Here is a 288358-nt window from a genome sequence, read left to right as displayed (position 1 = left end):
TATAAAAAGAGGAAAAAAATATATATATATTAGATAAACTATTTAAAAAACGTTAAAAAAAGAAAACGGTAAAAGTTAAAAAAAAATTAGCAGAAGAAGAGAAAAAAAATTGAAAAAGAAAAAAAATTAAATTAACTGCAAGGCTAAAAAATCATGGGGAGAAAGCCATGAGTTCCGTGCTTTGCTTTCTTCTCCTCTGGGATTCCGCCGCTCTCCTTGGTAGGTGAACTTGGTCCTGGCTGGGTTTCCCATAGATCTTCTGGGGGAGGGGCCTGTTGTAGTGATTCTCAAGCGTCTTTGCCCCAGGCGGAGTTGCACCGCCCTTACCCGGGGCCGCGCTGAGTCATCTGCTCGGGTTCGCTTTCGGGAGCTTTTGTTCCCTGAGCGCTTTCTGTAGAGTCCGGAGAACGGGAATAAAGATGGCGGCCTCCCGGTCTCCGGCCCGGAGGAGCCAAGAGCCCGGGGCCCCACTCCTCAGTGTGCCCTCAGAGAACAGCGCCCAATGACTCCCGTCAGCCTGGCCTCCGGCCGCGCTCCTAGCTGACCGAGCCCGCGACCGGTTCCAGGCAACCCCGAGCTGAGAGTCACTCCTCGGCTCTGTCTCTGCAACTGGCTTCCCCGTTCTAATACCGGTAAGCTCTGCGACACTCAGACACCCCCGATCCCTCTGCGACCCTGCTGGACCTGAGGCCGCGCTGACCCCGCCTGGGCTTCACCCCAGTTAAGCCTCTGGAGCGATGTCCCTCAGCAGAACAGACTTTTAAAAGTCCTGATTTTGTGCTCCGTTGCTCCGCCGCTTGCCGGGAGCCGGCCCCTCCCCCCGCGGTCTATCTTCCCGTCGCTTTGGATTCACTTCTCCGCCAGTCCTACCTTGCAGAAAGTGGTTGATTTTCTGTTTCTGGAATTGCTGTTCTTCTTCTCTTCAGTCTCCCGTTGGATTTGTAGGTGTTTGCAATCTTTAGATAAGCTATTTAGCTGATCTCCCGCTACCTGAAGTAGTCTCAGCCTGCTACTTCTCCGCCATCTTGACTCCTCCCTCTGATTATTTTATCTTTCTTTTAAGTTCAATTTACTACTTTGAACAAAACTGAAACAAGGAATCATTTAAATAGAAATAACAGATTCAGGGGCGCCTGGGTGGCTCAGGTCATGATCTCGGAGTCCTGGGATCCAGCCCTGCATCAAGCTCTCTGCTCAGCAGGGAGCCTGCTTCCCACTCTCTCTCTGCCTGCCTCACTGACTACTTGTGGTCTCTGTCAAATAAATAAATAAAATCTTTTTTAAAATAACAGATTCATATAATTTAAAACAGAATGTGAGCAATAATAAGTTTTCTCTGACAACCATGTAACCACTGTGCTCATTGGCAAAAAGTCCTCAGAAAGAACTGGGAAAGGAGATATAGGCTTCTAGTTATGAAATGAATAAATCACAGGAATAAAGAGTACAGCATAAAAATATAGTCAATGCTACTATAATGGTCTTGTAGGCTATTAGATAGTAACTACACTTACGGAGAGTGTAGCATATATATATATAAACTTGTCAAATCACTATGTTGTATATGCAATATTGTAATGCAATATTGTGTGTCAAGCATACTCAAATAAAAAAACATTTTTTACTTTGTAAAATTTGTACTTCTATATTTTTACACAAAATTTCAGAGAGAAAAAGGAAAATCTATTCTCTTCTATTGTCATTGAGGATTTGGACATGACATGTTAGTTTTGTTCCTCAAACTTCCCATAAGCCCATTGAAAACCCATGCCAATATGACTCAATCCTACATTTTACAAAGTCTCACTTCCTTTCCCATTTAGACAGCATAGTTATGAACTATGAAATCACTTCTATTGTAAAAATACAAATATTTCAATGCAAATTCCAGTTAAAATATTCTAATTCTGGACTTGACCAACTCTAACATAGAGTAAGTCTCTAATTTATTAATATGATCACCTTAACATTCTAGTGACTCTTTATAAAAAATTTACTTACTCATTTGTCAGAGAGAGAGAATGAAAGAGAGAACAAGCTGAGGGTGCAGAAGGCAGAGGGAGAAGCAGGCTCCCTGCTGAGTAGGGATTTTTTTTCCCCAATGCGGGACCCATCCCAGGATCCTGGCATCATGACCTGAGCTGAAGGCAGACTCTTTAACTGACTGATCCACCCAAGCATCCCCATTCTAATGATTTTAATCCAGACAGTAATCCAAACTGCCAGAAAGATTAACGCAATGGAATCAACATTTATATGAGCACATCACATGCTTGCATGAAAGTAGTTCTACTCCAGGAGAGTATAATTCATGTTACACACAGTGTAATAAAGCATTTCCCACTTAGCTACAATTTTTTTTCCATCTCCAGTGCATTCATCACAGGATATGGCACAATGCATATTCCCTTCCGTGATAAATATGATTTCTATTTCAAATACAATTTTTTTCTCAAAATATGTTGGTTCACGTCTGGAACAGATACATTTTTATCACGTTTGAAGTTCCTTTCCATCCATAAAACCATTTAGTCTGTATTTTGTGACACAGAATTTTTACTTTTAAAGCGACTGTATTTTCATGAACATGACATTATTTAGTACAGACCTTAGTCTTGTTCAGCATACATACAGGAAATATAGATAGATAAGATAAGATAAGATAAGCCATTGACTATGTAATCAATTTAACTCTTTCAAGGCTAATTAATAATAGATTTTTAGGAGAAACACCAATTCTTTCCAGAATTGTATACTGATTTATATTTTAGATTTAAAGAGGGGTTCATTTCTTTAAGAATACATGTATTTAAACAATTGATTCAATTTTAATTGTACACACACAGAGATGATCTTTTAAACCCATTTACACTGAAGGTTTTGTTTTTCTTTTTAAATCCCCTGTTTGTGAGATACCTTAATGTAACAATTGCTCACTTTAATAATTTAAATACAGCAGTTCTTAATGAATTCTAATCAAATTGTTTTAAGTACTTTTAGAGGAGTTTTATCTCTTATGAAATAAATTAAAATAAAAATTAGGACATGTACCTTTTGTCTTTTCCCAATTTAACATCACTGGATTGAATACCTGACGTGGTCCTATAGTCACCATATGAACAAAGTCATTTTTCTGCACAGATTCTTTGAATACTTTTCAGATGTTTGTATGTATTCATCTCTTAAACATGCACTTGAGATCTTAGGTAATTTAGGAAGACTCTGCAACAACCATGACTCCAGTTTTTCTTTACCTAGGGATTAAAGATAAGAATTCTTTGTGCATGTATGTTCACTTGGGAAAGCCCATCGAGACTTGAATAACGTAGTTTAAGTCACTAATAGCTCAAGATGGCCTCAGAACAACATTGGAAAGTACTGCTTATCATTTCTTATTTTTTTATTTAATTTCTTTTCAGTGTAACAGAATTCATTGTTTATTCACCACACCAAGTGCTCCATGAAATATGTGCCCTCCTTATTAATACCCAATACCAGGCTCCCCCAACCCCCCACACCCCACCCCTCCAAAACTCTCAGGTTTTTTTTTTCAGAGTACATAGCCCTCATGGTTCACCTCCCTCTCCAATTTCCCTCAACTTCCATTTCCTCTCCATCTCCCCATATACTCCATGTTATTTTTTTATGCTCCACAAATAACTGAAACCATATAATAATTGACTCTCTGCTTGACTTATTTCACTCAGCATAATCTCTTCCAGTCCCGTCCGTGTTGATACAAAAGTTGTATACTCATCCTTTCTAATGGAGTCATAATACTCCATAGAGTATATGGCCCACATCTTCCTTATCCATTCGTTCATTGAAGGGCATCTTGGTTCTTTCCACAGTTTGGTGACCAAGGCCATTGCTGCTATGAACATTGGGGTACAGATGGCCCTTCTTTTCACTACACCTGTATCTTTGGGGTAAATATCCAGTAGTGCAATTGCAGGGTCATAGGGAAGCTCTATTTTTAATTTCTTGAGGAATCTCCACACTGTTCTCCAAAGTGGCTGTACCAACTTGCATTCCCACCAACAGTGGAAGAGGGTTCCCCTTTCTCCACATCTTCTCCAACACATGTTGTTTCCTGTCTTGCTAATTTTGGCCATTGTAACTGGTGTAAGGTGGTCACTCAATGTGGTTTTAATTTGAATCTCCCTGATGGCTATTGATGATGAACATTTTTTTCATGTGTCTGATAGCTAATTGTATGTCTTCATTGGAGAAGTGTCTGTTCATGTCTTCTGCCCATTTTTTGACATGATTATCTGTTTTGTGTGTGTTGAGTTTGAGAAGTTCTTTATAGATCCTGGATATCAACCTTTTGTCTGAACTGTCATTTGCAAATATCTTCTCCCATTCCGTGGGATGACTCTTTGTTTTGTTGACTGTTTCCTTTGCTGTGCGGAAGCTTTTGATCTTGATGAAATCCCAAAAGTTCATTTTCACTTTTGTTTCCTTTGCCTTCAGAGACGTATCTTGAAAGAAGTTGCTGTGGCTGATATTGAAGATGTGACTGCATATATTCTCTTCTAGGATCCTGATGGATTCCTCCCTCACGTTGAAGTCTTTTTTCCATTTCAACTTTATCTTTGTGTATGTTGTAAGAGAATAGTTGAGTTTCATTTATCTACATATAGCTGTCCTATATTGCCAGCACCATTTTATGAAGAGACTGTCTTTTGTCCACTCTATATTTCTTCCTGCTTTGCTGAAGACTGTTTGACCATAGTGTTGAGGGTCCATATCTATCCTGTTCCAGTGTCTATGTGTCTGTTTTTATGCCAGTACCATGCTGTCTTGGTGATCACAGCTTTGTAGAGAGCTTGAAATCAGGTAACAGGATGCTGGCAGTTTTGTTTTAGTTTTTCAACATTTTCTTAGCAATTCAGGGTCTCTGCTGATTCCATACAAATTTTTTTTTCATTTAATAGCTGTTGCACTTCAATTTTTTTAAATATTTATTTCTCTTCAGCGGAACAGTATTCATTGTTTTAGCACCACACTCAGTGGTCCATGCAATCTGTGCCCTTTCTAATACCCACCACCTTGTTCCCCCAACCTCCCACCACCACGCCCCTTCAAAACCCTCAGAATGTTTTTCAGAATCCATAGTCTCTCATGGTTCACCTCCCCTTCCAATTTCCTTCAACTCCCTTCTCCTCTCCATCTCCCCTTGTCCTCTATGCTATTTGTTATGCTCCACAAATAAATGAAACTATATGATAATTGACTCTCTCTGCTTGACTTATTCACTCAACATAATCTCTTCCAGTCACGTCTATGTTGCTACAAACGGTGGGTATTCATCCTTTCTGATGGAGGCATAAGATTCCATAAAATTTTAGGATTAATTGCTCCAGCTCTTTGAAAAATACCGGTTGGATTTTGATGGGAATGACATTAAAATATAGGTTGCTCTAGGAAGTATAGACATTTTAACAATGTTTATTCTTCCGATCCAAGAGCATGGAATGGTCTTCCATCTTTTTTGTGTCTTCTTCGATTTCTTTCATGAGTGTTCTGTAGTTACACAAGTACAGATCCTTTACCTCTTTACTTAGGTTTATTCTCAGGCATCTTATGGGTTTGGTGCTAGAGTAAAAGGAATCAATTCCCTAATTTCCCTTCCTGTATTTTCATTGTTAGTGTATAAGAAAGCCACTGATTTCTGCACCTTGATTTTGTATCCTGCCACGATACTGAATTGCTGTATGAGTTCTAGTAGTTTGGGGGTGGAGTCTTCTGGGTTTTCCATATAAAGAATCATGTCATCTGCGAAGAGAGAGAGTTTGACTTCTTCATTGCCAATTTGGATACCTTTTATTAATTTTTGTTGACTGATTCCTGTTTCTAGGAATTCTATTACAATGTTGAACAAGAGTGGTGAGAGTGGGCATCCTTGTCGTGTTGCTACCTCAAAGGGAAGGCTGTGAGCTTTTTCCCGTTGAGGAGGATATTTGCTGAGTGTTTTTCATAGATAGATTATAGGTAGTTGAGAAATGTGCCCTCTGTCCCTATACTTGGAAGCATTTTAATCAGGAACGGATGCTGGATTCTGTCAAAAGCTTTTCTGCAGCAATTAAGAGGACCATGTGGTCCTGCCCCCTTCTCTTATTGATTTATTCTATTACATTGATTGACTTGCGAATGTTGAACCATCTTTGCAACCCAGGGATAAATCCCACCTGGTCATGGAAGATTACCTTTTTAATTTGCTGTTGGATCCTATTGGCTAATATATTGTTGAGAATCTTAGCATTCATATTCATCAGGGATATTGGTCTGAAATTCTCCTTTTTGGTGGGGTCTCTGCCTGGTTTGGGGATCAGAGTAACACTGGTTTTGTAAAAAGTGTCTGGAAGTTTTTCTTCTGCTTCATTTTTTTTAAAGATTTTCTTCATTTATTTGACCGACGGAGATCACAAGTAGGCAGAGAGGCAGGCAGAGAGAGGAGGTAGCAGGCTCCCTGCTGAGCAGAGAGCCCGATGTGGGGCTCATTCCCAGGACCTTGGGATCATGATCTGAGCCAAAGGCAGAGGCTTTAACCCACTAAGCCACACAGGTGCCCCTCTGCTTCCATTTTTTGAAACAGCTTCAGGAGAATAGGTGTTATTTCTTCTTTGACAGTTTGGTAGAATTCCCCAGGAAATCCATCAGGTCCTGGGCTCTGGGTTTTTTGGGAAGTTTTTGATCACTGCTTCAATCTCGTTACTAGATATTGATCTATTCAGGTTGTCAGATTCTTCCTGGTTCAATATGGGGAGGTTATAGTTTTCCAGGAATGCATCCATTTCATCGTGTCATAGCCATAGCTTGCACTACACTCACAGTATCCAACATGCCCAGAGTCCGTCCTTGTTCTATCTTCAATCCTCAACTGGGAAGACACTGCCATGAATGTGTTTCTGCCTGAAGGAGTTTCCCTTCACGCAGATCTTCCGATGGTCACCGGTTTGGACGACCAACAAGAGGGCCTGGTTCGCGACTATTCCTGTTTTCAGCACAGTCAGTTCCAACAGCTTCCAACTTTCCATAGCCTCAATCATGTCACGAGTCCGCCCTAAAGCCCAGTTCCCTCACGTCGTTTGAAGCGTTTTCAACAGAGGTAGACAGTGCAGATGACCACTGGTTTTGCTCTTCCAATAAATGTTTTGGAAGCTTAAGAGATGTAGCCTGCATTTCACTCACAATATCCAACCTGCACAGAGTCCATCCTTGTTCTATCTTCTTTCCTCAACTGGGAAGACACTGCCATGAATGTGTTTCTACCTGAAGGAGTTTCCCTTCATACACACCTTCCGATGGTCACCGGTTTAGACGTCCAACACGAGGGCCCTCTTTGCGACTATTCCTGTTTTCAACACATTCAGTTCCAACAGCTTCCAACTTTCCACAGACTCAACACTGTCGCAAGTCCGTCCTGAAGCACACTTCCCTCACATCGTTTGAAGCCTTTTCAACAGAGGGAGAACGTTTGGATAACCGTAGGTCGTGACTGCCAATATATGTTTTGGATGCCAAATAGCCATAGCCTGCATTTCCCTCATAGTATCCAACCTGCCCAGAGTCCGTCCTTTTTCTGTCTTCTTTCCTCAACTTGGAAGACACTGCCAGGAGTGCATGTCTGACTGAAGGAGTTTTCCTGAACACAGACCTTTTCATGGTCACTGCTATGTAAGTCCCAGACTAGATCTCTGTTCGTGACTCTTCATGTTTTCCAGTCAGTTCCAAGAACTTCCAACTTTCCATAGCCTCAACCCTTTTGCGAGTCTGTCCTAATGCACAATGTCCTCATGATGTATGAAGCATTTTCGACTGAGCTTGGCATTGTGGTTGACCATAGGTCGTGCCATGCCAATATATGTTTTGGACCCCTAAGCACCATAGGCTGCACTTCACTCACAGTATCCAACCTGCCCAGAGTCTGTCTTTGTTCTGTCTTCTGTCCTCAACTGAGCAGACTCTGCCATGAATGGGTGTCCGCCTGAAGGAATTTCCCTGAACAGAGACCATCTGATGGTTACCGGTAAGGGCTCTGTATGGGACACATCTTTTCAACACAGTCAGTTCCAACAGCTTCCACTTCTCCATAGCCGCAATAATGTGGTGTGTCCCTCCTAAACCACAGTTCCCTCATGTCGTTTGAAGTGTTTTCGACAGAGGTAGACAGTGTGGATGACCACTGGTCTTGCTCTGCCAATATATGTTTTGGAAGCTTAAGAGCCACAGCCTCCACTATATTCACAATATCCAACCTACCCAGAGTCCGTCCTTGTTCTATCTTCTTTCCTGAATGTGGAAGACACTGCCACGTATGGGTGTCTGCCTGGAGGAGTTTCCGTGAACACAGCCCTACCTATGGTCACCGTTACGGAAGTCCCAGACGACGGCATTGTACGCGACTCTTCATGTTTTCAACACAGTCATTTCCAACAGTTTCCAACATTACACCGCCATTAACCAGTCGCCAGTTGGTCCTAAAGCACACTTCCCTCAAAACGTTTGAAGCGCTTTCAACAGAGGTAGATAGTGTGGATGAACACAGGTCTTGCTCAGGCAATATACATTTTGGAGGCCTAAGAGCCGTAGCCTGAGAGTAGCCAGAGTATCCAATCGGCCCAGAGTCCGTCTCTGTTCTATCTTCAGTCCTCAACTAGACAGACATTGCCATGAATTGGTGTCTGCCAAAAGGAGTTTCCCTTCAGGCAGACCTTCCGATGGTCACCGGTTTGGACGTCTAACAGCTTCTAACTTTCCAAAGCCTCAATCATGTCGTGAGTCCGTCCTAAAGCCCAGTTCCCTGACGTTTGAAGCATTTTTGACAGATGTAGACAGTGTGGATGACCACTGGCCTTGTTCTTCCAATAAATGTTTTGGAAGCTTAAGAGACATAGCCTGCACTTCACTCACAATATCCAACCTGCACAGAGACCATCTTTGTTCTATCTTCTTTCCTCAACTGAAAAGACATTGCCATGAATGTGTTTCCACCTGAAGGAGTTTCCCTTCACGCAGACCTTCTGATGGTCACCGGTTTGGACGTCCAACACCAGCGCCCTGTTCGCGACTATTCCTGTTTTCAGCACAGTCAGTTCCAACAGCTTCCACCTTTCCATAGCCTCAATAATGTTGTGTGTCCATCCTAAACCGCAGTTCCCTCATGTCATTTGAAGCGTTTTCGACAGAGGTAGTGTGGATGACCACTGGTCTTGCTCTGCCAACATATGTTTTGGAAACTTAAGAGACGTTAGCCTCCACTACACTCACAATATCCAACCTACCCAGATTCTGTCCTTGTTCTATCCTCTTTCCTGAATGTTGAAGACACTACCACGTATGGGTGTCTGCCTGGAGGATTTTCCATGAACACAGCCCTACCTATGGTCACCGTTACAGAAGTCCCAGACTATGGCTTTGTACGCAAATCTTCATGTTTTCAACAGAGTCATTTCCAACAGCTTCCACCTTTCCACAGACTCAACCCTGTCGCAAGTCCGTCCTGAAGCTCACTTCCCTCAGGACGTTTGAAGCCTTTTCAACAGAGGGAGAACGTTTGGATGACCGCAGTTCGTGACTGCCAATATATGTTTTGGATGCCAAATAGCCATAGCCTGCATTTCACTCACAGTATTCTACCTGCCTAGAGTCTGTCCTTGTTCTGTCTTCTTTCCTCAACTGGGAAGGCACTGCCAGGAATGGGTGTCTGACTGAAGGAGTTTCCTGAACATGGTCACCACTATGTAAGTCCCAGACTAGATCTCTGTTCGTGACTCTTCATGTTTTGCAGTCAGTTCCAACAGCTTCCCACTTTCCACAGCCTCAACCCTTTTGTGAGTCTGTCCTAGTGCACAATGTCCGCACGATGTTTGAAGTGTTTTCGACTGAGCTTGGCAGTGTGGTTGACCACAGGTCGTGCCATGCCAATATATGTTTTGGACCTGTAAGCACCATAGGCCACACTTCACTCACAGTATCCAACCTGCCCAGAGTCCATCTTTGTTCTGTCTTCTTTCTTCAACTGAGCAGACACTGCCATGAATTGGAGACCGCCGACAGGTGTTTCCTTGGACACAGACCTTCTGATGGTCACCAGTTTGGATGTCCAACACCAGGGCCCTGTTCACGACTATTCCTGTTTTCAGCATAGTCTGTTCCAACAGCTTCCACCTTTTGGACGGACTCGCGACTCGTTTACGGTGGTGTAAAGTTGGAAAGTGTTGGAAATGACTGTGTTGAAAACATGAAGAGTCACGTACAAAGCCGTAGTCTGGGACTTCCATAACGGTAAGCATAGTAGGGCTCTGTTCACAGAAACTTCTTCAGGCAGATACCCATTCATGGCAGTGTCTTCTAAGTTGCAGAAAGAATATAGAAGAACATCGGACTCTGTGCAGGTTGGATACTGTGAGTGAAGTACAGGCTATGTCTCTTAGGGGTCCAAAACGTAGGAAGCTTTTAGAACTGACTGTGATGAAAACATGAAGAGTCGTTTCCAGGCCCTTACCAGTGACCAAAGATGGTTTCTGTTCAGCGAAATTCCATTCATTGTCCACCCATTCATGGCACTGTCTTCTCAGTTATGGAAAGAAGACAGAACGGGGATGGACACTGGGCAGGTTTGATACTGCGAGTGAAGTGTAAGGTACGTCTCTTGGGGTCCAAAACGTATATTGGAAGAGCACTACCTGTGGTCATCCACACTGTCTACATATGTCGAAAACGCTCAAACGTCGTGAGGGAAGTGTGCATTAGGATGGACTCAACAGGGATGAGGCTGTGGAAAGTAAGAAGCAGTTGGAACTGACTTGGGGAAAACATGAAGAGTCTCATACAGAGCCCTAGTCTGAGACTTCCATAACAGTGACCATAGGAAGGTCTGTGTTCAGGAAAACTCCTTCAGTCAGACACCCATTCGTGGCAGTGTCTTCCCAGTTGAGGAAAGAAGATAGAACAAAGATGGACTCTGGGCAAGTTAGATACTATGAGTGAAGTTCAGGTTACAGCTCTTAGGGGTCCAAAACCTATATTGGCAGAGCACGACCTGAGGTCATCCACCCTGTCTACCTACGTTGAAAACAATTCAAATGTTATGAGAAAAGTCCATGTGCATTTGGATGGACTCAAGAAAGGGTTGAGGCTTTGGAATGTTGTAAATTGTAGGAACATACTGATTGGGATACATGAAGAGTCACGTACAGACCCTAGTCTGGGACTTCCATAATGGTGACCATAGGAAGGTCTGTGTTCAGGAAAACTCCTTCAGTCAGACACCCATTCGTGGCAGTGTCTTCCCAGTTGAGGAAAGAAGATAGAACAAGGACGGACTCTGGGCAGATTTGATACTGTGTGTGAAGAGCAGGCTACAGCTCTTAGGTATCCAAAACATATATTGGAAGTTCAAGACTTCTGGTCATTCACACTGTCTTTCTGTGTCATAAGCACTTCAAATATCATGAGGGAAGTGTGCTTTAGGAGGGACTCGTGGCAGTGTTGAGGAAGTCGAAAGTGGGAAGTTGTTGGAACTATGTGGAAAACATGAATAGGTGTTTACAGGGCCCTAGTCTCAGACGTCCATCCCAGTGACCATAGGAGGGTCTGTGTTCAGGGAAATTCCTTCAGGCAGAGACACATTCGTGGCAGTGTCTTCCCAGTTGAGGAAAGAAGATAGAACAAGGACGGACACTGGGCAAGTTGGGTAATGTGAGTGAAGTGCAGTCTATGTCTCTTAGGTGTCTAAGTAGTATATAGGCAGAGCACCACCTGTGGTCATCCACACTGTCTACCACTGTCGAAAATGCCTCAAACCTCCTGAGGAAAGTGTGCTCTTGGATGGACTACGACAGGGTGGAGGCTGTCAGAAGGTTGATGGTGTTCGAACTGCTAGTTGAAAACATGAAGAGTCAGGTACAGGGCCCCAGTATCAGATGTCCAACCGTTGACCTTAGGAAAGTCTGTGTTCAGGGAAACTCCTTCATGCAGACACCAATTTGTGGCAGTGTCTTCCCAGTTGAGGAAAGAAGATAGAACAAAAACGGACTCTGGGCATGTTGGATATTGTGAGTGAAGTGCAGGCTACGGCTCTTAGGTATCCAAAATGTATAGTGGCAGAGAACGACCTGTGCACATCCACACTGTCTACGTCAGTTGATAATTCTTCAAACGTCGTGAGGGAAGTGTACTTTAGGATGGACACTTGACAGGATTAGGCTGTGGAAAGTTTGAAGCTGTAGGAACTGACTGTTTTGAAAACATGAAGAGTCGTGTACAGGGCCCTTACCAGTGACCATAGGATGGTCTCTGTTCAGGGACATTCCATCAGGTGGACAACCATTCATGGCAGTGTCCTCTCAGTTGAGGAAAGAAGACAGAAGAAGGACGGACACAGGTGTTGCATACTCTGAGTGAAGTGCAGTCATTGGCTCTTAGGCGTCTAAATCGAATATTGGCAGAGCACGACCTGTGGTCATCCACACTATTTACCTCTGTTGAAAGTGCTTCAAATGTCGTGGAGCTTGTGTGCTTTAGGACGGACTCGCGACTGGCTTGAGTCTGTTAAAAGTTGGGAGCTGTTGGAAATGAATGTGTTGAATACATGAAGACTTGCCTACAGAGCCCAAGCTTGGGACTTATATTACAGTGACCATAGGAAGGTCTGTGTTCAGGAAACTTCCTTCAGTCAGACACCCATGCGTGGCAGACTCACAACACGGTTGAGGCTGTGCAAATTTGGAAGCTGTTGGAAATGACTGTGTTGAAGACATTAAGAGTCGCATAGGGAGCCCTAGCCTGGGTCTTCCATTACAGTGACCATAGGAAGGTCTGTGTTCTCGGGAACTCCTTCTGGCAGATAACCATTCGTGGCTGTGTTTTCCCAGTTGCAGAAAGAAGATAGGACAAGGACAGACACTGGGCAGTTTAGTACTGGGAGTGAAGTACCATCTACGGCTCTAAGGCATCTAAATCGTATATTGGCAGAGCACCACCTGTGGCCATCCACACTGTCTACCTTTGTCAAAAACTCTTCAAACGTCGTGAGGGAAGTGTGCTCTTGGATGGACTAGTGACAGGTTTTGGCTGTCGGAAGGTGGAATGAATTGGAACTTACTGTGCAGAAAACATGAATAGGCATGTACAGGGCCCCAGTCTCGCACGTCCATACCGGTGACCATAGGAAGGGCTGTTTTGAGGAAACTCCTTCATGCAGACACCAATTTGTGGCAGTGTCTTCCCAGTTGAAAAAAGAAAATAGAACAAGAACAGACTCTGGACAGGTTAAATACTGTGAGTGAAGTACAGGCTTCAGCTCTAAGGGGTCCAAAACGTATAGTGGCAGAGCACGACCTGTGCTCATCCACACTGTCTACATCAGTTGATAACTCTTCAAACGTCGTGAGGGAAGTGTGCCTTAGGAAAGACTCTTGACAGGGTTGAGTCTGTGGAAAGCTGGAAGCTGTTGGAACTGTCTGTGTTCAGAAAATGAAGAGTGGCATACAGGGCCCTTACCGGAGACTATCAGAAGGTCTCTGTTTAGGGAAACTCCTTCAAGCAGACACCCATTCATGGCAGTGTCTTCTCAGTTGAGGAAAGAAGACAGAACAAGGACGGACTCTTGGCAGTTTGAATACTGTGAGTGAAGTGCAAGCTATGGCTCTTATGGGTCCAAAACGTATATTGGCAGGTAAAAACCTGTGTTCATCCACATGGTCTACCTCTGTCGAAAACACTTCAAAAGTCATGAGAGAAGTGTGCTTTAGGGTGGACTCGCAACAGGATTGAAGCTGTGGAAAATTGGAAGCTGTTGGAACTGTGTTGAAAACATGAAGAGTCTCATACAGGGCCCTTACCGGTGACCATATGATGGTCCCTGTTCAGGGAAATTCCTTCCGGCAGACACCCATTCATGGCAGTGTCTTCTAAGTTGAGGAAAGAAGACAGAACAAGGATGGACTCTGGGAAGTTTGAATATTGTGAATGAAGTGCAGGCTACGGCTCTTAGGGGTCCAAAACATATATTGGCAGAGCACAACCTGTGGTCATCCACGCTTTCTACTTATTTCGAAAACTCCTCAATCATCGTGAGAGAAGTGAGCTTTAGGACAGAATCGCGAAAGGTTTGAGGCTGTCGAAAGGTGGATGTTGTCGGAATTGACTTGTTGAAAACATGAAGAGTGGTGTACAGGACCCAGTCTCGGACATCAATACTGGTGATGATAGGAATGTTTGTGTTCAGGGAATCTACTTCAGGCCTACACCCATTCGTGACAGTGTCTTCCCAGTTGAGGAAATAAGATAGAACAAAGACGGACTCTGGGCAGTTTGGAAACTGTGAGTGAAGTGCAGGCTACGGCTCTTAGATGTCCAAAACATATTTTGGCAGAGCACCACCTGTGGTCATCCACGCTGTCTAGGTTTTTCGAAAAGGCTTCAAAACGTTGTGAGGGAAGTGTGCTTTAGGACGGACTCACGACAGTGTTGAGAACATGAAGAGTCACGTACAGGGCCCTAGTCTCAGACATCTGTATCATTGACCATAGGAAGCTTTGTGCTCAGGGAAACTTCTTCAGGCAGACACCCACTCATGGCTGGTCTTCCCAGTTGAGTAACAACGATAGAACAAGGACGGAATCTGGGAAGGTTGGAGACTCTGTGTTAAGTGCCGAGTATGGCTCTTAAATTCCAAAATGCATATTTGAAGCAGATGAACTGTGGTCATCCAAATTGTCTTCCTCTGTCGAATACAATTCAAACATCATGAGGGAAGTGTACTTTGGGACAGACTCGTGATAGTTTTGAGTCGGTCAAAATGTGGAAGCTATTGGAACTGTGTTGAAAATATGAAGAGTCCCATGCAGGGCCCTAGTCTTGGACCTCCATACTGGTGAACATATGAGTGTATGGGTACAGTGAAATATCTTCAGTCAGATACTCATTCGTTGCAGTGTTATCCCAGTTGAGAAAAGAAGATAGAACAAGGAGGCTCTGGCTGACCATCTCGCTGTTGTAGCCAGTAGAGATTTCCCGTCTCCTGAATCCAGACTTGTGTCTTAGTCCTGAGAAAGTCAACTTGTTGGGAGACTGGGCTAGTGCTTCCATTCTGAACATTGTTGTTTCATTGGAAAGGCAGGGTTGGGGGGTGCACACGACTTGGGGGAGGGGCAGAGTGACAGAATCTTCATGGAGACTCCCCCACAGAGCACGCAGTGGGACAAGGAGGTTCCATCCCACCACCCATGAAACCATGACCTCGGCTGCAACCAAGAGTCAGATACTTAAAACACAGACCCCACCAGGTGCTTCTATCTTTTTCTGTTTCTTTGAAACTAGAGGGGCCCTACAAATCTTTCCACGTCTGTGTCAAAGAGCCATATACTCCCTTGAAAGAGGAGACACCGACAGACATCTCAGGACTGTGGTTATGTTGCAGCCCAGGCCCCCTCCCCATTGGGTTTCAGAACACCTGGCACATCCGGAAACTTCAGGTGTCTAAAGAGGCTTGGCAGGAAACATTGGTCTGTAGGCCATGCAAGCATTTTGGATGAGAGGTGGCCTCATTCCTGGGGCAAGGGGAGACAAACTTAGATGTCTCCTACCCTGGTTGATTTTTCTCTTTGTTTCACTCTCTGTGCAGATCCCCATCAAAGGCACTCCTGTAACCTTCCATATTTCGAACTGTGTCTTGACTCACATTCAGGGGTCATGGAGCACTCACTCACACAGGATAGTCCCAGATTTTGAAGAATCCTCGCTATTTTTCTGAGTTCAGCCACCATAGTTGATTTCTGATATTGCCCCACAAAACGATGGTCCTCCAACCCAGTGCGGGCTCTGCGTAAGGTCCAGTGCTTAGTGCACCAATGATTAGCCATACAATCACCAAACACATGACGTCTCTCACTGACTGCACTGTATAGAACACATAGCAAGGCGCAACCCATGGGTCCCATGAAGCCCCTGTACACTGATGCATTCCATCACACGCCACAGCACCAACTGCACATACACACCATGCACAACCCATCACCTGCCGACACCGCACCAAGAGATCACACACACAGCACACATACAACCTACAACCATAGACTACAAAGAGAGCTCACCCATATAGACATACACCACACACACACCCCTCCCAGAAAGAACACTGACATAGAAACGGCCCTCACTTGTCACACAGAAAACTCACAGAAGACACATACACCACACACAGCAAAGCTACACCACATAGACACAAATGCATATAACCACCCAGTCACCACACAGCACCCCGATGCAACCTACACCGCACAAGTGCCACACCGAAGACTCTTGCAGGACAAACGGAGAACAAGCCTCACACAGAAACATAGAAAAAAATCCCCAAACTCATGACACTTACCAACACACACACACACACACACACACGCACGCACACACAATGCGTGCAAAACACAATGCATGCCACACACCCATCCAAAACCATTCACTGCAGACATACAGCTTTTACACCCATTTCATCAATCTCCATGCAACAGCATCACCCCCAAAATGCCCCATACATTCTACACATATAGATCACCTGCATGGAACGGCGATGTTACACGCAAACTCATCGAAGGCACACACAGTCCATATCCTACCAAAACTCACATGCACAACAGACACCACACTCCTACATCATGGACAACACACTCCCCTCTCCAGGACTCACAAACACATCACATGTACACCTCACACTTATGTCACATGGACACATGGTCAAACACCCAAGCAAAGCCTACAGGTGTGCACTCCGCAAAAATGAAATATGCCACACACACATACAGGCAGACATCACCCTTGTACCGCACCACTACATAGGCAGGGCACACACAAGACACACAAAACATCCCATGACACCAAACATGCATACCATGAAGAAATTCGAGAAATGGAACACACAATACCATGAAGAGTCACACAACACCTACAACACCAACACGGGTAAGGCCCCCAGAGACAGGTACCAACCATAAACCACACCCACACATAAACTGTTGAAAACCAATGAACACCACACACAGCACTCAGAGCACACACACACACACCAGAAGGACAGCAGACACTGGAAACACCTCCTTCACTGGCACATGGCATCTCCAACACATGCCATCCCTACAGCACCAACACACACCTCATGCCATCCAAACTATGCCCAGCAAAAACACCCCCACACACCCCACACTGGAACCACTTGTGTAACACACACCCAACCGATTCATACCACTCATCATTGCCACGTCATGCCCATGTCCATCACAAACCATATACACATGACACAGACAACCTAGAGAACACACACACACACACACACACACACACACACCCCTACATCATTGAGACCACACACACGACCCTATGCTCCACACTCACTACACCTATTCCACCCAGAACACATATCTCCTGCACCCACCACCCATACAAAACACAAACGCAACAGTGCACCACCAAAACGTTCCACTCTACTATGAGCAATGAAGTTACCCTCTCCCCTCACACACACTCCATGGACAACAAAGGAATCACGGCACTTTCAACACCCACAATCCATGCATTCACTGCCTATATACCACAACTCTAACCCTCACCCACACCTCACATCACTACACATGTACCAGAGGAATTCCTCATATACATCAGATGCATCCCAGACATAAGCCAAACACACACAGTGAACCCATGCCAAAAGAAACACATACAACCACCTACTGCTTAAAACGACATATTGGAAGAGTGCATTAGGATGGACTTGCGACAGTTCTGAGACTGTCACAACATGGGAGCTGTGGGAATTGACTGTGTTGAAAACACGAAGAGGCGCATTAAGAAACCTAGTCTCGGAAGTCCATACCGGTGAATATAGGAAAATCTGTGTTCAGTGAAATTCCTTCTGATGGACATCCTTTTGTGACCCTGTCTTCCCAGGTGAGGAAAGAAGGTAGAACTAGGATGGACTCAGGGCAGGATGGATACAGTGAGTGAAGTGCAGGCTACGACTCTTAGGCTTCCAAAACAAATTCTGGCATAGCAAGAGCAGTGGTCATCCCAACTCTCTACCTTTGTAGAAAATGCTTAAAACAACGTGAGGGGAGTGTGCTTCCGGACAGATTTGTGACAGTTCTGAGACTGTCAAGACATGGAAGCTGTGGGAACTGTTTTGAAACCATGAAGAGGCACATTCAGAACCTAGGTCTCGGAAGTCCATACCAATGACCATAGTAAAGTCTGTGTTCAGTGAATGTCCTTCAGATGGACATCCTTTCATGGCAGTGTCTTCCTAGGTGAGGAAAGAAGATAGAACAAGAATGGACTCCGGGCAGGTTGGTTACTGTGAGTTAAGTGCAGGCTATGGCTCCTAGGCTTCCTAAACTTATACTGGAAGAGCATGAACTTTGGTCATCACAACTCTCTACCTCTGTCAAAAAAGCTTAAAACGACGTGAGGGAAGTGTGCTTTAGGACAGACTTGCGACAGTTTTGAGACTGTCAAAACATGGAAGCCATGGGAACTGTGTTGAATACATAAAGTGTCACGTTCAGGGCCCTTGTCTCGGAAGTCCATACTGGTGGCCAAAGTAAGTTCTGTGTTCTGTGAAACTCCTTAAGGCGGACACCAATTCGTGGCAGTGTCTTCCCAGGTAAGGAAAGAAGATAGAACAAAGACGGACTCTGGGGAGTTTGGATACTGTGAGCTAAGTACAGCCTTAAACACTTAAACCTTAAAACCACGTGAGGGAAGTGTGCTTTAGGATGACTCCTGACAGTTTTGAGAATGTCAAAACATAGAAGCCATGGGAACTGTCTGTGTTGAAAACATGATAGTCATGCACAGAACTCTATTCTCGGAAGTCCATACCATTGACCATAGGAAACTCTGTGTTCAGTGAAAGTCCTTCAGATGGACACCCTTTCGTGACAGTGTCTTCCCAGGTGAGTGCCGGCTATGGCTCTTAGGCTTCCAAAACTTATACTGGAAGAGCATGATCTGTGTTCATCCCAACTCTCTACCTCTGTCGAATACATTTAAACCGAAGTGATGGAAGTGTGCTTTAGGATGGACTCGCGACAGTTTTGAAACTGTCAAAACATGGATGCTGTGCTAACTAACTGTGTTGGAAACATGAGGAGTCCCGTTCAGAGCCCTAGGCTCTGAAGTCCATACCGAGGCCATGGAAAATTCTGTGTCTAGTGAAACTCCTCCAAGCAGACACCCATTCGTGGCAATGCCTTACCAGTTGAGGAAAGAAGATAGAGCAAGGACTGACTCAGGGCAGGTTGGATACTGTGAGATAAGTGGAGGCTATGGCTCTTAGGCTACCAAACATATACAGAGAGAGCATGAGCACTGTCAAAAACGCTTCAAACGTCGAGAGATAAGTGTGATTTAGGAGAGACTCACGATCAGTTTTGAGAATGTCAAAACATGGAAGCTATGGGAACTGACTGTCTTGAAAAAGTGAAGGGTCACATTTAGAACCTTAGTCTTGGAAGTCCATACCAATGACCATAGGAAAGTCTGTGTTTAGTGAAACTCCTTCAGTCGGACACCCTTTTGTGGCAGGGTCTTCCTAGGTGAGGAAAGAAGATAGAACAAGGACGGACTCAGGTCAGGTTGGATACTGTGAGTTAATTGGAGGCTATGTCTCTTAGGCTTCCAAAAGGTATACTGGGAGAGCATGAGCAGTGGTCATCCCACCTCTCGACCTCTGTTGAAAACACTTCAAACATTGTGAGATAAGTGTGCTTTAGGACAGACTCATGACACTTTTGAAACTCTCAAAATATGGAAGCTGTGGGAACCAACTGTGTTGAAAACATGAAGAATTGTGTACAGGATCCTAGTTTGGACATCCATCCTTGGGAACATAGGAAGATCCGTGTTCACTGACTCTTCTTCAGACAGACATACAATCTTGGAAGTGTCTTCCCAGATGAGCAAAGAAGATAGAAGAAGGACGAAATCAGGGCTGGTTGGATACTGTGAGCTAAGGGCAGGCTACAGGTCTTAGGCTTCCAAAAAGTGTACTTGCAGAGCATGATCAGTGTTCATCCCAACACTCTACCTCTGTAGAAAACGCTTCAAATGTCTTGATAGAAGTGTGCCTTAGGACCGACTTGGGACAGTTTTTAGACTGTCAAAATATGGAAGCTGTGGGAACTGACTGTGTTGAAAACATAAAGTGTCATGTCATGGACCCTCCCTAGTTCAGACATCCATGCTTGTAATCACAGGAAGGACAGTGTTCAGTGAAACTCCTTCAGACAGAAACCCATTCGTTGCAGTGTCTTTCCAGGTGAGGAAAGAATATAAAACAAGGACGGACTCAGGGCAAGTTGGATACTGTGAGCTAAGTACAGCCGATGGCTCTTAGGCTTCCAAAACGTGTACTGGAAGAGCATGACCAGTGGTCATCCCATCTCTCTACCTCTTTCGAAAACGTTTAAAACAATGTGAGGGAAATGTGATTTAGGACGGACTCGCAACAGTTTGAGGCTGTCAAAATATGGAAGCTGTGGGAACGGACTGTTCTGAAAACATGAAGAGTCACGTTCAGAGCCCTAGTCTCGGAAATCCATATGGGTGAGAATAGAAAAGTCTGTGTTCAGTGAAACCCCTTCAGATGGACACCCTTTCATGGCAGTGCCTTCCCATGTGAGGAAAGAAGATAGAATAAGGACAGACTCAGGGCCGGTTGGATACTGTGAGTTAAATGCAGTCAACGACTCTTAGGCTTCACACTTATAGTGGAAGAGCATGATCTGCGGACATCCCAACTCTCTACCTCAGTTGAATATGCTTAAAATGAAGTGATGGAAGTGTGCTTTAGAACAGACTTGTGACAGTGAGAATGTCAAAACATGGAAGCTGTGGGAACTGACTGTCTTGAAAACATGAGTGTCTGGTTCAGAGTCCTAGACTCAAAGTTCCATACGGGTGGCCATAGGAACGTCTGTGTTCGTGAAACACTTTAGGTGCACAACACTTCGTGGCAGTGTTTTCCCAGGTGAGGAAAGAAGATAGAACAAGGACGGACTCAGGTTAGGTTGGATACTGTGAGTTAAGTGGACGCTATGTCTCTTATGCTTCTAAAATGTATACTAGGAGAGCATGAGCAGTGGTCATCCAACTCTTGACCTCCGTCGAAAATGCTTCAAATGTCGTGAGATAACCATGCTTTACAACAGACTCACGACACTTTTGAAACTCTCAAAATATGGAAGCTGTGGAACTGACTGTGTTGAAATCATGAAAAATTGTGTACAGGATCCTAGTCTTGGACGTCCATCCCAGGGACCTTAGGAAGGTCTGTGTTCACTTAAACTTCTTCAGACAGTCATACAATCGTGGCAGTGTCTTCCCAGGTGAGGAAAGAAGATAGAACAAGGACGGACTCAGGGATGGTTGGATACTGTGAGCTAAGTGCAGGCTATGGCTCTTAGGCTTCAAAAAATTGACTGGGAGAGCATGAGCAGTGGTCATCCCAACTCTCTACCTCTGTCGAAAACGTTGAAAACGACATGAGAGAAGAGTGCTTTAGAACAGACTTGTGACAGTTCTAAGACTGTCAAAACACGGAAGGTGTGGGAAATGACTGTGTTGAAAACATGAAGAGCCGTGTTCAGAACCCTAGTCTCGGAAGTCCATACCAGTGACCATAGGAAAGTCTGTGTTCAGTGAAAACCTTCCGACGGACATCCTTTCATGGCAGTGTCTTCCCAGGTGAGGAAAGAAGATAGAACAAGGATGGACTCAGGCCAGGTTGGATACAGTGAGGGAAGTGGACGCTACGACTCTTTGGCTTCCAAAAGAAATTCAAGGATAGCATGACAAGTGGGCACCCTTACTCTCTACCTCTGTCGAAAACACTTAAGATGACATGAGGGAAGTGTGCTTTCAGACGGACTCGAGACAGTTTTGAGACTGTCAAACATGGAAGCTGTGGAACCGACTGTGTTGAAAACTCTAAGAATTGTGTATAGGATACTAGTCTCTGACGTCCATCCCAGGCACAATTGGAAGGTCCGTGTTCACTGAAATTTCTTCAGACAGACACACAATCATGAGCAGTTGCCTCCCAAGAGAGGAAAGAATAAAGAACAAGGACGGACTCAGGGCTGGTAGGATACTGTGAGCTAAGTGCAGGCTACAGGTCTTAGGCTTCCAAAAAGTGTTGGGAGAGCATGAGCAGTGGTCATCGCAACTCTCTAGCTCTGTCAAAAACGCTTAAAGCGACGTGATGGAAGAGTGCTTTAGGAAGGACTCGCGACAGTTCTGACACTGTCAAAACATGGAATGCTGGGACCTGACTGTGTTGAAAACATGAAGAGGCGCGTTCAGAACCCTAGTCTCGGAAGTCCATACCAGTGACCATAGGAAAGTCTGTGTTCAGTGAAATTCCTTCCAACGGACATCCTTTCGTGGCAGTGTCTTCCCAGGTGAGGAAAGAAGATAGAACAAGGATGGACTCAGGCCAGGTTGGATACAGTGAGGGAAGTGGACGCTACGACTCTTTGGCTTCCAAAACAAAATCTGGGATAGCATGACCAGTGGTCATCCCAGCTCTCTACCTCTGTCAAAAAGACTTAAAATGACGTGAGGGAAATGTGCTTTAGGACTGACTCATGACAGTTTTGAGACTGTCAAAACATGGAAGCTATGGGAACTGACAGTGTTGAAAACACAGTCAGAACCTTAATCACGGAAGTCCATACCAATGACCATAGGAAAGTCTATGTTCAGTGAATATCCTTCAGATGGACATCCTTTCATGGCAGTGTCTTCCTAGGTGAGGAAAGAAGATAGAACAAGGATGGGTTCTGTGCGTCTTGGATCCTGTGAGTTAAGTGCAGGCTATGGCTTCCAGGCTTCCAAAACTTATACTGGAAGAGCATGAGCTGTGGTTATCACAACTCTCTACCTCTGTTGAAAACGCTTAAAACAATGTGAGGGAAGTGTGCTTTAGGACGGACTTGCAACAGTTTTGAGACTGTCAAAACATGGAAGCCATGGGTATTGACTGTGTTGAATACATAAAATGTCACGTTCATGGCCCTTGTCTCGGAAGTCCATACCAGTGGCCAAAGTAAGTTCTGTGTTCTGTGAAACTCCTTAAGGCGGACACCAATTCGTGGCCGTGTCTTCCCAGGTGAGGAAAGAAGATAGAACAAAGACAGATTCTGGGGAGGTTGGATACTGTGAACTAAGTACAGCCTATGGCCTAAGACTTCCAAAACGTGTACTGGAAGAGCATGACCAGCAGTCACCCCAACTCTCTACCTCTGTCGTAAATGCTTAAAACGACGTGAGGGATCTGTGCTTTAGGATGGACTTCCGACAGTTTTGAGAATGTCAAAACATGGAAGCTGTTGGTACTGACTGTCTTGAAAACATGAGGACTCCCTTTCAGAGTCCTAGTCTCCGAAGTCCATACCAGTGGCCATAGGAAGGTCTGTATTCAGTGAAACTCCTTCAGGTGCACAACCCTTCATGGCAGTGTCTTCCCAGGTTAGGAAAGAAGGTAGAACAAGGACAGACTCAGGGCTGATTGGATACTGTGACCTAAGTGCAGGCTAGGGTTCTTAGGCTTCCAAAAAGTGTTGGGAGAGCATGAGCAGTGGTCATCCCAACTCTCTACCTCTGTCAAAAATGCTTAAAGCGACGTGATGGAAGAGTGCTTTAGGACGGACTCGTGATAGTTCTGAGACTGTCAAATCATGGAAGCTCTTGGAACTGATTGTACTGAAACATGAAGAGGCATGTTCAGAACCCTACTCTCAGAAGTCCTTACCAGTGACCATAGGAAAGTGTGTGCTCAGTGAAATTCCTTCCGATGGACATCCTTTCATGGCAGTGTCTTCCCAGGTGAGGAAAGAAGATAGAACAAGGATGGACTCCGGGCAGTTTGGATACTGTTTGTTAAATTCAGGCTATGGCTCCTAGGCTTCCAAAACTTATACTGGAAAAGCATGATCTGTGGTCATCACAACTCTCTACCTCTGTTGAAAACACGTATAATGACGTGGGGATGTGTGCTTTAGGACGGACTCATGACAGTTTTGAGACTGTCAAAATATGGAAGCTGTGGGAACTGACTGTGTTGAAAACATAAAGAGTCGCTTTCAGGGCCCTAGTCTCAGAAGTCCATACTGGTGGCCAAGGTACGTTCTGTGTTCTGTGAGACACCTTAAGGCGGACACCCATTCTTGGCAGTGTTTTCCAGGTAAGGAAAGAAGATAGAACAAGGACGGACTCTGGGCATATGTACAGCCTATGGCTCTAAGGCTTCCAAAACGTGTACTGGAAGAACATGACCAGTGGTCATCCCAATTCTCTACCTCTGTTGAAATGCTTAAAACAACCTAAGAGAAGTGTGCTTTAGGACAGACTCGTGACAGTTTTCAGAATGTCAAAACATGGGTGCTGTGCTAAGTAACTGTGTTGAAAACATGAAGAGTCCTGTTCAGAGCCCTAGGCTCTGAAGTCTATACCGTGGCCATAGAAAATTCTGAGTATAGTGAAACTCCTTCAAGCAGACACCCATTCATGGCAATGTCTTCCCAGGTGAGGAAAGAAGATAGAGCAAGGGCTGACTCAGGGCATGTTGGATACTGTGAGTTAAGTGGATGCTATGGCTCTTAGGCTACAAAAAAATATACTGGGAGAGCATGAGTAGAGGTTGTCCGAACTCTCTAGCACTGTTGAAAATGCTTCACACGTCGTGAGATAAGTGTGCTTTAGGAGAGACTTGGGATCAGCTTTGAGAATGTCAAAACATGGAAGCTGTGGGAACTGACTGTCTTGAAAACATGAAGAGTCCAGATGAGTCCTAGTCTGGAAAGTCCATACTGGTGGCCTCTGGAAGGTCTGTGTTCAGTGAAATTCCTTCATGCACACACTCCTTCGTGGCAGTGTCTTCCCAGGTGATGAAAGAAGGTAGAACAAGGATGGACTCAGGGCATGTTGGATACTGCGAGTTAAGTGCAGGCTATGGCTCTTAGGCTTCCAAAATTATAATGTCAGACCTTGAACTTTGGTCATCCCAACTCTATAACTCTGTCAAAAATGCTTCAAACGTCGTGAGGGGAATGAGCTTTAGCACGTACTCTTCACAATTTTCCGACTGTCAAAACACAGAAGATGTGGGAACTGACTGTGTTGAAAACATGAAGAGTCGCGTTCTGGGCCCTAGTCCAGGAAGTCCATATCGGTGGCGAGAGGAAGGTCTGTGTTCCGTGAAATAAATTCAGTTGGACACCCATTCTTGGCAGTGTCTTCCCAGGTGAGGAAAGAAGATAGAACAAGGACGGATTCAGGGCTGGTTGGATACTGTGATCTAAGTGCAGGCTACAGGTCTTAGGCTTCCAAAAAGTGTTGGGAGAGCATGAGCAGTGGTCATCGCAACTCTCTAGCTCTGTCAAAAACGCTTAAAGCGACGTGATGGAAGAGTGCTTTAGGAAGGACTCGCGACAGTTCTGACACTGTCAAAACATGGAATGCTGGGACCTGACTGTGTTGAAAACATGAAGAGGCGGGTTCAGAACCCTAGTCTCGGAAGTCCATACCGGTGACCATAGCAAGGTCTGTGTTCAGTGAAATTCCTTCCAATGGACATCCTTTCATGGCAGTGTCTTCCCAGGTGAGGAAAGAAGATAGAACAAGGATGGACTCAGGCCAGGTTGGATACAGTGAGGGAAGTGGACTCTACGACTCTTTGGCTTCCAAAAGAAATTCTGGGATAGCATGACCAGTGCTCATCCCAACCCTCCACCCTGTCGAAAACACTTTAAACGATGTGAGGGAAGTGTGCTTTCGGATGGACTCATGATATTTTTGAAACTGTCAAAATATGGAAGCTGTGGGAACTGACTGTGTTGAAAACATGAAGAGTCATGTTCAGAACCTTAGTCCCGAAGTCCATACCAATGGACATAGGAAAGTCTGTGTTTGGTGAAATTCCTTCCGAAGGACAGCCTTTCGTAGCAGTGTCTTCCCAGGTGAGGAAAGAAAATAGAACAAGGATGGAGGGGGACAAGATGGCGGGGAAGTAGGAGGAAGCGCTTTTTCAAACTGTACCCTAAAGTGAGCTGATTGCCTACCAAAGAACTCCGATCACCCATGAAATCAGACTGAGATCAGAATTATACACATTTGGATCTCTACAGGGGCAGAAGACGCCAATGGGCAGGTAAAGCGGAGTGGGAAAAGCAGACTGATATCAGAAGATAAACAAAAGGGGAGGGGGCCACCAGAGGTGACTGGTTGGAAAGTAATACCCCTAATATGAGCGAGAGTGCCCTGTGTCTGGTGACGAGCATTAACTTGGAGACTGGTTGAAAGCACTCCAAAAGAGCAAAAGATCACGTGGGGGAAATTGTGGGAATCGGGGCGGCTAGGGACAAGGGCTTAAGTCCCCAGTCCCAGGACAGCCTCCCCTGGGGCTGAGCCAGAGAAAGTGCGGTGGAGAAACCAGGTCTTGGTCCCTGAGTCACCAGCGCACCCGAGACTGCGTGGGGTCTGGCCCCTGTGAGGGGATGGGAGCCACGCCAAATGGCAGAACACACGAGCCCTGCTACAGAGCCTGAGTTGCGTGTGCCCCTCATCCTCCCCTGAGAGAGGTACAAAGGCCCAGCCGGCGCTCTTTCACACTCGCCATTGTTTTAGAGCCTAAGATGCGAGCCCCAAACTCTCCCCTGAGAGAGGAGCGCAAAGGCCCAGCCTGGTGCTTTCGGACCTGCGCCCCATTCTCAGAGCCTGAGACACACGCACACGACTCACAGCCTCTCCTGAAAGAGGTGTGGGCAAGCCGGGCGTTCTTAGACCCAGAAAGACCAGGCACTCCCAGCCCAGGCCAGCAGGAAAATCTCAGTGTGAGATCACTGCTTGGAACCTCTCTGGTGGTCGGGAGCTGCCCAAACAGCTGCCGCTGCTTTGGTTTTGAGTAGAAGCAGAAGATCCTGCGTCCCCAGGAATCGTGAATTGGAACCTGCTCTGCCAGTGGTCAAGGGGGGATTTATATGGGCTCTTCAAAACCCACAGAAGAACAGTCTGAGGCTTCTCTCTGAAAGGGAGGTCAGGGTGCAGTTTGCTTTCCTCTAAATGTACAAAAACCATCAAAAGTGGTCAAGGCGAGAGGAAAAAGGAAAAAGAAAAAAGATAAAAAAGGTGAACAAACATAAAAACCTCCAGAGAACAAAAGCCTGAAAAAACAGGTTTCCTCAGAGCCCACCCCCTTGAGGGGGACTGGAGGACTTAACTCAGGGAACATCATTGACAGAAAACCCACGTGGCAGGCCCCTCCCGCAGAAAACCAAACAGGAAAGAAAAAACAAAAAGACTACAAGAGAACCACCACCACTACTTCATAGGACAACTTTTATTTTTAATTTGTTCCCACTATTCTGGCTCATTTTTTTTATATAGATCATTTTTTAACCGATTTACCATCACAGCTAGCTGTCCAGTACATCAAATTCCATAAAACCTTCTAACCTGAACTTTTTGATACATACACCTGTGTTTTTCTTTTGCAATTCTATTTTTTGAATTTTTTTAAATTTTAGTTTAGTTTAGTCTAGTTTATTCCTTTTTTATTTTTATTTTCTAATATTCATATAAACTCCAAAGTAATCCCCTTTCCCCAATCAATACTAACCCTATATTAATAGGGGTATTTTATTAATTCCCTTTTAGTCTAGGAAAGTTGACTCCTTTAAAAAGATAACAAGATACATCCAGGAAGAATCAAAAAAACTTCCTCGCCCACACTGAGAATTTATAACCACTCTCCCATTTTTTCTTCCACCAGTGTTTCTGTGTTTTTGTGTTTGTCCTGATAGTATATGAATCTTACACTTGGGGTTCTTTTCGACAAGGTTCTTCCTTTATTTGCATATATATATTATTTTTCTCTTGTTATATACTTTTATCCATCTTTTTGTTTGTTTTTATTTGTATACCTCATAAATCTTACCTTGGGGCCCATTTGGGGTGAACCTTCTCTTTCATCTTCCCTTTCTTTCCTGTCTCTCTCTCTTTTTATTTTCTTTTTATTTTCTTTTTTCTCTCATTTGGGTGGGGAATCCTGATTGCTCAGAAGTGTTCCAGGGTGCACCCAGACTGCACCACCAACCACTGGTTGATAAAACCAGCTACATCTGTTCAGTCATCTCTCACCAAAATGAATAGGAGGAACGCCCAACAGAAGGAAAATACAGAGGATGGACCTTCTACAACAGAGCTAACGGCTATCAACATAGACAATATGTCGGAAAGAGAATTCAGGCTAACAATTATCCAGGCAATAGCTAGGTTGGAGAAAGCCATGGATGACCAAACAGAATTGATTAGGGCCGAACTGAAAGCTACCAGACAGGATGTTCACAATGTTAGGGCAGAGCTAAAGGCTACCAGGGCTGAGGTTCACAATGCTCTCAATGAATTCCAATCTAATCTAAATTCTCTCAAAGCTAGGGTAACTGAGACAGAAGATAGAATTAGTGGTCTGGAGGACAAACAGATAGAGAGAAAGGATCAAGAGGAAGCCTGGAACAAACAGCTTAGAAACCATGAAAACAGAATCAGGGAAATAAATGACGCCATGAAACACTCCAACATCAGAATTACTGGAATCCCTGAAGGGGAGGAGAAAGAAAGAAGTCTAGAAGATATAGTGGAACAAGTTCTTCACGAAAAGGTTCCCAATCTCGCGAATGGAAGCAGCGTTCATGTACTAGAGGCTGAACGGTCTCCACCCAAGATTATAGATTCCAGAAAAACATCAAGGCACCTGATAGTCAAATTGAGGAATCATAATTGTAGGTATAATCTCTTGAAAGCTGCTAGGACAAAGAGGCTCCTTACTTACAGAGGAAAGTCCATCAGAATAACGTCAGACCTGTCCACAGAGACCTGGCAAGCCAGAAAGGGCTGGCAAGATATATTCAGGGCACTAAATGAGAAGAACATACAGCCAAGAATACTTTATCCAGCAAGACTGACATTCAAAATGGATGGAGAGATCAAGAGTTTCCAAGACCGGCAAGGCTTAAGGGACTATGCAACCACCAAACCAACACTGCAGGAAATATTAAGGGGTGTTCTATAAAGAGGAAAAATCCTAAGAATAGCTTTGAACAGAAATATGGAGACAATCTACAGAAAGAAAGACTTCAAAGGTAACATGATGACAATAAAAATGTATCTATCAGTAATCACTCTCAATGTGAGTGGCCTAAATGAACCCATAAAATGGCACAGGGTTGCAAATTGGATAAAACGACAGGACCCATCCATATGTTGTCTACAAGAGACCCATTTTGAACCTAAAGAGACACCCAGACTGAAAGTGAAGGGATGGAGAAGCGTCTTTCATGCCAATGGGCCTCCAAAGAAGACTGGGGTAGCGATTCTCATAACAGATAAATTAGATTTTAAACTAAAGACTGTAGTCAGAGACAGAAGGACACTACATAATTCTTAAAGGAACTATCTACCAAGATGACCTAATAATTGTAAATATCTATGCCCCCAATATGGGAGCAGCCAATTACATAAGAAAACTGTTAGTCAAGATAAAGAGTCATATTGATATGAATATATTAATAGTAGGAGATCTTAACACGCCTCTCTCAGAAATAGACAGATCATCGAAGCAGAAAATCAATAAAGAAACAAGAGCATTGAATGACACATTGGACCAGATGGACCTCATAGATATATACAGAACATTAGACCCTAAAACAACAGAATACTCATTCTTCTCAAGTGCACATGAAACCTTCTCAAGAATAGACCACATACTGGGTCACAAATCAGGACTCAACCGACACCAAAAGACTGAGATTATTTCCTGCATATTCTCAGATAACAATGCTTTGAAACTGGAGCTCAATCACAAGGAAAAGTTCCGAAGGAACTCAAACACCTGGAAGCTAAAGACCACCTTGCTTAAGAATGCTTGGATCAACCAGGAGATCAAAGAATAACTGAAACAATTGATGGAAACCAATGAGAATGAAGACACTTCAGTCCAAAACCTATGGGATACAGCAAAGGCCGTCCTAAGGGGGAAATACATAGCCATCCAAGCCTCCCTCAAAAAAAAAATTGAAAAATCCAGAAGACACCAGCTGTCTCTACACCTTAAAGAACTGGAGAATCAACAACAAATTAAATCAACTCCACACATAAGAGGAAAATAATCAAGATTAGGACTGAGATCAATGAGGTAGAAACCAGAGATACAGTAGAACGTATCAATGAAACTAGAAGCTGGTTTTTTGAAAGAATCAATAAGATCCATAAATCATTTGCCACACTAATCAAAAGAAAGAGAGAAAGCCCAAATTCATATAATTATGAATGAAAAGGGAGAGATCACAACTAACAGCAAGGAAGTAGAAACAATCATCAGAAGTTATTATCAACAGTTATATGCCAATAAGCTAAGCGACCTAGATGAAATTGAAGCATTCCTGGAAAACTATAAACTCCCAAAATTGAACCAGGAAGAAATCGACAACCTAAATAGACTGATATCTAGTAACGAGATTGAAGCAGTGATCAAAAACCTCCCAAAAAACAAAAGCCAAGGACCTGACGGATTCCCTGGGGCATTCTACCAAACTTTCAAAGAAGAAATAACACCTATTCTCCTGAAGCTGTTTCAAAAAATTGAAGCAGAAGCAAATCTTTCAGACTCTTTCCATGAAGCCAGCATTACCCTGATCCCCAACCCAGGCAAAGACCCTACTAAAAAGGAGAATTTCAGACCAATATCACTGATGAATATAGATGCTAAGATTCTCAACAAGATTTAGCAAACAGGATCCAACAGCACATTAAAAAGATTATCCACCATGACCAGGTGGGATTCATTCCTGGGCTACAAGGATTGTTCAACATTCACAAATCAATCAATGTGATAGAACAAATTAATAACAGAAGAGAGAAGAACCACATGGTCCTCTCAATTGATGCAGAAAAAGCACTTGGCAAAATCCAGCATCCATTCCTGATTAAAACGCCTCAAAGTATAGGGATAGAGGGAATATTCCTGAACTTCATCAAATCTATCTATGAAAAACCCACAACAAAAATCATCCTCAATGGAAAAAGCTCGCAGCCTTCCTGTTGAGATCAGGAACACGACAAGGATGCCCACTCCCACCACTCTTGTTCAACATAGTATTAGAAGTCCTAGTAACAGCAATCAGACAACAAAGAGAAATAAAAGGTATCCAAATTGGCAATGAAGATGTCAAAATCTCTCTCTTCGCAGATGACATGATTCTTTATATGGAAAACCCAAAAGACTCCACCCCCAAACTACTAGAACTCATACAGCAATTCAGTAACGTGGCAGGATACAAAGTCAACGTACAGAAATCAGTGGCTTTCTTATATACTAACAATGAAAATACAGAAAGGGAAATTAGAGAATCAATTCCATTTATTATAGCACCAAGAACCAAAAGATACCTGGGAATAAACCTAACCAAAGAGGTACAGGATTTGTATTCGAGGAACTACAGAACACTCATGAAAGAAATTGAAGATGACACAAAAAGATGGAAGACCATTCCATGCTCTTGGATCAGAAGAATAAACATTGTTAAAATGTCTATACTGCCTAGAGCTATCTATACTTTTAATGCCATTCCAATCAAAATTCCACTGGTATTCTTCAAAGAGCTGGAGCAAATAATCCAAAAATTTGTATGGAAACAAAGAGACCCTGAATCGCTAAGGAAATGTTGAAAAACAAAAATAAAACTGGGGGCATCACGTTACCTGATTTCACGCTTTACTACAAAGCTGTGATCACCAAGACAGCATGGTACGGGCATAAAAACAGACACATAGGCCAGTGGAACAGAGTAGAGAGCCCAGATATGGACCCTCAACTCTATGGTCAAATAATCTTCGACAAAACAGGAAAAATATACAGTGGAAAAAAGACAGTCTCTTCAATAAATGGTGCTGGGATAACTGTGCAGCTATATGTAGAAGAATAAAAGTCAACCATTCTCTTACACCGTACACAAAGATAAACTCAAAATGGATAAGAGACCTCAACGTGAGACAGGAATCCATCATAATCCTAGAGGAGAACATAGGCAGTAATCTCTTCGATATCAGCCACAGCAACTTCATTCAAGATATGTCTCCAAAGGCAAAGGAAACAAAGCCAAAATAAACTTTTGGGACTTCATCAAAATCAAAAGCTTCTGCACAGCAAAGGAAACAGTCAAGAAAACAAAGAGGCAACCCACGGAATGGGAGAAGATATTTGCAAATGAGAGTACTGACAAAAAATTGATATCCAGGATCTATAAAGAACTCCTCAAACTCAACACACACAAAACAGATAATCATATCAAAAAATGGGCAGAAGATATGAACAGACACTTCTCCAATGAAGAGATACAAATGGCTATCAGACACATGAAAAAATGTTCATCATCACTAGCCATCAGGGAGACTCAAATTAAAACCACATTGAGATATCACCTTACACCAGTTACAATGGCCAAAATTAGCAAGACAGGAAACAACATGTGTTGGAGGGGATGTGGAGAAAGGGGAACCCTCTTCCACTGTTGGTGGGAATGCAAGTTGGTGCAGCCACTTTGGAGAACAGTGTGGAGATTCCTCAAGAAATTGAAAATAGAGTTTCCCTATGACCCTGCCATTGCACTACTAGGTATTTACCCCAAAGATACAGATGTAGTGAAAACAAGGGCCATCTGTACCCCAATGTTCATAGCAGCAATGGCCATGGTTGCCAAACTGTGGAAAGAACCAAGATGCCCTTCAACAGAAAAATGGATAAGGAAGATGTGGTCCAAATACACTACGGAGTATTATGCCTCCATCAGAAAGGATGAATACCCAACTTTTGTAGCAACATGGACGGGACTGGAAGAGATTATGCTGAGTGAAATAAGTCAAGCAGAGAGAGTCAATTATCATATGGTTTCACTTATTTGTGGAGCATAACAAATAGCATGGAGGACAAGGGGAGATGGAGAGGAGAAGGGAGTTGAGGGAAATTGGAAGGGGAGGTGAACCATGAGAGACTATGGACTCTGAAAAACGATCTGAGAATTTTGAAGGGGTGGGGGGTGGGAGGTTGGGGGCACCAGGTGGTGGGTATTGTAGAGGGCACGGATTGCATGGAGCACTGGGTGTGGTGCAAAAATAATGAATACTGTTATGCTGGAAAAAAAAAGTAATAAAGTGCAAAATGTCAAAAAAAAATATCGTGAGGGAAGTGTGCATTTGGAGGGCCTCGCGACAAGGTTGAGGCTCTGGAAAGGTGGACGCTTTTGGAATTGACTGTGTGGAAATCATGAATAGGCTCATACAGGGCCCTACTCTCAGACGTCCATATCAGTGACCATACGAAGGTCTGTGTTCAGGGAAACTCCTTTGGTGGACACACATTCGTGGCAGTGTCTGCCCAGTTGAGGAAAGAAGATAAAACAAGGATGGACACTGGCCAGGTTGGGTACTGTGAGTGAAGTGCCATCTAAGTTTCTTAGGCGTCAAAATCATATATTGGCAGAGCACCACCTGTGTTCATCCATGCTGTCTACCTCTTTCGAAAACTCTTCAAACGTCGTGAGTGAAGTGTGCTCTTGGACAGACTAGTGACAGGGTTGAGACTCTTGGAAGGTGGAAGGTGTTGGAACTGACTTCTTGAAAACATGAAGATTCGAGTATAGGACCCGAGTCTCCAACCTTCATATCAGTGACCATAGGAAGGTCTGTGATGAGGCATACTCTTTCAGGCATACACCATGTCATGGCATTGTCCTCTCAGTTGAGGAAAGAAGATAGAACAAGGACAGACTCTGGTCAGGTTGGATAATGTCTGTGAAGTGCAAGCTACTGCTTTTAGGGGTCTAAAACGTATGTTGTCTGGTCACTACCTGTGTTCATCCACACTGTCTACCTCTTGAAAACGCTTCAAACATCCTGAGGGAAGTGTGCCTAAGGAAGGACTCATGACAGGATTGAGGCTATGGAAGGTTGGAAGTTTTTGGAACTGACTGTGTTTAAAAAAAGAAGAGTCGCATAAGGGGCCCTTACCGGTGACCATAGGATGGTCTCTGTTCAGGGAATTTCCTTCAGGTGGACACCCATTCATGGCAGTGTCCTGTCAGTTGAGGAAAGAAGATAGAAAAAGGACAGACTCTGGTCAGGTTGGATAATGTCTGTGAAGTGCAAGCTACGGCTCTTAGGCCTCCAAGACGTATATTGCCAGAGCACGACCTGTGGTCATCAACAATGTCTACCTCAGTCGAAAGCGCTTCAAACGTCATGAGGGAAGTGTGCATTAGGACGACTCATGACAGGTTGAGGCTGTGCAAAGTTGGAAGCTGTTGGAAATGACTGTGTTGAAAACATAAAGAGTCGCGTACAGAGCCCTAGCATGAGACTTCCATTACGGTGACCATAAGTAGGGCTGTGCCCACGGAAACTCCTTCAGGGAGACACCCATTCGTGGCAGTGTCTTCCCAGTTGCAGAAAGAAGATAGAACAAGGACGGACACTGGGAAGGTCGGGTACTGGGAGGAAGTGCCATCTACGGCTCTTAGGCATCTAAATCATATCTTGGCAGAGCACGACCTGTGGTCATCCACACTAGTAACTTTGTCGAAAGTGCTTCAAACATTGTGAGGGAAGTGTGCTTTAGGACGGACTCTCGACTGGGTTGAGGCTGTAAAAAGTAGGAAGCTATTGGAAATGACTGCGTTGAAAACATGGAGTCACGTACAGAGCCGTAGTCTGGGACATCAATAACGGGGACCATAGGCAGGTGTGTGTTCACGGAAACTCCTTCAGGCAGATACCCATTCATGGCAGTTTCTTCCCAGTTGAGGTAAGAAGATATATCAAGGACAGATTTGGGGCAGGTTGGATACTGTGAGTGAAGTGCAGGCTATGGCTCTTAAGCATCCAGAACATGTATTGGCAGAGCAAGACCAGTGGTCATCCACACTGTCTACCTCTGTCAAAAACGCTTCAAACGTGTGATGGAAGTGTGCTTTAGGACGGACTCACGACAGGATTGAGTCTATGGAAAGTTGGAAGCTCATGGAACTGACTGTTGAAAACATGAAAACTCACGTACAAGGCCTTTACCGGTGATCAGAGAATGGTCTCTGCTCAGGAATATTCCTTCAGGCAGACACCCATTCATGGCAGTGTCTTCTCAGTTGAGGAAAGAAGACAAAACAGGGATGGACTCCGGGGAGGTTGGATAATGTGTGTGAAGTGCAGGCTACCGCTTTTAGGCGTCAAAAATGTATATAGGCAGAGCACGACCTGTGGTCATCCATACTGTCTACCTATGTCGAAAAACCTTCAAGCGTTGTGAGGGCAGTGTGCTTTGGATGGACTAGTGACAGGGTTGAGGCTGTCGGAAGGTGGAAGGTGTTGTAACTTACTTGTTGAAAACATGAAGAGTCATGTTCAGGGCCCCAGTCTTGGACATCCATACCAGTGACCATAGGAAGGTCTCTGATCAGGCAAACTCCTTCAGGTGTACACCCATTCATGGCAGTGTCCTTTCAGTTGAGGAAAGAAGGTAGAACAAGGACAGACTTTGGGCAGGTTGGATAATGTCTTTGAAGTGCAGGCTACGACTCTTAGGCCTCCAAAATATATATTGTGAGAACACGACCTGTGGTCATCCACACTATCTAGTTCAGTTGAAAGCACTTCAGACCTCGTGAGGGAAGTGTGCTTTAGGTTGGACTCATGACAGGTTTGAGGCTGTGGAAAGTTGGAAGCTGTTGGAACTGAGTGGAAAACACGAAGAGTCACGTACAGAGCCCTAGTCTGTGATTTCCATACCGGTGTCCATAAAAAAGTTCTGTGTTCAGGAAAACTCCTTCAGTCAGACACCCATTCGTGGCAGTGTCTTCCCAGCTGTGGAAAGAAAATAGAACAAGGACGGACTCTGGGCAGTTTGGATACTGTGAGTGAAGTGCAGGCTATGGCTCAATTGTGTCCAAAACTTGTATTGGAAGGGCAAAACCTGTGGTCATCCACACTGTCTTCCTGTGTCAAAATGCTTCAAACATCATGAAGGAAGTGTGTTTTAGGAGAGACTTGTGACAGGGTTGAGACTGTCGGAAGGTGGAAGGTGTTGGAACTGACTTGTTGAAAACATGAAGTCTCATACAGGGCCCCAATCTCAGACATCCATACAGGTGACCATAGGAAGGTCTCTGATCAGGCAAACTCCTTCAGGTGTACACCCATACATGGCAGTGTCCTTTCAGTTGAGAAAAGAAGGTAGAACATGGACAGACTCTGGGCAGTTTGGATACAGTGAGTGAAGTGCAGGCTATGGCTCTTAGGGGTCCAAAACGTATAGTGGCAGAGGACGATCTCTGGTCATCAAAACTGTCTAACTCAGTCGAAAGCAATTCAAACGTTGTGAGGGAAGTGTGCTTTAGGACGGATTCGTGGCAGTGTTGAGGCTGTGCAAAGGTGGAAGGTGTTGGAAATGACTGTGTTGAAAACATGAAGAGCTGCAAACAGAGCCCTAGCCTGGGACTTCCATTACAGTGACCATTGGAAGGTATGTGTTCACAGAAACTCTTTCAGGCAGACAACCATTCGTGGCAAAGTCTTCCCAGTTGTGGAAAGATAGAACAAGGACAGACACAGGGAATGTTGGGTACTGGGAGTGAAGTGCCGTCAATGGCTCTTAGACAGCTAAATCGTATATAGGCATAGCACCAACTGGGGTCATCCACACTGTCTACCTTTCTAACATGCTTCATATGTCGTGAGGGTTCTGAGATCTTCGACAGACTAGCAACAGGGTTGTGACTATCGGAAGGCAGAATCTGTTGGAACTGACTGTGTGGAAAATATGAAGAGTGGCACACAGGGCGCAGGCTCAGACGACCATATCAGTGACCATAGGAAGATCTGTGTTCAGGGAAACTCTTTCATGCGGACACCAATTTGTGGCAGAGTCTTCCCAGTTGAGGAAAGAAGATAGAACAAGAACGGACACTGGGCAGGTTGGATACTGTGAGTGAAGTGCAGGCTACGGCTCTTAGGGTCCAAATCATATAGTGGCAGAGCACGACCAGTGCTCATCCACACTGTCTACCTCTGTTGAAAACACTTCAAACGTCATGAGGGAAGTGTGCTCTAGGACGTACTCACGACAGGGTTGAGGTGTTGAAAGGAGGATGCTGTTGGTACGGACTGTGTGGGAAACATGAATAGGCGCGTACAGGGCCCTATCTCAAACATCCATACCGGTGACCATAGGAAGGTCTGTGTGCAGGGAAAACCCTTTAGGCGTACACGCATTTGTGGCAGTGTCTTTCCAGTTGAGGAAAGAAGATAGAATAAAGACGGACTCTGGGCAGTTTGGAAACTGTGAGTGAAGTGCAGGCTACGGCTCTTAGACGCCCGAAACATATTTTGGCAGAGCACCACTTGTGGTCATCCACACTGTCTAGGTTTGTCTAAAATGCTTCAAATGTCATGAGGGAAGTGTGCTTTAGGACGTACTCATGACAGTGTTGAGAACATGAAGAGTCGCGTACAGGGCCCTAGTCTCGGACGTCCTTACTGGTGATGAAGAAAAGTCTGTGTTCAGGGAAACTCCTTCAGCCGGACACCCATTCATGGTCCAGTCTTCCCAGTTGAGGAAATAAGAGAACAAGGATGGACTCTGGGCAGGTTGGATACTGTGTCTGAGGTGCTGTCTATGGCTTTTAGGCGTCGAATCTTATATTGGCAGAGCACGACCTCTGCTAATCCACACTGTCTACCTCTGTCAAATATGCTTCAAACGTCCTGAGGGACATGTCCGTTAGGAGAGATTCACGATTTGCTTGAAGCTGTGCGAAGTTGGAAGCTGTTGGACCTCTCTGTGTTGAAAACATGAAGAGTGACGTACAGGGTCCTACTGATGACCATAGGATGGTCTCTGTTCAGAGAAACTCCTTCAGGCAGACACTGATTAGTGGCAGTGTCTTCCCACTTGAGGAAAGAACATAGAACAAGGACGGACTCTGGGCAGGTTGGATACTGTGTGTGAGGTGCCATCTATGGCTCATAGGCGTCAAATCATATATTGACAGAGCACTACCTGTGATCATCCACACTGTCTACCTCTGTCAAAAACGCTTCAAACATCTTGAGGGAAGTGTGCTTTAGGTCAGACTCATGGCAGGGTTGAAGCTGTTGAAAGGTGGAAGCTGTTGTATCTGACTGTGTTGAAATCATGAAGAGTCGCATACAGGGTCCTAGTCTCAGACGTCCATACCAGTGACCATGGAAGGTCTGTGTTCAGTGAAACTTCTTAAGATGGACACCCATTCTCGGCACTATCATCCCATTTGAGGAAAGAAGATAGAACAAGGACAGACTCTAGGTAGTTTGGATCCTGTGAGTCAAGTGCAGGCTGCGGCGCTGAGGCTTCAAAAACTTATATTAGACGAGCAAGAACTTTGGTCATCCAAAGTGTCTACCTCTGTGCAAAAAGCTTCAAATGTCGTGAGGAAAGTGGGCTTCAGGTCGGATTCGTGACAGTTTTGAGATGACAAATAGTGGAATCTATTGGAACTGAGTTGTTGAAATCAGAAAGATTCACGTACAGGGCCCTAGTCTCAGACATCCGTATCATTGACCATAGGAAGGTCTGTGTTCAGGGAAACTTCTTCAGGCAGACACCCACTCGTGGCTGGTCTTCCCTGTTGAGGAACGACGATAGAACAAGGACAGAATCTGGGCAGGTTGGAGACTCTGTGTTAAGTGACAAATACGGCTCTTAAATTCCAAAATGCATATTTGAAGAGGATGAACTGTGGTCATCCAAACTGTCTACCTCTGTCGAATATGCTTCAAAAGTCATGAGGGAGGTGTACTTTAGGATGGAATCAAGATAGTTTTGAATCGGTCAAAATGTGGAAGCTGTTGGAACTGACTGTTATGAAAATATGAAGAGTCACATACAGGGCCATAGTGTTGGACCTCCATACCGGTGAACATATGAATGCCTGGGTTCAATGAAATATCTGAAGTCAGATACTCATTCATGGCAGTATCTTCCCAGTTGAGGAAAGAAGATAGAATAAGGAGGCTCTGGCTGATCATCTCTCTCTTGTAACCAGTGGAGATTTCCCATCGCCTGAATCCAGACTTGTGTCTTAGTCCTAAGGAAGTCAACTCATTGGGAGACTGGGCTAGTGCTTCCATTCTGAACATCATTGTTTCGTTGGAAAGGCAAGGTTGGGGGTGCGCATGACTTGGGGGAAGGGCAGAGTGACAGAATCTTCATGGAGACTCCCCAACACAGCACGCAGCGGGACAAGGACTTTCCATCCCACCACCCATGAAACCATGACCTCGGCTACAACCGAGTCAGATACTTAATGCATAGAGCCCACCAGGTGCTGCTATCTTTTTCTTTTTTTCTGAAAATAGAGGGGCCCTATGAATCATTCTGTGTCTGTGTCAAAGAGCCATATGCTCCCTTGAAAGAGGAGACACCCACAGACTTCTCTGGACTGTGGTTATGTTGCAGCTCAGGACCCCTCCCAGTTGGGTTTTAGAACACCTGGCACATGCAGAAACTTCAGGTAATCTGAAGAGGCTCAGCAGGAAACATTGGTGTATAGGCCAAATGAGAGGTTTGGATGAGAGGTGGCCTCATTCCTGGGGCAAGGGGAAACAAACGTAGATGTCTCCTTCCCTGGCTGAATTTTCTGTTTTACATTCTGTGCAGATCCCCATAGAAGGCACTCCTGTAAACTTCCATATTTCGAACTGTGTCTTGGCTCACATTCAGGGGTCATGGAGCCATCCCTCTCACAGAATCGTCCCAGATTTTGATGAATTCTCGCTTTTTTTCTGAGTTCAGCCACCATAGTTGGTGTCTGATATTGCCACACAAAACGATGGTCCTCCAACCCAGTGCAGGCCCTGTGTAAGGTGCTTAGTGCACCTTAGTGCACCAATGAGCAGCCATACTATCACCAAACACATGCCGTCTCTCACTGACTGCACTGTATTGGACACATAGCAAGGCACACCCTGCGGGTCCCATGAAGCCCTGTACACTGACGCATTCCATCACACGCCACAGCACCAACTGCACATACACACCATGCACAACCCATCACCTGCTGACACCGTACCAAGAGATCACACACATAGCACACATACAACCTACACCCATAGGCTCCAAAGAGAGCTCATCCATACAGGCATACACCACACACACACCCCTCCCAGAGAAAACACTGACATAGACACGGCCCTCATTCGTCACACAGAAAACTCACAGAAGACACAGACACCACACACAGCAATCCTACACCACACATACATGAATGCATATAAGCACCCCGTCAACACACGCAGGACCCCGATGCAACCTACACCACACAAGTGCCACACCCTAGACTTTCGCAGGACAAATGGAGCACAAGCCTCACAGGGAGACATACAAAACAATCCCCAAGTTCACGACACTCACAAACACACACACACACACACACACCCCGCACACACAATGCATGTAAATGCATGCCACACACCCATCCAAAACCATTCACCGCAGACATACAGCATTCAAACCCATTTCATCGATCTCCATGAAACAGTCACCCCCAAAATGCCCCATACATTCTACACATATAGATCACCTGCATGGCACATCGATGTTACACGCAAACTCATCGAAGATACACACAGTCGATATCCTACCAGAACACACACACGACAGACACCATACTCCTACCTCATGGATGACACACTCCTCTCACCTGGACTCACAAACACATCACATGTACACCTCACACAGACAACACGTATGTCACATGGACATATGGTCAAACACACAAAGCCTACAGGCGTGCACTCCACAAAAATGAAATACACCACACACACACAGGCAGACATCACCCATGCACCACACCACTACATAGGCAGGACAAACACAGGACATTCAAAACGTCCCACCACGTCAAACATGCACACCACAAAGAAATTCGAGAAACGGAACACACAATACCCTGAAGAGTCACACCACACCTATAACACTAACACGGGTAAGGCCCCCAGAGACAGGTACCAACCATATACCACACCCACACAAAGACTGTGAAAACCCATGAACAACACACACAGCACTCAGAGCACACACCCACGTGCGCACACACACACACACACACCGGAAGGACAGCAGACACAGGCTCCACCTCCCTCACTGGCACATGACACCTCCAACACACGCCATTCCTACAGCGCCAACACACACCTCATGCCATACAAACTATGCCCAACAAAAACACACCCCACACACACCACACTTAAAACACTTGTGTAACACAAACTCAACCGATTCATACCTCTCATCATTGTCCCATCTTGCGCATTTCCATCACGAACCATATACACATGACACAGAAAACCTAGAGAACAGACACACACACCTACCCACATCAGTGAGACCACACACACCACCCTATGCTCCACACTCACTACACCTATTCCACCCAGAACACATATCTCCTGCACCCACCACCCACACAAAACACAAATGCACCACCGAGACACTCCACACCACTATGAGCAGTCAAGTCACCCATTCGCCTCACACATACTCCACAGGCAACAAAGGAATCACAGCACTTTCAGCACCCACAATCCGTGCATCCCCTGCATACATACCACAACTCTACCCCTCATCCACACCTCACATCACTACACATCTACCACAGGAATTCCTCATATTCATCCCACACACCCCAGACATATGCCAAACACACACAGTGAACCCATGCCAAAAGCAACACATACAGCCATCTGTTACATGGATCAATGCACACTGCACAGACAGCAAAAATTACGTGCATACACTCCATATGCAGGGGTCATATCACAACACACACCACTTCTATACCAGAAGCGCAGAACTCTTAGCCCACCCACCAGCACGCCATGCACACACAACACAAACACCATGCACACACCATGATGCACCATGCACACCAGGCATCTCCCACAAGCACACCACACAGAACCACATAAATGGGCAACCACCACACACCATGCACACACCATAGATACCCCAAACTCAGCCCACCTAGTCCACCCTAATCTGCACCGCACACACACCAACCACACACAACACATATCCCACTAACACAGTGCATGGATATCATGCATACACACCACCTAACCCCGCCCATATGCACTGGAGAAATATCAAATATCCACCATAGGTAACACATCTCCATCAGACACCAACACCATGTAAAACACACAAGACACACACCATATCCATCGGACTCGTGAAGTGCATGCACTCAACACACCTCTAGCACAGAGATAAACTCACTTATTCAGCACACCTATGGAAAAGACACAACCAGTTCAAGAGTCAGAACACCTGACAGATTCAAACCATGCTGAAACAACACCGACCACACAAAGTCTCTCTCTCTCTCTCACACACACACACACACACACAGAGTTCTGCTTCCTTCTTGGGTGGCTGGTGTCAGCCTGCTTATGCATAGCAGGGTTGTGTCCTTCCCCAGGCTGACTGATATGCCTTCATGAGGAAGGAAAGATTGTTCACTCCTGCCCAGAATGCTGCATGGCAGGGCGTGCTCTGAAAGAGCCCTTGCCTGGTAGAGTGCACTGAGTCCCAGTTCCCAACACTTGAGAGTCACCCCCAAAGCACCCCAGCTCTCCCTGAGACACTCCTAATGGTAATCAGTATGGGAAGGACAGGAAAAGGAGCCAGGGCCAGAAGCTTTCATTGTCTTTTGGCAGAAAAGACCAAGGCCGCTTGCTGACAGGGCTCTGAGGTGTAGCCTCTGGACATTCCCTTTGCCCGAGCCCACAGCTGTTCCTTATTCCTGATTTGGGGAGCTCGCTAGGAAAGTGTGATTGCTAGTCCCTTCCTTTTCAACATCATCACATGCTCCTCTGTACTGAAGACATCTAGCCCTCGGTATCCACTTCCATGCATTGCTTTTCATTCCATACTAGCTTCAGGCCTGAGGCCATTCGAATCCTCTGTCTCAGTGATCCTGGGAGTCTGGCCGAGACCTTGGGCATGTACAATCGGTTGGGCCACAGGATCTGCTACAATCTGGTCTCAGAAATACATGGACATGGGGAGGGATAGGGCATTATCCTATGGCAGCGGAGGCTGGGCTGGAGGTTCTCAGAGACACCTGGTCACATTTCTGTAGCCAAGGGAAACAAAGTTCATACAATTGTCAGATTGATTTCATTCCCATTGGAATGGACCACATTGGCCCTCCTGTAGCTCTTCTCCCAAGCTTGGTGAATTTCGAACCTTCCCTTTTCTTCCATTCCTGGGACATGGAGCTGTCATGCACACAACCAGCACTCATTGGTCGGTGGCAAGTTTCCCTTGTGGTCCTGTGCTCAGTGAGAGCAGTCAGGGTAAGAAATTGCCAAGGAATTGTTGGCTCCTGCTTGTGACTGCAGGCTGCTTGGCTGCATGGAGTAAGGGCTGGAATGGGTGGTCAGCTGACTCTATTCTTTGACTGCCTCTGGTGCCTCCATTCTGAAGACTGTTCTGCTGGTCCTGGTGAGGCCTTTTTCAGAGCATAATCAGGGAATATTGACCGAAGGCCCATTTACAAACACAGGAACTTCCACAGAGAGTAATCCACCACTGCTTCCCCCTGAATGACTGCTATCTCTAGTCACTGGCTTGAAGGGCAGGGAACAATCAAAGGCCAGACACGGTTCCTCTTCTTTCTAAAAGAGGAACGGAAGTCTCTGGCTGACCAACTGTCTGGTGTAGCCAGTGGAGACTTCATGTCGCCTGAATCGAGACTTGTGTCTTAGTCCTGAGAAAGTCAACTCGTTGGGAGATTGGGCTAGTGCTTCCATTCTGAACATCGTTGCTTCATGGGAAAGGCAGGTTTGGGGGTGTGCACGACTTGGGGTAGGGGCAGAGTGACAGAATCTTCGTGGAGAATCCCCCACACAGCACGCAGCGCGACAAGGATGTTCCATCCCACCACCCATGAAACCATGACCTTGGCTACAACCAAGATTCAGATACTTAATGCACAGAGCCCACCAGGTGCTGCTATCTTTTTCTCGTTTTCTGAAACTAGAGGAGCCCTCCAAATCATTCCATGTCCATCTCAAAGAGCCTTCCTTGAAAGAGGAGACACCCACAGACTTCTCTGGACTGTGGTTATGTTGCAGCGCAGGGCCCTCCCAGTTGGGTTTCAGAACACCTGGCACATGAAGAAACGTCAGTTGTCTGAAGAGGCTCGGCAGGAAACATCGGAGTATAGGCCCAGCGAGCGGTTTGGATGAGAGGTGGCCTCATTCCTGGGGCAAGGGGAAACAAACTTAGATGTCTCCTTCCCTGGTTGAATTTTCTGTTTGCTTCATGTTCTGTGCAGATCCCCATCAAAGGCACTCCTGTAACCTTCCATATTTTGAACTGTGTCTTGGCTCACATTCAGGGGTCATAGAGCCGTCCCTTTCACAGAATCATCCCAGATTTTTTTTAAAGATTTTATTTATTTATTTGACAGAGAGAGATCACAAGTAGGCAGAGAGGCAGTCAGAGAGAGAGAGAAGGGGAAGCAGGCTCCCCGCTGCCCAGAGAGCCCGATGTGGGGCTCGATCCCAGGACCCTGGGATCATGACCTGAGTTGAAGGCAGAGGCTTTAACCCACTTAGCCACCCAGGCGCCCCCAGAATCGTCCCAGATTTTGATGAATCCTCGCTTTTTTTTCTGAGTTCAGCCACCATAGTTGGTGTCTGGTATGGCCCCATAAAACGATGGTCCTCCAACCCAGTGCAGGCCCTACGTACGGTCCAGTGCTTAGTGCAACAGTGAGTAGCCATACAATCACCAAACACATGCCATCTCTCACTGACTGCACTGTATTGAACACATAGCAAGGCACACCCCGCAGGTCCCATGAAGCCCCAGTAAACTGTCGCATTCCATCACATGCCACAGCACCAACTGCACATACATACCATGCACAACCCATCGCCTGCCGACACCACACCAAGAGATCACACACACAGCACACATACAACCTACACCCATAGGCTCCAAAGAGAGCTCATCCATACAGGCATACACCGCACACACACCCCTCCCAGAGAAAACACTGACATAGACACGGCCCTCGTTCGTCACACAGAAAACTCACAGAAGACACAGACACCACACACAGCAATCCTACACCACACATACATGAATGCATATAAGCACCCCGTCAACACACGCAGGGCCCCGATGCAACCTACACCGCACAAGTGCCACACCCTAGACTTTCGCAGGACAAATGGAGCACAAGCCTCACAGGGAGACATACAAAACAATCCCCAAGTTCACGACACTCACACACACACACACACGCGCGCGCGCGCACACCAATGCGTGCAAAACACATAATGCACGCCACGCACCCATCCCAAACCATTCATTGCAGACATATAGCATTCACACCCATTTCATCAATCTCCATGCAACAGAGTCACCCCCAAAACGCCCCATACATTCTACACATATAGATCACCTGCATGGAACGGCGATGTTACACGCAAACTCATCAAAGGCACACACAGTCCATATCCTACCAAAACTCACACACACGACAGACACCACACTCCTACCTCATGGATGATACACTCCCCTCTCCTGGACTCACAAACACATCATATGTAAACCTCAGTGAAACTTCTTCCAGCGGAAGCCCATTCCCTCAGTGTCTTCGCAATTAAGGAATTAAGATGGAAAAAGGACAGACTCTGGACAGGTTGAATACTCTGAGTTATAAAGGACTCGGCCCTTAGGCTTCCAAAACATGGAATGGCAGAGCACGACATGTGGTCATCCAAACTGTCTAACTCTGTCAAAAAGTCGTGAAACCTGGTAAGGAATGTGTGGTTTGGGACGGACTGGCGACAGTTTGAGAAAGTCCAAACATGGAAGCTGTTGGAACTGACTGTGTTGAAAACATGAAGAGTCACGTACAGGGCAATAGTCTCAGTCGCCCACACCGGTGACCATAGGAAGGTCTGTGTTCGGAGAAACTCTTTCTAGCTGACCCCCAATCATGGCAGTGCCTTCAAAGTTGAGGAAAGAAGATAGAACAAGGACGGACTCTAGGCAGGTTGTATACTCTGAGTTCCGTGTAGGCGACGTCTCTTAGGCTTCCAAAAATGGAATGACAGAGCAAGACCTGTGGTCATCCAGTCTACGTCTCTTGAAAACACTTCAAACGTAGTGTGGGACATGTGTTTGAGGAGGGACTCATGACAGTTTTCAGAGGGTCAATAATGGAAGCTGTTGTAACTAATGTAGTTGAAAACATGAAGAGTCCCATATGTTCCCCTAGTCTTCAAAGTCCATACCGTTGACCATCCAAAGGTCTGTGTTCAGTGAAATTCTTCACTCTGACACTCATTCGTAGCAGTGTCTTCCCAGTTGAGGAAAGAAGAGAGAAAAAGGACGGACTCGGGACAGGTTGGACACTCAAGGTTAAGTGCAGGCCACGGCCCATAGGCATCCAAAACATGGAATGGCAGAGCACGACCTGTGGTCATCCAGACTGTCTACCTCAGTCAAAAAGTCTTCAAACCTGGTAAGGGACGTGTGCTTTAGGTTGGACTCGTGACAGTTTTGAGAGGGTCGAAACATGCAAGTGGTTGGAACTGACTGAGTTGAAAACATGAAGAGTTGTGTACAGGGCCCTCATCTTGGACGTCCATACCTGTGACCATAGGAAGGTCTTTGTACTGTGAAACTTCTTCAGGCAAAAACCCATTCGTGGCCGTATCTTCCCAGTTTAGGAAAGAAGAGAGAACAAGGATGGACTCTGCAGGTTGGATACTCTGGGTTAAGTGTAGGACATGGCCCTAGGGTTCCAAACTGTGGAATGGCAGAGCATGACCTGTGGTCATCCAAATCATCTACCACTGTCAAAAAGGCTTCAAAATTTGTAAGGGATGTGTGCTTTCAGATGGACTCACGAGAGTTGTGAGAAGGTTGAAACATGGAAGCTGTTGGAACTGACTGCATTGAAAAGATGAAAGTCAAGTACAGGGCACTCGTCTCTGACGTCCATACCTGTGATGATAGGAAGTTTTGTGTTCAGTGAAACTTCTTCAGGTGGACACCCATTCTTGGCAGCGTCTTCCCAGTTGAGGAATAAAGATAGAACAAGGAGGGACTCTGGACTGGTTGGATTTTGTGTTACGTGCAGACCACGGCCCTTAGGCTTCCAAAACATGGAATGGCAGAGTACGAGCTGTGTTCATCCATACTGTCTATCTCTGTAGAAAATTCTTCAAACGTAGTGAGGGAAGTGTGCTTTAGGACATACTCACGACAGATTTAGGCGCCTAAGGACCGTGGCCTGCACGTACTCTGAGTATCCAACCTGTGCATAGTCCGTCCTTGTTCTATCTTCTTTCCTCAACTACGAAGACACTGCCATGAGTGGGTGTCCTCCTGAAGAAGTTTCACTGAACACAGACCTTCCTACAGTCACCGGTATAGATGTCCGAGACTAGGGCCCCGTACGCGAGTCTTCATGTTTTCAACACCATCATTTCCAACAGCTTCCTTGTTTCGACCGTCTCAAAACTGGATCGAGTCCTTCCTAAATTACACTTCATTTACCACGTTTGAAGCCTTTTCCACAGCAGTAGACAGTTTGGATGACCACAGGTCGTGCTCTGCTATTCCAGGTTTTGGAAGCCTAAGGGCCTTGGCCTCCACTTAAGCCCGATTATCCAACCTGCCCAGAGTCCGTCCTTGTTCCATCTTCTTTCCTCAACTGGGAACACACTGCCACTACCAGGTATCCACCTGAAGTAGTTTCACTGAACACAGACCTTCCAATTGTCACCAGTATGGACCTCCAAGACTAGTGCCCTGTACGCGACTCTTAATGTTTTCAACACAGTCAGTTCCAACAGCTTCCAGTTTTCCACCATCTCAAAACTGCCATGAGTCCTTCCTAAACAACACTTCCCTTAACAAGATTGAAGCCTTTTCAATAGAGTTAGACAGTTTGGATGACCCCAGGTCATGCTCTGCCATTCCAACTTTTGGAAGCCTAAGTCCCAAGGCCTGAACTTTACTCAAAGTATCCAACCTGCCCATTCCATCCTTGTTCTACCTTCATTCCTCAACTGGGAACACACTGCCACGAATTGGTGTCTGCCTGAAGAAGTTTCACTGAACACAGACCTTCCTATGTTCACCGGTATGGATTTTTGAGACTAGGGCCCTGTACGCGAATCTTCATGATTTGAACACAGTTCCAACAGCTTTCCTGATTCTACCATCTCAAAACTCTCTCTAGTCCTTCCTGAACCACACTTCCCTCAACACATTTAAAGAGTTTTCGACAGAGGTTGAATGTTTGTATGACCACAGGTTGTGCCATGGCCGGCTCTTAACCAAGAGTATCCAACCTGCCCAGAGTCCGTCCTTGTTCTATCTTCTTTCTGGTAACACACTGCCACGAATGGGTGTCCACCTGAAGAAGTTTCACTGAACACAGACCTTCCTATGGTCACTGGTATGGACATCCGAGATTAGTGCTCTTCATGGTTTCAACACAGGCATGTCCAACAGATTCCATGTTTCCACTGTCTCAACACTGTCACGAGTCCTTCCTAAACCACAGTTCCCTAACCAGGTTTGAAGCCTTTTCGAAGAGGTAGAGAGTTTGGATGACCACAGGTCGTGCTCTGCTATCCCACGTTTTGGAAGCCTAAGGTCTTGGCCTTCACTTAACCCAGAGTATCCATCCTGCCCAGAGTCCGTCCTTGTTCTATCTTCTTTTCTCAACTGGGAGCACACTGCCCCGAATGGGTGTCCGCCTGAAGTAGTTTCACTGAACACAGACCTTCCTATGGTCACCAGTATGGACGACCGAGACTAAGGCCCTATACGTGAATCTTCATGTGTTTAACACAGTCAGTTCCAATAGCTTCCCTGATTCGACCGTCTCAAAACAGTCATGAATCCTTCATAAACCACACTTCCCTTATCGCGATTGAGGTCTTTTCAAAAGAAGTAGACAGTTTGGATGATCACAGTCGTGTTCTGCCATTCCATGTTTTGGAAGCCTAAAGGCCTTGGCTTTCACTTAACCCAGACTATCCAACATGCCCGGAGTTGGTCCTTTTTCTATCTTCTTTCCTCAACTGGGAACACTTTGCATGAATGTGTGTCTGCCTGAAGAAGTCTCACTGAACACAGACCTTCCTATGGTCACCGGTATGGATGTTCCAGACTAGGGCCCTGTACACGACTCTTCATGTTTTCAACACATTCATTTCCAACAGCTTCCATGTTTCGACCATCTCAGAACTGCCGTGAGTCCTTCCTATACCACACTTCCCTGACCAGGTTTGAAGCATTTTTGAAAGAGGTAGACAGTTCCGATGACCACAGGTCGTGCTCTGCCATTCCACGGTTTGGAAGCTTAGGGCCTTGACCCGCACGTACCCCAGAGTATCCAACCTGCCCAGAGTCCGTCCTCGTTGTATCTTCTTTCCTCAACTGGGAACACACTGCCATGAATGGGTGTCCGCCTGAAGAAGTTTCACTGAACACAGACCTTCCTATGGTCACCGGTTTGGATGTTCAAGAATAGGGCCCTGTACACGACTCCATGTTTTCAACACAGTCACGTCCAACAGCTTCCATGATTCGAAACTCTCAAAACTCTCACGAGTTGTCCTGAACCACACTTCCCTTACCACGTTTGAAGCCTTTTCGACTGAGGTAGACAGTTTGGATGACCACAGGTCGTGCTCTGCCATTCCATGATTTGGAACCCTAAGGGCCATGTCCTACACTTAACCCTGAGTATCCAACTTGCCCAGAGTCCGTCCTAGTTCTATCTTCTTTCCTCAACTGGGAACACACTGTCACGAGTTTATGTCCGCCTGAAGAAGTTTCACTGAACCCAGACATTCCTATGGTCACCTACTAGAGCCCTGTACGTGACTCTTCATGTTTTCAACACAGTCCGTTCCAACAACTTCCAGGTTTCAACAGTCTCAAAACTGCTGTGAGTCCTTCTAATCCACACTTCCCAGACCAGGTTAGAAGCCTTTTTGACAGAGGTAGAGAGTTTCCATGACCACAGGTCGTACTCTGCCATTCCGCTTTTTGGAAGCCTAAGGGCCTTGACCTGCACTTACCCCAGACTGTCCAACTTGCCCAGAGTCCATCCTTGTTCTAGCTTCTTTCCTCACCTGGGAACACACTGCCATGAATGGGTGTCCGCCTGAAGATGTCTCACTGAACACAAACCTTCCTATGGTCACAGATATGGACGACCGACACTAGGGCCCTGTATGCGACTCTTCATGTTTTCAACCCAGTCACGTCCTACATCTTCCGTGATTCAACCCTCTCAAAACTGTCATGAGTCCATCCTAAACCACACTTTCCTTACCACATTTGAAGCCTTTTCGACAGAGGTAGACGATTTGGATGACCAAGGTCGTGCTCTGCCATTCCACGGTTTGGAACCCTAAGGGCCATGTCCTACACTTAACCCAGAGTATCCAACCTGCCCAGAGTCCAGTCCTGTCTTATATTCTTTCCTCAACTGGGAACACACTTCCATGAATGAGTGTCCGCCTGATGAAGTTTCACTGAACACAGACCTTCTTATGGTCACTGGTATGGATGTTCGAGACTAGAGCCCTGTACACAACTCTCCATGTTTTCAACACAATCAGTTCCAACACCTTCCATGTTTTGACCGTCCCAATAATGTCACAAGTCCTTCCTAGACCACATTTCCCTTACCAGGTTTGAAGCCTTTTCGATAGAGGTAGACAGTTTTGATGACCACAGGTCGTGCTCTGCCATTCCACTCTTTGGAATCCTAAGGCCCATGGCCTGCATTTTACTCCAAGTATCCACTCTGCCCAGAGTCCATCCTTGTTCTATCTTCTTTCCTCAACTGGGAACACACTGCCATGACTGGGTGTCCACCTAGCCAACAGCTTCCCTGATTCGACCGTCACAAAACAGTCACAGTCCTTCCTAAACCACACTTCCCTTACCACGTTAGAAGCCTTTTTGAAAGAGGTAGACAGTTTGGATGACCACAGGTCATGCTCTGCCATTCCATATTTTGGAAGCATAAGGGCCTTGGCCTTCACTTACCCCAGACTATCCATCCTGCCCAGAGTCCGTCCTTGTTCTAGCTTCTGTCCTCTACTGGGAACACACTGCCATGAATGGGTGTCTGCCTGAAGAAGTTTCAATGAACACAGACCTTCCTATGGTCACCTGTATGGATCTTCGAGACTAAGCCCCTGTAAGCGACTCTATATGTTTTCATCACAGGCAATTCCAACAGCTTCCATGTTCGGACCTTTTAAAAACTGTGCGAGTCCGTCCTAAACCACACTTCCCTTACCACATTTGTAGCCTTTTCAACAGAGATAGACAGTTTGAGTGAGCACATGTTGTGCTCTGTCATTCCATGTTTTGGAAGCCTAAGGCCCATAGCCTGCACTTAACCCAGAGTATCCAAACTGCACAGAGTCCGTACTTGTTCTATCTTCTTTCCTCAACTGGGAACACACTACCATGAATGGGTGTCTGCCTGAAGACGTTTCAGTGAACACAGACTTTCCTATTGTCACCGGCATGGACGTCCAAGACAAGGTATTCAATGCCTCACGTTATCAACACAGTTATTTCCCACAGCTTCAATGTTTCTACCATCTCAAAACTGTCTTGAGTCCTTCCTAAAACACACTTCCCTTACCACATTTGAAGCCTTTTCGACAGCAGAAGACAGTTTGGATGAACAAAGTTTGTGCTCTGCTATTCCACCATTTGGAAGCCTAAGGGCCTTAGCCTGCACTTAAGCCAGAGTATGCAGGATTCTGGATGCCACTCACGTAGAAACAGTGCCATTTGGCGGTGTGCAGAACCCTCCTGGCAGGAGAAACCTCCATTCCCCCTAAAGACCCCCACACCTTCTGAGGACACCCACACCAAAATCCCAGAGCCTGACGGGCTGCCAGACCAACGCCCTCAACACAGACCACCACAGAACCTGAGTTCGCACTGGCACATCAGGCCTGCCATTCTCCCAGGACCAAACCATAACCCTAGGTTGTGTGTTCAGGCTCTGGACCCTGGAGGCCTGACACCCAATACCTCCCATGGATGGGACCATCAAACTGACGGCAGGACTCAGCCTCTCAGCCAGGAGACAACACTTTCATTGGGTGCTATCTACTGTCCTCAGACTGGTAGAAAACAGCATGCTTCCCTGAGGCCATTCCCGACCTCTTTGCCCCTCCAGGCCCAAACCCAGTGCCTGAAGAGCCTCCTGAATCCCACCCTCAACACATCCATTGGGGGAGTCCATATCTGTGTTGTCGATCCGACATGCCTTGTCCCTAAGATATAACCCTAACCCTAACCTTACACACAATCCTATGCCAAAACCTAACCTGAAGCCCAGGTTGGGTGCTCAGACTTCTGTCCTCAGAGGCCTGGTCAAAAATTCTCCAGATGGGGGAGCCCTGAGCTGCTACCCACAACTGTACCTGATCCCAGGAGGAAACTATGCCCTTTCAAATGAGCTGAATCTGCAGAGCTGGAGAAACCTGCAAGCATCCCTTGGGCCAAATCCACATTAGGCGCCCACCAGGACCAGGAACCAGGAGTCTAACGGTCCTACAAACACAAGCCCTGAACTCAGCCATAGGAAGAGGCCACGTCACAGTGGTCAGATCGGCCCTGCCATGACCTATCAGCCTAACACTCACCCTAGCATGGTCTTCAGACTTCCGTCCCCAGTGCCCTGTCCCGGTAGCATTCCAGTTTGGGGACTCCTTATTCACAACGCAGGACTCTGGGTGCCACCCACGTGGAAACTGTGCCATTTGGCCATGTGGAGAACCCTCCTGGCGGGAGAAACCTCCATCTCCCCTAAAGAACCCCACACCTACCGAGGACACCCACACCAAAATCCCGGAGCCTGATGGGCTGCCAGACCAACGCCCTCAACTCATCCCTCCACAGAGCCTGAATTCGCACTGGCATATCAGGTCTGCCATTCTCCCAACCCAAGCCTAAACCTAGGTGGCGTGTTCAGGCTCTGGACCCCAGAGGCTAACACCAAATTTCTCCCATGGATGGGAGCATCAGACTCATGGCAGGACTCAGCTTTTCAGCCAGGAGGGAAATGTTTCATTGGGTGCTATCTACTTCTCTCAGACAGTTCGAAACCAGCATGCTTCCCTGGGGCCATTCCAGCCTTTGTTGCTCCTCAAGGTCCAAAACCCATGGCCTGAGGAACCTCCAGAGGCCTGCCCTCAACTCAGCTCTTGGATGACCCCATATCTGTGTTACCAGATCCGACATGGCTTGTTCCTAAGATATAACACTAACCCTAATCCTAACCCTAACATAACCCTAAACCTAACCTGAAGCCATGGTTGAGTGATCAGGCTTCTGTCCTCAGAGGCCTGGTTCCCATATTCTCCCAATGGGGGAGAACTGAGCTGCACCCCACAATTGCACCTGATCACATTAGGAAACCATGTCCTTTGAAAGAGCTGAATCCACAGTGCAGGAGAAATCTGCATGCATCCCTTGGGCCACATCTACTTTAGGCGCCCACCAGGACTACGAACCAGGAGTCAGAAGATCCTGCAGACACAAGCCCTCAACTCAGCCATAGGAACAGGCCACGTCAGCGTGGGCAGATCAGGCCTTCCATGCCCTGTTAGCCTAACCCTAAATCTAGGCTGGTTATTCAGACTTCCGTCCCCAGCGGCCTGGACCTGGAGCCCTCCAGTTTGGAGACTCCTTATTCACATTGCAGGACGCTGGGTACCACCCACGTGGCAACTGTGCCATTTGTCCCTGTGCAGAACCCTCCTGGCCGGAGAAACCTACATGCTCCCTAAAGAACCCCACACCTTCCGAGAACATGCACACCAAAATCCCGCACCCTGATGGGCCCCAGAACAACACCCTCAACTCAGCCCTCTGGAGAGCCTGACTTTGCACTGTACATCGGGCCTGCCATGCTCCTAGGACCCAACCATACCCTAGGTTGCAAGATCTGACGCTGGACCCCAGAGGCCTGACACCCAATTCCTCCCATGGATGGAACCATCAAACTGATGGCAGGACTCAGCCCCTCAACCAGGAGAAAAACGTTCCATTGGGTGCTATCTACTTCTCTTGGAGTGGTAGAAACCAGCACGCTCCCCTGAGGACTTTTCAGCCTTTGTTGCCCCTCCAGGCTAAAAACCCAGGGCCTGAGGAGCATCCTGAGTCCTGCCCTCAACTCAGCCCTTGAGTGAGCCTATATCTGTGTTGCCAGATCCGACATGCCTTGTCACTAAGACATAATCCTAACCCTAAACCTAACGCTTAACCTAACCATAAACCAAATCTGAAGCCCAGTTGATGCTCAGGCTTCCGTCCTCAGAGGCCCGGTTTCCCAACTCTCCCAATGGGGGAGCCTCAGCTGCACTCCACAATTGTACCTGATCCCAGAAGGAAACTATGCCCTTGGAAATGAGCTGAATCTGCAGAGAGGGAGAAACCTGCATGCATTCATTGGGCCACATCCACATTAGACGCCCACCAGGACCCCGAACCAGGAGTCTGAGGACCATGCAGACACAAGCCCTCAAATCAGCCAAGAGAAGCGGCGATGACAGCAGGGGCAGATCGGGCCAGGCATGCCCTGTCCTACTAAACCTAACCCTAGGCTGCTTATTCAGACTTCCGTCCCCAGCGGCCTGGCCCAGGAGCCCTCCAGTTTGGGGACTCCTTATACACAACGCAGGACTCTGAGTGCCACCCACATGGAAACTGTGCAGAACACTCCTGGCAGGAGAAACAGCTATCCCCCCTGAAGACCCCCCACCTTCCGAGGACACCCACACCAAAACCCTGGAGCCTGTCAGGCCGCCAGAACAACGCCTTCAACTCAGCCCTATGGAGATCATGACTTCGCACTGGCACATCAGGCCTGCCATTCTCCCAACCCAAGCCTAACCCTAGGCCGCAAGTTCAGGCCCTGGACCCAGGAGGCTTGACACCCAATACCTGCCATGGACGGGAGCTTCAGACTGAAGGCAGGACTCAGCCTCTCAGCCAGGAGGAAATGGTTTCATTGGGTGCTATCTACTACCCTCAGAGCGGTAAAAAACATCATGCTCCCCTGATGCCATTCCCGCCCTTGTTGCTCCTCCATGACAAAAGCCCAGGGCCTGAGGAACATCGTGAGTCCGGTCCCCAACTATGTCCTTGGCTTACCCCATATCAGTGTTGCAGATTTGACATGCCTTGTCCATAAGACATAACACTAACCCTAACAAAAAACCCTAACCCTAAAGCTAACCCAAAGCCCGGGTTGGGTGCTCAGACTTCTGTCCTCAGAGGCCTGGTTCCCAAATTCTCCCAATGGGGGAGCCTAAGCTGGACCCCAGAATTGCACCTGATCCCATTAGGAAACCATGCCCTTTGAAATGAGCAGAATCCACAGAGCGGTAGAAACCTGCATGCATCCCTTGGGCCACATCCATGTTAGGTGCCTACCAGGACCATGAACCAGGAGTCTGAGGATCCTGCAGACACAAGCCCTCAACTCAACCATAATAAGAGGGCATGTGAACGTGTGCAGATCGGGCCTGACATGCCCTGTCCACCTAAACCTAACCCTAGGCTGGTTATTCAGACTACAGTGCCCAGCAGCCTGGCCGGAGTCTTCGAGTTTGGGGACTCCTTATTCACAACGCAGGATTCCGGGTGCCACTCACGTGGAATCACTGTCATTTGGTGCTGTGTAGAACCCTCTTGGCATGAGAAACATGCAGCCGCCTTAAAGACTCACACACCTTCCGAGGACACCCACACCACAATCCCGGAGCCTGACCTGCCACGAGAGCAACGCCCTCAACTCAGCACTCTGGAGAGCCTGACTTCCCACTGGCACATCAGGCCTGCTATTCTCACAGGACCAAACCCTAAATCTAGGGTTGCATGTTCAGGCTCTGGATCCCAGAAGCCTGAAACCCAATTCCTCAAATAGCTGAGAGCATCAGACTGACGGCAGGACTCAGCATGTCAGCCAGGAGGAAACCGCTCCATTGGGTGTAATCTCCTGCCCTCAGAGTGGTATAAACCAGCATGCTCCCCTGAGGCCATTCCCACCCTCTTTGCCCCTCTGGGCCAAAAACCCAAGACCTGTGGAGCCACCTGTGGCCCCGGCTCAAATCAGTTTTTGGTTAAGCCCAAATGTGTGTTTCCAGATCCGACATGCCTTAACCCTAAGATATAAACCTAACCTTAACTGAAACACAAACCCTAAACCTAACCTGAAGCCCGGTTGGGTGCTCAGGCTTCCGTCCTCAGAGGCCTTGTTCCCAAAGTCTCCCGATGCGAGAGCACTGAGCTGCACCCCACAATTGCACTTCATCCCAGGAGGAAACCATGCCCTTGGAAATAAGCTGAATCCGCAGAGTGGGAGAAACTTTCATGCATCCCTTGGGTTATTCAGACATCCGTCCCCAGCGGCCTGGCCCGGGAGCCCTCCAGTTTGGGGACTCCTTATTCACAACACAGGACTCTGGGTGCCACCCACGTGCAAACTGTGCCATTTGGCCATGTGCAGGACCCTCCTGATGGAAAAAATCTCCATCCCCCTAAAGAAACCCACACCTTCCAAGGACACCCACACCAAAATCCCGGAGCCTAACAGGCCGCCAGAGCAATGCCCTCAACTCAACCTTCTGGGGAGCCTGACTTCACACTGACACAACAGGGCTGCCATTCTCCCAACAAAAGCCTAACCCTAGATTGCATGCTCAGGCTCTGGACCCCAGAGGCCTGACACCCAATTACTCCCATGGATGGGAGATCAGACTGACGGCAGGACTCAGCCTCTCAGCCAGGAGGAAATGGTTTCACTGGGTGCTATCTACTACCTCAGAGCAGTAGAAAACAGCCTGCTCCCCTGAGGCCATTCCTCCCTCTCTGCCCCTGCAGGCTTGAAACCCAGGGCCTGAGGAGCTTCCTGAGTCCAGCCCTCAACACAGCCCTTGGGGGAGGCCATATCTGTGTTGTCATATCCGACATACCCTGTCCCTAAGACATAACCCTAACCCTAACCTTATCCCGACCCCTAATCCTAACCTTAAGCCCAGGTTGGGTGCTGAGGCTTCCATCCTCAGAGGTCTAGTTTCCAAACTCTGCCAATGGGGGAGCCCTGATCTGCACCCCACAATCGCACCTGATCCCAGGAAAAACCATGTCCTTTGAAATGAACTGAATCTGCAGAGCAGGAGAAACCAGCATGCATCCCTTGGGCCACCTCCACGTTAGGCACCCACAAAGACCACGAACCAGGAGTCTGATGATCCTGCAGACACAAGACCTCAACTCAGCCATAGGAACAGACTACTTCAGAGCGTGCAGATCATGCCTGCCATGCCCTGTCAGCCTAACCTAACACTAGGTTGGTTATTCAGACTTCCATCCCCAGCGGTCTGGCCCAGGAGCCCTCCAGTTTGGGGACTCCTTATTCATAGCGCAGGACTCTGCATGCCACCCACGTGCAAACTGTGCCATTTGGCCCTATGCAGAACCGTCCTGGCGGGAGTAACCTCCATCCCCCCTAAAAACCGCCACACCTTCCGAGGTCACCCACACCAAATCCTGACCCTGACGGGCCACCAGAGCAATACCCTAACTCAACCCTCCGGAAATCCTGACCTTGCCCTAGCACAACAGGCCTGCCATTCTCCCAGGACCCAACCCTAACCATAGGTTGTGTGTTCAGGGCCTGGGCCCCAGAGGCCTGACACCCAATTCCTCCCATGGATGGAGCATCAGCCTGAAGGCAGGTGTCAGCATCTCAGCCAGGAGGAAACCTGGGTTTCCTTGGGTTTCATTGGGTTCTATCTACTATCCTCACAGCAGTAGAAACCAGCTTGCTCCCGAGAGGCCATTGCCGAGAGGCCATTGCTGCACTCTTTGCCCCTCTAGGCCAAAATTCCAGGGCCTGAGGAGCCTGCTGAGTCCCGCCCTCAACTAAGCCCTTGGGTGAGCCCATATCTGTGTTGCCAGATCCGACATACCTTATCCCTAAGACATAACCCTAACCCTAACCCTAAGCTTAAGACTAAACCTAAATTGCGTGTTCAGGCTCTGGACCACAGAGGGCCTGACACCCAATTACTCCCATGGATGGGAGCATCAGACTGACGGCAGGACTAAGCCTCTCAGCCAGCAGTAAACCGTTTCATTGGGTGCTACCTACCACCCTCAGAGCGGTAGAAAGCAGCATGCCCCCGTGAGGCCATTACCGCCCTCGTTGCCCCTCCAGGCCAAAATCTCAGCTCCTGAGGAGCCTCCTGGGTCCTGCCTTCAACTCAGCCCTTGGGTCAGGCAATATCTGTGTTGCCAGATCCGACATACCTTGTCCCTAAGACATAACCTTAACCCTAAACCTTACCCTAACCCTAAGCCTAAACCTACCATGAAGCCCAGGTTGGGTGCTCAAGCTTCCATCCACTGAGGCCTGGGACCCAAAATCTACAGATTGGGAAGACCTGAGCTGCACCCCACAATTGCCCCTGATCTCAGTAGGAAACCATGAACTTTGAAATGAGCTGAATCCGCAGAGCGGGAGAAACCTGCATGCATCGCTTGGGCCACATCCGGGTTAGGCACCCACCACGACCACGAACCAGGATGCTGACGATCTGGCAGACACACGTCCTCAGCTCAGCCATAGGAAGTTGCCTCGTCTGCAGGGGCAGATCGGGCCTCCCATGCCTGTAGGCCTAACCCTATCCCTAGGCTGGTTATTCAGAATTTAGTCACCAGCGGTCGGGCCCAGGTGCCCTCCAGTTTGGGGACTCCTTATTCAAAACGCAGGACTCTGGGTGCCACCCACGTGGATTTGTGCCATTTGGCCCTGTGCAGAACCCTCCAGGTGGTAGAAACCTCCATCCCCGCCTAAGGACACCCACACCTTCCGAGGACACCCACACCAAAATCCCACAACCTAATGGGCCGCCAGAGCAAGGACCCCAACTCAGCCCTCCGGAGAGCCTGACTACCCAGAGGCACTTCAGGACTGCCATTCTCCCAGTTAACAACCCTAACCCTAGGTTGCGTATTTAGGCTCAGGGCCCCAGAGGGCTGACACCCAATTTCTCTCATGGATGGGAGCATCAGATTGACGGCAGGACTCAGCATCTCAGCCAGGAGGAAACCGTTTTATTGGGTGCTATCTACGACCGTCAGAGCGGTAGAAACCAGCATGCTCCCGTGAGGCCATTGCCGCCATGGTTCCCCCTCCAGGCCAAAATCCTAGCACGTGAGGAGTCTCCTGAGTCCCACCCTCTACTCAGCCCTTGGGTGAGCCCATATCTGTATTGCCGGATCCGACATACCTTATCCCTAAGACATAACCCTAACCCTAACCCCAAACTTAAGCCTAAACCTAACCTGAAGCCCAGGCTGGGTGCTCAGGCTTCTGTACTCAGAGGCCTGGTTCCCCAACTATCCCGATGGGGGAGCCCTGAGTTGCACCCCACAATTGCACCTGATCCCAGTAGGAAACCATGCCCTTTGAAATGAGCTGAATCTGCAGAGCAGGAGAAACCTGCATGCATCCCTTGGGCCAAATTCACGCTAGGCTCCCACCAGGACCAGGAACCAGGAGTCTGACAATCCTGCAGACACAAGCCCTCAAATCAACCATAGGAAGAGGCCATGTCAGCATGGGCAGATCAGGCCTGCCATGACCCCTCAGTCTAAACCTAACCATAGGCTGGTTATTCAGACATCCATCCCCAGCAGCCTGGCCCAGGAGCCCTCCAGTTTGGGGACTCCTTTATTCACAACGCAGGACTCTGGGTTCCACCCACGTGGAAACTGTGCCATTGGGCCATGTGCAGAGCCCTCCTGGTGGAAAAAATCTCCATCCCCCCTAAAGAACCCCACACCTTCCAAGGACACCCACACCAAAATCCTGCTCCCTGATGGGCCACCAGAGCAACATCCTCAAATCACAGTGCCTGAGGAAACTTCGGAGTCCTGCCCTCAAGTCAGACATAAGTGAGCCCATATCTGTGTTGGCAGATCCGACATGCCTTGTCCCTAAGACATACCCCTATCCCTAACACTAACCCTAACCCTAAGCCTAAAGCCCTCAACTCAGACCCCGGAGAGCCTGCAGACACAAGCCTCAATTCAACAATAAGAGCAGGCCACGTCGGGAAGGAGTCAAGATGGCGGAGAAGTAGCAGGCTGAGACTACTTCAGATAGTGGGAGATCAGCTAGATAGCTTATCTAAAGATTGCAAACACCTACAAATCCAACGGGAGATTGAAGAGAAGAAGAACAGCAACTCTAGAAACAGAAAATCAACCACTCTCTGAAAGGTAGGACTGGCGGAGAAGTGAATCCAAAGCGACAGGAAGATAGACTGCGAAGGGAGGGGCCGGCTCCTGGCAAGGGGCAGAGCAATGGAGCACAAAATCAGGACTTTTAAAAGTCTGTCCACTGAGGGACATCGCTCCAGAGGCTTAACCGGGGTGAAGCCCACGTGGGGTCAGCGCGGCCTCAGGTCCCACAGGGTCACAGAAAGATCAGGGGTGTCTGAGTGTCGCAGAGCTTACAAGTATTAGAACAGGGAAGCCGGCTACAGAGACAGAGCCGAGGAGTAAGCTCCAAGCACGGGGTTACCTTGAACCGGTCACAGGCTCGGTCAGCTCGGAGAGCGGCCGGAGGCCAGGGTGACGGGAGTAATTGGGCGCTGTTCTCTGAGGGCACACTGAGGAGGGGGGCCCCGGGCTCTCGGCTCCTCCGGGCCAGAGACCGGGAGGCCGCCATCTTCATTCACGCCCTCCGGAACTCTACGAAAAGCGCTCAGGGAACAAAAGCTCCCGAAAGCAAACCCGATCAGATTACTCAGACCGGCCCCAGGTAAGGGCAGTGCAACTCTGCCTGGAGCAAAGACACTTGAGAATCACTACAACAGGCTCCTCCCCCAGAAGATCAACAAGAAACCCAGCCAGGACCAAGTTCACCTACCAAGGAGTGCAGTTTCAATACCAAGGAGAGCAGCGGAATTCCAGAGGAGGAGAAAGCAAAGCACGGAACTCATGGCTTTCTCCCCATGATTATTTAGCCTTGCAGTTAATTTAATTTTTTTTTCTTTTTCAATTTTTTTTCATCTTCTGCTAACTTTTTTTAACTTTTACCATTTTCTTTTTTAACGTTTTTTAACTATTTTACCTAATATATATATTTGCTTTTTATATTTTTTATTGGTTTTCTTTTTTTAATTGTTTCTTTTTTTTCTTGTTTTTTTTTTTTTTTTCTTTCTGAACCTCTTTTTATCCCCTTTCTCCCCGCTCATGATTTGGGATCTCTACTGATTTGGCTAAAGCATATTTTCCTGGGGTTGTTGCCACCCTTTTAGTATTTTACTTGCTCCTTCATATACTCTTATCTGGACAAAATGACAAGGCAGAAAAATTCACCACAAAAAAAAAAGAACAAAAGGCGGTACCAAAGGCTAGGGACCTAATCAATAGAGACATTGGTAATATGTCAGATCTAGAGTTCAGAATGACGATTCTCAAGGTTCTAGCCGGGTTCAAAAAAGGCATGGAAGATATTAGAGAAACCCTCTCGGGAGATATGAAAGCCCTTTCTGGAGAAATAAAAGAACTAAAATCTAACCAAGTTGAAATCAAAAAAGCTATTAATGAGGTGCAATCAAAAATGGAGGCTCTCACTGCTAGGATAAATGAGGCAGAAGAAAGAATTAGCGATATAGAAGACCAAATGACAGAGAATAAAGAAGCTGAGCAAAAGAGGGACAAGCAGTTACTGGACCACGAGGGGAGAATTCGAGAGATAAGTGACACCATAAGATGAAACAACATTAGAATAATTGGGATTCCAGAAGAAGAGGAAACAGAGAGGGGGGCAGAAGGTATATTGGAGAGAATTATTGGAGAGAATTTCCCCAATATGGCAAAGGGAACAAGCATCAAAATCCAGGAGGTTCAGAGAACCCTCCCAAAATCAATAAGAATAGGTCCACACCCCGTCACCTAATAGTAAAATTTACAAGTCTTAGTGACAAAGAGAAGATCCTGAAAGCAGCCCGGGAAAAGAAGTCTGTAACATACAATGGTAAAGATATTAGATTGGCAGCAGACTTATCCACAGAGACCTGGCAGGCCAGAAAGACCTGGCATGATATATTCAGAGTACTAAACGAGAAAAACATGCAGCCAAGAATACTATATCCAGCTAGGCTATCATTGAAAATAGAAGGAGAGATTAAAAGCTTCCAGAACAAACAAAAACTGAAAGCATTTGCAAATACCAAACCAGCTCTACAGGAAATATTGAAAGGGGTCCTCTAAGCAAAGAGAAAGCCTAAAAGTAGTAGATCAGAAAGAAACAGAGACAATGTACAATAGCAGTCACCTTACAGGCAAGACAATGGCAGTAAATTCATCTCTCAATACTTACCCTGAATGTTAATGGGCTAAATGCCCCAATCAAAAGACACAGGGTATCAGAATGGATAAAAAAAACAAAACCCATCTATATGTTGCCTACAAGAAACTCATCTTAAACCCGAAGACACCTCCAGATTTAAAGTGAGGGGGTGGAAAAGAATTTACCATGCTAATGGACATCAGAAGAAAGTAGGAGTGGCAATCCATATATCAGATCAATTAGATTTTAAGCCAAAGACTATAATAAGAGATGAGGAAGGACACTATATCATACTCAAAGGAACTGTCCAACAAGAAGATCTAACAGTTTTAAATATCTATGCCCCTAAGGTGGGAGCAGCCAACTATATAAACCAATTAATAACAAAATCAAAGAAACACATCGACAATCATACAATAATAGTAGGGGACTTTAACACTCCCCTCAATGAAATGGACAGATCATCCAAGCAAAAGATCAACAAGGAAATAAAAGCCTTAAATGACACACTGGACAAGATGGACATCACAGATATATTCAGAACATTTCATCCCAAAGCAACAGAATACACATTCTTCTCTAGTGCACATGGAACATTCTCCAGAATAGATCACATTCTTGGTCCTAAATCAAGTCTCAACCAGTATCAAAAGATTGGGATCATTCCCTGCATATTTTCAGACCACAATGCTCTGAAGCTAGAACTCAGTCACAAGAGGAAATTTGGAAAGAACCCAAATACATGGAGACTAAACAGCATCCTTCTAAAGAATGAATGGGTCAACCAGGAAATTAAAGAAGAATTGAAAAAATTCATGGAAACAAATGATAATGAAAACACAACGGTTCAAAATCTGTGGGACACAGCAAAGGCAGTCCTGAGAGGAAAATATATAGTGGTACAAGCCTTTCTCAAGAAACAAGAAAGGTCTGAAAAACACAACCTAACCCTACGCCTAAAGGAGCTGGAGAAAGAACAAGAAAGAAAGCCTAAACCCAGCAGGAGAAGAGAAATCATAAAGATCAGAGCAGAAATCAATGAAATAGAAACCAAAAAAACAATAGAACAAATCAATGAAACTAGGAGCTGGTTCTTTGAAAGAATTAATAAGATCGATAAACCCCTGGCCAGACTTATCAAAAAGAAAAGAGAAAGGACCCAAATAAATAAAATCATGAATGAAAGAGGAGAGGTCACAACTAACACCAAAGAAATACAGACAATTATAAGAACATACTATGAACAACTCTACGCCAACAAATTTGACAATCTGGAGAAATGGATGCATTCCTAGAGACATATAAACTATCACAACTGAACCAGGAAGAAATAGAAAGCCTGAACAGACCCGTAACCAGTAAGGAGATTGAAACAGTCATCAAAAATCTCCAAACAAATAAAAGCCCAGGGCCAGATGGCTTCCCGGGGGAATTCTACCAAACATTTAAAGAAGAACTAATTCCTATTCTCCTGAAACTGTTCCAAAAAATAGAAATAGAAGGAAAACTTCCAAGCTCATTTTATGAGGCCAGCATCACCTTGATCCCAAAACCAGAAAAAGGATCCCATCAAAAAAGAGAACTACAGACCAATATCCTTGATGAACACAGATGTGAAAATTCTCACCAAAATACTAGCCAATAGGATTCAACAGTACATTAAAAGGATTATTCACCACAACCAAGTGGGATTTATTCCAGGGCTGCTAGCTTGGTTCAACATCCACAAATCAATCAATGTGATACAACACATTAATAAAAGAAAGAACAAGAACCATATGATACTCTCCATAGATGCTGAAAAAGCATTTGACAAAGTACAGCATCCCTTCCTGATCAAAACTCTTCAAAGTGTAGGGATAGAGGGCACATACCTCAATATCATCAAAGCCATCTATGAAAAACCCACTGCAAATATCATTCTCAATGGAGAAAAACTGAAAGCTTTTCCGCTAAGGTCAGGAACACGTCAGGGATGTCCTTTATCACCACTGCTATTCAACATAGTACTAGAAGTCCTAGCCTCAGCAATCAGACAACAAAAGGAAATTAAAGGCATCCAAATCGGCAAAGAAGAAGTCAAACTATCACTCTTTGCAGATGATATGATACTATATGTGGAAAACCCAAAACACTCCACTCCAAAACTGCTAGAACTTGTACAGGAATTCAGTAAAGTGTCAGGATATAAAATCAATGCACAGAAATCAGTTGCATTTCTCTACACCAACAACAAGACAGCAGAAAGGGAAATTAAGGAGTCAATCCCATTTACAATTGCACCCAAAACTATAAGATACCTAGGAATAAACCTAACCAAGGAAACTAAGAATCTATACACAGAAAACTATAAAGTACTCATGAAAGAATTTGAGGAAGACACAAAGAAATGGACAAATGTTCCATGCTCCTGGATTGGAAGAATAAATATTGTGAAAACGTCTTTGCTACCTAAAGCAATCTACACATTTAATGCAATTCCTACCAAAGTACCATCCATTTTTTTCAAAGAAATGGAACAAATCATCCTAAAATTTATATGGAACCAGAAAAGCCCTCGAATAGCCAAAGGAATATTGAAAAAGAAAGCCAAAGTTGGTGGCATCACAATTCCGGACTTCAAGCTCTATTACAAAGCTGTCATCATCAAGACAGCATGGTACTGGCACAAAAACAGACACATAGATCAATGGAACAGAATAGAGAGCCCAGAAATGGACCCTCAACTCTATGGTCAACTCATCTTCGACAAAGCAGGAAAGAATGTCCAATGGAACAAAGACAGCCTCTTCAATAAATGGTGTTGGGAAAATTGGACAGCCACATGCAGAAAAATGAAATTGGATCATTTCCTTACACCACACATGAAAATAGACTCAAAATGGCTGAAGGACCTCAGTGTGAGAAAGGAATCCATCAAAATCCTTGAGGAGAACACAGGCAGCAACCTCTTTGACATCATCCACAGCAACATCTTCCTAGGAACATCGCCAAAGGCAAGGGAAGCAAGGGCAAAAATAAACTATTGGAATTTTATCAAGATCAAAAGCTTTTGCACAGCAAAGGAAACAGTGAACAAAACCAAAAGACAACTGACAGAATGGGAGAAGATATTTGCCAATGACATATCAGATAAAGGGCTAGTATCCAAAATCTATAAAGAACTTAGCAAACTCAACACTCAAAGAACAAATAATCCAATCAAGAAATGGGCAGAGGACATGAACAGACATTTCTGCAAAGAAGACATCCAGATGGCCAACAGACACATGAAAAGGTGCTCCATATCACTCGGCATCAGGGAAATACAAATCAAAACCACAATGAGATATCACCTCACACCAGTCAGAATGGCTACAATTAACAAGTCAGGAAATGACAGATGCTGGCGAGGATGCGGAGAAAGGGGAACCCTCCTACACTGTTGGTGGGAATGCAAGCTGGTGCAACCACTCTGGAAAACAGCATGGAGGTTCTTCAAAATGTTGAAACTAGAACTACCCTATGACCCAACAATTGCACTGCTGGGTATTTACCCTAAAGATACAAACGTAGTGATCCGAAGGGGCACGTGCACCCGGATGTTTATAGCAGCAATGTCTACAATAGCCAAACTATGGAAAGAACCTAGATGTCCATCAACAGACGAATGGATAAAGAAGATGTGGTATATATACACAATGGAATACTATGCAGCCATCAAAAGAAATGAAATCTTGCCATTTGCGATGACGTAGATGGAACTAGAGGGTATCATGCTTAGCGAAATAAGTCAATTGGAGAAAGACAACTATCATATGATCTCCCTGATATGAGGGAGAGGAGATGCAACATGGGGGGTTAAGGGGGTAGGAGAAGAGTAAATGAAACAAGATGGGATTGGGAAGGAGACAAACCATAAGTGACTCAATCTCACAAAACAAACTGAGGGTTGATGGGGGGAGGGGGTTGGGAGAGGGGGGTGGGATTATGGACATTGGGGAGGGTATGTGCTATGGTGAGTGCTGTGAAGTGTGTAAACCTGGCGATTCACAGACCTGTACCCCTGGGTATAAAAATATATATTTATAAAAAATAAAATTAAAAAAAAAAGAGCAGGCCACGTCAGTGCGGGCACATCAGGCCTGCCATGCCCTGTCGGCCTAACCCTAACCCTAGGCTTGTTTTTCAGACTTCTGTCCCCAGCGGCCTGACCCGGTAGCATTCCAGTTTGAGTACTCCTTATTCACAATGCAGGACTCTGTGTGCCACCCACGTGGATACTGTGCCATTTGACCCTGTGCAGAACTCTCCTGGCGGGAGAAAACTCCATGCCCCCTAAAGACACCCACACCTCTGAGGACAATAACACCAAAATCCTGGAGCCTGACGGGCCGCCAGATCAACGCACTCAACTCAGCCCTCCGGAGAACCTGACTTCCCACTGGCACATCAGGCCTGCCATTCTCCCAGGACCAAACATTAACTCTAGGTTGCATGTTCAGGCTCAGGACCCCAGAGGCCTCCCACCCAATTCTTCCCATGGATGGGAGCAGGACTCAGCTTCTCAGCCAGGAGGAAACCGTTTCATTGGTTGCTATCTACTACCCTCAGAGCGGTAGAAACCAGCATGCACCCGTGAGGCCATTGCCGCCTTCGTTGCACCACCAGGTCAAAATACCAGCGCCTGAGGAGCCTCCTGAGTCCCACCCTCAACTCAGCCCTTGGGTGAGCCCATATCTGTGTTGCCAGATCCGAAATGCCTTGTCCCTAAGACATAACCCTCACCCTAACCCTATCCCTAACCCTAAGCCTAAAGCTAACTCAAAGCCCAGGTTGGGTGCTCAGACTCGTCCTCTGAGGCCTGGTTCCCAAACTCTTCCCATGGGGGAGCCCTGAGCTGCACCCACAATTGCACCTGAAACCAGGAATAAACCATGCCCTTTGAAATGAGCTTAATCCACAGAGGGGAAGAAACCAGCATGCATCCATTGGGCCACATCCACGTTAGGTGCCCACCAGGACCACGAACCAGGAGTCTGTCAATCCTTTAGACACAAGCCCTCAACTCAGCCCAAAGAGCAGGCCATGTCAGCGGGGGCAGATCGGGCCTGCCATGCCCTGTTGACCTAATCATAACCCTAGGCTGGTTATTCAGACTTCCATCCACAGCAGCCTGACCCGGGAGCCCTCCAGTTTGGGGACTCCCTATTCACAACACAGGACTCTGGGTTCCACCCATGTGGGAACTGTGCCATTTGGCCCTGTGTAGAAGCCTCCTGGCGGGAGAAAACTCCATCCTCCATAAAGACCCCCATACCTTCCGATGACACCCACACCAAAATCCCACACCCTGACAGACTGCCAGAGCAACGCCCTCAACTCAGCACTACAGAGAGCCTGAATTCGCACTGGCATATCAGGCCTGCCATTATCCCAGGACCCAACCCAAACCCAAAGATGCATATTCTGGCTCTGGACACCCGAGGCCTGACACCCAATTCCTCCCATGGATGGGAGCATCAGCCTGAAGGCAGGTGTCAGCATCTCACCCAGGAGGAATTCATTTCATTGGGTGCTATCTACTACCTTCAGAGCAGTAGAAACCAGCTTGCTCCTGTGAGGCCATTGCCACCGTGGTTGCCCCTCCAGGCCAAAATCCCAGTGCCCGAGGAGCATCCAGAGTCACGTCCTCAACTCAGCCCTTGGGTGAGCCCATATCTGTTTTGCCAGATCTGACATGCCTTGTCCCTAAGACATAACCCTAACCCTATCCCTAACCTTAAGCCTAAGCCTAAACCTAACCCAAAACGCAGGTTGGGTGCTCAAGCTTCCGTCCTCAGAGGCCTGGTTCCCAAACTCTCCTGATGGGGGAGCCCTGAGCCGCACTGCAAAGCCGCACATGATCCCAGCATGAAACCATGCCCTTTGAAATAAGCTGAATCTGCAGAGCGGGAGAACCCTGCCTGCATCCCTTGGGCCGCATCCACATTAGGCGCACACCAGGACCACGAATCAGGAGTCTGACAATCCTGCAGACACATGCCCTCAATTCAGCCATAAGAACGGGCCACGTCAGCGTGGGCAAATCGGGCTTGCCATGCCCTGTCGGCCTAACCCTAAGCCTAGGCTGGTTATTCAGACTTCCGTCCCCAGTGGCCTGGCCCGGGAGCCCACCATTTTGGGGACTCCTTATTCACAACACAGTAATCTGGGGGCCACCCACGTGGAAACTGTGCCATTTGGGCCTGTGCAGAACCCTCCTGACAGAAGAAACCTCCATCCCCTCTAAAGAAACCCCACACCTTCCGAGGACATCCACACCAAATCTCGAGCCTGATGGGCCATCAGATAAAGGCCCTCAACTCAGCCCTCTGGAGAGCTTGATGTCCCATTGGCACATCAGGCCTTCCATTCTCCCAGGACTCAACCCTAACCCTAGGTTGCGTGTTCAGGCTCTGGACCCCAGAGGCCTGACACCCAATTCCTCTCAAAGATAGGAGCATCAGACTGACAGCAGGACTCAGCCTCTAAGGCAGGAGGAAACCATTTCATTGGGTGCTATCTACTACCCTCAGATCGGTGGAAACCGGCATGCTCCTGTGAGGCCATTGCCGCCCGGGATGGCCCTGGAGGCCAAAATCTCAGCACCTGAGGAGCCTCCTGAATCCCACCCTCAACTCAGTCCTTGGTTGAGGCCCTATCTGTGTTGACAATTCCGACATGCCTTGTCCCTAAAACATAATCCTAACCCTAACCCTACCCCTAAACCTAAATAGAAGCCCAGGTTGGGTTCTCAGGCTTCCATCTTCAGAGGCCTGGTTTTCAAATCTCCCAATGGGGGAGCCCTGAGCTGCACCTCACAAATGCAAGTGATCCCAGCAGGAAACCATGCCCATTGAAATGAGCTGAATCTGTAGATTAGGAGAAACCTGCATGCATCCCTTGGGCCACATCCACGTTAGGCGCCCACCACAACCACGAACCAGGAGTCTGACGATCCTGCAGACACAAGCCCTCAACTCATCCATAGGAATAGGCCACGTCAGCGCGGGCAGATCTGGCCTGCCATAGGGCATAACCCTAAGTTATGCATAACCCTAAGCCTAGGCTTGTTATTCAGACTTCCGTCCCCAGCGGCCTCTCCTGGGAGCCCTGTATTTTGGGGACTCCTTATTCACAATGCAGGACTCTGGGTGCCACCCACGTGGAAACTGTGCCATTTGGCCCTGTGCAGAACGCTTCTGGCAGGAGAAAACTCCATTCTCCCTAAAGACCCGCACACCATCCGAGGACACCCACACCAAATCCTGCACCCAGACAGACCGCCAGAGCAACGCCTTCAACTCAGCCCTCCGGAGAGCCTGACTTCGCACTGGGACAACAGGCGTGACATTCTCCTAGGACTGAACCCTAAACAAGCATGCTCCCGTGAGGCCATTGACACAGTCGTTACCCCTCTGGGCCAAAATCCCAGTGCATGAGGAACCTCCTGAGTCCTGTCCTCAACTCAGCCCTTGGGTGAGCCCGTATCTGTGTGGCCAGATCCAACATGCCTTGTCCCTAAGACACAAATCTAACCCTAAACCTAAACCTAAACCTAAGCCAAAACCTACCCCAAAGCCCAGGTTGGATGCTCAGGTTTCGGTTCTCAGAGTCCTGGTTCCCAAATCTCCCGATGGGGGAGCCCTGATCTGCACCACACAAATGAACCTGATCCCAGCAAGAAACCATGCCCTTTGAAATGAGCTGAATCCGCAGAGAGGGAGAAACCTGCATGCATGCCTTGGGCCCATCCATGTTTGGTGCCCACCAGGACCACTAATCAGGAGTTTGACGATCATGCAAACACAAGCCCTCAACTCAGAAATAAGAAGAGGCCAGGTCAGCATGGGCAGATCAGGCCTGCCATGCCTTGTCAACCTAACCTAAACCCTAGGCTGGTTATTTAGACTTCTGTCCCCAGTGGCCTCACACAGTTTGGGTACTCCTTATTCACAACGCAGGAATCTAGGTGCCAACCACGTGAAAACTGTACAATTTGGCCCTGTGCAGAACCCTTCTGCAGAACCTCCATCTCCCCAAAGACCCCCACACCTTCTGAAGACACCCACACCAAAATCCCGCACCCTGATGGGCTGCCAAAGCAACGCCCTCAACTCACCCCTCCAGAGAGCCTGACTTCCCACTGGCACATCAAGACTGCCATTCTCCCAGGACCCAACCCTAACCCTAGGTGCGTGTTCAGGCTCTGGACCCCAGACGCCTGACACCCAATTCCTCCCATGGATGGGAGCATCAGACTGACAGCAGGACTCAGACTCTCAGCCAGGAGGAATCCATTTCATTGGGTGCTATCTACTACCCTCAGAGCAGAAGAAACCAGCATGCTTCTGTGAGGCCATTGCCACCTTCGTTGCACCTCCCAGCACCTGAGGTACCTCCTGAGTCCCGCCCTCAACTCAGCCCATGGGTGAGCTCATATCTGTGATGCCAAATCCGACATGCCTTGTTCCTAACATATAACCCAAACCCTAAACCTAACCCTAACCCCAAGCCTAAACCTAAGCCAAAGTCCTGGTTGGGTGCTCACGCTTCTGTCCACAGAGGCCTGGTACCCAAACTCTCCCGATGGGGGAGCACTGAGCTGCACCGTACAAATGCACTTGATCCCAGCATGAAACCATGCCCTTTGAAATGAGCTGAATCCGCAGAGTGGGAGAAATCTGCATGCATCCCTTGGGCCACATCCACATTAGGCGCCCACCAGGGCCCCGGATCAGGAATCTGACGATCCTGCAAACACAAGCCCTCAATTCAGCCATAAGAGCAGGCCAAGTCAGCGTGGGCAGATCGGGCCTGCCATGCCCTGTCGACCTAACTCGAACCCTAGGCTGGTTATTCAGACTTCCATCCCCAGCGGCCTAGCCCAGGAGCCCTCCAGTTTGGGGACTCCTTATTCACAACGCAGGTCTCTGGGTGGCACCCACGTGGAAACTGTGCCATTTGGACCTGTGCAGAACCCTCCTGGCAGGAGAATCCTACATCCCCCCTAAATAACCCCACTCCTTCGGAGGACACCCACACCAAAATCCCGAACCCTGACGGGCCGGCAGACCAAGGCATTCAACTCAGTCCTCTGGAGAGTTTGACTTCCCACTGGCACATCAGGCCTGCCATTCTCCCAGAACCTAACACTAACACTAGGTTGCGAGTTCAGGCTCTGGACCCCAGAGGCCAGACACCCAATTCCTCCCATGGATGGGGCATCAGACTGACACCAGGATTCAGTCTCTCAGCCAGGAGGAACCGTTTCATTGGGTGCTACCTACTACTTTCAGAGCGGTAGAAAGTACCTTGCTCCAGTAAGGCCATTGCCACCCTTGTTGCCCCTCCAGGCCAAAATCCCAGTGCCTGAGGAGCCTCCTGAGTCCCGCTCTCAACTCAGACCTTGCCTGAGCCCATATCTGTTTTGCCAAATACAACATGCCTTGTCCCTAAGACACCACCTTAACCTATCCCCGAGTTTAAAGCTAACACGAAGTCAAAGTTGGGTTCCTAGGCTTCTGTTCTCAGAGGCCTTGTTCCCCAAATCTCCATATGGGGGAGCCCTGAGTTGCACCCCACAATTGCACCTGATCTCAGGAGGAAACCATGCCTTTAAAGTGAGCTGAATCCATAGAGTGGAAAAAACCTGCATGCATCCCTTGGGCCACATCCACGTTCGGCGCCCACTAGTACCACGAACCAGGAGTCTGACGATCCTGCAGACAAAAGCCCTCAACTCACTCATAGGAAGAGATCACTTCAGCATGGGCATATTGGGCCTGCCATGTCCTGCCGGCCTAACCCTAACCCTAGGCAGGTTAATCAGATTTCTGTTCCCAGCGGCCTGGCCCAGGAGCCCTCCAGTCTGGGGACTCCTTATTCACAACACAGGACTCTCGGTGCCACCCACGTGGAAAAATTGCCTAATGGCCGTGTGCACAACCCTCCTGGCGGGAGAAACCTCCACCCCCTAAAGACTCCCACACCTTCCGAGGACACCCACACCAAATGCCGAAGTAAGAGGGGCCGCCAGAGCAAGGCCCTCAACTCAGCCCTCCAGAGAGCTTGATGTCCCACTGGCACATCAGGCCTGCCATTCTCCCAGGACCCAAACCTAACCCGAGGTTGCGTGTTCAGGCTCTGGACGACAGAGGCCTGACACCCAATTCGTTCCATGGATGGGAGCATCAGACTGACAACAGGACTCAGCATCTACGTCAGGAGGAAACATTTCATTGGGTGCTATACTACCCTCAGAGCGGTAGAAACCAGCATGCTCCCATGAGTTCAAGCCACTGTTGTTGCCCCTCCAGGCAAAATCCCAGCACTTGAGGAGCCTCCTGAATCCCGCCCTCAACTCAGCCCTTGGGTGAACCCATATATGTGTTGCCAGATCCGACATACCTTGTCCTTAAGTCATAACCCTAACCCTATCCCTAACCCTAACATAACCCTAAACCTAAGACTAAACCTAACCCGAAGCTCAGGTTGGGTGCTCAGGCTTCCGTCCTCAGAGGCCTGCTTCCCAAACTCTCCCAAGGGGGGAGCCAGGAGCTGCACCCCACAATTGCACCTGATCCCAGGAGGAAACCATGACCTTTGAAATGAGCTGAATCCACAGAGCGGGAGAAACCTTCATGCATCCCTTGGGCCACATCCCCATTAGGTGTCCACCAGGCACAGAAACCAGGAGTCTGACGATCCTGCAGCCACAAGCCCTCAACTCAACCATAAGAAGAGGACACGTCAGCACAGACAGATTGGGCCTGCCATGCCCTGTCGGCCTAACCCTAACCCTAGGCTGGTTATTCAGACTTCCGTCGCCAGCAGCCTGGCCCAGGAGCCCTCCAGCTTGAGGACTCCTTATTCACCATGCAGGAATCTGGGTCCCACCCACGGGGATACTGTGCCATTTGGCCCTCTACAGAACCCTCCTGGCGGGAGAAACCTCTATCCACACTAAAGATCACCACACCTTCACAGGACACTCAACCAACCCCAGAGCCTGACGGGCCGCCAGAGCAGCGCCCTCAACTCAGCCCTCCACAGAGCCTGACATCACACTGGCACATCAGGCCTGCCATTCTCCCAGAACCAAACCCTAATGCTAGGTTTGGGGTTCAGGCTCTGGGTCCCAGAGGCCTGACACCCAATTCCTCCCATGGATGGGAGCATCAGACTGATGGCCGGACTCAGCTTCTCAGTCAGGAAGAAACCATTTCAGTGGGTGCTAACACCTTCAGAGCCGGAGAAACAGTATGTTCCCCTGAGGCCATTCCCGCCATCTTTGCCCCTCCAGGCCAAAAAACCAGGGCCTGAGGAGCTTCCTGAATCCCACCCTCAACTCAGCCCTTGGGTGAGGTCATATCTGTGCTGACAGATCTGACATTTCTTGTCCGGAAGACATAACCCTAACCCTAAGCTTAACCCTAACCCTAATACTAACCCTAGCCCAGGTTGGGTGTTCAGGAATCCATCCTCGCATGCCTGGTCCCTAAAGCCCCCAGATGGGGGACCCCTGAGCTGTACCCCATAATTTGACCTGATGCCATTAGGAAACGCTGCCATTTAGAAATATGCTCTACCCGCAGAGTGGGAGAAACCTCCAAGCCTCCCTGAAGCCACTCCCACAACAAGAGCCCCCAAGGACCAGGAAACAGGTGTTCACGGTCCTGCAGACACGGGCCCTCAACTCAGGCATTGGGATGGGTCACCATAGCGCCGACAGGTCAGGGCTGCCATACCCCTATGCCCTAACCCTAACCCTAGGTTGGGTGTTCAGGCTTCTGTCCCCAGAGGCTTGGTTCCCTAGCCCTCCAGACAGGGGACCCCATATTAAAAATGCAGGACTCTGGCTGCCACCAACGAGGAAACTGGACCACATGGTCCTGGGCAGAACCTTCCTAGTGGGAGAAACCTCCATGCCCGCAAAAGCCAAACACACCTTCTGAGTACTTACACACCACAAGCCTGGAGCCTAACGGGCCGCCAGAGCAATGGCCTCAACTCATCCCTCTAGAGTGCCAGACTCAGCAAGGGCACATCAGGACTGCCATTCTGCCAGGACCAAACCCTAAGCCTAGTTTGGGGATTCAGGCTCTGGACCCCAGAGGCCTGACACCCAATTTCTCCCCTGGATGGGAGCACCAGGAGGAAACCCTTTCATTGGGTGCTACCTACTACTCTCAGAGCGGTAGAAACCAGCATGCTCCCTGAGGCCATTGCCACCCTCGTTGCCCTTCCAGGCCAAAATCCCAGCGCCTGAGGAGCCTCCTGAGTCCCGCCCTCAACTCAGCCCTTGGGTGAGCCCATATCTGTGTTGCCAGATTCGACATGACTTCTCCCTAACACATAACCCTAATGCTAAGTCTAACCCTAACCCTCACGCTAACCCTGGCCTAGGTTGGGTAGAAATCAGCATGTTCCTCAGAGGCAATTCCCGCCATCTTGTCCCCTCCAGGCTAAAAGGCCAGCGTCTGAGGAGCCTCCTGAGTCCCGCCCTCAAATCAGCCCTTGGGTGAGCCCATATCTGCGCTGGCAGATCCGACATGCCTTGTCCCTAAGACATAACAGTAACCCTATCCCTTACCCTAACCCTATGTCTAGGTTGGGTGTTCAGGCTTCCGTCATCAGAGGCATGGTGTCGAAAGCCTCCAGATGGGGAACCCCTGTGATGCACCACATAATTTCGCCTGATGCCAGGAGGATACCATTTTATTCAGAAATATGCTGAACTCACAGAGCGGGCCAAACCTGCATGCATCCCTTGGGCCACCCCCACCGTAGGCGCCCCACAGGACCACGAACCAGGAGTCTGATGATCCTGCAGACACACGCCCTCAACTCAGCCATAGGGAAAGGCCAGCGAAGTGCCGGCAGACCGGGGCTGCCATGCCCCTACGACCTAACCCTAACCCTAGGTTGGGTATTGACACTTCCGTCCCCATAGTCCTGGCCCCTTAGCCTCCAGATTGCGGACTCCTTTTTCAAAACCCAGGACTCTGACTGCCATCAATGAGGAAACTGTGCCATTTGGCCCTGTGCAGTACCCTCATGGAGGGAGAAACCTGCATGCCTCCTGTAGCCACCGCCACCTTTAGAGGACCCCCTGACCTCAATCCTGGAGCCAGACGCGCTGACAGAGCAACGCCCTCAATTCAGCCCTCTGGGGAGCCTGCCTTCGCACTGCCCCATTGGGCCTGCCATTCTCCGAGGAGAAAACCCTAAAACTAGTTTGGGTGTTCAGGCTCTGGACCTGGAGGCCTGGCCCCCAATTCCTCCTGTTGATTGAAGCATGAATCTCGTGCCAGGACTGAGCCCTTCAACCAGGAGGAAATAGTTTCATTTGGAGCTATCTAATACCCTCAGAGCGCTAGAAACCAACACTCTCCGCTGAGGCCATTCCCACCATCTTCACCCCTCCAGGCCAAAAGACCTGGGACTGACGAGCGGCGGGACCTCCGCCCTCAATTCAGCCCTTGGTTGAGCCAATATCTGTGCTGGCAGCTCCGACATGCCTCATCCGAAGACATAACTCTAACCCTAAGCTTAACACTAACCCGAATACTAACCCTAGCCCAGGTTGTGTGTTCAGGGGTCCATCATCCCACGCCTGGCCACCAAACCCCCCATATGGGGGACCCCTGAGCCTCACCTCATAATTTCACCTGATGCCAGGAGGAAACCCTGCAGTTTTGAAATGTGATGAACCCGCAGAGCAGGAGAAACCTGCATACCTCCCTGAGGCCACCCCCACCTCAGGCGCCTCCAAGGACCAGGAAGCAGGTGTCTCACGGTCCTGCACACATGCGCCCTCAACTCTGGCATTGGGATGGGTCACCACAGCACTGGCAGATCTGGGCTGCCATGCCCCTACACACTAACGCTAACCCTATGTTGGTGGTTCAGGCTCTGGACCCCAGAAGCCTGACACCAATTCCTCCCATGAGTGGGAGCAGCAGACTGATGGCAGGATTCAGCCTCTCAGCTAGGAGGAAACTGTTTCATTGGGTGCTATCTAACACTCTCAGAGCGGTAGAAACCAGCATGTTCCCTTGAGGCCTTTTCCCCCATCTTTGCCCCTTCAGGCCAAAAACCCAAGGCCTGAGGAGTCTCCTGAGTCCCACCCTCAACTCAGCCCTTGGGGGAGCCCATATCTGTGTTGCCAGATCTGACATGCCTTGTCCCTAAGACATAACACTTATCCTAACCCTAACCCTCACCCTAACCCTGAAGCTAACACTAACCCCAGCTTGGGTCTCTCCTGATGGGGGAGCCCTGAGCTGCACCCCACAATTGCACCTGATCCCAGCAGGAAACCATGCCCTTTGAAATTGGCTGAATCCGCAAAGCGGGAGAAACCTGCATGCATCCCTTGGGCCACATCCATGTTAGGCGCCCACCAGGACTATGAACCAGGAATCTGACGATCGTGCAGACACAAGCCCTCAACTCAGCCCTAGGGAGAGGCCACCTCGGCGTGGGCAGATCGGGCCTTCCATGACCCGTTGGCCTAACCCTAACCCTAGGGTGAGGATTCGGACTTCCCGTCCCCAGTGGCCTAGTCTGGTTGACCTCCAGTTTGGGGACTCCTATTTCACAAGGCAGGATTCTGGGTGCCATGCATGAGGAAACTGTGCCATTTTGCCCTGTGCAGAACCCTCATGGTGGGATAAAACTGTATGTCCCCTAAAGCCACCCCCACCTTCAGAAGACGCCCTGAACACAATCGCGGAGCCTGACAGGCCTCCAGAACAATGCTCTAACTCAGCCCTCCGGGGAGCCTGCCTTTGCACTACCCAATCGGGCCTGCCATTCTCCCAGGAGCAAACCCTAACCCTAGGTTGGGTGTTCAGGCTCTGGACCCCAAAGGCCTGACACCCAATTCCTCCCATGGATGGGAGCATCAGACTGACACCAGGACCCATTCTCTCAGCCAGGAGGAAACCGTTTCATTGGGTGCTATCTAATACCCTCAGAGCGGTAGAAAGTAGCATGTTCCCAGAGACCATTCCCGTCATCTTGGCCCCTCCAGTCCAAAAAACCAAGGCCTGAGGAGCCTCCTGAGTCCCGCCCTCAACTCAGCCCTTGGGGGAGCCCTTATCTGTGCTGGCAGTTCCGACATACCTTTTCCCTAAGACATCACCCTAACCCTAACCCTAACTCTGTGCCTAGGTTGGGTGTTCAGGCTTCTATCATCAGAGCCATGGTTCCAAAACCCTCCAGATGGGCGACCCCTGTGTTGCACCGCATAATTTCACCTGATCCCAGGAGGAAACCCTGCCATTTAGAAATGTGCTGAACCCTCAGAGTGGGAGAAACCTGCATGCCTCCCTGAGGCCACACCTACTTCAGGCGCCCCCAAGGACCAAGAACCAGGAGTCTCATGATCCTGCAGACACACGCCCTCAGCTCAGGCATTGGGATGTCTAACCTCAGTGCCGGCAGTTCGGTGCTGCCATGCCCCTACGACCTAACCCTAACCCTAGGTTGGGTGTTCAGGATTCCATCCCCAGAGAACTGGCCCTCTAGCCCTCCAGACTGGGGAACCCATGTTCACAATGAAGGACTCTGGCTGCCACCCACAAGAAAACTGGTCCTCATGGCCCTGTGCAGAACCCTCTTGGCGGGAGAAACCTCCATCCCCCCTAAAGCCACCCACACCTTCTGAGGACCCCCACACCACAATCCCAGATCCTGACATGCAGCCAGAGCAACGCCCTCAACTCAGCCCTCCGGAGAGCCTGACTTCGCAGTGGCACATCAGGCCTGCCATTCTCCCAGGACAAAACCCTAACACTAGGTTGGGGGTTCAGTCTCTGGATCCCAGAGGCCTGACATCCAATTTCTTCTATGGATAGGAGCATTAGACTGATGGCAGAACTCAGCCTCTCAGCCAGGAGGAAACCATTTCATTGGGTGCCATCTAACACCTTCAGAGTGGGAGAAACCAGCATGCTCTCCTGAGGCCATTCCCGCCATCTTTGACCCTCCAGGCCAAAAACCCAGGGCCTGAGGAGCCTGCTGAGTCCCGCCCTCAACTCTAGTCCTGTCTTTTTGGACTTCATTACATTCTCAGCTCTGTTGGAAAAATCGGGCCATCTGTATCAACTTCCAATGCCTGGTGCTCCTTCCATACTAGCTTCATTCTTGAGGCCATTCGAATCCTGTGTCTCTGTTAACCTGGGAGTCTGGCTGAGCCCCTGGGCCTGTGTATTCATTTGGGCCCCAGGATCCATTGTAATTTGGTCTCAGAAATACATGGACATTGGGCCGCATAGGAGACTGGAATATGGCAGCAGAGGCGGGGCCGGAGGTTTTCAGAGACACCTGGTCACATTTGTGTAGCAAAGGGAAACAAAGAGAAAACGACTGTCAGATTTGTTTCGTTCCCATTGGAATGGACGACATTGGCCCTCCTACAGGGCCCTCCTCCATTCTCCTAAGCTTACTGAATTTCCAACCTTCCCTTGGTTCACATTCTTTTCTTATGGAGCTCTCACTCACACAGCCAGCACTCAGTGGTCGGTGGCAAGTTTCTGTTGTGGTCCTGTGCCCAGTGAGAACAGTCAGTGTCGGCTTTTGCCAAGGAATCTTGTGCACCTTCTTGTGACTGCATGCTGCTGCCTTTGCTGCTAGCAGTGAGTGGTGGAATGGCTGGTCAGCTGGCTTGACTCTTTTGACTCACTCTGATGCCTCTGTTCTGAAGAGCAGATGGCGAGGACAGGCAGAGTATTCTGGTCCTGGTAAGGGCTCCTTTCGGGGATATTCAGTGAATATTAATGGAAGGCCCAGTTGCAAACACAGGAGTTTCCACAGACAGTAATCTTTTGCTTCCCCAGAACAACTGCTGTCTCTCATCCCTGGCTTGAAGGGCAGGAGAAATATCTAAGGCCAGACGTGGTCCCTCTCTTTCTAAAAGAAGAATGGAAGCATGTGCTGACCAACTCTCTGGTGTAGCCAGTGGAGATTTCCCTTCACCTGAACCCAGAGTTGTTTCTTAGACCTGAGAAAGCCAACTGGTTGGAAGACTAGGCTAGTGGTTCCATTCTGAACATCACTGATTTGTTTGAGAGAGACAGATGGTGAGTGGGCATGACTTGGGGGAGGGGCAGAGGGAGAGAATCTGGCGTGGGCTCCCCACACAGCATGCACCAGGACAAGGACACTCCATCGCACTACCCATGAGATCATGACCTCAGCTGCCACCAAGAGTCAGATACTTAACCCATCGAGCCCACCAGGTGATCCTATCCTTTTCTCTTTTTCTGTAACTAGAAGAACCCCCAATGTTTGGCCTATGTGCCACAATTCTCCCAGTCTCCCATGCCTCATATCACCACCCAGTTTGCACTGGAATTCATCATGTTTCTCTCACACACACCAGACATAAACTACAAGGACACTAAGAGGATATTATTTTCCATATGTTCTCACACTCCCTTTCTGAGAGGCTTCTATCTTCAGGAAGAAGTGGTTATTTGAAAAAGAGTCTTACCGACACTGTGGACACTAGACTGCAGCAGATGGCACTTCCCTTTATGCATCCACACATACAATGGGAGACACATCAAGTGGTTGACCATGGCAACCCTCACAGATTTGCTTCTCAGAGATCAGCATATGGCACTTTGCTCTTGCTTTTACACACACCTTTGGAATGGCTTCTTTCATCTGGACATGGTAGGTGTGTGATGAGCCAGATTTCCCCACAGTGGTGGTTCCTGAGATAAGTTAACCATCCGTTCCTTAGTTCCACAGTGACCAGCTAGACACTTATATTGACTATTTGGAAAAACACATTCATTGACATTCCCTTCTCCGAGACTTGTTTCCCAATGTTAAGAATATGACCCCTTGCTTGGCCTTCTAGGCCTCTATTTTGAAATTGCTTCCGCAGTCACTAAACAAGATGTTAGTGAGCAGCTCCTTTCTCCCTGGAATGGTGCCTCAGATTTTAAGCATATGGCTCTTACATTGTTCTTCTACACATACATTTGGAAACGCTAGCTTCAGGAAAGAAGATATCAGCCCTATGATGGATCCTCCACAGGGCCTTGTGTTTCTGCACATACATTTGGAAACGCTAGCTTCAGGAAAGAAGATACTAGCCCTGTGACGGATTTGCCACAGGGGCTTGTGCTTCTGTGCGTACATTTGGAAATGCTAGCTTCAGGAAAGAAGATATTAGCCCTGTGATGGATCCTCCACAGGCCCTTTCTAGGGGACATGTTGATGGTAACTACCTTGGGCTTTCCTACATACTACGGAAAAAGGTTCTAGATACTGGAAAATTAACAACTGACAGAAGCTTCCTCTATCATGTTTCTTCTTAGATTTAAGCAGAAAGTCACTCTCTTTATGTTTCCATATGTACTCTGAAAATGCTTTTCTCTCTGTGAAAGGAGATGTTCATTGCAAGTTCCATGCTAGACAGGCCTATTCCTCAGAGCTAAGCACATGGAATGTTCCCTATGCATCCACACATACTTTTAAAGGACTAGGGTTCCAACTTTTTTGCGGCTGTCCATGGGGATCCACTGGAAGGCTATGTGGAGACATGCCCCAAGAGCTGAGCAGAGGACTAGCATCAGGATGAGGCTCTAACTTCTGCTTTTGACTGTTGGGCCTGGTCTTACCACTGTGACCTTGTTCATTAATTGAGTCACCAAAATGATTTCACATTCTCGAGGCAAGGTGGGGGTCCAGGTGACACGTTCTCTCGCATTCTTAGCTGATCACTCTGACATCGACGAAGTCTCAGAATCATTAGTCCTTTCCCAGATGTCAGGGACCTCTCCATTCTTCACAGATGTGTTTCCCACAGGTAAGTGTAAGTCATTTTCCATAGGTTCTCTCATGCCCTTGCTGAATTGCTTCTACCTTCCTGGAAGTTGTTGTTCTTTGAAAGAAGTTTACCGACACTCTGATCCCTGCACTGAACAAGATGGCCGTCCCTTTATGCTTGCATACATACATTTGCAGAGACTTCTTAGGTTGCCCATGGCACCCCACAGAGGTTAGTGTCTCCGAGATCAGCATATGGCACTTTGCTTTGGCTTTCACACACACCTTGGAAAGGATTCTTTCTTCTGGATCATGGAAGCTGTATGAAGAACTCCATTTTCCCACAGTGGCATTTCCAGATATACTTGAATGGCCTTTTCCTATTCTTGCCACGGACCTGCTTGACACTTACAATGACTACTTGGAAACTCTGATCCTTTGACCATTTCCTACTCCCAGACTTGTTAATCAGAGAATAGGACATGGCCCATTCCTTTCCCTTCCATACGCCTGTTTTGAAACTTCTTCCACCATCACAAAACAAGATGTTACTATACAGCTCCATTTGCCCTGGAATGGTGCCTCAGATTTTAAGCCTATGGCTCATTCCTTGTGCTTCTGAAGATAAGTTTGGAATCAGCTTCGGGAAAGATGATAGCAGAATGACAGATTCTTGACAGGGCTTTTTCTAAGGTACACACTGAGGCACCTAACTTATGCTTTCCCACAAACTATGGAAAAGGCTTCTAGCTACTTGAAAGGTTTCAGTTGACAAAAGGTACCTCTACGGTGCATCTTCTTTGATTGACATAGATATACGTACACTCCTTATACATAGACACATGCCTTGAGAACCTTTCTATCTCCATGAAACGAGATATTCGTTGCAAGTTCCGTGCTAGACAGGCATATTTCTCAGAGCTAAGCTATGTACGTTGCCTATGAATCCACACATACTTTTAAAGGACTAGGGTTCCAACTTCTTTGCAGCTGTTCATGGAGGTCCAGTGGAAGGCTGTGTGGAGACATGTTCTGAGAGGTGAGCAGAAGGCCAGCATCAGGATGAGCTCTAGCTTCTGCTATTGACTGTCAGAGCTGGTCACACAGTTGTGGTCTTGTTAGCTGGTTGAGTCACCAAAACGCTTTCACATTCTGGAAGCAATGCAGGGAACCAGGTGACACGTTCTCTCTTGCAGTTCATAGCTGATCACTCTGATATTGACCAAATCTCCAGAATCATTAGTGCTTTCCCAAATGTCAGGGAACTTTCCATAGGCAGCGTCAGTGTTTCTGTTTCAAAAACAGCAGGGTTCACACTCATGGCCGTTTGGACTCAGACCCAAAGTCCTGAGCTGAGTTTCTGATTCAGGCTAAGCGTCTGCCACCTAGAAGCCTTGGACTCAGGGGCATGGAAAGGCGTTAGTTTCATGTTTCCATCAACGGGAGGAATTGGGTATCAGGCCTCTGGGTTCCAGAGCCTGAACACCCAACCTAGGTATAGGGTTCGGTCCTGGGAGCATGGCTGTCCCTATGGGCCAGTGCGGAGGTAGGGTCCCCAGAGGGCTGAGTTGAGGACATTGTTCTGGTGGTGGTTCAGGCTCTGGGATTGTGGTCAGGGGGTCCTTCGAAGGTGGGGGTGGCGACAGCGGTCATGCAGGTTTCTCCCACCAAGAGAGTTCTGCACAGAGCCGAATGGCACAGTTTCTTCATGGGTGCCAGCCAGACTCCTGGTTTGTGAATAAGGAGTCTCCAATCTGGAGGGCTAGGGAGCCACACCTTGGAGGTGGAAGTCTGAATACCCAACGTAGGGTGAGGGTTAGGTCATAGGGGCATGGCAGCCCGGATCGCCTGGCACTGAGGTGGCTTCTCTCAATGGTTGAGTTGACGGTGTGTGTCTACATGATCATCAGACTTCTGCTTCCTGGTCCTGTGGGTCTCTAAAGTGGGAGTGGCCTCAGGGATGCATGCAAGATTCTCCCGCTCTGCGGGTTCAGCACGTTTTTTCTAAAGGGCATGTTTTCCTCCTGGGAACAGGTGCACTTATGGGGTGCAGCTCACGGGTCCCCCATCTGGATGGTTTGGGGACCAGGCCTCTGAGGACAGAAGCCTGAATACCCAAACTGGGCCTAGGATTAGGTTAAGGTTAGCGTTAGGGTTAGGATTATGTCTTAGGGACAAGGCATGTCGGATCTGCCAGCGCAGATATGGTCTAACCCAGGGACTGAGTTGAGGGTGGGAGTCAAGAGGCTTTTCAGGCCCTGGGCTTTTGCCCTGGAAGGGAAAAATGGCACAAACGCCCTCAGGGGAGCATGCTGGTTTCTACCGCTCTGAAAGTTTTAGACAGCACTAAATGAAATAGTTGCCTCCTGGCTGAGAGGTTGAGTCCAGCCGTGTGTCTCGTGCTTCCATCAATGGGAGGAATTGGGGGTCAGGCCTCTGGGTTCCAGAGCTTGAACACCCAACCTAGGGTTAGGGTTAAGTGCATGGTACTGTACTTAGGCTTATTTAGAAATCATATATTGAAAGGGCATGAACAGTGCTCATCCCAGCTGTCTCCATCTGTTGAAAATGCTTCAAACATTATGAAGGATGTTTGCATAGGGATTGACTCCTGAAAATTTTGAAACTGTAGTATCATGGAAACTGTTGTAACTGACTGTGTTGAAACCAAAAGAGTTATGTACAGGGCCCTACTTTAGGACTTCCACACGTTGATCTGAAACATCCTCTTGTCACCATGACATATACTCTTGTGTGCAAGTTACATCCTGAACCAACAGGTTTCTCTGAGTGCGTAGCATTTTCCTTACACTTTAACATACATTTTGGAAAGGGAGGTTAGCTTCTATTTCTGTTTACCTGCTGTCATGTTTCTTATGGCACTTCTTCTGAGTCCACACCTACTTTTGGAATGTGCTTCCATCGTTCAGTGAAGAAGGTTCAGTTTCTATGTTCTGTGTCAGAATCAAGGGGATCACACATCAAAGTAGAATGCATTCTACTCAGAGCGGCAAGACAAGGGTTAGGTATATAGCACTTTCCTCTCAGTGCTCTTTCTCAGAGTCAAGACTATTACACCAAATAGGTATATGCAGAACCATACAGGATGTGAGAATCTTCATGCCACTTCATTGGAACACTTCCAGGTTCGTGAAACAAATCATATTCAAAAGTCTTGTTACTCAGAGTCAAGCATGTGGAGGTTCACTAATGCTTCCACACACACGTTTGAGGAGGCTGTGTCCCTGCATCAAGATATTTGTTCAAAGATGCATTCTCTGCAGAGTTGCCTGACCAGGGTTACCGCAGAGTTGCCATACCAGGGTTAAATGTAGAGCATTTATGTAGAACATTTTTTTAATTAATTTTTTTCATTTTATTTTTATTTTTTTTAATTTTTTATTTCTTTTCAGCGTAACAGTATTCATTGTTTTTGCACCACACCCAGTGCTCCATGCAATCTGTGCCCTCTCTAATACCAACCACTGGGTTCCCCCAACCTCCCAACCCCGCCACATCAAAACCCACAGATTGTTTTCAGAGTCCATAGTCTCTCATGGTTCACCTCACCTTCGAATTTCTCTCAACTCCGTTCTCCTCTCCAGCTCCCCATGTCTTCCAGGTTATTTGGTATGCTCCACAAAGTAGTGAACCTGTATGATAATTGACTCTCTCTGCTTGACTCGTTTCACTCAGCAAAATCTCTTCCAGTCCCGTCCATGTTGCTAAAAAAGGTGGGTATTCATCCTTTCTGATGGAGGCATTATACTCCATAGTGTATATGGACCACATCTTCCTTATCCATTTGTCCGATGAAGGGCATCTTGGTTCTTTCCACAGTTTGACGACCGTGGCCATTGCTGCTATATAAACATTGGGGTACAGATGGCCCTTCTTTTCACTACATCTGTATCTTTGGGGTAAATACCCAGTAGTGCAATGGCAAGGTCATAGGGAAGCTCTATATTTAATTACTTAAGGAATCTCGACACTGTTTTCCAAAGTGGCTTCCACCAACAGTGGAAGAGGGTTACCTTTCTCCACATCCTCTCAAAAACACGTTGTTTCCTGTCTTCCTAATTTTGGCCATTCTAACTGGTGTAAGGTGGTATCTCAATGTGGTTTTATTTATTTTTTTTTTATAATGATGTAGTGTTTATTTTTTAATTTATTTTATTTTTTTATTTTCAGCATAACAGTATTCTTTGTTTTTGCACCACACCCAGTGCTCCATGCAATCCCTGCACTCTCTAATACCCATCACCTGGATCCCCCAACCTCCCACCCCCGCCGCATCAACAGCCTCAGATTGTTTTTCAGAGTCCATAGTCTCTCCTGGTTCACCTCCCCTTCCAATTTCCCCCAAATCCCTTCTCCTATTTAAATCCCCTTGTCCTCCATGCTATTTGTTATGCTCCACAAATCAGTGAAACCATATGATAATTGACTTTCTCTGCTTGACTTATTTCACTCACCATAATCTCTTCCAGTCCCGTCCATGTTGCTACAAAAGTTGGGTATTCAGCCTTTCTGATGGAGGCATAATACTCCATAGTGTATATGGACCACATCTTCCTTATCCTTTCGTCCACTGAAGGGCATCTTGGTTCTTTCCACGGTTTGGCGACCTTGGCCATTGCTACTATGAACATTGGGGTACAGATGGCCTTTCTTTTCACTACATCTGTATCTTTGGGGTCAATACCCAGTAGTGCAGGGTCACAATTGCAGGGTCATAAGGAAGCTCTATTTTTAATTTTTGAGGAATCTCCACACTGTTCTCCAAAGTGGCTGCACCAACTTGCATTCCCACCAACAGTATAAGAGGGTTCCTCTTTCTCCACATCCTCTCCAACACATGTTGTTTCCTGTCTTGCTAATTTTGGCCATTCTAATGGTGTAAGGTGGTATCTCAATGTGGTTTTAATTTGAATCTCCCTGATGGCTAGTGATGATGGACATTTTTTCATGTGTCTGATAGCCATTTGTATGTCTTCATTGGAGAAGTGTCTGTTCATATCTTCTGCCCATTTTTTGATATGATTCTCTGTTTTGTGTGTGTTGAGTTTGAGGAGTTCTTTATAGATCCTGGATATCAACCTTTTGTCTCTACTGTCATTTGCAAATATCTTCTCCCATTCCGTGGGTTGCCTTTTTGTTTTGTTGACTGTTTCCTCTGCTGTGCAGAAGCTTTTGATCTTGAGGAAGTCCCAAAAGTTCATTTTCTTTTGTTTCCTTTGCCTTCGGAGACATATCTTGAAAGAAGTGGCTGTGGCTGATATCGAGGAGGTTACTGCCTATGTTCTCCTCTAGGATTCTGATGGATTCCTGCCTCATGTTGAGGTCTTTTATCCATTTTGAGTTTATCCTTCTGTACGGTGTAAGAGAATGGTCGAGTTTCATTCTTCTACATATAACTGCCCAGTTTTCCCAGCACGATTTATTGAAGAGACTATCTTTTTTTCCATTGTATATTTTTTCCTGTTTTGTCGAAGATTATTTGACCGTAGAGTTGAGGGTCCATATCTGGGCTCTCTACTCTGTTCCACTGGTCTATGTGTCTGTTTTTATGCCAGTACCATGCTGTCTTGGTGATCACAGCTTTGTTGTAAAGATTGAAATCCGGTAACATGATGCCCCCAGTTTTATTTTTGTTTTTCAACATTTCCTTAGCGATTCAGGGTCTCTTCTGGTTCCATACAAATTTCTGGATTATTTGCTCCAGCTCTTTGAAAAATACCTGTGGAATTTAGATCAGAATGGCATTAAAAGTATAGACGGCTCTAGGCAGTATAGACATTTTAACAATGTTTATTCTTCTGATCCAAGAGCATGGAATGGTCTTTTCATCTTTTTATGTCTTCTTCAATTTCTTTCATGAGTGTTCTGTAGTTCCTCGAGTACAGATCCTATATTGGTGCTATAGTAAAGGGAATCGATTCTCTAATTTCCCTTTCTGTATTTTCATTGTTAGGGTATAAGAAAGCCACTGATTTCTGTACATTGGCTTTGTATCCTGCCACGTTACTGAATTGCTGTATGAGTTCTAGCAGTTTGGGGGTGGAGTCTTTTGGGTTTTCCATATAAAGAATCATGTCATCTGCAAAGAGAGAGAGTTTGACTTCTTCATTGCCAATTTAGATACCTTTTATTTCTCTTTGTTGTCTTATTGCTGTTGCTAGGACTTCTAATACTATGTTGAACAAGAGTGGTGAGACTGGGCATCCTTGTCGTGTTCCTGATCTCAACGGGAAGGCTGCAAGCTTTTTACCATTGAGGATGATATTTGCTGTGGGTCTTTCATAGATAGATTTTATGAAGTTCAGGAATGTTCCCTCTAGCCCTATACTTTGAAGCATTTTAATCAGGAACGGATGCTGGATTTTGTCAGATGCTTTTTCTGCATCAATTGAGAGGACCATGTGTTTCTTCTATCTTCTCTTATTAATTTGTTCTATCACATTGATTGATTTGCGAATGTTGAACCATCCTTGTAGCCCAGGGGTGAATCTCACATGGTCATGGTGGATAATCTTTTTAATGTGCTATTGGATCCTGTTTGCTAGGATCTTGTTGAGAATCTTAGCATCCATATTCATCAGTGATATTGGTCTGAAATTCTCCTTTTGGTAGGGTCTTTTCCTGGGTTGGGGATCAGGGTAATGCTGGCTTCATAGAAAGAGTCTGAAAGTATTGCTTCTGCTTCAATTTTTTGAAACAGCTTCAGGAGAATAGGTGTTATTTCTTCTTTGAAAGTTTGGTAAAATGCCCCAGGGAATCCGTCAGGTCCTTGGCTCTTGTTTTTTGGGAGGTTTTTGATCACTGCTTCAATCTCGTTACTAAATATCGGTCTATGTAGGTTGTCGATTTCTTCCAGGTTCATTTTTGGAAGTTTATAGTTTTCTAGGAATGCATCCATTTCATCTAGGTTGCTTAGCCTATTGGCATATAACTGTTGATAATAATAATAACTTCTGATGATTGTTTCTACTTCCTTCATGTTAGTTGTGATCTTTCCCTTTTCATTCATAATTTTATGAATTTGGGCTTTCTCTCTTTTCTTTTGGATTAGTGTGGCCAATGGTTCATCGATCTTATTGATTCTTTCAAAAAACCAGCTTCTAGTTTCATTGATACGTTCTACTGTATCTCTGGTTTCTACCTCCTTGATCTCAGCTCTAATCTTGATAATTTCCCTTCTTATGTGTGGAGTTGATTTAATTTGTTGTTGATTCTCCAGTTCTTTAAGGTGTAGAGACAGCTGGTGTCTTCTGGATTTTTCAATTTTTTTGAGGGAAGCTTAGATGGCTATGAATTTCCCCCTTAGGACAACCTTTGCTGTATCCCATAGGTTTTGGACTGAAGTGTCTTCATTCTCATTGGTTTCCATCAATTGTTTCAGTTCTTCTCTGATCTCCTGGTTGATCCAAGCATTCTTAAGCAAGGTGGTCTTTAGCTTCCAGGTGTTTGAGTTCCTTTGGAACTTTTCCTTGTGATTGAGCTCCAGTTTCAAAGCATTGTTATCTGAGAATATGCAGGAAATAATCTCAGTCTTTTGGTGTCGGTTGAGTCCTGATTTGTGACCCAGTATGTGGTCTATTCTTGAGAAGGTTCCATGTGCACTTGAGAAGAATGAGTATTCTGTTGTTTTAGGTTGGAATGGTCTGTATATATCTATGAGGTCCATCTGGTCCAATGTGTCATTCAATGCTCTTCTTTCTTTATTGATTTTCTGCTTCGATGATCTGTCTATTTCTGAGAGAGGTGTGTTAAGATCTCCTACTATTAATGTAATCATATCAATATGACTCTTTATCTTGCTTAACAGTTTTCTTATGTAATTGGCTGTTCCCATATTGGGGGCATAGATATTTACAATTGTTAGATCATCTTGGCAGATAGTCCCTTTAAGAATGATGTAGTGTCCTTCTGTATCTCTGAATACAGTCTTTAGTTTAAAATCTAATTTATCTGATATGAGAATCGCTACCCCAGCCATCTTTTGAGGCCCATTGGCATGAAAGATGGTTCTCCATCCCTTCATTTTCAGTCTGGGTGTATCTTTAGGTTCAAAATGGGTCTCTTGTAGAAAACATATGGATGGGTCCTTCGTTTTAACCAATCTGCAACACTGTGCCATTTTATGGGTGCATTTAGGCCATTCACATTGAGTGATTATTGATAGATACGTTTTTATTGACATCGTGTTACCTTTGAAGTCTTTCTTTCTGTGGATTGTCTCTATATTTCTGTTCAATTCTATTCTTAGGATTTTTCCTCTTTTATAGAACACCCCTTAATATTTCCTGCAGTGTTGGCTTGGTGGTCGCATAGTCCCTTAAGCCTTGACGGTCTTGGAAACTCTTGATCTCTCCATCCATTTTGAATGTCAGTCTTGCTGAATAAAGTATTCTTGGCTGCATGTTCTTCTCATTTAGTGCCCTGAATATATCTTGCCAGCCCTTTCTGGCTTGCCACGTCTCTTTGGGCAGGTCTAACGTTATTCTGATGGGCTTTCCTCTGTAAGTAAGGAGCTTCTTTGTCCTAGTGGCTTTCAAGAGATTATACCTACAATTATGATTCCTCAATTTGACTATCAGGTACCTTGATGTTTTTCTGGAATCTATAATCTTGGGTGGAGACCGTTCGGCCTCTAGTACATGAACACTGGTTCCATTCGCGAGATTGGGAAAATTTTCATGAAGAATTTGTTCCACTATATCTTCTAGACTTCTTTCTCTCTCCTCCCCTTCAGGGATTCCAATAATTCTGACGTTGGAACGTTTCATGGTGTCATTTATTTCCCTGATTCTGTTTTCATGGTTTCTAAGCTGTTTGTTCCAGGCTTCCTCTTGATCCTTTCTCTCTATCTGTTTGTCCTCTAGATCACTAATTCTATCTTCTGTCTCAGTTACCCTAGCTTTGAGAGAATTTAGATTAGATTGGAACTCATTGAGAGCATTGAGAACCTCAGCCCTGGTAGCTTTGAGCTCTGCCCTAACATTGTGAACATCAACTCTGGTCGCTTTCAGCTTGGCCCTAATCAATTCTGTTTGGTCATCCATGGCTTTCTCCAACCTAGCTATTGCCTGGATAATTGTTAGCCTGAATTCTCTTTCCAATATATTGTCTATGTTGATAGCCATTAGCTCTGTTGCAGAAGGTCCATCCTCTGTATTTTTCTTCTGTTGGGCATTCCTCCTCCTAGTCATTTTGGTGAGAGATGACTGAACAGATATAGCTGGTTGTATCGACTGCGGTGCATCTGGGTGCACCCTGGAACACTTCTGAGCAATCAGGATTCCCCACCCAAACGAGAGAAAAAAGAAAAGAAGAAGAAAAAAAAGAGAGAGAGACAGGAAAGAAAGGGAAGATGAAAGAGAAGGTTCAGCCCAAATGGGCCCTAAGGTAAGATTAATGAGGTATACAAACAAAAACAGACAAACAAAAAGACTGATAAAAATATATAACAAGAGAAATATATATATATATATATATATATATATATATGTATATGCAAATAAAGGAAGAACCTTGTCGAAAAGAACCCCAAGTGTAAGATTTATATACTATCAGGACAAACACAAAAACACAGAAACACTGGTGGATGAAAAAGATAGGAGAGTCGTTATAAATTCTCAGTGTGGGTGAAGAAGGTTCTTTTGATTCTTCCTGGATGTATCTTGATATCTTTGTTAAAGGACTCAACTCTCCTAGGCTAATGGGGGATTAAAAATTGGTTTACCTATAGGGGTAGCATTGATTGGGGAAAGGGTATTACATTGAAGTTTAACTATATATGAATATTAGAAAATAAAAATAAAAAAGTAATAAACTAGACTAAACTAAACTAAAATTAAAAAATTCAAAAAATTGGGGCGCCTGGGTGGCTCAGTGGATTAAGCCGCTGCCTTCGGCTCAGGTCATGATCTCAGGGTGTTGGGATCAAGTCCCGCATCAGGCTCTCTGCTCAGCAGGGTGCCTGCTTCCCTCTCTCTCTCTCTCTCTGCCTGCCTCTCCATCTACTTGTGATCTCTCTCTGTCAAATAAATAAATAAAATCTTTTAAAAAATTTGAAAAAATAAAAATGCAAAAGAAAAACACAGGTGTATGTATCAAAAAGTTCAGGTTAGAAGGTTATTAAGGAATTTGATGTACTGGACAGCTCACTGTGATGGTAAATAGGTTAAAAAATAATCTATATAAAAACAATGAGCCAGAATAGTGTGACCAAATTAAAAAATAAAAGTTGTCCTATGAAGTAGTGGTGGTGGTTCTCTTGTAGTCTTTTTTTTTTTTTTCTTTTCTGGTTGGTTTTCTGGGGGAGGGACCTGCCATATGGGTTTTCAGTCAATGATGTTCCCTGAGTTAAGTCCTCCAGTCCCCCTCAAGGGGGTGGGCTCTGAGGAAACCGGTTTTTTCAGGCTTTTGTTCTCTGAAGGTTTTTATGTTTGTTCACCTTTTTTTTTTTTCCTCCTGCCTTGACTGCTTTTGATGGTTTTTGTAGGTTTAGAGGAAAGCAAACCGCATCCTGACCTCCCTCCCAGAGAGAGGCCTTAGTCTGTTCTTCTGTGGGTGTTGCAGAGCCCATATAAATCCCCCTTTGGCCGCTGGCATAGCAGGTTCTGAGTCACGGTCCCTGAGGATGCAGGATCTTCTGCTTGTACCCAAAACCAAGGCAGTGGCAGCTGTTTGGGCAGCTCCAGACCACCAGAGAGGTTCCAAGCAGCAATCGCATATTGAGATTTTCCCCGCTGTCCCGGGCTGGGAGTGCCTGGTCTTTTTGGGTCTAAGAGCGCCCGGCTTGTGCGCACCTTTTTCAGGGGAGGCTGTGGGTCGCGTGCATGTCTCAGGCTCTGAGAACGGGGCACAGGTCCGAAAGCACTGGGCTGGGCCTTCATGCACCTCTCTCAGGGGAGAGTTTGGGGCGTGCATCTTAGGCTCTGAAACAATGGCGCGTGTCAAAGAGCGCCAGCTGGGCCTTTGTACCTCTCTCAGGGGAGGATGAGGGGCGCACGCATCTCAGGCTCTGTAGCAGGGCTCGCACGTTCTGCCATTTGGCATGGCTCCCATCCTCTCACAGGGCCAGAACTCACGCAATCTCGGCCGCGCTGGTGACTCAGGGACCAAGACCTGGTTTCTCTGCCGCACTCTTTCTGGCTCAGCGCCAGGGGAGGCTGTTCTGGGACTGGGGACTTAAGCCCCTGTCCCTAGCCACCCGGTTCCCATAATCCCCCCCCCCCCCCCGCAATCTATTGCTCTTTTGGAGTGCTTTCAACCAGTCTCCAAGTTAATGCTGGTCCCCAGACGCAGGGCACTCTCACTCGTATTAGGGGTATTACTTTCCAACTGGTCACCTCTGGTGGCTCCCTCCCCCTTTTGTTTATCTTCCGATATCAGTCCGCCTTTCCCACTCCGCTTTACCTGCCCACTGGCATCTTCTGCCCCTGTAGAGATCCATATATGTATAATTCTGATCTCAGGCGGATTTCATGGGTGATCGGAGTTCTTTGGTAGGTAATCAGCTCACTTTAGGGTACAGGTTGAAAAGGCGACTCCTCCTATTGCCCCACCATCTTGTCCCCCCCCCCGTCCTATAATTTTATCAGTCTTTTTGTTTATCTGTTTTTGTTTGTATACTTCATAAATCTTATCTTGGGGCCCATTGGGCTGAACCTTCTCTTTTATCTTCCTTTCTTTCCTGTTTCTCTCTCTCTCTTTTTCTTTTTCTTTTCTTTTTTCTCTCATTTGGGTGGGGAATCCTGATTGCTCAGAAGCGTGCCAGGGTGCACCTTGACTGCACCATGGTCGACACATCCAGCTACATCCGTTCAGCCATCTCTCACCAAAATGAATAGGAGGAGGAATGCCCAACAGAAGAAAAATACAGAGGATTGGCTTCTGCAACAGAGCTAATGGCTTTCAACATAGACAATATGATGGAAAGAGAATTCAGGCTAACAATTATCCAGGCAATAGCTAGGTTGGAGAAAGCCAAGGATGACCAAACTGAATTGATTAGGGCCGAACTGAAAGCGACCAGAGTTGATGTTCACAATGTTAGGTCAGAGCTAAAAGCTACCAGGGCTGAGGTTGACAATGCTCTCAATGAGTTCCAATCTAATCTAAATTCTCTCAAAGTTAGGGTAACTGAGACAGAAGATAGAATTAGTGATCTAGAGGACAAACAGATAGAGAGAAATGATCAGGAGGAAGCCTGGAACAAGCAGCTTAGAAGCCACAAAAACAGAATTAGGGAAATAAATGATGCCATGAAAAGTTCCAACGTCAGAATTATTAGAATCCCTGAAGGGGAAGAGAGAGAGAAAGAAGACTAGAAGATATAGTGGAACAAGCTCTTCATGAAAATTTTCCCAATCACACGAATGGAACCAGTGTTCATGTACTAGAGGCCGAAATGTCTCCACCCAAGATTATAGATTCCAGAAAAACATCAAGGTACCTGATGGTCAAATTGAGGAATCATAATTGTAGATATAACCTCTTGGAAGCCGCTAGGACAAAGAGGCTCCTTACTTACAGAGGAAAGCCCATCAGAATAACGTCAGACTGAGGAAAATATATAGCAGTACAAGCCTTTCTCAAGAAACAAGAAAGGTCTCAGGTACACAACCTAACCCTACACCTAAAGGAGCTGGAGAAAGAACAAGAAAGAAAGCCTAAACCCAGCAGGAGAAGAGAAATCATAAAGATCAGAGCAGAAATCAATGAAATAGAAACCAAAAAAACAATAGAACAAATCAAGGAAACTTGGAGCTGGTTCTTTGAAAGAATTAATAAACTGAAAATACCTGGGAGAGACTTATCAGAAAGAAAAGAGAAAGGACCCAAATAAATAAAATGAATGAAAGAGAAGAGATCACAACCAACACCAAAGAAATACAGACAATTATATGAGCAACTCTACGCCAACAAATTTGACAATCTGGAAGAAATGGATGCATTCCTAGAGACATATAAAAGACCACAACTGAACCAGGAAGAAATAGAAAGCCTGAACAGACCCATAACCATTAAGGAGATTGAAACAGTCATCAAAAATCTCCAAACAAACAAAGGCCAGGGCCAGATGGTCTCCCAGGGGGATTCTACCAAACAGTTAAAGATGAAGTAATTCCTGTCCTCCTGAAACTGTTCCAAAAAATAGAAATGAAAGGAAAACTTCCAAACTCATTTTATGAGGCCAGCATCACCTTGATCCCAAAACCAGACAAGGATCCCATCAAAAAAGAGAACTACAGACCAATATCTTTAATGAACACAGATGCAAAAATTCTCACCAAAATACTAGCCAATAGGATTCAACAGTACATTAAAAGGATTATTCACCATGATCAAGTGGGATTTATTCCAGGATTGCAAGGTTGGTTCCACAAATCATCCACATCCACAAATCAATCAATGTGATACAACACATTAATAAAAGAAAGAACAAGAAAGAAAGAACATATGGTTATGATACTCTCAATAGATGCTGAAAAAGCATTTGACAAAGTACAGCATCCTTTTCTGATCAAAACTCTTCAAAGTGTAGGGATAGAGGGCAAATACCTCAATATTATCAAAGCCGTCTATGAAAAACCCACCGCAAATATCATTCTCAATGGAGAAGAACTGAAAGCTTTTCTACTAGGGTCACGAACACGGCAGGAATCTCCGTTATCACCACTGCTATTCAACATAGTACTAGAAGTCCTAGCCTCAGCAATCAGACACCAAAAGGAAATTAAAAGCATCCAAATCGGCAAAGAAGAATTCAAACTATCACTCTTCGCAGATAATATGATACTATATGTGGAAAACCCAAAAGGCTCCACTCCAAAACTGCTAGAACTTGTACAGGAATTCAGTAAAGTGTCAGCATATAAAATCAATGCACAGAAATCAGTTGCATTTCTCTACACCAACAACAAGACAGAAGAAAGAGAAATTAAGGAGTCCATCCCATTTACAATTGCACCCAAAACTATAAGATACCTAGGAATAAACCTAACCAAAGAGACTAAGAATCTATACACTGAAAACTATAAAGTACTCATGAAAGAAATTGCGGAAGACACAAAGAAATGGAAAAATGTTCCATGCTCCTGATTGTTAGAACAAATATTGTGAAATTGTCTATGCTACCTAAAGCAATCTACACATTTAATGCAATTCCTATCAAAGTACCATCCATTTTTTTCAAAGAAATGGAACAAATAATCCTAAAATTTATATGGAACCAGAAAAGACCTCGAATAGCCAAAGGAATATTGAAAAAGAAAGCCAAAGTTGGTGGCATCACAATTCCGGACTTCAAGCTCTATTACAAAGCTGTCATCATCAAGACAGCCTGGTACTGGCACAAAAACAGACACATAGATCAGTGGAACAGAATAGAGAGCCCAGAAATAGACCCTCAACTCTATGGTCAACTCATCTTCGACAAAGCAGGAAAGAATGTCCAATGGAACAAAGACAGCCTCTTCAATAAATGGTGTTGGGAAAATTGGACAGCCACATGCAGAAAAATGAAATTGGATCATTTCCTTACACCACACACGAAAATAGACTCCAAACGGATGAAGGACCTCAATGTGAGAAAGGAATCCATCCAAATCCTTGAGGAGAACACAGGCAGCAACCTCTTCGACCTCAGCCACAGCAACATCTTCCTAGGAACATCGCCAAAGGCAAGGGAAGCAAGGGCAAAAATAAACTATTGGGATTTTATCAAGATCAAAAGCTTTTGCACAGCAAAGGAAACAGCTAACAAAACCAAAAGACAACTGACAGAATGGGAGAAGATATTTGCCAATAACATATCAGATAAAGGGCTAGTATCCAAAATCTATAAAGAACTTAGCAAACTCAACACCCAAAGAACAAATAATCCAATCAAGACATGGGTAGAAGACATGAACAGACATTTCTCCAAAGAAGACATCCAGATGGCCAACAGACACATGAAAAAGTGCTTCATATCACTCGGCATCAGGGAAATACAAATCAAAACCACAGTGAGATACCACCTCACACCAGTCAGAATGGCTAAAATGAACAAGTCAGAAAATGACAGATGCTGTCAAGGATGCAGAGATACAGAAGGACACTACATCATTCTTAAAGGGACTATCCACCAAGATGATCTAACAATTGTCAATATCTATGCCCCCAATATGGGAGCAGCCAATTACATAAGAAAACTGTTAATCAAATAAAGAGTCATATTGATATAACACATTAATAGTAGGAGATCTTAACATCACTAGCCATCAGGAAGATTCAAATTAAAACCACATTGAGATACCATGTTACACCACTTAGAATGGCCAAAATTAGCAAGACAGGAAATAACATGTGTTGGAGGGGATATGGAGAAAGGGGAACCCTCTTATACTGTTGGTGGGAATGCAAGTTGGTGCAGCCACTTTGGAGAACAGTGTGGAGATTCCTCAGGAAATTAAAAATAGATCTTCCCTATGACCCTGCCATTGCACTACTGGGTATTGACCCCAAAGATACAGATGTAGTGAAAAGAAAGGCCATCTGTACCCCAATGTTCATAGTAGCAATGGCCAAGGTCGCCAAACCGTGGAAAGAACCAAGATGCCCTTCAGTGGACGAAAGGATAAGGAAGATGTGGTCCATATACACTATGGAGTATTATGCCTCCATCAGAAAGGATGAATACCCAACTTTTGTAGCAACTTGGACGGGACTGGAAGAGATTATGGTGAGTGAAATAAGTCAAGCAGAGAAAGTCAATTATCATATGGTTTCACTGATTTGTGGAGCATAACAAATAGCATGGAGGACAAGGGGAGTTAGAGAGGAGAAGGGATTTGGGGGAAATTGGAAGGGGAGGTGAACCATGAGAGACTATGGACTCTGAAAAACAATCTGAGGGGCTTGATGCGGTGGGGGTTGGGAGTTTGGGGGAACCAGGTGGTGGGTATTAGTGAGGGCAGGGATTGCATGGAGCACTGGTGTGGTGCAAAACAAGGAATACTTTATGCTGAAAAAAAAAAAAAAAAAAAGAAAGTGGTCCAATTTCTTTCTTTTGCATGGTGCTGTTCATTTTCCCCTACACCATTGTTGATGGGAATTTTTTCCATTCAATATTCTTTCCTGCTTTGAGCACCTGGGTAGTTCAGTCATTAAGTGTCTGCCTTTGACTCAGCTCATAATCCCAAGGTCCTGGGATCGAGGGCCACATCGGGCTCCTTGCTCAGTGGGAAGCCTGCTTCTCCCTCTCCCACTCCCACTGCTTGTGTTCCCTCTCTCTCTCTTTATCTCTCTCTGCCAAATAATTAAATCTTTAAAAAAAAAACAATATTTTTTCCTGCTTTGTTGAAGTTTAATTGATTATTTGATTATGGACTTATTGCGTGTTCCCTTCTGTTCTATTGATCTATGTATCTATTTTTGTGCCAGTACCATACTATCTTAATTACTATAGTTTTGTAATATAACTTCAATTCCAGAATTATGATACCTCCAGCTTTGCTTTTCTTTGTCAAGCTGGCTTTGGCCACTCTGGGTTTTTTGTTTTTTATTTCTTTGTGGTTCCATACAAATTTTAGGATTGTTTGTTCTAGCTCTTTGAAAAATGTTGTTGGTGTTTTGTTTTGTTTTGTTTTGTTTTGTTCTGTTTCTAATTACAATAACATTTATTATGTCTATTCTAACTTCAATACAACTTCATCCCTAGCCAACTTTTGCTTAACCGGATCCTGTTTCTTTTCTTTTCTTCAAGATTTCTTTCATTTATTTCTTTTCTTTTCTTTTCTTTTCTTCCTTTCTTCCTTCTATACTTCCTTCCTTCTTTCCTTCCTTCCTTCCTTTCTTCCTCTCTTTCTTCTTTTTGGTTTAGGATTAGACTTCAGTGATTAATCACTTACATTCAACACTCAGTGTTCATCACAACAACAAGTGCCCTCTTTAATACCTGTCACCTGTTTAACCTATCCCCTCATACCACCTCTCCATCAATCCTCAGTTTGTTCTCTGTAGCTAAGAGTCTCTTATGGTTTGCCTCCCTTTCTATTTTTAAACTTACCTTTCTTTCCCTTCTCCTATGAATGGTGGTAATATTTTAATAGGGATTGCATTATATGTGTATATTGATTTGTGTAGTATAGACATTCTAACAGTATTTGTTCTTCTGACCCACGAGCATGGAATATTTGTCTATTTCTTTGTGTCATCTTCAATTTCTTTCATCAGTCCTTTATAATTTTTAGAGTATGGGTCTTTCCCCTCTTTGGTTAAGTCTATTCCTAGGTATCTTATTATTTTTGGTACAGTTGTAAATGGGATGATTTTCTTCATTTCTCATTCTACTGTTTCATTATTATTGTATAGAAATACAGCAGAGTTCTGTACATTAATTTTGTAACCTGTGACTTTACTGAATTTGTCCAACTGTTCTAGCTGCGTTTTGGAGAAGTCTTTCAGATTTTCTATATGTAGTTCTGTGTCATCCGCAAAGAGTGAAAATGTTACTTCTTCCTTACTAATCTGGATGTCTTTTGTGTCTAGTTGCTGTGCTACAACTTCCAGTACTATGTTGAATAGAATTGGTAAGAGTGGATATCCTTGTATTGTTCCCAATCTGAGATGGTAAGCCCTTAATTTTCACCATTGAATATGATATTAGCTGTGGGTTTTTCATATATGGCCTATATTATGTTCATGTGTGTTTCCTCTAAACCTCCTTTGTTGGAGTTTTCATCATGAATGGATGTGATATTTTGTCATATGCTTTTTTCTATATCTATTAAAATGATCATCTGATTCTTCTTTTGAGGTGCATCACATTGATTAATTGTTGAATATTTTAAATATTGAACTACCTTCACATCCCTGGAAAATATCCCACCTTCATCAGAGATTTTGGCCTGTAGCTCCTCCTTTTCTTCTCTTCTCTTCTCTTCCTCTTCTATTATTTTAGAGATTTTGATTTGTTTTGTTTTTTTCTGTCTTGGCAACAAGCTAATGATGGATTTGTAGAATGAATTTGGAAGCTTACTTTCCTCTTCTATTTTTTGGATACCTCAAGAATAGGTATTAACTCTTTAAATGTTTGGTAGAGGGAGGAGTCAAGATGGTGGAGAAGTAGCAGGCTGAGACATCAGGTAGCACGAGATCAGCTAGATAGCTTATCAAACCATTCCAAACACATACAAATCCAACAGGAGATCAAAGAGAAGAAGAGCAACAATTCTAGAAACAGAAAATCGACCACTTTCTGAAAGGTAGGACTGGTGGAGAAGTGAATCCAAAGCGACCGGAAGATAGACTGCAGGTGAGGGGTCGGCTCCCAGCAAGCGGTGGAGCAATGGAGCAAAAAATCAGGACTTTTAAAAGTCCTGAGGGACATCACTCCAGAGGCAAAACTGGGGTGAAGCCCACGTGGGGACAGCATAGCCCCAGGTCCCATAGGGTCACAGAAGGATCAGGGGTGTCTGAGTGTCACAGAGCTCGCAGGTATTAGAGCAGGGAAGCTGGCTACAGAGACAGAGCCGAAGAGTGAGCTCTCAGCTTGGGGTCACCTTGAGCCATAATCCGTGGCACAGGTCACTGCTCTGTGAGTGAGGTCCCCACAACATCCGGGGAGATCCCCGCTGGAAAAGCTCAGGAATCTGCATGGTTTGGAGAGGCCAGGTAGAGCTGCGTGCCACAGACAGAGACGCTTGATCACAGCTGGGTGAACATGCAGCACTTTGACAGCTTTTCTCTGAGGAGGCACGGAGGACTGGGGCCCCGAGCTGTCAGCTACTCCGGGCCAGAGATTGAGAGGCTGCTATTTTCCTTCCTGTCCTCTAAAACTCTACAGAAAGCATTTAGGGAACAAAAGCTTCCAAAAGCAAACCCGAGGGGATTACTTAGCCTGGTCCCTGGTAAGGGTGGTACAATTCTGCCTCAGGCAAAGACACTTGAGAATCACTACAACAGGCCCCTCCCCCAGAAGATCAACAAGAAATCCAACCAAGAGCAAGTTCACTTACCGAGGAGGACAGCAGAATTCAAGAGGAGGAGAAAGCAAATCATAGAATTCAATGTTTTCGTCCCATGATTTTTTAGTCTTGCAAAATTAATAAACTTTTATATTTTTATTTTTTTTCCACTTTCTTTTTAACTTTTACCCTTTTCTCTTTTAACCTAAGATAAACCCTTTTCTCTTTTAACCTAAGATAAACCTAGCTTATCTTAACAATATCTTTCATTAAAAAAAAAAAATCTTTGTGGGGGGTGCCTGGGTGGTTCAGTGGTTTAAGCCTCTGCCTTCAGCTCAGGTCATGCTCTCAGAGTCCTGGGATTGAGCCCCACATCGGACTCTGCTCAGAAAGAAGCCTGCTTCCTCCTCTCTCTCTGCCTGCCTCTCTGCCTGCTTGTGATCTCTCTGTAAAATAAATAAATAAAATCTTTAAAAAAAAAATCTTTTTGAAACTTCATTATTATAGTCATATTTTATCCTTCATTGTGTTTAACTTTATTTTTTGTATACACATAGTGTTTTTTTCTTCTAAAAAATTTTAGGGTACAACTTCTAATAGATCAAAATACACCCTAAGTCTAGCACCGGGCTTGTTCTAGTCTCCAGCCTGAGAAAATTCTCTCCACTTTCTTTTTCTTTATTCTCCCAACCAACTTGATTTATCAAATCCATTTTTAAAAATTAAAAAAAATTTTCTCATCGTTATAGTCATACTCCATTCCTTCATTGTGTTTACCCTTATATATGTTTTTCATTCTTTAAAATTGTGGGAGGTAGCTTCTTCTAAGAGACCAAAATACTCCCAAAATTAAGTGGGTGACCCTGTTCTAATCACCAGTCTTATATATATTTTTTCTTTTTTATATTTTTCCTTTATTTGTTTTCTTTTTAAATTTTTTTTTTCTGAACTTCTTTTTACCTCCTTTCTCCCCCCCCCCCACCGACGATTTAGGGTCTCTTCTGATTTGGTTAAAGCACATTTTCCTGGGGTCTTTGCCACCCTTTTACTATTTTATCTGCTCCTTCATATACTCTTATCTGGACAAAATGACAAGGCAGAAAAATTCACCACAAAAAAAAGAAGAAGAGTCAATACCAAAGGCTAGGGACCTAATCAATACAGACGTTGATGATATGTCAGATCTAGAGTTCAGAATGACGATTCTCAAGGTTCTAGCCGGGCCCAAAAAAGGCATGGAAGATATTAGAGAAACGCTGTCCGGAGAAATAAAAGCCCTTTCTGGAGAAATTAAAGAACTAAAATCTAACCAAGCTGAAATAAAAAAAGCTACTAATGAGGTGCAATAAAAAATGGAGGCTCTTACTGCTAGGATAAATGAGGCAGAAGAAAGAGTTAGTGATACAGAAGACCAAATGACAGAGAATAAAGAAGCTGAGCAAAAGAGAGACAAACAACTACTGGACCACGAGGGGAGAATTTGAGAGATAAGCGATACCATAAGATGAAACAACATTAGAATAATTGGGATTCCAGAAGAGGAAGAAAGAGAGAGGGGAGCAGAAGGTATATTGGAGAGAATTATTGGAGAGAATTTCCTTAATATGGCAAAGGGAACAAACATCAAAATCCAGGAGGTGCAGAGAATCCCCCTCAAAGTCAATGAGAATAGGTCCACACCCCGTCATCTAATAGTAAAATTTAAAAGTCTTAGCGACAAAGAGAAAATCCTAAAAGCAGCCCGGGACAAGAAGTCTGTAACATACAATGGTAAAAATATTAGATTGGCAGTGGACTTATCCACAGAAACCTGGCAGGCCAGAAAGAACTGGCCTGATATATTCAGAGCACTAAATGAGAAAAACATGCAGCCAAGAATACTATATCCAGCTAGGCTATCATTGAAAATAGAAGGAGAGAAAAAAAGCTTCCAGGACAAGCAAACACTGAAACAATTTGCAAACACCAAACCAGCTCTACAGGAAACAGTGAAAGGGGTCCTCCAAGCAAAGAGAGAGCCTAAAAGTAGTAGATCAGAAAGGAACAGAGACAATATACAGGAACAGTCACCTTACAGGCAATACAGTTGCACTAAATTCATATCTCTCAATAGATACCCTGAATGTAAATGGGCTAAATGCCCCAATCAAAAAACACAGGGTATCAGAACGGATAAAAAAACAAAACCCATCAATATGCTGCCTACAAGAAGCTCATTTTAGACCCAAAGACACCTCCGGATTCAAAGTGAGGGGGTAGAAAACAATTTACCACACTAAAAACAATTTGCCACATCCAAAGAAAGCTGGGGTGGCAATCCTTAGATCAATTAGATTTTAAGCCAAAGACTATAATAAGAGATGAGGAAGGACACTTGTTGACTTAAATGACACACTCAAAGGGTCTTTCCAACAAGAAGATCTAACAAGTTTAAATAACTACACCCCTAACATGGGAACAGCCAACTAAATAAGCCAATTAACAACAATATCAAAGAAACACATCGACAATAATACAATAATAGTAGGGGACTTTAACACTCCCCTCACTGAAATGGACAGATCATCCAAGCAAAAGATCAACAAGGAAATAAGGGCCTTAAATGACACACTGGACCAGATGGACATCACAGATATATTCAGAACATTCCGTGCCAAAGCAACAGAATACACATTCTTCTCTAGTGCGCATGGAACATTCTCCAGAATAGATCACATCCTGGGTCATAAATCAGAGGTCTCCACCGGTATCAAAAGATTGGGATCATTCCCTGCATATTTTCAGACCACAATGCTCTGAAGCTAGAACTCAATCACAAGAGGACATTTGGAAAGAACCCAAATACATGGAGACTAAACAGCATCCAGGAAATTAAAGAAGAATTGAAAAAATTCATGGAAACAAGTGATAATGAAAACACAATGGTTCAAAATCTGTGGGACACAGCAAAGGCAGTCCTGAGAGGAAAATAGATAGCGATACAAGCCTTTCTCAAGAAACAAGAAAGGTCTCAAATATACAACCTAACCCTACACCTAAAAGAGCTAGAGAAAGAACAACAAAGAAAGCTTAAACCCAGCAGGAGAGGAGAAATCATAAAGATCAGAGCAGAAATCAATGAAATAGAAACCAAAAACAAACGAACAAACAAACAAACAAAAAAACCACAATAGAACAAATCAACGAAACTTGGAGCTGGTTCTTTGAAAGAATTAATAAGATTGATAAACCTCTGGCCAGACTTATCAAAAAGAAAAGAGAAAGGACCCAAATAAATAAAATCATGAATGAACGAGGAGAGATAACAACCAACACCAAAGAAATACAAACAAGTATAAGAACATATTATGAGCAACTCTACACCACCATATTTGACAATCTGGAAGAAATGGATGCATTCCTAGAGATATATAAACTACCACAACCGAACCAGGCAGAAATAGAAAACCTGAACAGACCCATAACCAGCAAGGAGATTGAAACAGTCATCAAAGATCTCCAAACAAACAAAAGCCCAGGGCCAGACGGCTTCCCAGGGGAATTCTACCAAACAGTTAAAGAAGAATTCGTTCCTATTCTCCTGAAACTGTTCCAAAAAATAGAAATGGAAGGAAAACTTCCAAACTCATTTTATGAGGCCAGCATCACCTTGATCCCAAATCCAGACAAGGATCCCATCGAAAAAGAGAACTACAGACCATTATCCTTGATGAACACAGATGTGAAAATTCTCACCAAAATACTAGCCAATAGGATCCAACAGTACATTAATAGGATTATTCACCATGACCAAGTGGGATTTATTCCAGGGCTGCTAGCTTGGTTCAACATCTGCAAATCAATCAATGTGATACAATACATTAATAAAAGAAAGAACAAGAACCATATGGTACTCTCAGTAGATGCTGAAAAAAGCATTTGACAAAGTGCAGTATCCCTTCCTGATCAAAACTCTTTAAGTGTTGGGATAGAGGGCACATACCTCAATATCATCAAAGCCATCTATGAAAAAGCCACCGCAAATATTTCTCAATGGAGAAAAACTGACAGCTTTTCCACTAAGGTCAGGAACACGGCAGGGATGTCCATTATCACCACTGCTATTCAACATAGTACTAGAAGTCCTAGCCTCAGCAGTCAGACAACAAAAAGAAATTAAAGGCATCCAAATCGGCAAAAAAGAAGTCAAACTATCACTCTTTGCAGATGATATGATACTATATGTGGAAAACCCAAAAGACTCCACTCTAAAACTGCTAGAACTTGTACAGGAATTCAGTAAAGTGTCAGCATATAAAATCAGTGCACAGAAATCAGTTGCATTTCTTTACACCAACAACAGGACAGAAAAAAGATTAATTAAGGAGTCAATCCCATTTACAATTGCACTTAAAACCAGAAGATACCTAGGAATAAACCTAACCAAAGAGGCAAAGAATCCATACTCAGAAAACTATAAAGTACTCGTGAAAGAAATTGAGGAAGACACAAAGAAATGGAAAAAGTTTCCATGCTCATGGATTGGAAGAACAAATTGTAAGGTTTTGCTGGCAAGGTAAACACAACACCAGGCAAGGTAGGCGCAAGGCAAGAGTTATTAAAGGCACTCTCTGGTGAAGTTCAGGGCTCAGGAGAAGCGCAGCCAGGAAAGTCGCACTGGGAGGAGGTGGGCGCCCTTGGGCGAGGTTCCTCGACTCCAAAAAGGGGAGTGGGGGAAGTCGCACTGGGAGGGGGTTGGCGGGGGTCTTTTATTGGGCCAAGGTAGGGCATGGGCTCACATCCATATTTGGTGATCGGAAGGTATGGGGTGAGGGCTCCTGATACTCCTATTTCCTGCATAGGTATCAGGTTACCTATGGAGACATGACCTGGGCATACACCCTTTTGGCGGGAGAGTCTAGGGTTAAGGAAGGAGGGGGAGGGGACTGGAAGATGGCAGCCCTGGCGGTCATTTCTTTTGTTCCTCCTGCATTCCCGGAACCGCAGACCCAACACAAATATTGTGAAAATGTCTATGCTACCTGAAGCACTCCATTCATTTAATGCAATCTCTATCAAAATCCCATCCATTTTTTCAAAGAAATGGAACAAATAATCCTAAAATTTATATGGAACCAGAAAAGACCTCGAATAGCCAAAGGAATATTGAAAAAGAAAGCCAAAGTTGGTGGCATCACAATTCCGGACTTCAAGCTCTATTACAAAGCTGTCATCATCAAGACAGCATGGAACAAAAGCAGACACATAGATCAATGGATCAGAATAGAGAGCCCAGAAATAGACCCTCAAATCTATGGTCAACTAATCTTCAACAAAGCAGGAAAGAATGTCCAATGGAACAAAGACAGCCTCTTCAACAAATGGTGTTGGGAAAATTCGACAGCCACATGCAGAAAAATGAAATTGAACCATATCCTTACACCACATGAAAATAGACTCAAAATGGATGAATGACCTCAATATGAGAAAGGAATCCATCCAAATCCTTGAGGAGAACACAGGCAGCAACCTCTTGGACCTAAGCCGCAGCAACTTCTTCCTAGGAACATCACCAAAGGCAAGGGAACCAAGGGCAAAAATGAACTATTGGGACTTCTTCAAGATCAAAAGCTTCTGCACAGCAAAGGAAACAGTTAACAAAACTAAAAGAGAACTGACAGAATGGGAGAAGATATTGGCAAACCACATATCTGATAAAGGGCTAGTATCCAAAATCTATAGCAAACTCAACACTCAAAGAACAAATAATCCAATCAAGAAATGGGCAGAGGACATGAACAGACATTTCTGTGAAGAAGACATCCAGATGGCCAACAGACATATGAAAAAGTGCTCCACATCTCTCGGCATCAGGGAAATACGAATCAAAACCACAATGAGATACCACACCAGTCAGAATGGCTAAAATTAACAAGCCAGGAAATGACAGATGCTGGTGAGGATGCGGAGAAAGGGGAACCCTCCTACACTGTTGGTGGGAATGCAAGCTGGTGCAACCACTCTGGAAAACAGCATGGAGTTTCCTCAAAAAGTAGAAAATAGAGCTACCCTATGACCCAGCAATTGCACTACTAGATATTTACCTTAAAGATGCAAACGTAGTGATCTGAAGGGGCACGTGCACCTGAATGTTTACAGCAGCAATGTCCACAGTAGCCAAACTATGGAAAGAACCTAGATGTCCATCAACACATGAATGGATAAAGAAGAAGTGGTGTATATATACAATGGAATACTATGCAGCCATCAAAAGAAATGAAATCTTACCATTCGGGACGACATGGATGGAACTAGAGGGTATTAGGCTTAGGGAAATAAGTCAATCGGAGAAAGACAACTATCATATGATCTCTCTGATATGAGGAAGTGGAGATGCAATGTGGGGGGTTTGGGGGCGTAGGAAGGGTGGGAGACAAACCATAAGAGACTCCTAATCTCACAAAACAAAATGACGGTGGCTGGTGGAAGGGGGATAGTGAGATGGTGGCGGTGTTATGGACATTGGGCAGGGTACCTTTGCCCCTGGGGCTAATAATACTTTATATGTTTCTAAAAAATAAAAATAATAATTTTTTTAAAAAAGGAAAAAAATATGTTTGGTAGAATTTACCTGTGATGGCATCTGGCCCTGAACTTTTGTTTCATGTTGACTGATACAATTTCATTGCTAGTAATAGATCTGTACAATTTTTCTATGTGTTCCTTATCAGTTTGGGTAGATAAAATGTTTCCAGAAATTTATCCATTTATTTTAGTTTGCCTAATTTTCTGGCATATAATTTTTAATTCTCTTATTCTTCATTTTCTGTGGCATTTTTATTTCTCCTCTTTCATTTTTTATTTGATTTATTTGAGTAATACTTATCATCTATCTCTCCATCTATTTATCATCTATCTTCCTATCATTTCTATCTCTTTTTTAATGAGTCTTGTCTTGTTAAAGATTTATCAATTTTGTTGCTCTTTTCAAGTAACCAGCTCCTAGTTTTCTTGATCTGTACTTTTTTTCTTTTTCTTTCTTTCTTTCTTTCTTTTTCTTTCTTTCATTTTTTTGTCCCTATTTCATTCATTTCTGCTCTAATATGTATTCTCTCTTTCTTTCTCCCGGCTTCGACTTTGTTGTTTTCTCTATTTTTAACTTTTTTCCCCCTAGTTCCTTTAGATGTAAAGGAAGATTGTTTGAGATTTTACTTGTTTTTTTTTTTTTTTTTTTTTTTTTTTTTTAGGTAGGTTTGTATTGTTATACTTTCATCTTAGAACAGCTTTTGTTGCAGCCCAAATTGTTGTGTGTTGTTTATTATTTGTCTCCATGTATATTTTTGTTTCACTGAACTGTTCATTGTTTAGTAGCATGTTATTTTTTTAACTGATTTTTTAAATACAATTTTTTTTTTATTTGACAGAGAGAAATCACAAGTAGGCAGAGAGGCAGGCAGAGAGAGAGGAGGAATCAGGCTCCCCACTGAGCAGACAGCCCGATGTGGGGCTTGAACCCAGGACCTGGGATCATGACCTGAGCCAAAGGCAGCGGCTTAACCCACTGAGCCACCCAGGCGCCCCTTTAACTGATTTTTTAAAAAGGTTTTATTTACATATTTGAGAGAGAGAGAACACACAAGCAAGGAGAAGTACAGAGGGAGAATGAGAAGCAGGCTCCCTGTTGAGTAGGGAACCTGTCTTAGGGCTCCATCCCAGGACCCTGAGATCACGACATGAGCTAAAAGCAGATGCTTAACCAGCTGAGCCACCCTGGCACCCCAAGTAGCACATTAATTAACCTCTACGTTTTTATGTCCTTTCCAGATTTTTTCTTGTGATTTGTATTCAGTTTCTTACTGGTGTAGTCAGAGAGGGTACATGACATTATTTCAGTCTTTTTGAATTTATTGAGACTTGTTTTGTGGCATAACTTGTGATCTATTCTGGAGATTGTTCCATGTGCACCTGAAAAGAATGTATGTTCTGCTGTTTTAGGATGAAAATTTCTGAATATATCTGTTAGATCCTTCTGGTTCTATATGTCACTCGAAGCCACAGTTTCCTTATTGTTTTTTTTTTTTTTTTCTTTTGTGGATGATTTATCCATTGATGTAAGTGGACATTTAAGTCCATTACTACTATTGTATTATTATTGATTTCATCCTTTATGTTTGTTATTAGTTTACTGGGTATTTGGATGCTCCTATGTTGGGTGCATAAATATTTACAACTGTTATATCTTATAGAATTGATGTTTTTATGATTATGTAGTGTTCTTCTTTGTCTCTTGTTACAGTCTTTGTTTTAGTATATTTTGTTTAATATAAGCATTGTTACCCCAGCTTTCTTTTTGCTTTAATTTGCATGGCAAATGTTTCCCATCCCTTTTCTTTCAATATGCAGGTGTCTTTAGGTCTTAAATAAGTCTCTAGTAGACAGCATATAAATCAGTCTTGTTTTTGTATCCATTCAGTAACCCCACATCTTTTGATTGGAGCATTTAGTCCATTTCATTTCAAAGTAATTATTGGTAGGTATATACTTACTGTCATCTTGTTCTTTGTTTTAGTTATTTTTGTAGTTTTACTTTTTTCATTTCTTCTCTTGCTCTCTTCTCTTATAATTTGCTTTATTTTATGATATGCTTGGATTTTTTTCCTCTCTTTTTTGATGTCTATCACAAGTTTTTGATTTTTGGTTACTCTTAGGTTAATGTATAACATTTTATATACATAGCAGTCTATATTAAGTTGTTAATCACTTAATGTTTGTTTGTTTGTTTGTAAAAATTTTATTTATTTATTTGACAGAGAGAGACACAGTGAGAGAAGGAACACAAGCAGGGGGAGTGGGAGAGGGAGAAGCAGGCTTCCCACTGAGCAGGGAGCCTGGTGCAGGACTCAATCCCAGGACACTGGGATCATGACCTGAGCCAAAGGCAGATGCTTGATGATGGAGCATCCCAGGTGCCTTGATAATCACTTAATGTTTGAACTCATTCAAGAAGTTCTAATTTTTTGCTTCCCCCAACACATTTCATGTGTATATCATTCTTTACATCATCTTCTTCTGTGAATTCTTTGACTATTTTTTTTAAGTAATCTTTACACCCAACACAGAGCTCAAACTCATAACCCTGAGGTCAAGAGTCACAAGTTTCACCAAGTGAAGTAGCTAGACCTCCTTGACTAATTTTTACAGATATAATTTATTATTGCTTTTGTGCTTTAACCTCTGTACCAGTTTTAGAGTTTGATCTTCTACTACTTTTATTATGTTTTTATTTACCTGTGAATTTTTTTCCCTTTATTAAATTTCATACACCTGATTATGACTTTTTCTTTCCAAAGAATTCCCTTTAACACTTCTTGTAAGGCTGATTTAATGGTGGTATGAATTTATTTAATTTTTGTTTGTCCTGAAAATTTGTGTTTCTTTTTCTTTTTTTAAATTTAATTTTATTTTTTCAGTGTTCCAAGATTCATGGTTTATGCATCACACTCAGTGATCCATGCAATACGTTCCCTCCTTAATACCCACCACCAGGCTCATCCATTCCCTCCCCCCCTTCACTTCCAAAACCCTCAGTTTGTTTCTCAGAGTCCACAGTCTTTCATACTTCATCTCCCCCTCTGATTTACCCCAATTCATTTTTCCTTTCCTTCTCCTAATGTCCTCCATGTTATTCCTTATGCTCCACAAGTAATGAAACCATATGATAATTGACTTTCTCTCCTTGACTTATTTCACTAAGGATAATCTCCTCCGAACCCACACATGTTGATACAAAAGTTGGGTATTCATCCTTTCTGGTGGCTGCATAATATTCCATTGTATATATGGCCCATATCTTCTTTTTTTTTAATTTAATTTAATTTTTTTCAGTGTCCCAAGATTCGTTATTTATGCACCACACCCAGTGCTCTATGCAATACGTGCCCTCTTTAATACCTACCACCAGGCTCACCCAACCTCCCAACCACCCTCCCTCCAAAACCCTCAGTTTTTTCTCAGAGTCCACAGTCTCTCATGGGTCATCTCCCCCTCTGATTTCACCCATCTCACTTCTCCTGTCCAACTCCCAATGTCCTCCGTGTTATTCCTTATGTTCCACAAGTAAGTGAAACCATATGATCATTGACTGTCTCTGCTTGACTTATTTCACTCAGCATAATCTCCTTCAGTCATGTCCATGTTGATACAAAAGTTGGGTATTCATCCTTACTGATGGAGACATAATATTCCATTGTATATATGGACCATATCTTCTTTATACATGATCTGTTAATGGACATCTAGGTTCTTTCCATAGTTTGGCTATTACGAACATCGCTCCTATAAACAGTCGGGTGTCTATGCCCCTTCAGATCACTGCATTTGTATCTTTAGGGTAAATACCCAATAGTTCAATTGCTGGGTTGTAGGGTAGTTCTACTTTCAACTTCTTGAGGAACCCCCATACTGTTTTCCAGAGTGACTGTACCAGCTTTCATTTCCTCAAAAGTATAGGAAGGTTCCCCTTTCTCTGCATCCTCACCAACATCTGTCATTTCCTGACTTTTTAAAAATTTATTTTATTTTTAAATTTATTTTCAGTGTACGAGAATACATTGTTTATGTACCACACCCAGTGTTCCATGCAATACGTGCCCTCCATAATACCCACCACCAGGCTCACATAACCTCCCACCTCCTGCCCCTCCAAAAACCCTCAGATTGTTTTTCAGAGTCCACAGTTTCTCATGATTCGTTTGCCCCTCCAATTTCCCCCAACTCCCTTCCCCCCTCCATTTCCCCATGTCCTCTGTGTTATTTCTTATGCTCCACAAATAAGTGAAACCATATGATAATTGACTCTCTCTGCTTGACTTATTTCACTCAGCATAATTGCTTCCAGTCCCGTCCATGTTGATACAAAAGTTGGGTATTCATCCTGTCTGATGGAGGCATAATACTCCATTGCATATATGGACCATATCTTCTTTATCCTTTCATCTGTTGAAGGGCATTCTTGTTTTTTTCCACAGTTTGGTGACCGTGGCCATTGCTGCTATGAACATTGGCTTCGCCCATTTTTTGACATGATTATCTGTTTTGTGTGTGTTGAGTTTTAGGAGTTCTTTATAGATCCTGGATATCAGCCTTTTGTCTGTACTGTCAATTGCAAATATCTTCTCCCATTCCGTGGGTTGCCTCTTTGTTTTCTTGACTGTTTCCTTTGCTGTGCAGAAGCTTTTGATCTTGATGAAGTACCAAAAATTCATTTTTGCTTTTGTTTCCTTTGCCTTTGAAGACATATCTTGAAAGAAGTTGCTGTGGCTGATATCGAAGAAATTACTGCATATGTTCTCCTCTAGGATTCTGATGGATTTCTGTCTCACATTGAGGTCTTTTATCCATTTCAAGTTTATCTTTGTGTATGGTGTAAGAGAATGGTCAATTTTCATTCTTCTACATATAGCTGTCCAGTTTCACCACCACCATTTATTGAAGAGACTCTCTTTTTCCACTGTATATTTTTTCCTGCATTGTCAAAGATTATTTGACCATAGAGTTGAGGGTTCATATATGGGCTCTCTACTCTGTTCCACTGGTCTATGTGTCTGTTTTTGTGCCAGTACCCTGCTGTCTTGGTGATCACAGCTTTGTAGTGAAGCTCATGAGTCTTCTGTAGTTCCTTGAGTACAGATCCTTTACCTATTTGGTTAGGTTGATTCCCAGGTATCTTATGGTTCTTGGTGCTATAGTAAATGGAATCAATTCCCTAATTTCCCTTTCTATATTTCCATTGTTAGTGTATAAGAAATCAACTGATTTCTGTACATTGACTTTGTATCCTGTCACATTACTGAATTGCTGTATGATTTCTAGTTGTTTGGGGGTGGAGTCTTTTGAGTTTTCCATATAAAGTATCACGTCATCCTTAACGAGAGAGAGTTTGACTTCTTCATTGCCAATTCGAATACCTTTAATTTCTCTTTGAAGACAGATTTTATGAAGTTGAGGAATGTACCCTCTATTCCTATACTTTGAAGCCTTTTAACCAGGAATGGATGCTGTATCTTGTCAAATGCTTTTTCTGCATCAGTTGAGAGGACCATGTGGTTCTTCTATCTTCTCATTAATTTGTTCTATCACATTAATTGATTTGCGAATGTTGAACCACCCTTGCAACCCAGGGATAAATACCACCTGGTCATGGTAGATAATCTTTTTAATGTGCTGTTGGATCCTGTTTGCTAGGATCTTGTTGAGAATCTTAGCATCTCTATTCATGAGTGATATTGGTCTGAAATTCTCTTTTTGGTGGGGTCTTTGCCTGTTTGGGGATCAGGGTAATGCTGGCTTCATAAAAAGAGTCTGGAAGTTTTCCTTCTACTTCAATTTTTTGAAACGGCTTCAGGAGAATAGGTATTATTTCTTCTTTGAAAACTTGGTAGAATTCCCCAGGGAATCAATCGGGTCCTGGGCTCTTGTTTTTTGGGAGGTTTTTGACCACTGCTTCAATTGTTTTACTAGATATTGGTCTATTCAGGTTGTCAATTTACTCCTGGTTCAGTTTTGGAAGTTTATAGTTTTCCAGGAATGCATCCATTTCATCTAGGTTGCTTAACTTACTGGCTAACACTACCTTTAAAAAAAATGAATTTAATTTTATTTTTTCAGTGTTCCAAGATTCATTGTTTACGCACTATACCCCATACTCCATGCAATATGTGTGCTTCTTTTTTTTTAAGATTTTATTTATTCATTTGATAGACAGAGATCACAAGTAGGCGGAAAAGCAGGCAGAGAGAGAGGAGGAAGCAGGCTCCCTGCTGAGCAGAGAGCCTGATTCGGGGCTCGATCCCAGGACCCTGAGATCATGACCTGAGCTGAAGGCAGAGGCTTTAACCCACTGAGCCACCCAGGCGCCCCAATATGCGTGCTTCTTAATACCCACCACCAGGCTGTCCCAACCCCCAAGACTCCTTCCCTCCAAAACCCTCAGTTTGTTTCTTAGAGTCCACAGTCCCTAATGGTTCATCTCCCTCTCCAATTGCCCTCAATTCACTTTTCCTTTCCTTATCCTAATGTCTGTCGTGTTATTCCTTATGCTCCACAGGTAAGTGAAACCATATGATAATTGATTTTCTCTGCTTGACTTATTTCATTTAGCATAATTTCCTCCATTCCTGTCCATGTTGATACAATCATTGGGTATTCGTCCTTTCTGATGTAGGCATTCCACTCCATTGTATATATGGACCATATTTCCTTTATCCATTCATCTGTTGAACAGCGTGGTGGCTCTTTCCACAGTTTGGGGACTGTGGACTTTGATGCTATGAACATTGGGGTACAGATGGTCCTCCTTTTCACTATATCTGTATCTTTAGGGTAAATATTATTTCTCTTTCTATTATGAACGTGGCCTTGCTGAATAGAGTATTCTTGGCTGCAGTTTTTCTTTCTTTCTTTTTTGTTTTTTTTTTTCTTTTCTAACATTTTGAATAGATCATACCACTAGGTTCTGGCCTGAAAACTTTCTGCTGAAAAATCAGCTGATACCTTGATGGGGTTTCCTTATTTGTAACTGTTTCTGTGTTGCTTTTAAAGTTCTCTTTATCACTATTTTTTGGCATTTTGATTACTATGTTTCCTTGTGAAGATCTCTTTGGGTTCATCAAGGATAATGGTCTGTAGTTCTCTTTTTCGATGGGATCCTTGTCTGGATTTGGGATCAAGGTGATGCTGGCCTCATAAAATGAGTTTGGAAGTTTTCCTTCCATTTCTATTTTTTGGAACAGTTTCAGGAGAATAGGAACGAATTCTTCTTTAACTGTTTGGTAGAATTCCCCTGGGAAGCCGTCTGGCCCTGGGCTTTTGTTTGTTTGGAGATCTTTGATGACTGTTTCAATCTCCTTGCTGGTTATGGGTCTGTTCAGGTTTTCTATTTCTGCCTGGTTCGGTTGTGGTAGTTTATATATCTCTAGGAATGCATCCATTTCTTCCAGATTGTCAAATATGGTGGTGTAGAGTTGCTCATAATATGTTCTTATACTTGTTTGTATTTCTTTGGTGTTGGTTGTTATCTCTCCTCGTTCATTCATGATTTTATTTATTTGGGTCCTTTCTCTTTTCTTTTTGATAAGTCTGGCCAGAGGTTTATCAATCTTATTAATTCTTTCAAAGAACCAGCTCCAAGTTTCGTTGATTTGTTCTATTGTGGTTTTTTTGTTTGTTTGTTTGTTCGTTTGTTTTTGGTTTCTATTTCATTGATTTCTGCTCTGATCTTTATGATTTCTCCTCTCCTGCTGGGTTTAAGCTTTCTTTGTTGTTCTTTCTCTAGCTCTTTTAGGTGTAGGGTTAGGTTGTATATTTGAGACCTTTCTTGTTTCTTGAGAAAGGCTTGTATCGCTATCTATTTTCCTCTCAGGACTGCCTTTGCTGTGTCCCACAGATTTTGAACCATTGTGTTTTCATTATCACTTGTTTCCATGAATTTTTTCAATTCTTCTTTAATTTCCTGGATGCTGTTTAGTCTCCATGTATTTGGGTTCTTTCCAAATGTCCTCTTGTGATTGAGTTCTAGCTTCAGAGCATTGTGGTCTGAAAATATGCAGGGAATGATCCCAATCTTTTGATACCGGTGGAGACCTCTGATTTATGACCCAGGATGTGATCTATTCTGGAGAATGTTCCATGCGCACTAGAGAAGAATGTGTATTCTGTTGCTTTGGCACGGAATGTTCTGAATATATCTGTGATGTCCATCTGGTCCAGTGTGTCATTTAAGGCCCTTATTTCCTTGTTGATCTTTTGCTTGGATGATCTGTCCATTTCAGTGAGGGGAGTGTTAAAGTCCCCTACTATTATTGTATTATTGTCGATGTGTTTCTTTGATATTGTTGTTAATTGGCTTATTTAGTTGGCTGTTCCCATGTTAGGGGTGTAGTTATTTAAACTTGTTAGATCTTCTTGTTGGAAAGACCCTTTGAGTGTGTCATTTAAGTCAACAAGTGTCCTTCCTCATCTCTTATTATAGTCTTTGGCTTAAAATCTAATTGATCTAAGGATTGCCACCCCAGCTTTCTTTGGATGTGGCAAATTGTTTTTAGTGTGGTAAATTGTTTTCTACCCCCTCACTTTGAATCCGGAGGTGTCTTTGGGTCTAAAATGAGCTTCTTGTAGGCAGCATATTGATGGGTTTTGTTTTTTTATCCGTTCTGATACCCTGTGTTTTTTGATTGGGGCATTTAGCCCATTTACATTCAGGGTATCTATTGAGAGATATGAATTTAGTGCAACTGTATTGCCTGTAAGGTGACTGTTCCTGTATATTGTCTCTGTTCCTTTCTGATCTACTACTTTTAGGCTCTCTCTTTGCTTGGAGGACCCCTTTCACTGTTTCCTGTAGAGCTGGTTTGGTGTTTGCAAATTGTTTCAGTGTTTGCTTGTCCTGGAAGCTTTTTTTCTCTCCTTCTATTTTCAATGATAGCCTAGCTGGATATAGTATTCTTGGCTGCATGTTTTTCTCATTTAGTGCTCTGAATATATCAGGCCAGTTCTTTCTGGCCTGCCAGGTTTCTGTGGATAAGTCCACTGCCAATCTAATATTTTTACCATTGTATGTTACAGACTTCTTGTCCCGGGCTGCTTTTAGGATTTTCTCTTTGTCGCTAAGACTTTTAAATTTTACTATTAGATGACGGGGTGTGGACCTATTCTTATTGACTTTGAGGGGGATTCTCTGCACCTCCTGGATTTTGATGTTTGTTCCCTTTGCCATATTAAGGAAATTCTCTCCAATAATTCTCTCCAATATACCTTCTGCTCCCCTCTCTCTTTCTTCCTCTTCTGGAATCCCAATTATTCTAATGTTGTTTCATCTTATGGTATCGCTTATCTCTCAAATTCTCCCCTCGTGGTCCAGTAGTTGTTTGTCTCTCTTTTGCTCAGCTTCTTTATTCTCTGTCATTTGGTCTTCTGTATCACTAACTCTTTCTTCTGCCTCATTTATCCTAGCAGTAAGAGCCTCCATTTTTTATTGCACCTCATTAGTAGCTTTTTTTATTTCAGCTTGGTTAGATTTTAGTTCTTTAATTTCTCCAGAAAGGGCTTTTATTTCTCCGGACAGCGTTTCTCTAATATCTTCCATGCCTTTTTTGGGCCCGGCTAGAACCTTGAGAATCGTCATTCTGAACTCTAGATCTGACATATCATCAACGTCTGTATTGATTAGGTCCCTAGCCTTTGGTATTGACTCTTCTTCTTTTTTTTGTGGTGAATTTTTCTGCCTTGTCATTTTGTCCAGATAAGAGTATATGAAGGAGCAGATAAAATAGTAAAAGGGTGGCAAAGACCCCAGGAAAATGTGCTTTAACCAAATCAGAAGAGACCCTAAATCGTCGGTGGGGGGGGGGGGGAGAAAGGAGGTAAAAAGAAGTTCAGAAAAAAAAAAATTTAAAAAGAAAACAAATAAAGGAAAAATATAAAAAAGAAAAAATATATATAAGACTGGTGATTAGAACAGGGTCACCCACTTAATTTTGGGAGTATTTTGGTCTCTTAGAAGAAGCTACCTCCCACAATTTTAAAGAATGAAAAACATATATAAGGGTAAACACAATGAAGGAATGGAGTATGACTATAACGATGAGAAAATTTTTTTTAATTTTTAAAAATGGATTTGATAAATCAAGTTGGTTGGGAGAATAAAGAAAAAGAAAGTGGAGAGAATTTTCTCAGGCTGGAGACTAGAACAAGCCCGGTGCTAGACTTAGGGTGTATTTTGATCTATTAGAAGTTGTACCCTAAAATTTTTTAGAAGAAAAAAACACTATGTGTATACAAAAAATAAAGTTAAACACAATGAAGGATAAAATATGACTATAATAATGAAGTTTCAAAAAGATTTTTTTTTTTAAAGATTTTATTTATTTATTTTACAGAGAGATCACAAGCAGGCAGAGAGGCAGGCAGAGAGAGAGGAGGAAGCAGGCTTCTTTCTGAGCAGAGTCCGATGTGGGGCTCAATCCCAGGACTCTGAGAGCATGACCTGAGCTGAAGGCAGAGGCTTAAACCACTGAACCACCCAGGCACCCCCCACAAAGATTTTTTTTTTTTAATGAAAGGTATTGTTAAGATAAACTAGGTAAAAAAGATTAAAAGAGAAAAAGGTAAAAGTTAAAAAGAAAGTGGAAGAAAACAATAAAAATATAAAAGTTTATTAACTTTGCAAGACTAAAGAATCATGGGGAGAAAGCCATGAATTCCACGCTACGCTTTCTCCTCCTCTTGAATTCTGCTGTTCTCCTTGGTAAGTGAACTTGCTTCTGGCTGGATTTCTTGTTGATCTTCTGGGGGAGGGGCCTGTTGTAGTGATTCTCAAGTGTCTTTGCCCAAGGCAGAATTGCACTGCACTTACCAGGGGCCAGGCTAAGTAATCTGCTCGGTTCGCTTTTGGGAGCTTTTGTTCCCTGAACGCTCTCTGTAGAGTTCTGGAGGATGGGAATAAAAATGGCAGTTTCTCAATCTCTGGCCCAGAGGAGCCAAGAGCTTGGAGCCCCACTCCTCAGTGTGCCCTCAGAGAAAAGCTGTCAATCACTCCCGTATCCCTGGCTTCTACCTGTGCTCTGAGCTCACCCAGCCTGTGACCAAGCATCTCTATCTCTGGCACAGAGCACCTCCTGCAGTCTCCAAACCCCACAGGTCTCTGAGCTCCTCTGGGGGGTCTCCCTAGATCTTGTGGGGATGCCACTCACAGAGCAGTGGCCTGTGCCATGGAATACAGTTCGAGGTAACCCCGAGTTGAGAGCCCACTCCTCAGCTCTGTCTCTGTAGCCAGCTTCTCCACTCTAATACCTGCGAGCTCTGTGACACTCAGATACCCGCACTCCTTCTGTGACCTGAGGCCACGCTGTCTCCACATGGGCTTCTCCCCGGCTTAGCCTCTGGAGCTATGTCCTCAGTGGAGCAGACTTTTTTAAAAGTCTTGATTTTGTGCTCTGCTGCTCTGCCGCTTGCCGGGAGCTGGCCCCTTCCCCCCGCGATGTATCTTCCCGTCGCTTTGGATTCACTTCTCCACCGGTCCTACCTTTCAGAAAGTGGTCAATTTTCTGTTTCTAGAATTGTTGCTCTTCTTCTCTTCAATCTCCTGTTGGGTTTGTAGGTGTTTGCAATGGTTTGATAAGCTATCTAGCTGATCTCCTGCTGCCTGATGTCATCTCAGCCTGCTACTTCTCCCCCACATCTCACTTATAAAGTTACTTCTCAGGGCCCCTGGGTGGCTCAGTCAGTTAAATGTCTGCCTTCAGCTCAGGTCATGATCCCAGGGTCCTGGGATTGAGCCCTGAGTCGGGATCCTTGCTCAGAGAGGAATCTCTTTCTCCCCTTGCGCATTCTCTCTCTCAAATAAATAAATGAAATCTTAAAAAAAAAAAATGAAACTACTTTTCACAGAAGCCTTCCTGTAGGCAGGACACCAGGGTGCAAGATCACCTGCTCTGGGATTCCCAAATAGACCAAGTTCATCCACTCGCTTCTCACAAAATCCAAATGCAGAGAGACAAGTGGTGATAAAACAAGAAAGGATTTTATTTCAGTGACTCCACCACAAGGAAGACAGCTGACTAATGTCTCAGAGACGGTCTCCCAAATGCCAAAAATACTTGCATGTTTATATAAGGAAAACGTGTGGTTAAGGTGAGTGGGTACACACAGGAAGGCAGTGAAGGTTCAACCATTATTGCCTTGCTGTCAGTCAAGGATGTGTTCTTGCTGGCTCAGGGCAGTCCTTATTTGCTTGAAGGGGTAGTTATGGAGGATGCTTTGCCCTCAGGGTCTTCCACCTAAGCCAAGAGACAAGTTGGAAATAAGAGCCCAACTAGAAAGTTTGAGGTCAAAATGGAGGCATCCTAAATCCATTTTCATTCCCTGACCCCACAGAGTAAGGGAAACTTCACTGATATATTCTCTCTGTATTCCTAATCTGTGATCCTATCACAGCAGTAATTTAAAAGTTATTTGTGCAATTTGTGATCTAATGCCTGAGATTGCAGCAGTGGTTTCAGCATGTTAGAAATGCCCAGACTGGGATGCCTGGGTGGCTCAGTTGGTTGGACGACTGCCTTCGGCTCAGGTCATGATCCTGGAGTCCCGGGATTGAGTCCCGCATCAGGCTCCCAGCTCCATGGGGAGTCTGCTTCTCTCTCTGACCTTCTCCTCGCTCATGCTCTCTCTCACTGTCTCTCTCTCAAATAAAAAAAAGAAATAAAATAAATTAAAAAGAAAAGAAAAGAAAAGAAATGCCCAGACTACCTAGACAGGATGCCTGAATTGGATTCTTGGGTCAGCTGTGTCTCTTAAGCCCATTTCTTAACCATTGTGCCTCACTTGTGAAATGAGGGACTAATTGTGCCTGTTCTACAGGATGATTATGCAGATTCAAGTTGGCTTGTAGAAAGATTTTCCAGGCTTTTCTAATTGACATGGAGCAGTTGCAAGTTTCTTGCAGGTCATACGATAGTTCCTGAACTTCTTTTTCTGCTTATTAGTTCATCAACCAAAGGAAGGGGGGCATACTGTGGTTTAGATAAAGTCTCGTACAATGCAGGTAGCTTTCCCTTCCTAGGTCCAATGATCCTGACCTAGGGCAGAGCTCAGGTTATGGGTTTTATAGACACTACACCTCTGTCTACCAAGCCCAGGAAGCGGTTACTGAGCAAACCTCTGAGGCTCAGAGCAGTTAAATGAGTCCCAGGAAACCACCTGGTGCCATCAGAAAGTAGTGAGACCAGAATCTGGTCAGGTCTCCTTCTTAGGTCTTTCCACTACATTCATGAGTTCTTTGGGAAAACCGATGAAAAGACAGAGGCTGGGGAGGGGCAGGATATTAGAGGTGGGAGAACTATATACCTTCAAGATATCTGTGGTCAGTGTTTCCATGGCTCACCCTGGGCATTTGATCTGATTATCAAGACAAAAGATACACTGGAATACAAGATACCCAGAAATGGGCACCACCACCCAGCTTCTGCTGTAACCCTGAAAGCAGTGCCCTGGATTTCCAAAAAAGAGCCATCACTCTGAGTAGCTGGCACTAAGGAGTTTATGTCCATCTACCAGCACACAGCAGCCAAGCCAAGGGGTTCTGGCCTTTTATAAGTTCCTCACCACCTGACCAGCTGCTGAGGTGGCAAAGTTGAGTGAGACACAATGAGGACAGCTCCTAAGTCTTCCAGGTAAAACCAGTCCTCTCTTCCCATAGTCTCCCCTCACCTCATTTCAAAGCACATTGGGATCTTCTGATTAGAAATTATATTTTTTCCTTCTCTGGATTTGTCATGACTATTATGAGGGAACAGAAGGCAAGTTGAGGACAAAGCTGAAGCTGACACCATGCAACCAACCTCCCCCCCACCCCATGGGATATATGTGACATTCCTCAGGCCCTCCAGGTGCCCTAAAGGAAAAACAAAAACAAATATTTAACTTGTAGAGATCACAATCCTGCAAGACCTGAGTTTTCCTCAGTTTACAAATGTCCTAGTGACTTATAAGGAAGAAGGTTTCTTATCAATAGCCTAACTTCCAGAGACCCATAACTCAGTTCCTGAAGCTCTAACAACACCCTCCCCTCCATAAAATTGAGGGAAGCTGAGGTGAAAGGAAATGTAAATAAAATTGAATTTCTTTTAAACCTACAACCCATTGATAAGGGCCTGTGATAAGAGGAATGTCACATTCCTCTAGAAAGCTCCCAACTATCTTATTGTTAATGCCTTACTAGAAGGAAAAACAACCTTAACTTGACAAATAGCAAACCTCTGGTATCCTGTGTGTCTTCCTTAATACATGAAAGTTTCTTTCAAAACCTCCCTTTTTTCCATACCTTCCCCAATCCCATAGTATATTATCAGTCACCCCTCATAACCCCAAGGCAGCAGCTCTTTGTGCCCACAGATACTGTCCCCATACTATCTATAAACCACCATTTTGCACCAGATGTCTCAAGTATTCTTTCTTGGTCACTGACTCCAGACTCCACCCCACTGAACCTCACCTAGATTCTAAAACTACATCAAATACACCCTTACTTCCCAGAGCCTGAAGCTCACCAAGGCTGCAGCTCAGTTTTCAGCTACACCCTGTGACCTGGACCCTGACCTACCTGGAGGAAACTTGCTGGCTAGATCAACCCCCCTGCAACACATATACACACACACACACTAGTCTTTCCAGAATGACCTTCCCCCAGGCTTAGGGGGATGAGCTCAAACTGGGGGAGGAGCTGGTTGTCTGGTTTCCAACAAATAAACATTTGTCTTAGACTTCTTCCCAGGTGTCCATTGATGTAGTAAAGAACATTAGGGTTCAAAGCCAATGGCCAAGAAAAAATTCTTGAGATGTCTTTGGTGCAAAAAGGTGGTTTTATTAAAGCACAGGGACAGGACCTGTGGGCAGAAAGAGCTACACTAGAGCCATAGGAGTGGCCCATTATATACTTTCAAGTTGGGAGGGGGTTAGGGAGAGCAGAAACCTCTAAGGAATTTTGGAAGCAAAACTTTTAGGACCTTGAGGGGGCTAGCTATTGTTGGGAAAATGTCATTTATAATTTTCTAATGAAACATTAGTCATGAGACCCTTTAGATGTATATTGGTAGGCCACATGCTTGGGGAATGATTGCCAACATGTATCTTGTGGGGGTTTAGAGATAAAGGAAGTTTCCAAAGGAATTTTTATATATTAAAGGAGATTCACAGGATCCTGTTGGGGGAAGGGGGTTGGTCGTCTTGGGATTGCCTTTTGCCCTTAGCAAAGTATTAACATTGAGGCAATTGAGTCCCTAGAGGAATGTCACTCTGCCTGTTTCAAGGATTGTCAGTGGGCTCTAGGTAGTAAAGAAATGTAATAATTTTTATTCTGCCTTTGTTTCCTACATCATCCAAGAAAATGCAGAAAAGCAATTTTCTTTCCTCTGCCTCTTAAAACCTAGCTCAAAATCTCAAAAAATAGTGACAAAAATCATGTGTTCCATGTTCTCAGACTGTCCAGCCTAGAGGGAGAAAACTGTATCTATTACATTTATTCCCCCTCCAAGGAGACTTCCGGGGCTGGGGTGGAGGCAGTGGTAACACACAAGGCCTTCTGGGCCACCCAGCACCTTGCTCAACATGGCTAGTAAAGCACACCACGGGTGAGGCACTTTGCAGCCCACATCCTGGGACATCACGATTAGCAGAATGATGGAAACCCCACACAGGTGCAATTTACAGTAAGCACTGAAGGACATCAGGATATGCCACCCCAAAATATGCCACCGTGGGGTAAGTACAATTTTGAGCTAAAGGCATTTGAGTTCCTGGAATTCCTTATTGGCCTAAAAGCAGTGCCTTGCAAATGAACTGATATCCTAAATCCCCTCCCCTCCTGGGAGCTTCACCAAAAGTCAATAAAGATTGACTTTTATCATAAGAAAGGAGATTAGAAGTCACCACATGGACACAGACTTTGTTATAAACTGTTGTACCTCCTATCTGTTCTCCTAAGGGCCCTGTAAGTCCTTTGTGTGTCCATAAGTAAGTCTTATGGAAGTCTTAATAGAAGTAAGACTTCTAAGAAGTAATTTGTTCTCCCCTCTGGCCCTCCCCACTAACTATTAAGATGGTATATAAGTCCCAAAGTCTAACCACCAACTTGAATCACATTTCATTATGAATTTCTGTCTACACATGCATAAAAATCTGTCTTTTCTCTTGCTTATCTACATTTTGCCAGTTTAATTTGGAGGTTCCTAATTAATGAATAGAAAAGGGTAAAGAAAGAGTTTTTTCCTCCCTAGTAGTGCTCAGTAAAGACCAGCTGAGACCAGGCACAGAAACCCAGCTTTGAAACATGGAGATAAGACAGGAAATTGGGACAAATAGAACAGGATGGTACAGATGACCATGGACCCAGAGCAGATCCCAGCCCTGGATGAGGGAAACAGCTTCAGGAAGAGATGCCCCCCTGCAAGACACAGAGGTGTTCTGAAGCTGGAGGAATCTGCTGCAAGTGATGTGAAGAACAAAGGCAAAAGAAATGCAGATGAAATTAAATTTCTTCACAATTTGCAGCCCATTAATCAGTACTTTAGACAGGCAGAGTATGGCATTCCTCCAGAAATCACAACTAACTGCCTTCTTTTTAATGTTTCACAGGAAGCAAAGTGAAACCCTACTTTGACAATAGTGAGACCTCCAGGATCCTGGGAGTCTTCTTTAACATATGAAAGTCCTTTTGGAAACAAGGCTTCCAGGATCCTGAGAGGGTTAGGAAAGGTCATTTATTACTGTCTAATAAAACCTCAGTCATGAGACCCTTCAGATATATGAGTGGGTCGTATGTTTGGGGGAGGATTGTCAACATGTATCTTGGAGGGCTAGATGTAAAGGAAGTTTCTAAAGGGATTTCTATATGTTTAAAGCAGACTTACAGGATCCTGGGGTGGGGGTTGGGGGATTTAGGCTAAGATTGCCTTTTGCCTTTAGCAAAGTATCAACCTTGAGGCAGTTGAGTTCCTAGAGGAATGTCTGCCTGTTTCAGGGACTTGTCAATGGGCTGTAGATAATAAGGAAATTTAATAATTTTTATTCTGCCTTTGTTTCCCACATCAACTCTATCCTGACCACCAAAGCCAAGGATGCACCTTTATGCAAATATCAATAGCAGTGAGAACAATTTCCCTCTTAGGAGACAGTGAATTCATTAGGGAGAATTCCTTGTCATGCCAATGTTTTGACTCTTGTCCCTCTAATTCCATCCCAGATAAGGGGATAGTATAAAGGGATTTTAAAACCAGAGTCTGCAAATGAAGGGTCCCCCTGATGTAGGAAAGAAGTAGGGTTTGAAGCTAACAGCCAAGAAAGAATTCTTGAGGTGTCTTTGGTGCAAAAAGGTGGTTTTATTAAAGCACAGGGACAAGACCTGTGAGCAGAAAAAGCTGCACTGGGGTCATGAGAAGTGGCCCATTATATACTTTCAAGTTGGAAGGGGGTTAGGAAGAGCATAAAACTAAGGAATTTGGAAGCAAGGTTGCCAGGACCTTAAGGAGGCTAGTTGTTGGGAAAATGTCATTTTTTACTGTCTAATAAAACATTAGTCATGAGACCCTTGAGGTGTATATCAATGGGTTGTATGCTTGGGGATTGATTGCCAACATGTATCTTGCGGGGCAGAGATAAAGGAAGTTTCCAAAGGAATTTTTATATGTTAAAGTAGACTTAGAGGATCTTGGGGGGTTGGGCTAAGATTGCCTTTTGCCCTTAGCAAAGTAAGCAGTAAGTAAGCAAAGTAAGCATCTAAGCAGTTGAGTCCATAGAGGAATGTCATTCTACCTGTTTCAAGGACTTGTCGGTGGGCTCTAGGTAGTAAGGAAATTAAAAAATTTTTATTCTGCCTTTGTTTCCCACATCATCCCTTCCCTGTGTTGAGTTTTGCTCAGCTTGTGAAAGGCACATTCATAGTCAAGACAATTTAATCTCAGGATGTCAGGTAGGAGAAGAGGGTGGGGGAACATGGATTTTCAATCTTGCCACTCAAAGTAGAAACAATGGTAGTTTCTAGAGTTGGGAGCGATGTCCTGATTTGGAGCATAGCAGCCTCTGAATGGAAAAAAACAAGCCCACAATATTCTTCTCAGCCCACCTTCCTGCTTCTCTAGTAGGTGGGCTTGGATAAGCTCCTAAGCAGGGAGATGCAGAATAATAGGTGTCGGGATGGTGGGCAGCTGGTGGTAATAGGGAGGCAGGAAGGAAAGGAAGAAAACAGATTCATGGGGCCTCTGTTTTCTATCTGTCAACTCAAGGCAGTGGGTTATGGAAGTTATGGAAAAGAAAAGAGGGCAGAGGGGCTCCTGGGTGGCTCAGTGGGTTAAAGCCTCTGCCTTCGGTTCAGGTCATGATCCCAGGGTCCTGGGATCCAGCCCCACATTGGGCTCTCTGCTCAGCAGGGAGCCTGCTTCCTCCTCTGTCTCTCTGCTTCTACCTACTTGTGATCTCTGTCTGTCAAATAAATAATAAAATCTTAAAAAAAAAAAAAGAAAGAAAGAAAAAGAAAAGAGGGCAGGTGTTTGTTTAGGCTTCTCGGTGGACACCCAAGTATGGAGCATGGTAGGTAGTCAAGGGCACCAGCTTCTGGAGCCCAGAGATCAGGTGTTCACCAGGGGACATCATGTTCACATGTCCACTATAAACCACCTTGAATACTGCCCAAACCATGGCATGGGTGCCATCAGGGAGCCAGGGACATCCTGGGTCTATACAGAACCATCCTGAGAGAAACCAAGGAGGCCTCTCTGTCAGTTAGGGCAGAGTCAGTTACATCCATGCAGCATGTCAGAACCTCAGTGATGGCTCATCTCATCTCTAAAGGTCATCCTCCTGCCTCCCAATTATTTACCCTTTTGAGGTTCAGTCATTCTTTGAAAAGTCACATCCTAAGAAGTGCCTATAGATTGTGCATAGATAATATATAATATATAACATACACTTCCTTCCACCCCCTTCTTCCTTCTCTAAATGGGGAGCAAAGTCAGCAAGGAGGGGAATGGCAGGACTCTAGCAAGAGGTGGGACTGGTGAGTGACCAGAAGCACCAGAATGGGGATGTCCAGAGCTCTATATAGCCCTGACCCATGACTTCCCCTGGCTGTGCTATGGTTTATTCTGGCTGACTTCATCATGATAATCCCCAGGACACTCAAGGGACTTGGAGAATTTCAGCATGAATTGAGAAGCTTGGAACAGAGCTCTGTCTTAAGCAGACCTAAATTTACTTTCATGAGGAAAAGCCAACTATAGGCCTGGCCAGCTGTTAACCTTGCCATAAGGTTACATTTTTAACTCACTCTAGACTTCTTGCCACCAGTTATCTGAGAAAGTGGGGATTTTGCCTTTGCAGCACAGAATTGGTCAAAGAAGTGGGAATCTAGGGGCACCTGGGTGGCTCAGTGGTTTAAAGCCTCTGCATTCAGCTCAGGTCATGGTCTCAGGGTCCTGGGGTCAAGGTCCAAGTCAGTCTCTCTCTGCTGAGTGGGGAGCCTGTTTCCTCCTCCTCTCTCTCTGCCTGCCTCTCTGCCTCCTTGTGATCTCTGTCTGTCAAATAAATAAATAAATAAAATCTTAAAAAAAAAAGAAGTGGGAATCTAAGTGTGATGATTGATGTATGTGTCAACATGGCAGGGCTATGGGGGATAGATATCTGGTCAAAAATTTTTTGGAAGGGTGCCTGGGTGGCTCAGTGGGTTAAAGCCTCTGCCTTTGGCTTGGGTCATTATCTGGGATCGAGCCCCGCATTGGGCTCTCTGCTCCGTGGAGGGCCGGCTTCCTCCTCTCTTTCTGCCTGCCTCCCTGCCTACTTGTGATCTCTCTCTCTGTCAAATGAATAAATAAAATCTTTAAAAAATTTTTTTTTTTTTGGATAGGGTGCCTGTGTGGCTCAGTAATTAGGCATCTATATGCCTTTGGCTTGGGTTGTGATCACAGGTTCCTGGGATTGAGCCCTATGTTGGGCTCCCTGCTCTGTGGGAAGCCTACTCCTCCCTCTCCTACTCCCTCTGCTTGTGTTCCCTCTCTTGCTAACTCTCTCTGTCAAATAAGTAAATAAAAATCTTTAAAAAAAAAGAGTGGAAAAAAATTTTTGGATGTTTCTGGGAAGGTGTTTTTGGGTGAGATTAACATCTAAATCAGTAGGCACTGAGAAAAGCAGATTGCTCTCTGTAATGTGGGTGGGCCTCAGGCAATCAGATGAAGGCTGCTATGGACTGTATCTGCCCCTAATTTATATATTGAAAACTAACCTAACCTCAGCCTAATGCTATGAGGAAGTGAAGCCTTGGGAAGTGATTAGGTTATGAGCCTATGATGGGATTAGTGCACCCCATAGGGAGATCCAGAGAGTTCCATCACCCTTTCTACCATAAAGACACAGCAAGATGTCCGCTTATGAACTAGGAAGTGGGTTCTCACCAGACGCTAGATCTGCTGGAGCCTCCATCTTGGACTTTCCAACCTGCATAACTGTTAGCAATGTTTAAGAAACATTGTTTCGCCACCCAGTCTCTGGCACTTTTGTTATTGCAGCCCAGATTAAGACAAAAGCCTTAATAAAAGCCTGACTTTTCCCAAAAAAGAAGGAATTCTGGGAGCAGATTGCCTTTGGACTATAACTGCAAGTCTTTCTGAGCATCCATCCAGCCAGTAACTCCAGTAGATTTCAGATTTGCCAGCCCCCACAATCAGGTGTGCAATATCCTTAAAATAAGTTCCTTTCTATATATGTATATATACACATCCTATATTGGTGCCATTTCTGTGGAAAATCCTGATAGATACTATTAAGATTTATTTATTTTATTTATTTTTATTTTTAATTTTTTTTAATTTTCTAAAGATTTTATTTATTTATTTGAGAGAGAGAGATAGAGATAGCAAGAGAGTGCAAGAGCGAAGAGGAGAGGGAGAAGCAGGCTCCCTGCTGGGAGCCTGACCTGGGTCTTGATCCCAGGACCCTGGGATCATGACCTGAGCGAAAGGCAGATGCTTAGCTGACTGATCCACCCAGGCACTCCAAGACTTCTTATTTTTTATTTAAATAATCTCTACACTCACTTAACATGGATCTCGAACTCACAACCCCAAGATCAGGATTTGCATACTCCACTGACGAGCCAGCCAGGTGCCCCTCTTGACAGATACCATCAAATAAAAACAAAACAAAACAAACAAACAAACAAAAACCCAAGAGGCTCCTGGGTAACTCAGTGGGTTGGGCATCTGGCTTTGGCTCCGATCATGATCCCAGGGTCCTGGGAAAGAGCCCCAGTCAGGCTCTCTGCTCAGTGGGAAGTCTGCTTCTCCCTCTCCCTCTGCCTGCTGCTCCCCCTGCTTGTGCTTTCTCTCTCTCCCTCTCACTGTCAAATAAATAAATAAATCTTTGAAACAAAAACAAAAACAAAACCTTCAACTGAGTAAATTCAAAGATTCAATTGACTTTAGTCAATGATTCATGAATTAGTCAGCATTGTCTAGTGGATAGAAGGGAAGGAACTCTGAGGTGCTGTATAAAATGAAAGACCTTAATAGGCAGAGAGGGGCAGGGGCAAGAAAGTCATAAAGAAAAGAAATTATCATTTCAGGCGAGGTCACTTTTTTGGTAAGGGTGAGGACCTATCATGCAATTTACCTTACTAATGTTGATCAGGAAATTCTAGACTGAGTGGTTGAAAATTCTACTCTAGAATTGGGTTGGGTTAGTTATTAAGTCTTGATCCGGCTTAGCAAGAGGGACTCCACTTTGAGCTTGTTGTTTCTTTTTATCAACACACTGAGATATCATCCTGTCTCTCCTCTCACCAACCCCAGTATTGCAGACTGGGATCCTGGCCCACCAGCAGACATCCTGGGTTCTTTCCCCTAGTCTAGGATCTCACACAAAGCCAAATTGTCCCCTCCTGCCAAGGAGGGTTCAGGTAACTATTTGTGGATCTTTCAGGTTTAACACTCCAGGCTCTTGACTGAGGAGATCATTTCTTGGGGGAGTACTTCTTTATTGTTGAAAACCAGACTCTCAAGGGTGGTTTTAATTTGTTAGCATGGTAGAACATTACCAATTAATTGGCTGGATTTGATTATAATCCTCCCTTGAAAGAATCAGATCCTCAGTAATCACCATAGTGAGTTCAACAGGCCCCCCCTCAAAGATCTGTTCCCTGGAACTTGTGAATGTAAGCTTATTTGGAGAAGGGGTCTCTGCAGATTAACTAAATTAGGGCTTTTGAGATGAGACAATCAAGGATTATGGTTGTTCTTAATTCCAGTGAGATAGAAGATGTGATAAAGAGACAAAGGCAGGGTTTGGGATCCTGCAGCCACCAGCCAAGGGATGCCTAGAGCCATCCAAAGCTGGTGTAACTGGGGGATATCACAACAAATTATCACAAACTCTGTGGCTTAAAACATTCAGAACGTGTTCTGACACAGCTCTAGAGGCTTGAAGTCTGAAATCAAGGTGTTGAAGGCCTAGGGTCCTGTCATTTCTTGCTTCTTCCAGCTTTCATTGGCTCGAGGCTCCCTCATCTTGTGGACACTCACTCCAACCTCTGCCTCTGTCCTGACAGACCTTGCTCCCAGGTGTACCCTCTTCTATCTGTGTCTCTTCTTCTAAGAACACTTGTCATTGGATTTCAGGTAATCCTGGATAACCTATTCCAAAATGTTTAACTTGATTATATCAGCAAAGACCCTTTTTCCTAAATAAGGTCACATTCATAGGTTCTGGAGGTTCAGACATGGACCTATGTCTTTTTTTTTTTTTTAAGATTCTATTTATTTATTTGACAGAGAAAGAGAGAACACAAGCAGGCAGAGAAGCAGACAGAGAGAGAGGGGGAAGCAGGCTCCCCGCTGAGCAGAGAGCCCGATGCGGGGCTCTATCCCAGGACCCTGAGACCATGACCCAAGCTGAAGGCAGAGGCTTAACCCACTGAACCACCCAGGCGCACCATGGTCATATGTTCTTTTTGAAGGACAGAATTCAATCCCCTCATTCCCAACCAGTTCCTTAGGGCCTTCTCTTGCTTTCCCCTGGAGCCATGTTTTATTGCATGTTATTTGCAGTTTATTATTGTCTTGCTTATACCAGATTCTCAGGAATCCTTAATGAACATTCCTTCTCCCAAGAACATTTATTTAACTTAAGATTTCATTCTTAGTAGTGAGGTCTCTTGTGGAGTCTCGAGATTAGTAAGAAGAAGCAACAGATAGTGGCAAGGATGTGGAGAAAGGGGAACCCTCTCACGCTGTTGGTAGGAATGCAAGCTGGCACAGCCGCTCTGGAAAACAGTATGGGGGTTCCTCAAGAAGTTAAAAATAGAACTACCCTACAACCCAGCAATTGCACTAATAGGTATTTACCCAACGGATACAAAAATACTAATTTGAAGGGACACATGCACACTGATGTTTATAGCAGCATTATCTACAATAACCAAAAAGTGGAAAGAGCCCAAGTGTCCATCAACAGGTGAATGGATAAAGAAGATGTGATATACATATACAATGGAATATTACTCCAGGCAGCTTTTTCTGCATATGGATCCTGTCCCTGTGCTTTAATAAAACCAGCTTTTTGCATAAACAAATAAAAAGCCACAATGGAATATTACTCAACCATCAAAAATAATGAAATCTTGCCATTTGCAATGAGGTGGATGGAGCTAGAGACTATTATGCTAAATGTAATAAGTTAGTTAAAGACAAACACCATATGGGGGCATCTGGGTGGCTCAGTGGGTTAAAGCCTCTATCTTCGGCTCAGGTCATGATCCCAGGGTCCTGGGGTCGAGCCCCTCATGGGGCTCTCTGCTCAGCAGGGAGCCTGTTTCCTTCTGCCTCTCTGCCTACTTGTGATCTCTGTCTGTCATATAAATAAATAAAATCTTAAAAAAAAAAAAAGACGAACACCATATGATTTCACTTATATTTGGAACTTAAGAAACAAAACAAACAAGCATGGGGGAAAAATAGACAAACCAAGCAGCAGACTTTTTTTTTTTTTTCTTTTTTGGACCGAGATCACAAGGAGGCAGGGACATGCAGAGAGAGAAGAGGAAGCAGGCTCTCTGCTCTCTCTCAGCAGAGAGCCTGATTCGGGGCTCGATCATAGGACCCTGAGACCATGACCCAAACTGAAGGCAGAGGCTTAACCCACTGAGCCACCTACATGCCCCAAGACTCTTAAGTATAGAGAACAGACTGCTGGTTACCGGAGGGGTGATGGGCAGGGAGATGGGCATTAAGGAGGGCACTTGTGATGAGCATTGGGTTTCTATGTAAGTGATAAATCACTAAATTCTATACCTGGAACTAATATTTTACTCTATATAAACTAACTGGAATTTGAATAAAACTTAAAAAAAAAATGTATGGTGCCTCATTGGGTAGTGAGGGGTGGATATTTGTGCCTACTCATATGGAGAGTCCTAGGAAGAGCATTTAGGAGATGTGGCCACTGGTCTAAATGGTTCTGCATTAAATCAGCCCCCTGAACAACCTAGAGGTCTTATATCAGGACCCTGACCAAGGTGTTCATAGTTCATGAGTATTCTTCTTCTTCTTTCTTCTTCTCCTTCCTCTCCTCCTTCTTCTTCTTTTGAAAGGGAAAGGGGTGGGGAGGGGCAGAGGGAGAGAGAATCTTAAGCAGGTTCCATGCACAGCACAGAGCTAAAATCACAACCCTGAGATTGGGACCTGAGCTGAAATCATGAATCAGACACTTGAGGAGCCACTCGGACACCCAAGGCAAATTTTTTTTTATGTCCTTCCCACTCTTTCTATCCCTTGACCTTTACTAATGTGCTTCTGTGCTCAGGGTTGTGCTGGTCTCCTGCTTCCAAGAGTTTTGTAGATAAATTGTGATTACAAATGCTGTGGAAAACAGGTTTCCTGGGAGTAGGAAATGGAGTCATTTCATGTCTTATAAACCTCTCTACCTGATCTGCTTCAAGATGAGAGGCTAGAAAAGGCCACCTGACTGTCATTTCTTTGGGGTGCAGGGCCCTGCCTTTCCTGTGACTCTGCTATTTTGTTGACAGTTTTGTGCAATGTGGCATCTGGAAGAATCCACATGGAGCTGCTCCCCCCACCCCGAAAAGCACCCCAGTCATACTAAATGCTTAGGGAATGCCGTAAAGTGAATAAATATGCTCATCCAGAGCATTCTTCTCTAGACCAATGAAGAATTTGCAAACATTCACCTGGGCTGCAAACCATCTAAGAAAGGGGTCACATTGCCCAAACCCAACTAGGTGGGAGTTTCCACAGCTGTGAACCGAAGGAAGCATGACTAGGTCACTGCTGTCAAAGACTAGGTGTCTGTTTCCAGCTCCCACTTCTAAGGAGTAGAATGCAAAGTTTAACACAAACCAAGGAAGGTAATTGTAGATGGGAACCGCATGGTGTCTGTCTGGAGCAACAGATAGCTAGCTCCATGTTTGTTTTCTCGTGTTTAACACACCCATACCACCACTCATGGCTCCTTTACATCTGGGAATTTCCTAAGACAGGTACAGACGGGCATTCTTTGTTGTAGAGACAAAGGGGATGGGTGCAGAGAAATACCTTCTCAAAAATCACATGGTATTAAACCCAATCACCTGCAACCTTTTACCACACCAGGCTAACTCCCTGAGTATGAAGTATTTCTTGAAAAATTCTCTTCTAGGAGTTGTCTCTGGTTACAAATGTTTAGGAGTGAAGGTCTCATGTGTGAGAATATTCACCTGCATGCATTTCTTCTCAAAGTTTGAACTTGATTCTCCATCTGGAGACTAAACTCATGGTGATGTAGTTTTTTGGGGGTGGTGTTGGCGTTTTGGTGGGGTCTGGAGAAAGAATTCCTGAGATGGCTTCCATGCAAAAAAGTGGGCTTTTTTTGTTATTTTTTGTTTTAAAGATTTTATTTATTTATTTGACAGACAAAGATCACAAGTAGGCAGAGAGGCAGGCAGAGAGAGGAGGAAGCAGGCTCCTTGCTGAGCAAAGAGCCGATTTGGGGCTCAGGCTCAGGCTCCATCCCAGGACACTGGATCATGACCTGAGCCATCCAGGCGCCCCCAAAAAGGTGGTTTTGTTAAAGCAAGGGACAGGATGCATGGGCAGAAAGAGCTGTTGTCCTGGGATGGTGAGGGGCAACTGATTATATACCTTTCAGCTCAGGTGGGGTGAGGGGAGGGAGTAAAATAAAGGAAGTGCCAAAAGGCCTTTCATATGCTGAAGATGTACAGATTCTGGGAGGAATGTTCCACTCTGTCTATTCCAAGTATTTGTCAATGGGCTGCAGGACCTAAGGACTTCTACCTACATTTCCTTCTGTGTTTCCCACATCAGTGGGCCTGACCTACTGATCCCTCCAATGCCAGCCACCTTGACATGCATAGGGTGCTGGGGATGGGGGCGGGGGGCAGTGGCATCTGTCAAGACAAAGCGGGTAAGAGCCCACCATCTTTGAGTAAAATCCTCAGAGCAATGGCTACTTTGTTGTTCCCCTAGTATGTGATCGGTTGATTCTTTTAGCTCCTTGAAATCGTGAAGTATCCTCAGTACTAGTTAGTACTAATAAAACCAGCTATTCCTAGGAAATTTCCTCCAGCATGCAGTTCTCTTCAGACTTGCAGCTCCAGTGGGTTCTGGGAACAACAGCAGCTCTATGAAGCCAGCAAGCTGGCATCCTTAAGTGAACCAGTGAGGTCAGGCTGCAGCCAGCACGGGGGTCTAGACAGTGGCAGTAGGGACAAGACAGGAGCAGAATGGGTCCCATACTCTGAGGTGTCCTCTCTTTTTTTTTTATTTTTTTTTTATTTTTTCAGCATAACAGTATTCATTATTTTTGCACCACACCCAGTGCTCCATGCAATCTGTGCCCTCTACAATACCCACCACCTAGTGCCCCCAACCTCCCACCCCCCACCCCTTCAAAATTCTCAGATCGTTTTTCAGAGTCCATAGTCTCTCATGGTTCACCTCCCCTTCCAATTTCCCTCAACTCCCTTCTCCTCTCCATCTCCCCTTGTCCTCCATGCTATTTGTTATGCTCCACAAATAAGTGAAACCATATGATAATTGACTCTCTCTGCTTGACTTATTTCACTCAGCATAATCTCTTCCAGTTGAGGTGTCCTCTCTTAAGGAGGCTCTGTAAGAAACCTACCAGAGACAGTGAGGCATAATAATGAATATATCTGGTCTCTGTCCGTGGTTCCTGGCACAGATCTTCAAAAACTCTGCAAATATCCGGAGAGGTAGAAATGTCTTTGTTATGGTGACAAGGGAACTTCTCCTGGACAGGGGGGCCAGTAGCCTCAGGGTGGGGCTGGTCACCAGGAAAACCAAGCACTTAATGAAAGGCTTAGGACTTTGGACCAAATCCAGCTCTTGGGCAGAGAGGAGGGAGGAAGGTGCAGAAAGTGGTGTCAGCCACACAGGGCCCTGTAATGAAATCCCGCCAACAGTTCTGGACAGCTCAGCTTGGGGGAGCTTTCTGATAGTGAACCCAGTGTTGTGCTGGAAGGAGGATGCACCCTGACTCCACAGGGAAAGAGCACAGAGACCTTCCCTGACCCTGCCCTGTGCAAGGACCTTCCATGTGGCCAGTCGTCACTGTATCCTTTATAATAAAAACGAACTATAAGGACAGTGCTCTCAGTAAGTTCATTGGAAGATGAGGGGTCATTGGAGCCCTAATTTGCAGCCAGCTCAGAAGAAGTGTGAGTGGCCCCTGAGATGTGCGGCTGACACCCAAAGTGGGGAGTTTTGTGCAAGATTTTGCCCTTTAACCTGTGGGATCTGATGTTAATCCCAGGTAGTTAGACACCTTACGTGGTGGACACTTATGTAGTGTCAAAGAATTGGCATTAGGACAGTGAGTGGCAGGCTTTCCTGGGGGACCTGGGGCCTCTATTTCAGTTTCTAGACAGTAGAAATGATGGGTCCAGCCTTCTAGAACCCACAATCAAAGTTCCATTTTGTTAACAGATGCTGAGCTGGATGACATAAACAGATGAACACATTGAGGTTCCTGCCTTTGGTGAGAAGCTGTGGAGAAAATTTTGAGAAGATGCACTATGTATCTATGTGCTCTCTTCTTCCCGGCTACAACGTGGGTCTGTGCTCACCGTCTCCGAGCCCTACGTCTGCCTACCCGCCTAACAGCTTTTCACAGGACAGGGAGTGTCACCAATGGCAGCTATACGAAAATCTCCACACAGGGATTGGAGACTGCTTTCAAGATGCTGCCCCCCACCCCTGCACACCTGTCCAGGTGGCTGTATTTGCTAGAACACCGGGTCTGCTTCTATAAATTTGGTGAGTGCACATCCAGACTTTTGCCTTCTTGAGCACAGATTAAAGGGAGTTGTTAGTGAAGGTTTCAGATCGTGACCACAGAATATCATCCTAACACCAGCCAAGCCATTTTGAGTAGTCAAAAGGGAGATGATACAAATATAGTCCAGCTACCCACCATCCCTGTCTCCCATTCCTACTCTCTCACCCCCACAACTGGAGGAGTCAGTGTTTGCTGAAGATGCAAAGTGCTGGTATGATTTCCACCTGAGTTTATATTCTTTCCCACGGCAGATCATCCTCTGGGGAAACACTCGGGGAAAACACTTAAAACTATCCAGAAATTTCACTTTGAATTTACCTTCACAGTGGGCTGGAGGCAGGCAGGTCCTGTCTCTTCTTAGAGCCATGCTTTCAAAAAAGCTCCATGTTAATTTGGGTGGGATCAATTTGCCGCTACTACAAGCTGTGTCTTTTCTGACCTGCTATGTTTTTTGAGCAGGTATCCGAGTACCTCCATATTTTGACAAGATGGAGCAAGACCTAGTTATTTTTTAAGCAGAAGAGGAAGAAAAGGGCAATCTTTTGTCAATCGCTTGTGTGGTGAGACAGCCTTTGTCTTGTAGAGGTCACCAGTCTGCCTGTGAGATCCTCAGCTGTAGCGAAAATATTGGAGGTAAGCCACTGGCCCTTCACACCTGTGTGTTCCCGAGGAATCTGCTTTCCCATTTCTTCTGCAGAGAATTCTGCATCTTATGTGGAATTTCTTTGGCTTCAATGTACTGTTGATTATATGTACATTAATCATGGTGCCCTGATTGTAGGCTATGGTTTCCAGAAAGAATCAAGTTCCCAGCAGGTGCTTGATGGTCAAAGCAGGTATGGACAGAACCCCAGGGGTCTGCCCTTGATGAACTCATGATCTCTAATAACCAACTTCTGGATGCTGGGTGCCCTGCATGTGGGGTGGGGCGGCAGATCATCCAGGCTTCCTCCCATCGCTCCTTTCCTGTCCAGTCTGCCTTCTTGGTCCCTGTTCTTAACTTGTAGCCTTGTTGCATGGAGCACTGGTGGGCAGTGACCATCTTTTTTTTTTTTTTAAGCTCTCTTCATTTATTTTAGAAAGCATGTGTGAACAGGCGGCAGAGGGAGAGGGAGAATCCTCAAGCCAACCATCCTCTGAGCATGGAACCCTCCAGGGCTCAATCCCAGGACCCTGACATCATGACCTGAACCCAAATCAAGTCGGTGGTTTGACCGACTGAGTCCCCAGACACCCTGACAGTATCAACTTTTGTTGCTAGTAGAAAATGTGCCTAGCCTTGTTTGATAGGACTGGAGACCATTAATTCCCCTACATTATGAAAGCAGAAGAACTTGTGCCTCGTCCAAATTCTGTTTTTGGCGGAGGAGGGAAACCATCTCGGGGGAGAGCAACTTGGACCAATCCCCAAGTCTAAGGCCTGTGTGGACGTGCGTCCTCTCTTCCATCTGTGTCATGGTGGGACTTTGGAATGGCGAGTCTCTCCCACCACTGGTCTCATCTTTTTTTGCCCAGATGGAGCAAGTGTTCAGGAGACATAGGATACACCAAACCCTGGCCAGTTTTGACTTAAATGGCTATGGTGTGACCAGGTGTGTAACCTACACCTGGTATAGGGAAACCTTTCCTTCCTCTCTCCTCTAGATCAGATGACTGAAACTATCTGAGACTTAAGTTTCACAAGGAGATGTCTGACATGCAGAAGGGCCATTTTCAATATCCTCACGCGCCTATGCTCTCCAACTGACTGACCAGACTGTGCTTCTACTTTTTTTTTTTAAATAAAATTAAGTCTAACACGAATATTAATCCAGAGAATTTTTATTATGCACCTGTTACGTTTGTGGGAACAGTACCAAGGGATGAGAGGAACAGGGAGGGCAGATGCTTCTCAGATGTGTGGTCTCTGAACCTCATGGCAAGGTAGACATCTCACCTGTCTGCCCAGCTCCCACAGAGGAAGGAGGAACCAGATGGGCCAGCTTTCCTGTCTGTTTTCCCCAGTGTATGTAGCCCTGGCTTCTGCATGGCATGAACCTGGCATCTGAGCTACACCAGCCTGGGCAGTTTCCAGGGGCAATGTCAACTCCCAGTTTCCTGGTCAGCTTGGTCAGCACCTTGGTCAGCTTTGGGTCACTGAATGCAAGAAGGCCTCACAGTACTTGATGGACACTCAAAGAAATGCACAGCCTATTACATTCCATTTGTTTTCTATTTAGGACCCAATTTTACCCATGAAATACACAAGTGAATTGAACAATGCTTCTTTTAGACAAGTTTCTTAAGTGGGTGGGTTAATACACTCACCACCAATGGGAGAGCTCAGGTGGATGGGATAAATGTGTGGAGTCCGGTTTCTATTTGGAATTTTCCTCTTTTAGCTTTAAAGATTTGGGGGGTTCTTTTCCCCCTCTTCCTGGCAGATCAACACAAGAGACAAACTATTTAGAAACAAAGAGCCCCAACAGTTTATTTTTTGTTGAAGGTATGACCAAATGGTTTTATTGCATTTACTGTCCTGGGTGGGTAGGTACATCTACGCAGGCACAGAGTTCAACTATAGGACCTGGTAACCCTTTCACTGGTTTGGGGGAGTAGCATCTCCATGTGGTCATGAAGGGGTCATCTGACATGGTGCAATGGCAGCGGAGGGGCCCGGACATAAAAACTATACAAAACCCCTGCCTGGTCGCTGCTGACTTTTACAACTGGCCACAGCGACTCATCAGCCCCCACATTTCCCTGTCATCGGGACACTAAGGGACTGCGTTTGTCCACAACAGTGAGCCCAGTGATCACTGTTCAAGTTTCCACTACCAGTGGTTGCTCCCAGTCCACAATCACGGGCTGCAGACTTCAAAGGTTCTTGTGCATTGGACACCCACCCTGGAAACAGAAGGTTGGGTCTGAATCCTGCTTCTGATGGACGGGAGAGCAAGCTCGTTTGTACTGATTCTTCCATGAACTGGGAACGGCAGCAGCACTGCAGGTCTATCCGGTGTTGTGGGCTGAACTGTGTCCAACCCCACAACGTGCAGGTTTAAGTCCTAACCCCAGTACGTCAGAATGACACTGGAAATAAAGCCTTGGCAGATATAATTAGTTAAGATGGGAACAGACAGGTGTCAGAAGGGTAGGACTTAGGCTGATGTCCTTACAAGGGAAGTGTGGAGACAGACACATACACAGAACACCATGTGAAGATAAAGCATGGATGGGGTGATGCTTCCAACAAGTCACGGAGTGTCAACCACTGCTAGCGACTACCTGCTAGAGGAGACACGTGACACAGACCCTCCTTCTCAAAAAACCAACCCTGCTCACACCTCCATCTTGGACTCCTTCCTCCAGAACTCAGAAGATGTGTCTAAGCCAACCCACTGTTACAGATACGACTGGCAGGCTGAGTTAATGCTCATTAAACATCTTGTCCCCTGCCCACCTGGGGAACTGGAAGCTGAGCACCCCATTCCTAGACGTGGTGGGGTGGGATGGGGTGCCTTAGTGCTCTTCAAACGATGACCACGCTCCCACCCCACAACCATTTATCAAGGGCCTCCCAGGGTACAGAGAAACATTTTGGGGAGAATGTGCAACAATGTAAAAATGTGGGCTTTGCCTTCAATGAACTTACATTCCCTAATAACCAGACACCATGACAAATAAAAGGGTGGGACTTTTTCCCCCTCCAAGCCTCCTGATGACAGTGGACTGCTCCTATGGACCAGATGGTGATGGGGACTGACTTCTGAGGATCGGACATGGCTTGGGGTGCTTGGCCTGCTGCCCACAGGCACCAGAGGACACCTGCCTCCGGGCCTTCCTCCCAGCCCACCCCCACACGGGAAGCTTCTTGTTGGCACACAGAAGTACAGTTACTCCCAGACTGCAGGATGGGGTAAGGGAGGATGTGCAACAGGTACTTATGAGAGTGTATTTAAGACTGGTTGGCAAGCGATAGACCCCTGTGGGGTCACCATGGTGGAGGAGACCCCGGGTCCTTCCCCGCTTGGAAAGCAGTGCAGGGGTTCTCTAAGACCTGGAAAGATGGAAAAGTCAAAGCTGGTGGAGACAAGCCCTCCCTGCTTTTTGGCACAGCAGAGACAGAACAAATGCTCATTCGGGCACTATCTCGTTTCTACCTGAGAGCAAAGGGCAGGAAGGTGTGACTCTGTCCTGGGGGAGGTGCGTGGTGGGCCAGGTGTGGGACCAGACTGTGTGGAGAGCCTCACCCTGCCCTGGGGTGGGAGGAGGGAGACGAGATCAGGAAAGGGAACTGGACGGGAGGCCGCCCTGCCTGGGGAAGGAGCCGTGTCCCCGGAAGGGGGAGGAGAGATACTACCAGTCCCGCAGGCCTCCTCAGTAGGAGTTCAGAGCCTGCTTGGAGCGGCGCTTCATGTGCAGACGCTGGTGGCGGAGGAGGTCGCAGTTCTGCGAGAAGCTTTTGACACAGTAGCGGCACTGGAAGGGCCGCGCCTTGTCCTTCGCATGCGCGCTGCTGCGGTGGCGCGCCAGGTGCTCGGGCCGCTGGAACACCTTCCCGCATTCGCGGCACTGACAGCTGAGCTTGGGCGCGCCCTCGGCCAGCAGCGCGCTAGGCCCCGCGCCCGCCGCCTCTCGCTTCTGCGTCGGCTCCAGTCCCCGGGTCTGCAGGTGGATGCGCCTGTGCGACAGCAGGTGTGAGTTGAGGCGGAAGCTCTTTCCGCAGGCGCCGCAGCGGTGAGGTTTCTGGGCCTCGTGGCTCTCCAGGTGCCCGTCCAGGTCCTCGCTGTCACTGAACAGCTCCCCGCACACCGAGCACTCGTGCGGCTTCTCCTGCTCTCTGCGGCTCCGCAGGTGCCGGATGAAGTTGACCCTCCAGCGGAAGATCTTCCCACAGTTCGGGCAAATGTAGAACTTCTTGGAGGACGAGGTCTGCACCTCGCCCCCAACCTCGGCGCCACTCCGGTGGGAGGCAGGGAGACTGCGCGGCTTCTCCGTGGAGCTCCGTGGCTCATCTGCACAGTAGGGGCTGTGCTGGGAGTCCTCGTCCCCAGAGCTGGACAGGACGATCTCGATGGTCACCTCCTCATCTAGGCCGTTCTCAGGGGTCAGCGCGTCACCTCCAGCTACAGGAAAGCCACAGGGAGGGTCAGTGGTGCTGCATCAGCCACATCCCCACACCTAGAAACCCCAACCAGGAAGGCTCCGCTTGATTCTTTCCCACTAGGCCCCAAATCCCAATCTTTGTTTTTCCACTCTAGGCACTAAGACCCTTCAAGCCCTAACGACTTGTTTCTATCAGTGTCAGTTAAGTCGTGGCCATGCACATCAGTTAGCACTGCCCTACTTAACCAGAAATCGGGCACCTTAAAGACCATGGTAGGGAGAAAGACCCTATATCCTATAAAGGCAGTGGCAGGAAGGTGCCAGCTATTAGGGGCTAAGCACCGAAATCCTTCAGAGTCTCTGTAAGACTTCTGACACCAACAGCCCCACTGGCTCCTGGACACCACCCAATGACCTATTCTTTGCCAAATTATACACACAAGCCAACTGGGGTGACACACTCCGGGCTCAGGGTTGAGGACAGAGTTAGCCTCGCTGTGCTGATGATGTCATGACTGTCTGACCATTCCTACCACCCAGGTCAACTATGTCACCTCTGAAGCCCACCAGCAGCCACCGTGGGGATAGGTAGTGGTTCTGGAGTTTATAACCTAGTCTGAAGCAGACTCAATGAATCCCAAGTCTGTGATTTAGAAAAAGTGGGTGGACAGTGGAGTGCCTGGCATGAGGTCCCAGCCCGCAGCCCACGTGCAGCAACCACTCAGGTGTTCTGGATGTAATCTCTGGAACAAGGAGAGTTCTGTGAGGTTAGGGCACCTGAGGGCAGGTGAAGCCAGAGAGACAGAAGCAGGGCAGGGAGACCAAGAAGCCAGAGAACAAGAGATAGCAGGCAACAGCAGAGCCATGGGAGCATCTGTTCCTCAGAAGACAAAGGTCATGGGGTTCAGCTCGATATGAGGCTGGGGGCGGGTGGGAAAAGACAAGAATATCTGGAAAATTCCCAGTTTCATCCATACTGGAGAAGATGACAAAGCATGTTCTGGAGAGAACACGGAGGGGCTGGGGAACCACCAGGTAAAGGGATTATGGATGTGAGCCACAGATCCAGGCAGGCAACAGAGATGAAATAATCCAGGAAAGATCCGTAAAGGACTCTCCTGTTGCATGGCCTGAGCTCCTGGGCACTGCAAGGGCCCAACACTGGTTCTGAGACTTGTATCTGAGTAGAAACACTGCCAGCCTAGACTAAAGAGCAAGAGATGGATGAACCTTGGGGTTCAGACCTCTGGCATTCTACACAATAGGCCAGAGAGCTACTTATCCTTGATGCCCAAGGAAGACTGGCTGCCAAGGCTGTCCTTCGGGAGACAGGACTCCAACTGCATCCCCGAGCCCGACGGCGACAGAGCCCTGAGCCCACTGCTACCTGTAAGCCGCACGTTCTCATGGAATTCCAACCTTTGCCTGGGGGCCATCAGCCTTTCTTCTTCCTAATTTCTCCCTTTTGAAGATTTTATTTGACAGACAGCATGAGCAGGGGGAGTGGGAGAGAGAGAAGCAGGCTCCCCGCTGAGCAAGGAGCCCGACACGAGGCTTGGTCCCAGGACCCCAAGAGCTGAAGGCAGATGCTTAACCAACTGAGCCACCCAGGCATTGCCAATTTCTCCCTTTTGGAATGAAAAGGTCCATTCTAGCCTGTCCCACAACTGCATTTTGGGAGGTACATAACATGAAGTCTGGTTGCACAGGTTCACAGCTGGAGGGGAACATGCCTGGACATGTAGGTTTCACCTACACCTGATCTACAGGATATTTGGGTGAGATGGATGTAGGGCGGATGTAGAACAGACTAAGGGATGTTTGGAGAGGGTGATTATCTGCTGCATATGAAGAGGACAGAAATTTGGGGGCACCTGAAGGCAGAATGCAATGAGCTGAAATGCATCCCCTTAAAAATCTGTATATTGAAGTCCTAAGCCCAGTACCTGGAATACACTATTTGGAAATAAGGCATTTCAAGGGGTAAACAAGTTAGAATGAGGTCATCAGGGCAGGTCCTACTCTAGCAGGTGTCCTTCTAAGAGATCAGGGCATAGACATCCAGAGATGGGCCATGTGCAGATGCGGGGAGGAGACCTCTGTCCGCAGGCCAAGAAGGGAAGCCTCAGGGGAAGGACACAGTGCTGCCCCCTTCAGCCTATGCTTTGAGCCCCCAGATTTCTGAGAAAATCAGTGCTGCTTGAGCCTCCCCATCTGTGGTTCTTTGGTATGCAGCCCTAGAAGACTAACATAATGCATATGGGGTCACATCCACTCCAATCGGAGTAAACAGAAACAAATGCAGAGCTTCTACAGAGGGAGGAATAAATCGACAATAATGCTGTCATGTGTTATCAACACAACAACGTGAAGAACTCCTAGTAGAAGAGCTGAGACTCAGAGGCGTGCCCAAACACCAGGGGAAGAGGGACAGGAGCTCAGTGCTCAGCACTGAGAAGTAACTCAGGGTGTATGTGTGGGGGCGGTCAGGATTACAGGAGGGAAGGCGGAAGGAATTACTGGTCCGAGGGCTCTTTCGTGAATTAGTTAATCCTCAACAGTAACCACCTGGCAGCCAAGACTGTTATCTCTGAGAGACAAAGTTGCCCAGGGTCTCAGGAGAACAGAAATGTAGCCTGTGCTTGGCTAGCTGCAGGCGGGAAATGCCAGACCATGGGGTGTGCTGGGAGCACACGCATGGCCACGGGGGCAGCTCCTGCCTTGGGAAGGGCACTCATGGTCTGCAAACGCACTGCTCGCTCCCTGAGATGGAGGGCTCAGTCACGGCGGGGTCAGAGAGACAGATGAGAAAATAAACAAATAAAAATCCAGGTGTTGTAAGAAATACATTCTTGTCATGTTAGAATGGGGAGGCTTTTGGGACGCTTGGGTGGCTCAGCCATTAAGCGTCTGCCTTTGGCTCAGGTCATGATCCCAGCGTTCTGGGATCGAGCCCCTCATCAGGCTCCCTGCTCAGCAGGAAGCCTGCTTCTGCCTCTCACACTCCCCTTGCTTGTGTTCTGTCTCTGTCAAATAAATAAATAAAAGCTTAAAAAAAATGGGAGGCTTTCTTATAAGACACAAAACCTGAAAGGAGATGATGAAAAATTTACATTTTTTAAATGTAGAAAGGGATGCCTGGGTGGCTAAGTCGGTTAAGCATCTGCCTTCAGCTCAGATCATGATCCCAGAGTCCCAGATCGAGTCCTGCATCAGGCTCCCTGCTCATCGTAGAGCCTGCTTCTCCTCCTGCTTGTGCCCCTCACATAAATAAATAAGATCTTAAAAAAAACATCAAATGTAGAGAAGTTATGGGCTGACATATAAAATTTTATAAAAGGGGGAGAAATTGTGTGCAAATACCTAAGAGGCAACAGATCCAGGCCCATAATTTAGAATTTCTAGGAGATTCCCAGAGAGGACATGGAATGGCTCAGTGAGGTGCAGACAAGATCCAGGAAGCCCTAAGCCCCAGTGTGAGGGCATCAGGCACTGGGGCCTTTGAGAGGTAGGTGGGCCTAGAAGCAGTCTTGAAGGTGGGAGCCCTGTGCTGGGATGAGCACTTACAAGGAAAGGAAGAGATGGGAGAGCATCAACTTCTGTCTCCAACAGCAGGCGTAGGGAAAGGCCACGTGAGCACACAGGGCAAGGGTAGGCATTCCATGGCAGAGCGTGTCCTCACCATCCACAGAGCCTGCCAGCACCTCCGAGGCTGGCCCTGACCCCATTCCAGGACCTCGAGGAGGGAAATGTCTGCTGTCTTGGCAGACCTCTTGGGAAGTGTCATCAGCACACAAAGTGCACACACAGCACCTCGCACAGACTACATGCTGCCGTAAGGCTTGGGTCCAAGCAGAGCTCACCCCATGGGAGGGGAACACAAACCAATACCAGGACTGCAGAGTATTATGTAGGCAATGCACAGAGAAAGCACCCTGAGCATGAAGAGAGTCCAGTGAGGCATTACAGCGACCAGGCCAGGGGCACCCTGCATGCGAACGGTGGGGGCCCAAGCCCCTCCCCTGCTCAGAGGCCATGGGCGACCAATGCACTTAGAAACCTAGCATCCCTCCTTGTTCTCAGACAGCCACACTCAGTGTCTTGCCCATTCAGAGCCAAATCCCCGACAGGGCCTAGGGAGGAGGAGTTGGAGCTGAGAACAACCCCGGCTGGTTAGCATCCACCTTCTAAAGAGGTGCTGAATGCACGCAGAAGCCAGCAAGGATGCCAAGGCCTGTCCTGGGTACTCCTCAAGCCATGAGCACCCTCAGCACGCAGAACCCTCGTCTGCTGGCGGAGCCCTGGCTCTCACCCACAGAGGGAAGGCAAGGAGAGGAGCGGAGGGTCCCAGACGGGGAGAATAGCGCTATAGCATATAGTCCACAGGAGCCGTCAGCAGGGATCTCAGAGACCCAGGGACCCCCTTCCCCGAACAGCACGCATACACACTCGCGCACACACACCGCACACACAGGTGTGCAGCCTCCCTAACCCAGTACCTGGGCAGGTGTTCTGAGTGAGTGTCATCTGCTGGCAGGTCTGGAACTCTGGCACCTGTAGCTCATCCCTTTTTCGTCTCTCTTCTATCTGGAATGGCTGGAGGGTTGCGCAGTCTGGAGAAATTAATTGGTTGGAGAATAGCCCTGGGTTCAGTAAAGTGTTGTAGACAAGACGGGTCACCCCCTGAACCTGGGTGCTGAACTCAACAGAACTCCCAGCGCTCACTCCCACTTTCTGTGCTGGGTGTCTACAAGGTCCCCCACCTCACGCAGATGCTGCATACACGCAGTGTGCAGAGTTAGCCAGGGCATGTGCACGCTTGTTCCAGGTGGGCATGGGGCGAAAACCTGGTCTGCTCCATGCCAGCTTTAGGGTTCCAAGGGGATGGGGGTTGCTGCTGATACCGCACAGAGCCCATTCCCATGAAGGAGACATTTCCAGGGCACGGAGGCTACAGACATGAGCTCGGTGGACACAGTGTGGGGGAGGATGTGAGAAAACACCATGGCCGAGCCCCAGCTCCTCCCCGTGTGGCTGGGTGCCAGACAGTCTGAGCTTCCACTCTTCCTCCCCAACCTGACTTCTGGGGAGGATCTGAGCTCACCTGTGGATGGGCCACCTAGTTAGCATAAGCCAGGCCCAACTTGCAGCACAGGGAAGGATTCCTGTCATACCCTCACCTCTGGCTGAGGAGAATGGCAACGTGCTTTCTAGCAAGAGTCAGGGAGGAGGCCAGGCAAGGTGTAGGAGAAACACCGGGCTGCAGAGAGATAGTGGCGGAAGGGGGCCTGCCTCTGACCGGTGGCAACCTTCCACCCAGTTCTGGAACCATTACTCACCCAAGTATGAGACCTGGGTCACATCCTTTCCTTGGAGGTCCTGCAACTCGGGGACCCGGGGTTCATTCTCCTCTCCCTGGGAGAGATCCAGCTGGGTGCCTGGGTCATCTGTTCACGAAGGGGAGGACACACACCCATCAGCCATGTGTTCTCACAGGAAGCCAGGGAGGGTGGAGAGCGGACCCCACACAGGTCCAGAAAGGAGAGCCGGAGACAAGCACAACGGTCACAGCCCCCATGGGGGCCAGGAAGGGCTACTGAGAGGAAACAGGGAGGGGACAGGAGGAGCATATGAAGGGAGGAGCTGTGGTTAGGGGGGTCTCCTTCAGGACCATCAGGGAAACAGAAGCAAAACTAGCCATGCCTACACACAACAGAAAACCACGCGCATGGAAAGCATGTTACATTTGGCTTAGTATGCAAACCAGCCAGCTAGGCCTGATGTATGTGCAGTCAGTAGGCCTGAGGGTTCAGGGGTGAACACTGAAGCAGAGACTGGCCCTGCAGTTCTCTGATTTCAGGACAGAGGCAAGGAAGGCTTACTTGGAGGCAAGGAGACTCCACAGTCCTCCCCGATGATGAATTCTCCATAGAAGCCAGTCTGTGCAGGGTCTAGAATGGACCAGTCCTCTTGTGAGAAGCAGAAGATCATGTCCTTGAAGGGGGACACCCGGTTCTGAAACCGCAGAACAGGGACACCTCAATCCTGGGTCAAGCTCGGGCAGGCATGCGGGGCGAAGGGCAGAGCCTCCAGCAAGACAAGTGAGCCGGGAGGCTGCCTGGCGCCACCCCTCCCTTGCTCCAGCTGGTATCCTCCTCACGCCCCTCTCATCCGGCAGGTGCCTCACAGAGTGGCTGGGGGTGTACAGGGACGGACCTCCGACTCGGTGCACGGTGGCTGGACACCCGCAACTGTCAGGTGGGCAAACGCAGGACGCCCAACCCCAGGACCCATGCTGACATCCCACTTCCAGAGTTCATTCTGCGTGCGGGACTTTTCATGGCAGCATTAGTGATACTGGGTAATAGCGGCAGACTGAACATGGCCTCTGAATGGGGCAAGCTGCCGGGCACAGCACACACCCGTGAGGAAGCAGGAGGGCCTGTCTGCACACAGAAGGGACCCTCCACGGTCTGATGGTGCATGAAAGCTCCTGTGCAGAGGGCTGTCCAGCCTGTCCCCACGGGGAGAAGTCTCACCATCTGGGACGCTAGCAACTGCTACAGGGGCCGTAGGTTACTACTGCAAGGAGACATTTCTGACACTTTTGAGTCATGGACCCCAGAAATGTGTCAAAATTGATTTTAATCTAAAATCTGATGGCATATCCATGTAACATACCTCTTATTCCCTCACATACACACTTCCTTTTTTTTTTTTTTTTAAAGATTTTATTTATTTGACACACAGAGACAGACAGAACAGGAAAACAAGCAGGGGGAGTGGAAGAGGGAGAAGCAAAGCAGGGAGCCCAAGGCGGGGCTTGATCCCAGGATCATGACCTGAGCTGAAGGCAGACGTTAACTGACCGAGCCCCCAGGCGTCCCACGTACACACTTCTTTTTTATTTATTTATTTTTTAAGATTTTATTTATTTATTTGACAGACCAAGATCACAGTAGGCAGAGAGGTAGGCAGAGAAAGATGAAGGGAAGCAGGCTCCCTATGAGCAGAGAGCCCGATGTGGGGCTCGATCCCAGGACTCTGGGATCGTGACCTGAGCCGAAGGCAGAGGCTTTAACCCACTGAGCCACCCAGGCGCCCCATCACGTACACACTTCTTAATTCTTAAAACTGAATCTGGAAACAGGAGATTGAGGCAGCAAACACGAGGGGTACAGAGCCACTCAGGCAGATGTACCAAGTTACCCCCGTTCATATATGGTGCCAGATTCTTGTTCCCCTGACCACCGAGGAACTGCAGGCATGTGTCAACCCAACATCTACCAGCGTGATTCTTTGAGTGAGGCGACTCTGGCCCGGTGGGGCTGGTCTGCACCAGCCTCCCACCACCGTGGGGTGGGCTCCCTGGCATCGACTGCCGAGCCTTGGACAGCCCCACGCAGCAAACAGTGACCCAGCCACCATGTCCACAGAGCCACAGCAGACAGACCACTCCACAACACCCCCAAACTGCCCAGGGTTCAGTATCCTCATCCTGTGTTATGTGAATTATGAGTCTTTCCTTTTTAAGGAAAAAAAAATTAGAGTTGCAGAGGTGCCTGTAGCAAGCAGTGAGGACGGGGAACTGCTGTGTTAACTTCCTAATGGGGACCCCAGAAACCTTGCTCAACTAAGTGTGACGTTACACAGCTACCATCAGGGGTTCAAGTGGAAACAGTCCCAGCTTTGCGCTTACTTGGTTTTGTTTCGGGTCCCCCCCCCAGGGAGCAGCTGATTGAAAAGGATTATAAGTCTCCTGCTCCCCTGTGTCCTCAAGAACTTGGGAAACAGGACCTCATGCACACTGAGAACAGGACCTCATGCACACTGAGTGGAAACACATGTTTGTGGACCTCTGGGGATACGTCACAAGCACGCCCACTGTTTCCGGGAGATTCAGAGGCGCAGGCAGGAATGTGTGTCAAACACTGCGGAACACCCACTGGGTGGAACCACATGAAGTTTCCTCTGCACGCTTTTCCCTCGTGTTTGACGGGGCCCTGAGCATGCATCGTCTATGATCAAAGAGACAAAACCCGCAGGTCCCCAGCACAGAGGTGTAAAAACTACAAATACTAACAGCCTTTGCTTCAGGGGCCTGTGGTCTCCTCTGCGCAGCTGTGGCTCCGAGCCCCACCCCTAGGGCCGGTGGAGGGAGGACACAGTGTGGGCCTGGAGCTACATGGTCGGTGCCTACCTCAGGACAGCCACCAGATGTGAACCCAGCCTTAAATCACACCACAGCACCGTTCTGCATGCTTCCCAATGCTGAACTTGGCGTTCGCTTGCCCTCCCATTCAGCTGTATTTCTGTGCACGTGTGTCTAGTCCACGCACTTACATGGAGGTGTGATTTCAGAACGCCGCTGATTCACCCCTTCTTCTGTCAGTAGCGTTGGGTGCCCCACAACAGTTTGCTGCTACAGCAATGGTTCAGGGAGCTCTCTCATGGGCCTCCCCTGTCTGTGGGCAAGGGACTCTAGGGACACGCAGCGGAGGAGTACTGGACCCTATTGACACGTATCTTCCCCTATATTAAATACCCCCGCATGGTTCTTGCCCCAGACTGTGCACCTGTGTCTTGTCTCCCCACCGTGTTGCCAGCACTGGGCGCCAATACTGTCATGCTCCAATAACCAGGTGAGTAGCCGTCCTAGTGGGAGCCCACCCTGCTCTCCACCAACCTCTCCTCTAGGTTTAGTGGCCAACCTGTGTTTGTCTGCTTTGAAATGCCTCTGTTTTCTTTGCCTATTTTTCTATCTTCTAATGGCTCCTTTTCCTTTTTTTTTTCTTTTCCTTTTTTACCAGCTCATTTAAAATTGTGGATATACTTCACTCTTATATAAAAGAAAGCATAATATTATTTTAATTTAATTTAATTTTTTTAAAAAAGATTTATTTATTTATTTATTTGACAGACAGAGATCACAAGTAGGCAGAGGCAGGCAGAGAGAGGGAGGAAGCAGGCTCCCTGCTGAGCAGAGAGCCCGATGTGGGGCTCGATCCCAGGACCCTGAGATCATGACCTGAGCCGGAGGCAGAGGCTTTAACCCACTGAGCCACCCAGGCGCCCCTAATTTAATTTTTTTTTAAAGATTTTATTTATTTATTTGACAAAGAGAGATCACAAGTAGGCAGAGAGGCAGGCAGAGAGAGAGGGCGAAGCAGGCCCCCCGCTGAGCAGAGAACCCGATGTGGGGCTTGATCCCAGGACCCTGAGGTCATGACCTGAGCTGAAGCAGAGGCTTTAACCCACTGAGCCACCCAGGCGCCCCATATTATTTTAATTTTAAAATAAAAAAATTCCAATCACTTTATGGTGGTATAAAAAAATCAGTAATGTCAGTAGTATAGGATGGACTGCAGGAAAACACTGACCACTTTAGTATGGGGATAATTTTGGTTAAGTGAGTTTTGACGTAAACATGTGGTTTTGGAAGAAAACAGACCAACACAGAAGAAAAAGTCATGACATAAAATTTAACCCACATGAAAAAGCAAAATCCTAATCAGTGGGGAAAGGGAAAATATAATTTTTTTCCAAAGATTTTATTTATTTATTTGACAGAGAGAGACACAGCTAGAGAGGGAACAGAAGTAGGGAGAATGGGAGAGAGAAAAGCAAGCTTCCCGCGGAGCAGGGAGCCCAATGTGGGGTTCGATCTCAGGACCCCAGGATCATGACCTGAGCTGAAGGCAGACACTTAATGATTGAGCCACCCAGGTGCCCCAGAAAAGATAATTTTTATCTAATGTATTTGATATAGTTGGTTGACTGGAAATAAAACTAGATCCTGATCCTTGACCAAACTAATATAAAAATAAAAACCTTAGGGGTACCTGGTTGGCTCAGTTGATGGAGCCTGTGACTCTCATCTGGGGCAGTGAGACTGAGCCCATGTTGGGTGTACAGGTTGCTGAAAACAAATTTAAAAATTAAAAAAAAAAAAACAAAAAAAAAAAACAGGGGCACCTGGGTGGCTCAGTGGGTTAAGCCTCTGCCTTCGGCTCGGGTCATGGTCCCAGCGTCCTGGGATCGAGCCCCGCATCTGGCTCTCTGCTCACCAGGGAGCCTGCTTCCTCCTCTCTCTCTGCCTGCCTCTCTGCCTGCTTGTGATCTCTATCTGTCAAATAAATAAATAAAATCTTAAAAAAAAAAAAATAATAAAAAAAAAACAACCACAAAAAAACCCCCTAAAAACCTTAAAGTACCAAAAGGGCAAAAAATAAAAAATGGCTTCCAGGGAGTAAAAATAAAGACCATGTTAAGAAATAATGGGCAGACACATAAAACTTAGAAGTATGCTCAGTAATGACACAGCATGAATGAGATTAAGACAAATGACAAATGGGAACACAGGTCCACCACGAATGAATGAGAAGGGGGGCTGAGAATATACAGAGCACCTGTCTAGAGAGCCTTCCATATCCATTAAAGAGGGAGGCAAGAAAGGAAATACTTCGAAGTATATGAGAAAAAGTTCACCTTGACTCGTGCATGAAAACACGCCTATGAAACCATCTGATGAAGACTGGAAGACAGGTGAGGAGATCTGTCTGCAATCCTGACCTGCAATCCTGACCATTCAGAACGTGCTAGAAACACTGCTGGCAGAAGCCACAGCCCCTGTAATTATACCCAGAGAACTTCTATCCCCTCACCACCTCCTGCTGGCCTCCGCCCTCTGGGGTCCCCCTCTACCTGCCAGGATTGCCCTACACCAGCCAGGGTCACCTCTACCTGCCGGGGACAACTGCACTGGCTGGGACCCCCTTATGCCAGCCGGGGTCCCCTCTACCTAATCCAGTCATCCCACATCCAATTGGGACCCCCCACTTTTGGAGGACCTTGGCCCTAGGACTCTCCCCTGATTTCCCAGGGATCTCTAGGGACTCTCCCTGGTACACTGATACCTCCCATCTGTGTGATTCTTGGGTGAGGACCCAAAGCCCGGGGTGAACCCGCCACATGGCCCCTGCCCACAAGGATGATGGGTGTCCCCTCCCACCCTTCGGAGGGAACCCTCCCTCCCTCCCTTTCCCCACCAGCTCTGCGGCGGCAGAGCCCTTGTTCTTCAACCAGGGCGGCTCTATGGGGTGGTCTGAAGATGCGAGGGCAAACAGGTGGGCTGCAAGGCCCTGGCGGTGGGGGGCGGGTCAGGACCGCTTACCCCGGCTCTCCCGCTTGGTCCCCTGAGTCTCCGTTTCCCAGTGTGCAGAGAAGCTGGACCAGGGTGAATCTGCCTGTGTTAGGAGCCGGCTGGGACGCTGTCCTGAGGTGGCTGTTCCCAGCTGCCTTGCTCCTTCTTCCATGGCCCTTGTCCCTTTGTTTCACCTTTAATCACCTGCCTGGTTTTCCTGGAAACCAACTACAGCTCTCCCGACTTCCTCTCTTCTTAGCGCTTCTGCCCTCAATACTCATACTCCTCATTTTGGTCCCCTCTTTAATCTTTGTTACCTGGTCTCATCTTGAATCCAACAATTCCGTATGGGAAGGACTGCTGAACAGCGATTCCAGCCCATGCCACTGGAGGGATCCCTTCCCCTAAATCCCATGGCCCTGACCACCAAGTAATATCACTCCAATGGCCCACCAGCTTCCTAACCTCAAACCACATTCTGGTCTATAAATGAACTCCTGCTAGACAGACGCCCCCCTCCCTGCCCTCATTCAGGAGGAAGCAGCTACTGAGGCCTCTACCCAATGCCAAGGATCTGTCCTTGTCTATCTGTCAGGGGGCACGCAGAGGCCACTTCTGGAAGGCTAAGTAAGACAGAAGGGCCCATGGTAGCCCCTGGGTTGGGTGCAAGCAGGGCCATCGGGCAGCCCACCTCAGAAGAGCCACAGGCCAGAGTGGGCCAATGGGCTACTTACCACTGAGTACAAAAAAGGGAGCATTCCTTATGTTCCCAAACCTCCTCACCGTCCCACCTTCCTCCTGAACCACGGCCCACCCTCCTGGCACATGGCCTCGGCTCTGCCGTCCAGCCCACTACTCCCTGGCCCTGGATTCAATAAACCTCTATCTCCTCTCAAACCCTTGAACCACTGCCTCACTGGAGAGATCAAAACTCCCACCACCCAATCACAGGACATGGTCTGGAATATTCTGGAAAGGTTTTATCCTGATAGGTAAAATTAACAAGGTTTCTGGACAGCAGGCCAATATACAAAAATCATCTGTATTTCTATATCGCTTTGAATGAGCAATAACTAGAAGATGAAATTAAAAAAAAAAAAAGGCTAGACCACTTACAACATCAAAACCATGGACTTCTTAAGGAAAACGCATACAAACTCTACTCTGTGTGTTGTCTGAACACGGAAGGGTTGAACATATTTCTAGACCATTAAGACGTCAGCTCGCCCCACCATGACCTACAGATTCTAGGTGATCCCACACAAAAACCCCAGGTGCAGTTTTACAGAAACTGATGTACTAATTCTGAAATGAATGTGGACAAGCAAGCACTCAGACCAGTGGAAAGGATTCTGAAAATAAGGAATCAAACAGGAGGACTCACACTGCCCAGCTGCAAACCTTCCTATGAAGTTACAGTGGTTTGGTGTAAAGAATCAGAGCATGGGTAAACCACGGTGCAGCCCAGATGCCCAGATGTACGTGCACAACTTATTTTTTTTTTTTTAATATCAGAAGATAATCTTTTAAAGGTTTTATTTATTTGACACAGAGATAGAGAGTACAAGTAGGCAAAGTAGCAGGCAAAGGTAGAGGGAGAAGCAGGCTCTCCACAGAGCAGGGAGCCTGATGTGGGGCTTGATCCCAGGACCCCGGGATCATGACCTGAGCCGAAGGCAGCCACTTAACCGATTGAGCCACCCAGGCGCTCCCAGACAACTGATTTTTGACGAAGGTATCAAGGCCACTAAAGGAAAATCTTTTTTTTTTTTTAAACATTCAAGATGTGCTTTTTAATCTTTTTTTTAAAAGATTTTATATACTTATTTGACAGACAGAGATCACAAGTAGGGAGAGGGGCAGGCAGAGAGAGGAAGGGGAGCAGGCTCCCCGCTGAGCAGAGAGCCTGATGTGGGGCTTGATCCCAGGACCCTGAGATCATGACCTGAGCCGAAGGTAGAGGCTTTAACCCACTGAGCCACCCAGGCGCCCCAGGAAATCTTTTCAGTGAGTGGTGACTAACAATTAAATATCAACATTAAAAAAATAACTCTACTCCTCATACCAAACACAAAAAAATAACCTGAAATGAACCAAAGACCTAAAAATGTAACTAAGCCACAACTCTAAAACTTCCAGGAGAAATTCTTTATGATTTTGGGGCAAAGATTTCTTATGACAAAGAAAAGAAAGTGATAAACTTGACCTCGTGAAAATTAAAGATGTCTGACCCTCTAAAGACACCATTAAAACAAGGAAACCACAAACTTCCAGTACATGTATAGGACAAACGACTGTCCTCCAGAATGTATGATTTATACAAAGTTCTTAAAACACGGTAAGATGGATACACAGCTGGCTCAGTCATAGAGGGTGAGTCCTGATCTCGGGTCTCCAGTGTGAGCCTCATGCTGGGTGTGCAGCTTATTTAAAACTACACAGTAAGACAAGGAACCCCGTCATAGACAGGCTATTGGACACTTCGCAGAAGATAGATACACTTCATTGAGTCAAATGCGAACAAAAACCATAATGGATATTTTAATGACCAAAAACATACTTTTTCTAAGAAAATGAAAAGTGGGGAAGAGGTGCATTCACTAGGTGGGAGCGTAAGCGGTCCAGGGAAAACAGCCATCTTTTGTAGAACTGATCACACACTTACCCTCCAACAACTTCACTCTCAGAGAAATAAAAATGTGTCTCTGCATGAAGACATGCAAATGTTCTAGAAGTTCCTTTGTAATGCTGAAAATGAAGTGACTGAAATCCCCGTGGACAGGGGACGACAGACCGGCTGTCACCACATGCGATGCTACTCATCGATGAACAGGGCCTCACCACTGACTCGCACACGTGAGTGATGCCCGGATCACTGGGCTGGTAAGAGGAGCCGCCCCTGGGCCACATCCCATACGATTCTGTTCATGTACAGTTCCAGGAGAGAAGCTCATGTTCAGTGGCAATGGAGAGAGGCAAGGCGCAGGCGTGAGGGCCTGGCTCCACCACAAAGGGGCACCAGGGAGCCTCGGGGGTGGTGCAGAGATGCTCCCCATCCTGACTAGGGCAACCAGGACAGCAGTGTACACACTTGTCCGACACTCTGCAAGCTGGATGTTGAAACAGCTGCACTGTATGCAGATTATAGCCCCAAATCAGCTTGTTTTTTAAATCGGGGCTTGAACTCAGGACCCTGAGGTTACCACCCTGGTGCTCCTCAAAATTAGATTTAAGGAAGTACAAATAAAGACAGCATTTTCCACCATCGTTCTGGTGAAGATGAGAAACAATTCTAATATAAAAGAACAGCTCCCTGTGGAACAATCATATACACACACTCTCCCCGTACAAGGTGTTAACCCCTGGAGACCTGTACTCCAGCGACGGAGCCACACAGACTCTGTGGGGCACGCGTGCCGGGGTGGACACAGCCCAGCCCATGGGCTTGCCACAGTGTGTGGCCTGCATCTGCGCAGAGCTAACTGCCTCTATGAGAGGAGGGCCAGTCTCCACCTGTTGGAATGATCATGGACATTACAGACCAGGAAAGCTCACAGGAGGGATGCTGGACACCAGACGAGAACCCAGAAGCATAACCCTGGTTGCACATTATCTCAACTGAAACTTCCAGAACATGATACATGTATCACACTCATGTTTGCAGCTGGGAGTGCTGTGGCCGGAGAAATAAAGATGCGTCTGATGCTCTGCAGGGTCGGGGAAAAGATGAGCCTAGGCTGGAAGGTGGGGGCAGGGAGACGACAGAGAAACTAAAGTGAAGGTCATTTGCAAGTCTCTGTCCTGCTCTTGCAATCTTCCTCAAGTTTGGAGTCCATTACAAAAGTTAAAATAAACAGAACAGTTCAGAAATGTCTAGGGTTGAACAGGAGTTGGGAACCGGATTCCAAATCTCACAGACATGGATGAACCACTCAGCGTCTCCATACAAACACACCTTGTCTTAGGAGGTCCACGGAGCCTGAGCAGCTGCGTCTCAACGGCCACAAGGAGAAGGCCAGTGTTGGGGCAGCACACAGTCCACAGAAGGGATGACAGACTGCGGGAAGCCATGGGCTTGCAGCAGAGAACCAGGTGTCGGTCTCAGAGTGGGTCACAAAGGGCCATCCCCATTTGGGGACGCCACTTTGGCATCAAGACTTTCCAGCTGAGGGAAACCAAAGAATGAGAATGTAGACAACGTGTTCTGCTTGCCCCGTCTCTGCCTAAAGCCAGCACTGTTCTTCCTCATCAAGAGCCCCCTTGACTCTCCCCTGCCCGGAAGGCCAACAGCCCTTAACTCCCCAGACAGGACAGCATTCTGGTTGGCTCAGAGACAACATCAAACGTCACCTTAGTGCCCATCACCATCCGCGTGATCCCCGGCCAAACAGTCCTTGAGCCAGGGACCTACCTGCCTGCCTGGGGTTCTCACACAGACACATGAAGTGCCCCCTTCTCTCCTGCATTCAGCCCCTGCGCAGGCCAGCATTGAGCCCAGGAGAGCACAGAAGGGGCTTGCTCCCGACGGCCTGCGGAGGAGGAAGACACGGGAAGCGCCACGGCTGGTCAGATAGAAGGAAATCAGAGCTGTCTTACAGCAGTGCCTGCTGGCTCTGCAGGTTCTGGAGAAAACAACGGACTACACAGCAAGGCAAGAGTTATGGGTTTCCTTCCCTTCACCCTTGGATCAGTGCCCAAGAATGGAGGAATGAAACACAGTGGGCAGAGACACTCATGGCCTCACTGATGCAAAACTGAGCCCGGAGACCACATGGGTGGGGTCATGGACTCTGCCACAGAGACCTGGGGAATTCTGCACTGCAGGGACACATGCTCACATGTTGGCAGCAGCCATGGTCTACACTGACCCCACGTATCATCCTAGCCAGGCAGAAACAAAGGACACAGAAGAGTCTGGAAGAACATTACGGAACATGTGGAGATCTCAGGTAACTGGGAACGTGTCACAGGCTTTCCCTTTCTCAATCTTGCCAAGTTTCATCAGGAAAATGGATTTTCAGAGACTTCTGCGTCCTTCTGACACATGGAACAGATATATTTTCCCTAACTCTTGCCTCCAGAACAGAAATCCCAGGCCGTTGATACCTAAAACCCATACTCAAGACTCTGAAAGGTGGAGAGAAGATGGGCTTTTGGCCATGGACCAAAGAACTACAGCAATGAGCCCCTAGCCCTGCTCATGCCAGCAGGGAGCACGTGGGAATCCTGCCTTGTGCCTTCAGTGGGGCACCGTGAGCTTCCCAAGCCCCCCTACCCCTGCGCACCTGACCCACGCAGGAGCCCTCGCCGTGGCTGTCCACCCCCCCCACCCCATGCCCCAGCCCCACTCAGGAGCCCCTCCTATGGCAGTGCCCTCCCCCATACCCCCACCCCATGCAGGAAACCCCCCATGGCTATGCCCCCCTCAATGCCCCAGTCCCACGCAGGAGCCCCCCCATGGCTGTGCCAGCGGGGACCCTGAGGCAGCTTGACCCTACCTTCTGCTGGAACAGTGTCTGAAGGGAAAACCCAGCTGGACAGATGGTTTCAAGGAGACCCAGGAAGAGTGCGTTTGTCTGTAGAAAATCAGCCTACACCAAGTACCAAGAACCGGAGTGAACATAGAAGACGTGAAGAGCGAGTTAAGTGGAAACAGCAGAGCTGCAGAGCAGAGGGCTCAGCAACTGCTCACGGCAACAAGAAGGGGACAGAGGACAGAACCTGCCCGTGGGGAGGAGATGGAGAAACCCGACGTGCAATCTGAACGATGGGCAGAGAATAGACTGCAAACAAGTGAGCAGAGTGTCAGGAGCCTGGGCAAGGGCCTCGGGACAGCCGAAGTCCCGTCGGCCAAGCCGTCGGCCAAGTCCTGCAGGCAGAGGGGGTGCTTGGAATTGACGGGACGAGAAACCAAGTCCAGAATTCCTGTATATGTTAAAACACACAGCCCCGGGGGCGCCTGGGTGGCTCAGTGGGTTAAGCCGCTGCCTTCGGCTCAGGTCATGATCCCGGGTCCTGGGTTCGAGCCCCGCATCAGGCTTTCTGCTCAGCAGGGAGCCTGCTTCCTCCCCTCTCTCTGCCTGCCTCTCTGCTTACTTGTGATTTCTCTCTGTCAAATAAATAAATAAAATCTTAAAAAAAAAAAAAAAGACACACAGCCCCGCAGACCCAAGCGGAGGGAACCGGAGACAGGCCATCCAGAGAAATCGCGGCAAACACACCATACATGGACTGGGGACTCTGGAGACAGAGGAAGGGCACGAGCACCCCAGAAGTGGCCAGGGAAGGAGGATCCCTTCCCTGCGGGAGCAAAGACCCTTCGGAGCTTCGTGAGGAAGCATGGAGCCCTCTGTCCCAAGATCACGACCGGAGCCAAAACCAAGAATTGTTTCTTAACCGACTACGTCACTGGGGCACCCCAGAAGTGAGTTTCTTTTAGACAGCAGAGTTAGGTCAGGTTTCTTAGTCTACTCTGCCAATCACTCGCTGTGATTTAACGGATGTGTTTAAGGGTGCCTGACTGGCTTAGTAGTAAGAGCATGCGACTCTTGATCTCAGGGTCGTGTGTTCAAGCCCCATGTGTGGTGCAGAGTTTCACTTAAAGATGTATTTAGACCATATATATTTTAATGTAGTTACTTCTTCCTAAGGATTTATTTATTTGAGAGAGATTGCACATGTGGGCGGAGTGTGGTTGGGATTTTCTTTCTATCCCTCCCTCCCTCCTGTTCGTGTGCTCTCCCTCTCTCTCTCTCAAATAAATAAATAAATCTTTAAAAGAAAAGAAACTCACTTCAAACATAACGGTACAGGCAGGTTGGAAGTAAAAAGATGGAAGGTATGTATGGCACAACCATTGATCAAAGGGAGGAGGAGTAGTCAAACGCCAGATAAGGCCCACTTTAGAGCAAAGAAAACGAGACAGAACATTCTATACTAATAAAAGGGTCGTCCCCCAAGAAGGCACAGCAACCCTCACTGTGTGTGTCCCACACCAGAGAGCTGAGAAACAGGACACAAAGAGTGACAGAACTGGAAGGAAGAGAGGAATCGACCACTACTGACGGGGGCCTCAATTTGACTTCTGTCAAGGGACAGAAAATACGCAAGAGCAGAAGCATACAACCTGTGCGTTTGGTCCACACCACCCACAGCACCTACACTGTTCCCAACACGCACACGGCTTGGCCAGACAGGCTGCGCCGTGGCTCACCAGATCCTGGAAGGAGCGGAGGAACTCCCAACAAACATGGAAGAGCCAAAAACACACGCAGTGCATTCTTGGATCACAATGCAATCAAACCAGACATCAGGGACAGAAAATAAAGGGAAAATCTCCAAGCCCTTGGAAATTAAACAGCGCATTTTAAAACAATGCTTGGGTCAAAAAAGAAGGGTCAGGGAAATTAGAAAAAATCACTGAAATGAATGAAAGTAAAGCTACATCATTACAATCTGTGGGATACAGCTGAAGTAGTTCTCAGGGGAACGGTCACTGCATGGAAACACTTACATTGAAATTCCTCCATGTGAGGGGAAGTCTCATAACCGAAGCTCCCACCTCGAGAGCCAAGATCACAAAGAGTAAGCAGGCAGGCAGAAGAAACAGTCAAGATGACAGCAGAAATCAATGAAATCAGAAACAAGAAATTAGAGAAAAATCAATGAAACAATGAGCTAGTTCTCTGAAAAGATCACCAACATTGAAAACCTCTAACAAGACTGACATGGAAAAAACAGAAGATACCAATCTCCAGTATCAGAAGTGAAATGGGTTTCGCAGCCAAACCAGACGGATGATACAGGAACAGCACGAGCACGTCTGCACACATAGATCTGACAAGCTCGAAGGAAGGAGCTGACTGAGAAACACCAGCACCCCCACCATCACAGAGGCAGCGTGGATAGCTCTAGGACCACCAAAGAAGTCAGGTCTATGATTAAAACACCACTTCCCCTCCACCCCATGAAACCTCCGGCTTCCCACGGTGCCATCAGAGAACTCTACCAATCGTCAAAGAATGAAAACTAATCTAAACAATCTCCTTTAGAAATCAAGACTGGACACAACCAGATTCGTCTTATGAACCTAGTATTACCCTGATACCAAACTCAGACCGTCTCTCCCCAAACGGCAGCTACAGAAATCCTTAACAAAATACAGGCGACCCATGGACTATGCACGGGTCAGGGGCACAACCCTCCCCCTGCAACACACACCCCATGTATACCTTCTGACTTCCCCAAAACTTGACATAAAGAGTTGATGAACACACATTTTATATGTTATATGTATTCCATGCTGTATTCTTACAATAAATGAAGTAACAAAAGGGACTATTATTAAAAAAACCTTAAGAGAAAGCACATTGAGGTTACTATACTGTATTTGTCAAAAAAAAAAAAAGTAAATGACAAGCACAGTTCAAATTCGTGTTCAAGGGTCAACTGTAAATGCAAATAAAATTTGGCAATAAACCCATAGAATGTTACTCCGTGACCAGGAGAGTTTCGTTCCAGGATGCAAGACTGGTTCAATATCCACAAATCGATAAATATAATCCACAACATTAACAATCTACAGAAAATACACGTGACCATCAGCAACAGAAAAAGTTTCGACAAATTTCAACAGCCACCCATTATAATAAAAACTGCAGGAAAACAGGGATCGAGGAACTTTCGCAACTGCATAAAGAGTATTTCCAAACCCCTAAGGCTGCCATGGTCAGGGACAGTGAAAGACTGAATGAACTCTTTCCCATGAACCCTGGGGACAGGCAGGGACAAGGCGCTCAGCACCGCCTCCCGACTTTGTGCCGGGAGTTCTAGGCAGAAGGAAGCCAGCACAGGGAACAAAGACATGGACTGGAAAAAAGTAAAATTGTCTTCATGGGCAGAGAGCGTGACTGCATACACGGAAAATCTAGAGCACGCCGTTTAAAAACAAACTGATGCATGGATCCAGCAAGGTCACAAAATCCAAGAGAAACAACAAAAACCAACTGCACTTGTTCTATTAGAAACGAGCACTGCTTCTGGAAAAGGACGCAGCAGTTTCCCACAAAATAAAATATGCACATACCATACAATGCAGCAAGTGCAAACCTGGGCCTTCCTCCCAGAGCAAGAAGCTGACACTCCCACAACAGCCCGCAAGCCGATATGTACACCAGCTTTATGCAACGCGGCCCCAGACTAGAAATAAGCCAGAGGTTTCAATAGGGGAGAGGTCAGGCACACTGCGGCGAGTCCATGCTGTGGAATCTCATCGCACACAGCAGGACTCGAGCCACAGATACCTGCAAAGCCTGCCACAGCTCCGCTGTTTGCAGACTGAACACAGTCCCCAGATGCAAGATCCATTTATAAACGTCTGTGGTTGGGCAGCCCGAGGCTGGAGGGACACAGGCTGCTGTCAAGGGCAAAGGGAAGGATGGTTCCGAGGAAGTGCATGGTCCGCATCTTGTGTGCCTCCACACAAACGGGCCGGCCACGACCTTCTACGGTATTTTCACCATACACGATCGCGTAGTGTGAAGAGTACAAGGGAGCTCTGTCATTTCTGGCCGCTGTAGATGAATGCAATTAACCTCAGATGGAAAAAGAACAGCACATTTACGCGTGTGTGCCTGTGTTCACAACAGCACTGCTCACAGGGGCCAAGATCCAGATGCAGACCAGGGACAAGTGAGCAAAGAGAACTCATCACATACACACTGTGCACTGTTACCCGGCTGACCAGAACAAGTCACACAAACACCATGCACTCTTAGACGGCTGAACAAAACGCATCACACACACTCTTACCCGGCTGACTAGAATGCGCCAAACACATGCCGTGCACTCTTACCCGGCTGACCAGAACAAGTCACACACACACCGTGCGTGTTATCTGGCTGTCCAGAACACGTCACACACACATGGTACAGTATTATCTGGCTGACCAGACTGTGCCACATACATGCCGTGTACTCTTACCTGGGTGACCAGAACATGCCACACACACATGGTGCAGTATTATCTGGCTGACCAGAATGTGTCACACACACGTCATGCACTCTCACCTGGCTGACCAGAACGCCTCACACACATGAGGTGTTGTATTATCTGGCTGACCAGAATGTGTCACACACACGCCGTGCACTCGTACCTGGCTGCCCAGAACGCGTCACACACACGCCGTGTACTCTGACCTGGCTGCCCAGAACGCGTCACACACACGCAGTGCAGTATTATCTGGCTGACCAGAATGCGTCACACACACGCCGTGCACTCGTACCTGGCTGCCCAGAACGCGTCACACACACGCCGTGTACTCTGACCTGGCTGCCCAGAACGCGTCACACACACGCAGTGCAGTATTATCTGGCTGACCAGAATGCGTCACACACACGCCGTGCACTCGTACCTGGCTGCCCAGAACGCGTCACACACACACGGTGCAGTATTATCTGGCTGACCAGAATGTGTCACACACACGCCATGCCCTCTTACCTGGCTGACCAGAACTTACCACATACACACCGAGCACTCTGACCTGGCTGACCAGAATGCGTCACGCACACTGAGCACTCTTACCCAGCTGACCAGAACACCTCACACACATGCTGTGCAGTATTATCCAGCTGACCAGAATGTGTCACACACATGCTGTGCATTCTTACCCGGCTGAACGGAACGCGTCACACACACACTGTGCACTCTTAGCCGGGTGACCAGAACTCCTCACACACATGCCGTACAGTATTACCCAGCTAACCAGAATGTATCACATACACGCTGTTCAATCTTATCCAGCCTCAAAAAGGAAGGAAAGCCCATCACACAAAAGTGTGACGGAACCTCGCGAACACCACACTGTGTGTAACAAGCCAGTCATGAAAACACAAATGCTGTAAAGGTGTAACTGCACTTACATGAACTATAGGGAGTAGCCAAATTCACAGGGGAGGCAGAGCAGCCATTTTGCTGGAGGTGTGGGGGAGAGGGGAGTTATTTCCTAACCAGCAAGGGGTTTCCACTTCGGAAGATGAGAAAGTTCTGGAGGCTGTCTGCACAGTGGTGTGAACATACCTACTCTCCCTGAACCCTTAAAGACACTGCTGTACATTAAAAATAGTTAAGATGGTAAATTTTCTGTAGTATGTATTTTACCACAATTAAAAATTTAAAAATTTAAAAATGATTCTGAAAAAATAAGACCTTTGTGATGGTGACTTCCAGTGCACTGAGCAGAAACTGTCTTCAGGGGAGCGATAAGATGGTGCTGACTCACCGAAATCCACCTTCCCATTGTACAGGAGGACGTGGAGACTCAGAGGGATACCAAGCTCATTGGACTCTGAGCTCACAGTGCTTCTCTGCATGTCGTACCAGTCAAACATCTCTATCTTTAGTAAGAACTGGGCATTTTACCTTCTCTGGGTCAGTCTGTTCCACAACTGTCACGGGACATCGGTGATGTGGGAGTGCACGCTGCACACAAGAGCCCTTGGATACCGCTTGAAGGGAAGATACACATCCCAAGCCACATACCCGCCAGCTCCTCCCCACCGTGAGCCGACCCCACTCCCAGGTCCCAAGTCCCGCAGGATACATGGTGCTGAGGCATACCTGGGACCACCAGACAGTCCTCTATCTGCCAGGTCCACACCTCACATCACCCACTTCTCCACGGCACAAGACCACATCGCCTGCCAGGCCGGGAACGTGTCAGAAAAATGGAGGAGGCACGATGAGCAGCTGCAGCCAAAGGCAGCAAAATGGCCGGAAAGAAGGGAGGGAGACCCCCATTGGACGGGCTCTCTATTTATATGGGGACACGTAAGCAAGGATGCCTTGCTTGGCTGTGTGTAGTATCACATGGGAACATACCACGAAAAGTCCTGATGAGTGTGCCTGGCTGTGTACGGTACTGAAATGACATGTGCCTTCTCCCCTCACCTCCAAACACTTCTGGAATATAATCACTGTGACGATTAGGACAGAAACGGATATGCCGTGAGATTCCCCCATCTTTCCCAGGGGGACCCTAAGGTGTCTAGAGGATGGCGCACATTGACCTGAGGCTGTCTCTGCTCACATAGCACGGTGGGGGCAGGGAGGGGCAGCACTGGGGAGTTCAAGGGCTCTGGAAGAAGTCACTCACCGGGGGTAGCTGGAGGGCCGTCACAGGCTGTGCATCCCTCAAACTTGCTTCCTGAAGAAGGGGGGTGTCTTGCAGAACTGAAAGACAGGGAAAGCATGTCTCCTTCCTCGTCCACAGGGGGTGGGGAGTACAAGACGATGCACATGAAGAGTACTGCAAACCACAGGAATCTCTGTCACTGTGCTTTCTGATGGAGCCAGGAGGGGCCTGAGCAGGGAGGGCATGCCTGGGTTCAAGGCGGCTTTCCGTGCATGAGTGACACCTACTTTCTCTTCTTGTTTGCTGTCCCTCCCAGTACAGTGAACACACACTATTCTATCTGCATCAGGAGGACCATCTACCTATTCGAGATTTGACAATCTATTACTCAACACACTCCACTGCCTCCCACAGGTCCAGAGACCCAATACCGGGAAAATAAAGGTTTAAGCTCTATGGCATCGAGGTGTCCCTAAGAGCTGCCAGCAACGAACATCACTGTGCGACCTGCAGCCACTTATTTATGAGTTGAGAAATCACACAGCTCCGGAAGAAAGACGGCTACCAATCACGAGGAGCTCCCGGCAGAGCCGTGGGCCAAGCACTTTAAGCGCCAGCAGGCGTGGGAGTGTGGCCCACCAGCAGCCCGGTCAACCCCTCCACTTGGCTGCAGGAGGACTCCTCTCCTGCCTACACCACACCACCTTGCTCAGCGTTGCAGATGGTGAGCCACATGCCTGGCCTGCGGGGCCCGCCCTGAAAAACGAATTGTTTTGAAACCTGCTTCTTCTGCAGAGGAAGACTTGGAAAGCAGGCATCTGCAGGGTCAGAGCAAATCCAGGAGAAGCCTACTTCACATGCTGAATCCCCCCCAACCAAGCTGATACCAGCATCCGGCGTGCCTCCCCTTGCAGGGCTGGGACAGCAGCCTCCAACACAACGAGGGTGAAACAGGGCGAGCTCAGGGGCAGTGACAAGTGACCGCCCCACTGGCCCAAGTGGGCCACAGGCTGTGTGGGCTCGGATGTGGGAGGACCGCTGTATTTCCGGTTTCACAAGTGCTTCCTTCCAGGTAACTACAGCCCTCCCTCACTTGTCCGCAAGAGAAAGGAGTACAGGGACGCCATGAGAATCACTGGAGAGCTTTCAGTCTCCACCGAAATCTACCTTTCAGGAAGACCTGCAAGACTAGGAACTGTATGGGGGCGCCTGGGTGACTCAGTGGGTTAAGCCGCTGCCTTCGGCTCAGGTCACGATCTCAGAGTCCTGGGATCGAGCCCCGCATCGGGCTCTCTGCTCAGCAGGGAGCCTGCTTCCTCTTCTCTCTCTGCCTGCCTCTCTGCCTACTTGTGATCTCTGTCAAATAAATAAATAAAATCTTTAAAAAAAAAATTAAAAAAAAAAAAAAAAAGACTAGGAACTGTATGGCTTCTACTGGAGGTTCATCCCCCAGTGACCAATCATGAACGTGTAACTTCAGAGTATGACTGCACTCGGAGATGAAGTCTTCCAAGGGGTAACTAGCTACAGTGAAGTCCCATGGGTGGGTCCTGATCCAGTGACTCGTGTCCTGATCAAAAGGGATTGGACACAGATGGACATTCAGAGACAACTCTGTGAAGATGCAGGGAGGAGCCTACAAGCCACAGAAAGGAGCCTCTTGAGAAAGCCACATGCCCATGCCCTGCTGGAGGGCACTGGCCCCCCAGAACTGTGAGAATATGCGTTCCTGTTGTGTGAACTGCCTAGTGGATGGTGCTTGTTCACAGAAGCCCCAGCGAGCCCCAATGGCCAGCAGCCCTGATGTTAAAAAAGAAAAATGAAGCCTTACACAGAAGGCAGATCAATTACACACTGAGAGAAATTTAAGATGTTTTTTTTTTTGGAAACTAAAAAACTTACTACATTACAAAGGACCACTTGTGTGAATCACAAGCATGCACTCCTGGCTTTCTCCAGCTGTAATTACAGGACAATGTGGCAAGTCCTCCCAAACTGACCCTCCCATCGTGGATATCCCCTCCTTCACCCTGAGGGCACTGCAATTCCCGTGATGATCATGGGCAGCTCGGGGTCCCTGCTCTCAGCATTCTGTGGGTCTCATCCTTCAATCCTCAACAAACCCAGGAAGGGTGCTTGATTTGTTACTGGGGATGCGCCTCCAGTAAAAGCCATGTAGTTCCTAATTGTGCAGATGTCTCTAAAAAATGTCTCTAGATTTCATTGGAAACCGGGACTTGGAGTATGCCCTAGGTCAGAGCTCGAGGATTCAAAGCTGTCAAAACCACCTGCCTCCAGTCACGGGCACTCTTCCCACAGAGAGCCAAATGCATCTAGCTGACACCCAGGCCCTGTACCCTGAAAACACCAGCCCGTTCCCTGCAAGGCAATTTTATATTTCCTATGACACATCCTGAGGGCACCTGTTTTGTAGCTGAGGAAAGAGCGGTTCAGGGAGACAAGGCACAGCCGCGCACAGCTGCCCACACAGGCCCTGCTGGGTGATGGTGCCTGGCTGGTCCCCAAGCCGACAAGATCCAGAGATGCGCCCTCCAAGAGGTGGGCAGTGGTCCCTCTGGGAGGGCCTAGCGCAGTGAAGAGGGCAGACATGCTCATCAGATTCTCACTGAATCGCTCTAGGGAAGGACCCAGACTCCCAACATAGTTCATGGCTCTTCAGTGGATGAGAAGGAAACACGGATACCGAGAGCTGCTGCCAAGGGCATGGGTGGGGTATGCATGCCCCTCCCCCACCCCCTTGGCAGTACCTGGATCCCCACTGAGCTGGCCTGGTGGTCTGCTCGGGAGCCCAGGGCCTGGCGCCAGGGCCACAGACTGCGTGTCCTGGCTCTTGGCAAGGTCGCTCTGGGCTTCTGCTGGCAGCCGCTCCTGCTCCTGGTCCAGAGGGCCGTCCCCATCCTCGATCACCACAGGGTCTTCACAGTGCTTGAGCTTCAGTTCCAGAGAGGGTTTTTCAGGGCCAGGTGGAGAGGTCCCTGGCCAGGAGAGAGCTGGCGGCCAGAGACTGGACCAATACCACCCATCCCTGGACCTGCTGAACACCCTCCTGGTGGAGCGCCAGAGGCTCAGACAGGGCCTTCTACAGGGCTGTGAGGTCAGGCCCTTCGAGGCACGGAACCCGTTTTCTGAGGAATCCGAACTGCAACCTGAGCCTCACTGAAGCCTGGAGCTCCATAAAGAGTTTCTCACCCCTGGCCAGAGAACATGTGATACTGCTGAACATCCAAGGACACGGCTGCCCCTCTCCACAAATGTCGTCCAGACCCGCTCCCTGCCTCTCCCGCCCAGCAACCCCCCAACACCCACTAGCCCAGCGTAGCACCCCCTGCTCACCCATTGCCAGGGTCTCCCCGGCTCCCGCTCCAGCGCCTCCACGGCTGCCACCGCCTGGTCACCACTCTCGGGCTCCTGGGCCCGCACCCAGCCCTGGATCTCCCGGGGCAGGATGGCCAGAAACTGCTCCAGCACCAGCAGCTCCAGGATCTGCTCCTTGGTGTGCCTCTCCGGCCGCAGCCAGCCCCGGCACAGGTCCCAGAGGCGGTGCAGGGCCTCCCGGGGACCCGCAGCCTCCTGGTAACGGAAGCGGCGGAAGAGGCGGCGGGAGGACTCGGGGCTGGGAAGCTCCCCCTGGGGGCTAGGGTTCTCTCCCGGTGGGCTCCTCATTTTCCTGGGCTCCTCACTTTCCTTTGGAGCCAAGACTCGGGGGCACAGGGCTGTGGGCATGATGGGATTTGATGGGGGTCAGCAGCAGAAGACGACCCTATTTCCAAACAGAAATCACTGGCTTCAATGTTCTGGTCTCCTGTGGTAGGTTTTTGGGGGCGGTGATGGGGGAGTGTGGCAAAGCCCCCAGAGACTAGCCCTCGGGAGGAGTTCTGGGACATGGGAGAGGGGTCAGCATGGCTGTTCCTTACATAAGGGGGGAGAGGGAAGTACCACCCCCCCCCCCAACAGCACCATCATGTGATTCCCCTAGCCCGGTGACCAGACACGCAAGGCGGGGGTGGGGGGGTGGGAAGTCTGGGAGAAAAGCGCTAGCAGGACAGGACACCAGTGTTTCAAGCAACCAGCGTCATGGACGGACCACACGCAGGAGACAGATGGAGTGAAGGTGCTGTGGTACCTTCAGTGGCCAGGTTCTCCTGGACAGGACCTGAGACCCACACGCCAAGCAGGACGCTATCTTGAGGCTTTGGAGCCAAAGTCGCCGTCCTTGCCCTTGAGACCTTTGCAAAAAGAGCTGGAAAGACAAAGAGAGACATGCCTGCAAGAGCCTTCAGAGCAGACCCAGGACCAGAAGTCAACCCCGTGTGTGGCCAGGGCCGAGGGCCGGTGCTGGACCTGCCGGAGTGAGCCCCAGCCAGCAGCGCGGAGAGGATGAAGCAGACAGCCCCCAAGACAACAGACCAGAGATGCAGCCACATCCTACGTGTAACCAGAGAAAAATAACTGTGTATTTAGAAACAGCAGTGCTGCCTATCAGCCTGTGCTCCTCACCCCCATGTCATCCCCAAACCATGGTGAAGGCGACAGCCCACAGCTCCCGGCTTCCTCAGGCAGGACAGAGGGGCAGTGGTCAGGGCACAGGGATTCCAGGGGGCCCCCCACACCTCTCCAGGGACATCCGAGAGCAACCATGGCTACTCTAGACTGGGAGACTCCAGGAAAGTGAAGGGTGCATGGGGCCCACAGCCCCTTCCCTCATCCTCAGGCTTCTGCCACGCTTGGACAGCAGACTGCATAAGGCTACCCCCACCCACGCTTCGCACAACAGCATGCGAGGCCACAGTAGCAGCAAAGGCCCCTGACCTGCCACCAGACTCCAGGCTCTGGACCTCTTGGCTTCCCACCATAAAAATAGAGTAGGACACCAAAGGACTCTGAGGGTGTGTATGCCAGCCGCTGGAGCACCAGCCTAGCCCGACTTGCCCCCAGTTCCCAGGAGCTCCGCCATCCCACAGCTGCAGGGCCTCTAGAGCGCTCAGGGCTGCCCAAGACTCGTGCCCCACCTCCACCGCTCAGGACGCTGCGGGGCACCCTCAAGCGCACAGCCCGGGCCCTTTTTGTCAACCCGGCACCCGGCACGCAGGCTGCTCGGAGGAGCGCCTGATGAATGAACTCACATTCGTCCCGGGGGCACACCCGGAGGGGCGGGGCCTGCGGAAAGCAGCTCTGGGAGGACTCACGCGGGAGCAGCGGCGAGGAAGGAGGACTGCAGGCCAGGCCAGGCGCAGGGGCCAGCTTTCCTCGCCGCCTCCCCGTCAGACCGCAGTCCCGCCAGCTCCCGGCAGCTCACCTCACCGCCCGGAACTCCTGCCGGGCGCCCAACTCGAGTCCCTCCTGCTGCGGCGGAAGCCTCTGGCAGCAGCTCCGCATCCTTCCAGCCCGCTCCTCCGGGCGTCCCTCCTGAGGCCGGCCGGTTCCTCGCAGGGGCCGACGCCGTCCCCGGCTCATCCAGAAAACCGCGGCTGCGCTCGAGAGTGGAGAGGTGGGAACAAATGGAGGCGCCTGCAAAACAGCGTTTGTGTCGCCTTACGGCCCCGCCCGCACCGTCCCCGCTGCAGGGCTCCCGGCAGGGCGGCTGGGGCGCGCGGGGAGCCGTGCGCGCAGGGCCGGGGCGCGCGGGGAGCCGGGCCGCCCAGGCCGCACTTACCCCCGCGGCGCGTCCCCGGTGGCGGGCCGCGCGAGCCTGGCCGCCGCGGAGCCCGCCGGACGCGCAGGAAAGGAAAGGCCGGAGCCCTTCGGCTCCCTCCCCTGGGACACTTCCTGCTCCGCTCTAGGACCGGGGAGGTCTCCGCATCTCAGTGGTTCGCTCCCCCGCCCCCCGGCCGAGGTGTGCGCGGGGGGTGACATCCGACACCCCCGGCCCGGCCCGGCCGGCGCGCCCCGCCCCGCCCCGCCCCGGCAACGCGCGCCCGGGTCTGGGCGTCCGGCCGGGGGCTTTTGCGGGCCCAGCGCGCCGCGGCGGCCTGGACTACCCGGGGCCCGCGGGGGGGACGCGCGCCGGGGGCGGGCGAGCGGGCGAGCGGGCGAGCGCGGACGCGGGCGGCGGCCGCCGGGCGCGCTTGTGCGGAAAGGGCAGTGTGGGGGCTCCTCTCGCCGCTGGTCTCCGCAGCCCGGCCTCCTCCGGGTCTGCGTGTGCCAGGAACGGCGGAGCGCGACCCCCGAGCCGCTCCTAGATGCTGGAAGTGGGAGGGGGGAGCGGAAGGAGGTGCGCCCCGCTCCCGCGCGCCGTGGGCCGCTCCATCTCGCGGCCCGCCTGTGACCTTTCCGACCCCACGCCCTGGCGGATGCAACCCCCTCGCCGCCAGAACCCCTCCCCTCCGCCCGGCTTGCGGCAGCCCCACAGACCCCTCCTCCCCGCCTCGTCCATTCTGGGACGCCAGGCTTTCTCTGGATGAAGCCCGCGCTTCCTTGGGATGAGGCCCGTTTTCGGAGTTAACAGTTTAAGAAAGGATGCCCGTTGTATGGCCCTTCTGAGCATCAGGACAACGCTGTGGAATGCGCAAAGGGGCTGGGGTCAGTCTCGACCCCAGTGGGTGGGCTGCTGGTTTCAGTGGAGGAAGCAGCTAGACGTTCCTATTGTGGCAGAGAAAGAGGTTATGGGCCTTTGAAGTCCGGTGGTAGTGAGGGGCAAGCGGGAATTGGGGCCACCGCACCCCAGACAGGGCTACTCGGCCTCTACCCTATGCTGAACATAGCCCAGTGACTCAGCAGGGTCTTCCAGGTTCCCGAGCTTGGGAGAAAGCATGTTGGGTACCTGAGCAGGCCTGACTGGCACCAACCCTTCCACATACCCTGCTCCCCTCTGATGCTGGCCTCTCCCACGGAAGAGAAGGCAAAGGAAAGGTTCCACGTCCCAGAGGGGCGCCTGACTGCAGATCACTGTTTGAAGCCAAGCGGAAATAAAACCAGTTCGCCCAAAGACAGTGTGGTCTGGAAGAACAGAGCGGGAGAAGGCGAAGGGACGAGAATCTGGACCCTTATCTGTGTATTTTCAGTTGGTGGGCCTGGCCCCTTCCCATTTCCCATAAACTGCAAATAATGGCTCCTGACTAGTGGGGTTACTGGCAACCACCATTTGCCAAACGTCTGGATTCTGACTTTAGTAGGAGATGCACCAAAGTGAAGGAGTGGAGCTTTTTGTGAACAGTGAGTGTTCCCCCAAATGACAGACACAGCAGGTCTGCCGCCTTCGGACTTGACCAGACTCCCCGTGAGCAGGATTCATGCACACCAGGAACCTCAGGAGCACCAGCTAGGCACCATGGTTTGGAGGGGAGATGCCCCCCAGGGAGGGACCAAGGATCACCCCAAAGGTAGGCTGGTCTTGGGTCTCTGGCACTGCTCTGGATATCCACACCCTCAGGGGGAGTCCACATCCTCCTCAGGAGTTTGAGCTCTGTGACTGGCTGCGGAACGAGCTGCTGAGGGCTGGGAATCTCGTGCTCATGGCTGTGCCCAGTGCAACTCACCCCAGATGAAACGTGGAGCCCAGAAATGGCTAGCATACAGCATCAGATCAATGCTGCTTAGCCCCATTCCCTCCCCATCCCTATAAACTGTGTGCCCTCACAGCTAGGAATAGGCCTGCCCTTTGCATGTTTTCTGCATTTCACTCAGCACAGGGGTTAAAGCCAACCCCTGGGTGAAATCCTGCCCCCTCACGTCCTAACTGGGTGATTTTGGGCATCCTCCACCTTTCTGTGCCTAGTTTGTCTTCATCCAGGAGACGGAGATGAAGCTGTCCACCTCACTTAGTGCATTTGGGGTCCTTAAGGCACTCGATAAACACCTGAGCCCCTGTCTGGCACTTGGGGCACATCCATGAACACAACCGGCTTGTAGGGGCACGGTGCAGGCAAGCAGTTAGCAGACTCTGTAACACGATCTGCTGTGTTTGATGCGTGGTGCAGAAGTGAGCAGTGTCAAGGAATGGGGGCTGGAGAGGGGCTGGTGGTGCTTGCGGTTTTGGAGAGGTCAGGGCAGGATCCTGTGTGACTGGGATATCTGAGTTGGTCAGGCTCAAGCAGGGGTGAGAACAGTGTCCCAAGTGGAGGCCTAATGGGGAGCTACAGGGAGGTGGCCAGGGAGCTGGAAGAGTGGGCTTTTCGTGGGGAGGCGGGGCTTGGGGGCAGGGCCACGTCTCTTTCTGCCCCAGATGGGTTTGTTGGGTACAATAGTGTGCAGCAGCATGGGATGAGCCTGGGTGGAGACCCTGCTCAAGGAACGTCCACCATCTTTTGAAGGGGGGGGGGGTTGGGGGAGCCAGGTGGTGGCTATTAAGGAGGGCACGGTTTGCATGGAGCACTGGGTGTGGTGCAAAAACAATGAATACTGTTACGCTGAAAAGAAATTAAAAACAAAAGAATATATAAAAAAAAAAAGAACGTAAACCATCTCGCACCCAATGTGAACATTTATTTGGTTTACAGGACTGTCGCTAAGCATGTATATTTCTATGAGATACCTTCCATCTGCCTCCAGTTCCGTCCTTGGAGAGACCACAGTAGACAGAAGGTCCTGGCTTCTGGGGGCTTGAAGGGAAATCAGATAAAAAATAAAACATTGGTGATAGATGCCATGAAAATGAAAGGCGTAAAATACAGCAGGGTGAGGAGGAGCCCGCCGGGGAGGTCTGGAAGGAGCTGCATGAGGACACGTTTTAACAGAGAGCAAGGGGAGGGCTCAGCCGGTGCTCTGACAGCAGAGCAGGGGCTGTGGGGAAGAGCATTCCAGCTGAGGGAACAGTGAGAGATCAGGGAGCCGGCAGAACAGAGCGACTGCCCTTTATATTCAGCAGGTCCAGTAGAGGCGAGGCTGAAGGGGCTTTCGTCTTCTGTGGTCGCTGTGCAGAGCCGATTGGAGTGAGACAAAGAAGGCAGGCGCTGTGTTCGAAGCTGCCAGGGAAGCACAGGCAGGAAGTGGCGGTTCCCTTATTGGCTGCTGGAGGTGCCTCTGGCCGGCCCAGATTTCCCACTGACGTGCTGTAGGATGGTTTAGGAAGGGCTGTGGTTGGAGTCTGAATTGGTTGAGGAAAATACTGGCCTGGGGTTGGGTAGAGATGGCAGAGATGCCCCTGAGCTGCCCTCAGAGATGCCCCTGAGCTGCCCTCAGAGATGCCCCTGAGCCGACTGGAGGCCATGAAGGGCCGAGAGCAACAGCAAAGGGAGGAGAATTGGGGGGTGGCCTCTGGGCTCCTTCCGGCTCACAGGCTGCGGGTGTGTGGCCATCTGGGAGTCCCTAGTGACACACTCCACTAACAGAAGCAGGTGTAATGTCTTATTTTATGTGTCAGCTTGGCTGCACCCAGGTGCCCAGATTGTGATCAAACACTGGTTTAGATTTGCTAGGAAGGTATTTTTAAAGATTTATTTGAGAGAAAGAGAATGTGCCCATGAGTGGTGGGAGGGGCAGAAGAAGAGGAAGACTCAAGCAGACGCTCTGCTGAGCGGGGAGCCCTTGGAACTCCATCTCAAGCCCCTCAGATTATGACCTGAGCCACCCAGGCGCCCCTGTGAAGGTGGTTGTAGATAAGATTCACACTGAAATCAGTAAACCCTGGGTAAAGCAGCTTACCCTCCATAATGTGGGTGGGCCTCATCCAGCCTCCACAGTCTTGTGAGCCAGTCCCCATCTCTCTAAATCTCTCCATCTACACACTTACCCTAAATATCTCTACACACACAGCCTAAATATCTCTACACACACACCCTAAATATCTCTACATGCATACCCTGCCTATCTCTCTGCGTAGGTATCCTAAATCACTCTCTTCTAATCCCCGCCCCCACACACATGATGCTGTGGGTCTGTTTCCCCAGAGAACCCTGCCCAACACAGGGTCCTGGGCTTACCAGGAGGGGCAGGAGGGCATGGAGATGTGAGTGCCAGAGGAGGTGGTGTGATATGCTCATTTTGCACACTGGGAGGTGATGAGGATATCGCAAAGGAAGTGATGAATTCCTCCACCTGTGGGATGGAACTGCTCACAGTGAGGCATGAAGCGTAGCTCTCCTAAAACCCAGAGTCTGGGGGTTCCTGGGTGGCTCAGTGGGTTAAAGCCTCTGCCTTCGGATCAGGTCATGATCCCAGGGTCCTGGGATCGAGCCCCGCATCGGGCTCTCTGCTCATAGGGGAGCCTGCTTCCTCTCTCTCTCTGCCTGCCACTCTGCCTACTTGTGATCTCTGTCTGTCAAATAAATAAATAAAATCTTAAAAACAAAACAAACAAACAAAAAAACAGTCTGCGCACAGCCAGGTCTTCCCTGGGGGCCTGGCCGGTCACTGCCCCACAAGACAGGCCCGTGTGCCTACAGCAAATATGGGCATGTTGAGAGTGTGCTGCCTCCCCGCAGGGTCTCAGGCCAGCCACCTCCACATTCCCCGGGAGCCCATTAGACATGGAACCCCCAGGCTGCACATGTAGCCTGCATGGTTAGCCAGGTTCCGGGGGACCATCCAGCTCTTTGTGGTTTGGAAGCTCTGTTGCAAATGGGCCATGATTGTTCCTGGCATACTAGATGCTCAGTAAACTCTAGCTTTGCAAAGAGGCCTAAGAATAATAGTGCCAGATATCACTGTGACTTATTCCCGGGCTCCCAGGAGACAAGGACAGCAGGGGCCTTGCCAAGGCATCTCAGATCCAACAGAGGTCATATCTTGTGGAGAGGGCTCAATGAGAGTCCATTGAGTTCTGGAACTTGGCTTCATTAATTTTGTCACAATATAAGCCGCCCAGCTGTCACAAGGGGGCTGCTCATCTGTTTTTGTGGGGTTCCTGTTTCTTTTGTGGAAGGACCAACATAACCAGCTGCTCAGGAGCTCTGATGAGAACCTCGGGAAAGGCAAGGGAAAGATGCCATCCCTTTCAGTGAACTCATTCATTGGGTGCTGTAGTCAAAGAAACGAAACCAAGACCTCCCCAGCGTTAGTTTTGGGAGCTGTCTGTGGATGTGGGGGTGTAGAGGCGTGAGTGCAGGAGGAGACAGTGTGACATGTTCATACCAGGAGGCATCTCTGGTCAGCCAGCTCTGCCAGCCCACCAGCAGCCGGCCTGTAGTCTGACACACTCACACTGAAACAACCAGGGTTTTGTCCTGGTGCCTTGAGGGCTGCAGCCAGAGGAGACTGGAGCCAGGCTTGATCAAAGGGGAAGAGCAGAGTTGCCCTGGGGTTCCGCTGGAAGCCAAAGGATGGAGGAGGGGGAGTGGAAGGGCACTAGGGAGACTTCATGGGTGGGTGCTGCTAGAGGTGGGCTCAGGAGAGTGGGGTTCTTGGATAGGAGGATTGCTTAAGGGTAAAGTCAAAGTTAGGCACAGCGAGATGATCGGGGGCATCCCAGGTAAGACAGGTGCATGGTGGCATTTCCTGGCTGCCACGAGACCGTGTTTCCTGGGAACACAACACGGCTGCTCTGCTGGGTCTCTTCCCTGCTGGACCTCCATCCTGCTGATTTTCATGCTTTGGCCCCTAGAAGGTTTCCTTTCTGTCTGCTCAAGTCAGGTGGATCCCAGGATGCTGGAATTGCAGGATGGCCCCTGAGACTCAGGGAGAGGAAAGTGGTCAAGGGCCGCACGGGATGGGACAGGGGTGTGTGTGTGTGTGTGTGTGTGTGTGTGAGAGAGAGAGAGAGAAAGAGAGAGGGAGAGGAGTGATGAACAGAGACATTGTATAAGATGTGTTTGGCATCTGCTTGGCTAACCACCAGCATTTTATCATAGTGCTCCCTGGAATCCCAGGAAGCTGGAGCCAAAGAACCACATAATTTGTCCTTCAGGACAGGAGGAACCAGTGTATGCTGTGTGTCCTCATTCTTATGTGTATCCTGACCCTCTCAGAGCACAGCCTGATCCTGGATCCCACTCACTGTGTGTCCTGATCCTCCTCTTAGAGCCTAGACCCCATCCTGGAACCCACACCCTGAGAATCCTTCTCAGGGCACAGACCCCATCCTGGATCCCACCTCCTATGTGACCTGTTCCCTTCTCAGAGCATACATCCCATCCTGGATCTCACCTCCTGTGTGTCCTAATCCTCTTCTCAGAGCCTAGACCCCATCCTGGATCCCACCTCCTGTGTGACCTGATCCCTTCTCAGAGCACACACCCCATCCTGGAACCCACACCCTGAACTCCTCTCAGAGCACAGACACTATTCTGGCACCTCCATCTTCATCCACCCTGAGCACTGAGTCCTATAACTGTGGTGTTTTCTTTCAGTCCTAGGACCAGGGAAATCCGGTACCTGCCCCCATGCTGTGTAAGGTACTTAAGTGCTGAGAGGTGTAGAGATGTTTCTCCGTGAAGATCTGGTGATATACAGCTCCTGGCTCCCATGGGTCAAACAACAAAATGTTACCTAAGTATCTAGCACAAAGCCAGTGATACCGAGTGGGTACTTTTCCTCTCCTCCATTAGCTACCTGTGAACCTCGAACCCTCTCATTTTAGTGTTTATCTGTTTATTCTTATGCTGTGGAAACCCCTGGATCCATCTACAGAGTTTTGCTCCAGATGTGAATTCTGAATGACTGCAGGGGAACTTAGTGCCGCGTCTTCCGGAATTTCCTGATACTATAGCTACGAGCCCTTGCACGTGTGCTGGCCTCTTCCTCAAGCTCATTACCTCATGTGCACGACCAAGTGACACTGAGGGCAGACTGGGCTCCAGTGTGTCTCCCCAGCAAGATAGGTTGAAGCGATGACCCTCATGCCTATGAATGTGCCTTATTTGGAAATTGGGTCTTCAAAGATGTAATCAAGTTCAGAGTAGGTTACACTGAATTACACGGAGCCCTAAGTATTTTTATTTATTTTCTTTTATTTAAAGATTTTGTTTGTTTATTCAACAGAGGGAGCACAAGCTGGGGGAGCAACAGAGGCAGAGGGAGATGCAGACTCCCCGATGAGCAGGGGGCCTGATGCAGGACTCAGTCCCAGGACCCTGGGATCATGAACTGAGCCAAAGGCAAACACCTCACTGACTGAACTAACTACCCAGACATCCTAGGGTGAACCCTAAGTAAAGTGATGCCTCACACATAGGCCATGTGGGGCACCTGGCTGGCTCCAATGGTGAGAGGCATGTGACTGTGGATCTTGGGGTCATGAGTTCAAGTACCACATTGGACATACAGATTACTTAAAAATAAAATAGCTTTTCAAGGTTTATTTATTGTATTGATTAATCTCTACATCCAATGTGGGCTGAACGCACAACCCAAGATCAAGAGTTGGTGCTTTTCCAACTGAGCCAGGCAAGCTCCCCTAAAAATGAAATCTTAAAACAACAACAACAAAAGCAAGTAGACCCACAGAAAGCCTCGTAACAACAAAGGTAGAGATTGGGGTGATGGGCTTCCAAGACCTGGAAAGATCCCCTGCCCATACCAAACACACACCCACTAACTTGACTTGCCAAACTAGGAACTTTGCCTGATCGTCTTTGTTTTATAATGATTATTTCCAGTGCACAGTCTCTTGTGCACAGTCTCTTGTAGATAAATGAGACCCTTCAGTGGGACTTGAAACTTGTCGCTGTCAGCTTTTTCCTGCTCTTTCTTTGCCACATCTAACCAGGCAGACTTGAGAACTGTCCCCTGGCCATCTTTGCATTCCTGTCCATCTTGGTTGAGAGCCAACTCTTTGGAACAGGGAGCTAATTGCCAGCACATCTGCTGTCCTCTTTGTCTCTCTCCTCTATGGATTAATTCAGAGCATTTTATGAGTGTCATTTATGGGCATCAACTTAGAGTGGATGACCTGAAAACCTCATAGGCACGACACAAAGATGAACTAAGGGAACACGGGGCCATTAGTTGAGGAGGGCAGTGATCAGCTTTCCTGGAGAGGAACAAAATACTTCCCTGTTGAGGGCTCCTCTTGCCCAACCAGGACAGTCTGCAGAAGCTCCCCCGCCACCACCCCGCCATCCCCGCAGAGGTGTTTACAGCCAAGAAGGAACTTGCAGGTGACCAGGGGCCCAGTGTACTTTGAAGTGCACCCCTCCCAGCTTCAGACTTCCCTCCATGGTCGGCCTGCAATAAGGCCTCCAAGGTGGCATCAGTTATGTTTGATTTAGGGTTATCAGGGGAACTCACCAGCTTACAAGTAGTAGGAGGTAGGGGTACCTAGGCAGCTAACAGAAAGGTGAGGTCTCCTGAAAACACTTGCTGTTTGGATGGAACTCTGTGACCCGTAGACAAGGTCACCAAGTTAAAGAACATGCATTTCATTCTGTGGGTCAGCGTTTCTCCTGGTTTTTTGTTGTTGTTTGTTTTTGTTTTGTTTTTGTAGGAAGACTAAACAAAGCACATGCCTCATGTTGCACTCTGATACTTTTCATTCTATTTTGCTAGAAAAAGGTTGGGCTGTTGTAGGCAAACATTCTCTCCTCAGCGCAACTCCTCTTAGGCTCCTTGGGCATTATTTCAAGTAGACCTGGCTTCTGGCCTTCCCCGTTCATGTCTGCATTGTCTAATTTTAGCAACTGCCCCTGGAGATGCCTGATCACCCTTGAGATGCCTGATGAGGTGTCCCTTGGGTGATGTCAGATCACCCTGCTGCGGGAATCCCCTTGGGTCATGTAGCTGTGGCGAGAATCCCCTTTGACTCCTAAAGTTTTCTTTTAGTAACTTTATATCCACTGACTCTCACCCTGCTCTGTGGCCATAAATTTCCACTTTTCCTTGTTGTTTTCAGACTGGAGCCCAATCTCTGCGAGATTCCATTGTCAGACCCCTACAACTATCTCTCTAGTCCTTTGAATAGACTGCCTTATGGTGTTTTAACAAGTGTCATGGATTTTTTTTTTTTTTCCTTTAACACTGGCACAGACTATAATGCACCTTTTTATATAATAGGGGTCTTGATGATGGGTTCGCAGAAGGCTGGAAGGATCTTGACAGGTAGCATTTTGGGAAAGGCCAGGAAAGAGAAGTGTGGGTTGCTGGCTCACTGACAAGAAAATAGACAATTGTCAGCACAGGAATTGAAGGCTGGAAAGACAGCTGCCTCTTAACTGGGACTGAATCCAGCAGTCCCTGAAGGGGCCTCTTATATGTCTCAGCCACCAACAGGTTGTGGAAAGACAGTGTCAGGTAAAAATTCTCTCCCAGAACTGTGGGATGCCTGGGAACCAAAACCTCTTTAGCCTTTTGTGAGGGCTGTATTGTGGGAAATGTGGAAGGTCTGGCCCTTAACCCTCACCCAGGTTCTGGATCTGGTCACAGCTGGGCAGGAGGGACAGATGAACCAGCTAGCTAGCTAGCTATAATGGACTCTGTGTGAGCCATGCCTGCCATGATCCAGGTTTCCAACTCCAGGAATAGATAGCTTAAATGTTCCTTTGCATTCTCATTGTCTTACTTTACATATTCTTGTGTGGAAGGTGAGAATTTACTTGTATCCTTAGCCTCTCTCTCACACACACCTGCATGTCTCAAGATCAGTTATTTACGCCCACAGCTATGATACAATTTCTTTAAACAGTTTTTTTTTTTTTTTAATTTTTAATTTGCTGCTTCTACTAACAGAGTTAATGCCATGATAAATCCTCACCAACTAGCCAAGTATCAAATTTCTGAATTGTTGAAACTAAGGCCCAGAAAACTTAGAGGGATTTCTGGGGACACACAGGGCCTTTGACTTTAGATTCCCCTCTCTGTTCCGGTGTCCTTTCCACGTAGTCTCTCTAGGATTCCAGACCCTTACCCGTGTATTGAGCCAAACCCGCCATGACCTTCCTCTCCCCCGTCCTCTCCACGGGACGCCTGGCTTCTGCAGTTCCTTTGCCACGCGGCCCAGTCACAGCCGGGGTCCCTGCCCGGGATCCAGGAGTTTCTGGGGGCCCGCCCTGCCCGCGGTGCGTCCTAAGGCGCACTGCCTCTGCGGAGGAACCCGCGGTGGTCAGCCCAGGGGAGGGTCTAGAAGCAGACCTCCTCCGGGGCGCGCCTTCCCTGGGAAGCCAAGGGTCGGCGAGTGGGAGCATCTCTGTAATGTTTGCATCTCTGCCAGGCTATCTCTGGTGACTCGGCATCTGGCTGGACCCACCATCAATCACCTACCGACTTCGGTGTCGGGACTGGACGGTAGAGGCTAGGGACTCGCTCAGCCTACAGCACAGTCCGAGGGCTGGAATGGAAGTCTCAAATAGCTCCAGCCCTCCCCCAGACACGAGGCGCAGAGGCTTCGGGGGCGCGTGCTTACTTCCAAATTGTCATGCAGATGTTTGAAATACAAAGTAAACCAAAGGTCAGTCCTCCCATTGCTAGGGCGGAAGGTGGTTTAAATAAAATTGTACAAGCAAATCTTGTTCCTAGGGCATCTCCTTTGGAAGGGAAGCTAGGAGGTCCCTGGCGCGAGATTGTTCCGACGCATTGTTAGCGACCAATTAAAGTCCTAAGGGGCGCGACAGGGGCGGAGCCGCGCGGGCTTCCTGCGCCCTAAGAGAATCCGCACGTTCGCAAATACAAACTCAGTCCCAGGCTGGAGAGCCCTCGCCGCCGGGGGAATCGCCTGCAGGTGCGAACTCTCATCCTCTTGCTTTAACGACAGCTTCTCCCCGGGTTCTGCTAACTAGCGGCAGTGCTGTTTCCCTCTCCTCCCTCTTCCAGAAACGTCGCCAAACTCCAAAAAGCGATCCAAATATACATTTCAAAGAGGAGTGAGAGGAGTCTGAGGTTTCTTCAGAACAAAGAGAATGTAAGGAATTTTGTTGTGGTTCTTCAACTTTTGGAACAAGAGGCGTAGTTCTGATGTTGGAGGGGCTGCTTTTTCTCCTCAGAGTCAGGGTAGTCCCGGAAATTTGTTCTCATTGGACACATACACGCGTTTGCACTTACATAAATACAGTGTGAAATGAGTTTTTTGGCTTTCAATTTAAAAACGCGTGAAAGACAGTAGCCATATTAAACCCCGAGTTCCTAAAGAGCAGTCTGTGGGGTTACCTATATTGTATCCCAATCGTGTGCCAGGAAAATGCTGATTCCTGGCCGCCCCTCGAGCCTTCCCAGTAGGAAACACGGGGAGAGCATGTCAATCTCCATTTCTCAAAACGCAGTGGGCCTGTATTCCCAGGATTTACTTGGTACCTGTTAGTTTGCACTTTCTGGCCACCTTCATCCATTTCACCCTCTCCCCCCAGCGCTGTACTTTAATGGGTAACAAAAGACAGGCAGGGAGGGGCTGTAAAGCCCGAAGCGTCCATCTCTGCCCACACTCCCTCCCTGGACTTGAGGCGCGGTGGGAGCCTGCACAGCCGTGGGCTCCGCAGGAACGCGAAGGCCAATGCGCGCGCCCGTATCCTTGGCAGTGGAGTGGGGCGTGTGGTTTATGAGCTGCCTGCACAATGCCTGCTGACTGCTTATCAGCAGTCGCGCACTCTTCTAAAAATAAAGTGGCTTACTGAAGATCGAAAAATTCTCTTAAAAAAAAAAAAAAAGTTAGTGTCTTGTGCGCCCTGCCTCACCCGGGAGATCCCCTGGAGCCCCCTTTCCGTGCCTCCCGGCCTGTCTCGGAGCGACTTCCTTGCAGTTTCCGCGGATGTTTACCCTGAGGCATTCAGGGCATCAGGACGCTCCCCGCCGGGAATGACCACCAGAGGTCCTCCCAGACGAGACGAAGTTCGGGGTGACAAGGGCTCGTCCCTCCGTGCTGCATGGGGTTCAGGCTGCAGAGGGGCTCCAGACGTGCGGGTGCTGAGCAGAACGCGAGGGTACAGCTGGTCCGCTGGGGTGCACACATGCGGTGAAATGGTGACCGGTTTTTATTTCTTTTTTTAAAGATATTTTATTTATTTATTTATTTATTTATTTATTTGACAGACAGAGATCACAAGTAGGCAGAGAGGCAGGAAGAGAGAGAGAGGAAGCAGGTTCCCTGCAGAGCAGAGAGCCCAATGCGAGACTCCATCCCAGTACCCTGAGATCATGACCTGAGCCGTGGGCAGAGGCTTAACCTACTGAGCCACCCAAGCGCCCCTTTATTTTATTTCTTATACAAATTGCAAGGTCAAGCGTTTCCCGCGGGACTCCTGCATAAATCCATCCGTGCACACCCGAGTGTAGCGGAGGTAAACTTGCCCACCAGTTTTCCTTTGCCATAGCCACCAGAGGGCGGAGAAGGTGCCGGAGGGTCGTTTGGCCTTCGGGTTCAAAACTGCGCTTTCACCAATCTGCCCGCTGGAAAGGTGGTTTGGGAAGTGCTGCACTGGGAACCCCGGGGGCTGGGTCCCTTCGCAGTGCTAACAGGGTTCCTCACATCTGAATGGCCAGAGCGACTTGCTAGAGACGCCCCAAGGTTCGCTCGCCCCGGACGCACCAGCGCTCCACCGCCCACGCGCACCGAGGCCCACCCAGCTCAGCGCGGCGGCACACGGACTCTGGGAGCAGCGAGCTTCCCTGCAGCGCGGGGTGGGTCGTCTCTGTGCCATCCTTTCCTTCCTTTTCCTCTCCCCCCACTAAACCACCCCCTCCCACCTTTCCCCTCTTCCTGCCAAGCGCCAGCCTGATGTATGCTTCCCAGGGCGCCTGGGTGGCTCAGTTGATTAAGCATCTGCCTTCTGCTCAGTTCATGATCCCAGGGTCCTGGGATGGAGTCCCCCACCCAAAGTCCTGGGATGTAGTCCCCCTGTGGGGCTCCCTGCTCAGTGGGGGTCCTGCTTCTCTCTCTCTCTCTCTCTCTCTCTGTCTCTGCAGCTCCTGCCGCTTGTGCTTTCTCTCATAAAATAAAATAAAATAAAATAAAATCAATTTAAGCTTCCCAGACAAGGTGTAAAGCGCACCATTTGCCAATATTGTGGTCAGTGACAGACAATATCAAACTTTTAAAGTTTTAGCAAATCTGACAGGTGAGGAGTAGGTTCTTCTTGTTATTTGCATTTCCTCATCTCTCTATGGATTAACCATCTTAATGTCGCTGACAGCCAGCATTGAAGGCGGCTCCTGTTCCATGTTCTGCTGCTGGGGCACCCTGGTGGTCCCTCCCCATTGCAGGAGGGTTTATCTGTGTGACCCTTAGCAGCACCTGGCAGAAGGGATGGTGTATCTCTTCCAAGCCGAGGTGACAGAAGACTGCACTCTCCCGCCCACTTGTGCTGTCTTCCTCAGTCTCTCCCGTCCTTGCTCTGGGGAGGCCAGCTATATAGGAGCAGACATGGTGGGGAGGGGGGGGCTTGTGGCCAGAACTGCGGCCTCCTGCTAGTGGCGGAGAGCGGGCCTGGAAGTGGATCCTGGAAGTGGACCCAGACCCAGAGCCAGAACCCTGTCACACCCACATCCGGGAGGCACAGACCCATTTAACCCATGCTTGCTCTTCATAGCCCCCTTGTTATACACATGGCAACAGACAGCCAATAGGGCTTATTTGCTGGCTTATTTTTAGTAGGTTTTTACACACCTTGGATGTTAATAATTTATTGTATAAAATGAGAATATTTTCACAATTATATTCTGCATCATTTGATGTTTTAACAGTATGGCATCTTTTGGGACACCTGGGTGGCTCCATCGGTTAAGCTGCTGCCTTCGGCTCAGGTCATGATCCCAGCCAGTTCTGCATCCAGGTTCTTACTCAGTGGGGACCCTGCTTCTCCCTCTGCCTTCGGCTCCCCCTGCTTGTACTTTCTTTCTCTCTGACAAATAAAAAAATAAAATCTTAAAAAAAAAAAAACTTTATGGCACCTTCTAATGTCTAAACGTCTACAACGTTTAGAATCTAGGAAATGTGAAGCCGATTGGGGGTAACCATTTCCAATTGATGTAGGGAGAGAATGCTGTAGTACTGAAGATTCCTGGAAGTGTGGTGACTGACAGCTCTGAGACAAATTCCCCTGGTTTCAGGGAGTGTTGGCAGCAAGTGACATTAGCAGCTGGGCTACCAGCCACACAGTGTGAGCTTCTGCGCGTCGTAGACCTTCTTTGCAGAACAGTTTGCTCACTTGTCCACTGATGGTACCAAATAAGGTTCCTGTGGGAATGAAACATCAGATCGATGTGCTCTACGGTGCAATACATAAACAGATGCACAGTGGTCTAGATTACAGCATGGTACCTCACACACAGTGTATGCATGACTGCGTGGGTACCACACCCCAGTTTAGAATGCTGTCTGCCATATGCACAGGACCACTGCCTACACAAAGCAGGTGTTGTGGTGCACACTGTGATCATTTCCCGGGCTTCAGCATCCCTGTTGATAGAATGGAAGTGTTGAGCCTTCATGATGCATGCTGGACAGGATGGCTGTGAGTGTGTGGTGTTAAATGTACATTAGGTCTTTGTCCTGTCTCCTGACATAGAATTTCTAGGACCCTTGGAATTTATGGAGTGAGGTGGGTTAAAGGAGCATCTCTTGTTATTCTCAACAAGTCCCTTTTAAACACGCCTGAGTTTAAGCTAATGAGGTGAGTCTAGGTGGGGCTCCTGCATTGCCCTCGGGTGGAGCCTGGCTGGTAGACAAACCCATCATGTGATTAGGGCATTGGAAGCTTCAGCCCCATCCTCAGACCCCCTGGGAGGGGAGAGGGCTAGAGATTGAGTTCCATCACCCATGCCCAATGATGGACTCATTCACGCATCTGTAATACCATCAAGTGAGGGCATTTGGAGAACTTTCAGAAGGGCCAAGACAGAGCCGTGGCAGGAGGATGTGGTGCCCACAGAGGGTGTGGAAGCTCCGCCCCTGCCCTAACCTTGTCTGTGTGTAGCTTCCTTTGGGCCTTTACTGAGCTGTATTCTTATAACAAACTAGCAAAGTGCTTTTCTGAGTTTTGTGAGCCATTCTAGAAAGGCTTTGAACTCGAGGTGGGGAGTGGACGTGGAAACCCTTGAATGTAGGAGATGTCACGAGACATCCCAGTGACAATCTGATGAGATTGGCATCTGCGGTGGGGGCTGTCTTGTGGGATGGAGCCCTGAGCCCGTGAGATTTGACGTGGACTCCAGGTATTGTCAGAATTGAGTTATAGGCCTCCAATCTGAGGTCCAAAGAACTGGGGAATTGGTGAATGAAAGTGAGGGGTTAAATCGGGTGTTGTTAGCAAGGACACACAGTCTTCCACGATGGTTTTGAAATTACTGAGAAAGAAGAAACTGAGTGTTTTTATCTTGTTTAAATCTTCTGTCTTGATTTACACCAAGCCCTCTTTTTAGTTTTTATGTTTCTCCCTGTTTTTATTTTATTTATTTATTTATTTATATTAAAGATGTTATTTCTTTATTCAGAGGAGAGAGTGAAAGTGAGTGAGCATGAACGGGTGGTGGGGGGGGGCAGCAACCAGAAGAAGAAGCAGACCCCCTGCTAAGCCAGGGGCCCGACCCTGAGCCAAGCTCCATTCCAGGACTCTGGGATCATGACCTGAGCCAAAGGCGGATGCTTAACAGACTGAGCCACCCAGACACCCATCATTTTTCATTTTTTTGAAAGTTTACCTCTTTAATTTTTAGTAATCTCTCCACATAACATGGGGCTCAGATGCACCGTCCTGAGATCGAGTTGCCCGTCCTTGCGAGGGAGCCAGCCAGATGCCCCAAACTTGAGTCCTTTTAAACAAACATGTCAGTCAATGGATGCTGATCCCGTAGGTGTATTTGCAGCCCTCGGTGCTGCCTCTGGAAGACACAGAGACAGTAGCAGTCATGTGTGATGTGGACTGCAGGCATGCCCTAATAGCTGGGAATAAAGGAAAGCTGAGAAATGCGGGAGACAAGACCGTCTGAGCTGCCGAGTTGGCAGCCTTTTCCATGCCTTACTTCCTCTGGGCCATTCTAGAAGAGTGGGCAGCCAAGGGTTAACCATGTGAGGTAGCCAGTGTGAGTGTGTTTTTGGTAGAGGTGAAAGCTCCAGGGCTCCGGGGCGGGGGTGGGGGTGACGGAGTCGGGGGAAGGGTTGTGGACCATGATTCCACCAGGCTGCTGGAGACATAGGCGTGTTCAAATTGTTGATCTTGGGGCTGCTGTAAACACCACAGTGTGCCCATGAGCCTGTGACATGCTGCCCGTGAGGCCATCCCCACGGTGAGCCTGGGAACGCTGCCGGGGAGGTCGTTGCCCATGTCACATGTCTGTCTGTCTGCACAGGAAGGCTGTTGTGAGACCGTGTCAGCATCTCCTGGGTTGTGCAGTGTGGGGCCTTCTGCTGGGAGTGGAGCGCAGTGCACGGAACTGCTTAGCCACAGTGTGGGTCGGACTCTTCTCTGGGAGGTGCCCCACTCTTGCTCTCCGGTTGGAGTATTTGGGTGTGGGATGAGGGCCACAAGGATGACATATGGGAACATCAGTGTGGCTCCTCTGCAAGCTCACATGTGGAATCCTCAAGCCAGGCCTTGTCCTGCATCTGCTTCCCATGCGTCCACATGGGTGCCCAGAGTGTGTGCTGGGCAGTGCAGTGAGTGTTTCCAGTTGTCCTGGATGCTGAGGAGCATCACCAGCGTTTAGTGAGGGGGAGCCAGGTTCTGCCTCAAGAGCTACATCGTAAAATCCCAGTACTGTCTACTCCTAGCGCCTTGCACCCTTCATTGTGAACATGGGGTGGTGCAGGAAGAAGACACCGGGGTGGCGGTATGTATGAATTTGCTGCAGTGGCCGTAACATAACCATAGAAATTTGTGTTTTCACCGTTGTGGAGGCTGAAGTCTGAGGTCACCGTGTGGGCAGGGCTAGCTTCTCCTGAGGCTTCACTCCTTGGCTTGTTGATGACCATTTTGGGCTCACATAGCTGTCCCTCTGTGTGTGTGGGTGTCCTAGTCTCTTCATACGAGGACATCAATCGTATTGGATCAGGGCCAACTCAAATGACCTCATTTAATTGTAATTACCTCTCCAAAGAGCTATGTCCAAGCGACCTCTCTGACACTGTTGGTGGGAATGAAAGCTGGTACAACCACTCTGGAAATGGTATGAGGTTCTTCAAAAAGTTAAAAATACTGCTACCCTAGGACCCAGCAATTGCATTACTGGGTGTTCACCCCAGAGATACAGATGTAGTGAGAAGAAGGGGCACCTGTACCCCAATGTTCATAGCAGCAATGTCCCCAATAGCTAAACTGTGGAAGGAGCCAAAACGCCCTTCAACAGACGAATGGATAAAGAAGATATGGTTCATATATATAATGGAATATTACTCAGCCATCAGAAAGGATAAATACCCACCATTTGCATCCACATGGATGGAACTGGAGGGGATTATGCTGAGTGTAGTAAGTCAAGCAGAGAAAGACAGTTATCATATGGTTTCACTCATATGTGGAACATAAGGAATAGCATGGAGGACCACAGGGGAATGGATGGAAAACTGAATGGGAAGAAATCAGAGAGGGAGACAAATGATGAGAGACTCTGGACTCCAGGAACCAAACTGAGGGTTACAGAGGAGAAGGAGGTGGGGGGAGGGGTAACCCAGTGATGGGTATTAAGGAGGGCAGGAGTTGTGATGGGCACTGTGTGTTACATGCAAATAATGAATCATTGAACACTACATCAAAAACTAATGATGCACTGTACTTTTTTTTAAAAGATTTTATTTATTTGACAGAGAGATCATAAGAAGGCAGAGAGGCAGGTAGAGAGAGGGGGGGAAGCAGGCTCCCTGCTGAACAGAGAGCCTGATGTGGGGCTCGATCCCAGCACCCTGAGATCATGACCTGAACTGAAGCCAGAGGCTTAACCCACTGGGCCACCCAGGCGCCCCTGATGCACTGTATTGTGGCTAGTTGAAAATAATAAAAAATTATGGCAATCCCCCCCAAAACAACCACAACAAAAAAACAAAGACCCTATGTCCAAATATGGTCACATTTGGAGGTCCTGGGGATTAGGACTTTAACATAGGAATTTGGGAGGAAGACCAGTGGGTCTGAAACAGAGGAGATGGTATATGAAAGCGTTGTATGTTCAAACAGCTGGGAGACATCACAGAGCCTCTCTAGACTATTTTCCGTTCCACTCTTGAAGGTGGGAAATCCCAGAGAGCTGGGAGAACCTGTGTTGTGGCTGAATGAAGCCCCATATGGTGTGTGAGTGAGTTTCGGTTGATCAGAGTACAAGCACACGGGTATGGACAGTGCTGTCCTATCCCAGTGCGGTGGGCCCCATTGATTCTGGGAGCTGCTAAGGCATCTCAGAGGAAGCTGTTCATGGTTGGTGATCCCTTGAACTTCCAGGGATGTGAGCGTTTTCACTGACACACATGGGTGTGTGGAGTCTTGGAGGCATCACAGCAGATTTGTGGGTGGCGGGGATGTTTGGGATGTGGAGGTGGGGTGTGCTGTCTGTCCTCCTGCAGATGTTGGGCAGGCACTTGGGTGGGGAGGGATGCTGGTTGGCTTGGCCTTTGCAAGGCTGACTGGGAGCTGACTGGGAGCTGACCAGGAGCACGACTTGGAGAGTGAGGGATCCTTTCCTGCAGAGGCACAGTAATATCGGATACTGCCCTCTGGCCTCGAGGTGTGCCCACCCTCCCCTCGCCCATAGGGCCCTGCACAGGGCAGGAGGGCGTGTGTGCAGAGCAGGAGTCTGAGCGCTCCTGGCTGGTGAAGCACCTCTGGGCACTGGAGAGGCAAAGATTGATGCACTGGAACTAAGGACATCAACATCCAGCGGGAAAGCCAGACACAAACAAATGCAACGTGGGGTGCCCCCAGGCACCATGTGCACAAATTCAGTGTCTGCAGGGGATGGAGATGTTCTCATCCCACCGACATGCCAGCTCAGGTTTCTAAAATGTTTTAGTGTCCAGAGGGATTAATCTTTCCTCTTCATTCTTTCTTTGTAGCATTTTCTCTTTGCTCATAAAATCCTGTGTATCCCCATCTCTCATGCACAGAACCTATTGACTATTGACCCTGGAGATTGACTTCGCAAGAGCGGCGGTTTTAGGGTCCTGAGTTCTGCAAGCCGAGGGGGCGCTCACGTTTTCTCTAATCCCCTTCTATATTCCATGTCTCTTCATATAGTATTAGCACATTTCTTTCTTTATTTTTTTCTTTATATTAAAAAAAATAACATGCTCATTTTAGACAAGTTGGAAAGTATAGAAAAATGGAACAGAACAGGAAAAAAAAATCATTAAAAATGTCTTCCCAAAAGTTCATTTTTATTACAGTATTTGTAAACATTCCTCTAATGTCTTGTACAGCTTTTCAAATATTTGAGATTATACTAGTTAATATAAATGCTTTCCTTAATGGTGCAAAATAAGCATTTCCCTGTACACTTGGTCAATTTGAGTTTTAATAGCTATAGTCATTTTATTACTTAGAAGTGCCATAAATTTTAACCATTCACATTTTATTGGAATTTTAAGGTGTGTCCAGTTTTTTCACCATCATAAATAAAGCTGAAATGAACATACACATGAAGATACAAAATGCTTGCACATTTGTTTTAAAAGTTTATTTATTTTAATCAATTTTTATTTTAATGAATTTCATCTCATTTATTTTTATTAATTTATTTTTAAAAGATTTTATTTATTTATTTGATAGAGAGTAAGCATGAGTAGGGTGAGGGGCAGAGAGAGAAGCAGACTTCCCACTGAGCAGGGAGCCCAATGTAGGGCTTGATCCTGGAACTCCAGGATCATGAACTTAGCTGAAGGCCATCACTCAACAGACTGAGCCACCCAGGTGCCCTCATTTATTTATTTTAGAGAGACAGAAAGAGAACATGTGCAAGCGGAGGTGGGGAGGGGCAGAGAACAAGGGAGAACCTCAAGCAGACTCTCCGCTGAATTCAGAGACCGATGGGGGCTTACACCATCACCGATGGTGATCCATGAGATCACGACTGGAGCTGAAACCAAGAGTTGAGGCTTAACCGACTGAGCCACACAGGCGCCCCTTATGCACATCTTAAATACAGTTCACCTATTCGGTATTTGTTCTTTTGTTTGCAGTTATAGATATACTTTTTTCCTTTTAACCTTTGATTTGCTTATATACATGAAATGTACTGATTTCTGCAGGTTTGTTTTTAGCTGTAAATTCTAACTTTCCTGCTTCTTAACAATTTCTGGGTTAATTCTCTGGAAAGGAAGTTAGAGTTCCTCCAGAAACAATCACCTGGTCTGGAAAGAAAGACAACTCGATATTTCTGTTTAGTTTTTACAGTGCCCATTTTTCTCTTACCTGACTGCAGGTCACCACCTCTGGACCAGGGTTAAAAATAATCGTGGGTAGACGTGTCCTGTTCCCACGTGTAATTAGGATACTCCTTGCGTTTTTCCATTCTGCATGAGGTTGACGTTTGGGGGCATATTTGTTTGCTAGGACCGCCATAAGAAAGTGCTGCAAACTACATGACTTAACAGAAATTTATTGTCTATTCATTCTGAAGGCCAGACATCTGAAATCACAGTGTTGATAAGACCACGTACTTGGACACCCAGAACAGAGCCCTTCTTTGCTTCTTCTAGATTCCAGTGTTTGCCGGCAACCCTTGGTGCCCCTTGGCCTGCAGTTGTGTCCCTCTGCTGTCTGTCTGCATTCTCCCATAGCTATACATGTGCCTGGGTCCTTCATCTAAGGACTAAGGGTCTGCCCTATTCAAGCACAACCTCATCTTAACTCACTACCTCTGCAACTAACCAATTTCCAAACAAGGTCACCTTCTGTGAGTTAGGACTCCAACTTATCAATCCCATCCATAGCTAAGTGGTGGTAGATATGCTTATCATCATGGCATGTACTTGGTCCTATGACTGTTACTTTAAGGAGTATTTATTCTTTATTATTATTATTTTTTTAAGATTTTATTTACTTTTGGACAGAGAGACACACAGCAAGAGAGAGAGAGTGGGAGAGGCTGAAGCACGCTCCCTGCTGAGCAGAGAGCCCAATGCTGGGCTGAATCCCAGGACCCTGGGATCATGACCTGAGCTGAAAGCAGACACAACACACTGAGCTACCCAGGCACCCCAAAGAGTATTTAAAAATCAAAAATAGGTCAATAAAACAAATCAATAAAGATGTTGAATTTTATTAATGTATCATTAGCTTTCATGGAGATGACCGTGTGATTGTTTTTGTGCTTTTTTGTCCTATTAATATTAATGAATGACATTAACCAGTTCCTTTCTTTTCCAGTGTTACCTGGGCGTCGTTGACACACGCACTATTTAAGTTTAGGGTGGACAGTGCAATGACTTCTATATCATGAGATGACTGTCAAGAACATCATCACGTATAGATACAAAAGAGAAAACAGTATGTGTTTTTCCCTTGTGATGAAAACTTACATGAATTACTCTCTTAGCAACTCCAAGCATATCATCGAGCTGTGTTAACTCTGGTCATCATGAGGGACGTCCCATCACTGGTACTTATTTATTGAATAATGGGGAACCTGGAAGTTTGTACTTTGTCCCACCTTCATCCAGTTTTCCCACACCCCAGCCCCTGCCTCTGGTAACCAGAAATCGGATCTCCTTCTGCATGATTTTTTTTTTATTGCACATATAAGTGAGATTGTACAGTACTCATTTTTTCCTATCTGACTTATTTCACTCAGCATAATCCCCTCAAGGTCCAACCACATTATTGCAAATGGCAGGATTTCCCTTTTTTAAAATGTCTGAATATATCACATTTTCTTTACCCACTCATGTGTTGATGGACATTTAGGTTGTTTCCACGGCCTGACTACTGGGAATAATGCTGTGATGAACATGGGGGTGCAGACATCTTCAGGATGAATTTCATTTCCTTTTGATATATACCCAGAAGTAGAATTGCTAGCTCATATGACAGCTCTATTTTTAATTTTTTGAGGAACTTCCCCATTGTTTTCCCTCATGGGTGTACTAATTTACAATTCCACCAACACTCCACAAGATTAACCAATTTCTTAACACCGGAAAGTCTCTCTCTACTCACCCTGCCTTTTTTTTTTTTTTTTTTTTTTTTTGTCTTTTGTTGTGCTACCAGATCCAGGGGTTTGTGGGTGCTCAGAAACTTTGTGTTTATACTCCTCATATCTGGATTAAAACTGGAAGAAAAGAGCACCTTCCTTGAGTCCTGGAGCAGAGAGCTCCGGCAGGAGATGGAGCAAGGCAGAGGAGAAGGGGCTGAGAGGTAGGGAGAGGCGGAGGGAGACAGGCAGCACTCAGATTTGCAGCTCTCCCTCTTTATTCTGTGGGTCCCAGGACGGAGGCTCTCCTCCCTGCAGCAACCTTTGTGGGCTCCCTACTAATGGACTGAAGGCAAAATATCCTCAACTCCCTGGTTAGTCCTAGCTGCAGGAGCCTAAACCACTAACCACCGTTAAATTACAAAGAAAGACAGCACGAGTGTTTTCCACCCTTGGAGTGCATCAGGATGTAGAGTTTCCATAGGGAAGAACTTTCAGTGCCCAAAGAGCAGCTCCTGTGTGCAGAGCCAAGCAGTGGGGAATGTGCTGGCACTGACAGTTTGTGTCCACCGCCCACAGCAATGCTGGAGCCCATCTTCCGCAATTCTCCTTTGGGTTCTGTGAAGAGAAAACCGGACATCTTTTTGAGGTGATTTACGCAACTTCTCTTTTCAGTCCAGTCATCCCAAACATATTCTCCAGATTTTTCTATAAAGCTCTAACAATAATTTTGATTTTTAAAAAAATAAATAAATAAAGAGATGACATGATAATGCATAATAGCATCAGAGGATGTCAAGACAGAAGAGAGAGTTTTGGGAGACACTCCAGATGTCTACCTGCAGTTCTTAAAATGCAGTAGGGGAAACCTCCTGACCCTGGCAGCCTTTCAGGGGGTCTGCGAGGTTCAAACTATTTTCATAATAGTATTCAGACATTTCTTTTTCACCCTCACAAGGGTGCAGTGGAATTTCAGTAGGCTCTGCGATGTAGGTATTGCAACAGCCAGAATGCAGAAGCAGATGTGAGAATTCACTGTTTTCCACTCAATCAGAAGTTCAGGAGATGTGCCAAATGTAAAAGGTCACTTCTCTCATGAGGCATTTTTTTGTCATGGGAAACAGTTATTTTTAAGAAAACTTAAGTTCTCATGTTTATTATTATTTTAAAACAAATTAACAATTACTTAACATTTTCCTCCCTTTTGATTTATGACACCGTAAGTATTGGTAGATGGGATGTTCTCCAGAAAGCCCACTGGGATTCTCATTTTGGGGAGTGTAAAGGGTCCTTGAGGCCAAACACGTGGAGAACTGGGGCTTTAGACTTTTTAACACTGAGCACGCAAACGTCCCCAACCTTGCCTGAGTCTCGGTTAAAGGGAGAGCATTAGATGGGATGGTTTCCAATGTCTCTTCACCTCTGTACAGCTGCAGGCTTGCTGGAGCCTTTCTTGTGACTGGGTGTCGATGAGGCGGGAAAAGGAGGTGAGGAAGGCGCGGGTGCACGGAGGGGAGGGCCTGCCGGGACTGGGGCTCTGCACTGCCCGGCTCAGGGGTTCAGTGGGTGCAGAGCAGGGATTTGATTTGAACAGGACTCCAGATCTGCGAGCACAGAGGAGCCCAGGAAGGGGCACGCGGTGGGTGGATCACAGCCTGGACAAGATGTGGAGAGGACGTGCAGGAGTTCACTAGTTGCGCAGGTGCTCAGGAGGGCACATGGAGCCCTTGGTCCAAGTTCCCAGCAAAGGATGCGCTGGCTCCTGCAGGCTCCTTGAAGGGAGCTGGGGGAAGAGGGTCGCTGGAGGGCTGCCTGGAGGAGGAGTCACATCCTGTCCCTTCTGGAAACAGGGGTGCTCTCCGGGAGCTGCATGGGAGACTTCTAGGATTCAGATTTCAGGACTGGCAGCTGTTGCAACCACAGGACGTTTTTCTCTCACAAAAGTTCACGATAATCCCTGTATGCCAGACATACTCCCTCTCCTGTCCTCTTCCACCCCTGCAAACAGCAACATTCACGTTCATTCAAAAGACATCTTCCACAGACATCCCATCCCGTCCTCTCTCTGTGCTGGCTGTTCCCAGGCCTCCTGCGCTCTTTCCTCCCTGAGGAACCTTCTCCTTTTCCAGGCCTGTGCATGCCCCTCCGTCCTTTCTTTGCTTGGGGGTGAGGGTGGGAGAGTGCCTCTGACAGCCATGAGCAGTAGACAGTGGCAGCAAGCAGCAGGCGAAGCTGGGAGGCACCCCCACCAACCTGGAGCACGGAAGGCAGGTGTTGGGACTGCAGGGGCCAGCGGCCATGAAGCCAGGTTTGCTTAGAGTCCTGAGAGGGAGAGACAGAGAGAGAGGCAGGGGCAGGGGCCAGGCCAGGCCTGCTGAGATTCCCCAGCTAAGATGCAGCTGCGCTCAGGTTCGGGAAAGGAGAAGTGCCCGTAACGCGGGCAGGACAAGTATTGCGACAGCACAGTCAGGCCACTTCCATTTTTTTTTCTTTCCCCTACTTTTTTTGTGATTTGAGAATCCCAGTGCATTAAAAAAGAAAAAGGGGAAGGAGGAGGAGAAGAAATGACAAAGCAGAGTTTCAAAACGGGTGTGTTTTCACTGGTTACCTGGAATAAACCTGCATTTACATGTATTCAAGGTCCCGTGCAATGACATTTTATTTCTAGGTGCCCAAAAAGACAGTGACAGGGCTCTCTGACAGGGTGCAGAATTTCAAGTCCTGTTTCTGAACACAGTAATCTCACTAGGGGACTCTAGATGAGCTGGGGCATTTTATACAATTAGGAGCTTGAGCAACGGTTGTTCTTAAGGAATAAAAGATCATTCTGACACTTGTTATAGTGGAACAACTTCACAGGACTATTGTAACAGAGGTCTTGCAGGAGGGGAGAGAGATCCCTCTCAACGTGAAATACAGTAGAGACAGCTGGGATACACAGGCCGGAACAACAGGGAGGAGGTCTGTTGCTGAGGATTCTCCAGAAACCCAGCTAACATGATTCTTACTAAAGGCCAAGGAGGGAGAGGGTGCTGAGCCTTTTCAGGGTGAGGGTGAGAAACCTGATGGGATCTGGGGGGGGGTAGGGTGGGGAGGACCTAGCAGAATTCTCCCTGAAGCTAGCATGACTGTCAGAAGGCAGGATGAAGGCCAATTTTGGGGTCTCCTCAAGAACAGGCTCAAAGGAACCTGAGTGAATTCTGGGCACGGTGAGACTCCTGTCACTGGACAACATTACCTGGAAGGATGATTTTTTTTTTAAACCTCCTACCATACTTAGAAATACCTTCAGTAATATTGTGCTTTGAACATGAGACTTGTAGAAATATGAAAAAAAATATTAGAACGTTGTACTGCAGGGACTATTGATGTAGGAAAGACATTAGGGTTTGAAGCCCATGGCCAAGAAAGAATTCTTGAGACATCTTTGGAGCAAAAAGGTGATTTTATTAAAGCATGGTGACAGGACCCATGGGCAGAAAGAGTTTCACTGGGGTCATGAGGCGTGGCCCATTATATACTTTCATGTTGGGAGGGGGTTAGGGAGAGCGTGAGTCTCTAAAGAATTTTGGAAGTAAAGTTTCCAGGACCTTGAGAAGGCTAGCTGTTGTTGGGAAAATGTCACTTATCACCATCTAATGAAACCTTAGTCATGAGACTGTTCAGATGTATATCAGTGGGTCATATCTTTGGAGTATGATTGCCAACAGTTATCTTTGGGTTCTTAAAGATAAAGGAAATTTCCAAAGGAATTTTTATGTGTTAAAGCAGACTCACAGGATCCTAGGGGGTGACGGGAGGCGGGGAGTTTAGGCTAGGATTGTCTTTTGCCCTTAGCAAAGTATTAACATCAAGGCAGTTGAGTCCCTAGAGGAATGTCACTCTGCTTGTTTCAAGGACTTGTCCATGGCTGTAGGTAGTAAGGAAGTTTAATAATTGTTCCTCTCACTTTATTTCCCCCAACAGTATAGGTTGGTGCTTACATTTGTGTGTGTGGAAAATTATATATATTTGTATCTCCACACTTTAAATTTTACTTTTATGCTTATTACTTTTTCCAGCTTGATTGAGATACAGTTGACATATAACGCTGCATACATTTAAGGAGTACAAATTTTTGATCGGATACTTTTATGTGTGGGAATTCACAGTGTCTATTGAGATAGACAAAATCTGACTTGTCAATGCCTCCCTGGATGGGACTGATTGAAAAATGAAGGAGGAGTGCCCAGAAGGCTAGCTTTTCTTTGAAGTTTCTTGGCTGAAAGCAGCCAGATTCTTACTGGGGCTCAAGGTTTTCATCTAGGGAGTCAGTGTTTAAGTGTTGAAGAAAAACAGGCACCTGTGGTGGTCACGTACTTCATGAACTCCTTGCCTCCTCGCCCAAATCACACACTGCCCCATATATTGTCATCCTGACCATTAAGTTTACACTTTCCTCCTTGCCTTGCACTTGCGTCTGATGTACTGTTATGATCCCAATGAAAGCAGAGACAAAGCATGGCTCTGGACCTTTCACCGCTAGAGTGTCTCTTCCCCAGGCCTCTCCTTTCTCCTACTCAGGTGTGTGGAGTCATCTTTTCATTTGCTGTCTTGGGGTTTGCTGGCCACACCTGACAATATGTTGCAGAAGGGTCACCGCCAAAACTTGAGCTAATGCTTCCATCATAGTACATAATTACCATCTCTCTTCCTGGTGAGAATATCTGAGATCTACTGCTTTTGCAACTTTTGAGTATGTAATAGAGTATCATTGACCATAGTCCTTGTGTTCTGTTGGTGGAAATGTAAATTATTTCAATGACTTTGGAAAATAGGTATGGTATTTAATAAAAATTAAAAATGGTATGGCCATGTGCTCGCTTCAGCAGCACAGATACTAAAATTGGAACAACACCGAGAAGATTAACAGGGCCCCACACAAGGATGACACACAGATTTGTGAAGCTTTCCATATTTTAGAGAAAATTTCATTCCAATGATTTCATATATATAGGACTATCCACAATTCAGGGTCAGAATAAATTGAAGTCTTTTAGTCCATGCGGCTTAGTGTCTGAGCTCCAAATTAAATGTCATGGCTATCTTTAAAGCAAGGGAAAAAAAAAAGAGAGAGAGAGAGAGAGAGAGAATAGAATTACCATATCATCCGACTATCCCACTTCTGGGTATATATCCAAAGGAAATGAAAACAGGATATCAAAAAGATATCTTCACTTGCATGCAGCATTACTCACTTTAGCCAAGATATGGAAACAATGCAAGTGTCCACCAATGGAAAGTGAGTGAGTTCTGATCTAGTCTGAGGCTTCTGATCTCCTGCATTGCCAAGGTAAGGATGTTTACTTGCATCTTGCCCTGGGAACAAACAGGCACTTTTCTTTCCTTCCTCATCTCTTCTATGATTATTCCCTCCTCCAGCCCTGAGGCCCCTCCTCCCTCCAAACAAGGTTAACCATAGACAGGATCATGGGCCCCTTAGGCTACACCCTCCATCCACCCTGGTTCTTTCCCTAAACAAAAAATTCTGTGATTCTTTTTACCAGCACCTGTCCTTGGAGGTGGTGTGGATGAACTTGTTTATGTTACATGCATTTGAGCCTTTGCATTTTTCACATGGGACTAAAAAACCTGTTATCTGAAAAGAAAATCCTAGATGTCTGTGAGCTGACAAGCTTGGGAAAGTATAGTTTAAGGCAGGAGTTCCTCCCTAGTACCTGTGCTGTTGGAAGCAGACCAGTTGTCCCAAAGTCAATTCACCTAACACCAATTTGCCCAACGCTCAATCACAATTGTCCTAAAACTGTATGACTCAGACTTCACTTTCACAAATTTTAGGATCATTTCAGCAGCTTTTGTGATTTTGTCTATTAAATAAGATTTCCTATTTGTCTGCAATTTTATCATTAAAAAAAAGAACTATTCAACTTGTTTTATTCTCAGGTTACCAATAGGAAATACACTTTTTCAATACACTTAATGTGTGGTTTACTGTATTTTCCTATTTGACCCTTCTCCTTGGGGTTTTGCTCTGTTTAAATGGGCATTTATCAGTGTTTTCACCTTACTTATTAGCATGGATTTTGTGGGTGCCCAGTGCTTGCCTGTATGCAACCATGATCTTTCTCATCTAGTGGTTCTTGTCTACACCTGGGTTCATGATGCTGGCAAGGGCTCAGAGATGTCCCCATTGTCTTACTGATACTGATTCTAGAGTTAACCCATTATTGTAAGAGAACATGCTCTGTGTGATTTAAAATCTTTTAAATTTATTGGGATTTTTTATTTAATGGTCCAAGGCAAGGTCTACTTTAATAAATGTTCTAATGTTCCATGAACCCTTGAAAAAACATGTGTGTTTTGCTGTTTTGGGGTGGAGTGTTCTATATATATCAGTTCAATCCAGTTGGTTAATTTGGTGTTCTGCTCTTTTATGATCTCTCTGAATTGCTATCTATTCTATTGATAACTGAGAGTTGAAATCCCAACTGCAATTGTACTTCTCTATATTTCTTCTTTCAGCTCCATCTATTTTTGTATTTTCTTGTTTTCTTTAAAGTATTAATTTTTGTATACTGTATTTTTTTTCCTACTTTAGCTTTTCAACCTACCCCTGTCATAGTATTTGAAATGACTGTAGAGAGCTGTGGAATCTGAGTATGATGGGATGATAGGTCGGGTGAAAGAACAACTCTCTTTTGGGCCCCAGGGTTTAGGGGTGAGTGTGTTTTCTAGTGCTATTGGAGTGGTTATTGCCCTCCCAAATTTCTGTTTTTCGGTCACCCTTTCCTTGGTGCTTTGGCTAAGGTCAAGACATTTTATTGCAACTTTTTTTTTTTTTTTTTTTTTTTTTTTTGTCAGCTGTTGGTGGTTCTGGGTTGGAGATGCAGGGGAAACTTTTTTCCCTACATTTCTATGTTCCCACTTGGGGGACCCAGTAACAAAAGACATTAACAAGAGAAAAGCTTACAGCTTTATTTAATTCTAATTTTATATGACAAAGAACCTTCATGAGGGAATAAAGATGTGAAAAAGCAGTTAAGTCTGAACATTTTTATCATAATTTCATGAAGAGTGGAAAGTCATGGAAAGACATAATAGCATATATGATAAAGATATAAGATATAAAGATATGAGATAAACTGCTTGTTATTTTACCAAGAAAAATGGGTTTATTCAGAAAGAGCAGAGAATTGAGGGTTTTATGACCTGCTTCAGGGAAGGTCAGAAAGGCCTTATTGCACCTGCCATTTCTTAATTCCTTCATCTGAAATATTCCATTATGGCAAGGCACCATATTTGGTGGCAGAGTGCCCTGAGCTCCATCAGAGGATTCTTTACTGCTCTATCCAGCATGTAAGGGAGGCAAGAAAGAAACCCAGGAGCCTTACCATCCTATAGTCATGATATCCCAAGGCAGTCCACCTTCTTCTTTAGAATGTTCAGGGATTTCCTATGTGTTTTTATTGTGTTGTATCCAGGATTCTTCAGTTATGCAAGGAGGACCTGGAATCGTGTTACTTCATTTTGGTGGAGCCACAAGACTCTACCTCAGATTTTAAAATAACCTGTTTATTAAAATATAAACCACTTCATTCTTTTTAGCAGTTCTGGAGCATTCCATAGTCTGGGTGTATCACATTTTATTTAAACTGTAGGAGAGTATTTATTGAAAATAATCTCTGTAAACCCCATTGGGATTTCCATCACTCACTTTCCTTTAGGAACACCAACCCAAAGCAATCTACACATTCAATGCAATCCCTATCAAAATATCACCATCTTTCACAGAGTTAAAACAGTCCTAAAAACAATCTTGGGGAAAGAAACAAAACAAAACAAACAAACAAAAAAACCCAAAAAACAAACAAACAAACAAAAAACCCACAAAAGAACGAAAGCTGGAGGCATCATAATTTCGGACTTCAAGCTGTATTAAAAAACTTGTAGCGATAAACACAGTATGGTACTGGCACAAAACCAGACACATAGATCCATGGAACAGAACAGAAAACTCAGAAAAAGACCCTCAAGTCTATGTTCATCTAATCTTCAACAAGTCAGGAAAGAATATCCAATGGAAAAGAGACAGTTTCCTCAATAAAAGGTGCTGGGAAAATTGGACAGCTATGTATAGAAGAATGAAACTTGATCATTCTCTTACACCTAAAGATAAAATCTAAATAGATGAAAAACTTCAATGTGAGACAGGAATCCATCAAAATCCTAGAGGAGAACATACACAGCAACCTCTTCAACATTGGCCACAGTAACTTCTTTCAAGACATGTTTCTGAAGGTAAGGAAAACAAAAGCAAAAATGAACTTTTGGGACTTCATCAAGATCAAAACCTTCTGCACAGCAAAAGAAACAATCAAGAAAACAAAGAAGCAACCCACAGAATGGGAAAAGATATTTGCAAATGACACTACAGACAAAGGGCTGATATCCAAAATCTATAAAGAACTTCTGAAACTCACCACCCAAAAAATGGATAATCAACTCAAAAAATGGGCATAAGACATGAGCAGACATTTCTCCAAAGACATAAGAATGGCTAAGAGACAGATAAAAAATGTTCATCATCATTAGCCATCAGGGGAATATAAATCAAAACCACATTGAGATACCACCTTATACCAGTTTGAATGGCAAAAATTGATTTCAAAATATGAAAGGAAGTAGAAACAATCATCAGAACTTATTAGCAACAGTTATATGCCAATAAGCTAAGCAACCTAGATGAAATGGATGCATTCCTGGAAAACTATAAACTCCCAAAATTGAACCAGGAAGAAATTAACAACCTGAATAGGCTGATATCTAGTAACGAGATTGAAGCAGTGATCAAAAACCTCCCAAAAAACAAGAGCCCAGGGCCTGACGGATTCCCTGGGGAATTCTACCAAACTTTCAAAGAAGAAATAACACCTATTCTCCTGAAGCTGTTTCAAAAAAATGAAGCAGAAGCAAAACTTCCAGACTCTTTCTATGAAGCCAGCATTACCCTGATCCCCAAACCAGGCAAAGATCCTACCAAAAAGGAGAATTTCAAACCAATATCACTGATGAATATGGATGCTAAGATTCTCAACAAGATCCTAGCAAACAGGATCCAACAGCACATTAAAAAGATTATCCACCATGACCAGGTGGGATTCATTCCTGGGCTACAAGGATGGTTCAACATTCGCAAATCAATCAATGTGATAGAACAAATTAATAAGAGAAGATAGAAGAACCACATGCTCCTCTAAATTGATTCAGAAAAAGCATTTGAAAAAATCCAGCATCTGTTCCTGATTAAAATGCTTCAAAGTATAGGGATAGAGGGAACATTCCTGAACTTCATCAAATCCATCTATGAAAGACCCACAGCAAATATCATCCTCAATGGGAAAAAGCTTGCAGCCTTCCTGTTGAGATCACAAACACGACAAGGATGCCCACTCTCACCACTCTTGTTCAACATAGTATTAGAAGTCCTAGCAACAGCAATCAGACAACAAAGAGAAATAAAAGGTATCCAAATTGGCAATGAAGAAGTCAAACTCTCTCTCTTTGCAGATGACATGATTCTTTATATGGAAAACCCAAAAGACTCCACCCCCAAACTACTAGAACTCATACAGCAACCCAGTAACGTGGCAGGATACAAAGCCAATGTACAGAAATCAGTGGCTTTCTTATACAATAACAATGAAAATACAGAAAGGGAAATTAGAGAATCGATCCCATTTACTACAGCACCAAGAACCATAAGATACCTGGGAATCAACCTAACCAAAGAGGTAAAGGATCTGTACTCAAGGAACTACAGAACACTCATGAAAGAAATTGAAGATGACACAAAAAGATGGAAGACCATTCCATGCTCTTGGATCGGAAGAATAAACATGGTTAAAATGTCTATACTGCCTAGAGCAATCTATACTTTTAATGCCATTCTGATAAAAATTCCACTGGTATTTTTCAAAGAGCTGGAGCAAATAATCCAGAAATTTGTATTGAACCAGAAGAGACCCTGAATCACTAAGGAAATGTTGAAAAACAAAAATAAAACTGGGGGCATCACGTTACCAGATTTCAATCTTTACTACAAAGCTGTGATCACCAAGACAGCATGGTACTGCCATAAAAACAGACACGTAGACCAGTGGAACAGAGTAGAGAGCCCAGATAGGGACCCTCAACTCTATGGTCAAATAATCTTCGACAAAACAGGGAAAAAATATACAGTGGAAGAAAGACAGTCCCTTCAATAAATGTTGCTGGGAAAACTGGACAGCTATATGTAGAAGAATGAAACTCGACCATTCTCTTACACTGTACAGAAAGATAAACTCAAAATGGATAAAAGACCTCTACATGAGGTAGGAATCCATCAGAATCCTAGAGAAGAACATAGGCAGTAATCTCTTCGATATCAGCCACAGCCACTTCTTTCAAGATATGTCTCCAAAGGCAAAGGAAACAAGGGGAAAATGAACTTTTGGGACTTCATCAAAATCAAAAGCTTCTGCACAGCAAAAGAAACAGTCAAGAAAACAAAGAGGCAACCCATGGAATGGGAGAAGATATTTGCAAATGACAGTACAGACAAAAGGTTGATATCCAGGATCTATAAAAAACCCTCAAACTCAACACACACAAAACAGAGAATCATATCAAAAAATGGGCAGAAGATATGAACAGACACTTCTCCAATGAAGACATACAAATGGCTATCAGACACATGAAAAAATGTTCATCATCACTAGCCATCAGGGAGATTCAGATTAAAACCACATTGAGATATCACCTTACACCAGTTAGAATGGCCCAAATTAGCAAGACAGGAAACAACATGTGTTGGAGGGGATGTGGAGAAAGGGGAACCCTCTTCCACTGTTGGTGGGAATGCAAGTTGGTGCAGCCACTTTGGAGAACAGCGTGGAGATTCCTCAAGAAATTAAAAATAGAGCTTCCCTAGGACCCTGCCATTGCACTACTGGGAATTTACCCCAAAGATACAGATGTAGTGAAAAGAAGGGCCATCTGTACCCCAATGTTTATAGCAGCAATGGCCACGGTCATCAAACTGCGGAAAGAACCAAGATGCCCTTCAACGGACAAATGGATAAGGAAGATGTGGTCCACATACACTATGGAGTATATGCCTCCATCAGAAAGGATGAATACCCAACTTTTGTATCAACATGGACGGGACTGGAAGAGATTATGCTGAGTGAAATACGTCAAGCAGAGAGAGTCAATTATCATATGGTTTCACTTATTTGTGGAGCATAACAAATAGCATGGAGGACAAGGGGAGTTAGAGAGGAGAAGGGAGTTGAGGGAAATTGGAAGGGGAGGTGAACCATGAGAGACTATGGACTCTGAAAAACAATCTGAGGGGTTTGAAGCAGCAGGGGGTGGGAGGTTGGGGGATCCAGGTGATGGGTATTAGAGAGGGCACAGATTGCATGGAGCACTGGGTGTGGTGCAAAAATAAGTAATACTGTTATGCTGAAAATAAAAAAAAATATGAAAGGAAGCTCAGCTCCCCATTATTTTACAGTGTCTTCTCTTTTTGTTACAGATAGGCTTAAATTTGTTCTCTAGCAGGGTTGTTTTTTTTTTTTTTTTATTTTCCTCCTTTTCAAAAAAGCAGGCATGGCAATGGTATTTTTGAGGTTCTCATCTGTTTAAAAATGCTTTTCTTGAGTATTTGCTTCAATAAATTAGCTGCATCCACAATTCTCTTTTTCTTTAATTTAATTTTATTTGACCCTGAGGTCGAGTCACATGTTCCACCAACTGAAGTAGCTAGATCTCCTTGACTAATGTTTATAGATAAAATTTATTTATTGCTTTTGTGCTTTAACCTCTGTACCAGTTTTAAAGAGTTTAATCTTCTACTTTTATTATGTTTTTATTTGCCTGTGAATTTTTGCCCTTTATTAAATTTCATACACCTGATTTAGACTTTTTCTTTCCAAAGAATTCCCTTTAACATTTCTTGCAAGGCTGATTTAATGGTGATATGAATTCATTTAATTTTTGTTTATCCTGAAAATTTTTGTTTCTTTTTCTTTTTTTTCAATTTAATTTTATTTTTTCAGTTTCCCCTCTCCCCTCCAAAACCCTCAGTTTGTTTCTCAGAGTCCACAGCCTCTCTTGGTATTTCTCACCTTCCGATTTCCACCCCCTTCACTTATCCTTTGCTTCTCCTAATGTCCTCCATGTTATTCCTTATGTTCCACAAGTGAAACCATATGATAATTGACTTTCTCTGCTTGACTTATTTCTTTCAGCATAATCTCCTCCAGTCCCATCCATGTTGATGCAGATGTTGGGTATTCATCCTTTCTGATGGCTGAGTAATATTCCATGGTATATATGGACCACATCTTCTTTATCTGTTCATCTGTTGAAGGGCATCTCAGCTCTTTGCACAATTTGTTTATTGTGGACACTGCTGCTATGAACATTGGAGTGCATGTGCCCCTTCTTTTTTATTAATATAATGTAGTGTTTATTTCAGGGGTACATGTCTGTGAGTCATCAGTCTTACACAATTCACAGCACTCACCATAGCACATACACTCCCCAATGTCCATCACACAGCCAACCCATCCATCCCAACTCCCCTCCCCTCCAGCAACCCCTCAGTTTGTTTCCTGAGATTAAGACTCTCTTATAGTTTGTCTCCCTCTCTGGTTTTGTCTTGTTTCATTTTCCCTCCCTTTCCCTATGATCCTCTCTCTTGTTTCTCATATTCCTCCTATCAATGAGATCATATGATAATTGTCTTTCTCTGATTGGCTTATTTTGCTTAGTGTAATACCCTCTAGTTCCATCCATGTCATTGCAAATGGCAAGATTTCATTTCTTTGATGGCTGCATAATATTCCACTGTATGCACACATGTGTGTATACTACACTTTTTTTTTAAGATTTTAATTATTAATTTGACTGAGAGAAACACAGATAGAGAGGGAATACAAGCAGGGGAGAGGAAGACGAAGAAGAAGTTTTCCTGCTGAGGAAGGAGTCTGATGTGGGGCTTGATCCCAGGACTCCAGGATTATGACCTGAGCCAAAGGCAGATGCTTAATGACTGAGCCACCCAGGTGTCCCCCCCACACCTTTATCCATTCATCTGTTGACAAACATCTAGGGTCTTTCCATAGTTTAAGCCAAATTTTGCTTTAAGATTTCAAGTAAATGATGCTGAGATTTTGATCAAGTCTGGGGTAGCTTGATTGGTATGCCTTACAGATGCTTTTATCAGTTCACTTTTGACCATAGGATTATTTCTCAGTCTCTGAAAGACATGCCCAATTGTTGTACATCCCAAATCATTTTTCCTTGAGATGCATTGTGCTTATTAGCTGGTAGATTCAAGCGTGCCTTCATTTTAGGAGAGCTTTCTTTAAGTCTTTGATTTTCTTTTTCTTTTCTTTTTTTTTTTCCTATTGCATTTGCTCTTGTCTTCAGGGACAAGCTTTATGTATATGTTGAATCCCTTTTTTCCTTACATCCTCACCAACACCCGTGTCTTGTTGATTTTATCCATTCTGATTGGTATGAGGTAGTATCTCATTGTGGTTTCACTTTGTATTTCCCTGATGATGAGTGATGTTGCATCTTTTCATGTTTCTGTTGGTCATCTGGATGACTTTTGGAGAAAATGTTTATTCAGGTCCTCTGCCCCTTTTTATTCAGCTTATTTTAATTTTATTTACTTTTGGTGTTGAGTTTTACAACTTCTTTAAATATTAGCCCCTTGGCAGATATACCATTTGCAAATAACTTCCCCATTAAGTATGTTGCCTTTTTTAATTTTTGTGCAAAAGCTTTTCAATGACCATGTTCCTTTCTAGAGGCTCTAGGTGAGGAATTGTTTCCCTGTCTTTTCCAGCTTCCAGAGTCCTTCTCACATGGAATCACTATAAACTCTTCCCTCCCTCCCTCCCTTCCCCTTTTAAGGACCCTGTGATGATGTTAAGCCCATCTGAACAACCCAGGGTCCTCTCCCTAACTTAAGGTCAATGATGACCATGCTTCATGCCCTCTGTTGCCTTAACTGCTTTGGGCCATACACTGTAACATGCTTATGGCTTATGAGAATCAGCGTGTGGACACGGGGTGAGAGCATTACTATGCCTACCGAATATCCACCCTATTGGAGTGTTCTTCACTATCTTCTATTGGCCAGATGCCTTTCCTCCCTGTGCTCCCCCCTTCCCCAATTATGTTTACACAGTTTTCATGATAGTTTCCTTAAAAAAAAAAATCACATTTCTTTGAAATAATGGAGTTTTTCCTGGAGTAGCTGGCACATATCCCCAAGCATTCCATGGCTATAATTTAGGGGTCTTTGAACATGGGTGGGAGAAAGTTGAATCTCAATTTTCTCTCACAAATGTAGGCAGGACAGCCCAGTGGCATCCATAAGTCATTTGCGTTTGGTACCGTAGAAAAACTGGAGCCTTTCTCTGCTTGGTGTGAGTAACAGGAAGTGTCCTTGACTCACGTCATGCTTGCATGACACAGGTTTTGGGTGACTTCATTGGACTTCTCAGTGACCAGTGTCAGCCTGTGTTAGGTTTTTACTGTCTTATACTTTCTCTCCATACTGGTGACCAGTACCTGCTATTGAAAATACATGTCCCTGCTTCATCGCCAAAGCCTGTGGAGCATAGTATTCAAGTATATTTGGTGGTTTGACTGTTCACCTAGACTTCTGGATTCCAAGGAGGGTAAGTCTGGAGTGGCTCCTTCCCACCCATGCATGTCCCACCCCCCCAAAACCCTGGATTCCCTTTATTTCCCTGCAGATGTGCTCCCTCCCTGTGTCCTTCTGTTGCCAGCCCAGGCTCCATGTACCTAGGAGCCTCTCCTGCTTGGTGACTTTATCAAGTGGAGGTTCTTTCTCAGTCTCTCTTTCTTGTTGTCTTCAGCTGACTTCAGAGATGACACAGGGTTGAGGGCTTCCCCTATGCCTTCTTTAACAGCTTTTCAGCTATTTGCATTATTATCTTTTTATATTTACTGAAGTCCCTTAGAACAAAGAGGTAGCACAGAACAGTGTGATGTAGGTATCTCTTCCCACACATAGTCACCTCTCTTAGGGGGTGACCTGAGAGGCAAAAATATGCGTGGTATCTATTTTCCTGTCTTTTCTCTATTCTTATATTCAAATTTTTTTGTGTTCAATCCATCTTCAATTTATATAGGCTTATCTTATAAAGTGAAGTATAATTGCTTACTTTTAGCTTTATGAGTGTAAAAAATAGCATTTATAATACAGCTCTTGTTTACTCTCTTCTGGGCTAAATGTTCACATTATCATGCAATGATTGCCACTGTCCACCTCAAACTGGACCTTGTACCCACTCAACAACTCCCCGTGTACTTCCCCTTGGTCCCTGTCAACCAGGATTGTTGGTGAGAACTAACAGGAAGAAGAGGCAACAAGCTATGGTTGGAACCCCCTGACCACGATCTCCAATGCTAATGTTCCTTGTAAAGAGTAATTCTACAGAAAGGCTTAATGACGCAGGCAAAAAAATGGAAACAAAACAACCTTGTAGAAATATGAGGCATAGGATGTTTGATGGAGGGCTTGCCTTTCGTAAAGTAGGAACTGAGAACTATTTGTCGTGATCACCAGCCAAATATTCTTCAATCCTTATTCCCGGTGTAGAGGTCTAAGAATTGGGGGTTCATACACCCATGGAAACCCATCTTTGCTGGGGAGGTGGTGGTTCCAGAGACATGGAACACAGTGGCAGCATTTGGTGCCTTGGCCAGGCTTCTTCCTACAAGAACTCATGGACTCAGTAATGAAAAATCACAGCTTTATTTCCCAACCCTGCCTTTGTCTTTACATAGCACTGCCCCTGCCTGCACATCTCCATTTCACCATGTGACTTGCTTTGGTTACCTGCATTTACAATGGAGTCTTTTTTAAGGAAAGCCTAGATGCCTTGGGACCCCATGTCTCCTGTCCCTTCCCTTGTCCCTGGTAAAGTGAGGGTGTCCAGCTCCTGGGCTGCTCTCTGTCTTTGCTAGACCTCTTGGAGGTCTCCCTGCCCTCACCTGGCTACCCATCTTCCTCCTAGCTGCATCTGGCACCATGTTCTCATTGATCTCGGGTGCTCTGGGATTTCTGGTTGTTTCAGAAAGCATGCTCCCTCCTTGGGTCTGGTCCATGGAGGGTTTTGTGCATACATCATGGCCTGCCCACCTGGCACCTCATACACCATTTCCTTATTTTTGAAGAGGGACTTCTCTGAGAGGTGTGTGCTCTTTCTGAGCTACATTTGGGATAGTGAAGCATGTTTTCTTGTATTTTCAGATCCCCTCCACCTACTAGGAGCTTCTGTCAAACTCATCCAGGGAATTGCACCTCAGTTGTGTGGTTGGGCTCTGGGTCCTTCCTCAGGAACTGTATTAGAGTTCTCCAGAGAAATAGCATCTGTAGGATGTGTACATTTATGAATGTATATTATATGAATGTTGGTGTCACGCTCTGAAACTCATATGTTGAAACCTAATCCCCAATGAGATGACATTTGGAGATGGGGCCTTTGGGACATCTTAGGTGACTAGAGTGTAGTTAGAGCTCTTGTGTAGGATATCAGGGAGAGCCCTCCCTTCTTCTTCCTTGTGAGGACACAGTAGAGAGAAGACCTAGAAGCTAGAAAGCTGACCCTCATTAGACACTGTATCTGCTTGTTCCTTTGTCTTGGACTACAAGGCTTCCAGAACTGTGTTAAATAAATGCTTATTTTTTTAGCCACCCATTTTATGGTCTGACATTTTTGTCATAGTATCCTGAATAGATGCAATATATATGTATATATTGTACTTATATCTTATTTATATATGGATCTATATTTCCCTATCAATCATCTATCAATAAATCATCAGTCAATCAATCTATCTGTCATCTGTCAATCAATCTTCCTGTTTATCTATGGGTATTTTAAGGAATTAGCTCATATGATTGTGGAAGCTGTCAAGTCCCAAACTGACAGGGCAGGCTGGAGACCTAGGAAGAAATGACATTGAAGTTTTGAATCTGAAGGCAGCTTACAGGCAGAACTCCTTCTTCTTTGGAATATCACAGTCTTCTTTCTTAAGACTTTCAACTGGTTACACAACTTGATCTCATCTAAAAAAGTACTCTCAGAGCAGCATCCAGACAAAATATCTGGGTACCATGGACTGGCTAATTTGACACATTAAATTACCCAATGTAGGGACTCTCCATTTCTTCAATTCAGCCTCATGTTAAAATTTTCACCATAAGGGACTCTTAATCTCATGAAACAAACTGAGGGTTGCTGGGGGGTGTAGGGGGGTAGGGATGGGGTGGCTGGGTTATCAACATTGGGGAGGGTATGTGCTATGGTGAGTGCTGTGAAATGTGTAAGCCTAATGATTCACAGACATGTACCCCTGCAGCAAATAACACATTATATGTTAATAAAAAAATTTCATGTTCTTTGAAATTGTCCTTACATCACCTCACAGTCTTCCCTGTGCTATAGTATGAGATGAAATTTATTTCCTGAATTCATGAATGCTTATGCTACTAGGAGCTCAACAAAACTTTTCTCTCTCAAAAAGCCTGTATTTGCAGGGCCCACAGTCTGTCATGGTTCATCTCCCTCTCTGATTTCTCCCCCTTAAGGAGGGCATGTGTTGTGACCAGCGCTGGGTGTTTTATATAACTAATGAATCATTGAATGCTACATCAGAAACTAATGATGTAGTATACAGTGGCTAACTGAACACACACACACACACACAAGCCTGTATTTGACCACAGAAGTTCTTTGTTCAAAGTCATCATTCTAACTTGAAATTCAGAGATGGCTGAAAACTCCTTATTTTGTGACCATGTTGCCCCAGGGAAAACTATGGTGACATTTGGGGATGTCACATATGGTGACAAAGGGATGCTAGTGGCCTATAGCAGGAGAGTTCTTGAGAAATATTTCATAGTCCTAGGGCATAGACACCCATCTATCAGATAGTCACATTGTCAGCAATATTACATCTGCATCACTAATTCTTAGCTCAAAGTCAGTTCAGGGAAGTGGAAACTCAAAGAGAATAGTCAAATCTCAAAAATGGCTTCTACTCTGTATGTTGCCTTTGGATATAAGGAACAAAAAGAAATACGAAATTGGCTTAAATATCGAGGCATTTTATTGTTGGGCTTGTTGCTTCAGTGGACATGTTCTGTGCACTCCTGGCTCTGCCATCCTTCTTGTTTTGTGCTCTCTCATAGCCACAAAATGGCCTCAGCTGTTTCAGGCAACATTTCATGCCTGATGTAAACTCCTTTATTAGTAAAGGAGCAAACATTATCAAAATTCTTTTGTAGGAGCACAAACCTTTTCACCCCTGTGAAGTTCTGGTCTTCATAGGACTTACTCAATAGTTGACTCCTTAAAGAATCATTAGGAGAAGAAGATCCAATGATTGCCTTGTGTAAATTGGAATACGCTCCTGGAGTTGGAGGAAAGAGTTCACTTTTCTTGAGTCTTGTGGGGGAAAAGATGGACAATTATGCAAAACTGGAGTCCCTTTACCAAGGAAGAAGACAGACAATGGATGCTGGTCTGACCACCTAAAGGATTTGCTCCACTTCTGTGGAATTCTACCCTCATTTTAGAGTATAGTACACACTTAGACTATTGTAGTTCAGGCCTTGACATGAAATAGAAAGCAGGAAAGAAAGGATTAGTACCTGCTGGGGCAGAGAAAAAAGACCATGATTAGATAGTGGACTGGTATACTGATGAATGCTGGAAGAGAAGGGCAGTCCAGTTGTCCCTACCATCCTATATTGAGGTGACCAAAATTCCACCAACTTGATACATGGGTTAGCTAACATTATCTCTTTGTTTTTCTTTTTATATTACAAAATTATAAGGGCACCTGGGTGGCTTAGTTGGTTAAACATTTGCCTTTGGCTCAGGTCATGATCTCAGGGTCTTGGGGTTCAACCCCTTGTAGTCTCCCTCTGTACACTCTATCTCCCAAATAAATAAATGAATAAATAAATAAATAAAATATTTAAAAATAAATTACAAAGTTATATATGCTTGTTGGAAAAAAAACAATTAATAAGGAAATGTACAAAATAATAGCATTTTCTACTTTCTTTGAAGATTATTTATTTGAAAGAGAAAGTAAGAGAGCATGAGCAGAGGGAGAGGGGCAGAGGAAAAGGGGCAGAAGCCCTGAGGCAAAGCAGGACTTGATCCGAGAATCCTGGGATCATGACCTGAGCTGAAGGCAGACACTTAACCAGCTGAGCCACCCAGGCACCCTGCATTCCTTATAAGTGTAGAAAATAAATATCCTCAGAAGCTTTGACTTCATATTTGCAGTTTCAAATATAGTTCTTCCAGATTTGTCTACATGTATACTAGAAAATGCATATAAATATATTTAAAAAAATAAGTAATATCATGTATACCTTCAACAAATTGCATAGTGTCTCATAAAATATTCTGCAGGAGATTTTTTTAAGGTTTCAACAGAAGTTAAACTCCAGGAATCCCATCCAGGTAATGAAAAGAGTCATACAAGGGCTGACAAATAAAACTCTGCAGCTGATGCACATGTCCTATTTTGTGGTCTCCCAGCATATGGTTATGGAGTCCTGAAAATGGCACTAATGCAGTTAGTACTTAACAGTTCATTTTAATTAACTTAAATCTGAGACAACCAACATCACATAAATACACTCGTAAGAGAATATCCATTTATTTATTTATTTATATTTATTTGTTTATTTCATTTTTTCAGTGTTTCAAGATTCACTGTTTATGTACCACACCCAGTGTTCCATGCACTACATGCCCTCTTTAATACCCACAAATGGGCTCACCCATCCCCCCACCCCTCTCCCTTCCAAAATCCTGTTTGTTTCTCAGAGTCCGCAGTCTCTCATGGTTCCTCTCCCCCTCCGATTTCCCCCAATTCACTTTTCCTTTCCTTCTCCAAATTTCCTCCATGTTATTCTTTATATTCCAAAAGTAAGTGAAACCATATGATAATTGACTTTCTCTGTTTGACTTATTTCACTCAGCATAATCTTCTCCAGTCCCATCCATGTTGATATAAAAGTTGGGTATTCATCCCTTCTGATGGCTGAGTAATATTCAATTGTATATATGAACCACAACTTCTTTATCCATTCATCTCTTGAAGATCTTGGCTCCTGGCATCTTGGCTCTTTCCACAGTTTGTCGGTTGTGACCATTGCTGCTATAAACATTGGGGTACATATGACCCTTCTTTTCACTACATCTGTATCTTTGGAGTAAATACACAATAGTGCAATTACAGAGTCATAGGGTAGCTCTATTTTTAATTTCCATAAGAGAATATTCTGAAAAACTATATGCTAACAAATGGGACAATTTGGAAGAAATGAATAAATTCCTAGAAACATAAACTATTGAAGCTGAAACAAGAAGAAGAAAAAAATAACCAACAACAGAAAAGACAAATAACCAGCAAAGAAATGGAATCAGTAATTAAAAACCTCCCAAGAAACAAAACTCCAGGACCAGATGGATTCACAGGGGAATTCTACCAAGCATTTAAAGAAAAATTAATACCTATTCTCAAATTATTCCAAAAAATAGAAAAGGAAAGAAAACTTCCAAATACATTCTATGAGACCAGCATTACCCTGATATCTAAAACAAAGTCTCCATTAATAAAACAGAAGTACAAGCTAATATCCCTGATGAACATGTATACAAAAATTTCTTTTTTTTAATCATTTTTTAAAATTTATTTTCAGCATAACAGTATTCATTGTTTTTGTATCACACCCAGTGCTCCATGTAGTCCGTGCCCTCTCTAATACTCACCACCTGGTTCCCCCAACCTCCCACCCCCCCACCTCTTCAAACCCTTCAGATTATTTTTCAGAGTCCATAGTCTCTCATGGTTCACCTCCCCTTCCAATTTCATCCAACTGCCTTCTCCTAACTCCCCATGTCCTCCATGCTATTTGCTATGCTCCACAAATAAGTGAAACCATATGATAATTGACTCTCTCTGCTTGACTTATTTCAGTCAGCATAATCTCTTCCAGTCCCGTCCATGTGGTTGCAAAAATTTCTAATAAAACATTAGCAAATTGAATCCAATGGTACATTAAAAGTATCATTCACCATGATACAGTGGAATTTATTCCTGGGCTGCAACGATGATTTCTTATCACAAATCAATCAATGTGATACACCAAAGCAATAAGAGAAAGGATAAGGACTAAAACATCTATTCATGATAAAAACCCTCAAAAAAGTTTAGAGGGAATTTACCTCAACATAGTAAAAGCCATATATGAAAAACCCACAGCTAATATCATCTTCAATGGAGAAAAACAGAGAGCTTCTCCCTTGAGGTCAGGAACATAACAGGGATGACCATTCTCACCACTATTGTTCAACATAGTTCTAGAAGTCCTAGCCTCAGCAATCAGACAAGAAAAAGAAATAAAAGGCATCCAAATTGGCAAAGAAGTCAAACTCTCATTCTTCAAATATGACATGATATTCTATGTAGAAAACCTAGAAGACTCCAGCAAAGAACAGTTAGAACTGATACACAAATTCAGTAAAGTCACAGAATACAAAATCAGTGTAAAAGAATGTGTTGCATTTCTACACACCAATAATGAAGTAGCAGAACAAGAAATCTAGGAATCAATCCCATTTGCATTTATACCGAAAGCAATAACATATCTTAGAATAAACCTGACCAAAGAGGTAAAATATCTGTAGTCCAAAAACTATGAAACACTTATGAAAGAATTGAAGGTAAAACAAAGAAATGGGAAAATACTCAATGCTTATGGATCAGAAGAAGAAAAATTGTTAAAATGTCTATACTACCCAAAGCAATCTACACATTCAATGCAATCTCTATCAACATACCACCAATTTTTGGTCAGAGCTAGAAAAAAACAATCCTAAAATTAATATGGAACCAAAAAAGACCCCCAATAGCCAAAGTAATCTTGAAAAAGAAAAGCACAGCTGGAGGTATCACAATGCCAGACTTCAAGCTATATTACAAAGCTGTGATCAAGAAGACATCATGTTATTGGCACAAAAACAGACACATAGATCAATGGAACAGAATAGATAACCCAGAAACATACCCTCATCTCTATAGTCAAATAAACTTCGACAAATCAGGAAAGAATATCCAATGGAAAAAAAGAGAGTCTCTTCAATAAATGGTGCTGGGAAAGCTGGACAGTCACATGCAGAAGAATGAAACTGGACTATTCTCTTACACCATATGCAAAAATAGACTAAAAATGGATGAAAGACCGAAATGTGAGACAGGAATCCATCAAAATCCTAGAGGAGAACACAGGCAGCAATCTCTTCAACCTCAGGTGCAGGCAACTTCTTACTAGATATGTCTCCACAAAGCAAACTGAACTATTGAGAATTCATCAATATAAAAATTTCCACACAGGGGAATAAATAGTCCACAAAACTAAAAGGCAACCTATGGAATGGGAGAGGATATTTGCAAATGACATAACAGATAACGGGGAGGTATCCAAAACCTATAAAGAGCTTATCAAACTCAATACCCAAACCACAAATAATCTAATTAAAACTTGGGCAGAAAACATGAATAGGCATTTCTCCAAAGAAGACATACAGATGGCCAACAGACACATGAAAACATGCTCAACATCACTCAGCAACAGAGAAATACAGATCAAAACCCTAATTCGATACCACCTCACACCAGTCTGAATGGCTAAAATTAACAACTCAGGAAGCAACAGATGTTGCAAGGATGTAGAGAAAGGGGAATCCTCTTACACTGTTGGTGGGAATGCAAAGTGGTGCAGCTATTCTAGAGAACAGTATTGCAGTTCCTCAGAAAGTTAAAAATAGAGTTACCCTATGACCCAGCAATTACAATACTGGGTATTTATCCAAAGGTTACAGAAGTACTGATTCAAAGGGCCACCTGCATCCCAATGTTTACAGCAGCAATGTCCACAGTAGTCAAACTATGGAAAGAGCCCAGAAGTCCATGGACAGATGAACAGATAAAGATGTGGTTCAGGGGGTAACTGGGTGGCTCAGTCTTTTAAGTGTCAGCCTTTGGCTCAGGTCATGATCCTGGGGTCCTGGGATATATAACCTTGCATCAGGCTCCCCTCCCAGTGGGGAACCTGCTTCTCCCTCTCCACCCTGCTCGTCCTCTTTCTCACTATCTCTCTCTCTCTCAAATAGATAAACAAAATCTTAAAAAAAAAAAAAAAGAAAATGATGTGGTTCATATACATAATGGAACACTACTTGGCTATCAAAAGGAATGACATTTTGTCATTTGCAATGATGTGGATGGAACTAGAGAGTATTATGCTAAGTGAAATAAGTCAGAGAAAGACAAATACCATATGACTTCACTCATATGTTGAATTGTAGAATCACTATGTTGTACACCTGAAACTAATATTTCACTATATGTTAGCTAACTAAAATTTAAATAAAAGCTTAAAACTAAAAAAAAAAAAACCTTAGAAAAGTGGGGAAAAATAAAGTTGAATCGCAGTAAACACAGGTAGCTAAATGGCTCCTGTACTGATCAGTGGAGGGCTGACAGACAGAAAGTAATAGCCATCCTGTAGACTGAGAGAATTTCTCTTCCAGGAAACCAGTGTACTTCTTGCAACCCATGTGGGAGAAGTGAAACTGTCTCCCCTGCCCACCCAGAGGGGATGATTGATTGTGGCATGGTGTTCCCAGGGTAGGTGGAGGGAGCAGGGAGCAGGGTGAGGATTTGGGGTGTCCCGCTCTGTTATTATTGCTTAGGGTTTTCCAATATGATCCTGACTTTCAATATTTGTGTCTTTGTCCTCAGGTCTGGTGTGTGAATTTTTGGATCAGAAAAATCTGTGTGGCATTTCCTGGCTCTGCTCCCATCTGCTGAACAAGGGCTTGTCCTGGTCTTATGGACTACGATGTAGGGAGGGCAAAGCATATCTGTACTGGCCATATTTCTTTTCCCCTCATATTTGGTAGGCTGCTGTCTCTGTGGCTTACATTAGTCACTGGTTTCTCAGAGTGGGTTTATTTTTGTTTTCTTTTAGCTTCCTGTAGTTCATTCAGTGAGAAAGAATTTGTGGCCACTTTGGGTTTTCCTTACAGTGTGAGCTTCGAGTGTTAAATAGGCTTTTTCTTCAGTTCACTGTTTAAAATTGTGGTTCTCCACTCTGTTTTTCAAGGAGGTATGAATACAAACAAAGAAGAAATTATGTTTTACTTTTGTGACTGGCCATCCTTGCTTATTATTCATGTTGACTTTTCTATTCCCGCATTTGAAAGGGACATGGACCAGCCAATAGGGATAGAAGGAAATGAGGTTAAGCATTATGAAGGCTGGAGATCATGTCTTTTCTTCCTCAGATTCCCAATGACTAATGTCCCTAAGTAATTGCAACTAGTCAAACTGCCCCGATTTTCAAATGATTTCTTTAATTTCACTAGTTCCTTACAAACCTGTTACATGGCTTAAACAAGTACAACACAACTGTTTCTGGCAAGGGAGCAGAGGGACTGGAGTCCTCATGCATGGCTGGTGGTGGAACCACTTTGGAAGATAGTTTGACAGCTCCTTAGCATTTAAACACAGTCTTCTCACACAATCCAGCCATTCCACTCCTAGATATCTACTCAAGGGAAATTAAAGCATACACAAAAATCTGCATGTGAGTATTTATAGTGGCTTTATTAACATTTGCCAAAAATGAGACACAACCCACATGTGCTTGTGTGGAAAATAGACAAACACACTGTGGTTTGTGCACACCATGGAATCCATCCTAGCAGCAAAGGGGGATGGAGATGCAGCAGCAGGAATGAGGTTCATGGGCATCACAAGGAATGGAAGAACCTGGCCACAAAAGGCTACATGCCATTGGATTCTGTGTCTGTGACACTCTGGAAACCAGGTCCCCATGGATGCCTGGGTCTGTGGGTGGAAGAGGGAGGAGAAGAGGTTGGGGGATGTTGGAAGTGGGTTTTGTTTGTTTGTTTTTGTTTTTGTTTTTGTTTTGTTTTGTTTTATTTTTTGCTTTCATCTGTAAAAGGCAATTATTCTGAGAATCTAAAATCTGGATAAAGAATGTTGAATTTTTTAGAAAAAAGCCTACACAGAATTTTGTAGTTTCTTCCTAATACATTAGCAAATGTAATAATAAGGAGGAAAGAAATACTTTTAAAACAGTATTGCTCCAATTTGTCTCCAATAGGATTTAAAATATTTCAATTCTATTGAGGTAAAAGCTCAATTTTTTTTTCAGTGTTCCAAGAATCATTGTTTATGCACCACACCCAGTGCTCTATGCAATATGTGCCCCCCTTAATACCAAACACCAGGCTCACCCAATCCCATGTGCCCCTCCCCTCCAAAACCCTTAGTTTGTTACTCAGAGTCCACAGTCTCTCATGGTTTGTCTCCCCCTACGATTTCCCCCAGCTCTCTTCTCTCCTTCAACCAGTGTCCTCCATGTTATTCCTTATGCTCCACAGGCAAGTGAAACCATATGATAATTGACTTTCTCTGTTTGACTTATTTCACTCAGCATAATCTCTTCCAGTCTCGTCCATATTGATACAAAAGTTGGCTATTCATCCTTTCTGAGGGAGGCAAAATACTCCATAGTGTATATGGACCACCTCTTCCTTATCCATTCGTCCATTGAAGGGCATTCGTCCATTGAAGGGCAAACTGTTCTTTCCACAGTTTGGCGACCATGGCCATTGCTGCTATGAATATTGGGTACAGATGGCCCTTCTTTTCACTACATCTGTATCTTTGGGGTAAATACCCAGTAGTGCAATTGCAGGGTCATAGGGAAGCTCTATTTTTAATTTCTTGAGGAATCTCCACACTGTTCTCCAAAGTGGCTGCACCAACTTGCATTTGCACCAACTGTGGAACAGGGTTCCCCTTTCTCCACAACCCCTCCAACACACGTTGTTTCCAGTCTTGCTAATTTTGGCCATTCTAACTGGTGTAAGTTGGTATCTTAATATGGTTTTGTTTTGAATCTCCCTGACGGCTAATGACGATGAACATTTTTTCATGTGTCTTACCCATTTGTATGTCTTCATTGGAGAAGTGTCTGTTCATTTCTTCTGCCCATTTTTAAATGTAATTATCTGTTTTGTGTGTGTTGAGTTTAAGGAAACCAATGAGAATGAGGACACATCGGTCCAAAATCATGGGATACAGCAAAAGCAGTCCTAAAGGGGAAATACATAGACATCCAAGCCTCACTCAAAATATTGAAAAATCCAGATTACAACAGCTCTCTCTACACCTTAGAGAACTGAAAAATCAACTACCAATTAAGCCAACCCCATGCACAAGAAAGAAAATAAGATTAGAGCAGAGATCAAAGAGATAGAAACCAGAGATACAGTAGAACACATCAACAAAACTAGAAGCTGGTTTTTTGAAAGAATCAATAAGATTGATAAACCACTGGTCAAACTAATCCAAAAGGAAAAAGGGAGGACCCAAATTCATAAGATTATGAATGAAAGGGGAGAGATCATGACTAACATCAAGGAAATAGAAACAATCATCAGACATTATTATCAATAGTTATATGCCAGTAAGTTAAGCAACCTAGAAGAAATGGATGCATTTCTGGAAAGTTATAAGCCTCCAAGACTGAGACAGGAAGAAACCGACAATCTGAATAGACCAGTGATCAAAAACCTCCCAAAAAACAAGAGCCCAGGACCTGACGGATTCCCTGGGGAATTCTACCAAGCATTCAAAGAAGAAATAATACCTATTCTCCTGAAGCTGTTTCAAAAAATAGAAACAGAAGGAAAAGCTTCTAGACCTTTTTTATGAAGCCAGCATTACACTGATCCCCAAATCAGGCAAAGACCCCATCAAAAAGGAGAATTTTAGACCAATATCCCTGATGAATATGGATGCCAAGATTCTCAACAAGATCCTAGCAAATAGGATCCAACAGCACCTTAGAAAGATTGAAGATTTCCTTTAGATCTACTCTGAAGAAGTGGTGTCTATTAACTGATTAATTTATTTCTTACTCATATGAGTAATGCCTGGTTATGGCAACAGAATAAAATTCAAATAGTACAGAAAGATAGAAAACAAAGAGGAAAGGCTGTCTCTTCCTAAAAAAATAAATAAATAAATAACTTCCATGCTTTCTGGTTCAGCGTGATTTTCTGTGTCTCTGTCCTGACCATCTGAAGTGCTTGCTACTCCTTGGACCGGTAGAGCTTGGCATTCAGGTCTGTTCTTTTGCCCTTTCCATGGTCGGAGTAGGTATCTCTATTTCTTCTCTCAGGACATTCTGCACACAATTGTATAACAATGGTAGTAGCAGGACTTAATCACTGACTCCAGCTTCACTGAATTAGGTTGTACTCATTTAGTCATTTGTTCAATCCCTAGGACAACTCTCTGCCTTCAGTGCCATCGGCACAGAGACAAAACCATTTTCCAGCACCCCTCCTCTGGACATGGAGTCATGTCCCTCTCACTCAAGGGCTCTGCACTGGCTTGGGGAGCTGAGCACCTGTCCTCCACCATGCTCTATGAAACACATGACACTGGCACACTCTGGTCCTGCAGCCACCATGAGTGCTGGGAAACATGGTCTGGGTGCTTCTCTGACCTCCAGATCTTCCTGGGCCCAGCAAGGTGCTTTTCAGGCTTGCAGTCATGCCTGGCACACACCAGGTGCTCTTTAAGTGTTTGTAGAACAAGTCAGTCAGTGAGTCAGGGAGCAGAGTTTGTGTCTGTCCAAAGGAATTGGAATCAGGGTCTCGGAGAGATGTCTACACTCTCAGGTCCATTATAGCATTACTCACAATAGTTAGATATGGAAACAAGCTAAGTGTCCATAAACGGAACAATGGGTGAAGGTTTTATATATATATATGTATGTATGTGTATATATATATATACATATATATATATGTATATATATATATACACATACATACATATATATATATCACACAGCATGGATATTATTCAGCCATGAAAGAAAAGGAAATGCTGGTGTTTGCAACAACATGGATAGACCTTGAGGGCATTATGCAAGGTGACAGTCATACAGAGAAAGACAAATACTGTATGATGTCATGTATATGTGGAATGTGAATTAGTCAAAATTATAGAAACAGAGAGTGGAATGGTAGTGGCCATGGGCTGGGGAAGGGAGGACTGGGGAAGTATCGGTCAGGGTAACCAAGTTTCTGTGATGCAAGATGACCGAGTCCTGGAGATCTGCTGTGCAGCACAGTGCCCATAACTGATCATCCTGTGCTGTGCACTAAATATTTACTAAAAGGTAGATCTTGTATTAAGTGTTCTTACCATACACAGAAAAAAGTAATCATAAAATAACAATAATAATACAAGGGTGTTAGGAAACTTTGGGAGGAGATAAATGTGGTCTGGTGGAGGTGATGTTTTCACAAGTGTATTCTCACTTCAGTAAGGTGGTTACAGACAGTGACAGGTGATGGGGAGAGCCTACTGCCTGCCAACAGCCTCCATCTGATGGCTTGATGGCTGGTCAGGCTTTTGATCCTATACTTGCCAGCCCTGGCAGAATCCTCCATCCCACTCTGTTCTCTGCCATCAGAACCCTCCCATGGCCGCTGTGAGACCCAGAGGGAACATCCCTACCCCAAATGGCCACTGAGGACAGTGCAGACATCTCTGACTATAGCCAGAGGTAAGAACACTATTCATTTGGTTTGGAAAATCCAGCTGTATGAGTAACTGTTAGTCTCTGGCTTTGTCTGTGATGCAAGCTTGTTCACTCCATGCTGAAGCCACATCCTTCCTGCTCCTGCTGGTCTGTGACCATTATAAACGCATCAAGTTTCCTCTTGGGCTGTTTCTGAGGCTGTCGTCTGGGTGAGTCCAGCTCTGTGGAGCTGCATGGCTGGAAAGGTCGGGGGAGAAATGAGGAGGGGATGTTGAGGGCCAGAGTTGTCTTGGTTAATACACTAAGGATTTCTTCTGACAGCTTCCAAGTCTGCCCTTCAACAATGATTCTGGAAATTCCTTTTATGTTTCTCATTATTGTGCATGTATGCAAGTGTGTGTGTGGGGGGGGGCAGGGGGTGAGGGAAGGAGTGTACAGCTTACACCCACAACTGCAGCAGATTTGCCAAGCATGACCCCCCCCCAAAAGAGTGGATGTGTATGAGGAAATAAATGTTCTGGACACCAAGGGACACAGGAGGTAAAAGTCAGGATAGGGTGCATGAGACTTAGGGATAGGGGTCACAGAGGAGAGGTAGAGTCCTGGTGTCAGTGGGAAGACTGATGGAGGGGGACCTGGGAAGGTCTGTAAAACTGATGGGTCTATCTGGACATGCCCCACCTCCCTTTCAAATGCATAAGGAATGGACTTGGTGGTTGTGTGGAGCCAAAAATGAGAGGCAAGATGAAGGTACAAGGAGAGGTGAGCATGCTTCAGTTTTCTTGCACACTCACTGCGGTCACACTAAATTCCCACATGCACTGTTCCACAGCTCCATAGGCACTCTCTCTCCTGTTAACATCATTTATGGCTTTGGGTCGGTGTGCTTTCCCGAATTCAGAAATATGAGGGGATTGATCCCAAACAAAGCCAAAGTATTCATTAATCCAAAATATGGGAGACATAGAACAGAGAAAGACACAGCAGCTGACCTCTGCTCTTTGTGAACCCTAAGTCTATGTAGTAAAACAGATCATGAACTCTGTAACAAGATGCTGTGTGTGATAAATGCCGGGAAAGTGTTTTTTGACTTTTAACCATCTATTTTATTTTATTTTTGATCTTGTTTGTTGGTATCTGATTAAGGAATCTAGGTAGGTGGTGGATGAAAGAGTCACACACATTTTCATGCTGTGAAAGTAGTATTTAGGGACATAAGTTCAGAAATCAGTGACCCTGATCTAAATTCTGGTTTTGAACTCCCCCCCCCTTTTTTTTTCTTTTTTTTTTTTAGATTTTATTTATTTATTTGAGAGAGAGACAGTGAGAGAGAGCATGAGCAAGGAGAAGGTCAGAGGGAGAAGCAGACTCCCCATGGAGCTGGGAGCCCGATGTGGGACTCGATCCTGGAACCCCGGGATCATGACCTGAGCCGAAGACAGTCGTCCAACCAACTGAGCCACCCAGGCGTCCCCCCCCTTTTTTTTTTTTTGAAACCGTGGGCAACTCACTTAATTTCTCCTAAGACTCGGTTCCTCTTCCATAAAGTGGGTCTAGGCCTATGTGTACCTCCTAGGGCTTTGCAAGAGTTAAGAAAACACATTAGTGCAGGGTCCTTGCCCATGAGAGGTTCTCAGTAACCATGAGCTCTAACAATGACTAAGATTGTGAATGTTGCCAGGAGACCTCAAGGAGGTGTCATGTGTTTATCATTCCCCCTATGCACCCCAAGTGTCATCTCATTTGTTTCTATCTATCAGTAGATGGATGGAAGTGCAGTCGAAGACCATCCCCTTCTCTGTGCATGTCTGTCTTCTCCTTTCTCTGTCTAGCCACGTGTTGCTCTATTACAATTATACTTACTCACTTCCTGGGTCAAAACAGAAACAGGGAACCAGAGCCTTTCAGTGGAAGGAACAGAAAAGGCATATTTTCCATTCTGTCATTTTATAGATGAAGAAACAGAAGCTGAGGAAGAGTTTGTCCTAGAACACAGCCCAGGAAACAGTAAGAACAAAGTTCTCCCCGTATGTTGAGGGGACATTGTGAAGCGGTTTGGGCATATAGTACTGTAAACATGATTGCGTTTGTAGGTTTAACTACTGTTTCTCTCCATAGGGACACCATTTTTCCATGGCTCAGGACACACCCCTGAGTCAAGACAACAGGAAAACGTTGTGGTGGGTATTTGGGTCACTTTTCAAAACTAAAGATGGCATCTCATTAAAGTTCAGTTTTATATATATATATATTTTTTTTTTTTCCTTTGTATTGTGGGTTTTTCATGGTTTAGTTCTCTCTAAAGAGGATAGACTTTTTAGAAGACTCTCCTTGCATGTGCACTGTTTTCACCATCTAGCTTTCTGGTGTGGATCTCTACACAAGGACCCTGAGAAAAGCCACAGATGAACATGGCTAGTGTCCGTTGCAAGCTGGCCCGTTACCTGGAGGATCTGGAGGATGCAGACTTTAAGAAGTTCAAGATGCACTTACAAGACTATCCTTCTCAGAAGGGGTGCCGACCACTCCCTCGGAGTCAGACAGAGAAAGCTGACCACATGGATCTGGCCACTCTGATGATTGACTTCAATGGTGAGGAGAAGGCATGGGCCATGGCAGTGTGGATTTTTGCTGCAATCAACAGGAGAGACCTTTATGAGAAAGCTAAGAGGGATGCACCAGAGTGCGGTGAGTGGATGGAAGACAGCATATTTTTTAAATCGTAATAAAATACATATAACATAAAATTACCTTTTTAAGCCATTTCTAAGCATACGTTTCAGCAGTGTTAAGCACATTCATGTTGTGCAATCAATCTCTACAACTTTTCTTCATCTTGCAACACCCTGTGCCCATTAAACAACAATTCCCCTTCTCCCCTCCCCTCAGACCCTGGAACCACCACCTTCTGTCTCTATGAATTTAACTACTCTTGGTACTTCTTATAAACTGCATGATAAAGAATTTGTCTGTTTGTGTCTGGCTTACTTTATGTAGTATAAAGTCCTTGAGCCTCTTCCATGTTGTCACATATGACTGATTTCCGTCCTTTTTAACGTAGAATATATCCTGTGGTATGGTTATACCACATTTTGTTCATTTATTTATCCATCAGTGGACATTCAGATTGCTTCTAGTTTATTGTGAATAATGATGCTAGGAACATGAGGGTACAAACCTCTTTGAGACCTTGCTTTCAGTTCTTTTGATTATGTTCAGAAGTAGAATTATTATATTATATAGTGATTCTAGGTTTCATTTTTGAGGAACCATCATAATGTTGCATAATTTTGCACTTCCATCAACAGTGTACAAGAGCTTAATTTTTTCATCATCCCTACCAATGCTTATTTTATTTTATTTTTGTTTTGATACTAGTTATTCTAATGGGTGTGAGGTGATATCTCATTGTGGTTTTGGTTTGCATTTCCCTACTGACTACTGATACTGAATGACTTTTCATGTGCTTGTTCACCATTTGTTATCTTTGGAGAAATGTCTATTCAACTTTTCCCCATATTTTAATCGGGTTATTTGTTTTTTTTTGTTGTTGTGACTTATAAGGGTTCTTATATATCCTGGATACTAACACTATCAGATATATCATTTGCAAATATTTTTTTTCCCATCCATGGATTGCCGTTTCATCTGTTGATGGTATCTTTTGATGCAATGAAGTTAGTATGTTTGTTTTTCGATAATTCCTTTTATCATCTTGGCTTTATCCTCTGTTTTCTTCTCATGATAGTGCTATGAGAAGTTGGAGGAAAACAGTTTTCTTTTTTCTAGTTTCTTTAAAAATGAAACTAGAATGAAATGAAATGAAATTTTCTTTAAAAATGAAAGTCAGGGCTCATCTACCCCTAGGACTGTGGAGATGCTGGGGGTGAAGTTTTTATTCTTTCAGCTTGGTGTTCAGATCACGGGAAGAGCACAAGCAAGGGCTCAGAGGAATCTAGAAAATCATAGGATGGTGACATTGAACTAGTGGAAAAGAGGAATAAAAATGAATCAGCAGATTAGGAGAAGCATGGTGAGTGGAGCAGCAATATGGGTGAAATGAGGGAGAGACACATGACATGGAGGCATGAGGCAGGGGTGTACAGTAGGAGGATGTTATAAACAAATTGCATATAATAACACAATTATGATTGTGTCAGTGCTTATATGCTCGCTAACCAAATTTAAGTTACAGAAGTGAGTTTACCAAGCCATTTTTATGGATTTTCATCATTCCTCATAAAAACACCACAAAACTGGCATTTTGCCCTTTTTTTTTTTTTTTTTTTGGTAGTCTGTACTGCTCATGTAGGGCTTGAACTCACAACACTCTAGATCAAGAGTTTCATGGCCTACGAACTACGCCAGCCAGGCACCTTCAGGCTGCACTTTTGAAAGAACTTTCGGGGCGCCTGGGTGGCTCAGTGGGTTAAGCCGCTGCCTTCGGCTCGGTCATGATCTCGGAGTCCTGGGATCGAGCCCCACATCGGGCCTCTCTGCTCAGCAGGGAGCCTGCTTCCGCCTCTCTCTCTGCCTGCCTCTCTGCCTGCTTGTGATCTCTCTGTCAAATAAAGAAATAAAATCTTTAAAAAAAAAAAAAGAAAGAACTTTCAATTCCTTACTAAACGAAGTACACCAGTCACGAAAAGACAAATGCAGTATGATTCTGTTTGTAATAGGTACTAGAGTAGATAATTTATAGACAAGAAGTGGTTGCCAGGGGCTGCTGAGTAGGACTGGGGAATTTCTAATGGCTATAGAATTTTAGGTTTGCAAATAAAGATCAATTCTGGGGCTCAACCAGCCACGTAAAGTGAGCCTGAAAGAGGTTTTGGTTGTTTGTGGCTCTCTCTCAGTCAGAGCCAAGGCCTGGGCTCAATGCTGGGTGTGTCTTTGGCTGGAGTCTGGCTCTTTTTTTTTTTTTTTTTTTAAGATTTTATTTATTTGACACAGAGAGAGAGATTGCAAGTAGGCAGAGAGGCAGACAGAGAGAGAGAGGAAAGCAGGCTCCCCACTGAGCAGAGAGCCCGATGCGGGGCTCGATCCCAGGACCCGAGATCATGATCTGAGCCGAAGGCAGAGGCTTAACCCACCGAGCCACCCAGGCGCCCCTGGAGTCTGGCTCTTAACCACTAGGCTATTTTGGCTTCTGTAACTGGGCTATGAGATGGAAGAATTATACCTAGTAAGAGTTTGTTTGTCTTTGCTGGGGAGGACCAGCTTATAGGGTAAGGCTTTAGATAAGAATTAAGTCATGATTTTGGCTTGAGTTAATGTTTATATTTTGTTTTGTAATTGGGGTCACCAATAGCTTTTGCATTCAGACTGAGTAAACGCCTACCAGGAATCCTTTACGTTGATATTGGGTTCATCTCCCAAATATTTCCCCTGGTGCTTAGCACTCATTCTTTTGTACATCAGTTTCTCCAGTGAAGTGCCTCCTCTTTAGGATGTGTAATTTAGTGACTGTATAGATCTATGATTCTTAACTGTAGATGCATGTTGGAGCTTTCAAAATATAATGGTGCATGTGCACCCAAAACAAATGTTTATAGCAGCAATGTCCACAATAGCCAAACTATGGAAAGAACCTAGATGTCCATCAACAGATGAATTGATAAAGAAGTGGTGGTATATATATATATATATATATATATATATATATATATATATACATACATACATACATACAATGGAATACTATGCAGCCATCAAAAGAAATGAAATCTTACCATTTACAACGACATGGATGGAACTAGAGGTTATTATGCTTAGTGAAATAAATCAATCGGAGAAAGACAACCATATGATCTCCCTGATATGAGGAAGTGGAGATGCAACATGGGGGTTTGGGGGGCAGGAAAAGAATAAAAGAAACAAGATGGGATTGGGAGGGAGACAAACCATAAGTGACTCTTAATCTCACAAAACAAACTGAGGGTTGCTGGGGGGAGGGAGGTCGGGAGAGGGTGGTGGGTTTTGGACATTGGGGAGGGTATGTGCTATGGTGAGTACTGTGAAGTGTGTAAACCTGGTGATTCACAGACCTGTACCCCTGGGGATAAAAATATATTATATGTTTATAAAAAATAAAATTAATAAAAAAGAAAAAAAATTAAAAAAAATAAAATGCACACACACACAAAAAATACATTATATGTTATAAAAAAATATAATGGTGTTGGTCACCACCGTGGTTAGACTGAAAAATATTTACTGGGGGTGGAGCTTTCTTAAAGTTTCCTAGGTGAATTTCAAGTCAGTAGGGATTATGAACCACTGAGTTAAACAAACCAGCTTGACAATTCTGTCCTGAAGACCCAGAATGTGTGTATGATTAATCCAGGCATTTGGGGGCAGGGGAGGAGGAGAATCCTGCTGGCCCATAGCCATTTTGGGGATATTTAGATATTTAGTGTGGGGATGGTCTCAAAACCAAGGTACCAAGGGAAGTTTGCCAAAAACAAAGGATAGGAGAAACCTTGCCTGTCTCATGTGTTTGCTGATTCATTTCTGAGCCTGGGAGAGATCCTGAGACTGGATACTGTGAGGACACAATGCTAACTGGGTAAGTGATAGTGACATCCATTTTTTGAAATTAGGAGTGCACAAATGTCACAAACTGGATGTCCAACTGCACACCTGTCATCTGCAGCTCAAAGCTATGTTTTTGTTTGCAAGATGTCTGGGATAGGTGACTTTGAGCTGTGCCAGGTGTTGAGTACTGGGTCTCAATTACATCACCTTATTCAGGAGTCCTGATTTTTAACTTTGTATTTCTTTTTCTTTCTTTCTTTCTTTTTTTTCTTCCAGATAATGTACATGTGGTATGCCGGGAAGAAAGCCTTGAAGAAGAGTGGATGGGTTTATTGGGGTACCTAACCAGAATCTCTATTTGTAAAAAAAGGAAAGGTAAGCAATGAGGGTAGTGCTTCCTATTGCATCTGGAAATCCAGTTTTGGAAGCTGAGAAGCTTGATCATTTCTAAATGTTCCTTCTCCTGGTGAGCAAAGGTCCATTTCAGGAAGTCCACTAGAGCTGAAAAACAGATCAGTGTTCACAAGGCTCCTTGTAGTCCCAGACCAAGTGGAGGTGATTGAGTGTCTCAGGTTCTAAAAGGTATGGGCTGCAGACTACCTAAAGGAATAAAACTGAATAAGAAGGATTTTCTGGCAAGTGACAATGCCTATGGCACTTTGCTGTTCTCCTGCTCAACTGTGTATAGGAAGATTTTGAGAACCTAGATTTTCTGGGCCTGTCCATACCCACACAGTGAAGAGAATCTGCATCTCCCTTTCCTTAGCTCTGGTCATCACTCCCTCTGGACATAGATCTTTGTTGATAGCTCATGTATGCTTGGACTTCTCCCAAATTCTACATTCTGTCTTTACCCCAGATTACTGTAAGAAGTACAAAAAACACGTGAGGAGCAGATTCCAGTGTATTAAAGACAGGAATGCCCGTCTAGGTGAGAGTGTGAACCTCAACAAACGCTACACCAGGCTGCGTCTTGTCAAAGAACACCAGAGCCAGCAGGAGAGGGAGCATGAGCTCCTGGCCATTGGCAGGACTTCAGCCAGGACACTGGACAGCCCTGTGAGTTCCCTGAATATGGAATTGCTGTTTGAGCCTGATGACCAACACTCAGAGCCTGTTCATACGGTGGTATTCCAGGGAGCGGCAGGCATTGGGAAAACAATACTTGCCAGGAAGATAATGTTGGATTGGGCATCAGAAAAGATTTACCAGGACAGGTTTGACTATTTGTTTTATATCCACTGTCGGGAGGTAAGCCTCGGGACACGGAGGAGCCTGGGGGACTTGATCGTCAGCTGCTGCCCTGACCCAAACCCTCCCATATATAAGATTGTGAGCAAGCCTTCCAGGATTCTCTTCCTCATGGATGGCTTCGATGAGCTTCAGGGTGCCTTTGATGAGCACACAGAGACTCTATGCACAAACTGGCAGAAGGTGGAGCGGGGAGACATTCTCCTGAGCAGCCTCATCAGAAAGAGGCTTCTTCCTGAGGCCTCTTTACTCATCACCACAAGACCTGTGGCTCTGGAGAAACTGCAGCATTTGTTGGACCGTCCCCGTCATGTGGAGATCCTGGGTTTCTCAGAGGCCAAAAGAAAGGAATATTTCTTTAAGTATTTTTCAGATGAGCAACAAGCCACAGAGGCCTTCAGGCTGATTCAGGAGAATGAGATCCTCTTCACCATGTGCTTTATCCCCTTGGTCTGCTGGATTGTATGCACTGGGGTTAAAGCAGCAGATGGATAGTGGCAAGAGTCTTGCCCAGACATCCAAGACCACCACTGCTGTGTATGTCTTCTTCCTCTCCAGTTTGTTGCAGTCTCGTGGAGAGAACCAGAAGCACCAAGTCTCTGCCAACATCTGGGGTCTCTGCTCACTGGCTGCAGATGGAATCTGGAATCAGAAAATCCTGTTTGAAGAGTGTGACCTTAGGAACCATGGCCTTCAGAGGGCCGATGTGTCTGCTTTCTTGAGGATGAACCTATTCCAAAAGAAGTGGACTGTGAGAAATTCTACAGCTTCATTCACATGACTTTCCAGGAGTTCTTTGCTGCCATGTATTACCTGCTGGAAGAGGAGGAACAGGGAAGGTTGAGGAACCTGCCATGGAGAAGTTCCAAGCTTCCCAACCGAGACGTGACTGTCCTTCTTGAAAACTACGGCAAATTTGAAAAGGGATATCTGATCTTTGTTGTCCGTTTCCTCTTTGGCCTTGTAAACCAGGAGAGAACCTCTTACTTGGAGAAAAAACTGAGTGCAAGATCTCGCAGCACATCAGGCTGGAACTGCTAAAATGGATTAAAGAGAAAGCCAAGGCCAAGAATCTTCTGATCCAGCCCAGCCAGCTGGAATTGTTTCTACTGTTTGTATGAGATGCAAGAGGAGGATTTGTGCAAAAAGCCATGGGCCATTTCCCCAAAATTGAGATCAGTCTCTCCACCAGAATGGACCATGTGGTTTCTTCCTTTTGTATTGAGAACTGCCACAACGTGGAATCACTTTCCCTGAGGCTGCTTCATAACTCCTCGAAGGAGGAGGAGGAGGAAGAGGAGGAAGAAGGGGAAATGCAGCACTCTGAGGTGGATCACTGTGTCCGCCTAGATCCTCATGCTGCCTGTACTCACCGGTAAGGTGATTTGCCTTCAGGCAGGTATTAGAATGGTAGGGCTGCCCTCCGCCATCTAGCCACCTTTCTCTGGGCATTTGTTCTTTCTGCCTGCTTCTCAACTGTCTTTACAATATGGTTGCCACAGCTACATAATAATATCACACCCCCCCCCCATTTCTACTAGACTCCTTCAGTGGCAGAGATGGACAAGTAGAGGAAAGGGAGGTGGATAAGTGGATGAGGAGAAAAGCCAATGAAGAAAATAAGCAAGTGTTTTGTAGATGCCAACTCAGCGCAAGGTATTATGTGGATTAGAGAGTTGAATAAAAATGTTGTAAACTCAAATTGCTTGCAGTCAACTTGGGGCTCTAGTGCATAGTATTCAGTTAACACACAAGGAGCCAAACAACCCCAGTGACTGTCCCAGGAACACAGAGGACAGAAGACCTTTAGTACTGGGTGCTGGGGGGACATTTATGAGAGTAGTAAGTTTTGATCCTGCCTTGAAGGACCAGTAGGATGTGGGTGAGTGCAGGAGAAGTTAAAGGGATTCTAGCAGTAGAGTCTGGTGTCTGAGGAACAGTGTGCATAGGAGACTATGCCAAGGGACATGGCTTCATTGGAACAGATATAATGAGGGAAAAATTGAGGGACATAGGGCTGGGAAGAAGAGGGTACTTTTAAGCTCCTGCACTGTGTTTACAACCAGGAAGTAACCAACAGCTCCCTCTTTGGGGTCTGTTCAGTAATGTAGGAGATTGGAGGCGAGTTGCTGCATTGGGACAGCAAAGCAGTTCAGTTACCTGAAGTCAGTTACCTGCTTGGGAACTGCCACAGCTACGGTGGGAGGATGGATACTCTGTGAAAGCTTGGGTTTAACCTGCACAGAAAGCACTTGATATGGGATAAAATTAAGGAGAAAGGGGACTGGCCCTTCCACCAAGAATAATGAATTTTTAGCTCCTTCTTTCATCCTTGGCATCACTAGCAGGATGACCTTTTAATTTATCATTTGGTCATCCAGGACCACCTGCTGGGGCTTCAGTGGTGATGAAGACCCAGGCCCTGCTCATAGCAACTTAAGGTTCAATTGTGGGGATAGCTGGGAAATAAGGACAGACAGTAGAGAGGATGGGCTATGGCAAGAACACATATAGAATGCACCAGAAACACATAGTGGGAAGCCCTTGAACAGCTGGACTCTGACACATGGAGTATGAGAAACATGAGTATGGGCAAGGGGCAGCTCAAATAGAGGGAACAGTGGGTTGCCCTCTGTGAGGGCAGAGGCTGGGGAAACAAGTATGTCCCTATGATGGCAAATGATTCAGAAAACCTAGAGAGGGTGAGAGAAAGGAAATGAGGGAAGGAAGCACATCTGTCTCTTAGGGCCCTAAAAATTATGTTGGAAAGAAACCTGACCAAGATTATAGAGCTATAAAGAAGGCTGGGCAGACTCAAATTAAAACTCTTGATGAAAAGCCTGATGCCCATTTGATTGGGTGACAGCTACCTTCTTCTGAGGGCAGGAGCTTGCCTTGTGTGGTTCCAGAACCTTCTGAAGATCAGCAGCATGGATATCCACCCCATGCTGTCAAAAGTGCAGAATTGCAGGCCCAATCTTAGACACACAGAGCCAGAATCTGTATTCTAACAAGGACTGCATGTTGGAACCATATGGAAGTATTAAAACTATTGATATACTTGGTCCTGCCTCAGAGATTCTGACTTTAGTCCTATGGTATGGCGATGCTATTATGCAGCCAATGTGAGATCTGAGATCTGGATCTCACAGTGTAGTCTCTGCATCACTTAACAGAAAAAGGCCATGGGCAGGACAGCTGTCTAATGACAGAGGGAGGAGAAAGACATCTGAGGGAGGTACGGAGGGGGTGCCAAGGCAGCAGTCACAGACTCATGCTATTTCCATAATAAGGTAGGCAGGACAGTCTTACCAGGGCCCCCTGGTCTTTGTCATTCCTTAGTAGGCAATCTTTGGTCCTGTGAGTCAGTTCTTAATCCTTGGGAAGTCTTTGAACTGGGGCCAGTTCTTTTTTCTTTTTCTTGATTTTCTTTTTTTTCTGATTTTCTTTTCTTTCTTCCTTTCCTACAATTTCTAGGTTGGTGAATTGTCATGTCACTCTCAGCCTTTGGCAGGGGCTTTTCTCAGTCCTAAGCACTAACTCACTGAACCTCACTGAACTGAACCTCAGTGACAATGCTCTGGGGGACCCAGGGGTACAGGTGTTATGTGAAATGCTCCAGCGACCTGGCTGTAATATCAGAGACTGTGGTAAGAAACTGTGTGTGTGTGCGTTCATGTGTGCACGCATATCTGTGAGTGACACAGAGAGCACAGTGGAGGAAGACCTCACGGTCCAGATCAGTGGTTTGTTAGTTTTCTAGGCTGCTGTAACAAGTACCAGAGAACAAGAAGCTTGAACAATAGAAATTCATATTCTCATAGTCCCGGAGTCTGGAAGTCCAACTGAAGGTGTCAGCAGGATTGGTTTCTCCTGAAGCCTCTCTTTTTGGCTTATAGATTGGTGGTCTTCTCCATAAGTCTTCATGTGCTTTCTGTGTTCATGTCTGATTTCCTAAAGGATACCAGTTATGTTGGATTGGGGCCTGTCCTCATGACCTCATTTAAGGGTTTAAAACCTGATCTCCAAATATAGTCACAATGCTGAAATCCTAGGGATTAAGTCTTTAACATATGATTTTTTTTGGAGGGGTGGACACAGTTCAGCCCATAACAAGTAGGAAGGTAAAATGGATTGGAGGTCAGTTGTTTAGAAAGCTTCAAATGGGGAAGAATGATGGGGAGCTGAAAGTAAGCCATTCTTGGTGATAGGACAAAAGGGCATGGCCCTCAATATCTTCTGTTTCTTCACTGGCCATCATCACAGCTGAGAATTGGAGAGTTTCATCATATACAATGTCTACCTGGGCTGGACCCCATCAAAACATTTTATATAGGTTGAAATGTCACAGAGAATCTCTTTCAGCTTTTTTTTTTCTTTTTTTTTATGAACTTTTTAAAAAATTTTTTTACTTTATTTTCAGTGTAACAGTATTCATTGTTTTTGCACCACACCCAGTGCTCCATGCAATCCGTGCCCTCTCCAATACCCACCACATGGCTCTCCCCAACCTCCCACCCCCTGCCCCTTCAAAACCCTCAGATTGTTTTTCAGAGTCCATAGTCTCTCATGGTTCACCTCCCTTCCAATTTCCCTCAACTCCCTTCTCCTCTCTAACTCTAACTTTCTTAATAAAGAGTGCTTGCTCTGGACTCACACTGTGAATCAGACCTCACATTCCCCAAGACAATACACAAGTGTCTGGGCCATCCTACAAACACTCTTCCATCACACATCTGCATTTTTGATGAGCTACATAGCCAGCACCAAAGTCCATCCCTCCAGGGTGTTTTCATACATCCCTTTCTTGATCATCATTATACCCACCCTAACATCAACTTTATCAATTTTATCTCCTATACAAACCAGTAGCCCAGGCCCGGTAACCATGACCGTTTGCCATGATATTGCAATACAATTCAAGATCATGGGACAGGATTTGTGTTCATCTTTCCACTGTCCTTACAATGTCTGGGCAAGTGTCTTAGCACACATCAGTGCTTAAAAATACATACTGAGTGACTACTAACTGTTTGGTTTACCCACATCCACCTTTACCACCTACCTATTCTCCATATAGCACCAACCTATTCTCCATACAGAAGTCAGAGGGTTATTTAGAAAATTCCACTTTAATTATGTCACTCCCTTGCTTGAATGCTTTCTCTTTGTTCTTTTGATAAATTACAAATCCTCCTCTTGCCTTCAAGGCTCTGGCTGGTTTTGGCTCCTTGCCTTCTCTATCCCATGCCAGTCTTCCCACTATCCTAGCGGGTACCACTGTGTGATTCCATAGAGTGAGACGCAAATAGAGAGACATGGGTGATGATGAGATATTCTGCAAGTAAATAGAGGTTTAGTCATGCATTTAGCTCTAGTTGGTGTGAAGATAGGGGTATAAAGGAAGATGTTTAACAGGCTCTAGGATGGTGAACTATTCATCTGGAAAGAAGAATGTTGTTCTTGCTCCTCTGACACAGGGACTCCTAGTTGTTGTTGTTGATGATGGTGATAATGGTGTCTTTGTGTGTGTGTGTGTGTGTGTGTGTGTGTGTGCGCGCGCGCGCACGCGCGCGCGCGGGGGTGGGTGGTGGGGGGGGGGGGGGTGGAGTTGTAAATCAAATCAAGATACAGAGCTTCTTGCTATTTTGGTGTAGGTGGAGGGCTGGGATTTAATCATTAAACAGAACAATGGAGACAAGATTGACAGAAGTAGATAAGTAAAAAACCCCAGAGAGATCAGTGTCCACCTGAGGGATTTTCACAGTGAAGAACATGTGATACAGAGGTGGAACCCACAGATTTACCTCCTTTTTCATTTATAAAACAGGGACATGCCTGTATACATTGTAGAGCTGACCATTATTTATGGAGGGAGTTCACTGATACACACAGTGGTTGTGGTCTCAGGCTATGAGTTCATAAGCCTGGGAACTAACTTCACAATAAGTCTCAGCCTGCATGTGGGAGTTCTGGTAAGATCATACTCTCACCTAACTTCTTTCCTTAAAATTTTCCCTTTGTAACATGAGACCACAAATCGCCCCATTTGGTGCTGAAAACTAGCATAGACCAGAAGGCAGTGTCAGAGAAGCAGCCTGTGTTCTGATGCTTTATGCTTCTGTACTTGGCATGAAGGTTGGGGCGGTGTTGCCTTTCCCATCACTGCTGCTTCAACATCTCCTCGGTCCTGAGCAGCAACCAGAAGCTGATGGAATTGGATCTGAGCCACAACGCCCTGGGAGACTTTGGAATTAGACTTCTTTGTGTGGGGCTGAGGCATCTATTCTGCAATCTGAAGAAGCTTTGGTGAGTCTGGGCTATTTTCCTTCAGGAAACAAGAGCTGTGGCTTCGGGAATCTATGATGCGTTACAGTTTTAGCATGAGAATAGCCTTCATTGCTCAGAAGATTTCCAGATGTTTATCAGTAATTCATTCAGTTAGTGTTTGTTGTGGGAAGAGCCATATACTAAGTCTTAGAAAGGAACTTAAGTAATCAAACGAATCATGCTCACTTTTAAGGTATTTACAGTTGAGCTGAGAAAATACAACCAGTGTAATGCATTGCTCCAGGAGAGTTTTGGGACTTTATGACAAGCTCTTGGTCTCCACACAAAACAGGAAAAGAGGTGTTAACACACTTGATATTTTATGAAGCCCTTCACTAAATGTTTCTGGGAGACTTAAATTTTGAATAAGAGAAAGCACTTGAAAATGGTAGGGCCAATTCACACCCATTAGGATGACTATTATTAAAAAACAAAACAAAACAAAACATAAGTGTAGGTGAGGAGAAATTGGAACCATCATAATTGCTGGTGGGAATGTAAAATAGTATAGCTGGTATGTCAGTTCCTCAAAGTAGACATAGAATTACCGTATGATCCAGCAATTTCACTTCCAGGTATATAAAAGCAGTGTAATCAGGCATCCAAACCTGTATTTGTACACTTGTGTCCATAGCAGCATTATTCACAATAGCCAGAAAGTAGAAACAACTCAAATACCATGGATGAATGAATGGATAAACATGCGGTAAGGTGGGGGGTTGGGGGTAGAAGAATGTGGTAGATATATGCATACAGCCTTCAGGAGAATTCGGACACATGCTGCAACATGGATGCATCTTGAAAACATTATTCTAATTAAAATAAGCCATACACAAAAGGGCAGATATGTGTGATTCCGCTTACAGGAATGACCTAAAATAATCAAACTCATAGAGGCAAAAAATAGAATAGTGGGTCCTGGGGGCTGGGGGAGAGAGGAGTGAGGAGTTAGTGTTCAGTATGTACTAAATTCCAGTTTGGAAAGATGAAAAACTTCTGGAGATGGATGGTAGTCACAGTTACACAACAATGAGAAGGTATTAAATGCTACTGAATTGTACACTTAAGGATTATAATGGTAAATTTTATGTTATGTATATTTTACCACAATAAAAAAAAGTGATAAAAAAAAAAAGCTGATAAGATGGAGTATTGACATGGGCTTGGAAGGTGTTTACTTGCTATTACACCAAACAAAAGGAAATAAACAGTTAATATACAGTTTGGACACTCTTCCCATGTTTGGAAAGGACTAGAAGCAGCATTGGAGCAAGTGCTTCCGTGACTCACAGACAGTGAGGTGAGAGAAATGTATGACATTCTGCCATCTTTATGGAAGGTTGGTCAGTTGCTGTCTCACATCAGCATGTTGTGAGGACCTTGCATCCGTCCTGAGCACCAACCAGTCTCTGACCAGACTCTACTTGGGGGAAAATGCCCTGGGAGATGCAGGAGTTGGAATTCTATGTGAAAAAGCAAAGCATCCACAATGTAAGCTGCAGAAACTGGGGTAAGTCTTCATTGGTATCTCAGCAGAAATCAGCTTCTCTTCAGGGATGTATTTCTTGGGAAACATGGATGAGGGTTGTTCTGTTGTAGGATGATCAGACAGAGTTGAAGGTAGAAAATGGAGGAGACAGTATATGAAGAGGTTGGAATGCTAGATACTACTTTCTACTAGTAAGGTATTTATGACTATAGAACTGAAAGAAACCTTAGGGATTGCTCAGCTCAATCCCCCACTGAGGGAAACCATTGTTTCTCAGACATTCACATGGATAGTCATTGGTTTCATGTGTGGACTCTTCCAAGCACACCAGCCATTGGTGCACATGCGGCCATTGCAGTAAGAGAGAGTTCTTATTTCTACATAACACGTTTGGTTTCTGTGTTTGGTCCTTGTTCTGCTACCCAGGGTTCTGCTGAGAAGTATTGATCTCAGTTCCCCAGAGACAACACTCACATTCTAGGCCTTCTCCTCCCTTGCCTGGACATCTCTAAATTCTCAAGAAGGATATAGCTTCACGCCTTCACCTGCATAGTCATGTTGTCCTAGGGAAGGGTTGTTCTGTTCGTGTCCCTATTTGAAGTACATTGCCCAGACCTGAACCTGATACTCCTAGAGATGTATGGTGGAATTTTCACCTCCTGTGGCAGGGCCCTGTAACTGTCACAGAGGGAACCTCTGATTTCCTTATGTTTCTGGCACCTTATGTTTCTGGCACCCCACAATCTTTGCTTTAAAGTTTGTTTTGTTAGAGACAAGTATTACCACTTTGGCTTTTTTTTTTTTTTTTCTATTTGTATGGTATATTTTTCAATCCCTTCACTTTTAGTCTGTTTTTGTCTTTTTTAAAAAGATTTTATTTTTTTATTTGACAGACAGAGATCACAAGTAGGCAGAGGCAGGCAGAGAGAGAGAGAGGAGAAAGCAGGCTCCCTGAAGAGCAGAGAGCCCAATGTGGGGCTCGATCCCAGGACCCTGGGATCATGACCTGAGCTGAAGGCAGAGGCTTTTAACCCACTGAGCCACCAAGTTGCCCCCTTTTTTTTTAAAGATTTTATTTATTTATTTGACAGAGCGAGAAACAGTGAGAGAGGAAACAGAAGCAGGGGGAGTGGGAGAGGGAGTAGCACACTCCCCGCTGAGCAGGGACCCTGATGCAGGGTTCAATTCCAGGACCCTGGGATCATGAGCTGAAGGCAGATGCTTAATGACTGAGCCCCTCAGGTGTCCCAGTCTGTTTTTGTCTTTAAGTCTATAGTAAATTTCTTGCAGGGAACATGTAGATGGGTCTATTTCTTTTCTTTTTTTTTTTTTAATTTATTCAGTCAACCTATGTCTTTTGATTGGAGTACTTAGTCCATTTACATTTAAAGTAGTTATTGTTAAGCATGTGTTTATTTCCATTTTGTTATTGTTTTCTGGTTGTTTTTGTAGTTCCTTTCTTGTCCTCTTGTTCTCTTCCCTTATGATTTGATGACATTCTCCAGTGTTATGTGTAGATTAAGTTAAAAAATTTTGGGTGGGTATTTATTATAGGTTTTTGATTTGTAGTTACCATGAGGTTCATATATAGCATCTTAGGCATTTATCAGTCTATATTAAGTTAATGGTTGCTTGAATTTGAACACATTCTAAAAACACTAAATTTTTACTCTCCTTCCATCTTTTATGTATATCATGTCATATTTTATCTCCTTTTTCAGTTTGCATATCACCTGACTGATATTTGTAAATATAATTGATTTTACTACCTTCATGTTTTAACCTTCATACTAACTTTATAAGTGATTAGTCTACTACCTTTACTGAATGTTTGTATTATCGATTTTTTTTTCTTTCATAATTTTCTTACTTCTAGTTATGGCTTTTTCTTTACATTGAAAGCAACCCTTTTAACATTTCTTGTAAGGTTGTTGTAGTGGTAATGAACTCCTTTAAGTTTTTTTCATCTGGGAAATACTGTGTCTCTCTTTCTATTCTGAATGATAATCTTGCCAGGTAGGATATTCTTGATTACAGACTTTTTCCTTCCAACATTTTTAATATATCATACCACTGTCTTCTGGCCTGAAATGCTTTTGCTGAAAATTTAAAAAAAAATTCTTTATCATTACTTTTTTTTTATCATTTAAATTGTTATGCATTCTTGTGTGAACCTCTTTAGGTTTATCTTGTTAGGAACTCTGTGCTTGCTGGACCTGGATGTCTATTTCTGTCCCAAGATTAAAGAATTTTTCAGCTATTATTTCTTCAAGTATGCTATTGCTCTTCTCCTTCTGGGATCCCTAGAATGTAAATATTATGCTTGATGATGTTGGTGAGGTACTTTAATCTATTGTAATTTTTTTTCTTTTCTTTTTTCTTCTCATTGTTCAACTTGGTTGGTTTCCATTACCTTGTCTTCCAGATTTTTGACCCATTACTCTGTATCCTTAAATCTGCTGTTGATTCCCTCTGGTGTATATTTTATTTCAGCTATTAAATTATTTATATCTGGCTTGTTCTTTTTTATATTTGCTATCTTTCTATTGAGGTTCTCTCTGAGTTCATTTACTCTTTTCTCAAGTCCTTTATCTTTATGACTGTTACTTTGAATTCTTTACCAGGCATATTGGTTTTCTGTGTTTAATTTAGTTCTTTTGCTGTAAATTTGTCTTGGTTTTTCATTTGGGACATACTTATCTTCCTCCTTTTTTTGTGTGACTCTCTGTATTTGCTTCTTTGTATTAAGGAAGTTGTCTACATCTCCTGGTCTTGGAAGTAGTGACCTTGTATAGAAAAGATTCTTTGATTCCTCATGGTGCAATGCTCCTGGTTAACAGAATCAAGCATTCCAGGTGTGCTCTTCTATGTGGACTTCATACACCTTCTTGTGCTTACTGTAGGTGCAGTGGATGGGGTTTAGTTCCTGCTCTGTTGAGGAGCCTTCCGAGGATGCTACAGGTTTATAAGTAGGTGGGGTCAACAATCAGGCTAGTTTCTGGACTTAGCCTCTCTGCTACAGATGTGGGTACATGGAAAGGCAGGGCATTCTTCCTGTGCAGCCAGCTTAAAGGCTTAGCTGCTGAAACTGGTGTGTGGGGTTATCTTCCTGTCGCTGCAGGACAAGAGTTGCCTTGGAGTGGTGCAGGTCCCTGCTGGGCTGGCTTGCTGGTTTTGGTGGGGCAGCCATTTTGGGTGGATACGTTTTGAGGTGGGTGGTTTGGATATGATGGATCTGCAGGGGAATACAGAGAAAGGCATGCAATGTTAGTAAGGTAGGTGGAGAATGTTAGTGCTGGCTCTGGCTAGTTTCCAGCTATCTAAGTGAGGAAGGAAAAAAGAAAATGGTACCAACTAACACTTTTACTCTCAGAAAAATCTTCTGAAGACTACTGCCCCTCCAGAAGGTGATCTTAGATAAGAAAGTAAATCACTTTTGGGGTGCCTGCGTGGCTCAGTGAGTTAAAAGCCTCTGCCTTCGGGTCAGGTCATGATCTCAGGGTCCTGGGATCGAGCCCCGCATTGGGCTTTCTGCTCAGCGGGGAGCCTGTTTCCCTCTCACTCTCTGCCTGCCTCTCTGCCTATTTGTGATTGGTCTGCCAAATAAATAAATAAAATCTTAAAAAAAAAGAAAAGAAATCACTTCACATATACCCCAGGCACTTAAAAAATTAATTAATTAATTAATTGATTGATTTAAAAGGGGACGAAGGGCAAAGGGAGAGGCAAAGAATCTCAAACACACTCCCCACTGAGCATGGATCCTGACACAGATCTCAATCTCACAACCCTGAGGACCATGACCTGAACCAAAAATCTACTGAACCACCCAGGCTCTTCCCCCGTGACCAGGCACTTTTCAGTTGTGTGTTGTGTTTTGGGCTATATTATCTTTTATGTTGTTGTTGTTGTTGTTTAATATTTTTAACTTGGGCACCTGGGTAGCTCAGTCCAGTAAGTGTCAGACAGTAAGTGTCTGACTCTTGATTTCTAGTCATGTCATGATCTCATGGGTCATGGGATTGAGTCCTGCTTTGGGCTTCCTGCTCAGCAGGGAGTCTCCTTGGGGTTCTTTCTCTCCCTCTCCATCTTCTCCTTCTCCCACTGTTTCTCTCTCTCTCTCTCTTGCTCAAATAAATAAATAAATAAACAAATAAATAAATAAATAGTTTTATTTTTTAAGGTTTTTTTTTTTTTTTTTTTATTACTCTCGTACCCAACATGGGGCTTAAACTATCGCCTTGGAGTGGTGCAGGTCCCTGCTGGGGGGATCTATCAAGAATCTATCATGAATCTATCATGAAACCCACACACTTCTGACTGAGCCAGCAAGGATTACATTTTCTGTTGTCCTCTGGCTCTCCTAAATTTTGGTCTTCTGATTTTTAAAGTGCCCAGAGTTAAGTCCTACTTATTTTCAAAGCCAGATGTTATGGTGACTTGTCTTCACAGTTTGAGTCCCTCAGCTTGTGTTGTCCATCTCATTTGTGGTTAGACTTGTTAGGCATTTGGTTCTTAACTGGGCCTCCATGACTGCTATCTGTTTCCATGTGGCCTTCACTCTGTGGAATATCTTTTCCACCAGTTTTCCAATTATTTTCAGAGTTTTAGTTCTACATATGTAGCTCTTGGTGTATCCATGGGTCAAGGTGAACGCAGGATCCTCTTATACCACCATCTTTTAAAAAAGTTTTTATTTAAATTCCAATTAGTTAACGTACAATGTACTATTAGTTTCAGATGTATAATACAGTGATTCAGCACTTCCATACAACAGTCAGTGCTCATCACAAGAAATGTTCTTAATCCCTATCACCAATTCACTCATCCCCTCACCCACTTCCCCTCTGGTAACCACCAGTGTTTCTCTATAGTTATAAGTCTCTTTCTTGATTTGTTTCTTTTTCCCTTTGTTCATTTGTCTTGTTTCTTAAGTTCCACACATGAGGGATGCCTGGATGGCTCAGTTGGTTTAAGTGTCTACCTTCAGCTCAGGTCATGATCCCAGGGTTCTGAAATCGAGTCCCACATTGGGCTCCTTGCTCAACAGAAAGCCTGCTTCTCCCTCTGCCTACAGCTCCCCCTGTTTGTGCTCTCTCTCTTTGACAAATAAATAAATAAAATCTTTAATTAAAAAATTCTACACATGAGTGATACTCTATGGTATTTGCTTTTCTCTAATTGACTTACTTTGCTTAATATAATACTCTTTAGCTCCATCCATTCATTGCAAATGGAAAGATTTACTCTTTTTTTTAATGGTTGAATAACATTCCATTACACACACACACACACACACACACACACACACACCACATCTTGTTTATCCATACATCATTCTGTGGACATTTGGGCTCTTTCCATCATTTGACTCTTGTAGATAATGCTGCCATAAACATCAGGATGCATGTGTCCCTTCGAATTAATGTTCTTGTGTCCTTTGGGCAAATATCTAGAAGTGCAATTGCTGGATCTTAGAGTAGTTATATTTTCCACTTTTTGGGGAACCTCCATACTATTTTCTGAAGTGGCTGTACCAGTTTACACATCCACCATCAGTGTAAGAGGGTTCCCCTTTCTCCATATCCTCATCAACACTTGTTTCTTGTGTTGATTTGAATCATTGTGACAGGTGTGGGGTGATGTCTCATTGTAGTTTTGATTTGTATTTTCCTGATGCTGAGTGATGTTGAAAATATTTTCATGTGTCTATTGGCCATCTGTATATCTTCTTAGAAAAAAAAATGTTTATTCATGTCTTCTGCCCCTATTTTAAGTGGATTATTTGTTTTTTTGGTGTTAAGTTTGAGAAGTTCTTTATAGATTTTGCATACTAATCCTTTATCAGATATTCCATTTGTAAATATCTTCTCTAACTCAGTAGGATGTCTTTAGTTTGTTGATTATTTCTTTTGCTGTGCAGAGATTTTTATCTTGATGAAGTCCCCATAGTCTATTTTTGCTTTTGTTTCCCCTGCCTCAGGAGACATATCTAGAAGGAAGTTGCTATGGCTGACCAAAGAGGTTATTGCCACTCTTCTCTTCTAGGACTTTTTATGGTTTCAGGTTTTAGGTCTTTTATCCATTTTGAATTTATTTTTGTGTAAAGTGTGATAAAGTGGTCCAGTTTCATTCTTCTGCATGATGTTGTCCAGTTTTCCCAACACAATTTTTCCAATAGATATTCTTTACTGCTTTGTTGAAGATTAATTGACCACATAGTTACGGGTTCATTTCTGGGTTTTCTATTCTGTTCCATTGATATATGTGCCAGTTCTGTGCTGTTTTGATTACAGCTTTGTAATATAACTTGAAGTCCACAATTGTGATGCTTCCAGCTTTGCTTTTCTTTTTCAAGTATTCTTTGGTTATTCAGGATCTTTTGTTACTCCACACAAAAGATCTTTTTTTGGTGTGTTTTTGATGCCTGATTTGTGACCTAATGTGTGATCTATTCTGGAGAATATCTTATCTGCACTTGAAAGGCATGTGTATTGTGCTGTTTGAGGATGTAATGTGTGAATATATTTGTTAAGTCCATCTGGTCTAGTGTGTCATTCAAAGCCATTGTTTCCTTGGTGATCTTCTGCAGATGATCTGTCTGCAGATGAATTTCTACAGACTTTCTGTAGATGATCTGTCCATTGTTGTGAGTGAGGTGTTAAAGTCCCGTATCATTAAGGCACCACTTATCATTATATTTTGAAAATTTAATTACAATATATGTTGGTGTTGGCTTGCTTCTTTTGATTTTGATGGGAGTTTTCTGTGCCTGCTGGATGTGGATGTCTGTTTTCTTCCCCAGATTAGGGAAGTTTTCAGCTGTAATTTTCTCAAATTAATTTTCTGTCCCATTTTCTCTCTCTTCTTCCAGGACTCCTAAAATACAAATGTTATTATGATTGATGGCAGCCACTGAGTCCCTAAGTCTTTTCTCATGATCCACAATTCTTTCTCTCTTTTGTTCAGCTTTATTATTTTCCATTATCTTGTCTTATATGCCACTAATTCCTTTTTCCAATTCTTCTAGTCTGCTGTTCATTGCATCAAGTCTGTTTCCAGTCTCGTTTATTGTGTTCTTCATCTCTTATTCTTTTTAACTTCTATCTCTGTGGTAAGGGTTCTCACTGTGGTATTTTGTCTCTGTGGTAAGGGTCTTCTTTTCTCAAGCCCAGTCAGTAACCTTATGCTGGTTTCTTTAAATTCTCTACCATACATTACCTATAACTGTTTCAATTAGATTTCTGGCCATCCCTTATCTTGTTCTTTCATTTGGGATAAATTCTTCCATCTTGGCATTATGTCAAGGAGAGATCATATAGTGTCAAGGGTCTGGTGCTCAGGGAGTATCTCTGGTGTGTGTTGCATGCACTGTGCTGTTGTGTTCTGGCTGCTCTATCTTTCAGGCCAGTCATCTGAAGAAGCATTCCTTCCCTGTTGTGGGCAGTGTTTGGTCCCTGACTTGCATGTGGTAAGTCTTAATGTGTTTTTTTTTTTCTTGTCTGCTTATAAAATGAAGCCTGATACTACTTCCATGAGATCAGGGGACCCTACAGAACTCTCTGGTCAGTAGATGTGGTGGGGGCTGTGGTATGTGTGGTCTTCTGGGGGGAGGGGCCCACTATGCTGAGAGTGAGGCAAACTATACTGAGAAGGGCAGAGTCTCCAGAGCAGAGGGCGCGGGGCTTGGTGTAAGCAGGTTAGGCAGCCAATGTGGGTTCTGCCTTGCTTTCTGCAGGTGATTTGTGTTTATGCTGAGGGATGGAGGAAGGAAATGGCACTAGCTATTTCCTTTGTTCCTGGAGAGGGTCTCCTTGAATGCTTCCTTGAGTGGGAAAGTGTTTCAGGAAGAGGGAATAATTGCCCCACTGTGTACCCCAGGCATTTTCAAATTACTCTTTCAATGTAATATGCTCTAGGAGTAGGGTAGCTAGCACCCTCTAGGCTATATCCCAGCCAAGCCTGCTGACTTTTAAAATCCAAGCTTTAAGCCCTGCTGGTTCTCAAGAACTCACAAAATTCAGTCTTTCTCACTTTCCCAGCCAATGCCTTTGGTGAATTTTCTCCTTGAACTTCCCCTATGTGCTCTCCTCTCTTTCACCTGTCTCTATTACCATGGGTCCCATCCCACCAGAAACCCATGATCCATTTCTCCCTCAAACCACGTCTCTGACCTTCCTATCTTCTTCAACGTGCTCTCTTATGTCCCTTTAGTTGTATAGTGTGCTCTGTCAGTCTTCAGGTCAGTTTCTGGAGGTTTTTAAGATGATTTGTTAGATATCTAATTGTGTTCATGGAAGAGATGAACCTAGGGTCCTCCTACTCTGCAGCCATCTTTTGAATTTCTCCTACTCCATAATCTTAATGAACCTCTTGTGTTCAAGTTTTGATATGTATGAATTAGGGGGCATACACATCTGTGTGAAGGTTTTTGCATGGAAATAAGTTTTCAGCTCCTCAGGATAAATATCAAGGAGAGATATTGCTGCATTATATAATTAAAGGACGTTTAGTTTTGTAAGAAATCTCAAACGTGCCTTCTAAAGATGATGTGTACCATTCTGCATCCCAAACACCATGAATGAGCACTTGTGTTGCTTCATATTCTCACCAGCAATTGGCATTGTCAGTTTTCCATCATGGGAATTTTAATATTCATGTAGTCATATTTTGTTTTTCTTTTTGTTTTAATTTCCAATTCTTTGATTACTTATGATGTTGAGTGTCTTTTCATAAACTTATTAGTCATTTGTGTGTATTCTTTGGTAAGGTGTCTGTTAAGGTCTTTGGCACATTTTAAATCAGGTTTTTTATGTTCTTATTGGGTGTTAAGGGTTCTTTTATATTCTAAATAGCAGTCCTTTATCAAATATGTCTTTGGAGATATTTTCTCCCAGTATAGCTTGTCATTTTATTCTCTAGATGGTATCTTACAGAAAATAATTTTAATTTTAATAAAGTTCAACTTACTGATTTTTTTTCCCTGCATCTTGCCTTTGGTATTGTATCTAAAAACTCATTGTCAAGCACAGGTGATCTAGGTTTCCTCCTGTTATCTTATAAGAGTTTTATAATTTTGTGTTTTTTATATTTAGATCTGTTTTGCATTAATTAATTTTTTTACATACATACATGAAGTGCATTAAGATCAGTGTCAAGAGACATTTTTTATTTTTTATTTTTTTTCACGTGCATGTCCAGTTGTTCCAGCACCATTTGTTGAAAAGATTAACTTTGGTCCATTCCTTCTTTGTCAAAGATCAATTGATTATGTTTATGTGGGTCTATTTTTGAGCTTTCTATTCTGCTCTGTTGATTACTTTGTCTGTTACTTTGGCAGTACCACATTGTCTTCATTATTGTTGCTTTATAGCAACCCTTGGAGTTCAGTAATGTCAGTTCTCTGAATTTGTTCTTTTTCTTCAATATAGTGTAGGCTGTTCTGGGTCTTTGGTCCACCCATATAGACTTCAGAGTCAATTTGTCAGTATCTTAAAAACACTTTCTGGGATTTTGTTGGAATTGCATCAAATCTATAGATAAAATTGGGCAGAACTGACATCTTGACAACATTGAGTCTTCTAACTATGAGCATGCACTGTCTGTCCATTTATTTGGTTTTTCTTTGATTTCTTTTATCAGAATTTTGTAGTTTTTCTCATATGGATCTTGTACATATTTTGTGATATATGTCAGCATATATTTCATTCTAAGTGTTTTTTAGTAAATTCTTTCAGATTTTTTATGTAAAAGATCATGCCATTTCCAAACAGTTTCATTTGTTCCTTTCCAATCTGTATATTTTTCTTTGTGTTTTTCCTTTTGTTGTCATATTGCATTAGATAGGACTTCCATTAGGTGAATTAAAAGAATTAAAGAATGGGGACATCCTTGTCTTTTTCTGATTTAAGTGGGAAAGCTTTGAGTTCCTCTCCACTATATATGCTGTTGCAGTAGATTTTTTGTAGATATTCTTTGTTAAATTGAGGAAGTTTACCCTCTATTTTTAATTGGCTGAATACTTTGATCATGAATGAGTATTGGAATTTTGTCAAAAACGCTTCCTGCATCTATTGATATCATCATGTGATTTCTCTTCTATAGTTTTTTGATGTGATGTGTTATATTAATTTATTTTATTTTATTATTTTTAAAAAGATTTTATTTATTTATTTGACAGGCAGAGATCACAAGTAGGCAGAAAGGCAGGCAGAGAGAGAGGGGAAAGCAGGCTCCCTGCTGAGCAAAGAGCCCAATGCAGGGCTCGATCCCAGGACCCTGGGATCATGACCTGAGCTGAAGGCAGAGGCTTTAACCCACTGAGCCACCCAGGTGCCCCTTAATTTATTTTTAAATGTTAAGTAACTTTCAAAGGTTCAGCCTTGTGCACTGGGAAGAAATCCTATGTGGTTGTGGCGTGTAATTCTCTCTATGCATTGTTGCATTCAATTTGTAATATTTTGTTGAGATTTTTGAATTTATGGTTATAGGAGATATTTGTAATTTTTTTCATGTAATATCTTTGTCTGGTTTTGATATTAAGTTAATGTTGGCCTCATAGAATGAATTTGAGAGTATTCTTTTTACTCTTTTCTTTTGAGAGAGATGTAGATAATTGATAAAATTTCTTTCTTAAATATTTGCTAGAATTAACCAGTGAAACATTCTGAGTCAGGTGCTTATGTGTGTGTTTGTGTGTGTTTAAATTGATTAATTATTGATTCAATTGCTTTAATAGATAAAAAGCCTATTCAGATTGTGTATTTCTTCTTGTGTGAGTTTCGCAGGTTGTGTTCTTTAATCATTGGTCCATTTAACCTAGCTTATTAACTCTGTAGGCATAGACTTATTTATAGGATTCTTTTATTAATCTTTAATATTCTTTGGATCTGTAGCTATTTTCCTCTTTTTATTTTCATATTGGTACTTTGTGTCCTCTTTTTTTTTTTCCTAGCCTTGCTAGAGGTTTGCCAATTTTATTATTTTTTTTCAGTAAACCAGCTTTGAATTCATTGATATACTCTGAATTTCCTGTTTTTGATTTCTGCTCTAATTTGTCATTTATTTTCTTATGCTTACATTGGACTTAACTCTCTGTTCTTTTCTAGTTTTCTAAGGTAGAACCTTAGATTATTCATTTTAGATCTTTATTCTTTTCTCATATTTTCCAATATATTATTTTCTAATACATGCTATAAATTTCCACCTAAACACTGCTTTTGCTGCAGCTCACAGATTTTGATATGTTGTGTTTCCATTTTGATTTAGTTCAAAGTATTTCTAAATTGCTCATGAGATTTCTTCTCTGACCCATGTTTTATTTAGAAGTGTGTTGTTTAGTCTTCACATATTTTGGAATTTTCCACCTATCTTTATATCATTTATTTCTAGTTTCATCCCATTGTGGCTTGATTTATATTTTTTTAGACATATTTAATTTTTTTTTTTTTTTTTAGAGCACCCAAGTGTCTCAGTCAGTTAAGCATCTGCCTTTAGCTCAGGTCATGATCCCAGGGTCCTGGGATGGAGCCCTGCATTGGGCTCTCTGCTCATTGCGAAGCATGCATCTCCCTCTCCCTCTGCATGCCATTCTGCCTGATTGTGCTGTCTTTCTGTTTCTGTCAAATAAGGGAGAGAGAGAGAGAGAGAGAAAGTGGGGTGGAGAAGAAGGAGAGAATCCCCACCTGAGCATGAAACCCAATGTGGGGCTTGACCTCATGACCCATGAGATCATGACTTGAGCCAAAAACCGAGTCAGAGGTTTAACCGACTGAACCACCCAGGTGACCCCATTTTTTTAAACGTATTAAGGTTTTTATGACCCTGAATGCAGTCTGTCTTGGTGAGTGGTACATGTGAATTTGAGAAGAATGTATATTCCTCTGCTGTTTGATGAGGTAGCCCATAGATATGAATTGTATCCAGTTAAATGATGGTGTTATTTAGTTCAACTATGTTCTTTTAAAATAATTTTTAATATATATATATATATATATTTTAAAGTTTTTATTTTAATCCCAGTTAGACTTTATTTTAATCCCAGGTATACAATATATTGACTCAACAATTCCATAGGATACACAGCGTTCATCATGACACGTGCAGTCCTTAATCTCCATCACCTATTTCACCCAACCTCCCACCTACCCTCTGGTAACCATCAGTTTGTTCTCTATAATTAAGGGTCTGTTTCTTGATTAGTCTCTTTCTCTTTTTTTCTCTTTGCTCATTTGTTTTATATCTTAAATTTGACATATGGTGGGAAACATGTGGTATTTTTCTTTCTCTGTTATTTTGCTTAGTATAATACTCTCTAGGGGTGCTTGAGTGGCTCTGTTGGTTAGGTGTCTGACTCTTGGTTTCTCCTTGGGTCATGATCTCAGGGTCATGAGAATGAGACCTTGGTCAGGCTCTATGCTAAATGTGGAATATGCTTAGGATTTTCTCTCCCTCTTCTTTTGCCACTCCCCCCTCCACTAGCAAACTCTCTAAATAAATAAGTACATACATAGTAATAATAAAATAATACTCTGTAGTACTATACATATCATTGCAAATAGCAAGATATCATTCTCTTTTATGGATGACTAATATTCCATTATATATATATATGTGTATATATATATGTAGATATATATATAAAATTTGGAATATATATATAATGGAACTTTATATATGCAAATGGAATATATTCCATTTAAATATATGGGACATTTGAATATTTGGGACTTCATATAGTCAAGATACACAAGATGTACAATATATTGATTCAAAAATTCTTGACAATAGTCAAGATATGGAAGCAGCCCAAGTGTCCATCAATTGATAAATGGATAAAGAAGATGTGATATAATTCTTTATCCATTTATCAATTGATGGACACTTGGGCTGCTTCCATATCTTGACTATTGTAGATAATGTTGCTATAAACATAAGGTTGCATGTAGTTCAACTATGTTATTAATGATTTTTTTTTATTTCTTTTCAGCATAACATTATTCATTGTTTTGCACCACACCCAGTGCTCTATGCAATACATGCCCTCCTTAATACCCACCACTGGCTCTCCCAACCTCCCACCCCCGCCCCTTCAAAACCCTCAGGTTGTTTTTCAGAGTCCATAGTCTCTCATGGTTCACCTCCCCTTCCAATTTCCCCCACTCCCTTCTCCTCTCTATCTCCCCATGTCCTCCATGCTAATTGTTATGCTCTGCAAATAAGTGATACCATGTGATAATTGACTCTCTCTGCTTGACTTATTTCACTCAGCATAATCTCTTCCAGTCCCGTCCATGTTGCTACAAAAGTTGGGTATTCATCCTTTCTGATGGAGGCATAATACTCCATAGCATATATGGACCACATCTTCCTTATCCATTCATCCGTTGAAGGGCATCCTGGCTTTTCCACAGTTTGGCGACTGTGGCCATTGCTGCTATGAACATTGGGGTACAGATGGCCTTTCTTTTCATTACATCTATATCTTTGGGGTAAATACCCAGTAGTGCAATTGCAGGGTCATACAGAAGCTCTATTTTTAATTTCTTGAGGAATCTCCACACTGTTCTCCAAAGTGGCTGCACCAACTTGCATTCCCACCAACAGTGGAAGAGGGTTCCCCTTTCTCCACATCCTCTCCAACACACGTTGTTCCTGTCTTGCTAATTTTGGCCATTCTAACTGGGGTAAGGTGGTTTCTCAATGTGGTTTTAATTTGAATCTCCCTGATGGCTAGTGATGATGAACATTTTTTCATTTGTCTGATAGCCATTTGTATATCTTCATTGGGGAAGTGTCTGTACATATCATCTGCCCATTTTTTGATATGATTATCTGTTTTGTGTGTGTTGAGTTTTAGGAGTTCTTTATAGATCCTGGATACCGACCTTTTGTCTGTACTGTCATTTGCAAATATCTTCTCCCATTCCGTGAGTTGCCTCTTTGTTTGTTCACTGTTTCCTTTGCTGTGCAGAAGCTTTTGATCTTGATGAAGTTCCAAAAGTTCATTTTTGCTTTTGTTTCCTTTGCCTTTGGAGACATATCTTGAAAGAAATTGCTGTGGCTGATATTGAAGAGGTTACTCCCTATGTTCTCCTCTAGGATTCTGATGGATTCCTGTCTCACATTGAGGTCTTTTATCCATTTTGAGTTTATCTTTCTGTACAGTGTAAGAGAATGGTTGAATTTCATTCTTCTATATATAGCTGTCCAATTTTCCCAGCACCATTCATTGAAGAGACTGTCTTTTTTCCACTGGATATTTTTTCCTGCTTTGTCGAAAATTATTTGACCATAGAGTTGAGGGTCCATATCTGGGCTCTCTACTCTGTTCCACTGGTCTATGTGTCTGTTTTGATGCCAGTACCATCACAGCTTTGTAGTAAAGCTTGAAATCAAGTAATGTGATGCTGCCCGTTTTATTTTTGTTTTTCAAAATTTCCTTAGCAATTTGGGGTCTCTTCTGATTCCATACAAATTTTAGGATTATTTGCTCCAGCTCTTTGAAAAATACTGGTGGAATTTTGATCGTAATGGCATTAAAGTATAGATTGCTCTAGGCAGTATTAGACATTTTAACAATGTTTATTCTTCCGATCCAAGAGCATGGAGTGGTCTTCCATCTCTTTGTGTCTTCTTCAATTTCTTTCATGAGTGTTCTGTAGTTGCTTGAGTACAGATTCTTTACTTCTTTGGTTAGGTTTATACCCAGGTATCTTATGGTTCTTGGTGCTATAGTAAATGGAATAGATTCTCTAATCAACTATGTTATTAATGATTTTTAATGATTTTTTGCCTGCTGGATCTGTCCATTTTTGATAGAGAGGTGTTAAAATTTCCAAAAGTAGACTCACTTATTTCTCCTTGTAGTTCTATTAGTTTTTGCCTCATGCATTTTGACTTTGTTTTAGGCACATACATATTCAGGATTTTTATGTCTTTTTAGAGGATTGACCCCTTTATCATTACTTGTTGTCCCTTCTTTTTTAAAAGATTTTACTTATTTGACAGAGAGAGACACGGTGAGAGAGGGAACACAAGCAGTGGGAGAGGGAGACGCAGGCTTCCCAAAGAGCAGGGAGGCCAATGCGGGGCTTGATCCCAGGACCCTGGGATTATGACCCAAGCAGAAGGCAGATGCCCAACTGACTGAGCCACCAAGGTGCCCCTTGTTGTCCCTCTTTATTTATGTTTATGTTTATATTAAATTATATATATTTTTATGTTAATATGTTTATATTAAATTATATATATAATTTATGTTATCCCTGATAACTTTCATTTCTCTGAAGGTAGCTTTGTCTGAAATTAATATAGCTACTCCTGGTGTATTTTTTTTTAAGTTTTAGAAGTTTTTTCAAGCTTTACTAAGGTATGGTTGTCCAATAAAAGTTATTTAATGTATACAAAATGATATTTTGATATATGTATACTTTGCAGAGTACTCTGGCATATTTTAAAATGATTTATCTCCCCTTATTTTGAAGAACAAAGTGATTTTTCTCTGATATTACTGTGAGAATCTGATTGCATCCTTAGAAATAAAAGTCATGGAATATGGGGATTCCCCAAGGACTGGTTTTCCCTGGTGTTTTTATCTCTCAGACTTGTTACACCCAATCTCCAGTATTTATCTATTATAGTAAGGTTTCCTTACCTGGGTACAGGTTCTTTTTTTTTGTTTGTTTATTTGTTTGTTTATTCAGTTTTTTAAAAATTTCTTTTCAGCGTAACAGTATTCATTGTTTTTGCACCACACTCAGTGCTCCATGCAATCCGTGCCCTCTCTAATACCCACCACCTGGTTCCCCCAACCTCCTACCCCCCACCCCTTCAAAACCCTCAGGTTGTTTTTCAGAGTCCATAGTCTCTCATGGTTCACCTCCCCTTCCAATTTCCCTCAACTCCTTTCTCCTCTCCATCTCCCCATGTCCTCCATGTTATTTGTTATGCTCCACAAATAAGTGAAACCATGTGATAATTGACTCTCTCTGCTTGACTTATTTCACTCAGCATAATCTCTTCCAGTCCCATCCATGTTGCTAGAAAAGTTGAGTATTATCCTTTCTGATGGAGGCATAATACTCCATAGCATATATGGACCACATCTTCCTTATCCATTCACCCGTGAAGGGCATCTTGGTTCTTTCCACAGTTTGGCGACAGTGGCCATTGCTGCTATAAACTTTGGGGTACAGATGGCCCTTCTTTCACTGCATCTGTATCTTTGGGGTAAATACTGGGTACAGGTTCTCATGATGGTTTCAGCTTGTGGGTTTCTGATCCAGGCTGTTATGGTTCTCTGTATTTTCCTCTCTGTCTCTCCAATTTGGGGACAGCAAATGCCCTGTGACCATACTTCTCTTGTGGACCTAAGATGAGTTGTTTTGTAGCTTATTGTTCAGCTGTTAATTTGTTGTTAGTATGAGTGGTGAGTTCTAAGTTTTCCATACATTGGGCTGGAGAGTGGAAGTTCTGTTTGGGGTGTTTTATTACAAAGTAAAACATACTTAGTGTGAAAATATCAAATAATATAAACGCATGAAGTAAGAAGCAAAAGTTCTTACCCAGCCCATTTCTGAGAGAAACATTTACAAGGAATTGATGAGCGAACTTCCAGACATTTTACATGAACATTTATCTGTCTGTCTGTCCATCCACCACCTATCTTTTAAAATTTTTTTCAGCGTAACAGAATTCTTTGTTTATGCACCACACCCAGTGCTCCATGCAATACGTGCCCTCCATAATACCCACCCCCTGGCTACCCAACCTCCCACCCCCCTGCCCCTTCAAAACTCTCAGATTGTTTTTCAGAGTACATAGTCTTTCATGGTCCACCTCCACTTCCAATTTCCCTCAACTCCCTTCTCCTCTCCATCTCCCCATGTCCTCCATGTTATTGTTATTCTCCAAAAATAAGTGAAACCATATGATAATTGACTCTCTCTGCTTGACTTATTTCACTCAGCATAATCTCTTCCAGTTTCCATCCATGTTGCTAGAAAAGTTGGGTATTCATCCTTCTGATGGAGGCATCATACTCCATAGTGTGTATGGACCACATCTTCTTTATCCATTCGTCCATTGAAGGGCATCTTGGTTCCTTCCACAGTTTGGTGACTGTTCCACCCACCTATCTTAATACATTCTATGAATTGGTTTTCTAGGGCTGCTGTAACCAACAGCCACAAAAGGGTGGTTCACAAGAGTCATTTATTTTCCTTCAGCTTTATTGAGATTCAAATGACACCCAGCACTGTATAAATTTACAGTCTAAAGCATAATGACTTGATGTACATAATTTGTAAAATCATCACAATAAGTCTAGTTAACATCCATCACCTCGTTTAGTTATAAAAATATGTTTTTTCCCTTGTAATGAGAACATTTAAGATTTACTTTCTTATCAACTTTGAAGTATCCCATACAGCAGTATTAACTATAGTCATTATGTTATGTAATGTCCCCAGTACTTATTATAACTAGAAGTTTATCCCTTTGACCACCTTCATCCAGTTCCCCCACTCCCTTCCCCACCATCTCTGATAATCACAAATATATCTCTTTTTCTGTAAGTGTGGTTTCAGTTTTTAATATTTTTAATTTTAATTTTAATTTCATGTATAAGTGAGATCATAATATTTGTCCACCCATCTTGTAGTAAATGACAGAATTTATTTCTTTTTTTCTTTTTTTTTAAGATTTTATTTATTTATTTGACAGAGAGAGATCATAAGTAGACAGAGAGGCAGGCAGAGAGAGAGAGAGGTAAGCAGGCTCCCTGCTGAGCAGAGAGCCCGATGCGGGACTTGATCCCAGGACCCTGAGATGGTGACCTGAGCCAAAGGCAGTGGCTTAACCCTCTGAGCCACCCAGGTGCCTGAATTTTATTTCTTTTTTATGGTTGAACAGTATTCAGTTGTATACACAATCATATCTTATTTATCCATTTATGTGTTGATGGACAGTTAGGTTGTTTCCTTGTTTTGGCTATTGTATATAACGCTGCAATGAACATGGGGTGCAGATATCTTTTATATACTGATTTTATTTCTTTTAGGTAAGTACTCAGATGAGAAATTGGTAGAACATGATAGTTGTATTCTTAATTTTTTGACCTCCACACTGGTTTCCACTGATCTTACACCAATTTGCATTCCACAACAATGCATGAGAACTCCTTTTATTCCCCATCCTCCCAGCAGTTTGTGTATCTCTTGTCTCTATAATGATCGTCATTTTAGCAGGTGTGAGGTGGCAATCTCTTGGTATTTTTGATTGCATTTCGCTGATGATTAGTGATGTTTATATATTTAGTGATGTTTATCCACTTTGGATATTAGCCCTTTATCTGATATATCATTTGCAATTTTTTTCCCCATTTTGTAAGTTGCCTTTTCATTTTGTTGATCGTTTCCCATGCTGTGCAGAAGATTTTTAGTCTAGTGAAATTCTCCATGTTTTTTTTGTTGTGTTGTTGTTGTTTGTTTGTTTGTTTTATTGCTTGTGTTTCAGGTGTCATATTAAAAAGAAATCATTCTTAAGAATTATGTCAAAGAGATTTTTCCCTCTATTTTCCTCCAGAAGTTTTTATGGTTTCAGGTCTTATTTTAAATCATTAGTTCATTTTGAGTAATTTTTGTGAATGGAGTAAAATAGGGGTCTAGTTTTGTTTTGTTTTACATGTGAATATTCAGTTTTCTCAGTACCATTTATTGAGGAAATTGTCTTTTCTCTACTGAGTAATGTTAGCTTCCTTATCTAAGTAACTAAGTATCTAAATAAGTAACTAATACTTTAAGTATTAGTTAACCGTATTCACGTGGCTTTATTTCCGTGTTCTTGATTCTGTTCTATTGATTTATGTGTCTGTTTTTATGCCAGTACCATACAGTTTTGATTACTATCGCTTTATAATACCGTTTGAAATCAGGACGTGTGATGCCTCTAGCTGCATTCTTCTCTCTCAGGACTACTCTAGCTATTTGGGAGCTTTTTGTGCTCCATACAAATTTTAGGATTTTCTTTCTTCCCACTTGAAAATGCCACTGGAGTCTTGATATAGATTGTATTGAATCTATAGATGGCTTTGGATAGAATGAACATTTTAACAATATTAATTCTTTTTTTAATATGGTTACTTTTTAAAGATTATTGATTGATTGATTGAGAGAGCATTAGAGGGAAGGGCAGAGGGAGAGGGAGAGTAAGAGAATCTCAAGCTTACTTCACACTAACTGTGGAGCCCAACACAGAGCTCTATCTCAGGATCTGAGATCATGACCTGAACCAAAACCAGGAGTTAAACACTTAATTGACTGCACCACCCAGGTGCCCCAATAATATTAATTCTAATCCATGAACCTGGGTATCTTTACATTTATTTGTCTCATCTTCAATTTTGTAGAATTTAGTAGAGATCTCTCCATTCCTTGGTTAAACTTATTCCCAAATATTTTATTGTTTTTGATGTTACTGAAAATGAGATACTTTTTAAAATTTCATTTTCAGATAATTCATTATAGAAATAGTACTAATTTTTGTATATTAATTTTGTATCCTGCAACTTTACTGAATCCATTGATTAGATTTTTTTTTTTTTAAGAATTACTTATTTATTTGACAGAGAAATCAGAAGTAGGCAGAGAGGCAGGCAGAGAGAGAAAGGGAAGCAGACTCCCTGCCGGGCAAAGAGCTCAATGTGGGCCTCAATTCCAGGACCCTGAGACTATGACCTGAGCCTAAGGCAGAGTCTAAACCCACTGAGTCACCGAGGTGCAGGATCTAACTGTTTTTTGGTTGAGTCTTTTGGATTTTCTATCTATGAAATCAAGTCAATTGTAAAAGTCATATTTATTTCTCCTTTCCAATTCTGAGGTCTTTTATTTATTTCTTTTTGTTTCCTGCTGGCTCTGGCCAGGATTTCCCAGACTATGTTGAATAGGAGTGCAGGGAATGGGTAGTCTTGTTTTGTTCCTGACCACACAGGAAAAACTTTCAACCTTTCACCATTGACCAAGATGTTAGCTCTGTGCTCACCATATATTGTTTTTATTATGTTGTGGTACATTCCTTCTATGCTTAATTTGTTAAAAGTTTTAATAATGAATGGATGTTGAGTTTTATTAAGTGACTAGTCTGCTTCTATTAAGAGGATCAAGTGAATTTTTTTCCTGTTCTTTCTTTTTAGATTTTTTTTTAAATTTCTTTTCAGTGTTCTAGAATGCACTGTTTATGCACCCCACCCAATGCTCCATGCAATACGTGCTTTCCATAATACCCACCACTGGATCAAATGAATTTTATCTTTCATTTTATTACTGTTACTTATTACATTCATTGATTTTCATATGTGGAAACCATCCTGGAATCTCAGGGATAAATTCCACTTGACATAATTAATCCTTTACACGTGCTGCCAAATTCTGTTTACTGTTATTTGTTGAAAATTTTTGCTCTATATTCATGAAGAATATGGACCTCTGGTTTTCTTGTAGTGTCTGGTTTGTTATCAGGGTAATGTTAGTCTCAAAAATGACTTTGAGAGTATTCCTTTCTCTGATTTTTTGGGGGAAAGTTTGAGGAGGATTGCTAAAATTCTTTAAGTGTTGATGAAATTCACCAGTGAAGCCATCTGTTCCTGACCCTTTCTTTGTGGGGAAATTTTTGATTATGGTTCAATCTCCTTTCTAGTAGTTGTTCTGCTCACATTATTTCTTCTTTGTTCAGTTTTGGTAAGTTGTATGTTTCTAAGAATTTTTCCATTTCTTCTGGATTGTCCAATTTGTTGGTTATAGTTGTTGTTCTTCCTTTTTTTTTTTTCAATTTTTAAATTTAAATTCAGGTTAGTTAACAATAGTGTAATATAGGTTTCAGGAGTAGAATTCAGTGATTCATCACTTACATCAACACCCAGTGCTCATCAAAACAAGTGCCCTCCTTAACACTCACCACCATTTTAGCCCATCCCCACCCACCACCCTCCATCAGCCCTTAGTTTGTTTTCTATAGTTAAGAATCTCTTATGATTTGCATCCCTTTCTCTTTTCCCCCTCCCCTTATGTTCATCTATATTGTTTCTTAAATTCCACATGTGAGTGAGTGAGATCATACAGTGCTTGTCTTTCTCTGACCGACTTATTTCACTTAGCATTATACACTCTAGGTCCATCCACATCATTGCAAATGATAAGATTTCATTCTTTTTGATGGCTGAGCAATATTCCATTGTGTGTGTGTGTGTGTGTGTGTGTGTATATATATATATATATATATATATATATATATACACCCCACATCTTTATCCATTCATCAGTCATTGTATATTTGGCTCTTTCCATAGTTTGGCAATTGTTGATAATGCTGTTATTGAACATCGGAGTGCATGTGCCCCCTTCAAATCCGTTTTTTTGTTTGTTTTTTTTTTTTAGTGTCTCCAAAGCATAGTGCTAAGGGCCATCTAACATTCTTTTATTTTTTTTTAATATTTATTGTTTATTTATCAGAGAACACAAACAGTGGGAGAATCAGGCAGAAGGAGAAGCAGGCTCCCCACTGAGCAAGGAATCCAATGTGGGACTCAATCCCAGGGCTCTGAGATCATGACCCAAGCCAAAGGCAGATGTTTAACTGACTGAACATGTCCCCAAATCTGTATTTTTGTATCCTTTGGGTAAATGCCTAGAAGTACAATTGTGGGGTTGTAAGGTAGTTTTATTTTTAACTTTTTGAGGAATCTCCATACTACTTTCCAGAGTGGCTACACCAGTTTGCATTCCTATCAACAGCATAAGAGGGCTCTCCTTTCTCCACATCCTTGCAACATCTGCCGATTCCTGTGTTTTTAGCCATTCTGACAGGTGTGGGGTGCTCTCATCATGGTTTTGATTTGTAGTTCCCTGAAGGTGGGAAATACTGAACATCTATTTCATGAGTCTGTTGGTGATCTGGATGTCTTCTTTGGAAAAATGTCTATTCATGCCTTCTGCCCATTTTTTTTTTAAAGATTTTATTTATTTATTTGAGAGACAGAGATCACAGGTAGGCAGAGAAGCAGGCAGAGAGAGAGGAGGAAGCAGGTTCCTTGCTGAGCAGAGAGCCCGATGCGGGACTCGATCCCAGGACCCTGGGATCACAACCTGAGCTGAAGGCAGAGGCTTTAACCCACTGAGCCACCCAGGTGCCCCTCTGCCCATTTTTTAACTGGGTTATTTGTATTTGGGTATTGAGTTTGATATGTTCTTTATAGATTTGGGATACCAACTCTTTATCAGATATCATTTGCAAATCTTCTCCCATTCCGAACATTAACTTTTAGGTTTTTTTGACTGTTTCCTCACTCTTCAGAAGGTTTTTATCTTGATGAAGTCTCAATGGTTAATTTTTGTCTCTGTTTCCCTCACCTCTGGAGACATGTCTAGCAAGAAGTTGCTGCAGCTGAGGTCAAATAAATTGCTTCCTTTTTTCCTTTCTAGGATTTTGGTGGTTTCTTTTCTCACATTGAGGTCTTTCATCTATTTTGAGCTTATCTTTGTGTATGGTGTAAGAGAATGGTCCAGTTTCATTCATCTATGTGTGGCCATCCAATTTTCCCAGCACCGTTTGTTGAAGAGACATCTTTCTCCATTGCATGCTCTTTCCTGCTTTGTCGAAGATTAGTTGACCATAAAGGTGAGGGTCAATTTCTGAGTTCTCCATTCTGTTCCATGAATCTATGTGCCTGTTTTTGTGTGAGTATCTTACTGTCTTGTAGACTACAACTTTGTAATATACCTTGAAGTCTAGAATTGTGATGCTTCAAGTTTCATTTTTCTTTTCAGGATTGCTTTGGCTATTTGGGCTCTTTTCTGGTTCCATGCAAATTTTCGAATTGTTTGTTCTAGTTTTCTGAAGAATGCTGGTGTTATTTTGATAGGGGGTTGCTTTAAATGTGTAGATTGCTTTAGGTAGTATAGACATTTTAGCAATGTTTATTCTTCCAGTCTACTAGATGGATTTTTTTCCCCCGTTTCTTTGTGTCCTCTTCAATTTATTTTGTAAGTATTCTATAGTTTTCAGATCTTTTACCTCTTCGGTTAGGATTATTCCTAGGTATCTCATTGTTTTTGGTGCAATTATAAATGGGATCAATTCCTTGATTTATTTTTCTGCTACTTCATTATTGGTATATAGAAATGCAACAGACTTGTGTACATTGATTTTGTATACAGTGACTTTACTAAATTTTTGTATCTGTTCTAGCAATTTTTTGTGGAGTCTTTTTTATGATATCTTCTTAAATTTATCAGGAATTTATTACCATGCTGACATATACAGATCTACAGATTTGGGCATAATATTACATAGTATACATTACAGTAATTTATTTAGGTTCTTACTGAATGATAAATTTTTGGATGACTTTTTCCTTTTTTATTATTGCAAGTAACTATGAAAAAACATATTTGTATATATAACTTTATTTATGTGTGGATATTTCTTTTGAGATGGAAACCTATAAACATAATTAATGAAGTCACGCTTTAAGGCATTTTATATTTTGTTAGGTATGGCCACTTGTCCTGAATTTTAGGCCTCTATTTTGGTTGCACTTTGCACTCCCCCACTCCCATAGTACATAAATGCCTCATAGTGAGCAACTGCAAAATTCCTTATTCTTATAACTTACTCTCCACCGTCATCCTTTGTCCCCTTCCTGCCCTTTCTTTAGTGCCTTCTTGAATACTGGGACTTTCCAGAAGGCTGATTAGCCAGTAAACAGAGGAAAAACCTAGATAGTCTTTACTTTCAGTTCCCTTTACCTGCTTCTTTCTTTTTCAAAACACCAGAGGAGTTTTCTAAAATGCAGATTTGATAATATCACACTTTTTCTCAAAAAAACTTCAAAAGGGGACACCTGGGTGGCTCAGTTGTTAAGTGTCTGCCTTTGGCTCAGGTCATGATCCCAGGGTCCTGGGACTAAGCCTTGCATTGGGCTCCGGGCTCAGCATGGAGCCTTTTCTTCCTCTCCCACTCCCCTGCTTGTATTTCTTCTCTAGCTGCCTATGTCAAATAAATTAAAAAAAAAAAAACAAATAAAAAACCAAACAAACTTCCAACGTTCTTTGAAGTCAGAGTGTAGTTGCTGTGTCTTAGCATAGTACACAAAATTGTCCCTGATCAGCTTTAGATCATTGCTTCTGCCACACCCGTCACTCCATTCTGAGTCATATTTAGTAAGCTTTTAGTTCTAAGAATGTGACCTCTTTTACCCTTCCTTCCTTTGCTTACCACTTTCCTTTGCCTAGTATGCAAAGTATTCACCCATCATCATAGTCCATCTAGGAAACTCCTTCTTATTTTTCAAGTAATTTCCCAGCTTTTCCATTTAAAAATAAGGACAAAAATGATACCTACATCTTGGTTTTTGTTGTAATTATATGAGATAATCCCATTTTAAGTCATTATTTCAGCCAAAATTATTATTGTGTAGAAATGAAACAGACTTGTTGCATTTCTTATTCCTTAATTTTCTTTCTGACACATTTTTATAACATAAGCATATATTAGTAATTTAAAAAAAAACACAATCATTTAACAATATAGTACATGGCAAGATATCCTTACTCAGTGAATGTAGAACTGAGTGAAATGAATTGATTGAGACCAAGATGTGTGATGTTGGTTACATTCCTCTAATCAAGCGGATTGCTGGGTAGAACTTGTTTGTTTGATTGCCTAAACATGTCATTATGCACTCCATACACCCATCACTCAGTCTCAATAATAATTAACATTTTGATAATTGAGATGTAACTTATATTTAACAAAACCACCTTGTGCTGCCATTTTGTGCCCTGCTAGTCAAACACCTGTTCATAATCCCTTCTAGTCATTTTCTGGAAATGATGGCAAAGCTTGCCATTTTGTAGCTTACAAAATAATTTTTCCTTTCCTTTTGGATGAGTATCTTCAGTTTTCTGGAATGGTCTTCATCTTTGCTGTTCTTCATCTTCATCTAGTCTTTTCAGGCTGCTGTAACAAAAACACCATGGTCTGGGTGACTCAAACAACAAACATGACTCACAGTTCTGGAGGCTGGAAGCCCAAGATCAAGGTGCCTGTAGATCATTTCTTTCCTGGCTTTCAAATAGCCACCTTATTGTTGTGTCTTCACATGACAATAGTGGCAAGGGAACTCTTTGGGGTCTGTTTTATCAGGGCACTAATTCCATCATGGAGACTCCACCCTGATGATGTAATTACTTCTTAAAACCTGCACTCCTACCATCACAATGAAGGTTAAGATTTCAACATATGATTTCAATATGACACAAACATTTGGCTCATAATAGCTAATAATCTTGTAAATCCCTTCAGCACATTAATTAAGGACCATCTGATGAAATTATTCTCAGCTGGAAATAAAGTTCTTACTAGAAGCCTTGCCCTGTTTTTGTTTGTTTGTTTGTTGTTTGTTTTTTAATTCATCCATCTTGGGATTTATTCCCCTCTTTGTCTTGCATATTCAGTTTTTTTTTTTTTTAATTACGATTCATCCCTGACTGCCAAGATGGAAACCAGTAAGTAGATAAAAACTTCTGTTTTCTTTTGATCACTTGCTGGTGCTACTTTCTATGTTTCTATTTTTCCTGATTCTAAGACATCTTGGCACTTATGAACACGTTATTGTTAAGGATTCCTGCAGGAAGGAATGTGACTGCATGAGATGTTGTTAAGTCAAGGTTTCGTTGAAGGCCTAGCATAAGTGGCTTTCTGTGTACTGTATACCCACCTCTGAGCTTCTGCACTAGAGGGATGCAGCTCTCTCTCCTAGAACCCTCATGTTCTGTTGGGTGAGAAAATATATTCAATTTGACCCAAATGCAGCACACCAAACTTCTTAGTCCCACTGAGTGTAATAAAAATCTAGAGCTCTAAGCTCTGAGAGCCCCCTACCACTGCAGAAGGAAGGGTGATATGGATAGAAGGGCCACAGAAGAAGGATGGCCCTATAAGGCTTAAATTCATGTCTCTCCCCACTAAACACTTGCTTTTTTTTTTTTTTAAAGATTTTATTTATTTATTTGACAGAGAGAGATCACAAGTAGACGGAGAGGCAGGCAGACAGAGAGAGAGAGAGAGAGAGGGAAGCAGGCTCCCTGCGGAGCAGAGAGCCCGATGCGGGACTCGATCCGAGGACCCTGAGATCATGACCTGAGCCGAAGGCAGCGGCCCAACCCACTGAGCCACCCAGGCGCCCCTAAACACTTGCTTTTTCAACTTAAGAGAAACATAGGATTCGATAAACTGATTTCTAGTCTGCAAAAGACACATAATAGTTACAGCTGCACTGCTGCCTTACTCAGTTAATGTGAGAATCCAATAAGGCAACTCTTTGAAATGTTGTTGGAATTACCAGTGAAGGATAATCTGGGATGTATTTCTGGTAGGTGTGGTGGTAAAGAGCATGCATGGAAGAGGTAATATGTGTAAGAAGGAAGAAGAATGTGTAAGAAGGAAGAAGAATGTGTAAGAAATCTGAATCAGTTTGCTTTTTCTGTCTCTTCCACCAATCCCAGCAAAGCAGCTACTGTGACTATTATTTGTCTCTCTTATGGGTCCAGAGATAGAGTCATGCTTTCCTCAGATTATATCCAAGAGGCTGTGTCCTGACCTTGAAGGAGAAGGATGCAGCTTTTTTTTTAAAGATTTAATTTATTTGAGAGAGAGAAGGAAAGAGAGAGAGAGAGAACCAGTTTGGGGTGGGGGGCAGAGAGAGGGAGAAGCAGACTCTCCACTGAGCCTGACATGGGGCTTGATCACAGGACACTGGGACAACAACCTGAGCCAAAGGCAGACGCTTCACCAACTGAGCCACCCAAGTGCCCCAAGGATGCACTTTTTTAGATGAGAAGAGATTCCTGTGCTAAGATAGCTTTGCAATGTTCAAGAAAGGCTGAACATTGAGGCCTCATTTCCTTGTTCTTTCTCCAGGTTGATGAATTCTGGCCTTACATCAGGTTGTTGTCCAGCTTTGTCATCAGTGCTCAGCACTAACCAGAAGCTCACACACCTTTACCTACGGGGCAATGCTCTTGGAGACACGGGAGTTAAGCTACTCTGTGAGGGCCTCTTGCACTCCAACTGTAAGCTTCAGATATTGGAGTAAGTCCCTTAGCTAATTACAGTGATGGGAATGCATGGTGGCTAAGGTGGGGGGAATGATGGTGGGATGATTTTATCTGAGAAGTGATGGTGATCTCCTAAGGTTTGGCTTATTACAGGATCATTGGACTGGGAGGAGTTCTATTTCTCGGTGGTATAAAGGTAAAAACTGGATTTCACCACAAAGAGTAGGGCAATATGGCACTTGTGTTTAAGGGAAACTTGGAGAGAGCCATAGAATTTTGGAAAAATCAGTTCACAAACTATTACTGATTGGATCTGCACAATCCAGGAGACTGGAAAAAATACCTTCATCTGAAACGGGAGAAGAATAACCACAGGCACATAAAATTTTTCCAAATTCATTAATCCTGTGCTTTTTGTGCATTTGAAACATTGCAGGCTGAGATCTGGGGGATCTAGGAGGATAGTTAAGGGGACATTTCTCTAAATCACCCTCTTTCTTGCAGATTAGATGGCTGTAGCCTCACCTCACACTGTTGCTGGGATCTTTCCACACTTCTGACCTCCAATAAGAGCCTGCGGGAGCTGAGCCTGGGCAGTAATGACCTGGTGATCTAGGGGTCATGCTGCTCTGTGAAGTGTTAAAACAGCAGGGGCTGCCTCCTAAAAAGCCTGAAGTAAGTATGCTTTGCACATATTTATGTGGCAGTGTTCAGAGTACTAAGGACAAGTTGATGAATTATCAAAACCCAGGATGGCTTCATTTGTATTCAGACTGAGGTTGGGTCTGTGTCTCTTGTTGCAGACTTTTTTATGATTCACAAACCACATATTTAACTTCATCCAGACAGTTAGATAATTAAATTTCAGTTGGGTGTCAAAAGAGTTTCCATTCATATTCCTGAAGAAACCCAAGTCCCAGTGAAAGTGGCCAAATAAAATTATATGACCCTGTAAGGGACCAAAGGTACTTGTAGACCTAGAGCAGTCCATGATTCCTCTTAATTGCAAAGGTCTTTGCACAGTGAGGGTGTTCTTAGGATTTGAAATGAGAAAAGAAAGTTCCAGAAATGTCAAGTTTAGAAATTCCATAAGCCAGTTTATGTGCATTGTGTTGCGTTTTATTACTAGTGATACCACTGGTATTCATTACCTCTCCAGTAAGAGCTTCCTAGTGAGTCCTGTACCTTTGTCAACCCTGATAATCATGTTCTCGCCAGAAGAACTTTCCCTCACTTGGCTTTAGGGGCTACACCTTCTCCACACTGGATTTTTTTTCTCCTTCATTTGCTATTTCTGCTCAGTCTCCTTTTGTGGATTCTCTTTATCATCCTGACCTGTACATGCTGAAACACCAGGGCTCAATCATTGAGCTATTTTTTTTTCTCTATACTTTATCCCATGTTGATATCATCCAGTGTTCTGGCTTTACCATATATATGCTGTGCCAGCCAATTTATACCTGCATGAATTCCATGTCAAAATATTAATCTGATCTTTCCATTCGTATGCCTAATAAATGTGCTAAACTTTACATGTCTAAATCCAAACGTGTATTGGCCCCTCTTCTGCTTCTTTCTCATCTCAGTCAATGGTTACTCAGTGAGAATTGCTCAAGCCAAAAAACAAACAAAACAATGCCACAAAAACAACAAAATCCCCATCACTCTAGGTCAACTTTCTTATATGCACATCAACTCATTGGCATGTCCTGTTTGTTCTGCTTCCATAATATGCCAGCTTCATGACTCCTACCCTAGTTCAAGCCACTGTCCCCCTTGTCTGAATTGTTCTGATGGCATCTTCCAGGCTACTCTGCATCTATTACTATCCTGATCATGGCAGATGGAGGGTGCAGCTAAAACAGGAGCAAGTGATTATATCATTCCTACCCACATGCTCTAGTGACTCCCTATCACATTGAAAGTAACATCCACAAATCCATGGCAGTGCCCAAGGCCTCCTGTGATCCAGTCTCTGCTCTTTCTGCAAATTCATTGTCTCCTAATCCATGTTCCTTCTGCTCCACACACACTGATCTTGCAGTTTTGCAAAAATATGGTCACCTCCAGAACTTGGCATTTCCTGTTCCCTCTGCCTGAACCTCTCTCCCCTTTGATATCCATGTGTCTTGTTCTCATGTATCCTTAAATTCTCTGCTTAGAGGGTCTTCTTCTGTGTCTGTCTCTGACCATCCTACTGAAAATAACAGTCCAGCATATTCCCCCTTTTTTCGCTTATTTTCCTCCGTAGTGTGATCACCATCATACATACCCGCTACATTACTTTCTTGCTTATTTGTTATCTCTATCTTACTCAAGTAATATAAATTCTATTAGTCCTGGGTTTCTGTTCTAGTTCATGACCTCAAGGCTGAGAACCAGTTGGAATGCAGGCTCAAATAAACAGAAGTGTGCATCCTTATGTAGACACAGTGGAGCACAGGTACTGCAGGAAAAGCTAACATTCTCAGAGTGAAAAGAAATAGAATGAAAAAGGGAAGGGTAGGCCAGGATGAAGCTGAGACATTACTGTATCTGAAGTCACTGACCTAGCCCTGAGGGACACTCTGCAGATGGACAGGCTTCAGACTGACCAAGGAACCTCTGGATACAATCAACCTGTCTCATTAGCTCAGGGTGCCTTAAACAACAGATATTTATTGCTCACAGTTTTGAATATGGGAAGTCTAAGATCACAGTGCCAACCAATTCAGGTTCTGGTGAGAGCGTTCTTCCAGGCTTGCAGATGGCTGTCTTTTACCCATGTACTTATGTGGAAGAGAGAGACCGAGACAGGGACACTGTGTTCCCTGGCATCTCTTACCTTAGGGGAATGATCTCATTGTGATGACCCACTCCCATGACCTCATCTAACCTTAACTATATCCCAAATGTCCCATTTCAAATACCATCACATGAGGGATTAGGGTTTCTGTGTAGGAATTTTGAAGAAACACAAACATTCAATCCATAACACAACTAAATCAAGATTGGTAGAAATGGTGCAGGACAAATTGTGTGATTTCTTAGCTAAGTTGCAAGGGAAACTTAAAAAAAAAAAGGAGACAAGAGGGAAGAAATTATATATCAAAGAAGACTTTAGAGGCATACAAAACAGTTGCAATGTGAGAACTTTACTTGGCTCCTGATTAAATGAACCTAATATAAAAAATGTATCAGCTAATTGAGGAAATTTAAACACTGACTGGACATATATTGATATTAAGGAATCAGTGTTAACTTTTTAAGTGTGATATTGGCATTGGTGGTTGTGTTTCTAAAAACCTTCATTTAGGGTCACATAGTGCAACATTTATAGATGCATGCAATGCTGTGTTTGTAATAATCCATTGATGTCAGGTGTAGGTGGGTGATAGATGAAACAAGATTGGCCATGAGTTATTTTTTAATGTATTTTTAAAAAAGATCTTATTTACTTATTTGAGAGACAGAGATTGAGAGAGAGCAAGAGCATGAGCAGGGGAGGAGGGCAGAGGAAGAAGGAGAAGCAGACACCTCACTGAGCAGGGAGCCCGATGACATGGTACTCAATCCCAGGACCTTGGGATCATAACCTGAGCTGAAGGCAGATGCTTAACTGACTGAACTACCCAGGTGTCCCTGGCAATGGGTTATTAGTTGTCAAATTTGGGTAATAGGAATAGGGACTCAGTACCATTCTCTCTAAATTAACATGTTTAAATATTTCCAAACTTGAAGGTTAAAAATATAACAGAAAAACAATAGGCATGAAGTGTAGCATTGGAGAGCTTAGAAGTATGTTAGGTTAAGGGAAGTAAGGAGATGAGGTTTTTAAGGCAAAACTCTGAGAGGGCTCTTTGAAGACTATAACACAAGGCTGTCAATTTGTTTTTACAGGTTATGTGAAATGTATTTCAATTATGATACAAAACGTGCATTAGAAACACTTCAAGAAGAAAAGCCCGAGTTGACCATTGTCTTTGAGCCCTTTTGGTAGTGATAGATGCCGGCTGCCAGATGCCAGCATTTTGGCTCCCTATCATCCAGGTGTGTTGAAGTGAGAATGAGCACTCCTCCAACCAAGGTGAAGACCATCACTCCACGATTCCTCTGGTCCAGGGTGGGACAGCAAAATCTTGCTGATGGTGTGTTTTACAAGAGAAGCATCTCCTTTCCCCTGGCTTGAAGACACCAGGACAATGAAATCATCCAAATGAGGTGGTTCTCATTATAGAACCTTACTCAGAGGATATGTTCCTGTTGGTGACCTCATATAACTAACTCATGTAATAAAGCACTTTTCTGTTTTTCTCTTCTTACTCTCTCTAAAGCACCTTTCCCTCATACCCTTTTACCCATCTTTGTTCTGTTTACCTTCACCCATATCACCATTATCACCCACTCCTATCTTTCTGACTATAACAGAACTAGTAAACTATATGCTATGTTGCAGTTTTGTAGCAGCAACTTATTTATTTTTAATTTTTGTAACAGTTATATTTTCTAATAAAATAATTCATGTTTATTGTGGCTGGTTGAAAAGTCAGAAAATTTAAAACCTTTTGGTATTTATTGATTTAAATAGTGTCTTTCCCTTAATTAATTAATTTTATTTTTAAATTATTTATTATTATTATGTGCAATGATAGTACATCATTAGTTTTTAATGAACAGCAATTAATTAGTTGCATATAACACACAGTGCTCATCACAACATGTGCCCTCCTTAATACCCATCACCCAGCTAACCCATCCCCCATGTCCTCCCTTCTGTAACCCTCAGTTAGTTTCCTGGAGTCGAGTCTTTCATAGTTTGTCTCCCTCTCTGATTTCTTCCAATTCAGTTTTCCCTCCCTTCCCCTGTGCTTTTCCTTAGGTTCCACATATGAGTGAAACCATCTGATAACTGTATTTCTCTGCTTGACTTATTTCACTTAGCATAATCTCCTCCAGTTCTGTCCATGTTGATGCTAATGCTGGGTATTCATCCTTTCTGATGGCTGAGTAATACTCCATTGTATATATGAACCACATCTTCTTTATCCATTCATCTGTTGAAGGGTATCTTGTCTCCACCCACAATTTGGGTATTGTGGACATTGCTGCTATGAATATTTGGATGTATGTGCCCATTCTTTTCACTACATCTTTATCTTTTGGGTAAATACCTAGTAGTGTAATTACTGCACCCTAAGGTAATTCTATTATTAATAACCTGAAAAACCTCCATACTGTTTTCCAGAGTGGATATATCAGCTTGCATTCTACCAACAGTGTAAGAGAGTTCCCCTTTCTCTACATCCTCACCAACACTTATTTCCTGTCTTTTTAATTTTTGCCATTCTAATGGGAGTAAGGTAGTATCTCATTGTGGTTTTGATTTGTATTTCCCTGATGGCTAGTGATGTTGAACATTTTTTCATTTGTCTGTTAGCCATTTGTATGTCTTCTTTTTGGAGATATGTCTGTTCAACTCTTCTGCCCATTTATCCATTTATTGACTGGATTATTTATTTTTTGGGTGTTGAGTTTGAGAAGTTCTTTATAGATCTGGATACCAGTCTTTTATCCATAACGTCATTTGCAATTATTTCTCCCATTCTGTGGATTGCCTCTTTGTTTTGTTGACTATTTCTTTTGCTGTGCAAAAGCTTTTTATCTTGATGAAGTCCCAATAGTTCATTTTTGCTTTTGTTTCCCTTGCCTTTATACATGTGTCTTGAAAGACATCACTGTGACCAATGTTGAAGAGGTTACTTCTTATGTTCTCCTTTAGGACTTTGATAGATTTCTTTCTAACATTGAGGTCTTTCAACCATTTAGAGTTTACCTTTGTATATGGTGTAAGTGAATGGTCCAGACTCATTCTTCTGCATGTGGCTGTTCAATTTTCCCAGCACCATTTATTGAAGAACCTGTCTTTTCTTCCACTGGATATTCTTTCCTGCTTTGTCAAAGATTAGTTGACCATAGCGATGAGTGTCATTTCTGGGGTCTCTATTATGTTCCATTGATCTATGTGTCTGTTTGTGTGCTGATAGCATGCTTTCTTGATGATCACAGCTGTGTAATATACCTTGGAGTCAAGCACTGTAATGCCCGTAGCTTTGGTTTTCTTTTTCAACAATCCCTGGCAATTTGGGGTCTTTTCTGGTTCCATATAAATTTCAGGATTGTTTATTCTAGCTCTGCAAAAAATGTCAGCGGCATTTTGATAGGGATTTCACTGTAAGTGTAGATTGCTCTTGGCAGCATAGACATTTTAACAATGTTTCAACCCATGAGCATGGAATGTTTTTCCAACTCTTTGTGTCTTCCTCAGTATCTTTCATAAGCATTATGTAGTTTCTAGAATATATATCTTTTATATCTTTGGTAGGTTTGTTCCTAGGTATCTTATGATTTTTGGTGCTATTGTAAATGCAATTGATTCCTTAATACCTCTTTCTTCATCCACATTGTTAGTGTATAGAAATGCAACTGATTTCTGTGTATTGATTTTGTATCATGCCACTTTACTGAATTGTTGTATGAGTTCTGGTAATTTAAGGAGTCTTTTGAGTTTTCCACAAAAAGTATCATGTCATCTGTGAAGAGAGAGTTTGAGTTCTTCTTTGCCAATTTGAATGCCTTTTATTTTTTGTTGTTGTTGTTGTCTGATTGCTGAGGCTAGGGCTTCTAGCACTATGATGAACAAAAGTGGTGAGAATGGGCATCCCTGTCGTGTTCCTGGCCTTAAAGGAAAATCTCCCAGTTTTTCCCCATTGAGAATGTTAGTCGCTGTGGGCTCTTCATAGATGGCCTTTATGATATTGAGATATGTTCTCTCTATCCCTACATTCTGAAGAGTTAATCAGGAAAGGATACTCTATTTTGTCAAATGCTTTTTCTGCATCAATTGAGAGGACCATATAGTTCTTCTCTTTTCTTTTATTAATGTGCTGTATAACACTGATTGATTTGCAAGTTTAACACTTGCATCCCAGGCATAAATCCCACCTAGTCATGATAGGTAATCCTTTTAATGTACTGTCAGATCCTATTGGCTAGGATCTTGAGTATTTTGGCATCCATGTTCATCAAGAATATTGGACTGTAATTCTTTCTGATGGGGTCTTTGCCTGGTTTTGGGATCAGTGTAATGCCTCATAAAAGCAGTTTGGAAGTTTTCCCTTCTGTTTCTATTTTTTTGGAACAGTTTCAGTAGAATAGGTATTATTTCTTCTTTAAATGTTTGGTAGAATTCCCTTGGGAAGCCATCTGGCTCTGGACTTTTGTTTTTTTGGGAGGTTTTTGATTCCTGCTTCAATTTTGTTACTGGTTATTGGTCTATTCAGTTGTCTATATTTTCCAGTTTCAGTTTTGTTAGTTTGTATATTTCCAGGAAGGCATCCATTTCTTCCAGATTGCTTAATTTTTTCGCATATAGTTGCTGGTAATAATTTCTAATAATTGTTTCAATTCCTTGCTGTTAGTCATGATGGCTCCCCTTTCATTCATGATTTTGTTAATTTGGGTCCTTTTTTTTTTCTTTTTTCCTGGATAAGTTTGACCAGTGGTTTATTGATCTTATTCTTTTGTGGAACTAGCTTCTAGTTTTGTTGATCTGTCTTAGTGTTTTTTTCTGGTTTCTATTTCATTGAACTCTGCTCTAATCTTTATTATTTCTCTTCTCCTGCTTGTCTTAGGTTTTATTTGATGTTCTTTCTCCTTTAGTGCACCTTTGCAGTATCCCATAGGTTTTGGACTGATGTGTTTTCATTCTCATTAGTTTCCATGAATTGTTTAAGTTCTTTGATTCCTTGGTTGACCCATTCATTCTTTATCATGATGCTCTTTAACTTCCACATATTTGAATTACTTCCAAATTTTTTCTTGTGATTGAGTTCAAGTTTCAAAACATTGTGGTCTGAGATATGCAGGGAATAATCTCAATCTTTTGGTATCAGTTGAGACCTGATTTGTGACCCAGTATGTGGTCTATTCTGGAGAAAATTCCATGTGCACTGGAGAAGAATGAATATTCTTTTATTTTAGGGTGAAATTTTTGTATATATCTATGAAGTCCCTCTGGTCCAATGTGTCAATCAAAGCTCTTGTTTCTTTGTTGATCTGCTTAGATGATCTATCTGTTTTTGTGAGTGGAGTGTTTAGGTCTCCTACTGTTAATGTATTATTATCAACATGATTCTTTTTTTGGTTAATAGTTGACTAGTTGGATGCTCCCATGTTGGGGAATAGATATTTACAATTGTTACATCTTCTTGTTGGAAAGACCCTTTCAGTATGATACAGTGTCCCTCTGCATCTCTTACTACAGTCTTTGGTTTAAAATCTTTGTCTAATATCAGAATTGCTACACCAGCTTTCTTTTGAGGTCCATTGGCCTGATAAATGGTTCTCCATCCCCTCACTTTCAATATGGAAGTGTCTTTAGATTCAAAAGAAGTCTCTTGTAGACTATGTAAGGATGGGTCCTGTTTCTTTTACCTAATTTGCAATCCTGTGTCATTTTGTGGGGGCATTTAGGCCATTCACATTGAGGGTACTATTGACAGATATGAATTTAGTGCCATCATATTGCCTGTAAAATCCCTATTTTTATAGATTATCTCTCTAATTTCTGGTCCATATTACCCTTGGGATCTTTCTTCTTTTATAAATCTCCCTTGATATTTCTTGCAGGGCTGGCTTGGTGGTCATATATTCTCTCAGTTTCTGCCTCTTCTGGAAACTCTTTATCTCTCTATCCATTCTGGATGACAGCCTTGCTGAATACAGTAATTTTGACTGCATGTTCTTCTCATTTAGTACCCTGAATATGTCTTGTCAGCCCTTACTGGGTTTCCAGGTTTCTGCGGACATGTCTGATGTTATTCTGATGATCCTCCCTCCATATGTAAGAAATATCTTTCCAAAGTTGCTCTCAGGACAGATTACATGGCTCTAAGATGTGAAAGTTTCATTATTATATGCCAGTGTTTCTTTATTTTTATTGATTTTATTGATCTTTATTTTTATTGATTTATTGTTATCAATTTAATAATTGATATTGTTACTATATGCCAGTGTTGCTTTATTTTTATCGATTTTATTTATTTTACTGATCTTGAAAGGGGTCCTCTCTGCCTTTTGGACATGATCACTTGTTTTCTACCCCAAGTTAAGTAAGTTCTCAGCTATGATTTGATCAAGTATATCTTCTAGTCCTCTCTTTCTCTCTACCCCCTCAGAGATCCCAAGAATTCTACATTGGAGCATTTCATGGCATCATTGATCTCTCTAAGTCTGTTCTCATGGGCTTCTAGCTATTTATCTCTATCCTCCTCAGCTTCCTTCCTTTCTATCAGCTTATCTTCTAGAATACCAATTTGTTCTTCTGCCTCATTTACCCTGGTTGTTAGAGTATCCAGTTTAGACTGTATTTCATTCATAGCATTTTTAAGTTTGGCTTATTAGACCACATTTCTGCCCTCAGAGATTCTATATTGTTGCTAATGCTTTTTTTAAAAAGGATTTTATTTATTTATTTGACAGAGAGATCACAAGTAGGCAGAGAGACAGGCAGAGAGAGAGAGGAGGAAGCAGGCTCCCTGCTGAGCAGAGCGCCCGATGTGGAACTCGATCCCAGGACCCTGAGACCATGACCTGAGCCAAAGGCAGAGGCTTAACCCACTGAGCCACCCAGGCGCCCCTAGTTGCTAATGCTTTTATGAGGCCTAACTATTGACTTCATAATTGCTACTTTGAAGTCTATCTCTTATATCTTGCTTATATTCATATCCATTAGTTCTGTGGCAAAGATCATTTTCTCTGGTTCTTTTCTTTGTTGGGAGTTCTTCCCCCTAGTCATTCTGTTGAGAAATGGTTGAAGGAATGTACAGAGTCCAAAATATCAATCATGACCCAAGCAAAATGCACCCACACAAAAATCCAAAGTAGTCTAAAGAGTCTAAAACTACCACAGATACACCATTAAAGCCAAGATGATCCAAAACAATACAAAACAAAGATAAAAGAGAAAAAAAAAGAGGGGGGACAGGGAGAGAGATAATAACCTCTCAGAGTGGACACAGCAGGGTGATTTGCCTGTTTTTGCTTGATTTTTGTTCTGTGCATTAGAAGACACTATATCCCAACATTGCAAAAAATCAGAACTTGTATATATATCAAGATAAAATTGAATAGAGTGAAAAATGGGCCACAAGGTAGGAGGTGCAGAGAAGTGAATCCAAGGAGTATGTTTGGGGTATAAGTCTATAAGAAATATATATATATATATATATATATATATATATATATATATATATGAAAACAAAAGTTAAAAAATGACTTAAGACATAGGTTGGGAAATACAAATCTATTTGAAATGGCAGCAGGGTCAAAAAAAGAAAATAAGAAAAGAAACTAATAAAGAAATATAACATTTTAGCCTAAAGTATAAGCAAGTTGGAAGGGAACACCTGGAGCTCCTTATATTATTTCCCCCTGGCACTGGAGTTTTACAGGCCTCTGGGGAATAAGCTTAAAAGCTTATTCATCTGTTCCTCCAGTCAGTCTTCTTAGGGAAAGGCCTGTTGCTTGGCTTCTCAGGTGTCTTAGCCTAGGTGGAGTTGCCCCAACACTTTGCAGGGGGATGAACTTAATGTGAGCTGGTTGGCTGTGTGGCTTTTGTTCCCTGCTATCTTTCTGCTTCTCTCTAGATGGTTAGAGCAAATGTGGCCATGCAGGAATCTCCAGCGCAGAGCTTCAGTGTCCTGGTCCATGCCCCTTAACAAATCATCCAGGTCAATCTGTATCCACCCCTGCCTGTACCAAACTCCATAGACTCACACATCTTTTGTGGGAGGGAATGTTGTGTTGATTATGAAAGAACTTTTCCCCAGATGGAATTGCTGCATCCTTGTCTGGGGGCCTGGCTAAGTAATCTGCTCTTGTTTGCTCTATGTGGTTTTTGTTCCCTAAAGTTTTTCTGTGCAGGTTTAGAGGATGAGAATGAAAATGGTGGTCTCACAATTTCTGGGCCTGGAGCTGAAAGCTTGGGGCCCCACTCCTCACTTAGCCCTCTGAGAAAAGTAGTCAGTCACTCCTGTCTCCCTGGTCTCTGGCCACAATCTGTGCTCACCCAGCCTGTGATTGAGCATTTCTATCTCAGGGACGTGACCCTGTTTTGTCCAAACCCAGAAGAATCCTGTGGTGTGCTACTCACTATTCCTCCTAGAGGAAGAAGGGGGCTCTCCCTGGTTCTGCCACTTGTTGGGCCAACAGTGCTGCGGATCACAGTTTATGTCATGACTGAGCTGAAAGCCCACTCCTGGGCTCACTTTTCGGGCTGGCTTCCCCATTCTGATACCTGGGATCTCTGCTGCACAGGGTTTCCTGTGACCCTGAGAATCCTGGGACCACACTGTACCAGCAAGTGTTCTACCTCCTGCTTAGCTGCCTGAGGGATGCCCTTCAGAGAAGCAGACTCCTAAAAGTTCTGATTTTGTGCTCCTCTGCTCTATCATTTGCTAGAAGCTGGCTGACGGAGGTTGCCTCCCCCTGGAGTCTATCTTCCTATTATTACCTTGGATTCATTTCTCTGCACCCCCTACCTTGTGGAAAATGATTGCTTGTCTTTTTGTCTTTGTAGCTATTCTTTTCTCCAATCTCCAGCTGAGTATGCAGGTGTTCAGAATGATTTGATAGCTATCTAGCTGAATTCCTGGGGCCAAAAGAAATTAAGGTCTCCTACTTCACCATCTTGGACTCCTCTTTCCCTTAATTTTAAAAGAAGGTGACTAGAAATATTTTTACTTTAAACTACTGAAGATAAATTAAATTGCTTTATGCATTAAAAAAATCTTTTTGGCAAATGATTCACTTGTAATAAATGGGGGAAAAAATCATCTTAACCCTAACTCTGCTGGTTAAAATTTCAGCTCTGATAGGATAGGAAGTTAAAAATCATGCAAAAGAAGGTTTTAGAAGAGATGGAACCTATACTCATAAATGAAAGCATAATGTAGAAAATGCCTTTTGCTTCTGCACAGCAAAGGAAATAGTCAACAAAACAAAGAAGCAACCCACAGAATGGGAGAAGATATCTGCAAATGACAGTACAGACAAAAGGCTGATATCCAGGATCTATAAAGAACTCCTCAAACTCAACACACACAAAACAGATAATCATGTCAAAAAATGGGCAGAAGACATGAACAGACACTTCTCCAATGAAGATATACAAATGGCTATCAGACACATGAAAAAATGTTCATCATCACTAGCCATCAGGGAGATTCAAATTAAAACAACATTGAGATATCACCTTACACCAGTTAGAAATTAGCCAGACAGGAAACAACATGTGTTGGAGAGGATGTGGAGAAAGGGGAACCCTCTTACACTGTTGGTGGGAATGCAAGTTGGTGCAGCCACTTTGGAGAACAGTGTGGAGATTCCTCAAGAAATTAAAAATAGAGCTTCCCTATGACCCTGCCATTGCACTACTGGGTATTTACCCCAAAGATACAGATGTAGTGAAAAGAAGGGCCATCTGTACCCCAATGTTTATAGCAGCAATGGCCACGGTCGTCAAACTGCAGAAAGAACCAAGATGCCCTTCAACAGACAAATGGATAAGGAAGATGTGGTCCATATACACTATGGAGTATTATGCCTCCATCAGAAAGGATGAATACCCAACTTTTGTAGCAACATGGATGGGACTGGAAGAGATTATGCTGAGTGAAATAAGTCAAGCAGAGAGAGTCAATTATCATATGGTTTCACTTATTTGTGGAGCATAACAAATAACATGGAGGATATAGGGAGATGGAGAGGTGAGGGAGTTGAGGGAAATTGGAAGGGGAAGTGAACCATGAGAGACTATGGACTCTGAAAAACAACCTGAGGGTTTTGAAGGGGCGGGGAGTGGGAGGTTGGGAGAGCCAGGTGGTGGGTATTAGAGAGGGCACAGATTGCATGGAGTACTGGGTGTGGTACAAAAACAATGAATTCTGTTAAGCTGAAAAGAAATTAAAAAAAAAAAAAGGAAAACAGCATTTTACAAAATTTAATGAAGCATATTATGTCCTTGCAGTCTTTTAAATTACAGCCTCCTTTTTATAATTAAACTTTTTCTTATAAAATTTAAAAAATGCCTTTTACCTTCAATTGTAAGAGCTTAGCTTGGATTTATCTGATCTGAGGAGCAGTTCATCTGCCATACTTCATATTGATTAATTTCTTCCCTACACATGGGACAACTCTTGAACCACATGGGATTGCTCAGGATAGAAACATTGCTTCCTCTGTTAAATGAGTCATCCAGACTTCTGCTGCTCAAGCATGGCCTGTGGACTGTTGATATAAGGAACTTGTGCAAGAATGTAAATCAATCACATTACAAAATATGCTTTTTAGATAAGCTTTTTTTTTCTTGGTAAGATTATCTCAATAAAGGAAGGAATATGTGATTTATATTCTGTTTCAAACTTTTTTCTTGTCTAGGACTAGCACTTGGGAGTAACTCTGATGTAGATTTTTGTTTTTCGCATGTTGGTGAAGTGAATTATTGCGTACTGTCTCCCTGCTACATACACCTTGACATGCTGAATAAAATGTAATTAAAACACATTTAATCTGGAAAGAGAAAAACTTCTCAACACCACGAACTTACAACTGATTTAAGAGTTTACCTGTCAGCACTGGGTGTGGTGCAAAAATAATGAATACTGTTATGCTGAAAAAAAAAAAAAAAGAGTTTACCTGTCAATCACCAGAGGAATATCTGAATAAATAAAGATGCCACAGTGTGCCTATTAGTTTGGAAGAATCCATTAGGCTTTCTATACCAGTAAAACTAAAAAATGAGTAAAGTTTCTGGATAGAAAGATTGATATACAAACATCAACAGCATGTAATTGTAAAACAAATCATTTTTCTCAACTATCATAGTCAAGATTGGACAGGGTATGAAGCAAATGGATGCGAAACTCTAAAGAGAGATATAAGTGAAAAGCAGGATACTTACACAGTTGGAAAGCATCTCTCCACAGTTGGCTAATCAGTTGCAAAAGAAAAATAGTAATTATATAAGGAACAGAAATTAAATAGTGGTCTGACCATCTAATAAAAAATATTGGGGGGTTGGGATGCCTGGGTGGCTCCGTGGGTTGAAGCCTCTGCCTTCAGCTCAGGTCATGATCCCAGGGTCCTGGGATTGAGCTGGGCATCAAGCTTTCTGCTCAGCGGGGAGCCTGCTTCCTCCTCTCTCTCTCTCTGCCTCTCTGCCTACTTGTGATCTCTGTCTGTCAAATAAATAAATAAATCTTAAAAAAAAAAAAAAAAACAACTATCAGGTACCTGAAGTAAATCTATCAAAAACTGTATAAAAATTGTACAAAGAAGAATTAAGTAAATGGAGAACTATTTATGGATAACAAGGTTCCAAAGTTTCAGTAACACAACAATGCAAGTTCTCTCCCCTTGCCCCCCACTTTCCACCAACTAACAAAAATTTAGTGCAATTGCTATTAACATACTAACAGGGATTTTAATAGATTTGAGCCAGATGATTTTGAAAATGTATATGAAAAATAGATGGAGAGAGTATTGAGGGGAATTTTGACAACATAAGAGGATTGTCTGTACTAGATATTAAGGTGTTATAATTGGTCCATGCAGTAGAGGCAGTTCAGGTGCTGCCACTGGAATGCATGGAAATGTCATCTGTGACATTGAAAATGATGAAGAAAGGAAGGATTAGTCAAGGAACCTGGTTGGGACAAATAGCCATAAACATGGGAACACTGCTACTCATATCATACAAATAATTTCCCTATGTAGTAAAGACATAGTTTATTTTTTTCAATAATATTGATTTTATTTATTTTATTATTTATTTCACATTTTTATTTAAATTCCTGTTAGTTAAAATATAGTGTAATATTAGTTTCATGAGTAGAATTTAGTGATTCATTGCTTACATATAACATCCAGTGCTCATCACAAGTGCCTTCCCTGATACCCATCACCCATTTAGCCCATCACCCCCCACTCCTCTCCCTCCATCAACCTTCAGTGTGTTCTCCATAGTTAAGAGTCTGTTTCATGGTTTGCCTCTCTCTTTCTCCTCCCTATGTTCACCTGTTTCTTTTCTTAAATTCCACATGAGTAAAATCACATGTTATTTGTCTTTCTCTGACTGACTTGTTTGACTCTAGCTTCATCCACATCATTATGAATTGCAAGATTTCATCCTTTCTGAAGGCTAATATTCCATTATATATATACTATATCTTTATCCATTCCTTTGTCCATGGACATCTGGGCTTTTTCCACAGTTTGGCTATTGTGGACATTGCTACTACAAACATTGGGGTGCAAGTGTCCCTTTGGATCACAATATTTGTATCCTTTGGGTGAATACCCAATAGGGCAATTGCTGGGTCCTGGGGTAGCTCTATTTTTTTTTTTTTTTCTAGAGCAAATAAGGAAAAACTTGAAACCACCATGAATGTAGCTCTATTTTTAATGTCCTGGGGAACCTCCGTACTGTTTTTCAGAGTGGATGCACCAGCTTGCATTCCCACCAACAGTGTAAGAGTGTTCCCCTTTCTCCACATCCTCACCAACACTTGTTTCCTGAGTTGTTAATCTTAGCCTTTCTGACTGGTGTGAGGTGGTATCTCTTTGTGGTTTTGATCTGTATTTTCCTGACGAGTGAGGTTGAGCATCTTTTTATGTGTGTTAGACATTTGTATGTCTTCTTTGGAGAAATGTCTTCTGACCATTTCTTAACTGGATTATTTGGGGGGGTTAAGTTTAATAACTTCTTTACAGATTTTAGATAGTAACCCTTTATCAGATATGTGATTTGAAATTAACTTTGTACGTTGTCTTTGAGTTCTGTTGGTTGTTTCCTTCACTGTGTAGAAGCTTTTTATTTTGATGAAGTCCCAATAGTTCATTTTTGCTTTTCCTTCTCTTGCCTTCAGCGACACACCCCTGGTACCTCAGAGTGTGACTTTACTTGGAAATAAAGCTATTGCAGATGTCATTAGTTAAGATGGGAACACGGGGAGTGTTGTGAGTCCTAATTTATATCTAACATGAGATGGGGAGAATGGAATTTGGACACAGACATGCATGCAGGGAAAACACCAGGTGAGGATGAATGATGACAGAGATGTACCAGCCATGCAATGCTGGGGATTTCCCACAGACCACTCGAAGCTAGGAGAGAGACATGGAACAGATTCTTTCCTATAACCCTGAGAGGACCCAAATCTGCTGGCATACCACGGTCAGATTCCTACCCTCCAGAATTTTGGGATGATACATGTCTATTGTTTAGATTATGCTGTTTGTGGCAGCCCCAGCAAATACATACAATCAGTAACAGCAAAATGTACAATTGGGTTACAATGGTACCATTCAGTCCCAGAATCAAGGCATTCGACTGAAGATTTCGCAGTAACCAAACTTTGAAGAAATACCTGTAGGAAAGGAGGAGGTCCACTGTACACTAGTATGTCCTCATCTTAATTAGCTACAACTGCAATGTTGTTTTTCCAAATAAGGTCATATTCTGAGATTGTAGGGATTGGGAATTCAGTATATGAATTCTGGGAAACACAGTTCAACTCATAAATGTTATCTCTCCCCAAATTCATGTTCTCACCTGTAAAATTATTCACTGTCTCCCCAAATCCCCTGAAGTCTTAACTCACTTCAGCACCCAATTTCATCTGAACAGCATCTAAATCAGATATAAGTGAGACTTGAGGGATGATTCATCCTTTCCAGCTGTGAACCCATGGAGCCAGACATCTTGCCATGTGCTTTCCAAATACGATGGTGGGGCAGGCATAGGATAGACCCTCTCATTCCAAGGGAGAGAAATCAGAAGGGAAACAGGGGCATTGGTTCCAAGCAAGTATGCAACTTGATGGCAGATTTCATTAGATTTGAAGGCTTGAGAATAATCCTCTTTGGCTGTCCTCTGCCCTCCTTGTCTATGCCCTGGGACCGAGGAAAAGACAACCCCACCTCTGAGACTCTACCCCCTGGGTCCTGATGTCAGTGACAGCCTTGTTAAACTCAGACCACCTCTGGGATTATTCTTTCCTTTTCTTGAAGAATAATATATATTTCCAGATATAGAGCTCAGTTTGCCCTTTTTCTGCCAGTGGAATCTTACATTGACAGTCTTCCTTCATTTCATTCTGTATCTGCCTCCTTACTTTTCCAAGCTGTCAGTGTTTCTGCTGATAGAACATTCACAGAAATTTTGTTCGTTTTCTGTGCAATTTGTAGGGGTTCAAACTGTCAAAGAGGGTCCTTTGTAGATCTGTCCCATATAACCACATTTCTATTCCTGGCGTCAGTTGGGTGGATCACCTGGGTAGTGTCACTGTTGGATTGTGAAAGTGATTATACACACACACACACACACATATGTATATGTATATGTGTATATATATATATATATATATATATATATATATATATATATATAAACAACTTAAATAGTAAGTTACTATGTAAATATTTACTATTTATCTTTAGTCAAACAGTTATACTGAGATGTCTTAATGTTCTAGTAGTTTGTCTAGTGGGTTCATCTAGTGATTTACTCATTTTTCCTATATAGATAATGCCTTCAAATAATAACAAGGCTGTCTCTTCTTTACTCATCCTCCTACATCTTATTCTTCCTTCTTGGTTTCTTACATTATATAGTTTTTAATGTGGGAAACAGAGGCAGAAGAAAAATTATTAAATTTATTTAATAAATTTATTTATTAAATAAATATTTATTAAATATTTATTTATTAATAAAAATGATTAATTTATTATTAAATTTCCTTACTATCTACAACCCATTGACAAGTCCTTCAAACAGAGTGATATTTCTCTAGGTATCCAACTGCCTCGATGTTGATACTTTGTTAAGGGCAACTGGCAATCTTAGCCTGACCCCCCAGGATCCTGAAAGTTTACTTTAACATATGAAAATTATTTTGGAAACTTCCTTAATCTCTACCCCCTAGATACATGTTAGCAATCATCCTCCAAGCATATGGCTCACCACTATACATCTGAAAGGTCTCATGACTAAGGTTTTATTAGATGGTAATAAGTGAATTTTCTCAACAATAGCTAGCCCCTCAAGGTCCTGACAACCTTGCTTCTAAATTCCTTAGAGACTTATGCTCTCCCTAACCCCTCCCAACTTGAAAGCCATTCCTCATGACCCTGGTGCAGCTCTTTCTGCCCACAGGTCCTGTCTTTGTGCTTTAATAAAATTACCTTTTAATACCAAAGTCATCTCAAGAATTCTTTCTTGGTCATCCTCTTTGAACTCTAATGTCTTCTCCTACATCAGTTTTTGCGACTTGGAGTGGTGGTGATATTTCTGTTATGCTCCATGGTTTAATAGGAACTGACCTAAGATTCACAATTATTGGTTTCTTTTAGAGTAAAACGTATTTACAGGTTACAATCAGGACTGTAAGTTCTGGGTTACTACTGGGTTATTTTTATAAATAAACAAATAAGTCAGTATTTGAAAGTGATATTTCTTGTTCCAAAGTAAGATTAAAGGATTTTTATTTAATTTCTTGGCTTTTTATCTTTATTTTATATTAAAAAAAACTAGGTTCCTAAGCATATTAACCTCATTATAGATTTATTTTATCCTATCATCGAAGTATCTGTGTATCCATCACCTATCAACCAACTATTAAATAATTACAAAATCAAGATACAGAAATTGAAGATTTCTTTTTTTTGTATGTGTGTGTTATGTTAGTCACCATACAATAATACATTAGTTTTTTTCTAATTTAATTTTATTTTTTTAGTGTTCCAAAATTCATTGTTTATGTACCACACCCAGTTCTCCGTGCAATACGTTCCCTCCTTAATACCCACCCCCAGGCTCACCCATCTCCCCCAGCCCCCTCCCTTCTAAAACTCTCAATTTGTTTCTCGGATCTTCATGGTTGTTTTTGTCTGGAAACAGGTTATACAGCAACAGTATGGTTTGATAGCTCATTAAAACTAAATCTCGGTAGAGACTGCACCATTTTATGCTGAGATTGAAACCTGTTCTGACTCTTCTCCTCTGTAGTTGAATTGTTTTTCTGATTGGATACATTTAGATTCTACTTCTTTTTAAAAATATTTTATTTATTTATTTGACAGAGATCTCAAGTAGCCAGAGAGGCAGGCAGAGAGAGAGGGGGAAGCAGGCTCCCTGCTGAGCAGAGACCCCGGAAGCGGGGTTTGATTCCAGGACGTTGGGATCATGACCAAAGGCAGAGGCTTTAACCCACTGAGCCACCCAGGTGCCCCTAGATTCTACTTTTTTATCTTTGAAGCTAAGTAACTTCATTAGGCACTTCTCTTTCAATACTACATGTTCTATTTCTTTCTGGCCTTTTAATCTTCAGATTCAATTCTCTTTTATTTCAAGAACATGCTATGTTTTAATAATTTCCAGATGCATCTGTTTTGGTGAGTTTTCGTTAGTGATAATAATTTTGTGTAAAAGGACAGTCATAGTCTTCTATGCCTGTCATCATTTTCTATCTGCATGACTTAATTTATCTTTGTGGCTTAGTTTTCTGTAATTTTCTTCTATTTTCACCAGGAGATATATTTTTAAAGATTTTATTTATTTATTTGAAAGAAAGAGAGAGTGTGCATGAGTGCAGTGGAGGAGCAGAGGAAGAAGGAGAAGCAGACTCCCTGCTGAGCCGCCCCTGCCCACACCCCTACCTGGGGCTGGATCTCAGGACCTGAGATCATGACCTGAGTCCAAAGGCAGAGCTTAACCAACTGAGCCATCCAGGCATCCCTTCAGTGGTAAATACTTTGCTTGTGCTTCCTCCAAAGTATTTTGTGGTGGTGCTAGAGAGGTCTGGAGAGCTTTGAACTTCCAGGATCTGATCAGACCCTGTTGGCACCTTTGCCAATCACATCGCCACAATGCATGTTTGTGTCATGTTTCCCACTAAGAGTTGCAGGGCTTAGAAGTCAGTGCGTTGAGGGCACTCCCCTCTCCCCTCTCTCCTTCCCATCTCACCTCCAGCCAGAGGAATGTCTGATTCCAACCTATAGGAGCTACCCCACTTTCCTTGTTGTTGTAGATGTGGACTGTACCACACAGAGAGAGCCACACATCACACACAGCTGCATACCACACCCTCAACATTGTCATTGCCATGGCCCATCCTGGGGTCAAGATCATGATCTCTGGACTGACCACACGGGCCAGTACCCCCTCACTATTCATTGACTGTGTGACCATGGGATCCCCTTTATCTCTGTGTCTGAGTCCTCATCTGTAACATGACAAAGATCATCACATCTGCTTCACACACAATTGGCGTGTGAGGAAGAAATGAGTTAATATCTGTAAAGCACTTAGAATAATGCCTGTCATGCAAGAGGTACCATTAAGTCTCTTTCAGCTCTAAGTGTGTCTGAGAAATGAGGACTATCCTATTATTGGGATAAGACTGCAGGTTCTCATCACATTCTTCATCTCCGTAATAATGGAGTACTGTGTGAAAGTGGGTGACCAGCTGTGCATGGGGGTAGGATCTCTGTGCCTGACCCGGGTAGATAGATATTTGTAGCTTGAGTGTGATTGGACAACCATGCCTGTTTTCAGTCCTGTGTCTTTACTTATTCCTGCTTAGAACTCTCTTTTTTTTTTTTTAAAGATTTTATTTATTTATTTGACAGAGAGAAATCACAAGTAAGCAGAGAGGCAGGCAGAGAGAGAGGAGGAAGCAGGCTCCCCGCTGAGCAGAAAGCCCGATGTGGGGCTCGAACCCAGGACCTGGGATCATGACCTGAGCCGAAGGCAGCGGCTTAACCCACTGAGCCACCCAGGCGCCCCTGCTTAGAACTCTCTTAATGGACATGTGCATTCTAACCTTTGAGGAGCTATTATCTTCCCTGGTATATCCATCAGTAGCTGTCTGTTCAGAATATATACTTGAACTGTGCTGTGTTTTCTATGGCTCTGTGTTGTGGACTGAATTTTATTCCCCCCAACCCTAAATTCCTATGTTGAAACCCCAAACCCCAGTACCTCAAAAAGGTGATTGTATTTAAAGATAGAGACTTCAAAAAGGATATTAAGTTAAAGCACACTCATTAGGCTAGGTTATAATTCAGTCTGATTGGGTCCTTATAAGAAGAGGAGGTTAGGACACATACATGCGAAGAGGGAAAACCATATGCACACACAAGGAGAAGACAGTTATCCACAGGCCAAGGAGAGAGACCTGAGGAGAAATCTACCCTGCTGACATGTTTATTTTGGACTTTGCAGCCTCTAAAACTGTGGCAACATAACTTTCTGTCATTTAAGCTGCCCATTAAGCTGATGGTGGTATTTGTTATGGCAGCCCTAGCAAACTAGTATGGTCTAAATGCTCTAATGCAGAGTTAGTGCAGAAAATCCATGCCTTTTGGCACCAATAAAAGGGTCTAAATTACTTATTAATAGCCAAATGGTCATAGGTCCAGGCAAATGCATTCAAAGATCAAATAAGTGATAATGAAATTTCAGCATCAAACATATAAAGTGAATAACTGGGGTTCGAGGAATCAAGTAAAATTTGAAAGCTTTATTCCATTTCCTCAAGGAAGACTTCACTTAGATGAGATCTATGGTTGAACATAAAACAGAGTTGTGTACCCTGAGTGTGGAATGGCAGAAGCAGAAAAGTTAGAAAAGAAATTGATGAGCTGTTTAAGAAGAAAGAAAGAAAAAGAAAGTGGGCAGAGGAAAAAGTGGGATGAAGAATGCAAAAGGAAGGGCACCGAATAATTCTGCTCATGAAGATTATAGGCTAATAGAAATGTATGTATTCCATTACTGAAGTGGTTTGGTACTCCTCAAGCCTCTTGAGATGAATGAGCAGTTCCCAGGACTGAAGCTGACAAAGCATGGAGAATGATTCAGTAGGTCCTGAGGCCATGCCAAGTGTCTGCATGACAAATTCTAATAAGGGGGAATCTCTTTCTGAGTGATTATTCATGGAGCTGTTCTTCCCAAGCTGTTCTGCTCATGTATATCATCTAGGAACAGGATAAAACACAGATTCAGGCTTAGTGGGTTTGGCTTAGAACCTGGAATTCTGCATTTATATCATGCTCCAGGTGATGCTGATGCTGTGTATCCCACACTGGAGCAGGGAGGCTACAGGTCCAGAGATACATGCATTTGCCTGGGAAGCAGGGATAGGTCGGCTGAGCTGTACTCAGACAAGTACATGGTTCTCTTTTATTGCAGGATAGGGAGGACTGCATTAGCAGATTATGCTTTTGTTGACTTCTTTATTTATATCAACATTTAAGTAAAAACAGTCCGGTGGAATGTCTTCTCTGAAGATGGATCGAATTTTCCAACCGAAACCTTGCATATTGCATATAAAACAAGTATCAGGAAGCATCTGAAAGAAGAGAGAAGAGGCCAGCTGGGGGCCTCCGGACGCAAGGAATGACACTGTGGTGAGGTCCCTGGCTTCAGTTTCCTTGTTTTTTATTCTTTCCTCTCCCCCAGTCTTGGAGCTCATGAAGCTCTTTTCAACATATGATGCTGGACTAATTGGATATTCACATGCTGAATAAGAAAATAAACCTCTGCCCAACCTTACATTTCATGTAGAAATCAACAAAAATGGGATGCACAGCTGGCTTGGTCAGTGGAACATGAACTCTTGTTCTGGGGTTGTACATTCAAGCCCCATGCTGGATGTAGAGATTACCTAAAAATAAAATGAAAAACCACAAAAATTTAAGAAACAATATAGGAGAAAGTTTCTATAGCTTGGACGTACAGCATGGAGAGATTTTAGAGATGACACTAAATGCATGATCCATAAAAGGAAAACTTGGTAAACTGGATTTCATTAATATTTAAAATGTTTGGGGGCTCCTGGGTGGCTCAGTCAGTTGGGTGTCCCACTCTTCATTTCAACTCAGGTTATGATCTCATTGGTTCAAATTAGATCAAACCCCAAGTTGGGCTCACTCAGTGCAGAGTCTGCTTGAGGATTCTCTCTCTCTGCCCCTGTGTCCACTAACTCTCTCTCTAGCATAAATAAATAAATCTTTAAACAAATTTTAGTGGTGGCTGGGTGGCTCAGTGTGCTAAGCATCTGCCTTTGGCTCAGGGCATGATCTCAGGTTCCTGGGACCAAGTCCCTCATCAAGCTCTTTGCTCAGCTTGCTTCTGCCTCTCACTCTGTCCCTGTGCTCTCTCTCAAATAAATAAATGAAATCTTTAAAAAATTAAAATGTTTGCTGTGTGAAAGACTTTGTTAAAATGATGGGAAAAACAACAACAACAACAGCAACAACAAGCTACAGATAAGGATCAGGTATTTCCAAACCATATGTCTGACAAGAAACTTCCCTGTAGAATATACAAGGAAATCACAAATTTAACAACAGAAAACAATTAGAAAACAGGCAAAAGATAAGATTTATTGAGGACGATTCACTGATGAAAGATGAAGAACGTTCATCATTGATAGCCATTAGAGAAATTAAAATTAAAATCAGTGAGATATTCTTAGGCATCTATCAGAATGGGTAAAATTAAAACAAAAAACAAAAAACAACAACACCAAATGCTTCCAAGGATGCAGAGAAACTGGATTGCTCCCATGTTTTTTGTGGGAAAAGTAAGTTTTACAGCTGCCCCTGGGAAGCTTATGGCAGTTTCTTACAACATTAGACAGGTGCTTACTATATGATTCAGCAATTGTACTCTTTGGCATTTGTCCCAGAGAAACACAATTCTAATGATCACACAAATCCTGTTCAAAAATGTTCATAGCAGCTTTATTCTGATAGCCCCAACCTGGAGACAGCACAGAATCTTTCAGTGGGTGAATTAGATGAACTGAAGCATCGATACCCTCAAATACTCTTTGGCAATTAAAAGCAAAAACAAGCAAAAAAAAAAAAAAAAAACTATTGATACACACAACAACCGATACATTTCCAGAGAATTCTGCTGAATGAAAAATGCCAGTCTCGAAAGGCTACTTTTTATGTAGTTATATTTGTATAAAATTCTCAAATTGGCCAAAATGTAGAAACACAGCATAGATGGGTTAATGCCAGGATTTAAACAGGTGTGATTGGGGTGGGAGAGAAGCAGGTGTGGCTTTCAAAGACAGTGAGAAGGATGCTTGTGTGTGGGGAAATACTCTATATTTTCTGTTTATCAATGTCAATATGCTTGTTACATTGTAGTACAGTTTTGCAAGATGTTATCACTGGTGGACACTGGGTAATGGGTCTATGGGATACCTATTAATTCTTACAGTTGCATATGCATCTACAATTACCTCAAAATACAATGCTTCATTTAAAATAAATCCAGTGTAGCAGGCACAGTAAGAATGTCTTTATAGCCATAAGATTGTAACAATTTTGAGATTATTATTTTCTTTAGGGTATTTCAAGAATGAGAACTCCTGTATTAGTTTCTTATCTTTATTCTGCTCACACATGGAGCTTTTGCTTAACAGAAAGTGATGTGTGGGAATTATACTAAGCATAATCTGTAAGATAACCAAGGCTGTACCTTCCTCTTGATTAGATTTGTATTCTGGATTGCTTTCATGATGTCAAGAGTTATGAGACATGAAGCCAGTGGTTTACAGCTCTGAATCCACACTTGCATCACCCAGCTTCATGGTGAGGATGATGCTGGGAGTGTGCATGCCATTTCTTGCTCATTTCTTATGAGACTTCATATAAGCAGGTGGGCTGCAAGCAGGCTGGTGTTGGGAAGGAGACGTGTTCTTCCCTCTTTGTTTTTTGTTTGGTTTCTTTCCTGTTTATTTCATCTCTAGGGGCATTCAATGAATGAAGTTGAATGACGATTCTCCACTAGGTGGTGAACAAAACCAGTGTTTCCTCAATGACATCAGCCCCAGCCAGCAATGCTTCTGTCTCAGAAGTAGGAAGTCTGAAAACTTATGCTCCCAGGGGCCTCTTCTCTGGGTCATAAGTTTGAAAAAATTTTATTCTTTTTTTGTGTTCCCCTAGTGGTAGGGGGTGCTTCTTTTTTGCTTTTTCCTTCCTTCAATATCTAGTTAATAATACCTCATAATAAATGCTCTCTTTTTGTTTTTATAATGAGAGTGGTGTCTACTTCCTGACAAGTCCCAGTGTTACTCCAGCATCTCTGTTTAAAGATAACAGAGTCAGGGGGCACCTGGGTGGCTCAGTTGGTTAAGCCTCTGCCTTCAGCTCAGGTCATGATCTCAGGGTCCTGGGATCCAGCCCCACATTGGGCTTTCCACTCAGTAGGGAGCCTGCTTTTCCCTCCCTCTCTGCCTACTTGTGATC

At 44.6% G+C, this 288358-nt stretch overlaps 2 protein-coding genes and 1 non-coding gene across 6 annotated transcripts; 2 read left to right on the top strand and 1 right to left on the bottom strand.

Moving 5' to 3' along the window:
* Nucleotides 1-137706: 137706 nt before the first annotated feature.
* Nucleotides 137707-169080, bottom strand: ZNF496 (zinc finger protein 496). 4 transcript variants are annotated; one of them, XM_047730030.1, is made up of 9 exons: nucleotides 168941-169080; nucleotides 167768-167884; nucleotides 166978-167404; nucleotides 166392-166575; nucleotides 163645-163721; nucleotides 146233-146365; nucleotides 145690-145797; nucleotides 144850-144963; nucleotides 137707-140370 (listed from the first exon to the last, which is right to left on the bottom strand). In XM_047730030.1, exons 3-9 carry the CDS (start codon nucleotides 167365-167367, stop codon nucleotides 139622-139624), a joined length of 1755 nt encoding a protein of 584 aa, XP_047585986.1. In that variant the 5' UTR covers nucleotides 167368-167404; nucleotides 167768-167884; nucleotides 168941-169080; the 3' UTR covers nucleotides 137707-139621. The 4 variants fall into 4 exon arrangements, with proteins under 4 accessions (XP_047585986.1, XP_047585988.1, XP_047585987.1 ...); XM_047730032.1 differs by having other exon boundaries at nucleotides 166978-167357; XM_047730031.1 differs by lacking the exon at nucleotides 168941-169080 and adding an exon at nucleotides 168768-168904.
* Nucleotides 169081-169677: 597 nt separating this feature from the next.
* Nucleotides 169678-267517, top strand: NLRP3 (NLR family pyrin domain containing 3). Its single transcript, XM_047731293.1, is given in 19 exon segments — nucleotides 169678-170963; nucleotides 220205-220297; nucleotides 222227-222280; nucleotides 222392-222453; nucleotides 222784-222961; nucleotides 227087-227185; nucleotides 227670-228532; nucleotides 228534-228795; nucleotides 228798-229061; nucleotides 229064-229164; nucleotides 229166-229193; nucleotides 229196-229436; nucleotides 234200-234370; nucleotides 235731-235901; nucleotides 262857-263027; nucleotides 263498-263595; nucleotides 263598-263644; nucleotides 263646-263668; nucleotides 266873-267517. Coding segments are annotated over 19 exon segments (3177 nt in total). The 5' UTR covers nucleotides 169678-170812; the 3' UTR covers nucleotides 266973-267517.
* LOC125101399 (U6 spliceosomal RNA) lies at nucleotides 196343-196448 on the top strand. Its single transcript, XR_007127815.1, has one exon. It is a non-coding gene; the product is annotated as a U6 spliceosomal RNA (small nuclear RNA).
* Nucleotides 267518-288358: the final 20841 nt, after the last annotated feature.

Source organism: Lutra lutra, chromosome 5, assembly GCF_902655055.1.
Source record: "Lutra lutra chromosome 5, mLutLut1.2, whole genome shotgun sequence".
Lineage (NCBI taxonomy): Eukaryota > Metazoa > Chordata > Mammalia > Carnivora > Mustelidae > Lutra > Lutra lutra.
This window is presented reverse-complemented; position numbering and strand designations above follow the sequence as displayed.

Bases quoted from the DNA above. Each gene is read 5' to 3' on its own strand.
- ZNF496 (XM_047730030.1), bottom strand. From the start codon at position 167,367: ATGCCCACAGCCCTGTGCCCCCGAGTCTTGGCTCCAAAGGAAAGTGAG. The intron at 144,964-145,689 runs GTGAGTAATGGT...TAATTTCTCCAG, and splicing joins GACCCAGGTCTCATACTTGG to ACTGCGCAACCCTCCAGCCA. The intron at 140,371-144,849 runs GTACTGGGTTAG...GCTTTCCTGTAG, and splicing joins CACTCAGAACACCTGCCCAG to CTGGAGGTGACGCGCTGACC.